Below are 288,358 nucleotides of genomic sequence, written 5' to 3' on the forward strand. Positions count from 1 at the left end.
AAACCCTGCAAAAGTGATCTACATATCATGAAATACAGGACGACACTTCTTCAATCACTCTGCTCTGCCACTGACGACGAGAGCTTGAATAATTCAGCATGAAACCGATCTCCAACCTAGCTATATCACCACACACCACATTGATGTATTGAACACACAATTCTCATCCTGCACCATATAAAATCGCTACTTCTGCATCCTGCATATAGCTATCAACCACCAGGCACTCATATATATACCACAAAGAATTATTAGCATAAGCACATGCACCATATTAGATACACACTGCGAGCTCAGTAGGTCATCCACCACAGGTGACAGTTATAAGTCATCTGCTCCAATACACATACTGGCCCGATGTGTGACTGGAGTGACCTCAGTGGACCAAGGTCACTCTCTGAACTGTTGTTCAAAGGCGAGGTCAGACCCCCTAAGCACAAAGGCGTTACTGTTTCTGGCCCCGACGTGCTTGCTTGCTTCCATGCTTTCTACACCCATCTCCAGACTCTGGGATAGCAAGAATATATCTATTTTCACATGATCTGCCAGAATACTTTTGTGATCCTACTTGATACCAAGCACGTAGCAATATTGCTTGCATAGTGGTGTCAGTTGCACAGTATAGTTCCGAACATATAGACTGGAAATTATTTTTCTAGAAACCCGAAACTTCCTTGAGGTGCATCGTCCTGTAAACCACTGAGTAACTAGAAACGTATCTCGACTGTGAAGGTCTTTACGTGAAAACTCGAAAAAATAGAGAAAACTGATATTTCCACTCACGAATACCGATGACGGTGATACATCAGACTCCAAATCATCCTTATAATTTACCAAGTCAATTAAGGTAATCCTCATGTCTAAAGAACCAGCAATCGTGTCTTCCACTCATCTTTCACCTGCTAGATGCACACAACACACACCAAAATCGGTGTTCTCTAAACCAAGTAAAGACCGAAAATATGCAGCAGTCAACCGGACAATTTGGATGCGAGGGAATAATGATCCAGCGCAAACACATGCCCTTATTGAATCTTCTCAAATTTCCACAGAGAATACATGCCATCACGAAGGCTGTGCAATGCATACTGAATATTAGTCCGCTATTCAGCCATCTAGAGGGCGACATGGTTTGGTCAGTTACATTCCTGTACCTCAACCAGTCTTTCTATTTGGACGGTTCCTGCTGTTAGCTGGAAAAATGAATCATTCCCGCCACAGGACACCGCCACTGTGTGCCACGCACCCACAGACAGAATCGTCCTAGGAACCCGGTCACATATATATTTGATTGCCATACTTACAATTAAATATAACGATCGCAGTCTCAATTGGATGAGATTTGATAATGAGCAAAGTACTGGAAATACCCCCTACTGACGGCTGTGGCTCTGGAAATACAAATATCTGTATCATTCTCATGACTTGACATACTTTTCCAAGTAAAAAAAACCTTTCATTCCCTTTGCAGCTATCGTAGTATTCCACATGAAATCCATGCCTTCCTTATGACTGGACATAGTCATTTTCTTTGCACATGTCAGAACACACACATACACTTTATAAGACAGATGCTCAATGTGAACATATCATGTGTCCCTTACTTACCATAATAGTTTGCCAATAACTGATTGCTGGCGATACGAAACAATAATGAGCGAAAATCAGCGATGGGTGGACATGTCTCATAAGTGTTTCTTGCACGCAGTACCATAGTGTCTTAGAAAGAGACACGTAACCATCATATGAGCCACCAGATGTTAAAAGCATGATCGCAACATCTGTGTTACTGCCACAAGCAGTCTTGGTTCTGCAGGTGCTCACAAGATAGTGATTGCTGGAGTGTATATTAACAGCCTGAATGTGCTGTTACACGTCACCGATTGTGTAAGTTTGTAATCAAATCACCGAATTTATGAAGTGATTCGGCTGAGGAAAATGGTACGAAGCCGGTATTTGGAACTCCCTCATGCTGCTGCTAGTTATTTCTCCAGTATTTGTAATGCATTCTGTCTTGATGCCACGTCAGAGGTTCTGCAATATACCCACTGGGTTATAGGTGATGGTTGACTGAGAATGATCGCACACAGTAGATGGTGTGCTGACTAAGGTCGTAAGAAACTTACACTAGCTTTTTAGATCTCTAGTATTACACTTTCCGGTAGAAATGCTGTCTGTGATTTGGAATCAAGTTTTTCCTTCAGCCACGTACCTGCATTAGATCAAATGGAGAGGTCTTTTAATTATTTCAGTCACTAGTGAATCATCTTTTTGGCACTCTCACATCTCTAAACGAGTCACGTTTTTTGAACCTATCTGCTAGAGTAAAATTCCAACGTGGTTGTTGATAGTCCCTATGCATCTTGTAACTACTTTTCAGATCTGCCCTGCCATCCCTGCAGCTTTGTGCATGTGATTATTCCAATTTAAATCGGAACTGAGCAGAAGTTGGAGAGCTATTTCTACCACATTCTGCAGTCCATGTAGAAACAGGCTAAACTGAGTTAGTGGGACAGGACTGTGTTTTGACCATTTTAAGGAAATGGGAACATGTTGTAGCTCCGCCAATAATGTACAATGTGTAAGGTCAGTGCCAAATGAAGCCCGTTCCTGCAACACGAGGTACTATAAAGACAGTATGAACAGTTACGGTGGTGTTTTTTATTGGGAAAATTAGGAAGACTCAACATCATACAGTTACTGAAGTCTGAAGCAAATCCGCATCCATCAGGGACCATACACATCTATCATCCCAACATTCTATCATCGTTATACTGTACCATCCAACACAGAAGAATTACGAACTATAAAAGCTCTGCTGACTTCATCTGATAGAGAACTTGATAAGACTTTTATTGTATCTCTGTCTTCCAATATATCGAAAACAAATACCGTTTGTGTGCGGCATTGACCACATGTGGCGATCCTATTAAATATAGAGGTATTGATCCATTGGAGCCAGCAGCCAGTGACTGAAGTCGCTTGCACAGACCAGTGTAAAACTGCATCACCTGTACTGTTGGAGGATGACCGTATCCCACAGACTATACTGTTAGTCGCCAGAGGAGCTCCCTGTGACCCTGTGTCGTTGTTAAAACATTGTTTTTTCTGCTGTAACACACTTTGTACACCACCATAAACATAGTTTTTCCCGCATGGTGTAAATCATGTTGTTGCTGGTACACACACACACACACACACACACACACACACACACACACACTGAATGATTTTATATAAGAGACAGTCACACAATACAGAAACGGGAAGAGTTTTGTGAGGTCGTGGAGCGTTTCCAAATTGCTGTTCAAAGCTGATTGATGGCCTCTACATTTAAACTCATCTGTCACAATGATGGGATAGCTGATGGCTCTGTGTTACATTACGATTGATTCTTCATCTTGCAGTCTTGTATGTGATCACTGTTTCGGTGCTAGCCATACCCAGAAGGTGTGGCCCCTCCGCCAAGTCTCTTCTCCATGTCAAATAAGCTATGTCAGTCAATCATTATGTGGTAATCAGCAGCATCCCAGGGGACAGATGGGATGGAAAAGACACCATGAATGTACTGTAATAATAAACATCACAGTTGATAATGCAAATAATTTTAGCAATTTTACAGTAATTTCAACACTGACCAATAGTGCAACATCATGCTTCCTAGTTGCAGTACCACCACTAAACCACCCCTCCTCTACTCTTCGAGTAGCATTCTGAATGAAGATAGATGACTGTGCAGTACGTCCATTCATCGTGAATTGTCGTACATATATACACTGCTGGCCACCGTAAATGCAACACCCTGAAGGAAGCATCCGAATCAAGTGAAATTTACACCATGAGTTTGCAGCGATGAGATATGCAACTGATTAGAATTTCAGCGCAGACGCACATCACGCGCGCCTGTGGCGCCACCTCATAGCGCCATTTAAGGCTTGGCGATTTCGACGAGTGTACGTTCGGCACGTGTGTTTACCTTGTGGTTGTTTCACAAGACGATCAGTTATGCCTCGTAGACAACAGCGAACATCGTTTGATCAAGTATCCGAGTTCGACAGAGGAAGGATAGTGGCTTACCGAGATTGTGGATTATCATACAGAGAAATCGCTAGTCGTGTTGGACGAAATCAAACAACTGTAATGCGGATATGTGACCGTTGGATGCAGGAGGGTACGACATCCCGAACCATAGCACAGCACATTGCGTCTGTAACGCATCATCCAGTGTCTGCGCGTACCATTCGGCGCCGTTTACAGCAGAGTGGTCTGTCCGCAAGACGTCCATTGCTTCGTCTACCATTGACGCAGAACCACAGACGTCTCCGTCGCCAATGGTGTGATGACAGACGAATGTGGACGGCAGAATGGAATGACGTTGTCTTTACTGACGAGGCACGCTTCTGTCTGCAGCACCACGATGGTCGGATTCGAGTGTGGAGACACCGTGGAGAGAGGATGCTGGACAGCTGCATTATGCACCGCCACACTGGTCTTGCACCGGGTATTATGGTATGGGGCGGTATTGGATATTACTCTCGCACGCCTCTAGTACGCATTGCCGGTACTTTAAATAGCCGGCGCTACATATCCGAGGTGCTGGAGCCAGTTGTCCTTCCTTACCTTCAGGGCTCGGCCACAGCCATATTTCAACAGGATAATGCGCGAACACACGTGGCACGCATTGTCCAAAGGTTCTTCGTCAATAACCAGATTGAATTGCTTCCCTGGCCGGCTCGCTCTCCGGATCTTTCGCCGATAGAAAACATGTGGTCCATGGTTGCTCAACGAGTGACCCAGATTACATCCCCAGCTGCCACACCAGATGATCTTTGGCAACGTGTGGAAGCTGCTTGGGCTGCTGTACCCCAGGAACACATCCAACGTCTCTTTGACTCAATGCCGAGACGTGTGGCAGCGGTGATCTCCAACAATGGCGGCTACTCTGGCTACTGATTCTGGCAGGAGCCACATGTCACAGACGTCTGTAAACGTAATCATTTAATACTTGGTCAACATGTAATCTACAAAATCAATTTTGTTGTGCTACCTCTTGTCTTTCTTGGTGTTGCATTTACGGTGGCCAGCAGTGTATATTCAAAGTATACCAGACAGTGATCTACATATTTTAGCACTTCGAGCTTAGTGCGTAATTTACGACCTTTCTCTTTGCGGATGGGAGTCGCAGGGCATTGTTGCATTCTCAGGATGACGTTAGAGACTGACAGATCCCCTTGCACTGTCTTTGACCAATCCGCTCTGCAGCACTATTACCTTTTAATCTGTAGCTGGCCACAAGTAGACCGGTACATTCCACGTCTCGTGAATGAATATATATAATGATCGTTAGTAATGGAGAGCACTTCTTACAAGGAAACAGAAAAACGCATAGCAGCGGCGTTTGACGTGTGAAATTATACGTCATGCCGCCACTAACTCCGTAAACAGAACATTTGTCAAGCAGATGTATACACAGGGATTGCAGGGCCTCGCAAACACCTGTCGCTAATCTCGAATCACCTTAGTTAAGAATCTGAAGTCTCGATTTTATAGGCAGTGATCTAAGTCACACACAGAACAGGAGGTTGTATACGAGTAGAACACAGGCTATGTCACACAACTGATGCATCCTGACAGAAAAACGGGAAAAAAGCGTCAAATGACTTGTAGCAATATCTCCCTCTCTCTGTAGAATGCATCATTAGTCTACCATTAAATCGTAACTCCATCTCAACCGATCACTCCATCCACTGTCTGTCATTCTATAACACACGAGGTGTGATTGGAAAATTTTGAGAATGGATCTACTACTACTCACTTCTTTGGTACATGGATGGTGGGGAGTGAGTCATTTCCTTGCCATTGAACGTCCTCTGACAGGAAACTGCGTTTACTTTGTTCAGTTTAATGTGGCAGCTAGCTGAGTGCGGGTCTGTTAGGGCTTGTTGCTGGATTCTGTCTGCGTGAAAATTGACGTAAAAACGGAGCAACGAGTTTGGTGAAATTTTGTTATAAAACCTGGAAGACAGCTTCTCAGACTTACGAACTATTAAAAACAGCTTTTGGAGATAATTGTATGAGTCAGTCAAATGTTTTTGTCTGGTTCAACAGATTTAAAAATGGCTGCGAATCATTTGAAGATGAACCACAGTCCAGCCGTCCTTCCACCTCAAAAACGAATGATAATGTTGTGAAAGTTCGCGACTTAGTGTGCTCCGATCGTAGACTTATAATTAGGGAGATGGCTGATGAGCTTAATTTAAGTTTCTATGCCGTTCAGTCAATTTTAACTGAGGATCTAAACATGCGTCAAGTGTCCTCAAAATTCATTCCAAAACCGTTGTCAAGTGACCAGAGACAATATCGACTTGAAGTGTGCCAAGAACTTATTAATCGGACTAAAAAGACCCATATTTGTTAAACAGTATAATTACAGGTGACGAATCTTGGGTACATGGATATGATCCTGAACCCAAAGTGCAGTCTTCGCAGTGGAAGACTCCCGCTTCACCACGACCGAAAAAAGCACGGCAAAGTCGGTCGAAGGTGAACAGACTGTTAGTGATTTTTTTCGATTCTACATTGTGCATCACGAATTTATCCCTGGAGGACAGACAATTAACCAAGACCACTAAAAATATGTCCTTGAGCGTTTGCACTAAAAGGTGCAGAAGAAAAGGCCTGCTTTGTGGAAAGACAGGAGTTGGGTGCTACACCATGACAATGCTCTGGATCATCGTGCCTTCTCCATCGTTGACCAAATTCAAAATTTCTGTGCTTTCACAACCACCATACTCCCCTGAACTGGCCCCTGCAGACTTCTACCTGTTTTCTAAACTGAAATTTTCACTGAAAGGGAAGCGATTTGATTCGATTGAAGACATCCAGGCAAATATGGAGAGTGTAATACGCTTCAGGAAAAAAATTTCCAGGTGGTAACACCGTTGGAGTCGGTGTGTTCAGTCAGAAGGGGACTATTTTGAAGGAAATGCATCACAGGAGCAGGTAAGAACCACCATTGCACAATTACAAGCCCATTCTTAAACCAATCACACCTTGTAGATGCAAGTAAGTTTACAGGCAGATGGGTTTCCTGTTCTCCTGGAAAGCGTCAAATACAGAAGTCAACTAGCGTTTATCACTGTTACCTCAATAGACACAGAGTAGAACGTTGCCCTGACGGAAAAATTGACTGTTTCCCTGATTCCCAGCATTCCATGTCAACGTTTTCTCGGATTCCTCTTGCTTTCACATACTCCTTCCCGTGTACAAGAATTGTTCTGAGCCAACAAGAACACATGCAAGTACTTCCTCGATGTCCCCCCATTTCGGTGTATTTTCCCTCAATTTATACATATTTTCCATCATTTTTCGTAATTCTATCGATTTTATGTCATTTTTACCCATGTAATCATGACATCACTTCCAGTTCCGTGTTCTAAAATTGCATATAACTGTTGTACAGCTGCCAATACCTAGCGCCATTGCACTACTTTTCTGGTCAAGCAGCATAGTATAGCACTGTACTAGAATTCATCCAGTTGCTTCCACCCTTATATTCTACAGCTGCAACGCGTTCACTCTATTTTTTGTTTGGCTGTGCCTGTGCATGTGCCGCGGAAACCTCACACGACCGGGTCCTTCCGCTGGTAGACCCATCTCCCAACATAGACAACGTCTTTGGACATAATGTGTGGCTCGTCGACCTTCGAGCTCTATCCCGCCTCTGAACATCGCTCTGGATATAATGCATGGCAGATCTATATTCGAACGCTAACTCAGATAAGGTATATTGTGGATCTGCATCCCAACATCACTCCGGACATTGTGTGTGGCGGATCCATCTTAAAACCCTATTCCAGGGACAGCGCCTTGTGGATCCACATCTCAACATCACTCAACACTCAAACGCTAACTTAGGTCTACTGTGGCTCATGAGGGGCCATCAGTGACACATGCACAGACATAGACATACAGAAAACAGAGCAAACACACTGCAGCTGTAGAATATGTGGGTGGAAGCGACTGGATACATTCGAGTACATGCTATACTATGCCGTACAACCAGAAAAATAGCACATTGATGCTAGGTGTTGGTAGATGTACTACATCTACACTGAACGAGATGTGATTTCGTGATCGCATGGCTACAAGTGACATAAAATCGATAGAATTACGAAAAATGATGGAAAATATCTATAAATTGAGGGAAAATACACCTAAATGTAGGAAAATTGAAGAAGTACTTGCACGTCTTCTGGTTGGCGAAGAACAATTCTTGGACATGTGAAAGAGTATGCGACAGCAAGAGGAATCTGGGAAAATGTTACGTGGAAGCGCTGGAACCAGGGTAAATGTCATTCTTTTTCCATTGTGGCAACATTTTACTGTATCTCTATTGAGGTAACAGTGATACACGCGAGCTGACTACTGTATTTGACGCTTTCCAGGAGAACGGAGAACCATCTGCCTCTAAACTTATTTGCATCTACTTTAAACGATGACAGAGTGTGGATGGAGTGACCGGTTGAGATGGAGTTGCAATGAGGTACGATTTAATCGTAGACTGACGATGCATTCTAGAAAGAGAGAGGGAGATGTTGCTGCAGGTCATTGACCATTTTTTCCGTTTTTCTGTCAGGATGCATCAGTTGTGTGACATAGTCTGCGTTCTACTCGTATATAACCGCGTGTTCTGTGCGTGACTTAGAGCACTGCCTACTTGTATTCGTTAGCAGCAAACTTCTCAGTCATCAGAGGACTTCTATCTCATGTGTGATGAAACGTCATCATCCTGTTTCGACACATTCCTCTAAACGAACGAAAATTTATGCGACATACTCCATTCCCTGTCGCATCTTGGGTATAAAATCGAGACTTTAGATTCTTAACTAAGGTGATTCAAGTTAGCGACAAGTGTTTTTGAGGCACCGCAAACCCCGTTTATACATCTGCTTGACAGATATCCTGTTTACAGAGTTAGTGGCTGCATGACGTATGATTTCACACATCAAACGCCGCTGCTACGCGTTTATCTGTTTCCTCGTAAGAGGTATTCACCGTTACTAAGGATCATTTTATATACACACATCAAAAAAAGTTTGTCATCACCCCAGTACCCAGAATTCATGAAGACAGACATTGACTGTGGATATTGTATCACAGACACAGTCCCTTTGACTGTTCAAAGATGTCATCTAAACCCACCCAGAGATGTGAACAACCTTGGATGAGCAGCGCCTGTTAGACGGAGGGGTCCGACAGCCGATCAGTTCCAGTCATTCCACCAAGAAAGAGGTACATGGTTCGTGTTGTCTGTAGCTCAACCAAGCCTAGACGGTCAAATTTGTGCCAGGAACGGCTCTCAGAAAGGGAAGTGTCCAGGCGTCTCGGAGTGAACCAAAACGATGTTGTTCGGACATGGGAGAGATACAGAGAGACAGGAAATGTCGATGACATGCCTGACTCAGGCCACCCAGCGGCTACTACTGCAATGGATGACCGCTACATAAGGATTATGGCTTGGAGGAACCCTGACAGCAACGCCACCATGTTGAATAATGCTTTTCGTGCAGCCACAGGACGTCGTGTTACGATTCAAACTGTGCATAACAGGCTGCATGATACGCAACTTCACTCCCGACGTTCATGGCGAGGTCAATCTTTGCAACCACGACACCATGCAGCACGGTACAGGTGGGCCCAACAACTTGCCATATGGACCGCTTAGGATTGGCATCACGTTCTCTTCATCAATGAGTGTCGCTTATGCTTTCAATCAGACAATCGTCGGAGACGTGTTTGGAGGCAACCCGGTAAGGCTGAATGCCTTTCACACACTGTCCAGCAAATGCAGCAAGATGGACGTTCCCTGCTGTTTTGGGGTGGTATTATGTAGATCCGACGTACGCCACAGGTGGTCATGGAAGGCGCCGTAACGACTGTACGATACGTGAATGCCATCTTCCATCCGTTAGAGCAACCATATCGGCAGCGTATCGGCGAGGCATTCGTCTTCATGGACGACAATTCGCGCCCTCATCGTGCACATCTTGTGAATGACTTCCTTCAGGATAACGACATCGTTCGACTAGAATGACCAGCATGTTTTCCAGAAATGAAACATATCGAACATGCCTGGATAGATTGAAAAGGGCTGTTTATGGATGATGTGACCAGCCAACCACTCTGAGGGGTCTACACTATATCGCCGTTGAGGAGTGGGACAATCTGGACCATCAGTGCCTTGATGAACTTGTTCGTAGTATGCCACGACAAATAAAGGCATGCATCAATGCAAGAGGACGTGCTACTGGGTATCAGAGGAACCGGTGTGTATTGCAATCTGGACCACCACCTCTGAAGGTCGCGCTGTCTGACAGTACAAGATGCAATGTGTGGTTTTCATGAGTAATAAGAAGGGCGAAAATGATGTTTATGTTGATCTCTATTCGAATTTTCTGTACAGGTTCCGGAACTCTCGGAACCGAGGTGATGCAAAACTTCTTTTTATGTATGTAGGAATGATGGGGATGTGAAAGTGGACGCTACACATCTCTGGAAAGCTATATTGTGCATGTATCACACAGAATCGATCTTTTAAGTAGTTAGTTTTTTCATTTTACAGTTTATTACCATAGTTTATCGTAGAGAAACCTGCATCAAAGATGTATGTCATTCGCTGGAAGTACATTTTTTACACTGGAATATTAACAGCGTTGCATTCCACACGACTAATAGGTCAGAAACCGCAGGAATCCAACACTATAGCCTTTTTTAAGTGCAGAACTGTTTAGCCGTAGGAGGGAGTTTATCTATGTTCTCTCTTACCAATACCTTCCTGGTACTGATCGCAAACACTAGATCAATACTTTAGAACTATGCTTTGCACTCCATCATGCATAAAAACAACCTGTTTCTTGTTCTTCTAAACTATCTACTATTACATCACAACTCTTTCATATCTGTTACTATACACTGATAAGGGATGCTAAACTCCTCGACATGTGCGCATCTGGAGAAATCTTGTGTACTTGGATGGGTGCAGAACAGAAGTTACGGACTCGGCACGCTCCATTCGGTCACGAGACATGGAATGTAGCGGTGTGCTTCTGGTTAGCTGCAGATTATATTGGTAACACTGCTGCAGGGCAGATTAGTCAAAGACTTTTTTTTTTTTTAACTGTATTGTTATTTTAACACCTGAACAATCAGGTAGGCTGGCAGCGGCATGTTACGCCGCTCTTCAGCCATAGAGTTGACAATCACAGTACAAGAATGGAGAATGAAAATGAACATAGTGACGGGCAAAAAATAGTGGTCACAGTCACACAAAAAACACGGAGCCGTTCACACTCGATGAGAAAGACACTGAAAACACGTTGACACGGTGCACATAACACTGATGAATCCGATGGCACAAGTGAATGGAGAAGCGTGACGGCGGACACTAAAAACACTAAACGACTTCACACACACGAGACACAGATGGCGATGATCTCCGGCGCGCGAAAGTCCACGTAGCGTGTGCGAGTCCGGGGACCTGCCAAGAGGGGAAGAAGGGTGAGGGCGGGTGGAGAGGGGAGAACAGAGATGCCAATGGCTGAGGAGAGGGGAGGAGGAGTAGAAGGACAGGGGAGGGGAGGCCCAAGGGAGAAGTGGGGAGAAAGGGGGGGAGGGATGGAGGGTGCCCAAAGGAACAGATACAGTAAGAGGGAGGGAGGATCACAGTTGGTAGGAGGGGTAGATGGAGGGGAGGAGAACATCATCAGGGAGGGGAAGCTGGCGGAAGCCACCTTGGGAGAGGGTAAGGAGGGTGGAGAGATGGAGACCGGGTGGGACATGGGAATACAGGCGCGGCAGCGGGCGGGGGTGGGAGAGGATCGGGGAGACGAGCGGGTGAGGAGGATCGAGTTTGCGGGAGGTGTACAGGATCCGTATCCTTTCAAGGAAAAGGAGGAGGTGGGGGAAGGGGATGAGATCGTACAGGATCCGCGTGGGGGAGGGGAGACGGATGCGATAGATGAGGCGGAGAGCATGACGATCAAGGATTTGGAGGGATTTATAAAAGGTAGGGGGGGCGGAGATCCAAGCCGGATGGGCATAACAAAGGATAGGGCGGATGAGGGACTTATAGGTGTGGAGGATGGTGGAGGGGTCCAGACCCCACGTACGGCCAGAGAGGAGCTTGAGGAGACTGAGTCGGGAGCGTGCCTTGGCTTGGATTGTCCGGAGGAGGGGAGTCCAGGAGAGGCGACGGTCGAGGGTGATGCCAAGGTACTTAAGGGTGGGAGTGAGGGTGATAGGACGGCCATAGATGGTGAGATAGAAATCAAGGAGGCGGAAGGAAGGGGTGGTTTTGCCTACAATGATTGCCTGGGTTTTGGCAGGATTGACCTTGAGCAACCACTGGTTGCACCAAGCGGTGAACCGGTCAAGATGGGATTGGAGAAGGTGTTGGGAGCGCTGTAGGGTGGGGGCAAGGGCAAGGAAGGCGGTGTCATCGGCAAACTGGAGAAGGTGGACGGGGGCTGACGGCGGTGGCATGTCCGCCGTGTACAAAAGGTACAGAAGGGGGGAGAGGACGGAGTCTTGGGGCACATCGGCAGAGGGGAAAAAGGTGTAGGAATCTGTGTTATGGATGGTGACATAGGAAGGACGATGGGAGAGAAAGGAGCCGATCAGACGGACGTAGTTAATGGGAAGGGCGAAGGTTTGGAGCTTGAAGAGGAGACCGGAATGCCATACGCGGTCATAGGCACGTTTGAGGTCCAGGGAGAGGAAGATTGCGGAGCGACGGGAATTAAGCTGTTAGGAAAGGAGATGAGTGAGGTGAAGGAGAAGGTCGTCGGAAGAGAAGGACGGCCGAAAGCCACACTGGGTAACGGGAAGGAGGCGGTGCTGGCGGAGATGCTGGTGGATGCGTCGGGTGAGGATAGATTCCAGGACCTTGCTGAAGACCGAGGTAAGGCTGATGGGACGGTAGGAGGAGACGGCGGACGGCGGTTTGCCAGGTTTAAGGAACATGAGGATACGGGAGGTTTTCCAAGGGTCGGGGTAGTAACCGGTGGACAGGACGACATTGTAGAACCTGGCCAGGGTGGAGAGAAAAGAGACAGGAGCTTCACGAAGGTGACGGTAGGTGACACGATCGTGACCAGGAGCGGTGTTGCGTTTTGTGCGGAGTGTAGCAATGAGATCCTGTGTAGTGATAGGGGTATTGAGTTCCGTGTGTGCAATGTGGTCCAAGTACTGGAAACCAGGAGCGAGGGGAGGGACAGAGGTGTCAGTTCGATTGCGGATATCCGGGAAGAGGGAGTAATCAAACTGGGGATCATCGGGGATGGAAAACACATCGAACAGGTAGGAGGCAAAGTGATTGGCCTTACTAAGGGTGTCAGGGAAGGGATGATCATCATGGAGAAGAGGATAATAGGGGGAGGGCTTAGTTCCGGTAAGGCGACGGAAGGCTGACCAGAACTTGGATGAGTTGATAGGTAGAGTAGTATTTAAACGGGTGCATGTCTGTCGCCAGTCCCGGCGTTTCTTAGCCACGAGCAAATTACGAATGTGTCGCTGGAGTTGCCGGTGGCATCGTAGCGTGTCCGGGGCACGGTAGAGACGGCGGGATTCACGGAGGAGGAGGACGGCCTGTGGGGGTAAGGTAGGACGGTGGGTGGCGACAGTAGGGACTTGGGCCTCCACGGCCTCAGACAAGGTCTGCTGGAGAAAGGAGGCAGCATGGGTGACATCATCGGGGTGGTGGTAGGTGAAAGGGTGGCTATCGACCTGGGTGGAGAGGGTATCCTGGTAGGCATTCCAGTCAGCACGGGAATAGTCATGGACGTACTTAGGGGGAGGGTCATTACGAGGGTCGGGTCGGGGGCGACGTCCGTCTGAAACGGTGAGGAGGAAAGGGAGATGATCACTACCAATAGGCTCCAGGACATCCACCGTTATGCGACCAAGGAGGTTGGGGGAGGAGAGAATAACATCGGGAGTGGAGTTGGATTCGGGACGGGTGTGCTGGGGGATGGGGAAGAGGTCGCCCTGAAGGGTGGAGAGGAACCGATGCCACCGCCGTAACTGGGCAGCGGAACGACTATGGATGTTGAGGTCGGCGGCGATCACGTAGAAGGAGAAGGTACGGTCGACGTGGGAGAGGAAGTCGAAGGGAATAGGAGCGTTGGGGCGGACATAGATGGTGGCGCAGGTAACGGTAAGGCCGGGGAAGAAGAGACTAAGGATCAGGGGTTCGGTAGGGTCGGGAAGGAGACGTTGGAGCCGAACGGGGATCTGGTGGTGGTGACCAATGGCAACTCTGCCACGCGCAATTGGGAGGGGATTATCGGAGCGGTGGAGGAGATAGGGCGAAGTGTGGATGGTGTGGTGGGGTTGGAGGAAGGTTTCATTAAGGAGGAAGGCATCCACGCAGTGGGTGGCAAGGGTGTGCAGGAAGAGGTTCTTGTTGGCGGGTAGGGAGCGGATGTTGTTGAAAAGGATACGTTGCTGTCGCACCATGACAGGGATTTAGACGAGGGTGTCAAGGCGGGAGAAAGTGAAATGGGCCTGGTTGTTGGAGTAGGTGGCGTACATTTTGAGGTGGAAAATGGAACGGGCGGCGAGGGATACCTGTTGGAGGGTGTGGGGGCGCTGAAAGGGATGGACATTCTGGAGGACGATGGTGAGGAACCGGATGATGTCCTCAGTGGTGGGGGGGGGGGGAACGAAGGGAATTGCCAGGAGGGGTGGGGGCGTCCAGAGGATGGACAGGGATGGTGAGTTCAGGAGTGGTCGGAGGGGGTCGGGCTTTACACTTTTGGGAGTAGGTGGGATGGGGAAGATTGCAGGTATTACAGGAAGGAGGGGATTGGAGGTTAGGGCACTGCCTGAGGAAGTGCGCTTGCCTACAATGCGGGCAGGTGGGGGCCTCGTGGCACACAGCTGTGGGGTGCGCGTTATAGCGCAGACACCTCTGGCAGCGCAGGGATTGAGGAGGGGAACGGGAGGGGTCGACCCTGTAATGCTGGTTGAAGAGGAGGGCACCCTCCTTCAGGAGACGGTCAATGGAGGGGGTGTCCTCAGAGAAAACCCGCATAAGGCGGGTGGGGCCGGCCGAGTTGAAAATGCGGCGGACCGCCCACACCTCCAGCATGGGATGTGCCTTGAGCTCCGCCAACACCTCTATCCTCCGTGATCGACGGACTGAGCCGAGTGATCACGGCGGTGAGGGTCGGCGGGCGACGCGGGGGTTGGGGTTGGCGGGTAGGAGATGGGGAAGGAGCAGGGGTGAGGGAGGCGTTGGGGCCAAAACGGGTGATGGGGAGGCGGGAGAGGATGTCAGTATGGAGAGTGGGGCTGGGGGAGGAGATGAGAACAGAATCCCGTCTGGCAGTGAGGAGAGAGATGGGTGCACCAGGGAAGTGTTGGCGGAGGAGGAGGGAGAGATTCCGAGCCTCAAGAGGGGAAGGATCGGGACGGGAGAGGAGGTATTTGTAGAAAGAGGGGGGGAGGGGGAGGAGGAGGAGGAGGAGGAGGAGGAAGAGGCGGAGGGAGCAGGGCCAGGTGGGGAGACATCCATGGCACCCTGGGTGGGGGGAAGGAGGACGGGGCGGGGCCTTTTTGGGGGCGGAGGAGGTGGTGGTGCCACTAGGGCGCTTAACGGCGGCAGAAGGGCGGGTGGTGACATGAGGGGCGGGAGCTATAGGGAGGTGGTGGGAAGGGACAGGTTCCGGCGTGGACACAGCAGGCGGCGCCGGAGATGGTGACGGTGACAGCGATGATGACGGTGACGGTGATGGTGGCGGTGGCGGCGGTGATGGCGAAGGCGACGGGGAGAGTTGGGCATGGACAGTGGCCCGACGGGCCACCACCCGAGCCGGAGCTGCAGTGACAGGCTGGGGGAGTGGGGGGAAAGGATCAGATCGAGAGGAGCGGGAGGAAGAAGCTGGAGAGGGGGCGACAAAGAGCGAGGGCGAAGGGAGAGTGAGAAGAGGAGGGATGGAAGGATCAGGTGATAGTGGTGGAGGCGGCGGAAGGGGAAGTATAAACTATGGCGGTGGTGGTAGCGGTGGCGGTGGTGGTGGGGGCGGACATGACGACAGGGAGAAACAATAACGAACAGAACGAAAAGGAAAGGACACAAACTGAGGACAGACGAAGACAAGGACGGATGAAGACGAAGACGGCCGAAGACCAGGGTCAGGACGACGGCGGCGACGGCGACGGCGACGGCGGGGGGCAGGAACGCCTCAGCTGCTGCTGTTGCTGCTGCCGCGGACGGGGCCGGGGCGGCTGCTGCTGCTGCTGCTGCTGCTGCTGCTGCTGGCTGGACCGCTGCTGCTGGCTGGACCGCTGCTGCTGGCTGCCGCAGGAGGACTGGCGGGCTGCTGCCGGCTTGACTGCTGCTGCAGACCGGGATCGGGACCGGGACCGCTGCTGCTGCTGCTGCTGCTGCTGCTGGCTGGACTGCTGGCTGGCTGGACTGCTGGCTGGCTGGACTGCTGGCTGGCACCTGTAATACCTAATGCTTCGATTAAACCGAGTGGTCAATCGAAGGGTGGTATCCTACCGGATTACCGCCGAAGATCGTGGTCAAAGCCAGTGTAAGGGGCTCTATCAGTCCATAACTTTATCCTGAGAATACGAGAATGCCCTGTGACTCCCATCCACACAGAGAAAGATCGTAAATCATGCAGTATGTTCGAGGTGCTAGAAATATGTAGTTACTTAGATGATATACAGGGTGGTCCATTGACCGTGACCGGGCCAAATATCTCACGAAATAAGCGTCAAACGAAGAAACTACAAAGAACGAAACTTTTCTAGCTTGAAGAGGAAAACCAGATGGCGCTATGGTTGGCCCGCTAGATGGTGCTGCCATAGGTCAAACGGATATCAACTGCGTTTTTTAAAATAGGAACCTCCCTTTTATTGCATATTCGTGTAGTACGTAAAGAAATATGAATGTTTTAGTTGGACCACTTTTTTCGCTTTGTGATAGATAGCGTTGTAATAGTCACAAACATATGGCTCACAATTTTAGACGAACAGTTGGTAACAGGTAGGTTTTTTAAATTAAATCACAGAACGTAGGTACGTTTGAACATTTTATTTCGGTTGTTCCAATGTGATACATGTACCTTTGTGATCTTATCATTTCTGAGAACGAAAGTTGTTACAGCGCGATTACCTGTAAATACCACATTAATGCTCAAAGTGATTTAAGTCAACCTCAATGCATTTGGCAATACGTGTAACGACATTCCTCTCAACAGCGAGTAGTTCGTCTTCCGTAATGTTCGCACGTGCATTGACAATGCTCTGACGCATGTTGTCAGGCGTTTTCGGTGAATCGCGATGGCAAATATCCTTCAACTTTCCCCACAGAAGGAAATCTGGGGACGTCAGACCCGGTGAACGTGCGGGCCATGGTATGGTGCTTCGACGACCAATCCACCTGTCATGAAATATGCTGTTCAATACCGCTTCAACCGCACGCGAGCTATGTGCCGGACATCCCTCATGTTGGAAGTACATCGCCATTCTGTCATGCAGTGAAACATCTTGTAGTAACATCGGTAGAACATTACGTAGGAAATCAGCGTACATTGCACCATTTAGATTGCCATCGATAAAATGGGGGCCAATTATCCTTCCTCCCACAATGCCGCACCATATATTAACCTGCCAAGGTCGCTAATGTTCCACTTGTCGCAGCCATCATGGAATTTCCGTTGCCCAATAGTGTAGATTTTGCCGGTTTACGTTACCGCTGTTGGTGAATGACGCTTCGTCGCTAAATAGAACGCGTGCAAAAAATCTGTCATCGTCCCGTAATTTATCTTGTGCCCAGTGGCAGAACTGTACACGACGTTCAAAGTCGTCGCCATGCAATTCCTGGTGCATAGAAATATGGTACGCGTGCAATCGATGTTGATGTAGCATTCTCAACACCGACGTTTTTGAGATTCCAGATTCTCGCGCAATTTGTCTGCTACTGATGTGCGGATTAGCCGCGACAGCAGCTAAAACACCTACTTGGGCATCATCATTTGTTGCAGTTCGTGGGTGACGTTTCACATATGGCTGAACACTTCCTGTTTCCTTAAATAACGTAACTATCCGGACACTTGGATGATGTCGTCCAGGATATCGAGCAGCATACACAGCACATGTCCGTTGGGCATTTTGATCACAATAGCCATACATCAACACGATATCGACCTTTTCCGCAATTGGTAAACGGTCCATTTAACACGGATAATGTATCACGAAGCAAATAGCGTCCGCACTGGCGGAATGTTACGTGATACCACGTACTTATACGTTTGTGACTATTACAGCGCCATCTATCACAAAGCGAAAAAGTGGTCCAACTAAAACATTCATATTTCTTTACGTACTACACGAATATGTAATAAAAAATGGGGGTTCCTATTAAAAAAAAACGCAGTAGATATCCGTTTGACCTATGGAAGCGTCATCTCGCGGGCCAACCATAGCGCCATCTGGTTTCCCCCCTTCAAGCTAGACGAATTTCATTCTTTGTAGTTTTTTCGTTTGATCCTTATTTCGTGAGATATTTGGCCCGATCACTATCAATGGACCACCCTGTATATAGTACTGGCCATTAAAATTGTCACACCAAGAAGAAATACAGATGATAAACGGGTATTCATTGGACAAATATATTATACTAGAACTGACGTGTGATTACATTTTCACGCAATTTGAGTGCACAGATCCTGATAAATCAGTACCCAGAACAACCACCGCTGGCCGTAATAACGGCCTTGACACGCCTGGGCATTGTGTCGAACAGAGCTTGGATGGCGTGTAGAGGTACAGCTGCCCATGCAGCTTCAACACGATACCACAGTTCATCAAGAGTTGTGACTGGCGTATTGTGACGAGCTAGTTGCTCGGCCACCATTGACCAGACGTTTTCAATGGGTGAGAGATCTGGAGAATGTGCTGGCCAGGGTAGCAGTCGAACATTTTCTGTATCCAGAAAGGCCCGTACAGGACTTGCAAAAAGCGGTCCTGCATTATCCTGCTGAAATATAGGGTTTCGCAGGGATCAAATGAAGTGTAGAGCCACGGGTCGTAACACATCTGAAATGTAACGCCCACTGTTCAAAGTGCCATCAATGTGAACAAGAGGTGACCGAGACGTGTAACCAATGGCACCCCATTCCATCACGTCGGGTGATACGCCAGTATGGCGATGACGAATACACGCTTCCAATGTGCGTTCACCGCTATGTCACCAAACAGGGATACGACCATCATGATGCTGTAAACAGAACCCGGATTCATCCAAAAAATGACGTTTTGCCATTCGTGCACCCAGGTTCGTCGTTGAGTACACCATCGTAGGCGCTCCTGTCTGTGATGCAGCGTCAAGGGTAATCGCAGCCATGGACTCCGAGCTGATAGACCATTCTGCTGCCAACGTCGTCGAACTGTTCGTGCAGATGGTTCTTGTCTTGGAAACGTCCCCATCTGTTGACTCAGGGATCGAGACGTGGCTGCACGATCCGTTACAGCCATGTGGATAAGATGCCTGTCATCTCGACTGCTAGTGATACGACGCCGTTGGGATCCAGCACGGCGTTCCGTATTACCCTCCTGAACCCACCGATTCCATTTTCTGCTAACAGTCATTGGATCTCGACCAACGCGAGTAGCAATGTCGCGATACGATAAACCGCAATCGCGATAGGCTACAATCCGACCTTTATCAAAGTGGGAAACGTGATGGTACACATTTATCCTCCTTACACGAGGCATCACAACAACGTTTCACCAGGCAACGCCGGTCAACTGCTGTTTGTGTATGAGAAATCGGTCGGAAACTTTCCTCATGTTAGCACGTTATAGGTGTCGCCACCGGCGCCAACCTTGTGTGAATGTTCTGAAAAGCTAATCATTTGCATATCACAGCATCTTCTTCCTGTCGGTTAAATTTCGCGTCCGCAGCACGTCATCTTCGTGGTGTAGCAATTTTAATGGCCAGTAGTGTATGTTCGAGAATTCACAATGAATGGACGTGCTGCACAGTCATCTATCTACATTCGTAATGGTACTTGCAGAGCATAGGAGGGCTGGTTTAGCGATGATAATGCAACTGGGAAGTATGCTGTTGCACCATTGGTCGTTGTTGAAATTACTATACAATTGCTAAAATTGCTTGCACTATCAATTGTGATGCTTATTATTACATAAAATTCATGGTGTCTTTCCCATTTTATCTGTCCCCTGGTACGCTGTTGACTACCACATAATGATTGACTGATATCGCTTGTTTGAGATGGAGAAAAGAGTCTTGGTGGAGGGGCTACACCTTCTGGGGATGGCTAGCACCGAAACAGTGATAACGTACACGACTGCAGTATGAGGAATCAATTGAAATGTAACACAGAGCCATCAGCTATCCCATCACTTTGACAGATGAGTTTAAATGTAGAGGCCGTCAATCAGCTTTGGACAGCAGTTTGGAATCGCTCCCCAACATCACAAAACTCTTCCAGTTTATGTATGTTGCGACTGTCTCTTATGGAAAATCAGCCAGTGTGTGTGTGTGTGTGTGTGTGTGTGTGTGTGTGTTTTCCAACATGTGCAAAGAAAATGACTATATCCAGCTGCAAGGAAAGTACGGATTTGATGTGGAATACTACATACTACGATAGCCACAAAGGGAAAGAAACATTTTTTTTTTTACTTGGAAAAATATGTCAAGTCATAAGAATGGTACAGATATTTTTATTTCCAGAGCCACAGTCATCAGGAGTGGGTATTTAAGATACTTCGCTCATTGTCAAATGTCGTCCGATTGAGACCACGATCATTATATTTAATTGTAAGTACAGTGATCAGATATACATGTGGCTGGTATCCTAGGACGATTCTGTCTGGGGGTGCATGGTGCGTGGATTTGGTGGTCTGTGGCGGGACTGATTCAGTTTTCCAGGTAACAGCAGGAGCCGTCTGAATCGAAAGGCTGGTTGGGATACAGGAATGTAACTGACCGAACCATGTCGCCCTCTAGACGGCTGAATAGCAAACTAATACTCAGTATGTATTGGACAGCCTTCGTGATCGCATGTGTATCCATTTGAGAAGATCCAATATGGACATGTGTTTGCGCTGGACCATTATTCCCTCCCATATAAATTGTCCAACTAACTGCTTCTGCACAATTCCCCTCTTTATTTGGTTGAGATAACATTAGCTGTGGTGTGTGCTGTGAGCATTTAGCAGGTGAAAGATGTGTGGAAGACACGTTTCTGGTTCTCTAGACATGAGAAATACCTTAGTTGACTTTGTAAATTATAAGGATGATTTGGGATCTGTTGTATTACCGACATCGGTACTCGCGAAAGAAAACATCAGTTCCCTCTGTTTTTTTCGAGTTATCACGTAAAGAACTTCGCAAACGAGATAAGTTCCTAGTTACTCAATGCATTACAGCACAAACCACCTCACTAAAAGTTTTGGGTTTCTAGAGAAATAATTTCCAGTCTGTACCTTTGGAATTATACTGTGCAACTGATATTGCTATGCAAGCAATTTTGCTAAGTGCTTGGTATCAAGTAGGATCGCGAAAGTATTCTGGAAGACCATGTGAAAATAGATACATTCTTGCTATCCCAGAGTCTCGACATGGGTGTAGAAAGCATGGACGCAAGCAAGCACGTTGGGGGAAACAGTTACGCCTTTGTTCAAAAATGGTTCAAATGGCTCTGAGCACTATAAAACTTAACTTCAGAGGTCATCAGTTCCCGAGAACTTAGAACTGCTTAAACCTAACTAACCTCAGGACATCACTCACATCCACGGCCGAGGCAGGATTCGAACCTGCGACTGTAGCGGTCGCGCGGTTCCAGACTGTAGCGCCTAGAACCGCTCGGCCAACCTGGCCGGCTACACCTTTGTGCCAAGGCCTTTGTATAACAGTTGGAAGAGGACCTTATGGGACTTAACATCTGAGGTCATCAGTCCTCTAGACTTAGAACTACTTAAACCTAACTAACCTAAGGACATCACACACAACCATGCCCGAGGCAGGATTCGAACCTGCGACCGTAGCAGCAGCGCGGTTCCGGACTGAAGCGCCTAGAAACGCTCGGCCACAACGGCCGGCTTCTTATAACTGTCATCAGTGGTGGATGACCTACTGAGCTCGCAGGAAATACCTAATATAGTGCATGTGCTTATGCTGTCTGTCTTCGTTTATATGTATGGGTGTTTGGTGGTCGATAGCTATATGCAGGATGCAGAAGTGGCGATTTTGTATGGCGCGGGATACGAATTGAGTGATTACTACATCGATATTGTGTGTGGTGATATAGCTGGGTTGGAGATTGGTTTCATGCTGAATTATTCAAGCTCTCGTCGTCAGTTGCAGAGCAGTATGATTGAAGAAGTATCTTCCCATATTTCATGATATGTAGATCACCTCTGCAGGGTTTAATTGTCAGTGCGATATAGCGATCTGTACAAAATAGTTTCACCGATGAAAGACTTGTCTGCAGAGCAAAATGGCAGACAGTGCTCCCATACCGATAGTATCACTAATTTGGCGCTCAAATTTAGTAAAAGACAATCACAATGCTCCATTCATTCATAAGACATCCTTTTTTGCTCGGGCATAGAAGCCTCTACAGACTGGTTCGAACAAGATAGGAGCAAGGTATCTACGGAAAGTTCTGACAGTAATGTGATGTCTTCTTTATTCAAGTGTTCAAAGTCAAGGTGAAGCAGACCATCCATCTCTGATGGGATGCTATCCCTCATCTGTAATTGTGGCATTAGGACATCTCCAGACCAACAGCTGTAGTACACTGAAAATTCCAGCCAGGTTTCTCTTCTTCAGGAAAGTGCTTTGAATTCTGTGTGTGTAATTGTTCTGATTTTCCCATCTGTGCTTAGACAATGCTCTCTTTCCAAACAATGAGAATCCTTTTATGATTAACAATCTTTTTGCAAGCATCACAGACATGATGAAGGTTTTTAGCAGTGAGAACATTTACCATTTCTGAGACGTATGTTGAAAGCAGGACGTTACGATTTCCAGGAAGGGTAACATGTGATGGATGGGGTGCCTAGTTAAGACCATCAGGAAGAATGCAATTGATATTATTCTGGGGTATTTTCCTAAACATTTTCTGTTAGGACAAGAATTTCCATGCAGACAGGCTGAGACATCACGAAAGCTCCTACAACAACAAAAGCGATCATTAACTATTTCTGTGACACTTTACGATTTCTGGGAAGGGTTGATATGTAATGGACGGCCTGTCCTGTAGGATCGCTAGGAAGAATCCATCCTGTGTTATTTTGGGATAGTTTCGTAAACAGGGTTCGAAAGCATTGCAACAGATTTCTATAGCGTGTCCGGGTGAGAATTGGCTGTTATTTACATAGACATGTGACATCAGTATAACACTGACAACGTTTTAGCTGAGCATGTGAAGGTTGAGCTGTTGTGCAAACATCTCGTTGGACCCACAATTACAAAGGCTATACATCAGCATTGGTGGCTAGGTAAACACGTGTGAATTTCTCGGGTGTCTAGTATGAAAGGCATTTCGCTGCCTCATGCTTGCACGACCCGAATGGACACCAGCGCATGGCTCGGCAGCTCATGGACGCATCATTGCTTTGTGGCGCAGACCGGACCAGCGTGCACGTGATGCCGCGGCATATGCTTGTTGGACCTCTGTAAGGAACAGTTCGTTGATACATTGCGGTCGAATTTCTTAATGATAGTTCATAAGCTTTTTTATGTGCACTGCATTATTTTCGGCTGTTTAAGCGCTGTGAGCATGATTGTGGAGCGTTATACATGCATTATTTTTTTGACAATTTTACACGTAGTGAACATGTCTGTGCACCAGTGTTCTGCATTATTTTGTGAACATGTCTCCAGGCTGCGCAATGCATTATTTCAACAGTTTATAGTTAGTGAGCATGTTTGGATAGCGTTTTACATGCACTATTTTGACAACTTTCGGGTTGTTTGAGTGTGTGTAGATCAGTGTACAAAATTATTATTCTACGAGGCGTGTTTTTTATGTAAGTTCCGTTTGAAATTAAAAAAAGATGTGCTAAGATACCTCAATAATTTTGTTTTTACATGAAAGCCTGTACCTTAATCTACGCACTGACGCCATTACAGTCTGATTCTTTTTGGTTTACGTTGTGTATTAAGTGTTTAAAATACCTCCGATAACCGTTTAGTCCCACCGACTGTGAAGTACGCGCTGTTATAAGATTTCTTAGTGCTAAAGGCCTTAAAGCGTTCGATATTCATCGTGAGATCTGCGTAGTTTACGGAGAAAACAATATGAGTGATGGAATGGTAAGAAAGTGGGTGAGAGCATTTAAAGATGGCCGCACAAATGTGCATGATGAACAACGGAGTGGGCGTCCTTCGGTTGTTAATGAAAGTTTGGTGCAGGAAGTGGACAATAAGATGAGAGAAAACAGACGCTTTATGATTTCCTCCTTGTGGGATGACTTTCCTAATGTTTCTTGTATTGTTTTGTATGGCACTGTGACCGAGCACTTGAATTGCCGAAAATTGCGCACACGTTGGGTACCGAAAATGTTGATGAATGTGCACAAAACCAAACGTTTAGACAGTGCATTGACTTTCCTTGAGCGATACCACAACGACGGTGATGATTTCTTAAGCCAAAGTGTTATGGGCGATGAAACATGGGTGGCCTACGTCACTCCAGAATCAAAGCAACAGTCCATGGAAATTGAGCAAGGGCATCGTTTTGCTGCAAGACAATGTCCGTCTGCATGTCGCGAATCAGATCAAAGATCTCATCACATCTTTTCGATAGGAAACTCTAGATCATCCTCTGTACAGCCCCGATCTTGCGCCCAGTGACTACCATCTGTTCCTGCACTTAAAAGAAACACCTGGGTGGTCAGCGTCTTCAGGACTATGACAAAGTCAAAACAGTGGTGACGCAGTGGTTAACAAGTTTGGCAGAAGACTTCTATGAGGTCGGTATTTAAAAACTGGTACAACATTATGACAAGTGACTCAATATTGACGGAAATTATGTAGAAAAGTAGATTAAGATACAAGCTTTCATGTAAAAATAAAATAATTGAGATATCTTAGCACTTCTCTTTTTAATTGCAAAACGGTACTTACTTAAAAAACACACCTCGTAATTTACGAGCAGTTTGCAGATCTGTAGTCTATGATTGTGATCCCAAGCACGTTAGGACGAGTGTTTTGAATCTGCATAACAATTAAATAAACTACATGAAATCCATCTCTAAATAAATTGTTCCAGCTTCCTACTGAAAATACATAAAGTACAGTCCTTCCTCTCACCAGCAGCTGGAAACAGACTGAGTCCTTTTCCCTCCAATTCCAAGGAAGAGGTGGTGGTTGGATGACTTAGGTTGGTGGAGGTAGCCCAGTTGACCTATTTTCGCGCCATATTTTCCCGCCACTTTCTTAGGTTTGTGGAGGTAGCCAAAGTGACCTTTTTCAAGTGATATTTTCCTGCCATTTTCTTGGGGAAACGTGGGGAGTGGGGGAGGGGAGGTTGTTAAGTTAGTGGAGGTGGCCCAATTGACCTATTTTCCAGCCAAAATTGAACTTCCTGCCATTATGCCATTGCGACATTGCCACATCAATGGCCGCCATCTCGGATCCGCCATCTTGAATAAATTTGGCAACAATGCAGTGTGGGGTTCACGAACCTTCTCCTACTACTAACGATGCCTTGTATGCATACAAGAAGTCTCGAGCAAATTGCAATCCTGCCATACGTACGGACACTTGACTATATATAGCCCTGTCGGTGAGAGAAGCAGGAAACGAATGTGAGACCGAAAGAGAACCATTTACAGACAAGCACAGATATACATACTGCCCTGCAGTATGAAATATTCTCCACTCTCAGTGGACAACACCATCTAATGCTCAGCTATAAGTCAGTAACTACCTGCAAAATCAGCAATTTTGTCCAGACATACCGCAAAATTGCTGCCTTCTGAAGTCACATTGCAGCCATTTTGATGGCAACGCTATTGTGGGCAAATATTACTGTAAAATACGGCCTATCCAAACGAAACTACGACTAAAATTTCGGCTAGTGAAACGAGCAGTAATGACGTTTATATTCCTCAGTTGTCAGAAATACTTGATCGTTTATTTCCTAATATATCGCGATTTTAGAGTGTGGTTAGGCAGGAACCTTTGAGTACAGTTTAGACTGAATTTGTTGCGCACTTCCAAGAGGCAAAAACGAAGTGAGAATAGAAAGCATGTTTAACTAAACTTACACCTGTGGCTGGATGAAAGAGCGCTTTTCGATTGGCCTTCCAGTCCTAACTTTTTATTAGTCGTTTGGTTAAAGCTCAGACGGCGTGGTGGGGATACTGCTAGACCCATGTTATTTCTGTTCTTGCTTATTATATTAACAAAGTCCGCCTGCTTAGCTGGGTGGTAACATGCTTGCCTCCCATGCAAGGGGGACTGGGTTCAATTCCTGGCTGGATTGGAGATTTTCTCCACTCATGGACTGGGTGTTGTGTTGCCCTCATCATCATTTCATCCTCATCACTGGCGCGTAGGTCACTCAATGTGGCGTCGAATGAAACAAGACTTTCAGTTGGCAGCTGAACTTCCCCTAATGGGGCCTCCTGGCCAACGATGCATACACGCATTTCCATTTTTCCATATTAACGAAGTATCTGTTGAGGAAAATGTCTTCTGTGGTAACACAGCCAGTTTACTCATATATTTGTTAAATTTACATTAATATTTTAGCTGAAACATCTATCGAAAATGTTAAAATCAGTGGTGATGACAATTAGAATGAAAGTGTCACTCTCTAGAAAACCACCAGTGATGCACCACACCAGACAGTTGATGCCATTCTAGCACTTGACAGGTCCAGTGGGCAGGAACCATTGCACAACCAGTCTGAGCGTCGGGCTCAAAGCAATTGGTATCAAAGGATATAGAACAGGATCCCATTTAGCCTGTCCTGTCAATGAATAAATGTGCTGTGGGTCCAGCAAGTGTATCATTGTAGCACCCACCAAACGTATATCGTCTTGGTCTCATCTGATCAAGGTTACTTTACATATTAGGTACTGCTGATGATGTGTTTCCCGTTATCTAACTGACGAAATTTCATGTTATGTAACCATCTTTTTGATTATAATGGGTCAGAAATGTTTGAATAATGTTCATGAACTGCAGTTTTAACTCTTGTTGCTGTCTTCGTTCACTGAAACGGTGATATAACGTATGGAGACAATGATGAGTTTGTCGTAAATAGCTTAAAACAATATGGGGAAGAAAACGTAAAGCAGTTTGGAAATCCATTTATGACGTCCACTCCATGTCGCAGTAAGAAGCCCTTGAGGTCTTACTATTGGCCGCGATGCTCGTAGACGTCTGTTTTCCTCTCAGCTTTCACTTTGTATAACGTACACATGAGACTGACAGAATGTTGGCAGCATTGTGTCTCCTAGCCTGTCACCTTCTGGAGCAGACAATGAAGCTGTCCTCACACAGGACGTGCGAAGCCACCCACATCCAGGCTCGTGTCTAGGGGGGAAGGGCGCGTCAAATGGGAGTACCTGCCCAGGGCGCCAATTTAAGTGGGGAGGGGGGGGGGGCGCAAAATTCATATTTTTGAAGAAAAAAACTTTTATTTCAAAAAGCGCCTAGCATCCAACGCACTTCGGTCTATCGATTATTTATATGATTTTGTCAACGAATCGTAAGTTGATTTTTGAATGCCTGTATAGTGTATACGATGTGTCTGCCAGTGGTATCCCCGTCGCATCTAGAAATAAAAACTTTCCCGTAGACAAAAGGGGATGGAGCTATATGAGCTGAGCCCAAAACCCGAACGGATGAATGCCAATCACTGTTTGTTGATGTGGTTGATTTGGTGTATGAATGATACGCATTGTTATAATTATTAGCAAAATCAATAGATTCAGACTACCAGAGTGGAAATAAATGGCTAACAGAAATAATGGGTAAGAAAGATTACGTATTATCTTCTTGATGTAACTAAGAAAATGAAATTTTGACAGAAAATTTTTGCCAGATCGCTGCACTACTAAGGGCCAGTTGTACAGTCCCTGGTAGCAGCCGTTTGAGTTCTGTTCTCGGAAATCGCGTTGTACAAATACATAATGGCGCCAAACTGGAGAGTAAGTGTGGGATAACTAAACTGGTGATTCTGGCAGGGTTACTGTAGTAAACAGGAAATTAAGTTTTGACATTGGCAGTGGTAGTTACAGAATTGTTTGTTAGAACGAGGAAGGAGAAGAAATGGGTGCAACACCCAAATTACACACATCAAAAAAAGTTTTGCATCACCTCGGTTCCGAGAGTTCCACAACCTTTACAGAAAATTGGAACAGAGATCAACATAAACATCATTTCCGCCCTTTTTATTGCTCATGAAAACCACACACTGCTTTTTGTACCACCACACAGCAAGACTTTCAGAAGTGCTAGTCCAGACTGCTGCACACACCGGTACCGCTATACCCAGTAGCACTTCCTCTTGCATTGATGCACGCCTGTATTCGTCGTGGCATACTGTCCACAAGTTCATCAAGGCACTGTTGGTCCAGATTGTGCCACTCGTCAACGGCGATTCGGCGTAATCCCTTAGAGTGATTGGTGGGTCACGTCGTCCATAAACAGCTCTTTACAATCTATTCCAGGCATGTGCTAGAGAGTTCATCTCTGGAGAACATGCTGGTCACTCTAGTCGAGCGATGTCGTTATCCTGAAGGAAGTCATTCACAAGATGTGCACGATGAGGGCGCGAATTGTCGTCCATGAAGACGAATACCTCGCCGATATGCTGCCGATATGGTTGCACTATGGGTCGGAGGATAGCATTTAAATATCATACAGCCATTACAGCGCTTTCCATGAGCACCAGCGGCGTACGTCGGCCCCACATAATGCCACCCCAAAACAGCAGGGAACGTCCATCTTACTGCACTCGCTGGACAGTGTGTGTAAGGCGTTCAGCCTTACCGGGTTGGCTCCAAACACGTCTCCAACGATTTTCTGGTTGAAGACAAGTGTGACACTTATCGGTGAAGAGAACGTGAAGCCAATCCTGAGCGGTCCATTCAGCATGTTGTTGGGCCCATCTGTACCATGCTGCATGGTGTCGTGGTTGCGAAGTTGTACCTCGCAGTGGACGTTGGGAGTGAAGTTGCACATCATGCAGCCTATTGCGCACAGTTTGAGCCGTAACACAACATCCTGTAGCTGCACGAAAAGCATTTTCAACATGGTGGCGTTACTGTCAGGGTTCCTCCAAGCCATAATGCGTAGGCAGCGGGCATTCACTGCAATAGTAGCCCTTAGGCGACCTGAGCAAGGCATGTCATCGACAGTTTCTGTCTCTCTCTATCTCCTCCATGTCCGAACAACATCGCTTTGGTTCACTCCGAGACCCCTGGACACTTCCCTTGTTGAGAGCCGTTCCTGGCACAAAGTAACAATGCGGGCGCGATCGAACCGCCGTCTAGGCATGGTTGAACTACAGACAACACGAGGCATTACCGCCTTCCTGGTGGAATGACTGGAGATAATCGGCTGTCGGACCCCCTCCGTCTAACAGGCACTGCTCATGCAAGATTGTTTACATCTTTGGGCGGATTGAGTGACATCTCTTTAACAGTCAAAGGAGCTGTGTCTGTGATACAATATCCACAGTCAACGTCTATCTTTAGGAATTCTGGGAACCAGGGTGATGCAAAACTTTTTTTGATGTGTGAACATAGAATATGACGATTCCAAACTTAAATAATAATTTCGTACTACTACTACTACTACTACTACGACTACTACTTTTAAATCTCATGCTTAAGAAACTGGAGCATATGAGTGAAATGCGAAACTATTTACTAACATAAAACTTTTTGCTCATGGTAGGCATAATAGGCATTTGATATTGGTATTTCGTGAATTATACTCTGTCGTGTTATTTATGTAAATGAAGTAGATAAAAATGACCATTTCTGTCGCCCGTCGTTGTGGCTGAGCCGTTCAAGGCGCTTCAGTCTGCAGCCGCGTGACTGCTACGGTCGCAGGTTCGAATCCTGCCTCGGCCATGGAAATTTCTGATGTCCTTAGGTTAGTTAGGTTTAAGTAGTTCTAAGTTCTAGGGGACTGATGACCTCAATTGTTAAGTCACATAGTGCTCAGAGCCATTTGAACCATTTTGAACCATTTCTGTCAAAATAATCGCGCTTATCTGACGTGTGTTACTACTGCTGCTATATTAGAACGGCCTATTTCCTTTTTTATAGCAGACAATGTCAAAATAGACGTAATCAAATCGAGAAACCACACCAGTCTTGGATACTATTCGTATGAACAGTTTTTTCAGTAGACAACGACATTCTGATTTTTCATGTAGCAAAATACTTGAGGAACTTTGATGAAGTAATAGATTCTTTCGCAGAAAGAAAAGCACACCGTGTACAGATACAGCAAGATTTGAGAGAAAAAAGTGCTGGGTCCTAGAGACTGAAGAAATCTGTAGTGTCTTGCTCGTCTTTGCAGGTTCTATGTTTCCTACATTTAATTTTATGTCACAAAAAAGAGAAAGTTATTGGCTAACAAGCAATAAAAAGAGTACAAATTTTATGAAGAGTTCTTATTCTCCCGGTCACAAATAATCCCACCCAGTATTAATGGTGAGGTTTTTTTTTTTTTTAAAAAAAAAAAAAAAAAAAAAGGAGAGGCGAGGCACCAGGACGTATTCAATTCAAATGCTCGATGGGAAGAGGCGCCACTATCAAGTTCTTGCCCCGGTTCGGAAATATCGTAGATCCGGGGCTGCCTACATCCCAAAGCACTTGGTCCTCGTGATTTGCGACCTCAGCGCTCTCCACCCACAGTCTGTGGCAACTGGCGCGGAAATCTCACAGTTTCTTTACGAAAACGTGGAAAATAGCTGTGTTAGCTCATGTTACAGATTGTCGAAGAAAAGGCTCATCGATGGTTTCAAAGCCTATAATGCTGTTGAACGAACTGACACACGTTACATACTAATAGAAGTTATTCGTTAACTCAAATGAATCTTCATCCCATTTTAGGGTGAATACAGTTATCGTATCTAACGTCAATTTGAGCATTCATAGTACCCATATTCTCAATGATGCGTTGACTACCGTCGCTCTGAAGGAGGAATATAGATTTCAAGATCGAGATTCGTTTTGTAGTTTCATTTGATTGGAAGAGTATTTTTGGAATCCGGTCACCACGTTTAAAAAGATATTCATTAACAAGGTACAAACTTGAGGCAGTCCATAAAACCAAGAGATAGGTACTACATATATTTTACACGAAGTTTCATGGAGTCAAAAACTTCGAATGTGTAACTTGTGTTTACTTTATGACATAAATCGTATTTAACCTCTCTGGCCACTGGCGAAACATCTCAGTCGTTGCTCTTTGCAAAAAGAATTGCAGCAAAACATTTATAATAAGTAACATCAACTACTGCATGTAATACATCCATTAAATTAATAAGAACGGCACAGAAACTTTTAGAAAAGAAAAGGAATAAAGAAAGCCTTTGGACGGAGGTGGACGCAAACTTACTGCCATTTGCTTCCCAGCTCATGACGTTATCAATGTACCTACATAGCACTGGGCCTGTATAAGGGTAGGTCGGGAGACCTTTACTTTGAGTTAGTTAGCTTATCTATGGAAAAGTTACTACCTCACGTACCCCCTTTAAATCAAGCTCTCACACACGTGCTTAAATTGCCGTTTTTTAGACAGAACTATTTTTGGTAGTGATAGTAGCATTCGCCAACTTAGCCTGCAAGGAGGGCAAGATGACTTTGGGATTTGGGTAAGATGAGGAAATAAACATTTTATTTAGGACACAAAGATATTATATTCAAGATTATCTATTTATCATAAAAGCAACAAATATAACATTTCTCCTTTGCTTTTCTTTCATTATACCCATATGGTGAGCATGAACCACTCTTGGCATTGTGAACATCGATACTACATTCCTTCCTTTCCAGCCTCACCACAAAGGATCCAGGCTCTTTCATCGGAATCAGTGGTAGCGTACTCAGTTTCGATGGAGGAGTCTGAAGATGAGTTGCAGAAGTCTATTCGAAGACCCTTTCTTTGCTTCATTCCAAGACCTCCACCGAACGCAAGTTTACATTTTGGGACTTTCTACATTTTTTTTTACCTTTGCATTTTCTGTTATTTTTTTATGTTTCTTCTTTTTTCTTTCTTGTTTCTTCTCATTGTCCTCTGTCTTTGCCTCTTTTCCTCCAGAGCTATTTTAATGAGTGCTGATTATGTGTAGAGATGGTAACATATTTCTTAATTTTCTTGGACCTCCATTAAGCGCAGCTTGAGGTAACGAAGATTAAGCAGATATAAATGTGGAGGTAAGAGGGTAGGTGAGGGCACTGATAATGCACCAAGTTCTGTATGGGGTAACGGAGATAAAACAGAAGTAGGTGTTAGATGAAGACCCTGTCAGAGGTTCTGCTAGACGGTACAGACGTAAAATGGAGATAGTTGTAGAGTTAAGTGAAGGCCCTGGTAGTGCATCAAATTCTGCACTTGGGTTTGCTGATATTCCAAATGGAGCGTCTATTCTGGACGGAATTTAATTGATGTAATTGACCATTGTGAATGATAGTGAAAGTCTTCATAACTACATATCCGTGAATTTGGTGGCTCAATTCGTGTGTGTCTATAAAAAGCCCTTGATCGTATTATTTAAAGGTACAGCTTTGCTAAACGCAATGTTGAACAATCTTGCAATGACGTTTTGTTATCATTTGGCGTGGACGATTACCAAGATATTCAGTACAATCTTTGCTATAGGCAGTCTTCAGAGGTTCGTAAAATGACATATCCAACAATTGCAATCTGGTACTTGTGTGAGGTGGGAAACCTATAACAGTTTGAAATTCTCTCTGCTGGGAGTAATGACTTCCAAATTGAAATGTGAAGTATTGTTAGCCATAAACAAAAGGACAAGATTTCCTTCCGGTGGTTCAACAGGATTTTCATTTATTACATGCTGCTTTTAATCAATTATTCAAAATGACAGTCACAATCGCATTATTTATTTTGCCGCCAACCGGTTTCAACCCGCGATGGGGGTCATCTTCAGGGAAATTTACACATTTGGTCCCTCGCTAGAGTCGTCACCCTGCCTGTGTCCTGAAGTCGACCCCATCGCGGGTTGAAACCGGTTGGCAGCAAAATAAATAATGCGATTGTGTCTGTCATTTTGAATAATTGATTATAAGTAAATTAATCGCTGTTATCTCCACACAACTATGCTGTTTAAAAAAATACATGCTGCTTTGCCTATTTCATTGATTCTTTGCTCCATTTCTGTCGATCTGTCTTCCTTACATACACTTTCCCCATGATTATTACGTAGCCTGTAATCAAAGTTGTTGTGTCAGCTACTGTGGGAGTCAGCACCGACTCAGAAAAGGAAGGAGAGGAGTTGCGACGGCCGGTTAACAGGAATACAAAATCATCTGTACAAAACTTTATTCTACAAAGAAGAGAATCATTACTTAACTAAATGTGTCTCTTATGTTCAAGTACTATGGCGACGTATCACTGCTCGAAGAAAGTGGGCTAACTAATCCTCGGTACTGACGCTCACAAAGACTGTGACCGAACTGGGTCGATCAGCGATGGGCGGCTCGTTAAATCAGCATTGACAGGGGGCGCTGAACTCTTGTCTTCACGGGCATGGCGCTGCCCGCTTTTTCTATTGGCGCTCAGGTCAGCGCCTTTTGATGCCGTTTTGCGATGCTGCGCTGGTCGGTGTGGACAAAAATGACACGACTTTCCAATAACAAAGGAATTAGAACCATTACAACAAAGAAAGGTGGGTAAGACGACGAATTTGCTATGTTAGACTCTGCATAATTCGCCTTCTTAACTGCAGTCGACATTTTGGATAAAGACTTCAACATACACAAAGTCTTATAGGATAATTTCATTGAGACCTTATTAAACAATCATTATATCTATAAGGCTTAAGAAGAATCAACTAATATTTATTAATATAAAGGGTATGCTTCACGAAATTTATTTAAACTGTAGGAAAAACTGTTACAAAAACAGTGTGCACTTCCAAATCTCTGTTCTCAATGTAAAAAAACGACAAAGTGAGTCTAGTTCAACGAATATGCCTGCAGAGTACGCTAAGGAATCGACACAATAGCGCACGTAGCACTATCTGTAGAGTTACCAGAGAAATCCAAAATTTGTCATCTTAGACTCCTCATCAATTTACACGACCTTCCCCAATATGGTATGCATGTCTAAAGACTGTATCTACAAATGTCATTATTTGATGTTTAACTATGACAAATTGTACCAAAACGACATGCTTTTGATAGAAAGTATACATTCATGCCCCACAAGTTATAACAGTGATCGTATCTAGAATGATGGGTTTTCAAGATATCCTCAGTTTGCTGTTGCTTTGAAACGGCTTACTTTCATACCACATACTGTTTAATAAAGAAAACCCACCAAATACGTAGTTTAACTTAATAAAAAATTAGCGACTCCTAAGATCCGCTTGTGATGTAAAGCAATGTCACATCTCATTGGCAATGTTCCTCTCCATGAAGCAAAAGTCGGAAACGCCACATTTTTCATTTCGCGCTCCGCAGTGTAGTGGAACGTGGTATTCCACGCTGTTACGTCACCAGCTCCGCGTCCACGTCCCGTGAGAAGGCAGCTAACGACAGAACGGGGTCTCGCTAATTCTGCCACCGACTGTAGTTAACGAAACGAGGGCAGATGGGTCGTTTAACCACAGTGCATACTGGAGACCTACACACATTTGATTTACATCTGCACGCTAGGAGAACAAGGGAGTTTTAAAGACACTGGTCCACAGGGCACACATCTTGTCAAATTAAGGGTAGCCGGAACGACGAAAATGACAAAATTAGCGATTTTTGTTTTTCTTTTTTCATTATAAAATTATTTGGAGTTTTCTGAATAAAACAAATCAAGTTTCAACCTTCTAAGTGAATTCTAAGTGTGTTTTTTTATCGCTGCAAAGTTGACGCGCCGCGTCTTCTACTACAAAAGTTAGGCCGAATTATTTGTTTAAACCATGAAACTAACGTATATAGTTACGCAAACAATACTTTTGGCAACACTGTTAATTACTTTGGAAATAATTAATGGCTGGTTTTGTTACCAAGCTACATCCAAATAGGTACTTTAAGAACGCTATTGTTTCGTCTCCCAAATGTTTGTAATTAGTACAGAATTTATATTTGTTTATAGGTCAACAATAGAATTTAAGCTATGAAACAATTACTGATTTCACTCTGTAACAAAAGATACTAACTAGGAATAGTCGAAATAAATTAGAAAATCAATTACACACCTAAAACTAAGCACAAAATTAGATCTGGTGTTATATTTTTTAAAACTAACGGCCAATCTTTCTCTTTTATGAAAATGCAGATTATACTCAGGTATGTTAATGGTAATTAGTTCAAAAATGAAAAAAAAAAAAAATTTAAAGAGGCAGATGGCAAAACAAGAGGGGAAGTAAAATTATCCCAGCTTGCTTCGTCACATAGTGCTCCCAAATAATAGGGCAAAATGATTGCTCTTGAGCTTGGAGCTTACATTTAACTGTGAAATTTGATGAAAAGTACACCAGTACGAGTTTCATGGACGCCAAAGAACTGAGTAACTGTTTGATTAGTCTGTGTGTTATATTTGAAATACAAGCTTTGTAAATGATAAAATTTTGCTCTCAATTAGGTAGGCTCACTTATTTCTCAAAATAATAGTGTTCTCTGACTTTTATAAAGCAAATGCCCTTAACAGTACTTGAATGTATTTTGTGATGTACACTGAAGAGCCAAAGAAACTGGTACACCTACCTAACATCATGTAGGGCCCCCAACAGCATGCAGAAGTGCCACAACACGTGGCTGCTGCAGTTCTGTGGCTCTAATGGATGATAAAAAGAATATGGTAAGGAAGGAGGTCACCTGAAGACTGGAAAAAGTGGATCATAGTGCCAATTATTAAGAAGGATTGCAGGAAAGCAAGTCTAAATCCACAGGAGTTACTTTGACAATATTATGAAAAGGATGGTTGCTACCCACCATATTGCGGAGATTCTGAGTCGCAGGTAGGGACACCAAAATGACTGTCATACAAAGCTTTTGGCAAAACAGGCATTCATCAGAATTAATTAGACAATACGCACACACACGGCCAGTCAGAGACTGTGGTCATGTGTTAATCGTGTGTGTGTGTGTGTGTGTGTGTGTGTGTGTGTGTGTGTGTGTGTGTGTGTGTGTCAAATTCTGATGAAGACCTGTTTGGCCAAAAGCCTTGTTTGACAATCTTTTCATTGTGCCTATTTGCGACTCAGCATCTCCGCTACATGCTGAGTAGCAATTATCCTTTTCACAATACTGTCATTATTCCATCCTGGATTTTCCAGTGGAGTTACTTTCATGTCATGATGTCAAGATATTTGAAAATATTCTCGAAAAGACAGTAGGACGAGGACTGAGAAAAGAACACATGGGTTCGGACTATGGCTGCTGATAAAATATTGATATATTGATATTTTTTTCCAAAAAGTCAATATATATTGGTGACTTTTCCCGCTGATATATAGATATCAAAATGGCAATATCGAGTGCCAACATTTTTATTCTATATTATATTTTTTCACAATTTTTATTATATATTTGAATTTGTTCTTTTGAAATTGTGGAAGAATTAACTTTCACTGTTTGAAGGAGTCTTTTTCAGCTTTCATCACATTCGGTCTGTCTCTTTGACTGTGTGAAGCAAGTATTAAGTGGCACAAAAGAAGAAGTCTGATCACACTGCCGGGGGGTGGGGGAGATTGGCAAATTTCTCTTGTGAAGAAATAGCACACCAGTTGCTTTAAAAACCAATTTTTAATGCAACTAGTGCGCTACTTCTTCACATAAGCATTCTTCAAAAGCAGTTGCTAAAAAAGTTTAAATGATAAGATTGGTTTTTGCAGCGGAGGGAGATGTGTGAGGGGAAATGCTGACGTAATCGGTGATCAGTGCTACCAACAGGAACTGCAACATTTAGCTCCACGACACAATTTTGGCACTACAACTGGTAGGTCCCTGGCAATGGCGAAATGGAAAAATAGGGAAGTCAACATGATGTGTTCTGGACAAATCTGATAAATAACATAAGCGAACGACAGACCCACTGGACACCTTTTATTGTGCCACTTACATGCAGTTACCAATGTAGCAAAGTAGTTGCCGCCAAGAGTGAACATGCGTCATTGTCCTTTCAATTCTTGCTCTAAGGGTGATAGGCAGGTGCTAGCTCGTCAATGTACAGAATATCTAATAATAAATCAATACTTAAATATATAGCTTCAAAACCGCACTCACGAACTCCACCTCAGATTATCCTCAACCTACTCTCAGATCACTTCAAAGTGTGCAGCCGATATTTTTCTATGCCGGTACATCAATATTTTTTCCATCGATATATATATATAAGTTTTTTTTTTTATATCGAGAGCTGATAATGTTTCTTTTAAACATCGATATATATCGGATTCCCGATCTTTTTAAAAATATTAACAGTCATAGTTTGGACGTGGAAGGTTGACAGCAGGTCAAATGTTTATTAATAAGTCAGTTCCAAGAGGTACAAATATGGTAAGGATTTAGAAACTGCAGTATCAACCAAGTCTTCATCAACCACACACAGCATGTTGCGCGCAACTCACATTTCAGCACAAGACATTTGTGAACCAGCCACAGTAAGTTGCTGCCATAAAAAGCTCGCACATACACTGCTAGGTGGTGCTTCACAAGCTACTAGAAGATGCTGAATTAGTAGCGCCTCACTGGCTGTAATAGTGATTGGCCCAAGCAACTTTTTAAGCCCCGCACTCACGAGCCCCACCTCAGATTATCCTCAACCTACACTCAGACCCTTCAGAAAAGGGGAAATGAAAGGTTGACTCTGAGAAGAATAAAGAAAAAGTCTCAATGAAGTGTTATTTGTGTAAAAACAGAAAAATAGGTGACAAGGGTTTTGAAATAGGTGACAGAGGGGTTTTAACAGAAAAAATGGTTTGGAGTAAGGGTGTGCATAATCACCTATACCTTTCGTCAGTGTTATGAATGAGTTAATGACAGGAGTTGCAGTGTGAACAGAAGATAAAAATATGAAAGAAATGGTGTTTGCAGATAATTTAATGCTGTGGGGAACAGAGGATACAAGAAAGTCTAAACATATGGGAGGAATTGGTGGGACAGTATAAATTGAAATTTTATGCAAAGAAATGAGAAGTGATGGAGATGGTAAAGAATAACAGGAGAAGAGTGACTGACACAAGTTTTAGAGGCAAATACTAAACAAAGCAAAAAGTTACAATAAGCACCTGAAGAGCATAATACATGACAGCAGTTGGAATAATGAGGAGATTAGTGAAAGGGGAAAGCAAGCCCAAGATTTTCTGTAAGAAGCCTCATCTGGAGTATGAATGTATGCCAAAAATTATGATTATGTTATACTGACCAAACTCACATACGCATCAGGTACATGGGCAACATATACACGGGTGGTGAGCAGAACATAGGATTGCAACAAGAAGTTTCAAAGAAGCAGAATAGCACTTATTAGAATGGATACAGTAAGGAATAAGATATCAAAGAGAAGCCCACACAAGAGACCATAACAAAGACAAGATTAAGATGGTATGAGGATGTTCAAAGAATGGTAGTTGGCAAGAGACAGGCAGGCCCACGAAATGACAATGGGAGGCAAGAGACCTAGAGGTAAACCGATAAATGGACGGATTGTTGGAGGGAAGAAATGTGTTTTGAAGAGAGGGGAAGATTGGAACAGAGTAGAGAAAGAAACAGGAAAATATGGAGAGGCTCATGTTCTAAATACACCAAGTCAGCGGCTGGAAGTTGTTGTAGAAGAAGAAGAAGAAGAAGATAAAAGTCATTAAATATTTCCTAGTAAAACTTTTGTATTTTAGGAAATTACGTTACTGCCATAGGGTTGATTATTGTACATTCCAGGCAAAAGTAGGAGCTATGACTTGGTATGAAAATTTTGGATACACCCAGTTTGGAGACGACGAGTTATACAAATGCAGTGTTATTACTATTGCTGAAAAATGTTCAATGTTGTAAAATGAATTCTTAAGATATACATCATTTGCCAAAAGTTTAAAATTTCAACTTTCAATACTTCTGAAGTTGGTCTGCTCTTGTTCTCATGCTGGATATGTCTCTCGTGCTGTGTTCTTGACCTGCAACTACTTTATAATCTTTACTCTTTCTACCCTGACAAAGGAACTAATAATTCTGAAACCCAGGAATAACTTTTTTCCCCACTTCAGAATTAAAAAGAGAGAGAATGGCTTTAATGTATGTTCTTCCTGTGAACCAATTATTTCTGAGATTATATGATTTGGTGCTCATAGATCTTTATGTTTCACTGTTTACAGGCCAGAGATGCTCACTTGTTAGTTCTTACATTGGGCAAAACTTGTAAATTTGCACCTTTTGCAAAGTGCTATTATTGGTCACTTACAAGAGTATTATGTCAGGTAAGAGGGCAACCTCAAGCATCAGCTACCAGAAATTTTTACTACTGAGGTATCACCAAAAGCTCAACTAATCCAAAAGGATAGTGAGAAATCCTGGCAACTATTTGAAGCTATAATCTGACTAAGATGTACAAAAGTTTGTGAAACTGGTGCCAGAAGAGACCATATTGAATTAACTACCACATTCAATCTCCAAGACCACTGTAATTTGTTTCAAGTAATGTAGAGGGAGACACTTACTAAAGTGGTTGGAGTGACACAAAAAACACCCCCCACCACACACAGGAAGCAAGCAACTTCAGAAAAGAATTTCATGACCAACTGGGTGGGGAACGAGGGAGAGATGGGAAACTGCACTTAAAATGAATTTGTTACAGGGGAGCACAGGAAATTTCTCTCCCTTATAGAGTGTGAGAATCTATGCAGAAGAGGTGGGAGTCAAGAGCTTCAGATGTGTTCATCAGCAAATGTGGTCCAGAACGATCAACAACTGACCAAATACAGTTTAGTGAAACCTTACAGTTGCAGGTGGAACAAGATCTGCATGAAAATTTCTCATTTCCCTGTATCTCTGTTCACATTAGCTAGTTTAAAAGAAAATGCAAAAGAGAGAGATTAAATTGTTAATGTTCCAGTGAGAGGGTAAGAGGGTACAGAATTTGGCTGAATTAAATTCAGGAACTTTCTCACAAACATTAGAGACACAAAAAATTATGTACCCTCACCATCTACAAATGAGCAAGCTTGTGTACAACTAATATTATTAATTTTAATGATAATTAAATAGGGCTTAAGTGATCCAAAAAGTGTTATTTGTACGTAGATGGTATTCAGATATTTGTTCTGTATCTTTGTCATTTGTTTGAGGTACTCCTTTGAAGCCATGCGGCAGATGGAGTTCCGCAGCAGAAGTTTTTATGTCACAACAGACGCTGTGTGGGACTATCAATACTGTATGGAGTGCCAAGGAAGACCTCAGAGTACTACACGTCTGTGTGCTTCAATGAACATACAACATAATAATGTTATTGAAGAAAAAATGAGTGAAAGTCTTTTGCAGTGTTTAGTTAATAAGGACTTAGCTACTAGTCAGACCTGATATTTAGCCTGATATACATGTAATAAACACTGAGAAAAAGAAGAATAATTTTATTTAGTAAACATCAGACAATAAGAAGACAGTAAATCATTACAATTAAAAGGGAATTTTACCATTGAAAATGCTGAAAAGTGAAGCTGGCCTAAACATAAAAATAAAATAAAAGACGAAGAAGTTTGACTTCAATTGATATCACAGTTTTTGCTGTTGAAAATTTGGAAAGGTGCTAAGACTTATTGAAAAGCAAATACTCGTCATCTGAATTTTGACTCAGATGGTCAGAATCGCCTTTTAGCAGGTAAAATAAATTTTGTGGAGATTATTTATATGTTTTGGGCCTGGTAACTAGTCGAGATGCTGTGTTACCATCATCTTCTTATGAGGTGAAAACTGAAGAATTAAACCCAAAAGCATGTAATGAGTATTTGGAGGCAGAATGAGCTATTATTGTGTTAGTTTATGGGTGTATTTAGCTTTATCATCTACATCTAGATCTATACCCTGCATGCCACCTTGCAGTTGAGACATAACAAGTGGATACTTCCCATCGGTTATGTCTTCTTCTCCCAATACTTATAGATTTTTTTCCTAAGTGAATTATGTCTCTGATAAAACTTATATAACATGTGATATGTAGATGCAAACCTGCAAATCAATTATTGAGCAAAGAATAATTTAAATTCATTGTTCAGTTTATTTTTCCTGCTGCACAGATTCCATTTGTAGCATTAGTTTGACTATAGATTATGTCAGTTAAAATTTATATTTAACTGAAGGTAATGTTACACTTCTGTAAGTTGGAAAAAACATTTAAGTCAATTGTCAGAATCTAATATAATGACCTACACCATTTGAAAGCTATGCATTGTGACTTTCCAGTAACATATATTAGCTTTAAGAATAATAACCAAAAATACTAGTCGAGCTCATTGTAAAGATCTGTTCAAAACACTGAGGATTTTAACTGCTCCATGCAAATACATTTAGCAGTCAGTTGTACACATAAAAAATAACATTAGTAATTACTGCACCAACAGCTCTGTCCATGACCAGGCAACAAGAGATAGATTCAACTTACATTTACCAAGAAAAAGTAAACATAAAACTCAAAACAGCATCTTCTACCAAGGAATAAAACTTACAATAAATTACCAAAAGAGAGTAAAGAAATTACAAAAATACACTAATTTAAAAAGGCAGCTAAAGAGTACCTGTTATGCAATACATTTTATACATAGAAGGATTACTTAGATAAAACAGATTAGGGGTTTTATAAAAAATGTTATACAAATAAATAATAATAATTATTATAAAACATCCAACATTCCACATAACACCTTCACTTTATGTTTTTTTCCTTCTTTTTTCCTTTCTACAAATACTTACCTCCAAGCTATGCATAGCACAATACTAACACCTCTTCCTCTTTCTGAGCTCAACATCTCACTCTTTATGGAGGAATGCTGACTCAGTTTTTCAAGATAGCAAATGGAAAGTTGCAGTACAGAAAATGGCCTAGAGATCACCTGTGTGTGTGTGTGTGTGTGTGTGTGTGTGTGTGTGTGTGTGTGTGTGTGTGTGGGGGGGGGGGGGGGGGGGGGGTAAGTGAAGTGTTATGAAACAACGTGCATATCGTGTGAGCAGTGACTGATAGTGAGATATGAGTGAACAGTGTGGCATTAAATAAGTTATTCGTGGAAAAAAAGTATTGTATACCAGGAGTAAATCTAATGATTATCTCTAACCAGAAGTCTGCAAATATATGTGTATATAAATTAGGTTATTTTAAATTGGTCTAAACTTGTAAATACTTTGACATGTCTTATATCCTTGTAAAAAGAGATCTACGGATGAATAAGGTGGCTGCTGCTGCTGTTACTACTACTAATTCTGAAATAAATAACTTGAAGTTCTGAGACACTACCAATTTTAACTTCAGATTCAACCCTAACCATTGTTATATTCTGACCTTTGACTACCTACTTTTGCTACCTTGAGTTTCCTGTACAATATGAAGTATAGTGCTAATTAATTAAACTTACTAATTAATAATTTCATCTAATTTACAATATGGTGCTTATACTTGTAAACAAGAGAATCCACATCATGGAATCAAATTGGTATCCATAATTTTTTTTCTAAATTTCTAATCAGTAACCTTTTTTACAAGCGAAGTTTTGGTGAAAGTCTGCTGTTTATTCAGATCAGCCAAATTGAACCTAGGTGATTTTCAAAGTATTATGTAGTTCATTTGGTTTGCTCTTACACCATTCTTTATAAGACCATGTGAGCCTCAGACTGTAGTCTGCAGCAAGAAATCACAGAAGCAAGAACTATGGTGACCAGTACGGGAAAGTCTGTCACAGTCGTAACAGCTAATAGAATGTACCGCATTTCGAGTCTGATCTCATGTCCTGACATGTCACTCATTAACACAATTGCAACATCTAGTAATTACTTCACATTGTGAACATGTTTCGATTTTTATTAACTTTGACATTGGTGTACTGCTATGATAACAATTCAATGCAGTAATAGAGTGAACATATTTTCACAGTGCAGTCTCATTTAGTTGTGTTTATGCTCAAACCGAAAGATAGTGTGTTATCCTAGTAAAATAACGGTCACCCATAAAAGTGACTAATCTTGTGACTTAAGTTAATTGTCCTTTTGCCACATTAAACAATTGCTAATTATCTAGTTTAGGTTAGCTCTACTGCACTAAGATTGCAGAGGAAGAACTACAAATTAGTGCAGTATGTATACTGATAGTGGCTCAAATTCAATTTATATACTGTGTGGACAACATTACTGGAATTACCCTTGTTATCACTGACTGTTTTCAGCCAGGTGCCAGCTACCAAGGGAAACTATCCAGGTAGAGTGAATTAGATACACGGCGAGTAGTGAAAGGTACTTTGCATACCATTCATTACCTTTTCCTGCCCCAGTCATGGATGTTGAGCAGGAGAGAGAGGGAATGACACGTAAGATGTTTCCTTACAGTAATTGTAAGTTAAAATAAATGAGGAAACTAGTATGAGTCTGGTAATTATTTTCTAATAAAAAGTTTCAACAGTGACAACAATTAAACTTGAATTATATGAACACTGAAAAAGAAGCCAAATTATTTTCTTGTTGTGGCGTGTACATGAAATCTAATTAGTGCACAACACACTGAAATCAGATACAGTACAGTTGAAAATAATTACTCAAAAATAAATTGAGGAAACAACTTGCTCTTAGCAGGTTGTTGGAGACACTTCTAAAACATGAGAGTTCTTGGAACATCATTATTCCGGCCCAGGTGAAAGAACATTGGGAGTAGTGGACAAGAGGTACTCCAACAGCAGCTTACGGCATGGGCAGAACCACCTACATCAGCATCATCACTACCTACACAAAATTTAGCAAAATAAACGATCTGATGAGGTGTGTGAGTAGTTCTAATTCTCAGCAGTTGCAGGCCAGGCCCGAGGGCTTCTAAATCTCAGAGCCACAATCTACATGACCAGTTTGCAAACACAGATCACATGTTTGAAGAGACCTCATGTCAACAATCATTTAGCACTTCACCTCTGTGTTACCTTTAATAAGTTTAGTACTCGCCAGACTGACGTTATGCAAGCTGGTCGGCAGCCCTTTCGTATGTGTTCTCCTAATGTGATCCATTTAGATAGCTTATAAGCACTAACAGGTGCACATATGTATTGAGCTTTCTGGATCTAACCTGACTGTCCCTTTTCCCCTCCCCTTTTAATTTTCACTAAGATGTAACTAATGGCTATCACCCAAGCTTTTAGTAGAGTCACCTTTTGCAGGCCAGAATTAAATCTTGAGTCATATATTAGATACTTAACTTTCCACATTAACTGGAACATAACAACATGTAAAGAGTCATTTCTCTGTACAACAGGATCTTTTTGCTAGTCTGTTTTCACTGTTATGTTAGCTAGCCATTTACTCTGACATTGTTATGTTGAGCACTCAGTAGAATGATAACTACTCCTTCTCCTGCCCCTCTATTAGAACATTTCACCATGGTATGTAATCTATTCCTATTTTTAAAATCTCTGGGGAACTAGTCACTCTAAAAATACTTTCGTTGATGGTACATGAATTCTAATCAGCAAGATTAAGGTTTAATGATCCATCCATGATTAGGTAATTAGAGGTGGAGCACAAGATCTGATTGCAAAAGGACAGGCCATAGTATTTTCAAAGGAATTTTGGTATCATAGCCTAGTGCACTTGAGATGAGCTGAACAGTATGGCCAAGAAGCGGCACTGTTGCAATTGCAGGTGCTGTGGCCACTGATGTAAGTGCTGCCTTAAGAAGCCACACCTGTCCGGCTAGCCTATCTGGGCCTGCAGCTGCTCCTTTAAAGCCAGCAGCATGGTCTCCCCATCAGTTAGTTGTGATTTCTCTGCATTATCATACAGATGTCTCTACACTTCATTGTCTTGGTTCTGAATTCATTATGTCTTAGTATTCGACCTTGGTTTGCCCTTTAGACTTCTTCTGCCATGCGATCCCCATTGTCTGTCATTCTCTCACATTGCTCACTGTTGTTCTCTCACAACTCACTGTTGACGTTCTCAGTCAGTGGGCCAGCCACCGCTCATTTTGAAGTCTTTCTCGAACTTGTCTAATTCAAGTCACTGTAGGAATCATCCCATAAATCATTTTAAGTAGTTTAAGGGAATTATAGGAAAACCAAATTTGGAATGCTAGACAGGAATTTGAACCCTACTTCTCCCAAATTTGAGTCCAGTGTCTGTCTAAAGCACAGTACTACTTTCAAAGTGTTTTTCTTAGTATCAGTTGAAAACAGTCTTGGTTGCAATTTCAGTTTTTTTATTTATCAACTACGTGTTGCCTAAATAAGGTGAAACGTGTAGTTGATACATAAAAAAACTAAAATTGCAACCAAGACTATTTCAACTAATACCACTAAACACTGGTTTGCTGATTCATCTCATTCAAACATAATTTCTGTTTTTCTTAGACTTAGGAGGCTTCTAAGACTGCCAAAGAATTCAGATTGTCGAACAAAGTTTTAATCATGTGGTTCAATATGCATTAATTGGGCCATCTCCCACACCAAAATAATACAACAAAGATGAATCCGATCTATTCATTGCAGCTCATGTTACAGCACTGGTAGAATGACAAATGCAACAAAGGTGAAGCAGTCACACACACACTTGAATCAGTCCACAGATTCTACAACAACAACCATAGCTATTGCACAATAACCGAATAAATTTAAATTTATCTTGCCACTGTTGTTCAAAAGCTGCCAAGCACAACGCAGCAACAAGAATTATCATTTAAATGATACTGTCTTACAGCGAGCTAAAATACAAATTAATAGCATTATGAGGTTTATCAGTGAGAGCAATTATTACACTGAAATGATCCAGCAGCAGAGCGAATATGGTAATGACCGAAGATAAAATGAAATTTTGAATCAGTATTCAAATTTTGAATGATATGAGTGGATTTCAGCTCTCTCTGTAGTGAAAGTGTTGTTGTCATGACATCAACTTGTCAGTTGCTTCTGCAGCCACCATATCTTACTCATGAGCATTTGTGTGCTCTTTCTGAAGGAACAAGCTTTACCCTATATAGTGAAAGAAGAGCCTTGACAGTTTGCTGAGCAGTTACCAGCTTTAAGCTGCAAAACACAAAAGGATTCTGGTGGTACCAAAGCTATGTGAACAAAAACGATATTCATCCACCGAGCTAAGGCAACGATGAGGTATTTGAACAAACACATAAAAATTGTGTTACATGATAGGATGTTGTAGACATGCAGAGTAGACACCCCAAGCCATGTTTAACTTCAGGGCTTTTCCTTCGACATACAAATCATAGGTGCCGGACATTTCATTTATTGCAGATCAATGAGTGCAATGCCGGCATTCACTACAGCTATTCCAACCTAACAGCTCTGATATGTCCACAGGTATACGTCTGCCACAATGGCCTAATTCCTCCCTGTCAGGTCACTGAAGAATATTTTCCCAATATTTACAAATTTGTACACCAAAAGTAACTACTCATCCACATTCATTACATTGTTTTATGTAATTACCATCAAGCTGCTCTTTCACATCACTAGACAACATCATTTTGACATAGTGTTAAAACTGGAATGGGTTGTGGTTGTCAATGGTGTGATACTTACAAAATTGAAACAATTGAGGACTTTACTGATACTGGCTGTTACACAAAAAGCTTGAATGTTTGGTACAAACACATTCAAATAATAATTTTTCAGTTTGGCTTGATTTTCTTGCCGCATACTTGTGAGATACATACAGAAGGGTGTGTTAAGTCCTCCTTGGTTAAAGTGCTGCTAACTTTGTATATTCCATCTGATACTAACATCAGGAAATGTACATGGGAATCAAATAACTTTCAATGTTAAATATTCACTACTTTTTCAAAAGGACTCAATACGTAGAAAAAACAAATTTTTTGAACATTTATTTGATAGTAGTATTCTTTAAAGTTGTGTAGAAGAGGATTGTAGAGGTTAGGCGCACTTAATAATAATTGTGACCCAATTCTCAAGTTGACTAATATTTATGAGTAGTATTTTCCCTACTCATTAATGCCACAGTGGTAGCTTTTTGAAAGAGCAATAATGAATACTATTTTTTGCTAGCTGTGAATAGTATGAGTTAGAAGGAACATGTTGGGACAGAAAGAAACAATTGATACTAATGCTTTATAAAATTTCCATCAGTTTATTCTGGAATTCCACTCTTGGCATTTACAAAATATCTGTACATGATGACCTTCACTGAAAGTATGAAAATAATTATTTGGACATGTGTCAGACACAGTCATCAATTTACTTTCCTTTCTTAACATTTGCAATTTTTTCACAGAATTCAAATGGTCCAATAACATCAGTCACAACTGACTGATGAAGAATAGTTTTAAACCATCTTGTCACATTGACGAACTTCTTTTGATTTGCTGGTTCTAGAACATGGCGATACAGACTTAGAATGGCGCAGAATACGGATATATCTGCAAGAGTAAGCCTTTCTCCAACTAAAAATGTTTTCTTAAGAAAAATTTTGTTTAAATATTCAAGTATTTTCTCAGTTTCTTTCTTTGCCTGTGCAACATTACAACCTAGAGAGGAAGCCCCAAGACAAGAATATACCCATGAAAGAGCTGCTGGGGAAATATGATTGTCTGCAAAACTCATCCACTGCAGTACTTCTGCCTGAGAAAGCAAAGAATTGTCACCTTTCAGTTGGCTGTTTGCCAAATAAATGGCAATAGCATTAGCATCAGAGAGATATACATTTTTCTTGTCATCTTCAAAAGCAGGTACACCATCAAAAGGAAATTTTGATACGTATTCAGCATTCTTCTTGCTTTTCCCCATGTCAGTATCCCTCTGAACCACAGAAATGACATGTTCTCCATATTTTGCAGCTATCTGACACTGTAATGATTTATGACTTCCATGATGGATATAGAGAACAGGCCCATTAACTTTAACTGGGCTCTGCTGAACACAATTCACATCATTTCCCAGTTTCAGCTCAGCATATTTAATAGCCGTTTGAATAGCATTTTCAAGGCAACTGGTATTATTACCAGAGGCTTGTGCAGATTCTGGTTTTCCACCTCCTTTTCCTTGCATCATACCAGATACTTGCTGGATCCATTCATTTGCTTTTAGTCCTCGGTTGATCAAGTTCTGCAACACAATATATTTTTGTAGAAGCACCATATATTAAGAGAAATTTAAATTGTCAACCATATTATATGAGCAATGTTTAATCAAATAGGTAATGATTATTGTTCTTTACCGCTTGACATTTTAAATACTAAAGTGAACTGAGCAAAAAAATGATACGATAAGAGCAATTATTATGAAGATAAAGAAATTTAATGATGATAAAAAAATAACTGATGCCATGAATGGGAAGTGCCATTCCCATGAAAAACTTGTTAAAACAGAATTAAAAATAAGTATCTCAAATAATGTGATAAGGAAAACAGGCACCCAAGGAGGCTGGCCACACGCTAGTTGATTTCAATGACAACCCACAAATATTTCCAACAGATTCTGCCAATTAGTGGGAATTGGCAATCTCACCAACCCAGCTGACTACATGCTTGTAGATTTCTATAATGGGGCATGACTGTGAGTTTTCCTTTGGTTTTGAGATGATAAAGTTTTTGTTGCTACAAGTATAGTAAAGAAGTGGACCAATGACCACACCGAAAAATTTATACAATTGTACAGAGAAATCCGTTTCTGAAAAGTGACACATGAATTTTACATGAACAAGAATGTGAATAAAAAGCATGTACAAAGACATAGCTGAAACATTCTAGATGGTAATCTAGCTGTATACCAAAGTGTAATAAAATTTAAAGTACAAAATTTGCAATAAAGTTTCAGAAAAGAAATTCTTAATGTGTAGGTGGCATTACAGTCCGTAACTGCTTTACAATTGTTGAAAGTATTTTAAATCTGTATTTGCAATTATAAGAAAATGTGTGCTGCTTTCAATAAATGTGCAGTCCGTAACAAAACATATTTACAATTTGGCTGGTTTTCTAGATCTAAAAACAGTTTGTTACAAATGATTCTGAATTTATTTACAGTATTTTATGACCAATTTTTGTTCACATCAGCAAAAACTGTCTGCTTGTATATTGTGTATGTACATGTGTAGTTCTGCAAAGAGTGTGGGATTAGGTGGAAAACAGTGCTAATCATGCAAGAAGTAGGCGTTACCTGATGTGATCAAAACTCAAACATAAAATACCATGAGTAAAATCCACATCTTTTGTAATGAACTGATTTAGGTACAGAAAGCAGGTCAAATTACAAATTTGTTTCATTAAAAACCACTGATGATGTTTCAATAAAATTAAAGGTGTTTGGTGGAAATAATTTGCATTTTCTTGTAGTTGCAAAGGCTTATTTAAAATACATTTAATAATTTCAGAAAAAAAGCTCAGAAAGATGCAAGCCTCTTGCAAAAAAAGACAAGTGATGAATTCTATAAACCACTATGGTGAATTCCGATAAAAAGTTGCTTGCACAAAGTCCATTGTTATATTACCCATCAATGTATTACAGCAACTGTTTTACAGGTATCATTTATTACCGCTCTCTTCTTAACACCTAACATATCGAACTTTAATGAGTTTCACATTTTCCGTGAGTGTGTTTAAGTTGTTCATCCAAGTCTCATGCCTCAGCAGTGTGTTTACATTTTGGAGCCTGCGGTTCCAGCTGTAGCGGTTATAAAGTTATGTACTGTCAAAATTGTTTGTGAACTGTATTCAAATATTAAATTAAGTAGTTTTCAATCATTCATCCATATATTAGCAGTGTGTTTACATTTCTTGGCCTGCAGTTGTGGATGTGACGGTTCTTAAGTTCTGACAAAGCTGTTTGTGCACTGTTATATAGTTATTAAATTTAGTAGTTTTCAATAGTCTCTCTTGCCGTTTGTGGTGAAATAACTGTTTAATAAACTCTTGGAAACATTCACTCACTGTGTTTTTTAGAGTTTTCTGTGCATTGAAGTCGTTTACTAAATTTTGTGTGGTAGTTTTCAGCTGACGTTTCTTTTCTAGTGAAATATTTCAGTAAAATTTTAATTCACTGTTTTAATTTCACTGAGTGTTCCAGTGCCCATTTGAATGTTTGGTTTTAGCTAATAAATTGTGTGAAGTTTTGTTGCTATTGGTATAAGCTGTACTTTAGTAGTCTTAATAAAAGTTGTTACATTCTTAGTACAGAGAGAATTTCGAGACCACTATCGTTACTGTTAGTTATATAAATAGTTCTCCCGGTGTAACAGAACTTGGGTAACGTAGACATTTAGTTTTTTTCAGTAACTGTAAAATTTTACCAAGAGTGAGAAGTGTGGGCTTTGTCGTAGGTTTGTGAGTAGTGGATTATGATGTGAGATTTGATAGAAGTATTTTCACTGGGGGGAATGCAGTGGGGAAGCCAGTGGGCATTGTAGTGAGATCCTCTCCTGGGAATGCAGAATCTGTAGTAGAAATAAGTTGATAAAGGAGCAGGAGTGTAAGATCTGTGCCCCTGAGGTGCAGTTACAATATGCAAAAGAGGAACTAGATACATTGAGGAGGGTGGAGGGTGCTGGGGAATGGGAACTGGCAGTTGGCAAGAAGGCAGCTAGGAGGAGGAGATATCCAGACAGTTTTACTTTGCTTATATGAATAGATTTGACTAAATGTCATAGTTGAGTGGAGAGAAGCCTCTTGTAGCCATAGGTGTAGGTGTAGGAAACATGCAGCAGTCCTCAGCAGTTAGGAGGCCTAAGTTAACTGCAAACTCTAACAGAAAGAAGAAGGTTCTTCTACTAAGTAGTTCACATGGTAGAAGTGTGGGCCAGGAAGTGTTCGGGAGTGAGTAGTAGGTCACCAGTATTGTGAAGCCTAGTGGATTGTTGGGTCAGGTGACTGACAGCATAAGGGAGTTACGTAGGAATTTGACGAAAGAGGATCAAGTAGTGATTGTTGGTGGAGCAGAGAACAGTCTTGATAGGGACAAGGAAAATGATGTAGGTGTTGACCTGGTAAATATAGCTACTCAAACTGGTGACACTAAAGTGCATTTCAAGCAACTGTTTCAGTGTCGTGATTGGCCTCATCTTAATGTGACTGTTAGGTGTATTGACATGGGGCTGGAGAAGGCATTGATGGCAGAGGGCATGGGTCGCATTGCAATGGTGCCATCTGAGTTTATCAATAAATTGCACCTCAATAGGTATGGGAAGGGGGAGGCTGGCAAAGCTTATAAGTGACAGTGTAGTGAGTGGTGATGGGATCACTCATGGAAGAATTCCTGCATTAGTTGGTGTTAGAGCTGCACCTTTTTTAGATTGAAGTCATCTGATAGGTATACCTGCTTAAAGGAAGTCCCTCTAAGGAATCACCTTCAGGAGGTCAGGCATCCAAGTAAAGAAGGAATTAGCATATTTCATCAAAATATAAGACATATTAGACATAAAGTTAGTGAACTGCTTATAGATGTTGATTCTGACATTATTGGTATATCGTAACACCACTTAAATAATTTGACAATTCAGAGGCTTCCTTCACCAGGGTACTGATTAGCTGGCTGTTTTTCAAGGAGTTCCTTGCATAGTGGGGGAGTGGCTGCGTATGTAAAAAACAGTGTCCTGTTTGAGTCCATAGATGTGTCACGGCACTGCAACAAACAGATATTTGAATGTTGCACAGGGGCAGATGAATTTACTGAAACTAAACTTCTACTTGTTGATGTTTATAGGTCCTGTAACTCTGACTTCAGAGCATTTCTGCTCAAGCTAGAGACGGCTCTTAGTTCACTTTATAGGAAGTACCAGAAATTAGTTATCTGTGGTGACTTCAATATTAATTATGTATATGACTGTGCAGGAAAAAGGATGTTGGTAGATCTCCTAAACACACATGATCTGATGCAGATTGTGTTTTTTTCCAACTAGGGTGCAAGGGAACAGTTGCACAGCCCTAGATAATATTTTTATTCATTCTTCATTACTAGATGGGCATTCTGTTAGTAAAAGGGGGAATGGCCTTTCAGACCAGGACGCATAAATTTTAAAACTAAAAGGCTTTTGTACTCAAACAAATGTCACATATAATTACATACAATGTAGGAAAGCTAATCCAATGACAATAGAGAATTTTTTAAACCTCGTTAAAGAAGAAGAGTGGCAGACATTTACAGTACCGATAACATAGATGACAAATATAATGCTTTCTTAACACATTTCTCATGCTCTTTCAGAGTTGCTTTCCATTAGAATGTTCTAAACAGGGTACTAGCAATAAAAGACACCCTGGGTGGCTGACTAGTGGGGCAAGGATATAACGTAGAACAAAGCGAGAATTATATCAAAATGCTAGAAGTAGTCACAATCAAGCTATAGTAGCCCATTACAAACAGTATTGTAAGGTGCTCAAAAATTTTATTAGGAAGGCAAAGAGTATGTGGTATGCGAGTAGAGTAGCTAATTCACAGGATAAAATTAAAACCGTAAGGTCAGTTGTGAAGGAAGTGTCTAGTCAGCAGCACAAGGTCGATGATATAAAGTCAGTTTATAGTAAAAATATTTCTTTTACTGATACGTCAGATATATGTACAGCATTTAACAATCATTTTCTGAGCATTGCTGGAGAATTGAATAAAAACTTTCTTTTTACAGGCAGTCATATAAATCTTTTGGAAAATGCCTTTCCGGGACTGATGTCTGAAATACTCCTCTGTGATACTCCAAGGGGGAGACTGAGTCAATAATTAAATCACTGAAGACTAAGGACTCTCATGGATATTATGGAGTGCCTAGCAGAATATTACAGTACTGTGTTGCACGTTAGCCCTGTGATGATGAGGTCCCATACTCTGAGGAGCGTAGGGGACGATGCGGGAGACCCGCACCACCGACTAGGCAAGGTCCTAGCGAAGGTGGTTTGCCATTGCCTTCCACTTAGCCATATTTGCAATTTTTCTTTTCAGAATGGTCACTTTCCTGAATGATTAAAGTACTCTACATCTACATACATACTCCGCAATCCACCATACGGTACATGGCGGAGGGTACCTCGTACCACAACTAGCATCTTCTCTCCCTGTTCCACTCCCAAACAGAAAGAGGGAAAAATAACTGCCTATATGCCTCTGTATGAGCCCTAATCTCTCTTGTCTTATCTTTGTGGTCTTTCCTCGAAATATATGTTGGTGGCAGTAAAACTGTACTGTAGTCAGCCTCAAATGCTGGTTCTCTAAATTTCCTCAGTAGCGATTCACGAAAATAACGCCTCCTTTCCTCCAGAGACTCCCACCAGAATTCCTGAAGCCTTTCCATAACACTTGCATGATAGTCAAACCTACCAGTAACAAATCTAGCAGCCCACCTCTGAATTGCTTCTATGTCGTCCTTCAATCCGACCTGATAGGGATCCCAAATGCTCGAGCAGTACTCAAGAATAGGTCATATTAGTGTTTTATAAGCGGTCTCCTTTACAGATGAACCACATTTTCCCAAAATTCTACCAATGAACTGAAGACGACTATCCACCTTCCCCACAACCGCCATTACATGCTTGTCCCACTTCATATCGCTCTGTAATGTTACGCCCAAATAGTTAATCGACGTGACTGTGTCAAGCGCTGCACTACTAATGGAGTATTCAGACATTACAGGATTCTTTTTCCTATTCATCTGCATTAATTTACATTTATCTATATTTAGAGTCAGCTGCCATTCTTTACACCAATCACAAATCATGTCCAAGTCATCTTGTATCCTCCTACAGTCACTCAACGACGACACCTTCCCGTACACCACAGCATCATCAGCAAACAGCCGCACATTGCTATCCACCCTGTCCAAAAGATCATTTACGTAGATAGAAAACAACAGCGGACCTACCACACTTCCCTGGGGCACTCCAGATGATATCCTCACCTCCGATGAAAACACACCATCGAGGACAACGTACTGGGTTGTATTACTTAAGAAGTCTTCGAGCCACTCACATACTTTGGAACCAATCCCATATGCTCGTACCTTAGTTAGGAGTCTGCAGTGGGGCACCGAGTCAAACACTTTCCGGAAGTAAAGGAATATGGCACCCGTATGGTACCCTTCATCCATGGTTCGCAAGATATCATGTGAAAAAAGGGCGAGTTGCGTTTCACAGGAGCGATGCTTTCTAAAGCCGTGCTGTTGCATGGACAGTAACTTCTCTGTCTCAAGGAAATTCATTATATTTGAACTGATAATATGTTCGAGAATCCTGCATCAAACTGATGTTAAGGATATTGGTCTGTAATTTTGAGGATCTATCCTTCTACCCTTCTTATATACAGGCATCACCTGCGCTTTTTTCCAGTTGCTTGGGACTTTACGTTGGGCAAGAGATTCGCGATAAATGCAAGCTAAGTAAGGAGCCAATGCAGTAGAGTGCTCTCTGTAAAACCGAATTGGAATCCCATCAGGACCTGGCGATTTATGTATTTTCAACCCATTCAGCTGCTTCACAACTCCAGGGATGTCTATCACTATGTCCTCCATATGGAAATCTGTACGAGACTCAAACGGCGGTATGTTTGTACGATCCTCCTGCATGAAAGATTTCTCAAATGCTAAATTTAAAATTTCAGCTTTCGTTTTGCTGTCTTCCGTTGCCAGGCCAGACTGATCAGTGAGCGACCCGCTTACCGATTTTTACATAAGACCAGAATTTCCTTGGGTTTTTAGCAAGATCTTTTGCTAAAGTATGACGGTGGTAGTGGTTGTATGCTTCACGCATTGCTCTTTTTACAGCAGCACGAATCTCTACTAACTTTTGCCTGTCCTCATCCTCCCGATCTTTCTTGTACTGCGAGTGCAACTGTCTTTGCTTCCTGAGCATTCTCCGAATTGCGCTGTTAAACCACGGTGAGTCTTTTCCGTCCGTAACCCACTTTTTCGGCACATACTTCTCCAACGCGTGATTTACAATGTGTTTAAAATTTGCCCATACTTTTTCCATGTCCGTCGTACCGGAGTAAATGAAGTCGATTCATTTACTAAGTGCGATGCTAACAACTGCTTATCTGCTCTTTCTACTAAGAATACTCTCATAGGCTTCTTGACCAACTTTTTAACTTTCGTACCCATAGTCGTAATGACAACATCATGATCACTAATCCCTGTCTCAATACTGACACCGTCGATGAGGTCTGGTCTGTATGTGGCTACCAAATCTAAAATATGTCCATTACGCATTGGCTGTCGATTTAGCTGCTCAAGACAGTTTTCGGATAATGTGTTCAAAAGTAATTCACACGACGGCTTGCCTGTACCACCTGTAATGAATCCACAGCCATCTCAATCTATACTAGGTAGGTTGAAGTCGCCTCCAACTAATATAGCATGATCCGGGTACTTCTGCGATACAGAGTGTAGACTCTCTTTGAATGGTTCTAGAACTGACACGGTGGAACCTGGTGGCCAGTAATAACACCTAACAATTAACTTTATTTCTCCTAGCCCTGTTAAATGTGTCCAGATAACTTCACAATCACACTCTACTTCGACCTCAGTAGACACAATATTTTTGTCAACTGCAATGAAGACACCACCACCTAAGGTGTCTAATCTGTATTTCCGATACACGTTCCAACCCTCACCAAATATTTCAGAACTTCCTATCTCAGGGTTCAGCCAGGTCTCAGTCCCGGGAATAATTTGCACGCCACACGCTTCCTGGAGGGCAGTAAATTCAGAACTTTATTCCGAACACACTGAAAATTTACTGCTAATATCTTGATAGCTGAAGTGTCTTTACACTGAGCATGTCTTGATTTCCCTGCCTGCACATCGACTGGTGAGTGTTCATCAGGACACCTCGCACTACTGCCTAGCCTTAAAAGCCCCCATGTGCACGCCACAAGTACACTCTGCTACCCGAGTAGCTGCTTCTTTTGTGTAGTGCACCCCTGACCTATCTAGGGGCATCCTAGAATTCCCCACCCAATAGCGCAAGTCTAGAAATCTGCAGCCAAGACCGTCACAGAGTCGACGAAGCCTCTGACTGAGACCCTCCACTCGCCTCCAAACCAAAGTACCACAATCCACACTGGGAACGATGCTGCAAATAGAGAGCTCTGCTTGCACCCCGCATGCGAGGCCAGCGGTCTGCACCAAATCCGCCAGCCGCCCGTACGAACTGAGGCTCGCCTCAGAACCCAAGCGACAGGCATCATTGGTGCCGACGCGAGCAACTACTTGCAGACGACTGCACCCCGTACTCTCGATAGGTGCAGGCAAGGCCGCCTCCACATCTTGGATGAGGCTCTCCGGCAGACAAACCGAGTGCATGTTGGAATTCTTTCCAGCCCTGTGTAGTGCACCCCTGACCTATCTAGGGGCATCCTAGAATTCCCCACCCAATAGCGCAAGTCTAGAAATCTGCAGCCAAGACCGTCACAGAATCGACGAAGCCTCTGACTGAGACCCTCCACTCGCCTCCAAACCAAAGTACCACAATCCACACTGGGAACGATGCTGCAAATAGAGAGCTCTGCTTGCACCCCGCATGCGAGGCCAGCGGTCTGCACCAAATCCGCCAGCCGCCCGTACGAACTGAGGCTCGCCTCAGAACCCAAGCGACAGGCATCATTGGTGCCGACGCGAGCAACTACTTGCAGACGACTGCACCCCGTACTCTCGATAGGTGCAGGCAAGGCCGCCTCCACATCTTGGATGAGGCTCCCCGGCAGACAAACCGAGTGCATGTTGGAATTCTTTCCAGCCCTGTACGCTATTTCCCTAAGGGGCTCCGTCACCCGCCTAACATTGGGGCTCCCAATAACCAGCAAGCCTTTGCCCCAGTGTGCCTGCTCAGGCCCTGTTGAAGGAGTGGCCACCTGTCCACTGACAGGATGAACAGGCGAGGCCAGCCGGCCAGCCTCCACATTGACCCTCCACCTCGAGCAACGCGAACGCGTTGCTGTTCGCCACTCACCCTGAGGTGAGGGCTGCCCCAACGTGCCGGGTACACTTGAAGGTGCCTCGGCGGCTGAGTCAGCAGACACAGCAAGTGACACCTGGGGTGTCTCAAGCGACGCGCCAGACCCTCTGCCGTCGGTGCACCTCGAGGCAGCAGCCTGAAGGTGGATGACCATGGCCAACAGCATGCTCAGCTGCTCGCAAACCGCGGCCAGTTCCTCCTGCGCCCGCACACAGCACGCACACACCCAATCCATCCTACTGCTAATATCTGGACGTATAGAGTTGCGACAAATAAAACAGCAATATGCGACTGCACAGTTGTGTCGCCAGCGCCAGATTGAGCTGCGATATATGATCAATTACTTACGAACTAAGCAATCAAATGAAAATGACTACGCCACTATACAGATATTACAATGCGATCCTACCCCTGTCTTAGTACAAATGACAACCGCCTACGCGATGTTACACTCTACCGTTATTAAAATTTGATACTACCCCTTTCTAATTCGAAAATACGCAAAGATCAGAAAATATTCATCACGCAAGCACACAAACACACAAAGTAATTTGAATTAAACCTGCAGAACTAATACGAAAAACTGAATATATGACTAGTTTCTGCTACTACTGCTCGCACACATCACTCTGCAAGCACAGATGAAACTGCACTGGCCTCTGTCTGCTGCTAACTCCGTAGTAAAGCAGCTTTATAAGATGGGAGAAAGGGATAATGTAGACATTTTTAGACCTATTTCCATGCCATCTTTGTTTGCTAAAGTTATTGAAAAGGCTGTGTATGTAAGGATAATAGATCATTTTATATCAAATAATTTGCTATCAAATGTACAGTTTGGCTTTATTAAGTCGTTTAACAGCTGAAAATGCTATATTCTCTTATCTCTCTAAGGTACTGGATGGATTAAACAAAAGGTTTTGAACACTAGGCATATTTTTTGACTTAACTAAGGTGTCCGATTGTCTTGATCATAAAATATGGCTCCAGAGTTGGACCATTATGGAATACAGGAAGAAGCTCACAATTGGTTTACCTCCCACTTTAATGACAGACAGGAAAGGGTCATTATTCACAGTGTTGAGAATGGCCGTGATGTGGGGTCTGAGTGGGGCACGGTCAAATGGCGGGTGCCCCAGGGATAAGTGTTGGGGCCACTCCTGTTCCTTATTTATATAAATGATATGCTCTCTAGTATTACAGGTAATTCTAAAATATTTCTGTTTGCTTATGACACTAGCTTGGTTGTACAGGATATTGTGTGCAACATTGACTCTGTTTCAAATAGTTCAGTTTATTACATAAGCTCATGACTTTTAGAAAATAAATTAATGTTAAATCACAGTAAGACTCAGTATTTACAGTTTCTAACAAAATTCAACAAAATATGATGATTTAATTTCACACAACAGGCATATGATTACTGAAATTGAACAGTTCAAATTTCTGGTTGTTCGTGGAAAGCCCACATTCAGGATGTAGTTCAAGGACTTAATATTGCCATTTTTTCTATTCGAACGACATCTGAAGTAAGTGATAGTTCAACACAAAAATTAGTCTACTTGGCTTATTTTCATTCGCTTTGTTGTATGGTATTATATTTTGGGGTAAATCTTCCCATTCTATAAGGATTTTTTTTGGGCTCGGAAACGGGCAGTTCGGGCAATAAGTGGTGTAAAGTTCACGAACCTCTTGTCAACCTCGTTCACTAGTATGGGTATTTTGACATTGCCCTCTCAATATATATGTATATTCCTTACTGTCATTTCTTGTTAACAATATTAGCTTATTCCCAGGAATCAGCAGCTGTCACACAGTTAATACTCGGCAGAAATCAAACCTGCATTTGGATCGGACTTCCGTAATTCTTATGGAGAAAGGTGTGCAGCATACTGCTGCATCCATTTTCAATAAGCTACCATAAGAATTCAAAAATCTTAGCAGTAACCCACCTGCTTTCAAATCTAAACTGAAGAGTTTCTTTATGGGTCACTCCTTGCATACTGCTGAGGAAGTCCTTGAAAAATTAAGCTGATTCTTTTGTTATCTCGTTGTTTGCGTTTACTTAAATTTAAGGCCCAAATTTTTTTAGGATTCATAAACATTTTATTTTATCTGTTACTACTTTTATGTTGTAATGTCATGTACTGGCACGTTTCATGACCTTGCAGATTTGATCCTCAAATTGGTCCTACAGAACCAGACATGTAAACAGAAATAAATAAATAAAAATCAATGCCCATGACAATGAATCAGATCCAAACATCAGAAACATTGCCTTTCAACAACCCATTTTTTGATCCATTTTGTGCAATTTTTCTTTCAAGAAATATATGAGTACACACCACATAAATCACTGGCGACCGCCATCATTTTCTTCCTATTATCACCCACACAAACTTTCTGACAATGATCTAAACTAGTTTCACAATTAAAAATAATGTCTAAAAACATCACAGTGTAAAACATACTTTCGCTAATACAGAGTCGCAACTACTGAAGTCTGTCACCCGAGGCCTCTGACTTGTTAAGCATGCACTACAGTTCTGGGTCCATGGACAAATCCACTGGTTTACACCCACATGAAAGAATCTGGCCTACGGCAGATCTGAGAGATTAGGTCAGACAGATGAGGCGTGCACGTTAGTGGAAAACAATGGGCCTGAGATCAGCAGGCTAGAGCCATCTATCATGGAACTGGCCCAGGGTTCTGACCTGATGCAGGAGTTTGCTCATTTGTGGCTAGCTAATGGCTCAGTGATTGTAAAGCCATTCAAGACATGTGACCTGAAATGTCCATGTGTACTGGCGCAATACGAGTTTTAAAGGACAGTACAGTAGGGGGGGGGGGAGGGGGGGGAGAGAGAGGGGGGAGAGAGAGGGGGGAGAGAGAGGGGGGAGAGAGAGGGGGGAGAGAGAGGGGGGAGAGAGAGGGGGGGGAGAGAGGGGGGGAGAGAGGGGGGGGAGAGAGGGGGGGGAGAGAGAGAGGGGAGAGAGAGAGGGGGGAGAGAGAGAGGGGGGAGAGAGAGAGGGGGGAGAGAGAGGGGGGGAGAGAGGGGGGAGAGAGGGGGGAGAGAGGGGGAGGGGGGGGAGAGAGAGAGAGAGAGAGAGAGAGAGAGAGAGAGAGAGAGAGAGAGAGAGAGAGAGAGAGAGAGAGAGAGAGAGAGAGAGAGAGGGGGGGGGATACTGAGAACTGTTTTCAAACAATGGAAAAATCCAGCATGGAATAACTACAATGTTATGAAATGAAAGGGATAGATTGCCACTCACCATATAAAGGAGAACCTCAGTTGGAGAGAGGCATAACAAAACAACTACTACACACTGAGCTTTTGTTTAACAGGCCATCTCCTAAAATCAACACCACACACACATCCACACAAGCACAACTCACATACACATGACCACTGTCTATGCCAGTCAGAAAGGGTCTCTGGCTGAGACAGTGGTCTTTGGTGTACAAGATGTGCTTGGGTAAATGTGTGTATGTTGTCTACTTTATAAGATGGCCTTTTGGCCGAAAGCTCACATGTTTATCACTCTTTTGTTGCACTTGTATGTGACTCAACATCTCTTCTATAAGCTGAGTAGCAATCTACTTTTTCTGTAATATTGTCATTGTGTATTGTCTTTTTTTATTGTGCACATGGAAAGCCATACTGAGGGATGGTCTGCATTTTAAACATGGGATGGCAGTTGTGGGAATTTAGCGAGATGAAATACCCGTTTGGATGCAGCAATCTCCCATCTTGGAGATGTGCAGACTTCCTAAGAAAATGCGTCATAGTAAACATATGTAATCAAAAGGAAGCTAGAGGGACAGTGAGTGAGAAATTTATTATGGCTTGAAACATCAAAATGGCTCTGAGCACTATGGGACTTAACATCAATGGTCATCAGTCCCCTAGAACTTAGAACTACTTAAACCTAACTAACCTAAGGACATCACACAACACCCAGCCATCACGAGGCAGAGAAAATCCCTGACCCCGCCGGGAATCGAACCCGGGAAGCTTGAAACATCGAAATGTCATATTTGTGCAAGCTGTTGATGTCTGAAGTATAAACAAATATACCCAAAGTCAAATGCAAATGTTTATTTTTGAAATCTCACACATACGACCATTGTCTCCGACTGCCGAGGCCAGACTTGACTTGTGTCTGGTCTTGGCAGCCTGAGATAGAGGTGATGTGTGCGTGAGTTGTGCCTGCATGCGCGTTTGTGCGTGGTCTCTTCAGAAGGATATCTTTTGAGCAGTCTTTCGTTGTGCCCTTCTGTGGCTCAACATCTTCACTATATGGCAAGTAGCAACCTATCCTTTTCATAATATTGTCATTATTCCATCCTGGCTTTTTCCACTGTTTGAATTAAATAAACTTATATCTAAAGAAGAAGCAGAAGCAGAAGTGATAACAATTTATTCTTTGAAGTTACTCAAGATTTTGAATTTTGGAAGAAGTTGCAATATAGACAATAAAGAGTAGTTAAAAGTGAAAAATATATGAGGAAATTAAAGAGTACTGGAAGTAACTACACTAATTAGCCAGAACATTAGGACCACCGACCTACTACTGACACAAAACTGTCCAGGCGATAGCAACGTCACCTGGCAGGGAATGACTGCTAGTCAGACACGCGCACATAGCATCAGTGAGCGTGCTGTCGGCAGAAGGTGGACAATCTATCTGTGTTTGAATGAGGGCAGACTGTGATGACCCAGAGGCTAGGCACAAGCATTTTGGAAACCGCACTACTTGTGGGGTGTTTGAGGAGTGCTGTGGTGAGTCAGACCACTAGAAAACAAAGGCAGAATTCAAAAAATAATGGGCAGAGCCAGTAAGGATTGAAGGGTACGTGAAAAGAAAACCTCTGTGAGAATCGCAAAATTCTAATAGAATTAGAACTTAAATATGAAGTGGGTGTCCATCCAACTTTTTTATGAGAACTTCTAGAGAGTTAGGGTGTCACTTAAAAGGTAGATTTGTTTTCAATGTTATAAAAAGGATAGATTGCCTCGGCAGCCAGAGACAGTGGTCAGATGTGCACAAGTTCTGTGTGTGTTTTGCCTAATTCAAAAGAAGGCCTTTTGGCTGAAAGCTTGCTTGTGCAGCAGTCTTTTTCTTATGCCTGTTTGTGACTGAACATCTCCACTATATGGTGAGTAGCAATCTATCCTTTTCATAATATAGTCATTATTCCATCCTGGATTTTCCATTGTTAGATTTGTTTTCAGTTATTTGGAACAGGATTCTGCTGAATGGTGAAGAGCACACTTAGAAGAATTCAATTTGTAGAAAGACTTTCAAGAAAAGTTCAGAAAGAAATAATGATCACCTACTACAAATGAGAAATTGGCACTTGAATTATTTGATCCTCATTATTATGACAATAGTTGGCAAAATTATAAGATGTGTATAGAGTGACACTTAACAAGATCAAAGTGTTTAGATGACCCCACCGAGAAAAATCACTTGGTACAAGTATTTGTTCACCATGTAAAAGAAACAACATTACAATATGTTATTGGATTAGCTATGCTCACACATTTATTACAGAGGATGCTTCTTAAAAATGCAGTTCATAAATCTTTTACAGTAACTCAGCATAGCATGGAATCAACAAGTTGTCTGAATACCCTGTAGAAATATTGAGCCAAGTTATCTCTAGAGCCGTCCATAATTGTGAAAATGTCGCTGGTGCAGAATTTTGTGTATCAACTGACTCTCTATTACATCCCATAAATGTTCAATGGGATTCATATCAGGTGATCTGGGTGGCCAAATCATTCGCTTGAACTGTCCAGAATGTTCTTCAAACCAATTCCATACAACTGTGGCCTGGTAATATGCTGTATTGTTTTCCATAAAATTTCCATCATTGTTTGGGAACATGAAGTCCATGACTGGCTGCAAATGGTTTCCCCAAGTAGTTGAACATACCAATTTCCACTCAATGACCCAATCCATTTCATGTGGACAGCTCACACAATTATGGAGCCACCACCAACTTGCATAGTGTCTTGTTGACAATTTGGGTACATGACTTCATGGGGTCTGGACCACCCTCTAACCCTACCATCAACTCTTACCAACTGAAATCAGGACTCGTCTGACGAGACTCATCTAGGTTCCAATTGCAGGCGATGCTGTGCTTTTAGGAAAGGCACTCGTGTCGGTTGTCTATTGTTATAGCCTGTTAACGCCAGATTTCAAAGCACTGTCCTAACGGATACATTTGTCGTATGTCCCACATTGATTTCAGTGGTTATTTCAAGCAGTGTTACATACTTGTCTGTTAGCACTGACAATTCTACACAAATGCTGCTGCTCTCAGTCATTAAGTGAAGTTTGCCGGCCAGTGCATTGTCTGTGGTGTGAAGCAATGCCTGAAATTTTGTATTCTTGGCACACTCTTGAGACAACGTATCCTGGAATATTTAATTCCCTACATATTTCTGAAATGGTATGTTCAATGTGTCTAGCTGCAACTAGCATTCTGCGTTAAAAGTCTTAACTCCCGCCGTGCAGCCATAATCATGCCTGACACCTTTTCACATGAATCACCTGAGTACAAATATCAGCTCCACCAATGCACTGCCCTTTTATACCTGGTGTAAGCAATACCACTGCTATCTGCTTATGTGCATATCACTATACCTGGACTTTTCTGACCTCGGTGTAGATGTATACTGTGGTTTTTACATGCAGAAACCCAAGGAGGTAAAGCAATTTACAGCAGTGCCAAAAGTTCTTTTGAAAGTGGTTTGCTGAACAGTGACAAAATCATATATTAACAAATACACATTTAGTTCTGCTATATGTAGTTTAAGGTACACAAAGGGATTCTTATTTCCTCTATTTGCAATGTAATGTCAGCAGTCACTTAGCAATGATCTGTAAATATCATCTGAAAGACTTGTTTTAAAAATCGTCCAAAGCAATAATTTGTCTCATGATTTTAAACAATGTATTCTTTTTTTAAGAGTTGGTATATTACCTTAGGCACAGCACTCAGACATACTATTTTCTTTGCATCAGAATCCACACTAAAAAACATTGCTGCTGTTTCGGGAGATGACAACTTAACTTGCTTTAGGGCTGAATCTAAAGCCTGAAAATAAATATAATCAATATGTTACAAATTCTTTGTGTAAATTGTTACCATTTTTCAATGTCAACTATATACCAACCTTTGTGTTAGAGAGAGCTTTCAGTTCACACACAATGAATTGCCTGTCAGGCTGTGCCAGCAGCATTGATTTTACTGCTTCCACGACACTGGATGAAACAGCAGCTTTGCCTGCACGTTCTTTGTCATCCACTTGTTTTTTCATGGTTTTCAAAGACATCCTCATTTCCTCCTGAAACAATACAAAGATACTGAATTCTTGTGTATTCAGATGCAGGACAGAGTGCCAAGACAATTTTTTTCACGCGGCAATTGTTTATAATAATACTACAATATCATACTTAATTTCTTAACTGAAATTTTGTTCCAGGAGACAACTGATTCAACACAAAAGAACTTCTGCTCAAACCAAGTGGCAGCCTCAAGCAGGAGTCAGAGCTGTATTCATCATTTTCAATTCAACTGTTTTGAAATGATACTATTCTAACACCACAGAATATAGAAGCTGGAGCTGCTAACAGCTGCTTACATCTGAAATTCTGCACAGATATCGAAAATGTTTTTGTCAGCTGACAATTTTTAACAACATCAAAAACTACTTCTATCAGATTTAATTGGCAGTTTCTGACAAACAGTTCATGAAATAATCATGACGGGATAGTATTTTTAATGTATTTTAGCTATATTAATAACTAATACATTTTCTGTTGAGTATTATACAAGCAGAATCAGTACATAATAAAATTTACATATAACTAAATGTGTTGACAACTTAAAACTTAATGGCAACCAAAAACACAGGATATAAGGGGAGGGAAAAAAAAGAACTTTTTCATTAGAATTAATATGGAGGAATTTCACAGACTTCACAGGTGCTATTTATATTATTTCCAAACAGATTAACTTTCATATGGTTCTCTCAAAACTGCAATTTAACTGATAGCCTGAGAACTTGTAAATGAAACCATGATGTCTATTGGAATAATGGAATGTTCTGGATGGGTTTCAACAATGACATGACTGGAGATAACAGCTCACTGTACACAGGAGGTAATTTTTCAGTTTTTATTCTACTGAGCTAGTACTGTACAGTTTGCTTCACTCACACTTTTTATTACTGACATTGTAGTATCAGGACTTCATTTTATTAATGTATGTATATCAAATTTTTGGACTTTAACACTGTATTTACTTCATATTTTTACATTGTCTTTAATATACACTTTTTATTTATGTAAAATTTCATGTATTACGTATAATGAGGTCATAAGAGACTGCGAGCTAAGTGATATGGATTGGAAGGTAACAGGAAATGGGCTTATTAAAATAACTATCAACAGATTATAATTAAATGATTAGTGACACACACACACACACACACACACACACACACACACACACACACACACACACACACACACAAACAAACACACTAGTGAAATTAATACTAGGTCTACAACTTTGCTTCAGGCGTTTTTTTTCTCACAGTTCGGGGCGTTATTGTGAAAAAGTTACAAAAAAATTATGATTCATAGTATTGCCCATCGCTGGCCATTACATTCTCACATCATTTGGATAGCATACGAATCCCTTGGCGGAAGAACTGGGTGTCTTTTGTGGAGATCCATGAATCAATTCAATTTTGCACTTGTTCATATGATTGCAAGTGCTGGTCGGCCAGACTGCATGCTACTGATCGAAAAAGGTGGTAGACAGAGAGAGCAACTATGAGAATACGGCAGGAGGGACAGGACTTTTCATTTCAACGTTTCCATGTATATTTTGATGGGTTTTGCGACATGGGTTCGAGCACTGACCTGCTGCAAAATTACCTTTATGTGTCTATTGCTGTACTGTGGCCATTTATGTTTCAGTGCTGGGCTCGAATGCATCAATTGCTTTCGATAATGATGTCCTGGACTGGCTTCACCTGTTTCAGTAGCTATGAAAATGTTCTGTCTTCCACCGCCATGTCAGTCTTCAACATAAAAAATCATCATTCTTAAGGCGTTGAAAACATTCTCTGCACGTTCTTCCACTAACAGTTCCCTCACCATTGGTCTTACTCAGCATTTTAAGAGCCACAGATTTCTTCGTGTTAAAGCAGAAAATTGGAACTTCACGCAAATGGCAAGGAATGGGTAAGTAAGTTGACGTACTTAATCGAGAATAACCTTATGATGTAATCATAAACAAACTAATATTTTTATGGCATTATGTTTACAGATGCCTAAGTTTATTGTATTACACCTATGACCAACCACCCGAACCGCACTTGCCGCTACTGCTGTCTAATGCAAAATGGCAGAAGCAAAGTTGTAGACATTCATAATATTGATTTTCGCTTCATCACAATATTCACACTGTAGTCTTAAATATTAAGTAGAGCCATTTGGGTCAAAATCTCATCATTAGGGAGGAGAAAAATTTTGTGTGAATGATAATGTGAAAAAGGTGGTATTAAGTGACACAATGTGCAATTGGTGGGTTTTTACAAAATTTGGTATTTTCCTCATTCCCATTTAAAAATGTAGTAAATGTGAGGGTGGCAGTGCAAATAGGAACTGAAAGTCACTGACTCCTGAAACTGTATTTTGACCTCCTCCTCAAGTTTGGTGCTCATATATTATCCTAAATGAGAGCTCGTTTCTTGCATAACTAACAAGGTACTACTTCCAAAGAGCTCCATTCCAGTAACAGTTTTGCTCACCAATGTCACATTTATCAACACTTTAACACAACAAACCATATCGAAAATGATACAATTATGAGAGATCTCTTAATACACTGTGGACAGAGCCTGAGTAGGGATGGGCAGTGGCATTTAGTTAGGCAGACAGTGGAAAAGTTTTGCTCACACTGTGTGAGCTGTCATTCGCGTTCCTGTCCCCCGCTGTAACAATGTAGTTTGCACAAGGGATAAGATCTGCACTGTGCTACTGCATAGTCTTCCGATTCTGATTTGAGTTTTGTATGTTGCCAGTCTGAGGTGAGTACCATACTGCTTTCATCGGCTGCTTGTATCTTTGTTGGCCCACTGCTCGAGTTCTACGTAGTTTTGCCATGCCAATGTCAATGACAGTGATGTTTTCAATTTTCTGAAAGAAGAAATCTACGATTCCAGTTCTGACAGAGTTGACAATTCCACTACTGATCCAAATTGCTGTGTGAATGTTCAGGTAAGTAATTAAAGAATTACTGTCAAAGAGACTCTAGACAAAAGATGAAATAACAAAAACAATATAAAATGAGACTACCTGGTATGCTGATTCAATAATAGTCATGCACAGAAGGCAAAATACATTGGTGGCCAACTGTGCCTTCACATGTGTGTTTTGAGGAAGCCGAAAAACAATGATTATTGGTCAAAAGTACCATTTTTCATAGTTAGTCTGATACAACAGTTATGAGCCACAATAGATTCAAAGCAATTTTGTTGAAGTTGCATTTCAACAATGAAAATTGCATTCCTGACAATCAGCCTAATTGTGACCCACTGTTCAAAATTAATCCTTTTTTTCCCTTGAGAATAAAGTCTCCCCCTCATTATTTTTTTCCTATGAATATTTGTCAGTTGATGCATTTCAAGGACAAATACATACTAATGTTTACTGAAAAGCAAATTACACAAGTATGGCACAAAGCTACTGTTTGCTACTGATGTTTCAACTGGATGTGTACTTAGGTTGGAGGTGCGTGTGCTGGGAAAGGGGCACAGGAGCATGGCGGGGACCAGGAGCATGGCGGTATGGCACTTTTTAATAGCCTATAAAAAACTATAACAACAGTGGAAATTACTGAAAGGAGCAACGCGTAAAATAAGGGAAAGGCAACCAGTCACTTATAGCGGATCAATGTGTACAGCACAGATACGTATTACAGGAAGGAGCACTCACACTAGCTTTTGAATACTAACTCTTTTTGCAGCAATAGTACACACATTTACACAAACAATCAAGCAGACACCCAAAAGCACACAGCAGGACTAATGTTCATTTGGGTGTCTTTGTAGTTGTGTGTGTGAATGTGTGTACCATTGCTGGTAAAAGAGCTAGTGCCCAAAAAGCCAGTGTGAATTCTGTTTTCTGATCTGTGTTTTTGTGTTCCACACTTCAATTTGCTGTAGGTGTGGTTGCCTTTCCCCTATTGTAACTATTAGAAAAATACTTACACAAACATTACATGACATACCTAGATCACTATTACATGTCACCTACTGTGTTTGGTTGTTTGCGGCAGTGTAAGGCAAAAGCAGTAGGTGCTTTAATGTTCAACAGGAAAGGTCTTCCTTAATGTGTGGTTATAAAGCCGAGAATAAATAAAGGACATATGTTTTTTTGTGAGAAGAGAACATCTGCTATGCCTAAAATGGAGGAAGACTAGAGATGTTTTTGATACTACACTACTTCAGCAACAGAGGTAACTGTGAGCTCATGAGTGGAGGCAGTAACTAAGCAAAACCAGATGTAACCCTGGATTATAATACTCATGAAGTAGGAGAAGATAGATCATTTCAAATTATTGTTTATTATTCTTTCAAGAGAGAACAGTTTAGATGGTGGGAAAACTGTTCTTTGATTGGTTTGTGATGAGCATCACAAATGCATTCACACTGTACAAAGGGACACACAATATGAGTGAAAGAATAAAGTGCACCCTCCCCCAGTTTCTTGTACAGTTACAAATTTCTTTTGAGGCACAAGGCAACATACTTCAAGAGGTTAATTCGTCTCCAGTTCTTCGACCAACCAGACTTAGTGGATGACATTTTGCCAAAAAGATGCCATCCACTGAGGGGGAGGGGAGCGGGAGGAGACACCAAACCTGATGTCAGTAAGAACCAGAAAGGAAAAAATATGCAAAAAGGAAATGTCTGGTTGAGTCCAAATTGTAATGTATCTCTTTATATGCCTGAGTATTTCAGAACATATTATACTAAGAACCATGCGTACAATACAACATTTTGTGTATCTGCTAATATTAATATTTCATAATAAGATTCTTAAGAAAAGATAAACCAGGTTTACCGTTTCATTTTAAACATCACACAAATTTATTTCAATCACAGTTATAAAGCTACAATTTTTGAAAATGTGTTAAAAACATCAGATGCCCCACTCAGGGTGACTGAGGCTAGCATCTAATGTGTTTATGTGGTGTCTTACGTAAATGTCATAAATTTGTAGTACACCAGTAAAAATATGAAAACCCCAAAATACGGCAGTTCAACATCTGCATCTGTACTCTGCAAGGTGTACGACCCACTGTGCCAGTTATTGGGATTTCTTCCTGTTCCATTCAATTATGGAGTGTGGAAAGAATATTTGTTTGAATGCCTCTGTGTGTGTTCAGTAATAACTCCAATCCTATCCTCACTATCCCCTTGTGAGCGACATGTAGCGGATTGTAGTATGTTTCTAGAGTCATCATTTAAAGCCATTTCTTGAAACTTTGCTAACAGATTTTCTCAGGATAATTTCTATCTATCTTCAGGAGCCTTCCAGTTTAGTTCCATCAGGATCTCTGTGACACTCTCCCACACATCAAACAAATATGTGACCATTCATGCTGCCCTTCTCTAAATACATTCAATATCCCCTGTTAGTCCTATTTGGTATGGGTCCCATACACTTGAGCAAATTCTAGAACCGGTCACACAATCTCCTTTTTAGATTGACTGCACTCCCCCAATAGTCTACCAATAAACTGTTTACCACCTGCTTTACCCATCTTATATCCCTACAAAGTATTACAACCATGTATTTGTACGAGTTGGCCAATTCCAACAGCGACTCATTCATATTATAGCCACAGGATACTACATTTTTTTGTTTTATGAAGTGCACAATTTTACATTTCTGAACATTTAAGCAAGCTGCCAACCTTTGCACCACTCTGAAATCTTATCGAGATATGACTGAATATTTATGCAGCTTCTTTCAGATAGTATGTCATTACAGATAACTGCATCATATGCATAAAGTCTGAGGTTACTATTAATATTGTTTGCAAGATCATTCATACACTATATGAACAGCAAGAGTTCTAAAACACTTCCCAGGGGCACACCTAAAGTTACTTCTATATCTGACGACGACTCTCCATCCATGATAACATTCTGTGCCCACCCTACCAAAAAGTCCTCAATCCAGTCAAATTTCACTTGATACCCCCATATGATTATACTTTTGACAATAAGCATAGATGTAGTACCAAGGAAAATACTTTTTGGAAGTCAAGAAATACTGCATCTACCTGATTGCCTTGATCCAAAGCTTTCAATACATAAAGAGAGAAAAGTGCGAGTTGAGTACCACATGAAAATTTTTTTCAGAATTCATGTTGGTTGGCATGGAGGAGGTCATTCTGTTCAAGATACCTTTTTATGTTTGAACTCAGAATATATTAGAAGGTTCTACAACAAATCGGTGACACGGATATTGGGTGGTACTTTCGTGGATCACTTTTACTACACTTCTTGTAGACGGGTGTGACCTGTGCTTTTTGCCAAGAACTGGGCATGGTTTTTGTTCGAGGGATCTACACTATATTATAGCTAGAAGAGGGGCTAACTGTGCCGCAAACTCAGTATAGACTCTAAAAAGGATTCCATTTGACCATGGAGCTTTGTTCAGTTTTAACGACTTCAGCTGTTTCTCAACACCACTGACACTAATACTTATTCATTCATCTTTTCAGTGGTATGTGAATTAAACTGGGAAGATTCTCCTAGATTTTCCTATGTAAAGAAACATTTGAAAATGGAATAAGCATTTTAGCTTTTGCTCTGCTACCTTCAATTTCAGTTCCTGTCTCATTCGCTAGGGACTGGACACTAGCTTTGTGGCACTAACAGCCTTTACATATGACCATAATATCTTTGGGTTTTATGAAATATCATTTGATAATAACTGCTATGGTAGTAATTGAAGGCATCACACATTGCTCTCCAGCAGGCTCAGATCTATAAGGGATACAGGGGAGGGAAAGGGGGGAGGGAATATCTTGGATATTTGCCCTGGGTGGCAATTTCAGGAGGCACCAAATTCACATTCTTGAATGAGAAAACCTTATTTCACAAAGCTAGGAAGCATCCAGAGCACATTTGTTTATCTATTGTTCATATGATTTTGAAACACTTCCCATTTGTTTATTGAACATATCTGAACACAATCTAAGTTGATGTCCGAATGAACCATAACATGATTTTTTAATGCGCACATAGTTTACCTGATGTCTCTGCCAGGGGAATCCACATCACATCTAGAAATAAAAAAAAAAAAAAAAAAACTTTCCCCACAGACAAAAGGGGACAGGGCTACACGAGCTGAACCGAATATACCCAAACATGTGACTGCCAATCACTGTTTATTTACTCGGTTGGTTGCATGTGTGAATGACAAGTGTTGATGTAATTACTAACAAAATCCATAGATTCAGATGATCAGAGTGGAAATAAATGACTAACATGAATAACAGGTAAGGAAAGTAATATACAATCTTTTCAGTGTATCTAAGAAAATGAAATTTTGACAATATTTTTGCCAAATCGCTACATTACTAAGGGCCAGTTGTATAGTTCCCACTTAGCAGCTGCTCGATTCTAATTTTATTCTTGGAACAGTGTGGAAAACACATTGAAGAAACACACAATAATGCCTAACCAGAGAATAAATGTGGGATAACTGAACCAGTGATTCTGGCAGAGTTGGAGAAATTAACCAGAGAATAAGTTTTGACAATGGCAGGAACTGTGGCAGAATTAGTGATGACAAGATCGATTGTTAGAACGAGGAAGGAGAATAAACAGGGACATCACGCAAATTATATGTAAGAATATGACAACTCCATATTTATATAAAAATTTCGTACTACTGTTTAGCCACGATAACTTTACTATTGTGCAAGTGCTGCCAGAAGTGGAGAAAATGTGTGTTTCTGAGGGTTGGAAACATCAAGTTGCCCAAAGACGCGAAGTATTATGGAAGACTTGTGTTTAGTACTACGTAACTTCTGTAAGTGCTTGCTGAGATGTTTACATTATAACAAAATCTTACTCAAGTTTACTCGTTCAAGTCACTGGGGAGAGAGTATTTCAGCAAATTTCCGCTAGTACTTGCTGCAAAAGTGCAGTTATTCTTAAAAACCAAAGCAGCCTTCACTGATGCTGCATTATTATTAATGAATAAAAATCATGATGAAACACAAAAATTAAAAACAGGAAAAATGTTAGAGGAGTACCTATTCATGTTACCACAAAACACTATTCAATTAACTAAAATCAGAGGATTTCATGTATACTAAAAACTTTGAGAATGTCATATGCAAATTTCGAACATCTCTTGTCTATTCTATAATCAAATATTCAATAATAGAAAACAAAAATGCGATGCAATATCTCAAGAGACTGCCTTTTAATTGCTCTTTGATTTTGAAAGCGGTATTTACTGATTTTAACATAATTGTAAAGCACTTATGTTTAAAGTAACATTAAAAAATAATGTAAAATTTAAAGATGGCTATATTGTCATTATGTTTTCGCTGCTGGTGAAACAAATTTAATGGTAAACTCATTTCGCATTTCCTAGACTGGTGGTGCCAATTATTTGTGCTTAAGGGTTCCAGTAGTACATTTGTTTCAGCCTATTTGCCTTTGTGCTAATCTTATATTTGAAACTGATGTTCAAACAACTTTTGTAAGTTTGAGAAAAACTAATTAAATGACAAATTTTACAAGTACTTGCAGCAAGATGCAAGAAACTGGAACAAATTTTCACCTTTCAGCAGAGTATGTGCTGATCTGAAACTTCCTGAAAAATTAAAACTGTGTGCCAGACCGGGACTCGAACCTGGGAACCCACTCTGGTACAAAGTTTTAGTTTATCAGAGCTTCATGCAAGAAACTGTTTTCATTAACTTGCGAATTTCTTGAAATTGATGAAATTACTGAATGTTGACAGGTGTGTGTGTGTGTGTGTGTGTGTGTGTGTGTGTGTGTGTGTGTGTGTGTGTGTGTGGTGGGGGGGGGGGGGGGGGGTGGGGGGGTTGCAGATATGGTGGTTCCTATGTTCCACCAAATTCAGTGATTTTATGATAATGCACCATACCACGGCAGGAAGTTTGACAGAATGCCTAATAAATGTGACTGCAGGTTAATGATTTTAGAGTGGTTGCGAGACTGCCAAATAAACTGCAACAACTCAATCAGAATGACTGAACTGTTGCCTAGAAAGGAAAACAAACTAGCAGTGAAAGTGTACATTGTGGATAAAATCACCGAGAGCAGAGGCCAAAAAATAGTCTGTTTACCGCCCTACAACTGCAATCTAAATCCGACAAAACTGGCGTGAGCCAAAATAAAATGCAGGTTCAGGGAGAACAACGTCACTGGTGACATATCAAAGGAAAGACTGCAGAATCTTGTTAATGCTGCTTTCCTTTCAGTTACTGCACAGGATTGGCTAGGTTCCCACAGGAAAGTGCAGCAGCTGGAGCAAGAGTACTGGACATGAGATGGAATAATGGAAATGGTCATTGATTAAGTTTTCATCAGTACCACACCCTCAAGCTATGATGATTATGACGATTTTCAATCAAACACGAATGACAGTTATCTTTACTAAACATCATTTGGGCAGTTATTTAAGGTACAGTTAATTATGCTTTGTAAGTATTACTGCTGTGCTGTGTTTAATAAATGCAACGTGTGAACAGATTCAAAAAATCAGTTTTTGACATTTGATTCATAGTGTCGTAAGCTGCACGTTCATCTACTTTCATTTTTAATTATTTGTGACACATAAATAACAACGTAAGTTGTAGCTAAAACTCTCGATCATGAATATGTCTACAAATTAGGTGATTTCCAATCTTACAGAAGTGTCACTTAAGTGGGAAATATTTCCGTGAGTGTTAAGCACAAAACGTGGGCGGTGGTGCCAGCACTGCTGCAGGCAGCCAACACTGTCTTCCCCTCGCCACTCCTCTACCCTTGGCGGGCGTAATGTGGTGTCATGACCATTGCTGACAGCCACCGTGCCAATCATCAACTTATAGTGGACAAAAAGTACTACTACTTTTCAATCTTGTGTTTGAAAAACTGGAGCATATGAATGAAATCTGAAATTACTTCCTAACATAAAACTTTTTGCTTGTAGTACACATAATAGGCATGTGATATTGGTACTTCGTAAATTATGTTCTGCCATGTTATTTAAGTAAATAAGGTAGATGAAAATGGCCACTATCCAGGTCTTCCCCCGTTTGGAAATATAGTAGATACAGGGCTGCTCTCTAGACAGCCAAACGCATTTCATTCAGCATCTCTCTATCTATAGCCCTATGCTTTGTTTTACATCTATTATGCAGTAATGTCTGTTTCTTTAGAAGTTTCTTTACAGTAACTGTATACCATGGAGGTTCCCTCCCCACTGTAAACTGTTCTGCTGGGTGCATATCTATCACGTGCATGGTCAATTATGTTATGTAGTTTTGCAAACGTGTTAATCAACATGGCATCTGCTTGGTTAGCTTCCACAGCCAATCACACAGCACAGGATATGTGATGTTCGCTGACACCACAACAGCCACAGATAGATGAATTTCAATTGTACTGCATGATATGGTTTGACAGTTTCTTTTGGAATCACCTTAATGGGTGATGGAAGCAAACTGAGCAGGTGCCATGTTTATTAGTGTTCTGAAGTTAAAGTGTTGTATCTGGTAGTTTTCTTATTTATAATTGCATACAATGAAGATATGCAGCTTAAATCATGCACCACATTAAGAATCTCTCTGAACTGCATTGTTCTTGGTACAATTTGTTGGCAAAAATATCAGGAAATGTAACATTGTTAGATAAAACCAATATTTATATTCCACGTTAAGCCAACAGCCTTCCCACAGTCATAAACTGAAAGTTAGTCGCTGTCAGGCTTGGCTAGCACTTGGATGGGTCACTGTCTGAGTCTGCTGAATGCTGATGGCAAGCGTGGTGCACTCAGCCCTTGCAAGGCCAATTGAGGAGCTACTGTACTGGTCACGGAAACTGACAACGGCCGGGAGAATGGCGTGCTGACCGCATGTCCCTCCGTATCTGCACCAGGTGACACCTAAGTGCTGAGGATGACATGGCAGCCAAGCTGTACCATTGGGCCTTGCAGACCCGTTCGGACTGTGTTTGATTTAATTTCCAACTCAGTGTATGAAGACTGCTTCATTATTGTGCAAAAGGAATTTTTTGTGATGAAATCTGAAAGTTTTTGAGAAACGTGAAGGGACAAATACTTCAGGCAGAGATGAAGAGAACATTGAAATACTTTGGGTAGCACATTGGCACTAACCTAAGAAATTTTACAACAGATCCATGCAATTCTATATTCATAGTCACAGATTCTCATTTCAACCATAAGATGATTACGATGGAGTCAGTTAAACACTGACATGGCAAAGAGACTGTTCTACCATATCAGTAATGGCAGGATTCAGCTTTAAAAATATTCTGACTAGACGCAAGTCGCTTCATTATTTAGTGAAAAAGCCACTTTCCCCATTACCAGATATAAATGTAAACACTGTCAAATATCTAGTATTTTTCTCAAAAAGCTTGTCTTTTGTGATCAAATATACACTCAGTAGCTGCTTTGTTTTAACAAATGAGTGGCATAGTATCTTTGGTGAGAACTTTGAAGTTATGACAATGCTTTCTTTATGGTTGTACAGGTGTTAAAGGGTCAAATGTAAACAATTTTTTTTAAAACAATGTACATAAATGAGATATGTGATGTCAGTAAACATTAGGGACACTCAATAATCAGAGAGAGAACCAGATGTAGGAACGAAACAGTTTTGTAGGAGGGGTTTTGTACTTCTGTCACTATAGGTTGGCACTGCTAGGATGAGCTGAGGGCAGCTGATGCTTAATAATGGTTTTGCTTATATCCACAATATTGCATTTAATAATGGTGTGCCCTCTGGAAGTTTCCACATTAGTTGGACAACCTCCTGTGATCCTTTTTTCGCTTTCTGAATGTGAAAAATCTGCTAAAATCTTTTCTTGAATGATTTTGCAGTGTGGTGAAATTTGTATGAACTGCAGAAATTTTTGTAAGTGGCTACAACAGTTCACCTTTCATAAACAAGATATTAAAGTGTGATGGAACTTGAGTTCACTAATTAGGACTGGAGTTAAAAATGCCAAAGCATGGAATGAAAGCACACCAGCACATCTGCCCAAAAGAAATTCACAATACAATCATCGGCAGGAAAAGTAATGTTGACCGCCTTTTGGGATGCCCAACGTGTCACATTTTGTGAATATTTGGAAGATCAGCATACAATAAACAGTGTCTACTACTCAGACGTGCTGATGAACAAAGTAAAGCCAAAAATGGGACGAAAACATTGTGGATCTCAAAGAAAAGGTGTAATATTGCTACAAGACTATGGTCACCTCAAATCGCCCACCTGATCCACAAAACCACTGAAAAAATGGATTGAGTGAGTCCAGATTTGGCTCCCTTGGATTATCATTTATTTGGTCCACTCAAGGAGGCATTATGAGGAAACAAGGTCAGCAACAATGAATTGATCAAAGAATATGTGGGAAAGTGGTTCAAATAACAAGATGAAGTGTGTGTGTGTGTGTGTGTGTGTGTGTGTGTGTGTGTGTGTGTGTGTGTGTGCGCGCGCGCGCGCGCGCTAAGATGAAAATAACGAATGCACCACACCCCAAACCAAATACAACAGAAAGTGACACCAAAATTGGCAAAAAAATTGGAAAAAAATTACACCAAATCTGGTAAAAAAACTCCACACCACAATTGGTAAAAAAGCCAATACCAAAACTGGTAAAAAAAACAAACACAAAAATTGGCAAAAACAATGCCAAAATCTGCAAAAAGAAACACTGAAATTGACAAAAAGGAACGATTTTTTCCTTTCCCTACTCGCCACTGATGAAACACAATTACCTTTCTCCAATATGGAATTACTGCTTGTGACACACTATTTGACAAATCAGCAATCATCTTCTGCAGATCTTTGATATTGGAATCATCATGTAAATTTAGAACTGACTGCAGTTGGTTAAGTTGTTTCTGAAGAACATCAGCTTTCTTCAGAGCCTGTAAGTAAAAGAGCAAATTATTAAAAGTATGAAATAATGTAACTTAAAGTGATAAAATATTAGAAGAATTGTTTGTAAAATAAAAATTTCAGCTCAGAAGGTTGTTAAAAATGATAGAGAGATAGAAATGCTGACCAGTACATATTTTCAGAAACCATATCCTTGAATTCCTGATGAAAACTCTTAAAATACCAGGTGTACCGGTACGAAACGAGCGTTTTTGTGTGAAAATGAAACACTAATTTTGAATTGAAAAGTAAAAACATTTTATTCAAAGTACTGACCATTTCTTTCTATACATTTTGACCACCTTTCTGGCAATTTGTGGACACCGCGCCAATAGAAATGTTCGTCTTTTGAAGCAAATCAATCAGACACCAAATTTTCGACTTCTTTGTAGGAATCTAAGTGTTCCTCAGGCAATGCATGTCCCATTGATGAAAACAAATGGTAGTCAGAAGGGGCCAAGTCTGGTTTTGATTGTATCCTGAACCAGTTTTGCTTTTTGTGCTGGTGCATTGTCGGCATCTACTCCTTGGCATATGTGAGGAGTTAATGGCACAGCCAACAGTAGAGCGATCCCTGTGTTGTCAGGGGGCTACAATCAACAGGGTACATGGCAGCCCCACCACAATGGACTGGCTACTGTGTTGGATATTAGGAGGCAAGTGGTCCATGGTCGTCGTCAGCGCAGAAAGCGATACTGCAGAGTGCATGGTGGAAATCGGACCCACGAATGCATCCTCGCCCAAGAAAGCGACACTTCAGAGCGCATGGCGGAAATCGCACCCAGGAATGTATGCTTGCCCAAGAGATGGAGAGCAAGCGGGACTGCAATGCAATGACGAATAAGCTGGGTAAAGGTCTCAATGCATGGTGGACACAATGCACCAAGTAAGGTGCCCTTCCCCAATTGGCTCGCTCTTTGGAATAATTTTGAAATATGGTGGTCAAACCCAAGAGGGGACCATCACATAAGGGCTGAAATGTTTGAGACTCCTTTTAGTCACCTCTTACGACAGGCAGGCATACTGCTAGCCTATTCTTACCCCCGAACCCACAGGGGGTGGTAACATTAAGAATTACAGTTTCATTTCTTACAAGTTAAATATGGTACAACCCTAAAACATACCATTAAACTTCTGTGGCCATTAACAGATTCATATTTAGTTATTCTCAAAACATGTAAATTTATATCTGCTACAAAAGGCTAGAGGAACAGTCAAAGCATCAAAACTGAAAAATTTTACGTCATGAAGATGTGTGAGCCTGAGAAAACAGTTGGTGACAATGGGAGACAACTGGCGGGAATGACTTTGAAAAATGTTATGCTGTGCCAGTGTATACACACACTACAGGTCAACTTCTAATAAATATGAGTGTATAATGAAGGATATGAATAGGCTTTGCAGAGTATATTGCCAGAAAAGACTGTAAAGTGGAGACAGTTTGTCAGAAAATTTGAAAAGGTTTTAAACAATAAACCACATAATACCACAACTGAAGTATTATTTGACCAGAACCCTGACAGCTTAATAAGTAAAGCAATTGGAGACTTGTCTGCTAATGACATTCCTTGGACTGTGCATTAAAAATGTGAAAGAAACATTACTGAAATTGGTGGCAAACGTAAAGCTGCACACGATAAGTTGGCGTATCCAATTATATATAAACCTGGAAATTTAGTACTTGTGCATACCCACATGCAGTCAAAGAGAACAGATAATTAATGCAATAAAAAGTTTTATCTAATTTACAACTGACTGTATCTTACTGTTAGAAAAACAGCATACCAATATACAGGGTGTTTCAAAAATGACCGGTATATTTGAAACGGCAATAAAAACTAAACGAGCAGCGATAGAAATACACCGTTTGTTGCAATATGCTTGGGACAACAGTACATTTTCAGGCAGACAAACTTTCGAAATTACAGTAGTTACAATTTTCAACAACAGATGGCGCTGCGGTCTGGGAAACTCTATAGTACGATATTTTCCACATATCCACCATGCCTAGCAATAATATGGCGTAGTCTCTGAATGAAATTACCCGAAACCTTTGACAACGTGTCTGGCGGAATGGCTTCACGTGCAGATGAGATGTACTGCTTCAGCTGTTCAATTGTTTCTGGATTCTGGCGGTACACCTGGTCTTTCAAGTGTCCCCACAGAAAGAAGTCACAGGGGTTCATGTCTGGCGAATAGGGAGGCAAATCCACGCCGCCTCCTGTATGTTTCGGATAGCCCAAAGCAATCACACGATCATCGAAATATTCATTCAGGAAATTAAAGACGTCGGCCGTGCGATGTGGCCGGGCACCATCTTGCATAAACCACGAGGTGTTCGCAGTGTCGTCTAAGGCAGTTTGTACCGCCACAAATTCACGAAGAATGTCGAGATAGCGTGATGCAGTAATCGTTTCGGATCTGAAAAATGGGCCAATGATTCCTTTGGAAGAAATGGCGGCCCAGACCAGTACTTTTTGAGGATGCAGGGACGATGGGACTGCAACATGGGGCTTCTCGGTTCCCCATATGCGCCAGTTCTGTTTATTGACGAAGCCGTCCAGGTAAAAATAAGCTTCGTCAGTAAACCAAATGCTGCCCACATGCATATCGCCGTCATCAATCCTGTGCACTATATCGTTAGCGAATGTCTCTCGTGCAGCAATGGTAGCGACGCTGAGGGGTTGCCGCGTTTGAATTTTGTATGGATAGAGGTGTAAACTCTGGCGCATGAGACGATACGTGGACGTTGGCGTCATTTGGACCGCAGCTGCAACACGGCGAACGGAAACCCGAGGCCGCTGTTGGATCACCTGCTGCACTAGCTGCGCGTTGCCCTCTGTGGTTGCCGTACGCGGTCGCCTTACCTTTCCAGCACGTTCATCCGTCACATTCCCAGTCCGTTGAAATTTTTCAAACAGATCCTTTATTGTATCGCTTTTCGGTCCTTTGGTTACATTAAACCTCCGTTGAAAACTTCGTCTTGTTGCAACAACACTGTGTTCTAGGCGGTGGAATTCCAACACCACAAAAATCCTCTGTTCTAAGGAATGAACCATGCTGTCTACAGCACACTTGCACGTTGTGAACAGCACACGCTTACAGCAGAAAGACGACGTACAGAATGGCGCACCCACAGACTGCGTTGTCTTCTATATCGTTCACATCACTTGCAGCGCCATCTGTTGTTGAAAATTGTAACTACTGTAATTTCAAAAGTTTGTCCGCTTGAAAATGTACTGTTGTCCCAAGCATATTGCAACAAACGGTGTATTTCTATCGCTGCTCGTTTAGTTTTTATTGCCGTTTCAAATATACCGGTCATTTTTGAAACACCCTGTACTTCACCTTGTGCATTCAGACACTGAAGTATACTACAGAAAGAAGATGTGCAAAAAGTGTTAAAACACTACATTAAAGAAGACAGCGACAACTGCAACAGTAACCAAGATGAAGGCAGTGACAATAACGAATCTGAGTGTTTGTAGTGATATGAATCAAGACTGCTCAGCAAGGTGATATCAGACTCTTAAATTATGTATTTAAATTTATGCAGCAATACCAAGGATAAATGTTAAGAGAAACAGCAGTATGCCTAAACAGTAGCAGACAGCAATGTAAGGTGCTACATTTTTATTTAAGATTTTTTTGTGTGCACTACACGAATGCTTAGTGAGAACTGGTGCTCAGACCACGCATCAACTGCTATGTTGATACAGCAGCTGGTAGCAGTGGGCTAGGGTGCATTGAGGATGGCACAAAGCCGCATATTGTGGGGAAGGGGCAGGCACCTGACAACGAACAACGGCATCACACCAGAGCAGCTGAGTGCTCAAAACGGTAGGTATTACGTTTTTGATGTGACAAGGTGCAAGAATGTTTGTGTTGTGGTTTTGTTACTGAAAGTGATTAAGAGTTTGTTTAAAAAGACTACCATTTTCATCTTTACGTGCATGGTGCTGTTAGGAGTTTTTTGTAGATTTTTTGGTTCTTACTGCAACAGTTCTCTTGAAGACTATAAATAATGTGCACCAGCATTGTAAACCTCAAGACAAGAGAAACTACAACAAATAGGCCACTGGGACCTACCACATTGGGGACACAGCAGAACTCTGGTTCAATGAGTAGCCATTTTCCATGCAAACAGTTTTGTTTTCTTGACTGTACAGCAGTACCACAATAGGCAGTGCAATAACATTATGACCTTGATTGCCTCAGTTCCTGGTACTGTTGCATTTCTGATCTTGCTTTGTATAACCTGCATCTAACTCAACCGGAAAACCGTCCATCCCTGTGAATTCCAATTTCATCAACTACCAATGTACTGTGCTACTCATAGTGAATAATGATTATTTAAGTAATAATTAAATTAGAAACCGTTGGTAAATGAGCAAGAATGCAAAGCACGATGAACAACTGAATGGAACAATTCGCTGTTAAATGATTGGTGAAAGGAATTAACTAAGAATAGTTTTGGTAATTTATATTATTAGTTTGTTGGGTGATGATGCAGAACAACAGAGGTCAAGGAATAGCCAATAAACTGTGTCACTTATGCTACATTAGAGTAAGAGGGACAAGCGAAAACTTTTATTTATTTTCTATTATTATGTCAACTAGTAAAACATGTGTTCAGATGTTTTACATTCATGTATGTAAAACCTGGACATGAAGAAGGGATGAATGACACCACAAGCTGGTCTGGAGCACTGGAAAGCTTGGTACCAACGCAGCAAATCTATATCTTAGGGAGCAAAAAGACATCATTATGGTGAACACACACTAAGGAGTAAGAAGAAATATTCAGAGTGCAAGAGTACTTATTCAGTATGCAGATGCTGACAAATACAGCCACCACAACTTGTGGAAAGAGAAACTGAAACATCTTTCTGCTATGCCAGGTCCTACAGAAAAACAGACTGGATGAGAAAAGCAGGACAACTGAAGTCTCAATTGATTCATGATGGCCAGCAAGCATGCTAACTTGTTTTGATTTCTGGGCTAACGCACTGGCGAGAGGAAAACAGCAGCTGGTCTGGTTTGCAAAACAGTACTTGAATCAGTCCCTCCTTCTGTGTAGTCATACGTTCTCAGATGGTACCGAGATGTTTACGCGATACCAGGCTATGCTACCATTATTAGGCTCTAACTTTGAGATGATGACTATTTGTAGTACACAGCGATGCAGCCAATCGCATACTCTGGACATGGGTTCCAGGAGCTACAGCCATCCACCTGAACTGGGCCACCTGGCATCTTAACATCGCTGAGTCACTTACTGGGTGGCTACCTACTGAGGGCAACCACCTTCCTGGTGAGATATGTGCTCCAGTCCAGACCGGTAACTGTCTGGCTATTCTGTTGCCGCACTTCAGTCCTTGTGGACCACTTTGTCACTGATTGCTGCACTGGGTCAGCACACACCTTCAACATCAAATTTGCTGGAGGCTATGGTTTGAGTACCATCCCTCCTGGGCGATATTTCATGGCCAAAAGCACAGCCTTGATGTGACTGCCATTCATCGACCACTGTACGCTGTCCTTGTCAGCTACTGCCATGCTGGTGGCATCGGCGGGTGACACAATTTATCCCGCCACAGCCCAGGTGCCCTGCTGAGTTTCTGTGGTGAACACACCTCTGTACTTAACACGAATGAAAGTCCTATTCATTCAGGGATGTCTTACCAACAATCCGCTGCTCGATTCCAATCACCACCACCACTCTCAACACATGTCCAGATGAAGGCAGCAGTGCTTCATTCTGACCTTCATACAGCCACTTCATGTCATTGCTGGGGTCACCTCTGGGCCCCAACAATATGAATTCACCATCTAAACTTTCATCTGCTGCTTTACATTGTTGAACTTCAATTTAAATGACATTATGATACGAAAGCGATTATATGTTGACTTTTCCCCTTCTCTTTACATCTTTCATAGCTCTCTGCATCTCCTCTACTTATCATTTTGCTTTCTGTTCCTTTTTTTTTGAGAAAAAAAAAAAGCAGCAACAAAATCTCAAGATTTCTTTATTTTCCACCTGTACCAGCTATATTTGTGCATTTATTCGAGTAACTGCAGCTGTTTAATGTATCTTCATCAATGACAATTGAAGAGATGCAACACAGTCAGATAAAAATATAACTAAGAAGAAATAATAGTCAGAGCTACTGGCCAAAAAGTGTTAGAATCAACTGAAGAGTGGAAATGGAAAATATTCCAAGTGCAAATCTGACTTTTTCAGGAGATGAAAAAACAATGTAGCTCTGTTTGAACATATCTGCAACTGAGTTGTATCCTAATAACCGAAAATAAATATTTTATTAAGAATGTTCTAAGTACCATACCAGGAAACTGGCTGGTTCCAAGTACCAATAACCAAGCTTTTACAGTTCATTCTAGCAAAGAAACAAAACTTCAACCAACCACTGTTAATAAAGCTATGTCTTCACACAAATAGCATCATCATTACTTGTTTGAAACTGAGAAGTGTATCTCCAGATTGCTGTTTACATTTATATTACATTTGTTACTGTTTATATTAGCTGTTGGCTGCTTTTCATCCAAGAATTAATGTAAACAAATGTAATGCAAACACGAACAGCTTTTTGAAGATGAGCCTTTTGGCTTGAAATTGGTAATGATGCTATTTGCGTAAATAAACAGCATTACTAACTGTGACTGTTTGCCATTTTCTTCTTTGCAAGAATCCACATGTATAACGGGCAACAAAAAATTTCCCTTTGAGGGCACTGCTGCAGAATGTATGCAACATATCATGACTCTGATGTGGTTACTTAAGCACGGACATGTAGGCAAGATTTAAGTGTGGCATTTGCAGCAGCCTGACATGCATACACTAAATGCAGAAATGTTAACTGTTGACATTATTAATAAATGGATCCTCATTCTTTTCTTGACTGCCAAATGATGAATACCGGTAGACATCCATTTGAGAATGAAGAATGTGAATGGGGGAGCATTTCTTTCGAAAACTACTGTTGTGGAACAGTGTTCCAAATTCTGTGCTTGTCATGATTCGACCTGAGATGCTTGTTGATCCGGGAGGCTCATCCATTACCGATGATGCCAACTCATGTGGAAAACATTCTAGCACCAATCCTATAGTCCTGATCTTTCCACATACCTTTCCCTATGCAATTATCATGCCTTCAGTCAATTGGAGGGGGAAAAAATTGCCTTGAAGGGTCAATTATTCCTGAGGGATGAGAATATGCTCTTCACACAGCAGGATACAGCATTTTACCAAACAGGTATCTTCATCCTGCTGTATCGGGTGGGTGATTGCCTCAGCGCTTATGGTGATTCTGCCTGACTGGCATACCGAGTCTGATTGTATGGCTTTGAATGGAAGCTTCGATCACCCCTTATGTTTTGTATACACCTACAGTTTCAACAAAAAGGACATAAGCGCCATGCCAACTGGTCGCAGCCCAGTTCTACAGAAGTGCCAAGACCAGCGACCTGGATAGAAGCATCCACGGTATTACTTCACTTGTATTGGAATCGTTATACTGAAGGACATTGTTTATTTTGCATGTCGCCCTTTGCTTACAACACATCTGTATTTCTCAAAGTTAATTATTGTTGTTTATTTTCTGTAATAAAATTCATTACGATTTTCTTGAATTGTTGTCTAGCTATCCTAGGCACTCCATACTTGATGAGTAGGCAGGATATAAAAACTACTAAAAAATATTTTAAATTTTTGACCTCCAAGGCAAAGCACAGCACGGCATAAAGACTACGTATGCCATCTAATAACACATGTTCAAAACACTTTTTCCTTTCTTTGGCATCTGGATCAAGTCTAAGGAAAAGCAACCAAGTACCGAGAACGCAACAACTAAAAATGCATTTAGTGAAAAAAGGCACATAAGAATATTTTCCATTCACACTCCAATTTTCCCAACAGGAAATAATAACATATTTGAACAACCTTTGCAGCTTCTGGACCAGTCAGAGCTACAATTCTTCTTATGCCTTTAGCAATTGCCTCCTCACTTGCAATGATGAAGTCTCCAATGTGCCCAGACTGATGTAAGTGCCTGCAAAGAAGTGGAACTTGCATTTAATCAAAACAGGTATCTCAACTGCTGTAGGTCTCAAGAACAATGAGTAAAATATTGAAATAGAATAGCTGGCTGTACAAACCTTTGGAAAGCACAAGTTCTATTATTGCCAATAAAAACAAAGTAGAAATTATTAACTTTAGTTTCAGAACCATAAGAAAATGAGGATAAAAAGGATGGTTGGAAAGGGGTTGGTGGGGTAAGGGGGAAGGTCACTCAGATATTATTTTGGGTGGGGCCCGTACGTTGCGAGGGTGAGGGGGGGGGGGGGGGGGGGGGACTAAAACGAAGATACTTTGCCTCTTCACCCTTTTTTTCCAACTTCTCTCAACAAATCTCTCTTGCTTCCCTGAGGAATAAACAATTGATTTGGGAAACTAGGATTACTGCTTTAAGTGTTTCTACTGGTCAGTGAATCAGTCACTTTAATTTCAACAGTTTTCTTGATTGAATTTTGCATTTAATACGGAACAATATCAAAATATATCAATGCATCTAATGAGTTACAGTATCAAAAGGTAGAAGTGATTTTATTATTGATCTACAGTAATTCTGTTTAATAATTCAGGAAAGAAATATTGGATTTTAACACATCAGATCTGCATACTTTTCCTGACTCTGTCAAAACAAGCATTAACTTACAAGGCAGATGTACCTATAAAATCCAGTCCTGTTTTCTGACTGCAATGTTCTCTTTATAGCTTATCTGACAAGGAAACTGAAATATGTTACATGTGCAAATGTAATTAACCTATACTCTAAACAAGCAATGAACACGCCTGGAGAGACCAGAATTATTGTGCTCCTTAGTATATTCTAAGCATACCAAAAGAAGTAAAACTACTTCTCTTCCTGAAATATTTCGCATTATATATGTTGTTCAGAGCCTCTTGCAAGCTTCTCTTTTCTCCCACATTCTGTCATTCTCCTCCCATTATAATCCTGTTCCGTTCACATCATCCTTCACCTGATCCCTCTCTCTTGTTCATGCTATTCTGATTGCTCTTCGTCTAGATTCTGTCCACTCTAGGGCTCTTCTTAGAAGTCTTTCTCGTCTTGTTTTTTCTTAAAATTGGCCAAATTGTTTAAGCCCATTTCTCTCCATAGTTTCTTTTTAGGCACTAATTTGAAGTGTGTTTCATATTGTCTCATTCCTTATCCAGTCCCTTCTAGTCTTGCCCAGGATGCATTGTAAAAAGTGCATCTATTGCATGTATTCTGCTCAGATCTTTCTTTGTCCAGGTCCAATACACTGATCCATAGGTCAAAACTGCCAGACAATATGACTTGCATATCATGATCTTTGTTTTAGCAAGTATTTTCCAATTTTTAATTACATTCGATACACAATAATTAAAAGTTCTAAAAATTTTTCAATTCTCTCCACAATATCATCCTTGATGTTTCCTTCTTGGTTAATTTAGAAGCTAGCTATTTGAAAGCATCTACTTGTTTAATAATTTCTCCATTACAACTCACATCCTTCATTTTTCCTGCTGATTTTCATTACTTCACTTTTTGTTAAGTTTATTTCCACGCCTGCTTTTTCAATTACACTCTTCCAGGTATTTAGTTATTCTTCCAATTTCTGTTCAATTTTCCTTCTGACTTCTGCTCATTTTCTTCCCAAATCATCACATCATTTGCATATGCTATGATTTTCATAACATCTGCTGCTGACCCTTGCTGAACTTTCCTTACGATGTTGTCCACGACTATAGTAAAGAGCACTGGTGGCAGCACATTTTCTCACTGCCCTCTATTGAAACATAATTCAGACATTCGTTGTACATGCTTCTGATGTTAAGACACATTTCTTTCGACAATTCCAGTCTATTCAGACCTTGCCATCTCTCTGCCTTTCGAACAGTGTCATAAGCCTTTGTTATATCAATGAACGCAAATACGATGTCTTTCCCAGACTCCTATTTTTCTGAAAAGATGTGAAATCTATAAGAAGAAAAATAACCAGAGCACATTGCACATCGAATTTTTCCAAAATGCACCATTCTGCTTTTAAAACATTCATATCAACTTTTTCATAACATGATATTTTTCTTATTTATGGTTTTTTGTCACTTCTTGGTAGAACAACTTTATATGTAAGGTTGAAAAATAAATATACTAGAACAACAAAAATGCCATTTTTTCTTTTCATGATTGCTCCATTTTCGCATTTCTGACAGTACAATATTTTTTCTTCACTAAAAAGCTTATTCTACTGTACCTAATTTTTTTTGTAAGCAATGGAATAATTTACATCAATCATTATAATAGGATGTATGAAATGATCTATCAAAAATATTGGTCTATTGTGTGGCTCTAAGAAAAAGTTTAATTTCACTGGAAAACATAAGGGTGTGCGAACTGAAAGCTTGAAATTTCAAAGTTGAACGAATGTGTGTCCAGTTTACAATGTTTAACCAGTGTCATAAAAATCAACATAAGTAAACTTGAAGTAAAAAAACATTGGTAGATGCATACGCAAACCATGCTAGAATTTGAACAATAAATTTCAATCTCTTGATATAGCTGTGAAAAACAGTGAAAGTAGAGTAAATCTAGTGCAACACAACCATTGCGCAATTTGAAAAGTTACAGAAAAATAAATAATGCAGTACTCATTCACAAAATTTCCTAGTAGAATGAATCACAAAATAAGCAGTCTAGTTAAACTAGGTGTGAAGTTCAATTCAACAACTTACACCAGTTGTAAAAAAAAAAAATCACTATTAAGTAGCCATGGCTTATCTGTCTTTCCCACAGAGACAAATACTATCACAAGAAATTTAAACAAAGGTTCTAATAATCCTGCTTATGAGAAGGTGAGACAAATTGTTTTGATGTATCTGAATGATTGTCTGTAAATAAAGTATAAATAAGGAGGTACAAAGTGCATGCATGTGATGTACTGACATAGCACCTGTTGAAACACGCACTTGTGATACGTGTCTCACGAGGTCCAGTTAATATTTATGTATTGACGAAGAATGAAATTAAAGAAAATAATGTTAGATTTTTAGAACAATACCTGGACCTTAGAATAGCAACTGCGCGCAATCATACGGCCCATAACAAGTACAACAAACATTGGGCAACATAGCACAGTTTCAGGTAACTGCTGATACTCATCTGGAGAGCTCTCAAATAAATTGTCAAAGAATATTGTTTTGCTTTCATGAATGAAAACTTAAAAAATGAAACAATTATTTGACACTGTCTCCGAGCAAACTTTAAGTTTCTTAACTGGTGAAACAGTCCTGTTCACTTATACGGTGTCATTTCTAGTACTTACAGAAGGGAGTTATACTGCAGGAGTAAAGTGTATTTAAAGCAGCAAAAGAATTCTGTAAGTAATCAAACAGCCAAAACAAAAAACAGAATCCTTGGTAGGGCCTAATACAGAGGTCAAAGCAAATTTCCATATCCACTTAAAAGCAGGAGATGTCTATTCTGTTTCTTTAACTAGACAGTTCCAATCTGTGCAACATCATGGTGCCCCATAAAGATTACCAATTACAAGCGACAAATTTATCTTTCTTATTAGTATGTGTAAGATTTGGGAAACAAACTAGATATTTTGAAGGCTCTATTACAAATCTGGCTCCTCTTGTACGTAGCTGTTACGCAGTACCAGAAATAGAAAGCAGCAGAAAGTTGGTAGTGTTGCTATCTACACAAGGAAAAGTAATTACATCACAGGTTTGGAAAAGATGATAAAGTTTAGTGCTGAAAGGAATTTTGAAAGTGTGGTAATTAAACATATATTTTGCTTCACACCATCCTCTTTCAGAGGCTGGTAATTTGGAGGCTTTTCTGGATTAACTTGACACTGTTATATGTAAATGCATGGTCACAAAACTGCAAATGTAAATCGCAATGACTCACGTTCCACCACAGAATTCAACTGAAGTATTGTCTCCAGCAGGTCCAAAAGGATCAGATTCTAGTTTCTCAATAGGCACACCTATTGAAACTATTCGAACAGGATCAGGATAAACTTCATCAAAAACTGCTCGTAAACCCTTGATTGTTTTTGCTGTTGCTAGATGTGATTCCTTCGCATAAACTGGTTCATTGCGCTGTATCATATTCACTGACACACTTTCAGTTTCTTTTACCTGTTGCACTGACATTGGTCCCTGCAAATAAAAAATAAAGTTCTAATAATTAATAGTAATTAAAATTAAAATTTTTTTGATAATTCTTGCAAGACAGCTATGGCTGTATTAATCAATGGATGACAGAGAAGGGGGATGTGAGATAAAATTACCTTGTTTGTGAAGTCAAAACGAAGTCTATCGGGAGCCACCAGTGATCCTTTCTGGTCTACTTCAGTCTTAAGAATAGCTCTCAGTGCAAAATTGAGTACATGTGTACCTGTATGATTGTTCATTACCAACCTCCTTCGAACAGTATCCAAATGAAGTGACATTCTGTCTCCTTTTTGAATTTTTCCTTCAGCAGTTCCAATATGCAACACATATCCTCCAAAGACCTGCACATTTCTCACAGAAAACTCTACATTCTGTAAATAAATTTGAAATTATGAGACCACTTGTGGCAGGGAAAAAGAACAGAGGAAAACAGAAGTTTAAAAATGATCAACCACAAATTTTTTTAGTTAATATTACCTCATCTGTAACTTTCACCATGTAACCCTCGTCATATATTTGGCCTCCCTGCTGAGCATAAAACGATGTCTTATCAAGAATTATCCCACATTCTTGACCAGAGGTGACTTCATTTACAAACTCTTTCATGTAATATATTGCAACCACTTCCCCAATACATGGTCCAAATTCTGAAATAAATTAATTTAAGTAAATATGGCACATATAAAATACTCTGTCTCACAATGAAATGCACTAACATCTATGAAAACTACAAGGCCAAGAGGGATACATGTGAATGAAATGAACTTAGCACAACTGGATTTGTGATAACACATAAATGATTTGGATTACAGAATTCTTTGAGTTGTGGTGTAGTCCAGTATGGAATGGAAAAGCTTAGTACTCTAAATGTCCTGCTTTGAATATATTAATGAGGAATCTTTCTGACTGCAGTTTGTAAGCAGTTCCAGAAAGCATCAGCAGTGTTTGATAAAGAACTATAGCAAGTAAGGTTCCAGCCAACCTTATACCTGATTTATCCACAGGAAAAAGCATTCAACAAAATAATGAACTTACAGTACACGAGATACAATTACTGTCCTATACTTACCTTCAAGAGGAAAAATATAGATGACAGGAAGAGAGAGGCCTACCTGTTGGTGGGAGGAAGGGAGGAAAGGGAATGAGTCTGAAGGAAAACAATGATGAAGGGCGTATGGTGTCAAAGATATAACCTAATCAGTAATCACTGCACCAGCTTCAGTCCAGAGATGATGGTGACACACAGAGAGAGAGAGAGAGAGAGAGAGAGAGAGAGAGAGAGAGAGATGAACAGCACAATTGAAACTAGAGATGTGGTTGGGGGGATATGGAGGACTGAGAACAACAATGTATAATAAAAACGAATAGAAAAAGGCAACAGTAACACAAAACAAATAACAAAATCACAGAAGGTACAGGGTGATTATAATTAAAGTTAAACTTTCAAACCACTGTCAAAATAACACCACTGATCAGAATGACGTCAAATTGCGGCGGAATATTATCGGAGAAGGGGGAAAATGTGTGGCAGAAGAAAAATAAATACTACAAATGACAACTGAATCATGCAACAATGCCTAAGGTGTACGTTTGACATTAAACAAACTGTACTACTCAGTGTGCATGGGTGTGATACTGTTAGTTACATAAGCCCATTCACTATGGAAAGGTAATATCACATTGGATGGGAAAAATTGGTTTTTAATTATCCTGAGGCCCAAAACCGCATAAAAAGCGTCAATCAAAATTGAATCGGATTATTGATTTCTGTGTGACTGGAACAAAACATGCTCCATACGATGTCCACTGTTTTCTGCAATTTGAAATTGAGAAACAGCATGTTACACAGATGATCAATGTGTTCCAGCATCACGTTCAGAATGTGTTGCACAATGCATGGCTTCAATGCAGCTAAGTTTGCAGTCGGAACATTGAACACAACAGCTTTCAGATGGCCCCACAGTCAGAAGTCACACAGATTAAGATCAGGTGATTGGGACAGCCAGGCTGTAGGGAAATGGCAGCTGATAATTCCAACATTTCCGAAATGGCGCTTCAGCAGTTGCTTAACTGGATTTGCAATGTGCAGAGGTGCGTCATCTTGCATAAAAATGATCCCATCCACACATCCATGCTGTTGGAGAGCTGGAGTGATGTTGTGCAAAAGACACTCATAGCACTTACCAGTGATGGTACAGGTAACAGGACCGGAAGCACCTGTCTCTTTGAAAAAATATGGCCATATGATAAATGATGCCATAAACCTGCACCAGATAGTGATATTTTCAGGATGAAATGGTACTGGTTGATTTGCGTGTGGATTTTCCATTGCCCATATTCGACCAATTCTGTGTACTGACATAACCTGTCAGATGGAAGTGGGCTTTGTCCGCCCACAAAATTTTCCATGGCCAATCATTGTCCACTATCATGCGAGCAAGAAATTCTGAAGGTCTCTCTTGCTGGTAGGTCAACAGGAAGCAACTCATGCACACGGGTAATTTTGAATGGATAACAAAGAAGGAAGTTTCCTAGGATTTTACGCACTGTGCTCACGGGTATGTCCAATGTTCAGGCAATTCTCCAAGCACTACACATTTGCACACCACCACTCGTCTCCTCCTGCACTGCTGTGGCCACCATTTCCACTGATGTTGAATCAGTTTCCTTCCTCTACCAGGTTGCACACCAAAAGTATTTGTCTTTTGAATTTTCGAATCATTTTCTCGGACCAACGGCTTTTTTCAAACCCTTATTGTAATACAGCTTTACAAGCAGAGTGCTATCCTGCATTGAGACAGTCATGGCGAACATTGCAGACGCGAAAGGAGGACAAGCTTTGTACCTGGCGTGTTTATACCAAATTCAATGGGTTGTGCAGATGACAGGTGTTTTCATTTATGTATTCTGACACACACAAGGCATCACACCATTTTTTTTTTCTTCTGCCATACTTTCTTCCCTTTCTTTAATAATATTCTGTTGTAATTTGATGTCATTCCAACCAGTGGTGTTATTTTTACAGTGTTTTGAAAGTTTAACTTTTATACTCACACTGTATAACGAAAAGATGATTATAATGAAAAAAGGGGACGGCGGGTGTGTTAGGTGGTGATGTGTGCAAAGATGTGTTTCATTACTAGTTTCCCTGAACTCTGGAGGTGGCAGTACTGATATTTTGCATCCTAAAGGTAAGTACTGGCTGGAAATTCTACCTCAGTCACATGTGTGATGCAGACAGGAAAATGAGGCAGGAAGTGGGAGAAGGATTGGGGAGTGGTAGTTGGCAGCTTGGAAGGAGGCATCAAGAGTCCATTACACAAATCTGTGAGGGAGAGGCAGCAGACATAGGGGTAAGAAGGTGAGATACAGGCATTGGAGCCAGGATGTTCATGCAGCATCAATGACCGTGACATGATTGTGGGGATTGGGAAGGAGTCACAAGACAGAGGAATGGGAGACTGATGTATAGGGAGCATGAGTGCAATATATTATTAAAGACTGAGACTCTCTCTGCACAGTTCAGGAAAGCCGGTGCTGGAGGGAAAGATCCAGACAGAGTGGACTGTGACACAGCCATTGAACTCTAGCATGTTGTGCTCCTGCATTGTGTTCCAACACTGGGTGGTCAACTCTTCTCTTGGCTAGAGTTTGGTGGTGGCCATTCATTCTGGTGGACAGATGGCTGGTATTCATGCGTAGATAAAATGTGCAGGAATTATAGCCAAAGGTGGTACATGACATGGCTGCTTACACAGGTGGCTCTGACTCTGCTGGGATTCTTCCCTCCAGCACCATCTTTACTGAACTATACACAAGGGAATTACCTTCATAACACACCTTTCACTCCAACTATCCTGCTGGCCTCAATCTCTGCTAACCCACTGCACACACACCTTCTACTAAACAGTCTCCCCTTCCTTGTTCCTGTCATCCCTTCCCAATCCCTGCCTTCAAGTCTTCATCATTGTTTGCTGCAAAAGCTCACCAGTCCCAGTGCCCATGTGTTGTGTATACCTATCCCCTATACCTGCTGCCTCCCTCTGAGCTGCCAAATACCACTTACCAACCCCTCCTTCCAGATGCAGCTTCTTTTTCCCTTTACTTAACCCACCAGACACAACCCTTCACCCCAGTCCACCCGACAAACTGCAGTCTCAGCACTGAGTGTTCAGTAGCCATAATGTGGCTGCAAGGTGTGTGTGTGTGTGTGTGTGTGTGTGTGTGTGTGTGAGAGTGAGAGAGAGAGAGAGAGAGAGAGAGAGAGAGAGAGAGAGAGAGAGAGAATTCCTCCGATAGAAAGTTTTCATTCTTTTTTTTCTGTGTCTGTCAATGACTCCAGACTTCTACTATTTGGTGGGTGTCTCCTTACTCCTAAATTACATACATTCTACCAGAACTTCCCTAGCTGTATACCTGATGTGATAGGTAGAGGACACGTCAGGTGGAATCAGATACTCTTAATTATTTACAGAATGCTTCAGCAATCCTTGCCTCGAGTGGGCAAGTGCTGTTCTCCTAAGATATGGCACAGGGAGGGAAGGGGCAATACCTGGCCCCTAAAACCTCACCTGACATAACAGCTTCTGCTCTCAATACATAGGAATTGAGACAGGTACAACACTAATAGCATCCCAAACCACAACATTATACTGCCTAATAATAAGCTGCCAGCGAGTTATCATCACATCAGTGCCAAACATTTCAGGAGCCATTGTTGCACAATGGGTTGAAATGGAACACAACAAAAAAAAACCTCAAATGTTGCCACTCAAAATACCCTCGGAGATTGTCATGTGCTTATGGCAGGTCAGGGTACTTTTGATTTCTAGAGGATGACAGCTACCGAGATGATGTGCATACCTCCAGCCTTACAGCATGAATTGTCAAACTGTTAACACTGTCAGTTAAGAAACTTGCAGTATTCCAACATGTACATGAAAAGATGGCTAAATGTGCCTGGACGGTTACAGTAAGGTAAACAAGATGACATTCAATCCTTGTAATGAACTTGTCTGGTACAGTACATACTGATCACCACACGACCCTCCTTCAGGCCATTGATTCCACATACTCATCACTGTCATAGAAATGTACTCAATACAAAATGACAAGCCCACTTCAGAGATTGTATAATTTTCCCTCCTCTCAAACTCACTCCTATGCCGAGACATGAGACATACTAGTATTTGTTTTCAGCTTTCCACTTTGTTTATGGCTCTTGATCGAATAGGTTTGGCATGACAGTTACTTTCCAATTTACACTGTGATGACAGTGCTGGCCCTGTGTGTACAACATCTCTCCGCAGTCTTAATCACTTACTGCTGCTACTCACAAAGAGTCTGAATTTGTTCACACTTTTATTTCTGGGTGCTGCAATTTCATACAATTAATTTAACAGGAACATTATTAAATCTAGACTGTAAGCACCACTACTGTAACAGAAAATAATTTATCAAACAATGGAAAAGCCAGGATGTAATAATGACAATATTATGAAAAGGATAGTTGCTACTCTATACAGGGGAGATGAATCGCAGATTGGCAAAACTAAAAGACTGTCAGCAAGTAAGCTTTCAACCAAAAAGGTCTTCATCAGAAACAGACAAAGCCCACATGCACACACCGGTGCGCGCAGGACGCACGCTCACAGCGTAGTTGCTACTCCATGTAGCGGAGATGCTGAGTTGCAGATAGGCACATCAAAAAACTGTCAGCAAGTAAGCTTTCAGCCAAAAAGATCTTCATCAGAAATAGACAATGTGCACTGGCAGGTGCATGCGCCTGCCCGTGTCCACAGCCACAGTCTTTGCTGAGGCCGGTCTCAGAGGCCAGACTGAGGTCACGTGGGTATGATTTGCATTTCTGTGAGTGTGAGTCAATGAATGTGTGTGTGTGTGTGTGTGTGTGTGTGTGTGTGTGTGTGTGTGTGTGTATTTCTGATGAAGGCCTTTTTGGCTGAAATCTTACTTGTGCTTATCTGCAACTCAGCATCTCTGCTAAAAGTTGAGTGGCTACCATCCTTTTCATAATGTTGTCAGAAAACAATTTACGATTTTCCAACTTTAGCGCATAATTAAAGCAAAAGCTTTTTTTTTTCCAAACATTTACCGTAATCAGCGTCCTTTCCTGTTGATGTAGCATGGTAATTATATTTTGGGAGATCATCTGTCACTGGGATGCCTTCATTCTGAAGACGTGTAAGTGCATGGACATCTAATGCAATCTGGGTATCTGCACCAACACCTTTGCCTTGGGAAAGAATCTACACATTCAAAACATTTGAAAGGCATAAATATCCATATTACATTACAATTTATTTTATAATTCAATTCATATTATAATGGTATTTTCTGTACCTGTGCCTCTTTTCTGGCTTCTTCATAAGCTGTCATATCTACAACTAATCCTTTCTCTTCACACATTAACTGCGTCAGATCTACAGGGAATCCATATGTATCATACAATCGCCAAGCAACATCTCCTGCAAGTATGAAATAACATGCCTTCAGTTTGTGAAAAATTTAGATTATGTTGTTAACTTTTAAAGTTTTGTTAATGGAACATGCTGAATCAGTAACTCGGGTACAAAGCTTAAATTATTTACACTCTGCTGTCCCATAAATTTGATGACTTTATCTATAATTTTTAATTTCATCTTAATACCACCATTTTTATTTAATTAATAAAGACAATTTTATATGAACTCTTTAAATGTTTTACTTCCAACAAGGAAGAAAAATCTTGATACAATGTGCTAAAGTGTTATGAACTTAATGGAATGGAATGGAGGTGTCCAGAGCTTTAGCTTCACTTGCATAATACATACTTCTACAACAGCATACCAAAAAATACATTTGTTTCTACAAATAACAATACAAAATTAGCTAGATTTAAATGCATAGGCACCATCTACACTGAACTAGCTATTGAGTACTCAATTTATGAAGTTCAAAGATTTAGTCAAACTTCGCTCTGGGCATCCTTAGCCAGTAAATAGTAGTTCTCCTCAAACAGATACACCTGCATAAGGCAACTATTTATATAGTATTTAATATCTTTTGAATATCAAGTCTTTTTCATTGTACAATAGGAGGATATATCAAAACAAGTAATTTCTACAAATTTAACACGTAAATAAGTTACCAACGAAAACAGTTTTGTGCTGTACATAACCTCTAACACATGAAACAGTAGTATAACTTGTACACATAAAATAAAGTGAACTGCAAAAAGCTTTGCTTTTTAAAATTAATTAACAAAATTTCAACTGCATCACTCAATTACAATGACTATCACATGGTGACATCTTGTAGTATGAATAAGAAATGTCCCAATTTTAACTGACTAGTTACACCTGTTTCTGAATCTGCAATTATACAGGAAGATTTAATTTTGCTTCCAGTGTATATAAAAAGGGGGCAGCTTTGAGTGGTCTTTGCTGAGGCATTCAGCATCATTTTTGTTGGCACCAGAAGGAGCAGAAAAAAAAAGGAAACAATTTGAGCAGACAATAATTAGAGTGCATGAAACAGAATATTTGTGCAATAAGTATGACAAATTTAAACAGTTATTACATCTTTCAGATTTCAATCTGTAAAAAAAAAAAAATTTACCATCTATCAGAGCCAAATCTTTCTATTTTTCTTACATGTTTTAATTATTCTTATTTTCCATATCGCTACAACAACTGGAAATAGTGATCAACAAAGTTGTCATTAATCATAAGGGTAGCTTTAACAACCACAGTTCTACCTGAAGTTCTATATCCTTCCATTCTCATCAGCTGACTACCTGCTCACACAGTAAGGAACGGAAATTAATTTTTCTCTTCGCATCAGTTTTGAACCAGCTTTGATAGACAATGCAAGGATACTACAGTCTGATAAGGAATGACGTATTAATGTGATCAGACAAATTGTTCCTTTTAGGGACTGGAAATGTATGATCAGACAAATTACACAATAGTAGTAAGTTGAGAAAATTAAGAACGTTTAACAGTAAACTAATGGGCATTTACTTTAAAAAACAACAACAACAACAACAACAACAACAACAACAACAACCAGCAATCATGAATGGCAATGAAACAGTAACATCCTGACCGACATATTTACCTGTCTTGAAAAATGGTTGACAGAGCTGAAAACTGTTGACAGAGTAACTCTCAGCTATGTTTAGAATAAATACTTTTACAGTGCAATTACAAATAATATGAAGCTCTGGAATTGAAATTACACAGAGCAGCAGTGTGTGCATAAATGTGAATACACGCAACATATGGAAACTGCCAGTCTGGTGCTCAAACAGAATCTTTCAATGCTGTATATGCTGTTGTGAAGGTTCATTTCTGTGCACACTCTGCTTCAGAGTAAAAGTTTTGTTACGAGTCCAATCTCTAGCATATGGATTTCCCATTTTCTGCCACTTATGGGAGTGGTTTGATAAGTTGCATAAAAAAGAAAAAAAAAATGTGTTTCATAAACAACTCAGCTTATTTCTCAACACAGTCTCCTTCGAGAGATATACATTTGCTTAAGCGATCCTCCAACTTTTTGATTCCATAGGAAGAATACATTCTATCAAACTCAGCATAACACTCGTGGACCGCAACTATCACATCCTCATTTGATGAAAGTTTCTTCCCAATGAGCCAAAGTTTCAACTTAGAGAGCAGGAAGAAGTCACTTGGGGGCTAAGTCTGGTAGTCAGGGGGAATGAGGAGCCAATTCAAAGCCCAACTGTTTCACTGATTAGTGGGATGTTACATTATACTGGTGAAAGAGCACTTTTTTGCGTGCCAACTTTGGCCTTTTTTCAGTCAATGCAAGTTTAAAATAATCTAACAGTGAAGCATAATACAGTCCACTTGTGATTCTGCCTTTTTCCAAGTGACCTATGAGGATTATTCCATGGAAATCCCAGAAACAGAGGCCATCACATTACCAGCAAACAAAATGGCCTTTGCCTCTTTTTGGTACAATTTCAATGACCTTTGTACATTGTTCATGACTCTGGCGTGTAATGATGGGTCCAAATCTCATCAAGTCACAAATCGCTGCAAAAAATCTTGCAAATGTGATTAAACATCATGAGACATTGTGTTGAAATTTTGTGCTGGATTTACTTTTGGTCTACAGCAAGCAATTGTGGCACCCTCCTCACACACAGCTGCTTAACAGCCAATTCTCCATGCAGTATATTATGCACTCTCTCAGTTGAGATGCCTACAGTCTCAGCAGTCTCACATTAACATATCATGGATTTTGTCAATGGTTTCCTTTATGGTACTACATTGGATGGCCAGACCATTCTTCACCTTCGGTGCTTGTCCAATGATGTTCAAATTCATTAATCCAGAAGTAAATGATCTTCAATGATTGTGCAGAACCCACATGATCTTAATCCAATTCTGGTGTCATTTGTGCGGCAGTCCAATCCTTCAAATGAAACAATTTGGTAACAGCAAGAAACTCCGTTTTTTCCATTTTCAATTGCAGTTGACACACAAACCAATTCAGACAGCTGTCAACAATGAACTTTGTGCTGTATATTGTTGAAATTCTTTGTAAAATCCTTGGAATAATCAAACTTCCCATCCAAGAAGGCACAACAAAAATGTTCTAGTCTTTCATGGAAATTTACCACACTTATCAAACCATCATCGCACATTATTCCAAGGGTGGTATCCCCATAATGTGTGTGCGAGATTATCTATGATATCTAGAAGACCAGAAGAGAGAGAGACTGGCACACTAAAGCTTTGGGGTGGTCTTGGAGATGTGGTTAGATGTAGAAAATTGCGCGTCAATGCAACAGATATTGATGAAGTCTAAGTTAAGTACATAATTTTACTGTGTTCAAAGAGTTAAGGGGATTTTCTGCCCATACAATAGAAAGATACAAAAGCTGAGAGAAACCTTGCAGAAATGAATTTTCATTATATGCCAATATTTAGGCCACAGGTTTGGAAACTGGAGGGCTTTATTTCTACCTTTATTCTTTCTTCCTGTGTCTTTCTTGGTTGACTTTTCTGGATAGTTCTAACTAACTCTGTCTGCCCTTTACTAATGTGTTTATTCGCTTTCACATGTGCTTATAATGTGCCACTGCCATTTGGGAGATTTACTATCTCGGGGTGTAATTGGGTTGCACTGATATGAATAACGCTGCTTGCTCTTTTACAGTTCCATTATTAAAGAATTGTAAGGCTCTATAGTTACCAAAGTTCATGTTAGTTGCCGTTAGAGAATGATCAGGGTGTATATGTGGACAAGAAAAAAAAAATCCCGGATTTTTCCTGGATTTCCCGGTTAAAAATACACTTTCTCCCGAGTGACAGTATATTTTCCCTTATCAATCCTTTGAATGGTTATGATTTTATACACGGGCGAACAATTTCAGGGCGTACAATTTAGAAAATGAAACTCAGGGAAAAAGACACGTTTTGGAAATATCTTTGATGTGCAGCAACATGTAAGTATACACTGGAATTCCACCAAACACCGCATGTTACTTTCCGAATCATTGAAATCGAGATTTCGATGCGCTTTTGTGTAAGCCATTCGTAGCTCATGTCACATGGTCTCGCCAGCCGATGACAGCGGTTATTCAGGGCATAGGACACGTGATGTAGTCAGCCAACAGCAATATCACTGTTAACTAGCACGAACACACAAACAGGGAAAGTTAATAGTTTAAATTGATATACATAGTGTGGCTACGAGAAAAGCAAAAATTTCACATATAGTATTGGTCTCAAGCTGCAAGAGAGGCTAAGCTTTCGCATATAATGTTGATCTTTTTTGCGCGTATTACAATTTAAGATATATATATAACGCAAATGTGCCAGTAAAATTTTTAATAATGACATAAATGTCTGATCTTCAGGGTTCGAAATTCTTCAAAATGGCTGGTCATCAATGAATTGATTTTTAAATGAGAGTCAAACGCTCTGTGATTTAATAAATTCATGGTACATTATTGTACATAGTTGAACTTACGTAAAAGGATATTTACTTTGAAAGTAACGCTTTTCAAACCACTATTAGCAATATTTTCCAGCGACCTGTTAGAAACTGGTTCATTTTAGCAGTTGACAGAGAGCGCAGGTAACAGGCGACATTGCGCTTGGGTAGCTATCATGACATGGGAAGCCGGTATGTACGTACGTGTAAAACATTGAAAGATCATACATTATGTCATAAAAGAAACAAGTCATCAGAGGATACTGTAAGAGCATCGGAATTTCGTGAACCATATTAAAATGTTCGCATTTAAAGTGCATACTTAAAGGGCACATTCGTGTGTCAAGATTCCCAATGAAGTAGACCTCGACCTGATATTAAGCTTTTCAGTGTGGTTTTTGGGATGTAAATTTTCTTAGAGCACCAGCACTGTATTATATCATGTTTGGTTCTTTATTAAGGCATAATGCCATACGTGCTAGAAAACGAAAACGTGAACTCGAAATGCAGCGAACAGTTGAAACTAGCCAGTACTGTGGAATTAAACATTTCGTTTCAAATACATCGATTGCCTCTGCGGAAAAGGTTAACAAAAGTCAAATTTCTTTAGCAAACATACAAAAATAACTTCATTGTTCCGCAAGGCGATTAATGCTTGACTGTCAGAAAGGTGGAAATAAATTATGTGAATGTGTTTTAATTCACCTGATACCTCCTGGCCACAGCTATCCGGTTTGTTTTCATTTAACGTGAAAGTAAACGAAGGGGAAACAGCAAAATCACTAAATGTAAACACGGGTCACGTGGAGACTACTCACTATAACTCAAGACTGCTCTGCGCATCAGCCCTGGATCTACGACATTTGTGAACCAGGTCAACACTAAGAAAATAGAATTTTCAAAATATGAGTATGTTCATCTTTTAGCGCACATCTTTCTGAAAAGTCTGAAACATAAAACACACGTATTCGAGGAAATGTAAGACATATTATTTGGTCTTAAGTATGCCAAAGTGCAGTGTCACGCCTCTTAAAGCATTTTTCTACCGCACGTCCAAACTATATTCAGGAGAGTGGAAACTGAAATGTCCTGTGGTGTCTCTCCTGCTCCCAGTCAGCCGGTTTGACAGCCATCCCTTGTAATAGAGAGAACAAGAACTCTTCGGAAAATCTGAACTCTTTATTGCCTATTAGTTAAAAGAGATAAGCAAGAAATTACACATTTCTTCAAACCTTAGCTCCTAGCATTTTTCTCTCTAATATTGCTACAGCAACACCAGAATATTCCACTGACCTATTTGAGAGGAAGAACCGCGAACGTCAGCAGCAGAAAGCAATATTTCAGGACTGGCAGCCAGCTCGTCATCATAGAACATCGTGAGGCATTGGAGCATCGCAGGGTCTGTGTCACTCAGTGCCGCCACCAGTTATGAGTAGTCACTGTTATTGTAGTCATCGTAATAGTACCATCATAACGTGGATCAGCAGCTGGAGGCACCTGAGTGACACCGTCACTGTAGTCATCACCATTACTACCATCTGAAGGTGTCAGCAGGCAGCCGCATGTAATAGGAGTCATCGCTTGGGGTGCATTGCAGTAACGCACTGTCACTATCATCCTGGAATGCTGCCTCCACAAATGTGATGGAGGCTGAAGCTGAGGATACCAGCCCACCACCGCTGGACAGCTGCCGCTGGGGATGGTTGCTGAGACAGGGCACCGACCTGTCCCATTGCCGCCACCACCATGCCCCCAGCCACGATTAAAACAGATGTCTGTGGCACATGGTTCAGCTGCTGTGATACAACCCAGCAAGGCCATAGCATATTCCAGTGACGCCAAGGCAGGTAAAGTTGCAGTAGCAGGTGCGTATGTGAGCATCTGCCAGCCACCTTCATTGGTGCCAATAATATTATAAGTGGAAACAAACATCACCCAGACAGCCAACAACCACTGCATTGCAGTTGACCAATAAATGTTGTTATTCTGTCATAAGGAGCCAACCGTGGACACAACTCCACCATCCTCTTTCTCATGCCCAGCAGAGAACCCATGTTCGAATATGGCGATGGGCAGTGGAGTCCCATTCCTGTTTACACAGGTGCCAGGAACTCTGCTGAGGCATCGTGGAGGATGGACCTCATGGAAATAGCAGTAGGGATCACCTACAGTGATGATGTGCTACATAACATAGAAAATAGTGCGCAAGCGTCCATTTCAATTATTTTGGTTCTGAGCCTATTGGGTTGTTCCTTTTCCTTTCTTCTGCCTGAATCATTTTTCTTTGGGTATACTTTTCCTGATTAAATTGTAGTCAAGGCAAAGGAAGTTTCAGCCGCTGAGCTTATTGAGCAGCTTGGGATCAGATGATAAATTATAGATAGAAATAAATGAGGTTAGAGCAGCAGAGAGGGAACAGTCACATCCACTCTAGATGACACTGTTGTGGGATTGGTTATTCCTTTTTTTCCACGGAAACAGGGGGAAGACGTTCTTATCTTTTTTGACAACTTGGCAACCAAAATGCCAAACGGGGGTGAGGGGTTGGAGTTAGGAGCAATTATTACATGTTGCTAGACTGTCATTAACGGAAGATGCTACAGCACATGGTATGTGTAATGAGAATCTGAGGGAGGCTAAAACATTTGAGGGTATTCAGGAACAATTAATGGAGATATATCCGAAGAACAACACAACAAGATATTTCAGGAACAACTTTCTAGAGAAGATCGCAAGCAGCATGAATTGATTGAAAATTTCACCGAGTGTATTCGTAAAATCAATGTAGGTACCTATGAGCCCACAGGTGATGATAGGAGTTAACTCAGTAATTTTGCGTGAAGCAGAGCAGAGGATTCTTGACACATTTTTGATGGGGTTACAACCAGATATGTCAAGAACGGTTGGTTTGGAATTTCCTACGTGTTTGAATGAAGCAGTGGATATTGCATTACCATGAGAGGAAATTGAGTCATTGGCTAGGTCACATAAATGTCAAACAGTGTTTAGTATGGACATAAATTGTTTTTGGCGAGGACAAAAGGTTCATGTACAAAGAGACTGCAGACAGCAATGTTGCAGGTATTGTAAAAAGTCAGGTCACTCAGATGATGAATGGCATAATAGAAATCAGCAACAATGGAAGTTTCAATCACAGGGTGGAACTTATAGGGGCACGTAAAAAAGCAGTGGTAAAGTTTTTCAGACCAGCTATATGGGGGATAAATTATGTAAAATTTTGTTGGGCACCAGTTCTCAGGTTTTGGTTGCAAATAAGCGAGTATTTGGGGTGAATAGATTAAGTGCACCATGCCAGACGTTAAGTGGCACAGGTGGAAGGTGTGAAACTTCACTCAGTTCTGGAGTGCTGAAGTTCTGAGTGGGGGAGGTTAACTCCCAAGTGAATGCAGAAGTTATTCCCGTGGTTGGGGGCAGGTACGACAACATTCTCGGACTATTTCCAGGTTGCACATCGTGCCATTAACTGACCTGAAATGGCATATGGTAGAACTGGATGAAACTGTGTCAGCTAGACTCTGCAGCTGGAGCACCTTCACTGTTGAAAGGTCTGCCTTATGGCCCAGTGAAACCAATTTAACTGCGTACAAGGTCCCTTGTGGTTAATCTGCCAGATCGCATACCAAAAGGTACAGGAGAGGTAGCCTGGATTCATGTTGCTACTGACCTTCCTGTAAACTCTTTGTGTATCACTGAAACTTTGGTGGTTAACGAAGCAATAGATGCAGTTGTTTTACACCACATAGTATATCCTACTTTCGGAAGATAGACAGCACAAGGGTAGTGCCTCTCAGTATTGATAATTTTGGCCCTGAGGAAGTAAAGTTGTAACAGGGTACCCTGGTTACGAAGTTGGAAGTGTTACATCAGGATGAATTAGACCACGTTTCTACAACAGATTGCTGGGACGGTCTGTCGACTTGTCAGCACTAAGGAGCAGGGTAGCACATCTTGCAGGACAGGATAGAACATTAGTGGAAAAACTGTTGAGTGATTACATGGAATTATTTAATACATCGGGTCCATTACCCACATCATCACTTGTTCAGCATCAAATTACTACTATTAGAAGTGAAGCACCCGTCTACAAATGACCGTATTGACTCCCAAGGCATTTACAGCCAATTATGGAAAAGTTTATAAATCAGCAATTTAGAGACATTATCATAGAACCTAGCTGTAGTCCCTGGTTTGCTCCCATTTTAATTGTAAGCAAAGTATCACCAAATTGTGGCAAAACTTTTTTTTTCTGTTGTGACTACCAGTTCTTCAAGCAGAAAACCATGTCGCATGTGTTTCTTTTGCCTAATATAACAGACACACTGGACAACTTGAGTCAGTGTCGGTACTTCCCACTGGATTTGCATAGTGATTACCACCAGTTGGAAGTGACGCCACAGGATTGACTCAAAACTACACTGTCAGTGCTGACAGGATACTTTCATTTCGCCACATGCCTTTTGGACTTAAAAACATGCCGGCAAACTTTCAGTGTTTGTTGGATAGTGTGTTGCATGGATTAAAACCAAAACAGTGCAAGGTGTACCTGGGCAACTAAATCGTGTATTCAAAGAATATTCCAAAACATTTGGAGCAGTTGTGGGAAGTGTTTGATCATCTGCATGAAGCACAGATAATGTTAACTTTAGAGAAATGTCATTTTTTGTTGCAAGAAGTTTGGTATTTGGGTCACCTTATAGGCCAAATGAAATTCTTACTGATCCAAAGCTAGCTGAAGCCGTTCAAAATTTTCTAACACCCATCAAATTTTTACAATAGATATGTTCCAATATTTGCATAAACTGCAAGACCTCTCATGCAATTGTTCCGAAAGGGAGTGAAGTTTCATTGGGCAGCTGAGTGTGAGGCGGCATTCCACAAGTTAACAGATCTGCTGACGTCTAGTCCCATTTTGAAAAGCTGTTTATTCTTTCTTGTGATTCGAGCAGTTTTGCGCTTGGAGTCATTTTGAGCCTGTAAGCAGAGGGACAGGAACACCCAATTTCGTATGCTTCATGGCAGTTCAATAATGTTATTCTGCTATGGAGAAGGAAAGACTGAATCAGTCTGTCTTCTCATTCCATCTGGTAAGTCTTCCCTGACCAGCAGTTCTGAGTGACTTTTCTGAAATCTACCCCTTTTCCTACATGTCTCCAGTCTTTCCCTTCACCCCTCCTCCTTCTCCTTCAAAACTTCTGCCAGAAGAAGAAGCCACTGGCTCCGAAAGCTTGTGTAAGTATGACCTCCTTTTATGCGTTTTTCTTCTGCCACCGCTTGATGAGTAGATTTTTTTATATATCCAATTACATATATTAACTTTGATTTTGCTATTGCTATTCAATTCTTAATGCTTTACTAATTTACTGTCTCATTCTTGAAGCAAAGAAGAAAAATCAAAGTAATTACTGTTGACTGCCAACTTCTTTAAGTCAGCTAAAATCTTACATAAATTTTGAACTGTAATATTCTATAGCCCTCCATGTGTGATGATAAGGTGGTAGACTCCCCTCCCCCACCAATTGCTATGCTCATACGAATCGTAAGAGTTTCAGCTCACCTTCACATGACGAGCAGCACCAGCCTGGTGGCTACTCTGTCCTGTTTACGGCCTCTGTCGTATTGCCAAGCCATAGCCACTGCTCATTGAATGGCCAGTTGCATTAATAGCACAACTGTTGTTTTCCTGGCCTTCACAAATTGCATATTGTGAATGTAACACATAAAACTTTCCTTTTCCTTTAATCATCTTTTCACTAGTTATAAGCCCTACACAGGGCAAAATCGCAGCATCAAGAGGACTTTTGTGAAGGGGGAGGAGTGTGTGTGTGTGTATATATAATTTTACGTGCGAAAAATTATATATAAAAACAAAGATGAGGTGACTTACCGAACGAAAGCGCTGGCAGGTCGATAGACACACAAACAAACACAAACATACACACAAAATTCAAGCTTCGTGCGTGTGTGCGAGTGTATACCTGTCCTTTTTTCCCCCTAAGGTAAGTCTTTCCGCTCCCGGGATTGGAATGACTCCTTACCCTCTCCCTTAAAATCCACTTCCTTTCGTCTTCCCCTCTTTCCTGATGAGGCAACAGTTTGTTGCGAAAGCTTGAATTTTGTGTGTATGTTTGTGTGTCTATCGACCTGCCAGCGCTTTCGTTCGGTAAGTCACCTCATCTTTGTTTTTATATATATATATATATATATATATATATATATATATATATCTAAAAACAAAGATGATGTGACTTACCAAATGAAAGTGCTGGCAGGTCGACAGACACACAAACAAACACAAACATACACACAAAATTCAAGCTTTCGCAACAAACTGTTGCCTCTTTCCTGATGAGGCAACAGTTTGTTGCGAAAGCTTGAATTTTGTGTGTATGTTTGTGTTTGTTTGTGTGTCTGTCGACCTGCCAGCACTTTCATTTGGTAAGTCACATCATCTTTGTTTTTAGATATATATTTCCTACGTGGAATGTTTCCCTCTATTATATATATATATATATATATATATATATATATATATATATATATATATATATATATATATATATATATATATATATATATATATATAAAAACCGAACGAAAGCGCTGGCAGGTCGATAGACACACAAACATACACACACAATATATATATATATATATATATATATATATATATATATATACACACACACACCGATCGAAAGTGCTGGCAGGTCGATAGACACACAAACAAACACAAATATACACACAAAATTCAAGCTTTCGCAACCAACGGTTGCTTCATCAGGAAAGAGGGAAGGAGATGGAAAGACGAAAGGATGTGGGTTTTAAGGGAGAGGGTAAGGAGTCATTCCAATCCCGGGAGCGGAAAGACTTACCCTAGGGGGAAAAAAAGGACAGGTATACACTAGCACACACACACATCCATCCGCACATACACAGATACAAGCAGACATTTGTAAAGGCAAAGAGTTTGGGCAGAGATGTCAGTCGAGGCGGAAGTACAGAGGCAAAGATGTTGTTGAAAGACAGGTGAGGTATGAGCGGCGGAAATTGAAATTAGCGGAGATTGAGGCCTGGTGGATAACGAGAAGAGAGGATATACTGAAGGGCAAGTTCCCATCTCCGGAGTTCTGACAGGTTGGTGTTAGTGTGAAGTATCCAGATAACCCGGACGGTGTAACACTGTGCCAAGATGTGCTGGCCGTGCACCAAGGCATGTTTAGCCACAGGGTGATCCTCATTACCAACAAACACTGTCTACCTGTGTCCATTCATGTGAATGGACAGTTTGTTGCTGGTCATTCCCACATAGAAAGCTTCACAGCGTAGGCAGGTCAGTTGGTGGCTCTCCAGCAGGGATACGACTTCCTCAAATCCTGCCCTGAAATGAGATCCATTCTTCATGAAATCCTCGCCACTCCACCAAGAGTGTCTTTCCGCCGTCCACCTAACCTCCGTAACCTCTCAGTTCATCCCTATGAAATCCCCAAACCACCTTCCCTACCCTCTGGCTCCTACCCCTGTAACCGCCCCCGGTGTAAAACCTGTCCCATGCACCCGCCCACCACCACCTACTCCAGTCCTGTAACCCGGAAGGTGTACACGATCAAAGGCAGAGCCACGTGTGAAAGCACCCACGTGATTTACCAACTGACCTGCCTACACTGTGAAGCTTTCTATGTGGGAATGACCAGCAACAAACTGTCCATTCGCATGAATAGACACACAAACAAACACAAATATACACACAAAATTCACAGTAAGGATAATTAGAAGAACTAAAAGAGACTTTGAAAAGGGGAAACTTGTAAGAATGGAGGAAAACGCTTCAAAAAATAATACTCGTGATTTTTTATCAGATATTAAAGGGCAGACCGAAGGACTACTAAACTCTAAAATATGTATTTCATAAATAAGAATGGCTGATATGGCTTAAGCAACACTGAAAATTACAAAATACTTGCAATATATTGTCATCAGGTTCTTTTTATTATACAGAACCAATCTTGCAGCTGGATTTATCAAAGCTACCTTCCACTCTCCTGTTTTTTCTGTTTACCACACTTTTTAAGGATCAATTTGTGGAGACTATTTAAATAGTCCCACAGTAACAGGGTCTTCTCCACTAGTTTTTTTTTTTTTTAAGGTTTTAATTACTTCTTCAATTTTGTTGATAGTCTGGAGGAAATCTCCTAAATTTTCATGAGTGTTTTAGAATTTCAGCTGCAAGATTGGTTCTGTATAATAAAAAGAGCCTGATGACAATATATTGCAAGTATTTTGTAATTTTCAGTGTTGCTTAAGCCATCTCAGCCATTCTTATTTATGAAATACATATTTTAGAGTTTAGTAGTCCTTCGGTCTGCCCTTTAATATCTGATAAAAAATCACGAGTATTATTTTTTGAAGTGTTTTCCTCCATTCTTACAAGTTTCACCTCTTCAAAGTCTCTTTTAGTTCTTCTAATTATCTTTACTGTTTCCTTGAGAATTTCCTCTTTTCCCATTTTTTGGCCCTCTCTAGCTGCTACACGTACTAGGCTTGTTCAGAAAATAGTGTACCAGATTTATATATGTATTTTTTTTTACAAAAATTGTATTTGAAAAAATTACACACGTTGACTACTTTTTCACATAACTGCCGTCCCATTAAGTGCATGCTGTGGCCCATGGTACAAGCTTCTTTGTGGCCTCCCCTAAAAACTTTCCTGCCAACTCCTTCCCCCATTTAAGAACCTCTTCCTGCACCTGCTCATCAGTGTGTGCCTTCAGAAACATGAAAAGATGATAATCTGACAGTGCCAAGTCAGGGAGATATGGGAGGACGGGGACTGGAGTTCAAATCATTTCAACCAAATGAGCTCAAGAAAGCCTTGATGGCTAAGGCTCTGGGAGTATGGGTGTTGTGTAAAAAGCTTACTCCTCTTGTCACCATTCCCCTCCCTTTGTTTTGAATGCTCCTTTTGAGTTTATTTACGATCTCGTAATATTGTTGTGCACTGATGGTCACCCCGAAGCACAAATTCGACTAACACAATGCCTTATTGGTCCCAAAATACCGAGGTCATGATTTTCTTTGCTTCTTTTTCCATCTTGCACACAATTTCCAGTATCTCAGAGTTCTGGAGAGTTGTGGAAATATCACAAATATTTCTTACCTTGTCAATTGGCAGTGCTCACGAACAGTTTCTTCGATTTTTCGCACCAATTCATCAGTCAAAATGGAATGTCTTCCACTCCTCTGTTCACAATAAAAATTGTTCTGCCTGCACGAAACTCCACGCACCACTTACAAACACACTCATTCTGTTCATACCACCTTCACTGTACACCATTTTGTTTGTGAAAATATTTCGGTGGGTGCTATCACTTTGGTGAGCAGGAAGCAGGTGGTATGGGGCTCACACTTGGCACGATTTCTTATCCATATCTTACACCGAACTGGACACTACAACATGAGTTTATGTACTACCACATTCCTGTAATGCTCGCTCTGGCCAGGGGATCGCACAAACACTAAGTGTTGCCAACCCATAGGAAAAAAAAGCCCACAGCCTGTTATGGCCACAGCAGACTTACTTTCTGCGCATGCTTTTATTTCATCACATCATATTTTATTTTTATTTTTGATTGACTCAAATTTCTTTAGACAATTCTTGCCAGTTGTCATGTTTATCTTTTTTGATTTCATCTTGGTTTTTTACAATTGATTTTTTGTTAGAGCAAGCCAGTTGGTATCTTATTTAATAGTTTTGTGGTTTTCTTTGTATTTTATTGGATAAAATTAGCCTTAATTTTGGAGTGGTATTGATCAGAACTAATTCATCATTCCTTATTACTTTCACATTCATAATTTCCTTACTAGTTTTTTGAGAATCAGCTAAGCAGTTCAACTGAAATTCTCCCAACATTGAATTTGGAGATTTCCACCTTTTGGCTATTCTGGGAGCTTCCTGAAATAGGTCAAATTAGTTTCGGCTGAGAGCTCCGACATACACTGATCAGTCTAATGTCATTTGTACTACTACTTTTGTGGGCTAGATAATGCCCTGCTATGTTTCTAAATTTCTTCTCTCTACATATTTGAGCACTGAAGTCACCCTAATGTAATATCCCATTTTTCAGTATTTTGTGTAACTGTTTCTAAAAGATCGCAAAATTCTTCTTTTTTTTGGGATTTTTGCTGTTGTCTTCATTTATTGGTGCAAGAAAATTAACAACTGTATATTCTTTATTTTTGCATTTAATTGATAGGACAGATCTAAATCCTGTACTGTATCCCGTACTCTCATTACTTTCATAACATATGTCCGATTTTAACAAATTTTTCTTTTTGAGAAACATTTTACCTGCAACTGGCAACCTGCATTATTATCCTCTCTACACCAGCTAAATATCACAACTATTAGTGTATTATTTCCTACTCTAATTCCCTCAGTAGCACCTGATTTAATTCAACTGAAATTCTATTACAAATGATTTACTTTTGTTGGTATTCACTTACACCACCCTTTTCAACACATCATTCATCCTATTCAACTGATCTTCAAGTAATTGGTCATCTCTGACAAAATTACGATGTCAATGGCAAACCTCAAAGTTATTCTTTTTCCTCCCTTTCCAAATTATGCATTGGGTTCCTTTACTGCTTGCAAATTGTACAGTTCAAATAACATCAGGGATAACCTAAAATTCTGTCCCACTCCCTCAACATCTAGTGCTTCTCTTTCATACCTTCAACCTGGTAGATACAGTTTGGTTCCTTTACAAGTTGTCTGCAACTATAAACTGGAAACTGCAGCATCTCTTACTGGCAAAATTTGCTTCTATTTTTGTCGAAATTTGCATGAATTTTTGTTTGTAAATGATCAGACTCTCAAATTTAAAAGGTTGTCCACTGTATGAGTGAAGATAAATGAAGCCTCAGTTATTTGGAATTGACTGTTTAGAAAAAAGTGTCAATTGTGAGCTTTATGACTGTTCAACAACTTTTTTTCCAAAATCGCCTTTTTTTCCAGTTTGTTCTGCTGAAAAACGACAGCACTTTTCCACCAGCAAACTGAATGCATCTCTGATTGAAGGTAGTTCTCGACATTCTTTGTCTTACATGCAGTGTATACGTATTTGTGAATTTGGACAACCATCAGCTGCATAAAGGAATCACGAAAACAAAAATTGGTGCCAGACTGGGACTCAAACCTGGATTTACCACTTACCACAAGAGGCTGCCTTACCATTAGGCTATTCGAGCAAGATTCACGGCCACGCCCAAACTTCCACATGTCATTAACCATGTGTCTACAACATGTACTCGTACATTCGTTATTTATATTCCCATACAGGGAAGCCATTTTAACTGAAAGTAGCTTTCCCAGTGTTGGTGGATAAATATGATTTTGCAGTGACTGTGTTGTTAAGAAGAACAGTGCAATGTTCCTTCAGACATGCATTTATTCGCCGACACTGGGCAACTGACTTTCAATTAAAATGTTTCCCCTATACAGGAATGTACAGTCTTAGACATAAAAACTGACCGCCGGCCGGCCGCCACAGAGACTAAGTCCGAGTCGTTCACTTAAGGTGTCCAATAAAACTGACCGCCCCTGACAACTCTTAAGTCCGGCCATCTGCACAATCTGGCAACACTGTAAGATGCGGAAGTGTTGTCTACTTCCTAGATGATATGGATGAAACGGGCCCGTGGTCTTGCGGTAATCGTCGTGCAGTCTTAACTTAGAGTCGCATGTTCGCGTCCAACAACTTTTTTTTTACCTCATTTCGGTCTAAAGTTATGAGTCTGATTGAACATCGAAGGCAATTCGCTTAACATTCAACCCACCCGCAATAATAAGTATTCCAGAAACAATTCCGCAGGACAGCTCGTGGCAGCGTCGCAATCATAACAGCTTACGCTCGGGCGTTTCCTCGTGCTGCAGCGGCTACCGGGAACCGGCCAGACGCCACCTGCCGCCTGAAATCCGACGCCGCCCATGTGAAGGCGGCGCCATGCTGTCAGTGTATGTATCAATGCCATTTTCGAGCATACTTGAAAATCATGAACTACAGTTAAGCATTGTAAAATTGAGTCGCAAGAGGAAAAAGGTGTAACATCTGCAACACAATGTTTACTTTTGGTATAAGACAGGGGTGAATGTAGAGGAGGCAGCTAGAAAGATTTGAACTGTGTTTGGAGTGAGTGCTTTTGGGAAAAATACGCCAGAAAAAGATATTCTTGTTTCAACAAAGATCGTTCTGGCATGAATGATTTTCCGCATTAAGGAATCTCGACTACTGATATATGTGACAGATTACCATTATTCCATCATGTGACCTTTGCATTCAACAGGCAAAGTTCAGAAGTAGGAGTACTGCATGCCCTAATTCTAAACAACAAAAATCAACGGAGTGACTATTATTGAACGTCATCAGGTTGCTCATTGAGCATTATTATGCAGTACTGTTACTGGCAACGTGTTATGATGCCTTTATCGTTAACTTCCTAAGAAGAAATGAAAGGCTGAGCCCCACCAAAAGACGTAGACTAGAGCAAAGAGTAGTGTGAACATAATATTTTACATCTGATAGCTCCAAAAGTGTGTTTTGGACTACGAATTCTGCACCAAGGGGTGTGTGCAACACAGCTGGAATTTGTTGTCAACAACTGAGACACCTTTCGGTCGCAGTGTAAGAAAGTCGAGCAACAAAACTACATCACCTGTGCTACTGCATGATAACTCACTCTGTTGATTTGAGAAAGAAAAATACCCACTGTGTTGGACCTTCCATCGACCTACGGACCCCCTTGAAGATGTCTCCCGCAGTCGGAGACGAAACGTTGGGAATTGAGACAAAATTCATCAACCGACCACGGCGTAACAGCCCGGATAATTATAATGGATATGATATTTTGTTTCCACACATACCAAGAGGCTACAGCTAATATTTTATGTGCAGTGACCTGCAGTATCGGTAAGACTGCTGCGACATGATATATTTTGCTAAGTATGTTTGTATTTATAAAGTGAACTTTCTGCAGTCGGTCTAACAATCGCATGTCATGGTCTTTCAACAAGGTTCCGATGACATTAAGTTTCCGCTCCCAGTTGTTCGTGGCCATACCCTTGGGATTCGCCCTTAACCTCAAGCCGACTTCGAGTCTCTCTTCAGTTACATCTAACCAGTACGCACCTGTTGCACTATTGTAAGAACCGAGATGCAGGTTCGTTTGGCTAGAAGAATGCGTATGTTCCTCTAGCATGAAGGGGCTCCTGCGCATTCTAGTCGTCAGGTGACACATTATCCAAACCTAACATTTCCCGGAAGGTGGATCATTAGATATGGGCACTTTTCTTGGCCTTTAAGGTCCTCGGACCTTATCTCTTTAGATTTTTGGCTGCGGGGATGGTTAAAGGCGAAGTCTACAAATAAAAAGTAAACCCAAGAGCCGATTTGATCGTTTGGGTTATGAATAGTGCAGCCCTCATAAAAGAACGCAAAGACGACCTCAGTAGAGCTAGACGTGGTGTTATCAAGAGAAGTCAAATGTACACTGAAGTTGGTTGGTGAATTTTTGAAAATCAGCTTTGAATGTCCTCATTTGCCTTTGCTTTGAGTTTGTTAGCATTACGTACTAACAGTTGTATCTCTGTACTCAATAAAAAGTGGACGCATTTATATGCAATTTTTTTCGTCTGTACTACTACCTGCTAAAATATCTACTATTCCTCCAGAAACACCCTGTATATGGATATATGTGTGGTGTCTGTTCTTTCGGACATGCCCGAAAGAAAATACTTCGTAGCATTCTGCAACGACTTTCGATCTAGTTGCAGGGGCTGATACAGATTTCAGAGCTGCTCGGCTGTCTGAATAAAAATAGATGCTACGATTTTTGTAGGGTCTACTCTAATTTTCCTCCGTGCACAGGCTGACAGAAAAAAAAAGTGTAATTCTGTGGCCATCTTCCCTAAAGAGATTCTAGGCAGTACACCAGACATGGTATTTTCATCTGTTTTCGACCTGTCAGTAAACCACTATATTATGTCTCCTGCACGGTGTTGTGGTTCGTTTTTCCACCGTTCCCTGCTTCCAACTGTTACATGGCAAAGTTTATTGAAATAGCTAGAAGTTATTGTGTAGTTACTCGGCATTTCCCCAGCTATCGCCTTACTGATTTGGGATTCTGTATATTATAACTATATCCAGTTATTTCCAATTTTTAGTCTTTATGTCCCTGCTGCTGCCTCCATTTTAAGCCACAGGTGTAAGGCAGGCATGTCTAGCATAATATCCATTCCAAGAGTGGATGTCCTGCTAATTCCATTTGTTTGTGAAAGCAGGCCAGTCTCTGCACTTTGCCAGACTCCCTAGCAGCCACCTTCTGTTCGACTTTGTTCATATTATAGGCCAATAAAATATCATTGGTCTTTTTGCAGGGATGTATATCCAGTACGTACTGGGTTTACACCCCAGTTTACCCTACAGAAGCTTCTAGTGCTTATAAGATTACCTTTCGCAGTGGAAAATATTCTTTATGTGAGGTATTCATAATAGTTTTCCATCCAAGGCTACCTCTAGATACACTACAACCCTCTCTAAAGTTTTGGGCGCTAATGACCTCAGTAGTTGAGTGCCCTTAAACCCCAACAAAAAATCACTAAAAGTTTCATCGAGAAACGTAATTTTTCAGTATGTATGCTGGACGTGCTTCCCCATAAATAATACTACACCAATTTTCGTGGGGCTCGTCTTTAAATACTTTTTCACAATGTTCAGTGCACATAGGTTTAACAGTACTAGCAAATTTTTTAAGTCTTACTGTGAATAGATCGTCTACTTATTCTTTTCAAGAGTAGTCTCCCGCATTCAGCTCATCCATGAGTTCATTCACCACTAGGTTCTTCATCTCTAACCATTTACTCGAAGGTCGTATTACTCGACATCCAGGAAGATACAGAGAGCATCCAGAAAGGGAAATGCTTTTTCCACCTTCCCAACAAGTTGGTGAAGTGTTACTTAACATGATTTGCTTCGCAAGTATTATGAAAATGTGGTATTTCATAGATAAAATTATGTATTCACAACAACAACGAATATGTCGGCAGAAAACAAAAACGTGGCATTATGAATTTGACAGTACCTCAAGGTTTTCGCTTTGTCACTAAAGGTTACTAAAAGAAGCAAGACGTACTTTGCTAGAGCGTTGTCTTACGATTTCCTCATTGAATTTTTATCTGCCTGCTTGTAGCTCTGCTACAAAACAATTAAAAATCTGGCTTTCGGCAAGGCTCGAAAGGCGAACAGAGGCAACACGCACTTGTCAGGCAAGCATGTTACCGCGGAGCTAGCGAATATGCGCGGTTTCATCTACTTACTTATTGACCCAGTAAGCGCTATGGCAGATAAACCGCAACATAAGAGGCGACAGTAGTTGTATTTCCCATGTGGATCGACTTTCGTGGACTCAAAATGATTAACTGATATCCTTATGTCACATCTCAAGCGAAAATCACTCAGTATTACATTGAAATGACACGATAATATCAAGTAAATTTAGCAGGATAGTTCTGTGCCATCAAGGAAGTAACTCGTCAGTCACAGAGTTGCCAAACATATTCTGCGCTGTTGCCAAGTTTCATTATACTGCCAGGAAGGATACCAGCTGATGTGTTCTGTGATTGACCTCGAAAGTGACTATAGCTTCGTTTCAAAGTAGCGGGTGGCAAGGACCGCAAGATCCTCATTATATGTCAATGAGTCTTATTCGTATTTCTGTAACTAGGTTTAGGGGCTAGAGTGCAATTACTTGTAATACATCGATGCACTGAATGCAAACTAAATGACATAAAATAATAACTGCGGCAATTATTTGTGTTTTACTGACTTAATCAGACCGAAACATTGAAAGCGTATTCACCAGACGCAATTCATAGTTTTGGAGCTACTCCAGTGGCAGAGTTGGCAATCTATATTTGCTGTACAATATTGTTATTGAGATCACTGTCATTGGCACATCCACCAGAAGACAGGCATGGCCTGGCTTATTGTTGTCAGCTTTCCTGACGGATATTCTACCTTTGTTTGAAACGTGAAGACTTAGAGTGTATTCGAACATTCCATATGGCGAAAATTTGATGTTTCTATTCTTCCAGCTCTAGCATTTAAATAACTGTTACAATAAGTGGCAGAAAAGCTCCTGTGAATCAACAGTTAATAATGCAATCATAATTAGTGGAATCTGACAAATTCCACCTGTCATCTGATAATTGTGAAAAACTACTGTTTCATCTTCACAGCACCACAGAATGAACTCAAGGGTTTCATAGAATACCTATACTTAATTTCGTTGTGATCGTTTTCAATGACAGTACGGGAGGAGCAAAAGCATCTGACTTGAAACGTACTTTTCCAGCGGGATTTGAATCTTTGGCTACAGTTGCAGTAGCACGTCCAGTGAGGTATTATCCAGTGAGGTATCAAGAATGTGAGCATTCACTCATTGCTATAGTATAGGCCAGGGCAGAGAGAAGCACATTTCCGACATAGTAAACGATGAGAGACTCTGTCGCTGTCACTTATTAAACAGGAATTGTTCAGAAAATTACAACTATATCTAGTGAAATGAGTAGGTTGATGCAGCTCCAGTTCGGCACTATCACTGAGTTGCCAAACATTTTCCGAATAGCACTTAAGATAAAAATGTGTGTGTGTGTGTGTGTGTGTGTGTGTGTGTTCTTTCAGACATTTCGGAAAGAACAGACACTACGAGTCGAAATAGACAGCCTTGTTAATCAATTAAAGATTGAAGGACAGATGTCCAGGCTGTCATGCGCATTAAAATAGAACAACGGCGCCAGATGAAAATTTGTGCCTTAGCAGGTTCAAACCCGGATTCGTAGTGTCTTTTCTTTCGGACATTCCCGAAAGAACAGACACCACACATATATCCGTGTACAGGGGGTTTTATTGCATTTTTTCTGCAATTTTCCATACCACCACCTCATACAATATTTACTATTCCTCCTCAAACATCCTGTATAATTATTTGGGTCTCGACGGGTCATCGAAAGTTTTCAGTGCTAGACGCACAACATCATCCAAAACCTAGCGGGAATACAGTGTGGCCGCGAGCGAGTGGAGTAATGGCCGCAGCGAGGGGGGCGGGGGTGCTGGGGGTACCACATATGTGGTATGCGGCAAAGATGCAAAGATTGGAATTCGCGTCTGACGAGGAGCGTGTGTAGATAGGTGCTGAAGAGAAAGAGAGGTTGGCTGCTGTGTCTCGACAGTGCCCACCGTCGGAGGTTTGAGTCCTCCCTCCGGCATGGGTGTGTGTGTTGTCCATTGCATAAGTTAGTTTAAGTTAGATTAAGTAGTGTGTAAGCTTAGGAACCGATGACCTAAGCAGCTTGGTCCTGTTCTTACAACGAATTTACAAAATTTTAAATCCAAAATACTGCATCTCAGTTCTTACAATAGTGCAATAGGTGCGCACTGGTTAGCTGTAACTGAAGAGAGACTCCAACTCGGATTGTGGTTAAGGGCATAATAACTTAAATTGTGAATACATTTCTGGACGAATGTTTGTTATGTATTTTTCCGTCACTCTTTTCACTGTTATAAGTTATGTTCTACAAGGAACGCACGCCATTGGAGGAGGCAATCTGTAATTTATTTTACCTTAATTACTACTTCAGTTTTGTTCCACAATTTAAAGGCATATATGGGTACAAACATGGAATACATGGGAATAATGCAGCTGCTCAGTGACAGGTATGGGGGAGGCATTGAGGCCAGGCCTCGTATCTTCGACCCCTGCCCTCTTTGCCTCCGCCTACCTGGTGCTGAAAGTCTTCTCAAATTTTTAAAAAAAATAATAGTGCAGTGATCAGCATGTCTGTCTAGTAAGCAGGAGGTCCAGGTTCGAAGCCCAGTCGGTCACAAATATTCATCTGCCGTCTTAACTGTATTTCAACGCGCTGTGACAGTGTGGACGTCGGTCCTTCGATATTTAAGATGCAATTGTTTTTGAGGCAATAGAGGTGATTTGCGAACATTTGTCTTGCCATCAGTGTAACGGGACTTGAACGGCATCCAACCCTTAGTCATTGCTTTGTGCCGGCAATAACCAATGTCATATATATGCGAATCACATTGTAGCTCATATTTAGTCAACGAATGGTCAGTATGCAAGTATGCCGGCCGGAGTGGTTCAAATGGCTCTGAGCACTACGGGACTCAACTGCTGAGGTCATTAGTCCCCTAGAACTTAGAACTAGTTAAACTTAATTAACCTAAGGACATCACAAACATCCATGCCCGAGGCAGGATTCGAACCTGCGACCGTAGCGGTCTTGCGGTTCCAGACTGCAGCGCCTTTAACCGCATGGCCACTTCGGCCGGCCGGCCGGAGTGGCCGAGCGGTTCTAGGCGCTACAGTCTGGAACCGCGTGACCGCTACGATTGCAGGTTCGAATCCTGTCTCGGACATGGATGTGTCTGATGTCATTAGGTTAGTTAGGTTTAAGTAGTTCTAAGTTCTAGTGGACTGATGACCTCAAAAGTTAAGTCCCATAGTGCTCAGAGCCATTTGAACCGTTTATGAAGTATACAAGTATTTACGAACAGTAGAAGCAGGATTGCAGCGAACTGATCCCTTAACCAAGTGCAACATAGAGTACCTGTGTAATGAGTCATTCCAGCTGCATAGCTGAGGGTAATATTTGTAAAGCAATTCATTGCAGAATTAATGTAATACCCGCACAATGATCTCTGTAGTCATACTGTATCATCAGCAGCCTGCGAATGGAGTACTATGTTCGTTAAATCGGATTACTCAAGCTGAGGCCAAATAAAGAGAGGCGACGACGCCACAACACTATCTTTGCTTAAGTAGGTAGTCAGCGCTAAGTTATGTGTGCCACCATTAACGTTACTGTAAGCAGTTTGACAGCGTAACACCACCACAACTACTGACAACCCGAGCCATATCAACACGCAGTTGTAACTCTCAGTGATTACAAGCTGCTGATGTTTGTCAAGAATAGCGGAAAGGGCCTCTGAAGTTCCATTTGCATTACGTCTAGGATGGAGAGAATCCTAAATAGCAGTAATAGGTCACCCAGCGAAGAGAAGAGTCCACGTTTTGTCTCAAGTTCTTACAGTTCGATATTAGCGCAGTTCCCGATAGTTTCACACTAACGGGTTCTTTTGGCTATCGGAATACTCATATGTGAATTACAGTGTAATTGCTAGAACGCTCAACTACCTTAATAACACCTCATTCTGGATTGAATACGACTCGGAAAGCGACGTTAATTTGACGTTTCCGACCATCTCCTGACGTCTTACTGAATGAAGTCTGAAGTGCACGCACAGTTGTGTTGCCTGTCGCATGGATTCTGTGATGTGTTGTGGCAGCTGGCAGTCACTGCTGAATACAGACATTTGCAAATATCCCCACTGCTTTAGGGGAAATCGTCTTTTTTGCATTTTTCCATACCGTAATTAGCACAATAACATAACGCTTGTTCTGCTGAAGAACATGATGCCGACAAGTCCTTAAACAAGAATCTCCTAGCGAGAGTAATGCATGAAAGGAGACAAAAAAAAAAAAAAAAAAAAAAAAAAAAAAAAAAAAAAAAAAAAAAAAAAAAAACGGCTCTGAGCACTATGGGACTTAACATCTATGGTGGTCAGTCCACTAGAACTTAGATCTACATAAACCTAACTAACCTAAGGACATCACACACATCCATGCCCGAGGCAGGATTCAAACCTGCGACCGTAGCGGTCACGCGGTTCCAGACTTAAGCGCCTAGAACCACACGGCCACAACGGCCGGCGAAAGGGGACAGACTGTTGGACAAAAGAATGGACAGCTCCCTGCTTTTTGCGTTTCCGACAGTGCCTACGATAAGAATCTGGTGTCATATTATGCTTCACAAACTTAAACTGTTTATTTCTTTTTACTTCATACTAAAACAAAAGTTATGATATGAGAAGAGGAAATGACTGATATGCTTCTCAGGAACTTTAGTTTTTCTTGTTTATTTTCTCACTTCATACTAAAACAAGGGCGTTAATATGAGAAGAGGAAATGAAATATACGCTTCCAAGACATAATATTTCCTTGTGTGCTACTACTGCATACATGAAAGCCCTGCAGTTAATTTTTGTATGTTGGATAAATTTTGATATCACCTCACATTCCTTTGTGAGAAGGTCCTATTTTCTTGGGATTTAAATAGAGTAGACTTTTCACCACTGGTTAATATTCTGATGACTAATGGCATGATACCCGTCACAATTGCTCCATGGCACCTGTGAGTTAGTCTCACGTTGGTTACTGTAAGAACACACAGGCAGTGATATCCGCTCACTGCAGTCAGAGCCAAGGTGATTTCTTTCTGTTTATGGCGAAGCGTCTGCTGCAGTGTCCACACTCAGCCAACATAAACAAATCGCGGCGGCATTGGGCACTGCTAATCGCTGCACTTGTCGCGAGCCTCGACAACAAGAGCGCACTGTCTCTGCTAATGATACTATGGAGTTAATACATCTTACTTAACGTAATATGCAGATCGTGGGTTGGGTAAAAATTCAGTTTGTAACTTCCCATCACATTAAAATACTTTACAGTCATATTGTATGCAATATTTACTGTCGGTTGTCTCTCTAATGTTAATAGTATTGATTCAGATTGTGCGTGGACACGAAAACACACACACACACACACACACACACACACACAGTCATTGATTCCAGTGAGGGTGACAACTACTGTGTGTTGAACAACACATGCACCAGTCAATTCCTCAGTTGGCGTCGAGTGGATGAGATTTTTCAATTACCTTGCATTGCAAGAATTGTAAGTAGGAGACTGACAGTAAATGGACTTTTATCTAAAGAGCTGTGACAAAGCAAAGCTTGACCGACTATCAGATAATTGTCCACATGGATTTTGTGGACGAGTATACTTTTAGTAACCAACCCACCCATGATCATTACATAAGATTTCTCAAAGGCGTAGGGGCATTGATTTCATTAAGTCGTCGACAGTGTAGCGTGATGGTTTACTTCCCACCATACATTTTCTATATTCGTCCAAAGGTCGCTTGCATTTGTAGGTCCACATGGCAATGACCGTGTTACCTCTGCCCACATATTCTCTATCTGGTTGATGTTCGGTGATCGTGGAACAAATGGCAACAGCTTTATCCTCTTCTGGCCCTGCACCAATCTCGCACTACTCTGCTATGATGGATGGGGCTCTGCTCCTGTAAATAAACTGTTATCTCGTTCGTTCATATATTTATATTTAAATAACATATTAGTAATAAGCACATTGTATTATTATTTTCCACAGTGTTTAAGAATTCAGGCCCTGTCATAAATAAGTGATCTAGATTCAACCGTCCGATTAAGAATGTGGTTTACCCAGTCTATCAAATGATGAGAGTCATATTCGTATATCCACATTAAGCCTGACTTACTCAATCTGATTAGAACGATCTGGTATCGAAGTGAAATTACAGAAATTGGATAATTTGAACGTCTGTATTGCAACAATGCTGCGCACATAAATTCCTATGATGGAGTAACAGGTAGCAACTGCCTAAGAAAAAGTAAGAAATGTGTCTACTAGCAGCAATGTAACGTAATTATAACCCATATTTATGTGATGGAAATACTGAATCGAACAACGCACATCTATTTCAGTGGTGGGAAGAAGCACCATATCGGATTTGCTGATGACATAATGACAATAATAATAATAATAATAATCCCGTGGGGAGGAAACGGGAAACCCTCCCCCATATGGGTGTTACCGAGGAAATCAAATACTTGGGGTGAACCAAATACTAACACAATCCTGAACGGCTACTCAATCCGTTGAACTCAAAATCCAGATACGTCTGACAGAAAACTACCGCTACTCTGGTCACCGTCTGTTAGCTCAATGAGCTCGGCTGAAAATATTTGCTTCCAAGGGCTTCAACACCCTCTGGTCCTGTCTGGTCCTGGAATCACCCAGCCAAACCAATGAAACTCAATCAAACATAAACTGTGCAAGCAAAGTCAACTTTACCCCAGGCAGTACACAACCCGGCTGTCGACAGGCGGCAGTTGGAATTTCGGAGTCTGAGGAGTCCAGGTTAGCACGGCAGAGAATATCGAAGGTCTCTGGTAAATTTCCCTACAAGCAAAAAACATGCACTTGAAAACTACAGGCAGCGCGGGATTAGCCGAGCGGTCTGAGGGGCAGTACTCATGGACTGTTCGGCTGGATCCGGCGGAGGTTCGTGTCCTCCCTCGGGCATGGGTGTGTGTGTGTTTGTCCTCAGGATAATTTAGGTTAAGTAGTGTGTAAGCTTAGGGTCTGATGACCTTAGTAGTTAAGTCCCATAAGATTTCACACACATAAGATTTTTTTTTTTATAACTAAACATCGATACATTGATCCAAGCACGAAAACTAAATAATTTCACAAAAGAAATCGACCAACAAAAAATTCTCATCCTTGCTCTTCACGAACCACGACTAACTGACAGTGAACCTTGCATTACGGAAACCATTGCATCTTCAAGAGCAAAATACAACAAAAGGTAGCGAAAGTCGTACCAATCTTCGGCATTGCTTTTCTCGAACACAGATCTATCACCAACCCTGTCAAAGAAATCACACCCATCAACAATCGACTCATGACTACGCTCATTCAGAGCCCCAGTAAAAAATATACACTCATCAATGCACATGCTCCCACCAACATCGAAAATAAGATAAACACCACAAATGTCGAAAAATTCTGGAACACACTCGAAAATACTAAGCGCAAAATTCACCAAGATGTCGTGAAAATACTAATGGGAGACTTCAACTCTCTATTTGGAACAGAAATAACCTGTAGAAAAACCATTGGTACAAATTCAACATACCGAAACGCTTAGACCAATGGCACACGTCTGACTGACTTTTGCCAACAATTCAACCACAAAAGGACGGCTTCCCACTTTAGGAAAAAACCAGTTCCCAGGTAATATTCTTGGCTACCAGGTGCAAGCTGCTTTCGTTCACTTTTCGAGACTCGCTGAAAGACAGATATTTAATTCTTTTGTAGCTGAGCTACAAGCAGGCACATGCAAACTAAATAAGGGAATTGTAAGACAACGCTCGAGCAAAATTCGTCTTGCTACTTACAGTAACCCTTAGTGTCAGAGCGAAAACCTTACGGTACTGCCAATTTCATAATGCCACTTTTGTTTTGTGCCGACACATTTTTTGTTGTTGTGAATACATAATTTTATCTATGAAATGCCACATTTTCATAATACTTGTGAATGATACAGGAAATGAAGTAAATACATATCTTTTCGAAGTCAAAAGTCGGTAATATCCTACTAATTCGTCTTACAGACACTTAATGCTTTATTAAGATAGACTGCTGTCGTTACGTTTCTGTAGTAAGCTGAATTTAATTTGTATTAGTACAGTGAATATTTTATTTGCATTTTCCATTAGTTTACTAAACGCAACACTAATCATCAAAGAGAAATTAATCAGCAGCTAAATTTTCTTTCGCAATATCTGTAATAATGTGACAATGCTACAGTTGTTTACAAATTCTACGCCCATAGAAACCTACTTGTTTTAATGATGTCATTAAACCATGGTAGTCTTAAGAGTATTTTCGTCTAGAAATGAATTGCCTTGACGGTTGATCGATCAAGAGCGGGAAAGGTAATATTTTACGAATATATGACGAGAGGGACAAGTGCTTTAGAGAGGACTTCCCTATCAATACAAGTGTCTGAGAGACGACTTTCCTATCAATCTCTTGGGTAGTTTTCTTTCTCAAATCAACAGAGTGAGTTATCATGCAGTAGCACAGGTGATGTAGTTTTGTTGCTCGACTTTCTTACACTGCGACCGAAAGGTGTCTCAGTTGTTGACAACAACTTCCAGCTGTGTTGCACACACCCCTTGGGGCAGAATTCGTAGTCCAAAACACACTTTTGGAGCTATCAGATGTAAAATATTATGTTCACACTACTCTTTGCTCTAGTCTACGTCTTTTGGTGGGGCTCAGCCTTTCATTTCTTCTTAGGAAGTTAACGATAAAGGCATCATAACACGTTGCCAGTAACAGTACTGCATAGGAATGCTCAATGAGCAACCTGATGACGTTCAATAATAGTCACTCCGTTGATTTTTGTTGTTTAGAATTAGGGAATGCAGTACTCCTACTTCTGAACTTTGCCTGTTGAATGCAAAGGTCGCATGATGGAAAAATGGTAATCTGTCACATATATCAGTAGTCTAGACTTCCTTAATGTGGAAAATCATTCATGCCAGAACGATCTTTGTTGAAACAAGAATATCTTTTTCTGGCGTATTTTTCCCAAAAGCACTCGCTCCAAACACAGTTCAAACCTTTCTAGCTGCCTCCTCTACATTCACCCCTGTCTTATACCAAAAGTAAACATTGTGTTGCAGATGTTACACCTTTTTCCACTTGCGACTCAATTTTACAATGCTTAACTGTAGTTCATGATTTTCAAGTATGCTCGAAAATGGCATTGATACATACACTGACAGCATGGCGCCGCCTTCACATGGGCGGCGTCGGATTTCAGGCGGCAGGTGGCGTCTGGCCGGTGGCCGGTAGCTGCTGCAGCGCGAGGAAACGCCCGAGCGTAAGCTGTTATGATTGCGACGCAGCCACGAGCTGTCCTGCGGAATTGTTTCTGGAATACTTATTATTGCGGGTGGGTTGAATGTTAAGTGAATTGCCTTCGATGTTCAATCAGACTCATAACTTTAGACCGAAATGAGGTAAAAAAAAAGTTGTTGGACGCGAACATGCGACTCTAAGTTAAGACTGCACGACGATTACCGCAAGACCACAGGCCCGTTTCATCCATATCATCTAGGAAGTAGACAACACTTCCGCATCTTACAGTGTTGCCAGATTGTGCAGATGGCCGGACTTAAGAGTTGTCAGGGGCGGTCAGTTTTATTGGACACCTTAAGTGAACGACTCGGACTTAGTCTCTGTGGCGGCCGGCCGGCGGTCAGTTTTTATGTCTAAGACTGTACATTCCTGTATAGGGGAAACATTTTAATTGAAAGTCAGTTGCCCAGTGTCGGCGAATAAATGCATGTCTGAAGGAACATTGCACTGTTCTTCTTAACAACACAGTCACTGCAAAATCATATTTATCCACCAACACTGGGAAAGCTACTTTCAGTTAAAATGGCTTCCCTGTATGGGAATATAAATAACGAATGTACGAGTACATGTTGTAGACACATGGTTAATGACATGAGGAAGTTTGGGCGTGGCCGTGAATCTTGCTCGAATAGCCTAATGGTAAGGCAGCCTCTTGTGGTAAGTGGTAAATCCAGGTTTGAGTCCCAGTCTGGCACCAATTTTTGTTTTCGTGATTCCTTTATGCAGCTGATGGTTGTCCAAATTCACAAATACGTATACACTGCATGTAAGACAAAGAATGTCGAGAACCACCTTCAATCAGAGATGCATTCAGTTCGCTGGTGGAAAAGTGCTGTCGTTTTTCAGCAGAACAAACTGGAAAAAAGGCGGTTTTGGAAAAAAAAGTTGTTGAACAGTCAAAAAGCTCACAATTGACACTTTTTTCTATACAGTCAATTCCAAATAACTGAGGCTTCATTTATATTCACTCATACAGTGTGACAACCTTTTAAATTTGAGAGTCTGATCATTTACAAACAAAAATTCATGCAAATTTCGACAAAAATAGAAGCAAATTTTGCCAGTAAGAGATGCTGCAGTTTCCAGTTTATAGTTGCAGACAACTTGTAAAGGAACCAAACTGTATCTACCAGGTTGAAGGTATGAAAGAGAAGCACTAGATGTTGAGGGAGTGGGACAGAATTTTAGGTTATCCCTGATGTTATTTGAACTGTACAATTTGCAAGCAGTAAAGGAACCCAATGCATAATTCGGAAAGGGAGGAAAAAGAATAACTTTGAGGTTTGCCATTGACATCGTAATTTTGTCAGAGATGACCAATTACTTGATCCGTTGAATAGGATGAATGATGTGTTGAAAAGGGTGGTGCAAGTGAATACCAACAAAAGTAAATCAGGTGTAATAGAATATCAGTTGAATTAAATCAGGTGCTACTGAGGGAATTAGAGTAGGAAATAATACACTAATAGTTGTGATATTTAGCTGATGGAGAGAGGATATAAATGCAGGTTGCCAGTTGCAGGAAAAATGTTTCTCAAAAAGAAAAATTTGTTAAAATCAGACATATGTTATGAAAGTAATAAGAGTACGGGATACAGTACAGGATTTAGATCTGTCCTATCAATTAAATGCAAAAAAAAAGAATATACAGTTGTTAATTTTCATGCATCAATAAATGAAGACAACAGCAAAATATTGTCTGTTTATACAGTTGGTTACACAATTCAGCAGAACGATTCACAATCATAAAATAGCTATAATAGTAAGAGTCCTGAACAATTTAAAGAGAAATTTCCACATAAAACTCATTGTAGGAAAGGCAGATTCAACCTAGGTTTCACTGGAAAATGGTAGCTTACGAAACATTCAACAATTTCTTGAACACTGTTTATCAGTCAGACCCTAAGAAGGTAGGTTACTAGATAACATAAGGAACAACACATTTCAACACGAATTAATACCTCATTTAGTAAGCACAAGAGTAACACATACATGCACCCAACTACAATGACCGATCATTCATTCTGAGAACACAGTTCTAAATGAGCTAATTAACCTGTTGCTACTGCCCACATAAATCTTCCTAAATAACCACTGTGGTAAATATAGAGAATTTCAAGCACATATGAAGGCTTACCAACATTTGTTCTTACCAAAAGCTCCTTGTGAAGAGACCACAAAAAGAAGAACATGATGATAGTAGATGATGTGCCCTTCACCGTGCATCATAAGACAGCTTGAAGAGCACTTATGGCAATATTGGTGTACTAAATGTACTGTCAACGTTAAACCACAAATTTTCTTTATATATACTCAAAACAATATGTCTGCAAATATTTCAAAATAGCTTACATTTTACAGCCATCTACACTGATGCTCACTGAAGTTCAATTAACTTAGAAAGAACAGAATTCTCCATATTGTGTCCCATGATGTCATGGACTACTTACAGAATTAAAGTCCACCACAAAGCTTACTATAAAAAAAAGAAAAGGAGGTTATAAACTTCAGTAACAACTCAGGCCCTTCCATCCCTTCCGTCTATGAGACATCTGAGGATGACAAATCTAAAGCCATACGTACGGAGATTCGCTGGTATCTGATATAAATAGAAAGTTTTATTTATCCACTAATAATAGAAAAAGATACTTCTATAACAATTGGACCGAGATGAACTGCTTCTGAATTTTCAAATGCAGAATTAAATGGCATTCTTACCTGGGACAACCTTGGAATTCTCAAGTTTGTCCACGGTACGATTCAGTAAGTTCCGACCACGAGACAATGTTTTAAGAAACTGTTCTTCTTCTTCATTAATAATGTCTATTATGCTTTGTGGATCACTTTTTACCTGGGAAAAAATGAAGAATGAACTTTTAGAACACTTCACTTAGTTAATAATCTAATAACAAGTGCACATTAGTGAAGGAATTACTCAGAATGCTGATTTATGTTGATAAGGGAAGTGGTTGGTCTTTGTAAACACACATAACATGGGGGAGGGTTGGAGTGATTGATTTTAGCGTAATTAAGCCTTTTGAACAGGGATTTCAAGGACAGTAATGCCTGGAAAAATTTCTTACGCACAAAACAATACAAAAAAATTATTAAATCTTTAAAGATTCCAGAACAAATACATGAGTTCCCAATATCATACACACAAGGTACAAAGTATCAACACCGGGTAGTAGCAACACTTTAATGATTATTTACTTCCACTAAATGTCTCCTACTGATGACAGTGTGGTATCCCTACAACAATTCTGATTATTCATGATTTTCTATGCAGCACTTAGCAACCCCTCATTGTCAATGCCAGTAAACAGGAAAGCAAGGTAATTTATTCAATGGAAGCAGTGATACTTAAGATGCCTTTAAAAAAAAAAAACAACTCAAATTCTCTCAATAAATACAGGATATAAGGTAGAGGCTGACAGTAAAACCCAGTAAAAAATAAACTGCTTTGAACTAATGCCTACATTTAATGAATACTTCCATTGGGCCAAGAGAAATTTCAATACAACCGAAAAACGTGTAAGCTAAGGACTAACAACAAAATGCCATGAGAGATGTCAAATGATTTTCTTTGCAGAGTGAATGATCATAATGGGTAACAGAGTAAACGAAACTCTACAAATTTAAACGAAGTACAGAAATATCTGCAGACTTACGCAATGACCAATTGCATCAGTGGTTACCGAGCTACGCAATGTAATTAGTTTCGAGTTAGTTTTAAGTTTTTTCTTTCAGCGATCAGTGCATCGTCCTAGTGCAGGAGGAGAGAATTATGTCGAGAGTAACAGGTACCAAATGAAGAAACGGGCCGCACCTCGAGTAAACAATTTAGTTATAAGGATATTTATAATGAAGGTCATAAGGCAAATGAAATATGCATCGTCGCAGTGTCTCTCCTTGACAATTATCAGTACCTATTTGCTGCAGAGTACACATAAACATTTAAGCATGAGATTTTACAAAAACCAGTTAATTTTTTATATAATTGTCACCTGAAAGCTTGAATAATTACATTTCCAGTTATTTGAAAAAGATAAGTCTATGATCGTTAAACATCATGTTTTACACTAACCTACACGTGAATTGAAGTAAACAGCACTAGCACATGTAGAAACAACACGACAATGATTAGTCGGTACACACTATTTCAATGAACCAAAGTTCTTGGCAACTAGTCCATGACTGTACGAGCAACAGTTCCCCATAAATCATTGAACCAGTAGATGAGTATTTCCCTTCTTCCGTCCCAAACAAAGGAAGCGGTGTCAAGTCTAGTCAGGCCAGCAATGCGCAATGTTTTAGACCTATTTCGAATGTTTTTCTCCCTCATCTACCTAAGAAAGAAATGAGCTCCCATAAGTGATAAAAGCCTATCTATAAAATGAAGCAAAAATGTACCGTATGCTTGTATTGTGTCATAAAAATGTTATTTGTAATTAATTTATATATGTGATGTGAACAAAGATAAGTTAAAGGTAACAAACAAACTGTAGTAACAGAACCCAGTTAATGAACATTTCATAATGTTCTAAAATTTAAGAAATTTATGTTTGTAATATAAGCAATGGGTGGAATGTCAGCCATAGGTATAAGTTGTCACATTATGTATATTGTTGTAACTCAAAACTTGTATGAATTTTCATTGGAAACCAAACTCTATATGAAGAAACGAACTTTAAGGCCAAGCAATTTATACTATGTTTTGGATGGCTATATGTGTCTTTCAACAAGCGGACGGTCAGGTGTGGTGAAATGAACATGCGTGTGCAACGAAATAACTTCCAAGTTTCATGGCTCACAACGCTTGACACATTGACAAATGAACTATAGTTGTTCGAGCCGGTACTTATGAACGGATGGTCAGGTACTGTTGCTGTAGCAACCCATTCCACATCAAACGGTCCCTTCCCTACAGCCTAGGTCTTCGTGGCAAACAAATCTGCTCCAGTCCGGAATCCTTGAACCATTACACCAACAACCTGAAAACAGCTTTCGCATCCCGCAACTACCCTCCCGACCTGGTACAGAAGCAAATAACCAGAGCCACTTCCTCATCTCCTCAAACCCAGAACCTCCCACAGAAGAACCCCAAAAGTGCCCCACTTGTGACAGAATACTTCCCGGGACTGGACCAAACTCTGAATGTGGCTCTCCAGCAGGAATACGACTTCCTCAAATCCTGCCCTGAAATGAGATCCATCCTTCATGAAATCCTCCCCACTCCACAAAGAGTGTCTTTCCGCCGTCCACCTAACCTTCGTCACCTCTTAGTTCATCCCTATGAAATCCCCAAACCACCTTCCCTACCCTATGGCTCCTACCCTTGTAACCGCCCCCAGTGTAAAACCTGTCCCATGCACCCTCCCACCACCACCTACTCCAGTCCTGTAACCCAGAAGGTGTACACGATCAAAGGCAGAGCCACGTGTGAAAGCACCCACGTGATTTACCAACTGACCTGCCTACACTGTGAAGCTTTCTATGTGGGAATGACCAGCAACAAACTGTCCATTCGCATGAATGGACACAGGCAGACAGTGTTTGTTGGTAATGAGGATCACCCTGTTGCTAAACATGCCTTGGTGCACGGCCAGCACGTCTTGGCACAGTGATACACCGTCCAGGTTATCTGGATACTTCCCACTAACACCAACCCGTCAGAACTCCGGAGATGGGAACTTGCCCTTCAGTATATCCTCTCTTCTCGTTATCTGCCAGGCCTCAATCTCCGCTAATTTCAATTTGCCGCCACTCATACCTCACCTGTCTTTCAACAACATCTTTGCCTCTGTACTTCCGCCTCGACTGACATCTCTGCCCAAACTCTTTGCCTTTACAAATGTCTGCTTGTTTCTGTGTATGTGTGTGTGTGTGTGTGTGTGTGTGTGTGTGTGTGTGTGTGTGTGTGTGTGAGCGTGAGTGTGTGCGCGCTCGAGTGTATACCTGTCCTTTTTTCCCCCTAAGGTAAGTCTTTCCGCTCCCAGGATTGGAGTGACTCCTTACCCTCTCCCTTAAAACCCACATCCTGTCGTCTTTCCCTCTCCTTCCCTCTTTCCTGATGAAGCATCCGTTTGTTGCGAAAGCTTGAATTTTGTATGTATGTTTGTGTTTGTTTGTGTGTCTATCGACCTGCCGGCACTTTCGTTTGGTAAGTCACCTCATCTTTGTGTTTAGATATATTATTTATTTATTTTTATTACAACATAACTACCTTGGGGAATCCCATTCTCCTGAAAATAGCAATCAAAAAGGCATCACCAACATGGTATTGGAAGTACCAGTTCTTCAAGAAGGATTGGATAAGAAGAGGCAGAGTCGAGCGGAGGGTCTGAATCAGAGGCTCAGATGGTTCTGTGACCTTGTAGGCTACAGATTCCTCGACCTGCACCATAGGGTGGCTGAGTTTTTAGATTAGAGGATCTTGGGCAAACACAAAAAGGGTTTCCAATTTCAAAGAGTTCAGGTTGAACACAGGAAGAACATAGATCCAGCAACCATCGATATAACAGTTGTAAAATGTCGGAGCTGTGGTGGTAAAGAACCAGAGCTCCAAGCGCTAATAGGAAGTACTGATACTCAAATCTTTATAGGCACCGAAAGCTGGCTAAAGCCAGAGAAAAGTTAAGCCAAAATTTTTGCGAATGACCTAATGGTTTTCAGAAAGGATAGGCTAAACACAGTTGGTAGTGGTGCATTTATTGCTGTTAGAAGTAGTTTATCTTGCAGCGAAATTGAAGTAGGTAGTTCCTGTCACTTACTATGGGTAGAGGCCATTCTTGGCAATCAGAATAAAATAAGAATTGCATCCTTTTACTGACCTCCCAACTCAGATGAAACAACTGCTGAAAGGATCAGAGAGAACTTAAGTCTAATTTCAAACTCGTACCAGACTCACAATTTTAGTGGGTGGTGGCTTCAACTTACAATGATATGTTGCAAAATATGTTTCATTCCAGAGATACACATAAAACATCATCTGAAATTATGCTAAGCACATTCTCCGATTATTATTTCGAGCATTAAATTTATGAGCTCACTCAGATAGTAAACAGTTCTGAGAACGCACTTGACCTCTTAGCCACAAATAATTTTGAACAAATAACGAGCATCAAAATGGCTAAGTGATTACTGAACTCATGGTTATCATAGCAAGACTGAATATTTTAACCTCCAGGTTCTACAAAAATAAACAAAAAATATACTTATTTAAATAAAAAGATAAAAATTGACCTCATGACTTTCTGAGATACTATTTCCACACCTTCCAAATTAACACTGTAAGAGTAGACGAGATGTGACTTTTATTCAAAGAAATAGTATCAACCACAACTGAAAGATTTGTATCAAATAAATCAACAAACGACAGAGTTGACCCCCTGGGTACATGAAACAGTAAGAACACTGTTGCATAAACAAAAAACATGCAAAATTTAAACAAACATGAAATCTCCAAGATTGCTGATCTTTTAGAGAAGCACAAAAATTAGCGCAGACTTCAACATGAGATGCTTATAATAGTTTCCACAACGAAACTTTGTCTCGAAATGTGGTGGAAAATTCAGAGAGATTCTGGTTGTATGTAAAATATGCTAGTGCCCAGACATACTGCCAATATGAGTAACTTAGAAGTAGATATCCCGGAGTAGTGAAGTAACTTAAATAATTTAATAAAAGCAAGCCTTCTGGTCTGGATTGTATACTAATTGACTGGAAAGCTGCACAGGTCACGCCAATATTCAAGAAAAGCACTAGGAGTAGTCCACTAAATTACAGGCCCATACATTAACGTCAATATGCAACAGGATTGTGGAACATATATTGTGGTGAACATTATAAATTACCTCGAAGAGAACAGTCTATTGATACACAGTCAACACGGATTTAGAAAACATTGTTCTTGTAAAACACAACTAGCTCTTTACTTCTGCGAAGTGCTGAGTGATATTGACAAGTGATTTCAAATTGATTCTGTATATCTAGATTTCCATAAGGCTTTTGATACTGTACCTCACAAGCGGCTTTTAGTCAAATTGCATGCTTATGGAATATCATCTCAGTTATGTGACTGGATTTGTGATTTCCTGTCAGAGGGGTCACAATTCATAGTAACTGATGGAAAGTCATTGAGTAAAACAAAAGTACATATGGATATATAACTGTTCTCGAAAGAACAGGTACCATTGATGACCGTGCGGCTTCTCTAGAATAAATGATAATTAATTGAAACCCTCAGCTGCTGACAGGTGTTGTTGACATACCTCGATGGGAACAGCCGAAAATGTGTGCCCCAACTGGGACTCGAACCCAGGATCTCCTGCTGACATTGCAGACACACTATCTACCTGAGCCACCAAGGACACAGATGAATAGCGCAACTGCAGGGACTTATGCTTCCCATGAGACCCACATTGCCAACCGTTCACAATCTACATACGTAATGTTCCTAACACATATTTGTCCATCCACTCATTACTTGCGCACACTATGGTGACGATTCCCATAAGAGTTCAGGCAACCTGTGCGCATTCGCACAGATGAAGGGTCAATGGCCGGGTAGCCATTTAACTATATATGAAGATAGTAACTGTTCTCGAAAGAACAGATACCATTGAATTATTATTATTATTATTATTATTATTATTATTATTATCATCATCTTCTTTCCTTTCTCAGACCTTAGGTCTGGTTAAAAATGGAAAGTGACGCGGACCTTGATCAAGCGTGACTTCTTTTAACTGTACGGTATGTTACATTGCATTTAGGAACTTTCGGGTAATTGAACATGTATCGATAATTACAGATTTCTGTAGTTGTATATATAAGTTCGGATGTAGCTGTATTGCGTTGATGTACTGGTGGATATTGTGTGGTATGACTCCTGTAGTTGATAGTATAATTGGTATAATGTCAACTTTATCCTGATGCCACATGTCCTTGACTTCCTCAGCCAGTTGGATGTATTTTTCAATTTTTTCCTCCTGTTTTCTTTTGTATATTTGTTGTATTGGGTATGGATATTTCGATTAGCTGTGTTAATTTCTTCTTTTTATTAGTGAGTATGATGTCAGGTTTGTTATGTGGCGGTGTTTTATCTGTTATAATGGTTCTGTTCCAGTATAATTTGAATTCATAATTCTCCAGTACACTTTGTGGTGCATACTTGTATGTGGGAACATGTTGTTTTATAAGTTTATGTTGTAAGGCAAGCTGTTGATGTAATATTTTTGCTACATTGTCATGTCTTCTGGGGTATTCTGTATTTGCTAGTATTGTACATCCGCTTGTGATGTGATCTACTGTTTCAATTTGTTGTTTGCAAAGTCTGCATTTATCTGTTGTGGTATTGGGATCTTTAATAATATGCTTGCTGTAATATCTGGTGTTTATTGTTTGATCCTGTATTGCAATCATGAATCCTTCCGTCTCACTGTATATATTGCCTTTTCTTAGCCATGTGTTGGATGCGTCTTGATCAATGTGTGGCTGTGTTAGATGATACGGGTGCTTGCCATGTAGTGTTTTCTTTTTTCAATTTATTTTCTTCGTGTCTGTTGATGTTATGTGATCTAAAGGGTTGTAGAAGTGGATATGAAATTGCAGTCGTGTAGCCGAAGTACTTATATGAGTGATTGCTTTGTGTATTTTGCTAGTTTCTGCTCGTTCTATAAAGAACTTTTTAAATTGACTACCTGTCCATAATGTAGGTTTTTTTATGTCGATAAATCCCCTTCCTCCTTCCTTTCTGCTTAATGTGAATCTTTCTGTTGCTGAATGTATGTGATGTATTCTATATTTGTGGCATTGTGATCGTGTAAGTGTGTTGAGTGCTTCTAGGTCTGTGTTACTCCATTTCACTACTCCAAATGAGTAGGTCAATATTGGTATAGCATAAGTATTTATAGCTTTTGTCTTGTTTCTTGCTGTCAATTCTGTTTTCAGTATTTTTGTTAGTCTTTGTCTATATTTTTCTTTTAGTTGTTCTTTAATATTTGTATTATCTATTCCTATTTTTGTCTGTATCCTAGATATTTATAGGCATCTGTTTTTTCCATCGCTTCTATGCAGTCGCTGTGGTTATCCACTATGTAATCTTCTTGTTTAGTGTGTTTTCCCTTGACTATGCTATTTCTCTTACATTTGTCTGTTACAAAAGCCATATTTATATCATTGCTGAATACTTCTGTTATCTTTAGTAATTGGTTGAGTTGTTGATTTGTTGCTGCCAGTAGTTTTAGATCATCCATGTATAGCAAATGTGTGATTTTGTGTGGGTATGTTCCAGTAATATTGTATCCATAATTTGTATTATTTAGCATGTTGGATAGTGGGTTCAGGGCAAGGCAGAACCAGAAGGGACTTAATGAGTCTCCTTGGTATATTCCACGCTTAATCTGTATTGTCTGTGATGTGATATTATTTGAATTTGTTTGGGTATTAAGTGTGGTTTTCCAATTTTTCATTACTATGTTTAGGAACTGTATCAATTTAGGATCCACTTTGTATATTTCCAATATTTGTAGTAACCATGAGTGGGGTACACTATCAAAAGCTTTTTGGTAATCAATGTATGCGTAGTGTAGCGACCTTTGTTTAGTTTTAGCTTGATATGTCACCTCTGCATCTATTATCAGTTGCTCTTTACATCCTCGTGCTTCTTTGCAGCAGCCTTTTTGTTCTTCATTTATAATTTTGTTCTGTGTTGTATGTGTCATTAATTTCTGTGTAATGACTGAAGTTAATATTTTGTATATTGTTGGTAGGCATGTTGTGGGGCGATATTTTGCTGGGTTTGCTGTGTCTGCTTGATCTTTAGGTTTCGGTTTGCTGTGTCTGCTTGATCTTTAGGTTTCAGATAAGTTATTCCATGTGTAAGTGTATCAGGGAATGTGTATGGGTCTGCAATGTAACTGTTAAATAATTCAGTTAGATGTGAATGTGTTGAGGTGAACTTCTTTAGCCAGAAATTTGCTATTTTATCTTTTCCAGGGGCTTTCCAATTGTGAGTAGAATTAATTGCTTGGGTGACTTCATGTTGCAAAACTATCACTTCAGGCATTTGTGGTATCATCTTGTATGTGTCTGTTTCTGCTTGTATCCACCGTGCATGCCTGTTATGTTGTACCGGGTTTGACCATATGTTGCTCCAGAAGTGTTCCATGTCTGTTATGTTTGGTGGATTGTCTATTTTAATGTGTGTGTTATCTATTGTCTGGTAAAATTTCTTTTGGTTTGTGTTGAATGTTTGGTTTTGTTTCCTTCTATTTTCACTTTTTTTGTATCTTCTAAGTTGTTTGGCCAATGCTTGTAATTTCTGCTTCTTTTCATCTAATTGCTCTATCGCTTCTTGTTGTGAGATTTTACCTAACCTTTTTCGTTATTTTTTTCTGACATTTCATTTCTTATAAATTGTTTTAGCTGTCCGATGTCTTTTCTCAGTTTTTCTATTGTGATCTGTAGCCTGTGTTGCCATGCTGGTTTTGTGGGTTTCTTCTGCGTGTTGGTTGGTTCTGATCTCTGCCTAGTGTGTATATTTAGTGTAGTGAGTGCTCCTACACAAACCAGTAGTTGTAACTCTTCCATAGTTGTGTTTTCATTTATTTTGTTGTGTATGATTGTGTTGATAGTTTTTATTGTTGTTTCGACTTTTGGGTTATTTGGCGGTCTATGCAAGAATGGTCTAATGTCTGTATTTGTGTCTTTGTATTCTATATATGTCAGCTGAAATTTTTCTTCTATATCTAACATGTGTGTCACTTCATGTTCTATTTGTGCTTGTTCTGGTGGCTGTCTTAAGATGTCGTTTTCCTCTGATTGTTTAATTGATGCGTGTTGTTCTTTGTTTGTTTGCTCTGGGATGTTTGAGTCCATTGCTATATTTTCTTCTTCTTCTGATTGCACATTGTTTTGTTCCAGTATTTGTTGTACTTGTTGTTTGATGTTTTCTAATTCTGACTGGGGTATCCTGTTATTTTTTATTATTACACGGATCTGATCAGCTAGTCGTTGTTCTGTTAAAAATTTTAATTCTGGGTATCTGGTAATAAATGTTGTGTATACTTGGGATCTGTATCCAGTTGTGTTGGTTCCTAAGTTTGTTGCTTGGTAATAACAGAACATGAGGTGTCGGTTAACTTCATCTGACCATCTCATCCTCTGTCTTTGTTTTCCTTCTAGAGTGGTTGCAGGAAGCATATCCTGCAAAACACCTCTATTTGGATTTAAATCATTTTCCAGTTGGCTAGCAGTGTCGTTACCATTGTGGGCGGGCATAGGGTTCAAGCGTCGTCCCCGACCATGACGGCATTGTCCAAGGCTTCTTTAGTTCTGTCCTGAACCAACTAATCACACTAAAAGGGGGGTTAGCCCTATTAGTGGTTTGTTCTTTTTGTCGCCTTTTACGACTGGCAGAACATACCGGAGGCCTAGTCTTTTCCCGGGCCTCACGGGAATTTATTATTATTATTAATAATATTATTATTACCAATTTGATTGGACTTTCTTTGGTGCAGAAGCAGTCAAAAAATATTTTTGTTAAACTGTTTGTGTTCATTCTGAGGATGTCTCTATAAAAATCAGTTCTTCTTTTCCTCATTGTGTATGAGAGTTTTTCAGTAGTTTGGTAAAGGGTTTTGGTTTTGATGTGAAGTAGTTTGCATGTGAATAATTTTGCTGTGCAATCTAGGCCCAAGACTTTTTCTTAATATCTTCCTTTCTTTGGTCTCCTGCCTTTCACCTGAACCACGGCTGGTGGTGGACAATGTGTCAGCTGCATACAAGGCTTTCAGTTTGATTACTGTATTCTAATGTCTTATTTTTGAATTCCCTACAAGGGACTTCTTGTTATGTGTTTTTGCTGAGTTGGAAAGTCAGTTCAACTTTCTACTTCTAGATTCCATTACTTTTTTCTATGTCTGTTTTTTGTTCTCCCATACGTTTTCTAGGGCGCAGTTAAATAGCAGTGGGGAGAGTCATTTCCTTGCTGTACACCAGTTTATGTCTCAAAAGGGTCCGAGAGTTTTCCCATAAATAAATAAATAAAAAGGGGGACAAGACAGAGAGGTTCCAGCTCAAAATAAAAACCAAATGAATAAATCAAATCACTGAAGAAGAAAGGAAAGAAAGATCAGAAAGAATGAAAAGATACTGGGCTAACTGAAAGGCACAGAGCATTAAAAATTAATTGATTTAATGTGCCACAAAGAACGTTGAAATGGAAGAAGAAGAAGAAGAAGAAGAAGAAGAAGAAGAAGAAGAAGAAGAAGGTATATGGATTTCTACAGTCTTTAAAAAGGGGTTTTATTTTGTGAGCAAGAGACAAAATTTTTATATTACTAGGACCAACTTCCTGAATGGCCAATGTTCAGTGTCACCTTTCGCACTCTCCCATCCCCCATCCGTCAATTACAGTGTGTCACCGAATGTTACCTCTAATTTTCTTTAACACAAATTGTAGGTCTTTCCTCACATACAGCATAGTGTCAACTAACAAAACTGTTTGTTATTCTGACAGGAGACTCCTGCTTGTAGCATCTGTCAGGGAGAGGTGTTCAGTGGATCATACTTGCCTTTCAGAAGATTATGTTAGTCAATAGGATACAATTTATTTGCCTAAATGGATGAGGGAAGGTGACCTAGATGCAGTAATAAGGGAAGATTGTAGTTCAATGTCCATCGACACCTAGATCATTAGGGGTGGACCACTGGCTCAGATAGACTAGGAATCCACAATGAATTTGCTGAAGGAACCATCTTCAGGTGTAATTTAGGAAAAACATGGAGACCCTTAATCAAGACCATTGGAAAGAAATTTATTTATTCCTTTCAAACAATCTCTGTTTCTTAATATGCCACTGTTTTTGTAGAAAGCTATAACACTTGTGTCACTGTGACGATTAAAAATGTCCACATAGAAGAAACACACATATCTCTGCCTCCTAAAGAGCAATACATTCTATAACAGGTAAGCACTAATTCTAACCAAACTTGGAAAAAGAGACAGTATACACTTCAAAAAATACATAATAAAATTAAAATAAACTGCAAAGGTTCCACAAAAAACTGAGCACAAGTAATTAGAAAATAGATGTACTAACTACCTCAGGAAACGTTTCTCCTAATAAATCAACCACTGTGTGAACCAAAGAAGCAAAGAACCTAGGCTTTGCATTTAATTTTTCTGTAGCATAACGAACAGCACGTCGCAATATCCGTCGCAGCACATAACTAGAACATAAAAAAAAAAAAAAAAAAAAAAAAACACCTTTAGCAATCAAAGAATAATTTAATAATTTATAAATAAAATAAGAAAAATCAATTCAGAACATTTAAAATTTATTGACATCATACTGGAGTACAATGTTAATCATTTCATAGAGGTTTAGCTATTCCTGGAGCAAGTGACTTAAGTGACATAATTTTCCAATATGAAAGCTATTTCAACTACAAGCTACAACAAATGGCAAAAGTTCAGGAATGCTCCGGAGTGTGTTGGGATCCTCAGTGTTTGTGTTGTACATTAATAAAATGATAGACAATATTCACAGTATCATCCTAGTTTTTGCATATGATGCCATTAATTATAGTAAAGTACTGTCCAGAAAAGCTACACAAATATTCAGTCAAATCTTTATAGGATCTTAAAGTGTTGCAAAAATTGGCAACTGACTTTAAATAGTCAGAAATAGAGCGTTTTGCATCTCTCAAAACGAAAAAATGCAGAATCCTATTACTAAAATATCAATGAGTCACAGCTGTAATCAGTTGACTCATATTTAGGTGTAACAATTTTTGGGATATGAATTGAAGTAATACCACAGGCTCTGTTGTAAGTAAGGCTGGGCCAGACTTCAGTTCATTAGTAAAATACTAGATAACTGTATTCAGTATCCAAAGGAAATTGCTTCCAAAACGCTGTTAAACCCATCCTAGAATATTGGTCAAGTGTATGGGAGCCATTCCAAATATGCCAATTTCGGGATACTGAATATATTCAAAGATGATCAGGACAAAGGGTCACAGGTTTCACACATGCGAGAGAATCACAAAGATGCTAAAAAATCTGAAGTGGTACATTCTTGAAGGTAGACATCAACTATCTTGTAAAAGTTTGTTTGCAATGAAACGAGGAATTTACAGATATATTACAACCTCCTATGTATCATTCCTGTATGAACCATGAAGACAAGTTCACACTAATTACAGTGCAACAGAGGCATTCTAGCTATCCTTCCCACACACTGTACTTGAATGGGATGAGAAGAAGCTCTAATATGAGGGGTCACCAAAAAAACTGGAATCATTTTTGAAAGCTAATATTTTGAATTTTTTTTTTTTTTTATACGAAACTACCTTATCCCCTTTGAAATACACTCTATAGCAACTAATATATTTGTCCCACTGGTGCTTCCACTGTTCAAAACATTTTGTGTAGTCATCTTTAGAAATGGCTGACAGTTCTGCCCTGATTTTTTCTTAACTTCTTCAATGTAGTCAAATCGGTGTCCTTTGATGCCTCTTTTCATGCATGAAAATAAGAAGTAGCAAGGAGCCAGGTCAGCTGAGTATGGTGTATGGGGGCAGTGGAACCATGCAATTTTTAGCCAAAAACTGTCTAACAGTGATGGCTGTTTGTGCAGAAGCCTTGTCGTGGTGAAAGAACCAGTCTACTGTCTGCCACAAATTTGCTGAACTGAGCTCCAAAGTAACCCACCAATCTCTGACAGTTGATCAGTTGTCTGTCGACGGTCTGTGAAACAAGCTCTTGAATTTATTCAATATTTTCATTGATTCGGGTTGATGATGGATGTCCAGAATGAGGTTTGTCATCAACTGACATGTCATCATTTTTAAATCGAGCAAACCACTCATACACTTGAGTTTTTCCCATAGTGTCATCTTAGAAAACTGTTTTCAACACTAAAATAGCTTCAGCAGCAGTTTTACTGAGCAGAGAACAATATTTCACAGGTGCACATTGTTCACTTGAACTTGCCATCATAAAAAACAAAAGAAGAATAAAATGACACTAGTAAAAACGAACACTGCAGATGAACATACCCAGCCAGGTCGACAACACAGGCAGCAGTGAACTGGCAAGGAGTTGTGCTATACATGTTTAGTGGCAGAAATACTTACTACACAAGCTCCACCCATAGCAATATTACTCCAGTTTTTTCTTGGGTACCCTCTCGTAAGTTGTACAACAAGAGGATCCCTTTGCCACATACTTCACAGTTGTTTGCAGGGTATAGATATAGAGTACAAATGGGTGTGGACTACTTCACTTTAACTGCTTGTCATGGACCTCACGGTGTACAACAGCCAACACTGATGCTTCACAACTGGAGGAAGGTATTTACTGTTTATTGGTTTTAATGGTTTTGGAAATACCCATTATTGTTCCACCCTCATATACTTAAAATGAGGCAAATTCTTATTGCTACTGAGACAACATACAAAGCCAATATATCTGGTTATTTTCTGTGGAATGTCATAGGCAGTTACAGCTGTTGATTACTTCTAGTAATAAATTGCCAACTTGTTTCTGTCAATTCTCTTTTACATCACACCACAATAAGCACAAGTGTAGAACTCTACAATTCCATGAAGATGAACTCATAGGTTGTCTATTGTTAGGTAACAGAATGTAAACAGACTCAAATTTAGGATCCAACTCTACCACTTAACAAAAAGTGTGAGTATGAATAATGCTGTGGTGTTATAAATATGGAAGCAGTTACTCACATAATAGCCACTACTAAAGTATTTACATAATAATGTGGGTTTTTATTTATAAAGTCATAGGATTATTCCAAGCTACAATGTAATTGATAGCAGCTGGCAGCGAATCACTCTAGTCATGTGGTCTATAGATGACAACAAATCTGTTTGCAGTCACTGAGCTCATTTCAGAGGAGAGTTGGTAACTAAGAGCACAGAAAAAAATTGTCCAAAGACCAAAATTTACATATTCATTTGTTATGTAAAACGAATTTTTTGCAAATCCTATCAAAAATTTAATAATAGCTTCCAAGTTATCATTGGTGATATTCTGTGACTGGTTAAATTTCCCATGCAGTCTTACTGTGACAAAGCACCATAGGTACATATTAGCATATTTTTAGAGTGTACAGACATCTGTGAGGTCCAACATTCCAAACCCCTCCCCCTCCCCTTCCCCCTAACCTCCGCCAATGACTCCCACCATCTCTAATGACCTCCTTGGTGGCAGAATGTTAAACCCTAATATTCCTTCCTTTTTTCCTTCTACTAATGACAACATGCTTGACCTAAATCTGCCTCAAGTGGGCTGTTTCTCTTCTCACCACTGAGAAATGCATAAACAGGGGTGGGTAACATTCACAGTGATGAGAAACTGAGATTCTTGCAGCATGAGACAGGTTTTATGAATTTAGTAGGTTTCTTGGCTCCAACAACAGTTCGTCGAGCATTTGTACGATTCTCCCACATTGTCTAAACAAACCTGCGAAAAATTGTGCATTTCTTCTTCAAGAAAAGGAAAAATACTGAGTATATATGGACTGGGGGAAAGGAATGAAAAAGAGAAGCACCTGGTAGAATTTTGCACAGAGCATAATTTAAACATCACTAACACTTGGTATAACAATCATGAAAGAATGCTGTTAGTTACGTGTTCCATTGATCAATCTCACGGAAACCGTTGATGATGTAGAACGTGTCAACTGCATAAGAAATGCACACATGAATCAAGGTTTTTAAGCTTAAAGTTTTTATCATATATCACATCCCATTAAATGGCACAAAATGCAAATTACACCTATACATTCATTTATTCCTATTCAAGAATTCATCTATGGTATAGAAGGAATTGTCAAGGATATATGATTTCAATTTATTTTTGAAACTATTACTGCTTTCTGTGAAGACATTTTATTTCATCTGGAAATTTATCGAAAAGTTTTACAGCAGCATATTTTTCCCCTTTCTGTGTCAAAGACAGGTCAAGCAGAGGACAATGTAAGTCTGTCTGTCTTCTAGTATTATAATCATCAATGTCACTGTTGTTTTTAAACAGGTCCATGCTGCTGAGAACCACTTTCATTACTGAGTAAATGTACTGTGAGGCTGTTGTAAGAATTCCTAACCTTTTAAACAGATGTGCGACTATGAGCCCCACACATAATTCTGACCACTTTCTTTGAAGCAGTGAAAACTTTTTGCCTAAGTGTTGAGTTACCCCAAAATATTAATCCATATGAAATCCAAGTAAAAATATGTTAGCTTGCTAATTTCTATATCCTCAAAATTATTAATTATTCTGATTGAAAAAGCCACTGATCCTAGTCGTTTTAGGAGATCCAAGATATGAATTTCCAATTAAGATTCTCATGTACATGTACAACCAAAAACTTAGTATGCTCTACCCTGGCTACTTACTTTTGCCATAGAAAGTTTGCAGTATAAAATCAGATGTACTGTGTTTTTTCAAAGTTCAGAGCAAGTCCATTCGCAGAAAACAGATCAATAACCTATCCAAAGAAATTGTTTGTATCATTTTCTATTGGAGTTTCTTTTACTGGATTAATAATGATGCTTGTATCATCATCGAACAATGTCAGTTAACTTCTTGTTTCAGATAAGAAGGGAAGTCATTTACATATTTTAATAACAGAAGGGTACCCATGATCGAAGCCCATGGAACACCTAATGTATTTTCACCCCAGTTAGATGAAGTGGGATACTTTCTTAAGTCACTTAATCCATATAAAGAAACTTTTTCTTCCTTTTCTGTAGATATGACTTAAACCACTCATATGCTGTTCCATTTATACCATAGAATTGTAATTTCTGTAACATAATGACATGGTTCACACAATAAAATGCTTTGGACAAGTCACAGAAAATTCCTACTGATGACGTCTTACTATTTAGATGCTCTATTATGTGTGCAGCAAAATTGTATATTGCTGTTCCCGTAGAACAGCATTTTTGAAATACAAACTTTGATTTACTAAGTATCCCTTTACTGTTGAGATGGCTAACCACTCTTGAGTACATTACTTTCTCGACGATTTTTGAACATGATGTAAGCAAGGTTACTAGCCACTAATTATTGACATCTGTGGCATCCCCTTTCTTGTAGAGAGGCTTGACAATGTCATATTTTAACCTGTCTGGGAAAATACCTTGTGTTAACGATTCATTATATGTATGACTCAGAACAACAGCTTAACTGCTCCACATTGTTTTAATATCTTGTTGGAGAAGTCATCTACTCAAAGAGAATTTTTTTTAAAAAGATTTAATGATTTTTCCTTATTTCACAATGGGTTGTTAGATGAAAATTAATCTTAGAAGGATTTCTCAAAACTGATCTTCCATGTACTGCTTGGCTTTTTCTTTTGAACTATTCTCATCAATTTTTTCACCTATACTTAAGAAATGGTGGTTAAATACATTAGCTACTTTTGTATTATTTGTTAAGATTGTCTCATTGTATTTAATAGTAATACTACCTGCACCAGTCATTACTCTCGCTTCCAACAACATTCCACACTGATTTGATTTTATTGCCCTAGTTGTTAATTTCATCTCTAATATACATATTTTTTGTATTATATTGTATTATATTGATACATATTTTTTGATTTTATGACAACTTGTCTCAGTATGTTACAGTAATTTTTATAGTGTAAAATTACTTTTGGGTCTTTACTAATTCTTGCTGTCTCATACAATTTTCGTTTTATTCCTGAAGACACTTAAATACCTATAGTAATCCAAGGATTCTTTGAAAACTGTTTGGTCTTACATTTAGTAATTTTTTTGGGGCAACAATGTTCAAAAACGGATATAAATTTATCAAGAAATATGTTACATTTATCATTAGCATTTGGTTCATTGTATACATCGCCCCAATTAACATTTCTTAAACTTTCTCTGAGGTGCTCTATAGATACCAGGTTGACCAGCATTACACTTTTACTTAATGGTTTCTAAACTGTACACCCTGTTAGGTTTTGTACGTTAACCAATTGTGCATCATGGTCTGATAATCCATTTATCACTGGGAGAGCATGACAGATTAATAACTTCTTTTTGTCTGACAGACACCATAACATGGTGTGAATAGCTCCCAATCTCCTAATTGGGACCTATACACTGTTGCTAGTATCAACACTACATTATCTAGCTGTAGTTCACATGCAAAAACCTCAAAGTGCTGACCAACACAAAATTTGCTTACTTCTATAGTTCTGTACTTATACACTTGTTTTGTGTACATGGCAACTCCTCCTCTGTCCATGATGGATCTGCAAGTATAAGAAGCTACATTATAATAATTTATACTGACACTTTCCATCCCCACAGTTACATAGTGTTCAGACAGACAAAATATATTGATCTCATTCTTATTCTTATTTCTGAGATCATCTAAACACACTAACAGCTCATCTACTTTATTTTGTATTCCCCTGATATTTTGACGAAGTAAATTGATACTACCCTTAGCTTTATCCTATTTAGTGTACACGAAGTTTCTTTTATTCTACTTTTCTTGAGTGTTGTCTGTCTGGACTTTGGCTTGAACCTAAATAAACCTGCCTGCCTGATGCCATTAACCACAGGGATCATCCCTTGTGTGACTGTGAACCCACTTACAATATCTGCTAGTAGAGAAGCCAGGGTTGCCACAAGTTTCCCGATGTGAAATTCCCTGATATTTTCCTGATTTCCAGACAAGTTTTAACATTTTTCCCTGCCAAATTTTGAGATGTCAAGGGTAAGTTAAGACGTAAGTTGACAATCTGTCTCTGCAGCTACAGTACAAGAAACAATAGTGCAAACAAGGAAATACCCAAAAAACAGCTTGCAAGCAGATGGTGTTTCCTTATGTGAGCAAAAATCTTAAGTACTAACATCATCATCTTCTGTAATGAACTGTTTTTAGATGGAGAAAGCAAGCCAAATGGTATGTATTTTTCATTAAGACCACTGATGTTATTTTATCTCAAGAAAATGAAACACATTTGCTGACAAAAATACGTGTTTCCTTGGAGTCACAACAGATTTAAATTGCCTTCACCTACTAACTTCAGTAAAAAGTAGGCATCTTGAAAGAAGTGTATAAGGCGGGGAAGAATTGTGTAAACCAACACTGTAGGTGATCACCAATAAAATGTTGGTTCTACTATACAGGGTGTTACAAAAAGGTACGGCCAAGCTTTCAGGAAACATTCCTCACACACATATAAAGAAAACATGTTATGTGGACATGTGTCCGGAAATGCTTAATTTCCATGTTAGAGCTCATTTTAGTTTCGTCCACCTACGCTCAATGGAGCTCGTTATCATGATTTCATACAGGATACTCTACCTGTGCTGCTACAACATCTGCCTTTACAAGTACGACACAACATGTGGTTCATGCGCGATGAAGCTCCTGCACATTTCAGTCTAAGTGTTCGTACGCCTCTCAACAACAGATTCGGTGACCGATGGATTGGTCGAGGCGGACCAATTCCGTGGCCTCCATGCTCTCCTGACCTCAACCCTCTTGACTTTCATTTATGGGGGCATTTGAAAGCTCTTGTCTACGCAAGCCCGGTAACAAATGTAGAGACTCTTCATGCTCGTATTGTGCATTGCTGCATCAGCGCATCAGGGATTCCATGCGACAGAGGGTGGATGCATGTATCCTCGCTAACGGAGGACATTTTGAACATTTCCTGTAACAAAGTGTTTGAAGTCACACTGGTACGTTCTGTTGATGTGTGTTTCCATTCCATGATTAATGTGATTTGAAGAGAAGTAATAAAATGAGCTCCAACATGGAAAGTAAGCATTTCCGGACACATGTCCACATAATACATTTTCTTTCTTTGTGTGTGAGGAATGTTTCCTGAAAGTTTGGCTGTACCTTTTTGTAACACCCTTTATTTGTTACTGTTGGTTATTACTCACTGTGTTACATCTATTATTCTAAAGGTATTGTGTGATTTTTCTTTCAAGAAATACATTAGTACATAGCGTACAAACTACCATCAACTGACAATTTTCTTATTCTTATTGTCCATAATTTCTAACGTACTTTTGAAGTGTCAAAATGTACTAGAACAAACAAAATGTCTATAAAGCGCCACAATGTACAATGTTCTTGTGGTGAGATAGTTGCAATTCCTGGAAGCCATTGCCCATGGCCTCTGGCCTGCTGTGGCATTGTGCCACACACAAACAGACCTGGCCTGTGGACAGATTGGTGAGACTAGATTCAAGAGGCAGGGCCTACACGTTAGTGGGAACCAAATGGATCCAGATCGGCAGGCTTAATCCATTATAGATACCCACAGAAACAGCCTGTGGTTTTGTCCAGTCAAGGAAATCCAATCATATGGCCAGCTGTTCACAAGCCACAGACAGAATATTGATGAAATGAGACCAGGGTGATCAATCCATGCAACAGGTAAGTTATTGAAATACGCTGAGAATCAATAATAACGAGGATAAGTAGCAACTCACCATAAAGAAGATGATCACTGAGCTGCAGGCAGCCACATACAAAAGACAATCACACTCTCACAACTAATTTTTCAGCCATTACTTTTGTCAGAAAATGAGAGCACACACACACACACACACACACACACACACACACACACACACACACACACACGAGCGCCGTCTCTGGCTGCTGCATCTACACTCTCTGAGAATCAGATTCAGACAAACTACTACTCATGCCTCGCTGCCTCTCATTGGCAGCTGCTAGGCTAGTGACAAGAAGTGGTGGCAGCACTAACTGCAAGCTGAGGGGAATAGTAGGACGGGGAGAAATGGTAGTGATGAGGAGAGTAGGGAAGCGATACTCAGATGTACCCAGCCAGTGACAATGCACACCTCAGTAAACAAACCATTTCATCTACTGAGACAAAAAACGAGATTTTTCCAGTGTTTTTTCAAATTTCCCTGATTTCTCTGACGTGTTTGAAATTCCCTGTTTTCCAGAACCTGTGCAATCCTGGAAGCTAACTTTTCTTTCCCCTTCCTATTTAGGTGCATGCCATGTGTAATGTATCCCCATCTGCCAATAGCAGCAACTGAAACAACACTTATGTGAGATTATGCCTGTGTCTGTTCAGCTCACCGCTGAAAGACCTCCACAAATCACACACTTGTGTGCCCAGTTTCTGCTCCTATTTTAGACAGGTCACTCCTAATACTACATCTTGGAGTCCGACCCAGGCAGTTTCCTGCTCCCCCAACTATAATGACCTGATCTTCCTTCTCAAAGTCCCTGCATAGCTGACCTAAGTTTTTTGTCACCTGGCTAGCTAAGGCTAGCACTTGGTTTCACAAAACTTGTCACCTGGTATCTTGCACCAAATTTCTCCTGAAGCTGCTGGCTTACACCCCTTCCATGACTGCTACCTAGAAGCAGAATTCTTCTTTTGCTATTCTGATTTGATCCCGACCTGTCTTTTTTCTTTAAGCTAATATTCTGTTTCAACCTACATTCAACTGTATCTGGATGAAGCCCTCTCTCCATTACTTCAGACAGCAAGCCAAGCTGATATACTAACTGAATTTCTAAAGTTTTTTCAACAGTTTCCCTTTTTCTCCCTTTGCTTGCTACCTTTTTCCAACACCCCACCTCTTTTTCTTCCTGTAGCCTATATAATTCCAAATGCGCGTTTTATAATTCAGCCTTAAAGGCACAAAGTTTTGCCTCCTTTCCAGCGATTTTTCTGTCCTTTCTACATAGCCTACATTGCCATGGAAGACCCTCATTATCTACCCCCGTTTCCTCGCCACTACATTCGTCCTAACGAAACGACATGGAGGAGACCTGGAGGCACCAGAAGATTTCGGACTGATTATATAATTGTAGGACAGAGATCTCAAAACCAGATTTTAATTGTAAGACATTTCCAGTGGCAGATAACGACTCTGATGAAGTTGTGGACTGAAACTGTTCAGTCCATGAAGTTACCACACAATGAACAGCTTTGAGGGTAAATGGACACAAAGCTATACATCTACAGCTAAGAGTAATGATGGAGCATTGTATATCTGATAACTGGTACTATAATCACACACATGCACAGCTAAGAGGTTTTTTGGACCCAATGATGGTCTGAGCCTAGACAAAGTGATCGTCTGTAATAAAATATACTGTCACAGCTGTGTATTGCACAATGCAGTTCACAACATTCATTAAAGATGTGCAGCACCACCTTCACAAAAAGTTATACAATCTGCACAATGAGCAAGCAGTAAAGAAAACCAAAGAAACATGTGGAGTAGCACTTAAAGTCTAGGGAGGCATTAAAAACTTCAAGGTTTGTCAGTGAATTGTAATTCTGTCAGAAATGGCAAAGGACTTGGAAGAGCAGTTGAATGGAATGGTCTGTCTTGAAAGAAGGTATAAGATGAATATCAACAAAATCAAAACAAGGATAATGGAATATAGTCAAATTAAATCAAGTTATGCTTAAAGTAGTAGATGAGGTTTGCTATTTGGGCAGCAAAATAACTGATCATAAATGAAGCAGAGAGAATATAAAATGCAGACTGGCAATGACAAGAGAAGTATGTCTGAAGAAGAGAAATTTGTTAACACTGAACTGAGATTTAAGTGTCAGGAAGTCTTTAGTGAAAGCATTTGTATGACGTGTAGCTGTGAATGAAAGAGAAACATGGGCAATAACCATGTTTCCGCCAGAAAAGAACAGAATCTTTTGAAATGTGATGCTACAGATGAATGCTGAAGACTACACGGACTGATCAAGTAACTAATGAAGAAGTACTGAACAGAACTGGGAAGAAACGAAATCTGGGACACAACTGAACTAGAAGAAGAGATCAGTTGATAGCACACGTTCTGAGACATTAAAGAATCATCAATTTAGTATTGAAGGGAAGTGTGAGAGAAAATTTTAGAGGGAGGCCAAGAGATGAACACAGTAAGCAGATTCAGAAGGATGTAGGCTGTAGCAGTTATTTGGAGAAGAAAAGGTTTCCGCAGGATATAGTAGCATGAAGAGAGGCATCAAGCCAATCTTCAGACTGGAGACCACAACAAAACAATACATTTATATCAAATTAGCTCTTTGCACATAACTGCACCATCTGTGAACAGCCTCACAGAATTACAGACATCATTTGCCAAGACTTTTATATATACCCCTCATTTGCCAAGACTTTTACATATACCATCTCACAGCCTCAAGTTATGCCAGACCCTACAATGTTTTGAATCATTTTCAGCCAGATACAGAAGATGAAATGGGAGATACGATACTGCGTGAAGAGTTTGACAGAGCACTGAAAGACCTGAGTCGAAACAAGGCCCCCGGAGTAGACAACATTCCATTGGAACTACTGACGGCCTTGGGAGAGCCAGTCCTGACAAAACTCTACCATCTGGTGAGCAAGATGTATGAAACAGGCAAAATACCTTTAGACTTCAAGATGAATATAACAATTCCAATCCCAAAGAAAGCAGGTGTTGACAGATGTGAAAATTACCGAACAATCAGTTTAATAAGTCACAGCTGCAAAATACAAACTCGAATTCTTTACAGACGAATGGAAAAACTAGTAGAAGCCGACCTTGGGGAAGATCAGTTTGGATTCCGTAGAAATACAGGAACACGTGAGGCAATACTGACCTTACGACTTATCTTAGAAGAAAGATTAAGGAAAGGCAAACCTACGTTTCTAGCATTTGTAGACTTAGAGAAAGCTTTTGACAATGTTGACTGGAATACTCTCTTTCAAATTCTAAAGGTGGCAGGGGTAAAATACAGGGAGCGAAAGGCTATTTACAATTTGTACAGAAACCAGATGGCAGTTATAAGAGTCGAGGGACAAGAAAGGGAAGCAGTGGTTGGGAAGGGAGTAAGACAGGGTTGTAGCCTCTCCCCGATGTTATTCAATCTGTACAGTGAGCAAGCAGTAAAGGAAACAAAAGAAAAATTCGGAGTAGGTATTAAAATCCATGGAGAAGAAATAAAAATGTTGAGGTTCGCCGATGACATTGTAATTCTGTCAGAGACAGTAAAGGACTTGGAAGAGCAGTTGAACGGAATGGAAGGTGTCTTGAAGGGAGGATAGAAGATGAACATCAACAAAAGCAAAGCGAGGATAATGGAATGTAGTCGAATTAAGTCGGGTGATGCTGAGGGAATTAGATTAGGAAATGAGACACTTAAAGTAGTGAAAATAACTGATGATGGTCGAAGTAGAGAGGATATCAAATGTAGACTGGGAATGGCAAGGAAAGCGTTTCTGAAGAAGAAAAATTTGTTAACATCGAGTATAGATTTAAGTGTCAGGAAGTCATTTCTGAAAGTATTTGTATGGAGTGTAGCCATGTATGGAAGTGAAACATGGACGGTAAATAGTTTGGACAAGAAGAGAATAGAAGCTTTCGAAATGTGGTGCTACAGAAGAATGCTGAAGATTAGATGGGTAGATCACATAACTAATGAGGAAGTATTGAATAGGATTGGGGAGAAGAGAAGTTTGTGGCACAACTTGACCAGAAGAAGGGATCGGTTGGTAGGACATGTTCTGTGGCATCAAGGGATCACCAATTTAGTATTGGAGGGCAGCGTGGAGGGTAAAAATCGTAGGGGGAGACCAAGAGATGAATACACTAAGCAGATTCAGAAGGATGTAGTTGCAGTAACTACTTGGAGATGAAGAAGCTTGCACAGGATAGAGTAGCATGGAGAGCTGCATCAAACCAGTCTCAGGACTGAAGACCACAACAACAACATTTTCACTACTGAGTCAAGGGCATACACAATATGAGTAGATTACAAATTTCCTGTTGAGGTGCCTTCTCAGTACCACATAACCACACATCGTATATACTATACAAGTTAATGATACAGAACCTTAGCAGCAGAAATCAATATATTTGTCTCTTTGGGCCCTATGAGTACACAAAACAGTCATAACACTCATTTAAAATAAAAGTTGAAACCACAGTTCAAATCATACACCACTTTCATATCTAAAATCAGATTAACTGTCTTATTCACACAAGGTGCTAACCCGCTCCAAGCCATAATCACATAATCTTAATGTCTGCCATTTATAGTTCCACAAGGCATTCACACTCAGATTAGGATCACACAGCCTAATCACCTCACTGTGGACAGCATGCAACATTTTTAAATGCACATGTCTTGCATAGGTCATATGTGCCCTCGTCAGAACTGTAGAACACGAATACGAAGAGAAGAGTTAAGAATGACTACATGTTAATTCCAATCGACGTGAGAGAAGACAACTAAAAACAGGGACGTAGAGAAAGATCCATAAAATACGCCATAGAGAAACACAGGCCATGAACTAAAAATTAAATGCCCTTCACCATACTGCTACAATAGATAAAAAGTAAAATGCGGTTGACAGCCCGCACGTCATTTGCTAAAACGGCCAATAACTCTGATGGCAACACAAATGAGAGCACAAATGGTTAAAAAAAGGGCATTCCGTCAGGAAATGGCGGGCTGTCAGAGGTTGAGTGCAATGAGTACAAAGTAGTGGTGGAGCACTACTTAACAAATGGCGACATCTAAAAAGACAGTGGCTGATACACAACCTAGCTAAAATGATCTCATGGCGAGAGGGCCAAGAGGAGGTCGATAAAGCCACTGGGAGAGGCTTAATAACCCAGAAGGGAGGACCAGTGGTGATACCAAAGTGACACCAATTGCTGACAGACAGCAATACAGAGATCATCAGAGGGAACGCAAGAACTAGCAGGCTAAAGTACGAGGACTGCAGCTTTGGCAGCAGCAACAGCGGCCTTATTTCCTGTCAGATCAACAAGACTAGGAACCCACATAAACATCACAGCGGCTTCACCAAGAGTGAGCAATTGCAGCTTTCCAGAACCCACTGTACTACAGCATGGACGGTGTACAGCATACAGAGGGTTTGAAGGGTACACAAAGTCTGAAGATGATGCAACTGAAAGTCTGTGTCGCAAGATGTACTGCATGCCCTGATACAGGGCAAAGATCTCTGCTGTAAATACTGATCAGTATTACAAAAGCTGATACCAAAGAATGTCAGTGCCAATGACAAAGGCATACCAGACACCACGGTCGATCCAACAGCCATCAGTGCACACTAAGGTAATATAATGAAGTTTCGTGCGAAGATCGTGAAAGTGAAGGCGACAGAGCAAGGCTGGAGTAGTGTCCTTAGGAAGTGAATTAAGGCCAAGGTGAACACAGGCCACCACACAAAGCCAAGGTGGCGAAGAGTTCAAACCAATCATGAAAGGTACAGGTAGCATGAAGTTAAGCTGCCGGAGTTAGAGCCGAAAGTGAACTCAAGGAGGTAACAGAGAAGAGGTACATGCCCCATCCTGGCGATCAAAGGAGTCATTGAAGGAGGCGGCACAGGATGGGTGGCCACACGTGACAGACAAACAACATGCGTATCTGCTGAGAAGAAAGCCACGGTGATAGGACAGCGGTAGTTCAACACTTTCTGCATAGAGACTCTCAACCAGGCTAGTGTAAAAGGTGCCAATGGCCAAATGGATGCCATGATGGTGGATAGTATTGATACAGCATAAGGTACAGACATGCAGATGCATAAACAAAACACCCATAGTCTACTTTCGAATGGACAAGGGACTGGTGCAAATGGAGGAGGTTGGTTTGATCTGCTCCCCAGAAAGTACCACTGCGGACACAAAGAACATGGAGACACATGGGAGGACCTCGAAAGTTTCCTATTGAGTATGAGCCCCGGGAATATCATAGTTTCAACAAACAGAAGAGCATCAGGCCCAAGATGTAAAGATGGTGGACGAAACCAATAGCACAGCCAGAAATTCATATAAACAGTTTTGTCAGTGGAAAAATGAAAGCCATTTTCTATGCTACACAAGTCAAGACGATTGAGACCTCGCTGAAGACACCGCTGAATGGGACAGCTCCATAGAGAATTGCAATAGATGGTAAAATCGTCAACGAAAAGGGAGTCAGAGATGCCTGGCTGGAGACAGGCTATTATAGGGTTAATGGTGATAGCAGACAGGACACTCAGGACGGAAGCCTGAGGCACACCATTTTCCTGGATAGAGGTATCCAAAAAGGCAGAACCCACACATATCTTGAAAATGCTGTCGTCTAAAAATTCCTCAAGAAAACGGGGCAAGCGACCACGGAAGCCCCACTTCTAGAGAGGACGGACAGTCCTCCAGCCAGTACCGTAGGTTTTCTCCAAATCGAAAAACATGGCTACAATCTGGGATTTCTGCAGAAACCCATTCATGACATGGGTGGACAAAGTGACGAGATGGTTAACTGCAGAATGGCACACTCAGAATCTACACTTTGCAGTGGTTAGAAAATTGCAAGAGTCGAGCCACCATACCACCTGGGCATGTATCATATGTTCTATCACCTTGGAAACACAGCTGGTGAGAAAAACAGGGCGGTAGTTAGAAGGAAGATTTTTGTCCTTACTGGGCTTCGGTAGGGGTATGACAGTGGCTTCATCTGGGATACGTGCCCTCTGCCCAGATGTGGTTGTATGTATGAAGCACCAAGTGCTTGCTTGCAAGAGAAAGGTGCTGTAACATCTACATGTGAACATTGTCTGACAGTGGGCGGAGGATTGGGATGAAGTGAGAGTACAATCTAACTCACTCATAGTAAAGGTGGCATAGTAGCGTTCAGGAAGAGAATGGTATCACTCGAGCCTCTTCTGCTCATTTCTGATAGCCGAAGGCAGGGTGACAGTGGGAGGAGCAGGAAATCTCCACAAAATGGCGGCCCATAATGTTGGAGATAGCATAGGGTTCACGATGACATCGTCTGCTAGTCAGGCTGGAAATTGTGGAATGGATCTTGGTCCCAGAGAGCCATTGGAGGTTGGCCCACACAATGGAAGAGGGCGCGTAAATGTTAAAAGAACTAGTGAATGAAATGCAGTTTGCCATCATAAGATTACGGTTAGAAACATGAAGGGCACATCTCCGCTCGCAAATTGTGTCCGTGACACACCTCAGTCCACCAAAGGCCTAGGACACGTCATGGTAAAGAGCAAGTTCAAGGAATAGAATGTTCTGCGGCAGTAAGGACAACATTTGCACAATATTCCACCAGGTCATCACAACTGGGGAAGTGTTGTTCATCGGAGGTTGCCAGGGAGGAGTAAAGCCTCCATTCGACCTTAGTAAGCTGCCATTTGGGCGTACATGTAGGTGGGGTAGTCAGCGAATGGATGGCACATGGGAAATGGTTGCTCAAGTAAGTGTCAGAGAGAACAGACCAATCAAGATGTTCGGCAAGCTTGGCAGTGCAGGAGGATAGATCCAAATGGGAATAGGTGTGTGTGGAATCTGAAAGGGACATGGCAGCTCCTGTGTTAAGGCAGAGGAGGTTAAGTTGATCGAGTAGCTCACCCATGAGTGCAATTCTCTGATAGGTTCTGGGAGAACGCACCGAGCAGCAGGATGGGGTGAGGTACCTCGCCAATAAGCTCAAGGAAATCTGCCCCGATGACAATGAATGACGGAGGGATATAGACGGTACAAAAGGGAAAGGTCTAGTGAGGAAGGAAAAGGCAAACTGCAATAGCTTTAAGGCAAGTAATCAGGGAGATGGGTTTACTATGATTGTCATCTCTTATGAGCAGCATGACTCTCCCATGACATGGAATGCCGTCCATGGGGTGGAAGGTCAAAGTGGACTGGGAAGACATGCGAGAGCTCAAAGCAGACGTGAGGACGCAATTTTGTTTCCTGAAGCCAGAGAACAAGTGGATGCTGCGATTCTCAGAGCAGCCATAAATCCTCTTTGTTGGACTGAAGACCATGAACGTTCCATTCATGGAGCGTCACAACAAGGAAAAAGTGAGGGGTGTCACCTCACTGGCTGCCAAGTGCCAGCCTTCGAAGACTCACTGCTATAGGACACAGAGGCAGGAGGATCCTACTCTATGAGGCCTCCAGAAGTGTCAGCATTTTCCTTTTGTCAGCCTGGGCCTGCCAGTTGTGTAGCTGGTGACAGCCCCATGAGGCCAAAGTTTGGCAGCATGTTGCACAGCGGGAGGAGGAGATGGGGATGCTATCGTGACACTGGATGATTTCACAACTGGGACGCTAAATTTGAGGTCGCATATCTGTGTGGGAATGTCCTTCATGGCGCAAGCTGTAGCAAGAACAGTACTGTAGGTGCCAAATGGCAAAACACAGGGTTTCCAACTAGCCAACAACTTGCAAGCAATCAGGTAAGGCACTTTTTCCCCCTCACCCGCATCTCCTGGACAGCCCACTCAGTAAGGTATACGGGACAATCATGGGAGGGGGCAGCATGGTTGCCACTGCAGTTGATACAGTGGGGAGAAGGAGGCAGACAATCACCCTTGTGTGCATCCCTATGTAATGGCTCTGGGAGATGTTATTTTTTTTACTGTATTTGTCGATACCAAATTGTAAATGATTTTTTATACTTTTTGTCAGAATTTATTGTAATTTGCCTTATTATACGTTAATTTACTTCTGTTTTTGAGAGTGAAAGCATATTGATTACTATTAGAAAATGTATCGAAGAATAGCAAAGAGACTGATTACAAGTGGAAGCTTGTGTGTTCTGTAAAATATCTTTGACGTTGGAGTCGTATTTGACTATAGTCAGTCGGCAGTAAACTCTTGGTGTGTGTTGACGGAAGAACAATGTGAAGGTTGCCGTCATAAATAATTTTGAATTATGTTACTATTTTTTTTGTATTAACTATAAAAAAGAAACTACATTTGAAGACATGGTATTTGAAACACCAAAATGAGGCAAACACGTTGAACCAGGTCATTTCTGCAGCCGACAAAGATGCATTGTGGAATCATACTTAGACAACTGAAGCCCAGACTAATATCGCCTTGCAAACGTCTAACGGAAAAGGTACTGTCACGAAATATGGCAAATTTAAGTAAATAAAAAATAGTGACCATATTTTCAACTTGTGTCTTAGCCGGGATGCCATATTTCAACTGGGGACTGTAGCCGGGATATTGTGTTCACGAGATCTTCAACAGCGCTACGAGGAAGAAAATTTTTGTGTGTTAATACCAGTTTTTTCAGAATGTGTGTTACAGTATTTGTGTTCATCGGGAAGTAAAAGTTTTGGCCAAGAAATGTTTCGGCAAAAAATATAATTTTTGAAAGAAGAAAATACTTCAAGAATTTTGGTCAGCAGTCACATGGATGGAAAACGTGGTTTTGCAACAGTAGAAGAGTGTTCCAGATAAGTCACGAAACCCTTGTATTATGTTAAAACAATATTTTTATCCTGTTTTGTATTGTTGTGTATAATTTTTTGTTCTTCACAATGACTTATGAGATTTTCGAGAGTATTGTGCCTAAAGTAGAAAGTAGTAATTTCATAGACTTCGAACATCAGGACAGGTCAAATGAAACAGAAAGAACCGATCAATTTGATTAAAAAAGTTTTTTTGTAAATTTCACGAAAGAAATTAAACAATCAGTTGACGACAATAAGACTAACTGGGATGAAAAAATTGATAACATTTTGTTGCAAGTCCAAGCAGTCAATACCCAAGTGGGTGATCTTTCGAACAGAGTTTGCAGTGTTGAGGAAAAAATTGAATCTGTGGAAGCAAAAGTAAATGAAATTGATGCTAAATTGAGCGGTGAAATTAATACTGTAAAAAATGAGTTACTGGTAGATAGGGAAAGAAATTTAATTGATTTTAATGAGATAAAAGGGGAAATTAAAAATTTGGATGAGAATACAAAAGTTTTAGTAAAAAATGTACAACAAGAAACTGACAGTCGTTTGGTTACTCTACAAAAAAAAATAGAGTGCAATGATTTAGAAAACAAAAAATCTGTCAAAGAACTTAGCGAAAAAATTGAAAGTTCTGACATTGAATTTCAAAGCAAAAATCACAATGTCAACACATGCAATCTTGTATCTAATATTCCAGTGAAGCACTTTTCGGTAGATGGACCCTTACATCCCATTGATTTTATACAGTATTGTAAGGATTGTTTTTTACCTCACTCACCAGATGATATGAAAATTAAATTTGTGAAAAAATTCTTGGAAGGGGAAGCTTTGACTTGGGCAAACCAGATTGTAACTTTGGGGATGACCTTTTCAGAATTTGAATCAAAATTTCTGGAAAAATTTTGGGATGATCTTAAACAAACTAGAATCAAAAGTGAATTTTTGAATGGGAGAAACTATAGAGAATCAGATGGGAGCATGAAACAATTTTGCAAAAGTGAACTTCAAAAACTTATTCATTTAACAAAACCTTTGGATGACTTGATCAAAATTGATACCTTAAAGAGAAGATTGCCATCAGCAATGCAGTTGAGTTTAGTTCATTGTCCTGATAGTAATGTAGAGCAGTTTCTCAATTATATTGAAAAGTTGGATAGGGTAACACCAAGAACACATAGTGGGTTTACTCAGAAAGGTAATGGTCAAAATTGGGGAAATGACAACTTTCAAAAAAGGGAACAAAGCAATTATCATGGTGTCAGTCAAAATTCAGGGGGATATAACAATTTTCAAAAGAAGGACCATAATTTTTATCCAAAACAAGAACAACATTTTCGCGGAAATAATCAACAAAATAGAGAACACTTTAGGGATCAAAATCACAGAAATTTTGTTAGAGATCAGTACAATAGAAACTACCAACAATCAGGTAATGTTTGGCATAGGAATGGGAACAGAAATGTTGATCAGAGACATTGGCAGAACCACAATCAGCAGTTCAAGCAGGAACAAGTTGTAATTCAGGAAACAAAAAACGAGTAGACGCCCCCTTGAAGGTCCGCAAGGTTGAGGCAGAAGGTGAGCATGATGAAAGGACCAATGGATGTGACTATCATAAACCCAAACATGACAGTTGCAAACCTAAGCTATCACATGAGGTCATTAGTTGTTACTTATTGAAAAAATTTCAAGAGGAAAATAATGATGATATTGATAAAGATAAAATTTTCATTACACAAGAACATACAGTAGACAAAAGTAATTGTGATTCATTTAATTTAACAGAGTTTTACAATTGGGCAGAAAAGAACAACACTTTGTCAGATGATGTAATTTGTAGTAGTTCAGAGATGTGTGTGAATGAGAGAGAGAATGCATGCTGTGAGAATGAAAATGTTGGTGAAAGGGATCTGGTAACTTTAGAAAGGGGAAATAATATTTTGAGGGATAATTTGAATGTGTACGACCTGAATATGTGCAATGATAATGATGTTGATGATAAAGTTGATAATGATGGTAATGGTATTGATGATGATGTTGAGGAAAGGTATTTCATTAGTTTAAATAGGGAGTTGGGTATACACATGGTTGAAAATGGATTAAATAGTGAGAATATTACAGAAATTCCCAGGGATGTTAACAGGATGAATAAGGCTCACAAGCTGGGTGTAGGTGAAAGTGTGAATTTTGATGTTGTTGGTAAAGAATCTGACTACACAAATAACGATGACACATGTATAACTTCCAGCCTAAGTGAAACTTTTACAGATACTAATGACACACACACATTTCTTATGAATTTATGGCTGAACAGTGAAACTATTTCTTTTGACAAGAACTTTAGAAAGATGCTTATTAATGTATGTGAAACTGTATGTCCTGAGTGGTGGAAAAAGATGAGATATTTTATTTTTGAAAAGCTGAAGGGTAAGTACTTCAATAGTATACAATGTGATTTGGATGAAAATTCTTGGCTATTTGAGATAATAGAGAGTACTAATGACAATTTTGTATCTTGTGCAAATTTTATAACTGTGACAAATAATACATGTAATGATATACCATATGATTCTGATAACTATAGGTTCAGGGAAATTGAAAGTGATTTATTATATGAGGATACAGGTTCTGAGAAAAGTGATCAATTTTGCAGTCCTTATATAAAAGTTCAAATTGGGTCATGGATTGGTAAATGTTTAATTGATACAGGAAGTGAGGTCTCGGGAATATCTGAAAGGTTAAGCAAGAAATTGAAAGTGGGGAAAGATATGTTGAAATGCCAGTTGTTGGGGTAAAGATAAAAGGTGCTACTGGGAAGAGCAGTAAATTGGTAAAAAGCCAGGCTTTAGTGACATTTTTAAATTGAAGGCAAGTTGTTCACACATGGAGGTTTTGTAATACACGAATTTAATGAGGATTTTCTTTTGGGTATGAATTGGATAGTAAAAGTAAATACAGCATTTGATTGGGTTGGAAGAAAACTTTTGATAGAAACTAGTGAAAGGGAATACATTCAGACAAATTTTGTGAACACACTTGGTGATCAGAGTAATGGAAATTTTGACAGTATCAATTTACTAAAAGAAAATAGATTGGAGAATATTGAAACTCATAGATTTTATACTGATGAAGTTGAATTTGGGAATTTGGTAAATTTGAAAATTTCAGAAACACAAAATTTATCTGGGGAGCAAAAACAACAGTTAGAAAATCTGCTGTGGGAATACAGTGATGTTTCAGTGACATACTTGGTAGGGTAAAGGGTTATCAGTGTGAGCTTCAAGAAAAACCTCGTGAACCATTTTTCATAAAACCATACAGTATTGCAATATCAAAAAGACCTACTGTTGAGAAAGAGCTGAAAAAGATGGAAGGATGTAATATAATAGAAAGAAGTATCAGTGCATATAATAATCCTCTAGTAGTGGTTTCGAAAAAAGATGGTGGAGTAAAAGTATATAAACAGAAATCATAATTTCAAAATTTAAATAACCTATTATCATCTAAAACAAAAGTCCTCCACTGGAATATGCTTGTTAGAACAAAACTACCTGTACAACCAAGTATGTTTATTTGCATGTATAAATTAATAATTTGAAGTCACATGTTAATTGAAACTGATGAAAAAACACTGTTGTAACAAAGAATGAGAGAAAGATTTATTTTTACTTTTTTACAAAAAAAATCTCCCTAGTGAGCATTTCTGAATTTTTCTAATTTTTGGAAGCTAAGTCTTCCCTGTGGGTGAAGGCATGCATGTGAGGACATGCATGCAAAGGTATAAGTTTCAAAACCAATTTTAGATAAAGCCTCATGATATATGAGCAGTTTATTGTTGTTTATACTGATGTTGTGGGGAGCAAAAGTACTCTTCACAAGAATGTGACTTGTAGTAATATTGTAGTAGAGAGGCAAGTGTACATAAATAATTGCAGAAAATTTAGATAATACTGATGTATCTTTAGCTGTACTAAAAGAAGAAAATCGTAAGAAAAAAAAATTAATAATAATACAGAAAAACCATGAGTAAAAAAAAATTTAAAAAGAAAATCATAAGCAAAAAAAAAATACAAAAGAAAAAAACATGAATAAAATTTATATAAATTTCTTTACTTGAATTTTTTGTGTATGGGATTGATGGGGAAGTATCACTGCAACAACAGCCAGTAACAAGTCCACAGATTCAAAGAGTCCAAATTTGGAAGAGGTTATCAGACTGCATCATTAATGTACTAATTGTGTAATACAGATCCACCACTGAGTGTGGTCGGGATTTTGTTGTATATGTCCATAACAAAAAAAGCCCTAGGGAGCAGTTGTAATGGATATGGGAGATTTTTTTTTTTTTACTGTATTTGTCGATACCAAATTGTAAATGATTTTTCATACTTTTTGTCAGAATTTATTGTAATTTGCCTTATTATATGTTAATTTATTTCTGTTTTTGAGAGTGAAAGCATATTGATTACTATTAGAAAATGTATCGAAGAATAGCAAAGAGACTGATTACAAGCGGAAGCTTGTGTGTTGTGTAAAATATCTTTGACGTTGGAGTCGTATTTGACCATAGTCAGTCGGCAGTAAACTCTTGGTGTGTGTTGACGGAAGAACAATGTGAAGGTTGCCGTCATAAATAATATTGAATTATGTTACTATTTTTTTTGTATTAACGATAAAAAAGAAACTACATTTGAAGAAATGGTATTTGAAACACCAAAATGAGGCAAACACGTTGAACCAGGTCATTTCTGCAGCCGACAAAGATGCATTGTGGAATCATACTTAGACAACTGAAGCCAAGACTAATATCACCTTGCAAACGTCTAACAGAAAAGGTACTGTCACGAAATATGGCAAATTTAAGTAAATAAAAAATAGTGACCATATTTTCAACTTGTCTCTTAGCCGGGATGCCATATTTCACCTACCACAGGTTACACATTTGTTTGGGTGTCGACAGGACTCTCGAATGTGGTTATAACGATGACATGGGTAGCAACACATTGGGTTTGGAATATACTGTTTGACCGTAATAGCTTCATAAGCTGCTTTGATCTTTGACAGAAGAACCACTCTATCAAAAGTTGGCACTAAGGAGGCATCTACCTTTTTCATCAGCCAATAGACGGCAATGGCTGAGAGCTACATTTGGACTTCGGCCTCGGTCAAACTATCAAGCAGGCCAGTGTATCACCATGGGAAGAATTCAGTGTTCGATGGGCCTGGACACTAACATAACAGCCATGGTTGAGCAAAGCTCCAAGCAGTTGTGCTCGAGAATCAGAACTAGTCTTCAAAAGCAAAGTGCCATGTGTAAACAAGAGCAGGATTTCACAGGACCAGCAATTGCATCAACACCTTTATGAACCATAAATGGATTTACCATAGTAATGGACTGACTGTCTTCCATACGTGAAACCACAAGGAACCATGGTGCAGCTGGGACGGTCTTTGAATCATTAGCCTCATCCCGTTCCCATTTCGTAGCCACTGACTGTGAAGATGATTGGCTATTTGGGAGAAAATCCCCCACGATTGCCAGCGTCTCTGATGGCACGCTCCTTCCAACTGGGATCCCCCTTCAGAAGGGGGTGCACCCGCCTTACGTGATTGTTCACACCTCAGGTCACACCTCCCATACACATGACAGAGGGACCAATTGGTAATCTGGGAAGGTAGCAGCTCAGCCAATCACCCCTCCCTGGGCCTGGCCTGTACCAGGGAGTATGTGCGAACCCTAAGAGTCAACCCGGGGTTGGGAATTATGTGTTAGCCAGTCACCTGTTATGCATCAGATGCATGGGCTGGCTTTCATTCAGGAGCGCACAGAGAGGAAGAAGAAAAAGAGAGAGCTCAAAACACCAAAGCGGAGGAAGGATAGAAGAAGGTGAACAAAGAAAGAAAAAGAGGAACGAAAAACAGTGGAGAGTATTCTGATACTGATTACCGAAAATGCATAATACATTTCCAAAAATAGCCCAGGCAAGTTCCCCAAGGGAGGGGAAAAAGAACAGCAAAGGACAGACATGAAGCAGGGAAGGGCAAAGGTGCTGCAAAGGCTGGGGCGCTATGGCAGCCAAGCACAAGCCCATGAGTGTGGTGAGTATATGGTGTATACAGATTAACCATACTTAAATCACACAAATGCCGTGTATAAGATTGAGCTCCACAGGTTCATGGGCTAAGGACTTTAAGGGTGTTAAGTTCTTTCTGCCTTCTGACTTTAAACTCCTTGAGCTGTGACGGTCAAGTCAATGTATGACCATGAAGCAACTATTACATTAAAATTTCAATTGGTACCATTCTTGTGTAACTCAATGTAAGTCATAACAATAAAACAAAGATTTTTTTGTAAGGAAAACTTAAACCCCATTTTGTTCTGCCATTCCTCCAGCTTGTAATTCATCAGCTGAAACTGATATGCTGTCTAGCTGAGAATGGAAGAGGAACAGAAAATGTAAAACTCATCCACAAATAAGTAAAATTCAACTTCGCTCTTTACTGTGAATATAATACTGATGATGGTGACGGCAAAATGAAAGAGCACACTTCCTTCGGGTGCATTGTTCTCTTGAAGGAAGTGACCTAATAAGTACACATCCGACTCAATAAGGAAAATTAGTAAGTGAAAGGGAAAGCAACTTCACATTATCTGGTCTAAAATGATTTGATAATATTGTACCTCCATGTCCTATTATCGCCTTTCTTAATACTGAAGAAGACTCCCTAAAACTGACTGTGGAGGAAGGTTTCCTATTCTGCTGCCTTCATTAGAGTGGCAATATTCATTGATGAGTGGTATATCCCAAACCCAAACAGAAACCAGCTAAGCAGTTTTCTAGACTCCAGAACCCAGACAACAAGATACTTGATGATTCCTTAATGACTCTTTCCCCCACACAAGATACTGAGGCAAAGCTAGAAACTTATTGGTAAGCATATTATCCTTCTCCACTTCGGATGGGTTATTATAATAGCATTCTTCAATAAATCAAAGTAGCGGGTACCAGTCCTGGTTATACTGAAAGCAGCATGATTGTAAGTTGAGATTATGTAGTATACTGAATCTTTTTTGCCTGAGGTGAGACACTGTAAGCCTCCGACATCTGATTCCAGGTTCCACACTGTGAATGGATGGTTGTACCCCTTTGTGTTATCCATCATAAAATTTAGTCTCTTCCTTTCTATTTCTGCCACTTTCTGAGATAGGATGTCATTATTCAACATAATAGTGAGTGGACGTATTTATTCACATCCATAAATCCCCCTTATTGATTGCCATATTTTGGTAGAGGAAGTGGAATGGTTTATACAGCACAGAAATTAATGCCATGACCTCTTTTTGTTATCACTGAAAGTATTGCTGGCTATATGAAATGTTGCTAGATTTTAAGCAGATAAACTCAAAAGAGTGAAATTTTTAGGCCTTTCTACTGTTTACATCATAACAACTGTAACAATTCATTAAAGGAAACTAAATCTTTATTTTTCACTATTGTCCACCACTCTCCACTTGAGATGTATATGAATTAATTCATTTTTTGCAAACCAATGCTGAGCAAGAATTCTGAATTAAAGGAACACAAGAGTGGCAAAGTAATCATTTCCAATAGAATGATTACAAGGCTATTTAAATGGACAGAAGTACATAAAAGGAAAACTGAGGCTGCTCAAAAAGCAATTGAAAGAATCATGACTGGAGCATGCTATGCAAGTGCTATTCATTTCTGTTAGTATCCCTTTACCCTTCCACCATGACTGCATTACACTAACAAAAACCGAAAAGTGCTCATTTTTTGTCAAACCATATCCCTATCTTCTGTACTAATCTGAACATCTGATATTATTTTAATATGGTAAACTTTCAGCACACTGAGCAGCTTTAATGGATACTATACACAGAACCAACTAATTTATGCTTAGGCTTAAATAAATACTTCAAGTGGCTCAATAGCAATCAATTAGATTTCCAGTTTCAATTTCTTAAAAATATTAAATTTCAACAGTTTTTTATTATATTTTGATTACTTGAATTACACAACACCAACTCCAGTACATACCCTCTGCCTGTATTGTCTGGGTGACCCCCATCGGCTAATGCTATTGTCAGGGTGCGTGCATGATCAGCCAGTACTCGGTAAGCCATATCAATACCGTCTATGTCATCTGTACCAACCTTGCCAGAATAGGGGCGTGCTCCTGTGCCCTAAAAACAGAATTCAGAATTACCAATACGTACTCTGTATTGTACAGATTAAATAATATAAAATGAAATGATAACAGACCCGTAGCTTACAAAGAATCCATCCAGGAACTGAGAATGTCCAAGTTACAAGTTGTCCACCACTTTTATCTAAGTCAACAAACAAAGATAAAACCAGGAAGGAATTAGAGAAGATTTGGATTACAACCTTTAAAAGTGGAAAAACAGTTTCCAAAAGGAGGAGAGACAGTTGATCCTCATGCATGGTATAATGGAAAATTGCCCACAAACATTAATATGGACAGTATACAAGAGAAGCCCAAAAGCTGTAATGATATGCCACCACCGCCCCCCCCCCCCCCCCGGCCGAATTTTTTTTTTAAACGCAGGAAGAAGTATGTATTTATAAAATACGATATAGCAGACGGGGCAACAGACGCCTACTAAAATGTACACTATCATATTCTTGATTCGAAAAGCGTAATTGGCAGGTTTAGGGACTATGAGGACCTGTGGGCCTTTCATCCAAACATACGTAGGAATTCAATTTATCTTTAATTAACTGTCCACACACATACTTGTAATAGTCATAAATCCAACAAGTTCTAACATTTGAATATAATGAGCCTTGTGAAAAAAGGAGAAAAGAATAAGCAGCAGCAGTTTGTTGCAAGTAACTAAATACTATTATTTCAAGAATGCAAGATATGCAGTCAAAACAAGTCTACATATATGCAGTCTATGTTAGAAAATGCAAGCGAGCACAGTTCGTCAGCATATTGAATTGTATCCTGAACTGTATGCTATAATATCCACACATTTTTGGAACTTACTGTCCACGGACTCTTTCAATCCACTGCCTCTGGGGCAGGGAAGACTCGTGTGTGTATATATATATATATATATATATATATATATATATATATATATATATATATATATATATATATATATATATATATTTGTAACACTAAAACATTGGTTCAGATTATTAAATTTGTAAACAATAAGACGTGCCATTACTGAAACAGTTGTAAATAAGGTGTATGAGAGAAAATCGTTCAAACGCTTTGTATAGTTACAAATATTGATGGTAACACTATCTTCTTCCCCACATGAGCGGTGCTGGATCATTCTTTTATAAATATTTTTCCTTTTTTCATCAGTATTTTACATTTATATTCATATAGTCACACTATTTTTTTGTGTGTTTCATGTGGAGGTTACAAGAATACGAGAATATGGTATCATATTTCTCGTTTGGGGTGGCACTTCGTAGTGCAGATTGCAGAGATGTTTTAGCAATCAGTCAGGAATAGTGCGAAGACGGATTACCCATTGTTAAGAGCCCATTGCCATTTATCACAACAGTTAAACAATCAAAAATTTTGTAACTGAGTCTGCAATTGATGTAATGATGATGCTTAGTTCCCATTAATATATCTTACAGACATCAAACATTAATCTGAGAAAATTTATTACAGAAATATACAAGGAAATTCAAAGTATTTTATTTCAAGAACATTAGATAGTTCACACCCTGCATCTGAAATTATCAGATCATCAAATAAGTCAAAATAATAAAAATACTGAAAGGGAGTAATTTTATAAGATGTGGCTGAATGAGTACATCATCAATGAACAATAGTCATCTCTGACTTAATAATCATGAAGTATTTCAAAGATTAGAGAACTAATATTTAGCTTAAAAAAGAAAAAGAAAGAAAAAGCTACGAAATGGTTTCAGATGTTTGGGGTGTTCCAGCAGTCCAATGCTGACAAATTTAAAAATACCGCAAAAAACAGCAGTACCAGGTTCAAGAGAAACATTGCAATTGGTAAGCCAAGGAAGCTATTATCAGATAATGGTAAACAATATGTGAGAAAAGCTATCAAAAAATTTTTATCAAGGGAAGCAGTAACACATTTACTGATATCCAATTAGGATCCTTGGGCACCTTCAGTAAAAGGAACGATAAGAGAGAGAGAGAGAGAGAGAGAGAGAGAGAGAGAGAGAGAGAGAGAGAGGATGATTGGCATGAACTCATTGTCCAGAAGGACATCCAGAACTAATTGTGGAATTTGGGGAAATATTTAATGAGTCACTGCATTTCACAACCCTCATTGTATCCAATGAAGTAGTTAGATAGGTCAATGAGGGAGAACCTTTGTTGCAATGGGCAACTTCGCCACATACACTCTGCCACAAGAGGAGTCCAGAAGAAACAGTCACAGTCAGCTTAAGAAAGTAGGATAATTAGGAAAAAATAATGGAACAGGATGTATCAGTCATATTCAATGGAATATGGCATTGATTCCTAATCATCAACCGAGTTCCAAATCAGATAAGTAAACAAAAAGTTTTTTTTCACTTTTGTGAAGGGTCATAATTATTATAGTCATTCCCCATCCAAAAGCAGGTGCTCTGGTACATTCCATTAGTGACAGAGAATGTGGCTTATATACAGGGCGTTACAAAAAGGTACGGCCAAGCTTTCAGGAAACATTCCTCACACACAAATAAAGAAAAGATGTTGTGTGGACATGTGTCCGGAAATGCTTAATTTCCATGTTAGAGCTCATTTTAGTTTCGTCCACCTACGCTCAATGGCGCTCGTTATCATGATTTCATACGGGATACTCTACCTGTGCTGCTAGAACATGTGCCTTTACAAGCACGACACAACATGTGGTTCATACACGATGGAGCTCCTGCACATTTCAGTCGAAGTGTTCGTACGCTTCTCAACAACAGATTCGGTGACCGATGGATTGGTAGAGGCGGACCAATTCCATGGCCTCCATGCTCTCCTGACCTCAACCCTCTTGACTTTCATTTATGGGGGCATTTGAAAGCTCTTGTCTACGAAACCCCGGTACCAAATGTAGAGACTCTTCGTGCTCGTATTGTGGACAGCTGTGATACAATACGCCATTCTCCAGGGTTGCATCAGCGCATCAGGGATTCCATGCGACGGAGGGTGGATGCACGTATCCTCGCTAACGGAGGACGTTTTGAACATTTCCTGTAACAACGTTTTTGAAGTCACGCTGGTACGTTCTGTTGCTGTGTGTTTCCATTCCATGATTAATGTGATTTGAAGAGATGTAATAAAATGAGCTCTAACGTGGAAAGTAAGCGTTTCCGGACACATGTCCACGTAACATATTTTCTTTCTTTGTGTGTGAGGAATGTTTCCTGGAAGTTTGGCTGTACCTTTTTGTAACACCCTGTATATTGATTGGGAGGGGGGGGGGGGGGGGGAGGGGGGGGAATCGCAAAACTACAAAATAATTAACGTAGAGTGTTGAAATTTTGTAAATACATTTATCTGAGTAATATTTTTAAGGGAATAAAAATGTAAAATCACAGGTTAATGTAAGTGCGGGATAAGCCATTGCAAACGAGAAATGCTGTTACATTAATAATCAGTGTAACTGCCAGAACATTGAACGAAGGGATGCAAAAGTACATGCATTGTGCTGTAAAAGTGCCAGATGTTAGGTTATGGGATGGAGTTCCATGACTGTTGCACTTGGTCGGTCACTACAGGGGTGATTAATGCTCGTTGTAAATGACGCTGGAGTTTTTGTCTGATGATGTTCCATATGTGCTTCATTAGAGACAGATCTGGTGATTGTGCAGGCCAAGGCAAAAGGAAAACACACTCTGGAATGCCGTTCATGAATGGCAGCACAGCAAGTTGAATCATGAGACTGATGTACAATTTTGCAAATCAAGGTGTGTGGGATATCCAAAAGGGTGCTCCAGCTATCATACAAAATTGCACTCCAGACCACCAAGTCCAGTTGTAGGTGAAGTTCATCTAGCACACAGACAGGGTGGTTGCAGGCCCTTATCTGCCCTCTTCCTAACCAACTCATGGCCATCAACGGCATGGAGGCAAAACCAGCTTTCATCAGAAAATGCAAAAGACCTCCACCATTCCCTCCAATGAGCTCTTGAAACATGGCAACCAACATTTGTTTACGTTGCACAACTCCTTCTTGGTCTTGCAATTTTTTTCCCATCAGTGTAGTTGCCGCGATTAGAAGCAGTTTAAACGGACATTCAAAACCATCCAACAACAACAAAATATACAAGAGGAGAAGTAGCAATCAATTTTACATACAGGATAAATGCTCTTTAAGAGTGCACTGAGATGACAAAAGTCATGGGACATCTCCTAACATCGTGTTGGACCTCCCTTTGTCCGGCGTAGTGCAGCAACTCAATGTGGCATGGACTCAACAAGACATTAGAAGTCCCCTGCAGAAGTATTAAGCCATCTTGCCTCTATAGCTATCCATAATTTCATAAGCATTGTCGGTGTAGGATGATGTACCAGAACTGAACACACAATTATGTCCCATAAATGTTCGATGCGATTCATGTCAGGAGATCTGGGTGGCCACATCATTTGCTCTCTCGATCAATTAGTGAAGGCCTCCAGTCACTATCTTGCCCATGGAGAGAGGTAATGTCTGAAATTTGGCATTCTTGGCACCCTGTTGACGTTATGGATCTCAAAATATTAAATTCCTTAATGACTACCAAAATGGAATGCCCATGCAACTAGCTCCAGCTACTATTCCATGTTCAAAGTCTGTTAATTCCTGTCATGCAGCCATAATCACATTGGAAACTTTTCATATGTAACACTCTAGTACAAATGGTAGATCTACCAATGCACTGATCTTTTATACCTTGTATATGCCTTTCTACCGCCATTTGTGTATGAGCTATTACTATCCCACGTTCTTGTCACTTAAGTTAGTTGTAGTTAATACTTTGAGGGGAAGAAGATCAGTCTTTTATGTTAAGTTTTGTCTTGTTTCTATGTTTTGCTTAACATTTTCTGCGTGTATTAACTTACAAAAATTTTAATTACTATCGATGTGATTGTTTTCAAATTTTGTTGAAATAAGGTTCGTTTAAGCAGTTACCAGACACCTTGCCAAGCATGCGCAGAGCTGAAATCGCGTATAAGCAGTGCCTACTCCTGCTTCTGGCTACTTGGGGTGTGGCTGTTTGGAGTATAACAGTGAGAGAAAGCAGCCAGCATCTACTCGGAAAAATTTTTCTGACTCTGCCAAGCTCCCAGATTCACGGATGCGCATAGCTGCCTGAGTTAGAGTGGGGGTACACTTCACTTGTCTCGTGTTTTGTTTGTGGCGCATTTTTCAATCGTTTCAAAGCTATTGCAGTTCCCGCGTTCGGATATTTCAGGTTTACACTTCACTGTTACTAGTAAGGTAAGCATATCAGATGTTTTGTCTGTTTTCACCCCTTTTGTCCAGATCTTGGTAAAAACAGCTGAAAATGCAGTACACAAATAAGTCTTACTACCAGTTGTATAGCTATGTGTGTAAAAAAAAGATACTACATTAAAAGAAAGTATTTTTCTATTAAAAGACTGTGTTACTGGTGGAAAATGGAATTTAAAACTCAAAATGTGTACTGAAACATACTATAAATTTTGTTTCCAAGCAAAATTTGAGTGAACATTAAAAAAATTAAATTTTGTCTTATTTTTAACCCAAGTTAAATACCTTTCGTAAGTGTTTATAAGTATTTTGTTACTTAGGAAAACTTAAAAAAATAACCTTCAAGCTTTCTTGGTGATATTCATACAGAAAAATCTCTTGGGGATGCAGCCAAGACATTTTATTTATTAAGAACAGCGTTGCAAAGGCAGAGATTTTTCTTTACATTAAAATATTTTCTTCTAAATTTCATTATTGCTATTCCATAAGAAATTTCAACCATTTAACATAAATATTTAAGTCAATGAGAAAAATTATCGAGTGTCAAAAAATTGATTGGGGACCTGAAAAAAGGGAAGTTCTGTATATTTTTTAATCTGCTGGATACATAATTGATAAATAACTTTTTCCCAGTATTTAAAATACATGTATCACTCCACACAAACGTGACCAAGTGCAGCAACAGTACACAAATGTTAAAAATTTAGATAATAGTCTCTGTTGCAAATACTTTATTGATGACACGTTTCACGCTCCTAGCGGATCTTCAGATCATTCTTGAGCTGCGGAGACCGGCTTCTGTGGTCTCCAAGGCCCAAGAACGATATGAAGAAGTTGGAAACATGTCATAAATAAAATATCTGCATCATACTGTTATTTTTATTTTTACCATTGGTGTTTGTTTTTAAATAATTATTTGTATCAAAAATTTTTGTTAAAATAATTTTTCTCTACACTTGTCTCATGTATGGCCCACCCTACCCTAGGAATAGTTCCATTTTCAACAAAGCATTGAAAAATGATTAAATATGACAAAAATAGATAACTGACAATAGAAAAAGCTTGCCAGAAAGTAACACAGACAAATAACACCGAAAAGTGCAAAAACATAACACCGATTTTGGCCATAAAATAACACCGATTTTTTCCTGTCCCTATTTATAATACATGCTGTTTGCCATCATTGGATGATGGTTAAAAATGTGGAGAGTACGTCTCTGTGTGCAAACTGTGTCGTGACACACCTCAGTCCACCAAGGGACCGGACCATGGCATGGTAAAAAAAAGTGCGAGGAATGGAACATTCTGCAGCGGTAAGGATAACATTTGTAAGATATTTCACCTGGTCATCACAATTGGGGAAATGTTGTCTGTCGAATGTCGCCAGAGAGGGGTAAAGCCTCCCGTCAGCCTTAGTAAGCTGCCATTTGGGTGAGCACGTAGATGAGGTATGAGTCAGCAAACGGATAGCACACGGGAAAGGGTCACTTGAATATGTGTCAGAGAGATGATGTTTGGTTTGCAGGGCACTCAACTGTGCAGTCACCAGCACCCGATATCAAGAGAGAACAGACCACTTGAGATGATGGGCAATCTGGGCAGTGCTGGAGGATACGTCCAAATGGGAATGTGGGTGCTCCTGCGTTAAGGCAGAGGAGGTTAAGCTGATTAAGAAGGTCAACCAAAAGGGCACCTCTTTGATAGGTTCTGGGAGAACCCCAAAGAGGATGGTGCGCATTAAAGTCACCAAGCAGCAGAAAGGCGTGAGGTACCTCCCCAACAAACTGGAGGAAGTCTACCCTGGTCATGGAGGGATGTAAACAGTACAGAGGGAAAAGGTCAAGTGAGGAAGGAAAAGCTTGAAGGCAGGTAGTCAGGGAGATGGGTTGAATATGAACGTCATCACATATGAGCAGCACGAAACTCCCATGAGCTGGAATGCCAACCTCAGGGTGAAGGTCAAAACAGCCCAGGAAGAAATGCGAGAGCTCAAAGTGGTTGTGAGGACATAATTTTGTTTCCGGAAGGCAGAGAACAAGTAGGTGGTGCGATTATAAGAGCAGCTGTAAATCCTCTTTGTTGGATCATAGGCTGCGAAAGTTCCATTGGAGGAGAGTCATGACAAGTGAAACACCGAGGCGTGCACCTCGGCAGCTGCCGAGTTGGTGGAGGAGGAGACAGGGAGGCCACCATAACGCTGCGCGATTCAGAACTGAGGTGCTAAATTCAAAGTCACATGTCTGCGTGGCCATGTTCTTCATGAAACGAGATATAGCAAGAACAGTACTGTAGGTGCCAGATGGTGGAACGCAAGGTTTTTGACTCGACAACAACTTGCAAGCTACCAGTTAAGGCACTTTTTCCTTCACCCAGATCTCCTGGACAGCCTGCTCACTGAGATACATGGGACAATTGCAGGAGGAGGTGGCATGGTCGCCACGCAATTGATGCAGCAGGTAGAAGGAGGTGGACAATCACCCTCGTGAGAATCCCTAACACAAGTTACACATTTGGCAAGTAGTCGACAGGACTCTCGAGTGTTGTTGTATTGATGACACTGGAAGCAGCGCATCAGGTTTGGAATATATGGTCTGGCCTTGATAACTTCATAACGTGCTTAGATCTTTAATGGAACCACTCTATCAAAAGTTAGAAAGAGAGTGCGTGTGGCCACTACGGAGGCACCTACTTTTTTTATCATCCGTTGGGTGGCAATGATTCCCTAATGAGAGAGGTATGTTTGTATTTCTGCCTCAGTCAGACCATCAAGCAGCCTAGTGTAAATACCACCACAGGAAGAATTTAGCACTCGATGGACCTCGACACGAAGCAAAACTGCAAGCAGTTGTTGTCATTGAGAATCAGAAGTAGTCTCCAAAAGCAAAATGCCATTGCGTAAACGTGAGCAGGATTTCACAGGGCCAGCAACTGCATCAGCACCATTGTCAATAATAAATGGATTGAGCATAGCAACGGACTGACTGTTTTCAGTACACGAAACCACGAGGAACATTGGTGCAATTGGATGATTGCCAGCATCATTGTTTCGTGCACTCCTTCCAACTGGGGGCCCCCTTCAAAAGAGGTCACACCTGCATTATGTTATTGTTCACACTTCAGGTCACACCTCCCGAACACCTGACAGAGGGACTGATCGGAAATTTGGGAAGGTAGCAGCTCAGGCAATCACCCCTCCCTGCTGGGCCTGGCTTGTACCAGGGGGTACATGTAAACCCTACATGTCAACCCGGGTATGGGAATTACGCGTCACCCAGTCACCTGTAATGTGTCAGACATGGCTTTCAGGACAACACTGGGAGGAAGCAGTAAAGAGGAACCTCAAACATCAAAGCAGAGAAAGGATAGGAGACAGTGAAAGAAGAAAGAAAAATGGAATAGTGGAGAGTATTCATATATTGAGTATCAAAAACACAGAACACATTTCCAAAAACAGCCCACACATGTTCCTCAAGGAATGGGGAAAAAGAACAGCAAGAGGGTAGACATGTAGCATGGAAGGGAAAAGATGCTGCAAAGGTTGGGGCCCCATGGTAGCAAAGCCAAAGAGCGGCGAGCCCCCGGGGGTGGGGGCACTTCTGCGTGCTCGCAGGGGCCTTACACGATATTAGGCAGGTGTACCAGTTTCTTTGGCTCTTCAGTGTGTGTATAAGACAGTGAGAAGTTGTGGAACTGGAAGGCTATGTCTCTATAGACTGAATATTTGAGTGCTCATGGTATGTAGTCATATACAAAATGACCAGTAATCTGATCTGATTAATATACCATGTAAATGTTTTTTTACATTTGACTAGGATGGTGGTTTAAAACTATAGGTCAAGATTAAAGTGTGGATGACTCATTATGGAGGCACTGTATCCCTTAGCCTATTTCCTATACATAAAAAACAGTCAACATGTCTTCATCTCCAAATTCATGATGCAATATCATCAATATTGATTCCATTATATCGTGAGTTTCAGATTTTCCGTGGAGTTACAGGACAGCTCTGCAGATATGGCCGTGCTCATCAGTTGAGCTTGGAAAACAAGTAAGGGCCACAGATGCGGGGTCCTGATGGGTGGTGGGATGGCAGCTTTGATACAATATTCTAAGAAAAAGTGGTTTCCAGGGTGACTGTGTACCAATGTCTTTGACAAAATGCGATTTTAATATTATGATTTTTCAATTAACTGTTCGTTTGCAAGACTTCATGTAATGAGCAGAGCTTGTGAAAATTTCATGTTGATAATAGTAATAATAAATAAAAAGTGAATGTTACTTATTGAATTTGACAGAAATATTTAATTATCAACTGAAAACCAAGTAACACAGCAAGCTTCCAGAATAGAGGCATTAATTGAGCTTAACTCTGAAATGTACTCCAAAACACAACTTAAGAAGTAAGCCGGTTATCACAATTCTAATGTAAAAACCATAGAGGGAGACCAAGAGATGAATACACTAAGCAGATTCAGAAGGATGTAGGCTGCAGCAGTTATTCAAAGATGATGAGGCTTGCACACAATAGAGTAGCATGGAGAGCTGCATCAAATCAGTTTGTGGACTGAATACAACAATGATGATGACGACGACGACGACGACGACAACAACGTGACACACAACACTGAATCTTCGAAACATATTTGTGGAGTGTTCAGTTCCCGATGGAAAAATAGCAATAAAAATTAAGCAAACTAAAATTTTCAGAGAGCATGCCTTGAGGATCAATGGTATGAGGATTAGCATGCAAAACACGCTAAACGACTCTAGAATAATGTAGTCCATATATTTTAGTAGCAGAACACCATACTTTTTCTGAATTAGTATTTTGAGACATTGCTCGCACTGGTGGTTATCAAAATTATGGAAATATCTACAGGAAAAACATGTTTCCCATATGGGGTGATAACCCGATCATTTGGTGTGAAGTTACGTCAGTGAATTAAGTTAATCTGCAGAAAGCTAGGTGTTGTATTATATATTTGTGTGTGACAAAGGCCAGAGGCAGAAGAGGTCGACAAGGAGACTTTCTTTTAGGGACGAAGATTATCAGATCACAGTTACTCTGAATAACTTTACCAAACACTGGCATATGACAGGTTTATTGAGATCAGTATCATTGACGGTAACAACACTATACACAGCAAGACATGAGCCACAATGAAATCCACTTTTCAGTGACTCCAGTATTAACCTGTGGAAAGGGCTGTTCATAACAACCACGAAGTTCCTCCAGAACTGGTGATGTGAGAATGATGACAGCAATAAAAAAAAAAAAAAAAAAAAAAAAAAAAAAAAAAAAAAAAAAAAAAAAAAAAAAAAAAAAAAAAGGTGTTCTAGAATTGCAAGCAAGGGATAACACAAAATGATTTTAGGTAACCCTGCACATCACTACGGTTACCATATTTACTCAAATATAAGCCACACTTTTTTTCCGGTTTTTGTAATCCAAAAAACCGCCTGCGGCTTAGAATCGAGTGCAAAGGAAGTGGAAGTTCTGAAAAATGTTGGTAGGCGCCGAGACAACTAACTTCTGCCGTCAAATATATGTAGCGCTACACAGGCATGCTTTGTAGGTGCAAAGATAAATACTGGCGCCAAAACCACTGCGTCAGTAAATAAATAAAAAAAAGGGGTGGAAGACGAGCATTTTTTCTCCGCCCCGAGTTTCGACCACTGCATTTTCATTTTCATACATTACCCAACGAAGTAAATACAGATTCCGTATTGTTCATCTTCGAATGTAGCAGAATTTCAATGTACTACGAAAATCCGACTGGCAAGACTGTTTGGGATGTTTGTCAATATGGCCAACTCTACGTTCTGAATTTTTTCCTACCCGGTGAGAAGAGATGGTTGGTAATAGGAACATGATGAAATGTGAATCGCATGCAGTATTATCTTCACCATAAGAATAATACGAATATAAACATTTTGTCATGTATTCTTTCGTGTTTGCTGCTATCTGATTTAAATCCTGTCTGCCTAATAAACTACAAAAATAGAGTGAGACAACAGCAAACGCGGAAGAATATACGTATCGTGTCATGTTTATCTTCGTATTATTCTTATGCCTAATAGTGATACAGTCAGAAACGAAGCACGGCAACTGACTAGATTTTTAAATCTAAGATGACTCTAATTTCTGTGCAGAATTTGATGTACTAAAGAAGCGGCCGCAAAGATATTCAAACGGAGAAAAATTTTCGCCTAATTGTCAATCAGAACATGTTCCATCATACGCAGTCTATTATTTGGTTCTTGTTGATCATTATCACAGAAAGCAGCAGTGTAAGTAACAACAAATAGCAGTCTCTTGCCTTTGTTTCGCTAATGAGACGATTCCTATCCTTTTTTTTTTTAATTGTAAGCGGCGGTAGCGCGCACGAAGGCAAGCCATGCCGCGAGCGGCGACAGGCTGTAAACACGCACTATCAGAATGCGACAGTACAGTATTGCATTTTCAGCTTAGAGTGACGTAAACACCTATAACAAAGAAAACGGCACTTATCAGATCAAAGCAAAATAAGCAATCGATTCAAACCAGACGAAGCACGTAAAAAAGGAAGGGTACCCGTATAAATACGGACGGAGCGCCTGACGCATAACAATGGCTACCTGGTAAAGCTTGCCTGCTAAGCTTACGACTCGAACCAAAATACTGTAGCTGTATCGTCATTCATTCGACCTAAATTGTGTCTCATATTACTATGGACCAACTTTGTTTCGATTTGGAAGTGCGTCCTAAAACTTTTCTCTCCCCTTGAATTTCGAGTCTCAAATTTCAGGTGCGGCTTAGATTCGGGAAATTTTTCTTTTCCTTTATTTTGAGTCTCGTTTTTCAGGTGCGGCTTAGATTCGAGTAAATACGGTACATATGTTGTTACCTACTGAGGACAGCAGGTATCACCTTCCAAAACTACAAGGTCCTAACTCATATGTGCATAAGCTTCTACACTTCCCGTAATCCATCTGCTTGTATTAAGTATGTGTGGTTGGTTACAGACTTTCCTTATCATTACTGACTGAACTAAGGGGCATGAACCTCATGACAAATTATACAAAACTGCAATTAAGTAGCTGCAAATCCGCATCAATAATATTTGCTGAAGACCATTAGTTGGTAAACACTTTCAAGTTTATTATTCCATGGTTCTCTTATATGCACCAGGTTGTTATAAACAATAAATCAGATTTAAAAATGACATAATAGTCATATTGTCTAATGTTACATCAAAAATAATCATTTTTTTTTACAATATAATGTAACTGGACAGAAAAAAATCTACTCACCAAGCAATGGCAGAAGAACACACATATAAAAAATGTTTTTATGTATACAAGTTTTCGGAGCCAGGGGCTCCTTCTTCAAGCAGAAGGGTTGAAGGGGAAGGAAGAGAGGTGAAGGAAAAGTACTGGAGAGGTTTAGGTAAAGGGGATACAGTTTAGGAAAGTCACTCAGAACCCCAGATCAGGCGAGACTTATCGGACAGGATGAGATAAAAAAACTGATTGTTGGGGACAGCAGTGGGCAAGAAGGATAATATGTATTGCCAGTATACACCCTCTGCTTATGACCATTCATCCTAACTGATAAATTGGTGGTAGACATGCTGATGTAAAAGGCTGAACAATATACACATTAACAGATCATTCATGACATGTCATTTCACAGGTGGCCTCCCCTTTGATAGAATATGTTTTGCCAGTTACAGGGCTGGTATGGGTGGTGGATAAGGTAAGTCTTGCAGCGAGGATGGTCACAGGTCCCGGCGGGGTCAGAGATTTTCTCTGCCTCGTGATGGCTGGGTGTTGTGTGCTGTCCTTAGGTTAGTTAGGTTTAAGTAGTTCTAAGTTCTAGGGGACTTATGACCACAGCAGTTGGTCCCATAGTGCTCAGAGCCATTTGAACCATTTTTTGATGGTCACAGGGGTAAGAGCCATAGGGTAGGGCAATAGGTGCAGAAGAAGCATGGGGTCTGACAAGAATGTTGCAGAGGTTGGGCCGCTGATGAAAAGTTATTCTAGGTGTGGTGGGCAAAATCTCAGACAGAATGGATTTCATTCAAGGGCGAGATTATAGGAAGTCATAGCCTTGTCAAAGTAGCTGAGCAGGATAATATTGAGTGACAAGTGGTGTGCACCGAAGTAGTTGTTTGGAGGGATCAGCAGCCCCAGGATTGGATGTGATGGCTGGGAGATTAGCTTTTGAACTAGGCTGGTGGGTTAATTACGTGCAGTGAAGGCTGAGGTGAAAATTGTAGTGTATTGCTGTAAAGAGTCTGCATCCGAACAAATGTGTTTGCCTCTAATATCAAGGCTGTATGGAAGGGAACGTTTGACATGGAAAGGATGGAAACTGTCAAAATATAAGTACTGTTGTTTGTTAATAGGTGTAATGTGGACAGAAGCTGGCCTTTACTACTTTCCTCTCAGTTAAGTGAAGGTCGCCGGCCACTGCGTTGTCAAGGCTGAGACATAATGACAAATCTGGTATTATCAGCACACTGTTGACACTGTGGATCATGGAATATTGAATTCCTTAACGATTTCTGAAATGGAATGTCCCATGCACCTAGCTCAACTACCAATCCGCATTCAGAGTCTCTTAATTCACATTGTGTGGCCATTATCACGTCAGAAACCTTTTTACGCAAATCACCTGTGTACAAATGGCAGCTCCGCCAATGCATTCCCTCTTATACCTTCTTTACACAATACTACCACCATCTGTGTATGTGCATATCGCTATCCCATGACCTCTGTCACCTAGTGTATTAGGAAAATCTTATTTTGATGCAGAGATTTGTTGGCTTCATCAACTTGCACCCAAATATTCACATTCCAAACTAATCTACATCTGTGGCTTCGCTGCATGTAGTTTTCTTCCATTCACTTTTTTTGGCTTTGCCAACTTGCAAACACACTGTCACATTCTAAACTAACTTATGCCTCAGGACTTGCTACATGCCAGTCTGCCAGCATATCTAGTTTTCATCCATTCCCCATATCAAAAGGAAATGTAATCAATTTGAATCTTCCACCGGAAAAAAAAGTTAGATTAAGCCTTTCTCATTGGCTACCATCACTCGATTGGCTATGACTACCACAAATAAATTGCCGACAGCAGTGCATAATGGGAGACAGTTTAGTGAATCATTCTTCTGCATTTCATGCATGGAGGGAACAGGGAACAGGGCAAAAGCCATAATAACTGGTACAATGCGAAGCATCCTCTGCCATCCACTTCACAGAGGTTTGCAGAGTATGCCTGTAAATGCAAACGAATTGACAATCGTAAAATATAAACCATAAGTAATTAAGGTGTCCAACTTTCAGTAAAATATAAATAGAACACATTAGCATTTGGTGTACATTGTTCCATAGTATCATAGTGGTTAAACAGATGCAATGAAAAACAGCAGCAGAAACAGATGGAACTTGCATAAAGCCTTTAGCTCATGATTCCAGGATGAGATTTTCACTCTGCAGCGGAGTGTGCACTGATATGAAACTTCCTGGCAGATTAAAACTGTGTGCCCGACTGAGTTCGAGTCTCGGTCGGGCACACAGTTTTAATCTGCCAGGAAGTTTCCTTTAGCTCATGTCCAAATTTTGTTGCATATCCTCTTGTGCATTACTTAAGCCAGAAAACAGTGTTCTGTGTGTACTCCATAAACTGGCAAAGTTATCAGTCTTGTTTATGTGACTTTCAGTGATTCAGTGTTGCTTCTCTTCAGTTACTTTTACTCCTTAACTTTCACTCCACGAGAACTTTCCATTACCATATTTGGAGAATAGTTTTGTTTATTTATGACACCTCACATGCTTGTACTATCAATAAACCAAGTTGAAAAATATTTAATCTTTCATCTAATGAAAAATCCTATCTAAAGCAATTTATTTTACTAATTCTGTTTGAAAAATATTTCAATTCTACACACATACCTTCTGAATGGCATCAAAAAGTGGGACAAAAAGATCAGTATCGTAGTTGGAACGCTTCTGTTGGATAACAGACACCAAGCGCTCTAGTCCCATTCCACAATCTATATGCTTCTTAGGCAAGGGTTTTAAACTTCCGTCAGACTCTCTGCAATGAAATAGTACATACATACATCACTACAATAAATATTAACTACAATATTTACGGTTTGCGGGAAGTGCCAGCCATTTTTATCCTACTTTTATACCCATTTTTAACTTTTTATCAAACAAAGAAACTTTAATGGTATAGATGACAGTAAAAAATATGGGTTTCTTTAAGGAGGAGGACATGTCTGAAGACGAGATTGAGGAAGAAATGAGATTTGGTAAAGAAGCCATATGGGACCTAGTATTAAGAGTGAGATTGTAAGAGAGCTCTGGAAGACTTGTGGTCAAATAAGGCAGAAGGCTTTGACAACAATCCTCCAGAGTTTCTAAAATGGCTGGGAGAAGTGGCAACAAGACGATTGTTCAAATTGGTTTGTAGAATCTGAGTCAAGACATACCATCAAACTTTGGAAACATATTGTGACTCAATCCCAATGATAGCAATGGCAGATAAATGTGAGAACTGTCAACAGCTTAATGGCTTGTGGATCCAAGCTGCTTACAAGAATTATATACAGAAAAATGGAAAAGAAAACTGAGGATCTGTTACATGACAATACTTGTCTTTGAGAACAGTAAAGGCATAAGGAAGGAAGTAGTTCTGACGATGGGGTTGATAAGGCAAGCAAGAATTTTTTGTCAATGAAGGGAGGGAGGGGAGGAGCATTTGACATTGTAATACGGTGCAACATCTTCATAAGTGTAAGCTAAAGGAAAAGGCACGTAACGTACAATATGCACAAAAACCAAGAGGGAACAAGCAGATTAGAAGATCAAGAGCAAAGTACTGTAAGAAAAGATGTAAGGCAGGGATGCAGTCTTTCACCCTTACTGTTGTTCAATCTGAAATTGAAGAAGCCATGACAAATGGGGCCAAACTGCAATGGTAACACCAGTTTCCATCAGATCACCAAAGTTAAGCACTGTTGAGCTCAGCTAGCACTTGGATGGGTCACCGTCCAGGTCTGTCGAGTGCTGTTGGCAAGCGGTGTGCACTCAGTCCTTGAGAAGCCAATTGAGGAGCTACTTGACTGAGAAGTAGTGGCACCAATCATGAAAACTGACAACAGCCGGGAGAACAGCGTGCTGACCACTGAGTGTGCTAAATGAATTGCAGGATCTGTCAAACAGAATGAACAGTGTAAGTGAGCACTCGCAATGGACTGAGAGTAAACTGAGGAAGGATAATATACGTAACATCGACATTGGGGCCCATGAAGTAGACAAAGTGAAGGGATTCTCCTGCCTCGGAAGCAAAATATTGCAGCAACACACCTGAAATCTGAACAGCTAGAATGCCATTCTGTGGTCTGTTTATCACAAGATATATCAGACTGCTCACAGAAGAATGTGCAACTCACTGAAATATGTGTAAATGCAAGCACATGGGACATTAAGACTTATGATTACATATCTGAAAATACACTTGATATAGTGAGTTGCAGTCAGGGACATAACTATGCCAAGAAACACTGGGATGTAGCAATGATTAGCATAACACCTCGATAGCTCAACGAACTACTTGGACAATGCTGAGCAACAGCACAATTAGATACTGAGACAATATTGTGCAATTCCTTGGCTGTACAATATCAAATTTCTGCACATTTGCAAGAGACAACAACGACATGGATAAGACACCACATCTCTTACTAAACACAGCTAATGTTATTTTAACAAGCAAACAACAAAATCTGGTAAATGGGTTGCCAATTGTAGCTGCCTATTGAGTGCTGGCACGAAACCACCTTGGGAATCCATCCTAATCAGAAGCATCACTTCGTTATATGGTTCAAAAGCCACCACCCCACATATCTGCTCATAAAATGTCCTTGTGTACAAATACTGCTATGGATGTAGAACTTTACTACAGGATGATCAAAACACAAGAAGAAATATCTATACAGATAGCCCAGTATATTGAAATCTATACCAATAGACAGAAAATCTCGTTCAGGCATGTGGAGGAGGGTATGATTACCACGTTTGAAATGTGTGTCTTGGTACATCGGCCATCATATCTTGTCAGCAAACAATGCAGGAACCTACCATCGAATCACATGCATACATTTTTTACCTACAGACCTTACAGTCTACTTGTTTCTTTAGCAATGCACCAACATCACTCCTGAACTGAGTAACAAGAGTTTGAAACACATTTCACAACCAATAGCATACTTATGAAGAGCCCTAGATCATCTGACGTCAATCCAACTGAGCACATCTGGAACACCACCAAGTATATATACGCATCTTGGATGCAATTCTGACAAGGAGTGGTGGGATCATCTTTTTGAAACCATCTATACGGTGTTGTTGGCTAACTTCCCAAATATCACACCCAGCAGCAATTTACCCTAACAGGATCTAGTTTTCATTTGGCTCCCTATAGCTTAAAAAAAAAAAAACTTAACGTACGCCAGAATGGTTGTGTAGCACAATAGCTAAGGTACAGTCCTCACATGCAAAAGGTTGTGGCTTCAAAACTTTGCTTTGAAAATTTTTATTTTTGAACCTTTATCAAAACAACTTAAATAATTATTTCAATATAATGGAAGGAAACAATCCACGTGGGAAAAATTATATATAAAAACAAAGATGAGGTGACTTACCGAACAAAAGCGCTGGCAGGTCGATAGAGACACAAACAAACACAAACATACACACAAAATTCAAGCTTTCGCAACAAACTGTTGCCTCATCAGGAAAGAGGGAAGGGGAGGGGAAGACGAAAGGAAGTGGGTTTTAAGGGAGAGGGTAAGGAGTCATTCCAGTCCCGGGAGCGGAAAGACTTACCTTAGGGGGAAAAAAGGACAGGTATACACTCGCACACACGCACATATCCATCCACACATCTGTGTGGATGGATATGTGCGTGTGTGCGAGTGTATACCTGTCCTTTTTTCCCCCTAAGGTAAGTCTTTCCGCTCCCGGGATTGGAATGACTCCTTACCCTCTCCCTTAAAACCCACTTCCTTTCGTCTTCCCCTCTCCTTCCCTCTTTCCTGATGAGGCAACAGTTTGTTGCGAAAGCTTGAATTTTGTGTGTATGTTTGTGTGTCTATCGACCTGCCAGCGCTTTTGTTCGGTAAGTCACCTCATATTTGTTTTTATATATAAATAATTATTTCTATTCAATTAATTGGTTTAAATGTGTTTTTTTACCTATTCCTTGAGCACATCGTTTTGAACACTGTATTAAATGTCTTATTTCCTCTCATTTCTTCTTTCTATTACACTTTTTCCACTTGGAATTTTGGTGCATGTGAATTTAATTATTTTTATTTATCTATCATAATATTTAACAATTTGAAAATACCAATTTGTCAATTAAAAACAAAAGATGAAATAATATATTTATATTATCTGTGCAATAGTCTCAAAAATGTATTTCTTGTTACTAGACGTATAGTTCTTTTTGGAAGGTAATCCACATACTAACATTTAACACAAATTCTTATTGCACTATGGACAAAATAGTGCAGGTGAAGAGATTGTAAGTAAAACAGAATAAGGAATAGAAATAATGAATGCAATAAAATGAAGGAAAATACAGGAAGATAAAACAGAAGAAATTAAATTAAAGTTAATACATAAGAATAATTAAACTCACATGAAAAAAGATCTCAAGTGAAAAAAGAATTATAGAAACAAAAATGAGAGTAAATGAAGAAGTTAATGCAAGTAAAACACTGTGACAAATGAACAGAAATGAAAAATTATATTTAAACCAATTAACTGAATAAAAATAATGATCAAAGCCATGTTGATAAAGATTTATAAAGAAAAAAATTAAAGCATGTGACAAGATCAGAACCCATAATATGTGGGGACTTTACATTAACCATTAGGGTCAGCCTATTGCAACTGGTCCAACACTGGTTGCTTGACCACTCAGCAAAAAATGGTATTTGCAGGGTGAATTCCATCCTGTTTGGTGGATTCAAAATTATTTTTTAAAATTTTTAGTGGTTATCATTTAGAAAAGGCAGACATTTTTGTTTCATTCCACAAGTGGTTTTTTGCTCTTATAAGCATCTGCAGTTTCTTAAATTATTCAGTAACGTGTTGCCCCAGGCCTTTCAAATAAGAAACATTTAATTCAGCACACACTGGGCTATAAATTAAAACCATGATCACCATGAATGTATTCCTTAATATACTTTTAATCGCTCAAATTTATTGGTCGCAAATTAAAAAAACTCAATTTTTGAACAGTATTTTTCCAAAGAAGGAGTAATTTCTCAGCCTTAACATTTTTTGTGTTATTACACTACACAGTACATTTACTTTTTAGAGTCTCAATGGTGAGAAGCTTACACTGAAAAAATACATTATTTTAAAAATGGATTTTTTAAATTTTTTCATTCTTTGGCTTGCAGTATCTCTGTTAGAGGACCAGATAAAAATCTGAAAATTACACACTTTGTAGACCTTTATGGTATCAAACTACAATATAAATTTCAACTTTGAGATACAATGGGAAGTTTAAAAAAAAGAGTCATATACATTTTTTAATATCTGCAATATTTTGACTAATGTATAAAGTGTATCAGTTACATAATTTAAACATATCTATGATAACTTTTTTAAAATGAGTCAACTAACTACATTATCTTGTTTTCAACTTATTTGTTTTTACTATGTTGCTCATTCAACAACAGAGAAATTTCTTCACTCAGTTTGGGCATTAGGTTAGCAGTTCACCCTGCCACTGTTGTAAATTACAGGGGAGACAGCTTCTTTAGTACATTTTTAACAGGTATTCAGACTTGATCCTTTTCAACTTTTTTAAATGAGGTCCTTGGTCCTGATGGGTGGTAAAATGTAACATGCACATCTTGGTTTTGGCAATCAGTACTATCAACTTCAGTAATCCACCAATGTTCGCCATAAACACAACCCACTATTTTTAAGTGTCGCTGGTACAAGTTTTCCGTACTGATGGTGTTCGCTATTGGGGGATGTTGATGTGAACTGACACTTGAGCATGTTGAGTGACTGACATATAAGATAACAAAAAAAATATGTGCCTTTAATCATCTGATAAGTGCTGAACCTTTCCTCCAAGACACTGGTGTAGAGTTCTTGAATTTCCACACATTTTATAAAAACATAGGTAATCCCTTTTACCTGTTCTTTACAGAATTTAAACATTTATTGAGGTGTCAATGTATGGTTCCCGTAGGCCCACAGCAAATGTGGGTGAATACCTATGGGACCAAACTGCTGAGGTCACCGATCCCTAGTCCTACATGCTACTTAAACTAACTTACGCTAAGAACAACAAATACACCCATGCCCGATGGAGGACTCAAACCTCCAGCAGGAGCGGCCGCGCAATCCATGACATGGCGCTTTTAACTGCGTGGCCACTCCGCGCAGCCGGTCCACTGCCGACTAGCTTTAGTGACAGCTCGCTTTGTTGTGCTGCCAACTCCATCACATGCATTCTTCCCATGGCATGATGCAAAAAAGTGTGATTCTACATCAAATCCACAGTCTTCTTTGTGAAAGGAGATGTCAACAATTTTTCTTGTTTTTATATAGGCTTGCAGTACCATCAGAGAAGAAGGTCAGTTTGTTTACGGAAGGGTGAAGCAATTTTATTTGGTTTGTTAATTGCAGTTGAAAAGAGTGCACTGCTATAGTCACTTATGACACAAAAACTGGGACTCTTTAGTTTATCTTGATCTTTATAATAGAACACAAATGGCTGAACTGTTGCCTGCTTGTTTACACAGTGGTACCCTTGTACATCATTTTGAGCAACAAATAGTTTTGCCAAGGTGGAGGTAACCGTGAGATAAAGATTTAATAACAAGTGAAAGTATAACATTCTGTGAGTTAGGGCACGCATTGTCAGAAATCTGAATGTGGAAAGTAAGCTAGGAAATCTTAAAAGCGAAGTGCTAAGTTTCAGTCTAGATATAGTGGAGGTCAAGAAAGTGGAATGGGAAGAAAAGCATTTCTGATCAGACACTGGGGTAATATCAACAGCAGCAGAAAATGATATAATGAGAGTAGGTTTGCTGTGATGAGGAAGGATGGGCAGGAGTGAGTTACTACGAACAGGTCATCGATAACGTTGTTCTCATCAGGATGACAAAAAGCCAATATCAACAGTAACAGTGCAGGTAAACATGCCGATGTCGCAAGCAGAAGATGAATTGATATGGAAAGCATATGAGGATATTGTCAGGGCAATTAAATATGTAAAGAGAGGTGACGATCTAGTAATCATTGGGAGGCTGGAATACTGTGCTAGGGGAAGGAACTGAAGACTGTCTTACAGGAGAGTATAGACTCAGCTGTAGGAATGGGAGAGAAACGCAACCAATGGAGCTCTGCAATAAATTTCAACCAGTAATAGTGCATATGCTGTTCAAAAATCACATGAGGTGGTTCTGTGCTTCAAAGAGGCCTGTAGACGTGTGTTCTTTTCAGCTGGGTTACATCAATGTCACACAGAGATTACAAATTCAGCCCAGGGGCAGATATGGAATCAGATCACAATTTAGTAATGATGAAGAGTGGACTTAGACTTAAGAGGCTCTTTCAGAAGAATCAGTATTGAAATAAGTGGGATATTTAAGCATTGAGGAATGATGAGGTGTCTTTGATGTTCTCTAAGGTTATTGATACTATTGTAATACTACAATAGGCAGTTCAGTTGGAGATGAATGGACATCTTTAAAAAGGGCAAACAGAGAAGTTGGGCAGAGAAAAATAGGTACAAGGAGTGTATCTGTTAGGAAACCTTGAGCAACAGAAGAAAGAATTTATTTGATCGCCAAAAGAAGGAAATACAAAAAGTTCATGAAAATAAAGGAATGCAGCCTTGTAAGTCACAAATGAAACAAATTTAAAAGCAGGGAAGTAAAGATAAAATGGCTGCAGGAAAAATGTGAAAAAAGTTGTGTGAAGGACTAATTCAGAATATAGAAAAGTCAAAACAACCGTGGTGAAAACAGAGGCATAAACATTAAGAGTGCAGTTGGAGTTCCACTGTTTAAATGCAGTGAAAAAGGAAATAGGTGGAAATATTTCATTGAAGGTCTCTACAAGCATGAATGAGCTGTTGTGGAAGGAAGAAAGGCCTATGCTAGTCTGCTTGTTATGTGCTCCCTTCTCCACTTGTCCTATGTTCTTTACTTCCAAGGTAGCAGACTCCCTTCACTTTGTCTACTTCACGATCTCTAATGCCGATTGTATTATCATACATACTGTGTATCACCTGTGAGCACAATATTACATTGCCAAAAGCTTTTTGTACATAGACAAATCCTATGAAAGTGTCTGGATTTTTCTTAAGTCTTTTCAGTTCACTCTCAATCCATACTGCATGATCACTAGACTGATCATCCCATTCAACAGATCCTGCAATTCTTTCTTACTTTCACTACAGATGATAATGTCATCAGTGAATGTTACCATCAATATCCTCTAACCCTGTAATTCAGTCCCACTCCTGAACCTTTCTTTTATTTTATACTCTTCGATGTACAGGTCGAACAGTAGAGGAGAAAGGCTACATCCTTGTCTTATACTCTCTCTAATCTGTGTACTTTGTTCTTGGCCTTCCAACCTTATTGTTTCTCTTGATTCTTAGACATATTGTATATTACATGTCTCTAACTGTAGCTTATACTTATGAAAACCTTGCATCATTATCATTGGGATTATGTGGATGTTATGATTCCAAATCCTGATGATATGTCTTAAGACTCATATTCTACAAAACAACTTGAATAGTCATATGGTTGCTACTTCCCCCAACGAATTCAGAGAAATCTGAAGGAATTCTTCCTTCTGCCTTATTTGACTACAAGTCTTTAAGACTTTTTTAAAGTCTGACTAAAGTAACACTGGATCCTTTGTCATCTGCATTTACACCGATCGAGGTGACACAGTGGTTAGTACACTGGAATCGCATTCTGGATGACAGTTCAAACCTGTGTCTGGCTGTGCTAATTTAGGTTTTCTGATTTCCCTAAATCACTTCAGGCAAATTCCTGGGATGGTTCCTTTGAAAGGACTTGGCCAATTTCCTTCCTCATCCTTGACACAATCCAAGATTGTGATCTGTCTCTAATGCCCTTGATGTCGATGGGACGTTAAACCCAATCTTCCTTTCTACCTTCCACAACGGCACCCATTTCTTCCACCAGATCATCTAATAGCTCATTCATGCTTGTAGAGACCTTCAATGAAATATTTCCACCTATTCCCTTTTTCACTGCATTTAAACAGTGGAATTCCAACTGCACTCTTAATGCTTATGCCTTTGCTTTCGTCACAGGTTGTTTTGCCTTTCTATATGCTGAATTAACCCTTCACAAAACTTTTTTTCACATTTTTCCTGCAGCTATTTTATCTTTACTTACTTGCTTTTCAATTTCTTTAATCTGTGACTTAATATGCTGCATTCCTTTATTTTCCTGAACTTTTTGTACTTTCTTCTTTTGGTGATCAAATAAATTCTTTCTTCTGTTGCTCAAAGTTTCCTCACAGATACACTCCTTTTACCTATTTTTCTCTGCCTAACTTCTCTGTTTGCCCTTTTTAAAGATGTCCATTCATCTTCAACTGAACTGCCTATTGTAGTATTACAATAGTATCAATAACCTTAGAGAACATCAAAGACACCTCATCATTCCTCAATGCTTAAATATCCCACTTATTTCAATACTGATTCTTCTGAAAGAGCCTCTTAAGTCTAAGTCCACTCTTCATCATTACTAAATTGTGATCTGATTCCATATCTGCCCCTGGGCTGAATTTGTAATCTCTGTGTGACATTGATGTAACCCAGCTGAAAAGAACACGTCTACAGGCCTCTTTGAAGTACAGAACCACCTCGTGATTTTTGAACAGCATATGCACTATTACTTGTTGAAATTTTTCGCAGAGCTCTATTGGTTGCTTTAGTCTCCCATTCCTACGACTGAGTCTATAATCTCCTGTAAGACAGTCTTGAGTTCCTTCCCCTAGCACAGTATTCCAGCCTCCCAATGATTACTAGATCATCACCTCTCTTTACATATTTAATTGCCCTGACAATATCCTCAGATAATTTCCATACCAATTCATCTTCTGCTTGTGACACCAGCATGTTTACCTGCACTATTGCTGTTGATATTGGTTTTCTGTCATCCTGATGAGAACAACATTATCGATGACCTGTTCATAGTAACTCACTCTTGCCCATCCTTCCTCATCACAGCATATCCTACTCTCATTATATCATTTTCTGCTGCTGTTGATATTACCACAGTGTCTGATCAGAAATGCTTTTCTTCCCATTCCACTTTCTTGACCTCCACTATATCTAGACTGAAACTTAGCACTTCGCTTTTAAGATTTCCTAGCTTACTTTCCACATTCAGATTTCTGACAATGCATGCCCTAACTCACAGAATGTTATACTTTCACTTGTTACTCAGTCTTTATCTCATGGTTACTTCCACCTTGGCAATCCCCTGCCCAAATTCTGGATGGGGGACTAATCCAAAATCTTATGCTCAAGGAGAGTTTGCCATGGTACTTTTTCAATTACAGACCATCTGCTCTGTGGATACACATAACATGCCTTTAACACTGCAGTTTCTGTTGCCTTCTGCATCCACGTGCCATTGGTCATAACAACTTGTTTCACCTTTTAAGGATAGTTTTCCACGCGAAGGCCAAGAATGTGGCTTGAATCTACCTCCACTCCTCTGGCCACTCTGGCAAGGCCGTTGACAGAACAAAGCTGACTCCTCATACTGGCAGTCTTTGGCCATGATTTCTGATGCTTTTATTCAAAATTTAAGCAATGGCTGGGCTTGAACCCAGGATGACTGATTACCTCTACATCACTGTGACCTGCATAGGGATCTTCTCATGAAACTAATATGACAATCTATTCTGCAAGTGTAAACAGAATGAAAGAAAGATATATCTAAATTACTGTGCATTGTATATGTAAACAAACAGAGATACAGTAAAAACACATCCACTTTTTGCAGGAGGTTTACAGTGTTGCCACAAACTTTTTTAAACATGATTCAAATACTCAACCACTTCAGGGTCTCCCTATCATAAATTAAAGATCTGCTTTGTTGCAGTTGATTAGCAGTGCACACAACTTGTACTCTGGTTTTGATTTCTCTCATCTAATTTTTGTTATGTTAAATACACAACAATGCCAAAATTTACTCACCTGTTATACTGTATAAACACAAGATTCCAGATTTCAAGAACATCTGGATCATCTTGATTAACTAAGTGAGCTGCATCACGGCCACCAATCCGATCAAAATGCAGTTCTGAACATGGGCCACAAGGTCCTGTCTCTCCCATTTCCCAAAAGTTGTCCTTCATGCTTCCTGGTAGTACATGACTGGGTGGAACCCTGCAACAAATGAAAATATCACTTAATGAGACATTTCAACAAGTTACAAAGCCTCATTTGTTACAAGTGTATTGCCTAAAATCCTGTAACCAGTCAGCTGTACAATGGTCATTAGGTGTGAAAATGTAATGACCAAACAAATGAGAATACTTGTGTAACATAGCGCAATGTTGGGTCACAGAAACAAGCAGAATTGGCAAAGTGATGCTATGGAATGAGCCCAGCAGAGCTGTTGAACGTCCACCAGCTGCACATTCTGCTACACTTACAGGTGCCAGTCTCACACCCATCCCAAACACTGCCAGCACTGAAATTCAAACCAAAGACTCAAATCTGGTCCTGCACTTTAGCCGGCAGGAGCAGTGGACCTTTGCAGATATACAGAAGCAGCAGAGACAGCGAATCTTCACACTGCTAGTGGGCAATGGGCAAACAGCATGTCACCAAAATCAGCTGTGGCTTTGTCTGGAGGATCAACTACCAACACCCCCATGTGCACCTGTATCACGTCAGCAGCAATCACACCCAAGCACTCCAACTTTTCCAATAATCATTCCAGCCAATGGACCCCCTCTGGTCCTTTGTCATGCCCTGCACACACCCAAACACACAGAGCACTCATCAGCTGATTTTTCAGCTCTTTATAGGATCTTCCTCAGTTGGAGCCAAGAGAAGGCCTACCACAGGAAGTGTAACCAGAAGGTAAGCTGGTGCCACTGTGGCACATTCACATCCACACCTTCTGGGAGCCAGACATCAAAACATATCCTACCCTGGAGCTAGAGTGGTTGACACCCACCACTGAGCTGCGGCACTTCCAACCAGGTCAGAGCCACCTTCATGAAGGCCACTTCCAGCTCAACAGTTGCAGCCCCGGTGCTGGAGGGATCAGCACCAGCCACAGACTTGCAGCACTTCTGACCAAAGTGGAGCCACCTTCACAAATGCCATTTCCTGTGTAACTCCCCAGTTCCCGCCAACAAGGGGGAATGATGTTGCATTGGGTGTTTACCATGATATTGGATGGCAATGTGTGGTCTGATCAGGAGCTACAACTTGCTATTATTTAATCGTGCTCATCTTATTATTTCTGCATACTTGCTAATATCTTATGATTGAACTTCTTTTCTCGAATTGCTGCAGTTTGTCTTGGAAATTAGGAGCAGAAATCCAACATCCATTCTTGAAATAAGTACCATGCTTCTCATAAACATTATATCATATACTGTGCTCTTGTTTACAATGACCATTGAGTCCAAAACCGCTTCATTAATAAGGACTGTGTGCAAAATATGTTCTGTCTTAGTCCACAGATTCTAACTGAGTGATTATGTAACAAGTTTTTTCTTGTTCCTGTGAAGTCACAGGCAATGTCACAGCTGCTCTTCCTCCATGGGTCGCATCATATCTCTAAGGCAGGGCAAGTGATACGCAATAAACTGCCCAACCATGGGGTACTACAACAATGGTGTGACGTTTATCATCATACCGGCTTGCAGACATGCTGCATCTATCCATTTCATAATATACGTGCATAAATAAAACGTACATCCAAATGGTACAGTATACTAATTCATCACAAAATTAAACTTTTTTTAGAGACAATCAGTACTCTCTGGTTCTGAAAATGCTCGTGCAATGCTTCACTTAACCAAAGTGATATGTTACACTACAGGAATTTCTGGCAACATTGGATTCAGCACAGCCCAATGCCTAAGACATTACATTCCTAAAGGAAACTCAGGAACAGACAGATCTGGAGCATCGCAGCAGCCATCCCAACTGTCGTCTCCCCAAGCCAAGAGGAATGTGGTAACACACCCATATTGCAAGCATTCACAGGCCAGAGCCTCCACCACGACACGTGTCTTCCACATGAAGTACAGACTAATTGAGTTGCCATCGCTGGTAAGGGAACTGCCAGACGGAGACTGGATGTCGCCTCCACTTCTGCAAGGCGGCCAAGTGAGCCATCATTAACATATCACCCACACCTTCATTAAGTTCATTATGGGGCCAGCCACCAGCCAGCGGCACCATCAACCTGGGGACTGAGGTCTGCACACGACGGCACCTATCAATGCCATCACAGTTCACCGAGACACCAATCACTGACAGAACAAGGAGCAGAGGCCAGTTAATCCATTCTGGCTTGCAATTTTATGATAATTACCAGGATTCTGCTCTCGTGAATTGGATTTTGCTACAATACTAGATACTGCTTTCAGCTGTGCTATTTCAGACTTGCGGTGCAAATGCCTGTGCTGGATTGTAAAGTTTTGTGTCGTCATTAAACTGTTTGACTGTTGTGAGTACTTTTCTTGTGTGCTTGGTTACCACATAGCTATCTTTGAATAAAAGAGGGAAGCCGTGTCACCGAGGTTCAACACCACAGTGCATTAATGCAGCTATACATTCTAGAATATATTTTGCTAGTAGGTCAGGAATCGTCAAACGTTAATTATGTTGCACTACAGTTCCATTGATTGGAAGAAAGGCATATAAAAGCAAAAGGAATCACAATTATAATATTTTGGTGTATCATCTCAAAATGAGAGAAAGGGAGGGGAGGGAGGGAGGGAGGGAGGGAGGGAGGGAGGGAGGGAGGGAGGGGGGGAGGAGGGAGAGAGAGAGAGAGAGAGAGAGAGAGAGAGAGAGAGAGAGAGAGATGGTAGCTCACATAGAACAAGCACAAGCTAAGATAGTGGAAGGATGGGAAAGCAAACTGGCTGTGTACTTTTCAAGAAAATCGCCCCAGCATTTTGTTTAACTGATTAAGGAAATGGCAGAAATCCTAAAGTTGGAAGACAAACAAATATTTGATCTCTGCTCTTTACAAATACAGATCCAGTGCACCAGTAGCAGGATACGCAAGCATAAATTTACTTTTTGTACTAGTTTACATTAAGCCTCACTTTTCTACACATACAAATTGGCATTCCTGTTATACAATGGACTGATGATACACAACAGGGCATTACACAACAAATGCATTACTGGAGGTGTAGTATGTGATGAACTTCAAAACTCTTAAAAAACTTCGTATTTCCATGTGAAAACCTCTGGTTATTTTTACAGTTATCACACATTTTGGTTTTCATACACCACTTAAATAAAATCAAAATCACGAAGTTCAGGAAAGTTCTTCATGAAGAAGGACAAATGTGGCACTTTAAGCCTAAGAGTTATAAATGTTGAATTATAGCGCAATAACAGTGTGTTTTGTTACCACATGCAGTCTTTATTTTCTAGGCGTAATGAGCTTCAAAAAATATTCATGCACATTTTAATATATTACTGTTGCTCCTGCTGCTATCTGCCAGTCAATGACTTTTTTTTCAGTAGGTATGATTGTGTTTTGGTCTTATCAGCCAATTTCCTATTTGCTCACAATTTTATACAAAGATTTTCTTTCTTATCAATAGAAAATTAGATCACAGTGGGAACTTTTAATTAATTTGTTGACCACAAGTCTCTCTCTGCAATAGTACCCAACGTGAACACTGACTCTGTCCAACACTGCACAGATGTTTCTACTAACAAAACTTTTAAAATTATTGTTTCTTGCATTCAAACACGTTACCCCAAATTTATCCAAATCTGTCGACAGTCCTCATCTGGTGCCAATCCAGCTGCTGTATCTCCTCCAAAATATGTAACATACAAACGATCTGCTGGTAGATTGTAGACAGTGGTTAACAGCTCCCACGCCCACGTGCAGATTTCTTTCTGAAACATAGTGCATGTAAAATTGGTGTATTGAATGCCGATGATTCAAAAGAATTATTTCTATTAAAATGTCAAAAAATACATGTATCTTAACTTACAGTAAAGGTTAAAATTTTGTTTATAAATAGTGTTGACTTTGTTAATAGTGTTCTGGGTTAAATGTCATATCTGTCATGTACACAATTTATATTTAGGCTGTTTTCCAATTAGTTTCAACTAATATTCATTCTTTCTTCGTACACAGCAGCACTCACTCATCAGAGATGAAAAGACACAGAAAATTTAATTTCCATATACACAATTCAGTGTTTCAAACATTTTGCCAATAGAACTGATTGTGGGAGACACAGCTGAATGCAAGTTTCAGTTCATTTTATACTTCATTAGAAGGTTTAAGAAAACATATTAACATCTGGAATCACCCGAACTGATTTTCGTAGCATTGTGTGATGGAATTCAAAGTTTTAACTCGATATCAGTTTATATTTGATCTACAGAATCTTCTATTTTGTATAATCCACTTCACAGGTCAACCCTCACATTAACATGACAAACGTTTTGGCAGATTTTCTAATCATAATGTTGAATATGCTTATAATGAGGATGTTCTTCAGATTTCTCTTGAGACATTATTTTTATAACAAGTACAAAATTTATACAAAAAGTAAAACATCATAATAATTTCAACTGTTAATACTGTGCCAGTGAAAATGTACAAAACCAATATAAACCTGTTTTGAGATTAATTTCATTATACAGATTGTGCCATAGAAGGGGAACATTGGTAATCAGACTCAAAGTTTCACATTTCCTGGAATTTTGTTCAAGCCAAGTGAGTCAGGTCAACAGTACAGCATACTTGAGACAGATGATGTACTTACATGACAAGTAAACTGAAAGAAATTGCCACGATCTCTCAATGGAAAAATTCTTACAACTATTTTGTTTTAATTATAAGCAATATTCAACAACTTTAACGTCCCAGTCAGACACTTTTTACATATTTGAATCAAATACAAATAAATGAAGACTTAACATTTTCAGTTTTTTCATCCATTATTAGAATTACTTCATAGAAGTTACCTATACACCATATGTAGCCAAAGGGACTAACTTCAATAGAAACCTGCACACAGTGTACAGTATTAATATGAACTATAATCATATACTGTTAATTGCATCAAAGGGAAACTTGATAAGACTGAAGCACTAACTTATGAGGCAGAAGCTTGTCAGTACTTAGCTTCAGCAGGTGAAATGTATAGTACTGTCGACACACACACACACACACACACACACACACACCTAAAGGGGACACACTAAATAGCTTTCAGAACTAACAGTTCATTCATTTGGGAAAAGGGAGCGATACGTTTGGGACACTTAAAAAGAAGGGCAGGTCACTTGGTCTCCAGCCAGTGTGTGTGTGTGTGTGTGTGTGTGTGTGTGTGTGTGTGTGCGCGCGCCTTTAGCTACTGTTTCATTGTTGGAGTTTCCCATAGTTCCACGTAGATAGTTTAAGTGTTTAACTTGTAAGACATTGCCACACTTGGTTGTGAGTGATGCCAGGTTTCAGCTCTTTGAGGCTATGTATTGTCTCTTCTCATAAGAGATTCTGAGTCTGATCTTGATGGCAGTCTCGAAACTTCTTAATGGTGTGGCTTGCTTCTTCAGGAGTCCAGGTAACTATTGCTAGATCATAAAAAAAGCAAAGGACTTAATGTCTACTTGTTTATATTTTGTTCTAATATTTATTCCAGGTATTTTTTTCTCTAAAATGTCTGATATTGAGTACTAGGTTGAACAGGAGTGGAGACAGTCTATTACCCTATCGTTCTTCAGTTCAAATTTGAAAATGATCAAAGATTTTGCCCATAATTTTATTGCACAGAATATGTCTGACAAGATGTTTGATTAACACACTTCTTTTGTTATCCACACCGTATTCACAAAGTATATTAAACAGGTGATGCAACCAACATTCTTCTCAAGGGACACTATTGAGAAAAGTTAGAAAATCAGCATTTGAAGCTGACTGCAGAATGATCTTACTACCAACATACATTTCACTTACGGACCATGGACACAAATGAACAGTCTTTTTTCCCTTGTTCTATTTGTGAGTGGAACAGAAAGGAAAATGACTAGTAATGGTACAACGTACCCTCTGCACACACCATACAGAGGCTTGCAGAGTTTGTTTGTAGATAGAGATGTAGATGTCAATGCAAGTGAGGGAGAAGGTATTGAGATTCTGGGGGAATTTGGATAGTATGTACTCACCCTCTGTCCAGATCACGAAGATGTCTTCAATGAACCTGAACCATTTGAAGGGTTTGAGATTCTGGGTGGTTAGGACAGATTTCTCTACATGCTCATGAATAGGTTGGCATAGGCTGGTGCCATGCATGGGCCCATTGCTGTGTCACGGATTTGTTTCTAGGTGGGCCCTCAAAATGGACATAATTGTGGGTGAGGATACAGTTGGATATGGTGACCAGCATGAACGCTGTAGGTCTGGAGTCAGCTGGGTGCTGGGAAAGATAGTGCTGAATAGCAGCAATGCCATGGGCATTACGGATGTTAGGATAGAGGGAGGTGACATCAACAGTGACGAGCAAGGTGCCAGGTGGTAAAGGAACTGGAACTGTGGGAAGTTGGTGGAGGAAATGGTTGGTGTCTTTTATACAGTTAGGTAAGTTATGGCGTGGCAAAACAAGCGCTGTATCATTTGAGAGAGACAGTGGTGAGTGAGTGTGCCAGGAGTTACCTCAGTTCACTGCTACTAGTGCCATGTCGTCATAACGTACCTGTGTGTAGCATGTAAGTGATGCACCATAATCTAAGAATGAAATTAAAAATTGAAGTAGCTTTTCCAAGCTTTGTCAACATATGCTTCAGTACATTAATGTTATAAATGCTATAGCTCAGAATGATCAGATGAAAAATTTCACTAAGTACATTGTTTTCAGTAAAAAACAAGTGGCACTAAATAATAAAGCTAGAAAGCCAAAAATTGTTCAGAATGTGCATACGTATGTCACAATTAACTGTTGTAAGTCTCAACGTGACCAGAGCAAAATTTTGATCAAAATCAACATTTTTACAAGATACTGAAGGCACTAAATATTAGATTCAGAAATATGAAAATTCGTATGAAGCTTCAGATTGATATAAAAACATTAACTATGTGACCCTATTAAGCTACCTTTAATAGTTTTCAAGTAATTTACTGAAAACTACATTTGGGACAAAATGTCCTTATTTGTAATAGATTAAGTATCATTTATATTAATGATAGAAAGTTTGGATTACATGCATTAATTAATAAATCTTTAACAAGTTTCAAGACTTTGATGTAAATAACAATCAATACATAGTCTCCATTCTAAAAATTGTAGCTGGCAAAGTTTAAATAGAGTCGAGCTACAGCTTTTCCTGTAATTAAAGCCAACGTAACTCCATTCATACAAAAAATAAGAAGATTCTAGATTGATACAAAACAATGTTATAAAATAGTGTGTGTCTAAGAAAGCGGCCATTTAGATGCTGCTATATGGGCATAGAACACATAACGGCATATGTTCCGTTCGACTGTCTGCTGTGCTCATATTAAATATGGCCTGAGAGGCAGTGACATTCACTTCACACCCAGCTATCAATCAGTCCATGTCAGTCAAACGGCGGCATACGTGCTGCCTTTGATGACATCACAGCCAGTCTGCAACTAAATGCATGTTTTCGGTACAAATAGGAAATGAGTTTTCGAGGACTATCCTGGATCGCTTAGATTTCACAGAAGTAATTGTTTGTGTGCCGCCCCTAATATTAACAACACTGAGTGACAAGTGGTGAGATTATTTTCCACTTTTGAGGCAAGCAATTAACTTTGACGATTAGAAGTCAAGGCAAAAAGCCATTTAACTGGAACTACCTGTAGAGGTCGCCTCTGGACTGCTCATATGATAGAGACATCATCATCATCATCATCATCATCATCATCATCTTCTTCTTCTTCTTCTTCTTCTTCTTCTTCTTCGTTATTACTATTACTATTATTATCGTGATTATTACTATGTTTGTGCATGTGAACTTTTACTGAATACATTAGCCGGTTAGAATGCAAATCTTTTATTTATGAATATCATAGTGCCTGATCCCGCTGAGTAAACAGAGAGTAAAAACCTTTCTTTCAGTGAGTACAAGAAGAATGTGAACTGAAGACTGAAAACTATGGTCAGTATGTTCTCCATTGATATCTGGCTGACCACAAAAATAGTTTTCAGGCTGCCATAAAAGATAGCAAAACTTTATAATATTTTATTATATTCCACCTGCCATCCCACTATGGCTAACACGCTGAAGGCGTTGGTCCACAAGAGTAGGGATGCTCTCAGTATGGCACAGCAATCGGTCACAGTGGGGCATCCTGTGTGGTTGGGTTTATGGAGTTCAAGAAGCATGCACAAGATAAGTGTGTGGGGAGTGGTAGGGATGAGGAGAAAGAGTCAGGAGAAAATTTCTGGGATGGGCCTAAGAGTTTAACAAGGGACTGGAGACTCTATTGGATTTCTGGAATGGGGGTCAGTGTGGCACGGTTTATGGATGGATGTATCTGACTGCTGGAGGAGTCCCTCCCCCAAGCAATCCTCGTGTATATTTTCTGTGCTCTCCTGTGCTACACATACTTGTTGAATCTCAACCTTACCAACCTCCACCCCCCTCCCTCTTCCATTACTGCAACACGCATGTATTAAGCTCTCCAAACCCAATTACATCTGCTGTTCCCTCTGCCCAGACATAGTGACCCACTAACCAGCATCCCACTATTATTGTATTTTGATTTATTTTCTCTTAAATCTTACTGTGTTTTTATGTGTTTTTGCCATTCACTATTGGGCCTACTTCCTAAGGTTTGACTATTTTCTACCCGCGTCCTTAATCCATTCTGTCCTCGAGTTTTTTGCATGTGATTTTGTGTGCTTCAATGAGTTATTCCCACGTATTTTACTTAGTTTTATGCATTTTTTCCACTATGGGTTTTTGCTGCTTCTATCTGCACCAATACAGATAACCCCTAGCCATAACCCAGTCCCGCATACTGTTCCTGAATTGTTGCCTAGCTCTGGACTCCCTCACCCCCCTCCGCCAAATGGCCTGTCCATCAAAGTACCAATCTCTATGCTCATCACCACTTCAAAGAAATCTCATATTTGTATGCCTCTTACTTCTGCCTTGACTTCCACTATCCTCCATCTCTGCAAGAGCCTAGAAACCTCTCACACATCCCCTAATAGCCAACAAACATGGAATTACAAACTTACTACACGTACCACACCCTCAGAAACTCCCCACCACAACCATAGAAAACCCAAAACCTTAACAGACCAGAAACATAGTTGTCAGCCTATCCTCCAAAAACTCTAGTCCCAAGGAAGTGTCAGTCCTTTCCAAGTCCTTTCATTTTGCTCTATTCCCAAATTCAATCATACTGGACTTGTTAAAGACATTTTCTCCTTCTCCCAGTTCCTACAGTGGAAGAACTTTTTCACCACCAAACCTAACCATCACACTCAAACAACAACCAATAATGAACCCTGCCTTACTCAGTTCATTTCTTCATCCAACCATAGTCCACCCCAACTACCCTCTAATACCCCTTTAACATCCCACTAATTTCTAACCTCAGACCTTGCCACACCATCATTACTTAAATCCCGCAACATTGAAACCAATCTTACATCCACAAAAAGAACCACAATCCACCACATAAAAACTGATCCTGACCTAATAATCCTACCTGCCATAAAGGTTCCATCACTGTGGTTTTGATCTGCAGGGATTATCCGGCAGAAGGACTCCACCAGGTGTCACATTCGTTTACCTACTAATCCTGCCACAGTGACCCCATTCCAGAACAACAGGAACTCCAGTCTCTCCTAAAATCCTCAAGTTTATCCCAGAAACTGTTCCCTGAGAAAATCTTTCTTCTCACCCCTGTTACTCCCCCACACTCATACCTTATACATGTTTCCCAGAGTCCATAAAACCAACCACACAGGAGACACCACTGTGGCTGATTACTGTGCCCCACTGAGAGAATAATCTTTACTCTCGTGGACCAAAACTTTCAGCCTACTACCCACAACCTAGCCTCCTATATAACAGAAAGCAACCATTTCCTCCACCAACTGTCCACAGTTCGTCTTCCTTACTACACAGCAACCTGCTTGCCACTGTCTATGCCACCTACCTCTACACTAACATCCCCAATCCCCATGGCCTTGCTGTTAGTAAATACTACCTTACCCCTAACTGCAAACCTACAGCCTCATTCCTGGTCACCATGACCAACTATATCCTCATGCACAATTACTTCTCCTTTGAAGGCATCACCTACAAACAAATCTGTGGTACATCAATGGGCTTGAGAATGACCCCATCCTATGCCAACCTGTTCATGGGCCATGCAGAGGTATCCTTCCTAACCACCCAGAATCCTAAACTCCTCACCTGGTCCAGATTCACTGATGACATCATGAAGTTGACCGAGGATGAGGACATACTATCCAATTCCTCCAGATATGCAATGCCTTCTCCCCCACTCATTTCACCTGATTCTTCCTCAATCTAACAAGCCACCTTCCTTGATGTTCATCTCCACCTTAAGGATTGCTAAATCTGTACCTCTGTCTGTACCAAACCTACCAACCACCAGCAATACCTCCACTTCAACAGTTATCACTCATCCCATCCCATCCCATCCCATCCCATCCCAAAAAGTCCCTTTCACAGGGCCCAGCCACTGGTGGTCATCATATCTGCAGTGACAAGCAGTCTCTCACCAAATGTAACAATGAGGCAATCACAGACCAAAACTACCCAAGCAACCTTGTATAGAAATGACTGAGAACCACCCAGAACTGCAGCATCCGAATCACAATCGCTGCCAGCGTTTTGACTATCTCTCATCATTGTCTGAAATGAGCAATATTGTTCCCATTGTCCTTCCCACACCTCCCACAGTGGTAGGCCACAGCCCACCAAACCTACGCAATGTCCTTGACTATCCTTACTCCACCACTACCCCCAACCCCCAGCCTCATGCCTCATATCCCCGCAACAGACATATGCGAGACCTGTCCCGTAAATACTGCCCCCTCCTACTCCTCCTCCTCCGTCAGTCTGGTCACAGGCATCTTTTATCCCATTGAAGGCAGGGCTACCTGTGAAAGCAGTCACGTTATCTACAAACTAAGCTACAATCACTGTGCTGCTTTTAGATGTGCATGATGACTAAAAATCTATCTGTTCACATAAATGACCATGGACAATCTGTGGACAAGAGACATCCGGACCACCCATTTGCTAAAGTTCCTGCCAAACACAATGTGTTTCATTTCAATGACAGCCTTCACCTTCACAGTCTTGATCCTTTCTACCAACATCAACTTTTCTGAACTGTGAAATATATGTTGTATTCCTATAATCCCCTGGCCTCAACCTTGACTAATCCTACTGCACTCACTCATTTCCTAATAGACAGTCAGTCTGTATTTTTTGTGCATACTAAGTTGTTATTAATTGTTCTTGCTTTTTCTAAAAGTGTTGCTAGTGCCTAACTTTTGTGTATGTCCTCTTTGTAATTTGAGCATGTTTTACATGTTTTGTTTATCCTATGTTCACTGCTGTGGCAGGTTGGCTTTCTAGCAGTCCCCCTTCCTATGTTGCTGGTTATCCAGATTTGCAATAAGCCTGTTTTCAGAATGCCACGACATTTCATTTCATAGAATAGTCGGACAGTCTGTCAGAATCAGTCCCATATCAAAGGAATAAAGGTTTCTTTGTTGGTGCTCCCGGGTAAGGAAATCTCACGAGAGATGCATACCAAGTCTTAAGGCTCTCCCCTACAAGCCTTGAAGCCAACAACTAAGGCATTCATTCAGCTGCATTTCCCCACACTATGGCTGCATATTCTAGCACTGGTCGGATCAGTGCTAGATACAGCATGGTGCCACAGTGTGGAGGAAGTGTTAACTCAGGATTTAGTAAGGGGTAAAGTGCGTTCAGACGGCAACATGCTTTACCCCAAACTTCCGATTGTGTGACCCCAGAAAAGGTGCCTGACAAGGGTTACCCCGAGATACTGCACTGTGCACGAACATGGGATGGTGTGTTTCATGATCCACACAGGCTCAAGATCCAACAGCACTCTGCACCACGTAATTACAACAGCCTGACTCTTTGCAATGTTCAGTTTCAAACACCACTGCCTGGCCCAGGTCTCTAAAACAACACCTGCCACCTGCAGACAGTGACACAGAATTCCGACTTTCAGGCAGCGGGCATAGAGTGCGGTGTTGTCCATGTGTAAAGGCTAACAAAATTGTCTCCGTCCTTGGGATGTCAGATGTGTACAAGGAGTACAGCAGGGGACCAAGGACAGACCACTTGAACACTCCTGCTTGTATAAGCCTTGCTGTTGAAATGCTGTTTCCGGTGTGGTTATTAAGCATGCGGTCATGCAGGAGACATCCAGGAGTATCACCCCTGAGTACTCCTGACACTTCAAGGCTCTCATTGCATCCTCCACAAGCTGCAGTAGCTACTGTTGTGTGTTGTGGCCACACCAAAACTGCTCTGGTGGTATCAACTCTTCTCTGTCAATGTGCTCAATACGATCACTAGCTTAGAGCATGCTGCTCTGCTGGCATAGACTGTATGGACTGCACAGATTTTATTGTGTTTCTCTCTAACTGAATTTGTTGAATTTGTATGTTTTCACACCCACTGCTTATGTGTAAATCTACACACTGTGAAAGTGTTTAGTGACTCGTTACATGGCAGCCTTTGCATAATTAAAATGTTCCAACGAATTAATGTCATTTCATACACATGAAAACACACATCCCTCATCTCAAATGGATATTTCTGTGTATGGAACTGCATTTAAACATGGTATCAATTTTGTCATTAGTAATGATTAGTTTGCGTAGTAATCACACCAAAAATAATTTTAAAAACATATTTTAGACCTGCTGAAAAATTAATTTATTAATCATCTGTTTCTCTTCAATGCAATTCAGACAAAGCTGATTCATTCTGGTGCGTGTTATAGATTTCTTTGATTTAGTTCACAAACTGCACACCTTTTACGCCTTCCACGCTAATTAAGGCCATAGAAACATGGTCTTTTCTGAACGTACTTCTGACCAAAACACTATTCTACTTTCATAATGAAGTATTTCATAAAACTTTTCATCTTCTATATCACCTGCACAGGGGGTGAATTCCCAAAAACAACGAAAAACACATTTTTTTTATTTCTAACCGAGAAGTCAAAAATCAAGTTCCCTAGATGCAGCTTTAAAAATGGTTTAGTAATTCTTTAATAATGATTTATTTTCAACAAAAACTTTCGCGCACTATTTCACCCCATTACAGGTCGAATTTCCAAAAATGCTGAAGCACTTTTTTTTATTTATTTCTGACTGAAGAACCAAATACCAATTTTTGTAGTTCTAACTTTAATGTTGCCTTAATAGTGACATATTTTCAAAAAAAACCTTTCATCCACTTAGTGGAGGAATGTCGAATAAACAAAAAAGCTCCTTCTTAAACAATACCTCCAGTATAAGATCAACATCCCTCCGAATTTCCATGCTTAAATTAGGTTTGGGCTGGGCAAAGATGAGTCCGTGAATTAGTCAGCACATTTCCTTTTATATATATAGAGATAATACTTAGGTAGTCAAGCAGCTTTATCAAATTTAGGAATTTGCCAGTCCTCAAACTGGGATTGAAAACTTCAGTAATGGTCTTACGGTGCAAAGTGGGAATTGCTGGAGCATGGCAGACACCACTTGGTCACAACCTCCAGCCTTCCTGAGGTTCAAGGTGCAAAGTTGAAGTCCTACTTTGTCTTCACTTGTTAGTTTGATGTTATCACCCGCTGCCACATCTGTGAAAAAAATGGGTAGCTTTGTTGCATAGTTCAAGTATACTGGTCATAAATTTTATCCTCTACTGATTGGGAGTTGTCGGCGAATTTGTCAGACAAGACATGGGCTTTGACATCAGGTTCACAGATAAGTTCTCTGCCAAATTTAATGGGAGGAATTGGCTGCCCTTTCCCTAGGAACTGCTTTGTAACTTTCTAGAGAGCCATTGTCAGTAGGTAATGTGGCCACCCTTCCTGCCGCCTCTATTTCAGTGGTTTTCCACTGTCACCTTAATCTCATGCCATACTGTTTAAGGTTCAATTGTAGTGAACAGTGGTAGCAGCACTATGTGGTGTTTTAGGGAGGTCTTAATACAGACAGAGGGACCTCCTTCTGCAGTTAGCATATCTTTATGACGCAAGTGAAATTTGCCACTTGCACTCTGACACTGTACTTAAGGAAAGTATCCTGGTTGAGGCAAATATCAACTGTCTTGTCTCGTAGGAATTGCCCAAACTCACCAGCCTGTGGACATATGCTGCACATGTTCTATGTGCATATTGTTAACTGATGTATTTGAGCATTATCCATGGTGTTTCTTGTTTACCTATTGGTTACCGTATTTACTTGAATTTAAGCCGCACTTGAATCGAAGCCGCACTCGAATCTAAGCCGCGCCTGAAAAATGAGACTCGAAATAAAGAAAAAAAAAATTCCCGAATCTGAGCCGCATGTGAAATTTGAGACTCGAAATTCAAGGGGAGAGAAAAGTTTTAGGCCGCACCTCCAAATCGAAACGAAGTTGGTCCATTGTAATATGAGACACAATTTAGGTCAAATGAATGACGATACAGCTACAGTAGTTTGGTTCGAATCTTAAGCTTAGCAGTTAAGCTTTACCAGGTAGCCATTGTTATGTGTCAGGCGCTCCACCCGTATTTATACGGGTACCCTTCCTTTTTCACGTGCTTCGTCTGGTTTGAATCGATTGCTTATATTTCTTTGATCTGTAAGTGCCGTTCTCACTGTTATGGGTGTTTACGTCACTCTAGGTGAAAATGCATTATTGTACTGTGTCATGCATTGTTTGTCGCATTCTGATGATGTGTGTTTACAGCCTGTCACCGCTCGCGGCATGGCTTGCTTTTGTACGCGCTACCGCCACTTACAATTTTTAAAAAAAGAAGAGAGGAATCGTCTCATTAGCAAAACAATGGCAAGAGACTGCTATTTGTTGTTACTTGCACTGCTGCTTTCTTTGATAATGATCACCAAGAACCAAATAATAGACTGCGTATGATAGAACACATTCTGAACGAGAGTTAGGCGAAAATTTTTCTCCGTTTGAAAATCTTTGCGGCCGCTTCTTTAGTACATCAAATTCTGCACAGAAATTAGAGTCATCTTAGATTTAAAAATCTAGTCAGTTGCCGTGCTTCATTTCTGACTGTATCACTATTAGGCATAAGAACAATACGAATATAAACATGACACGATATGTATATTCTTCCTCGTTCGCTGTTGTCTCACTCTAGTTCCGTAGTTTATTAGGCAGGCAGGATTTAAATGAGTTAGCAGCAAACACGAAAGAATACATGGCAAAACGTTTATATTATTATTATTTTTATGGTGAAGAGAATACTGCATGTGATTCACATTTCATCAGGTTCCTATTAGCAACCATCTCTTCTCACAGGTAGGAAAAAATTCAGAACGTAGAGTTGGCCATATTGACAAACATCCCAAACAGTCTTGCCAGTCGGATTTTCGTAGTACATTGAAATTCTGTTACATTTGAAGATGAACAATACGGAATTTGTATTTACTTCGTTGGATAATGTATGAAAATGCAACGGTCGAAACTCGGGGCGGAGAAAAAAAGCTCGTCTTCCACCTTTTTTTTTTTAAATTTATTTACTGGCGCAGAGGTTTTGGCGCCACTATTTATCTTTGTGCCTAGAAAGCATGCCTGTGTAGCGCTACATATATTGGACAGTAGACGTTAGTTGTGGCGGCACCTACCAACATTTTTCAGAACTTCCGCTTGCTTTGAACTTGATTCTAAGCCGCAGGCGGTTTTTTTGATTACAAAAACCGGAAAAAAGGGCGGCTTAGATTCGAGTAAATACGGTATTGGCTTCAATGGGTTTTTGTAATTGCAGTCACGAGCAGTTCCTTGACTGTTCAACACAGATTGGAGGTCGTCTACGAAATCATCTGTAGAAGGGAACTGATTTTCCTCATTTGCAGAGAAGAGTTTACATTGTACATGCGTCCCATCAACAATACATCCCCATGCAAGCCTACCACAACCTGCTGGACAGGTAGGTGCTTTCTGCTGTGCACTTCCATTGGCTGATACTGGGCCATACTCAGGGCATTCCTGAGTTGATATGCACCTGTCAATGACTTCCTGAGTGGCAGAGTGTGCAGCACTCACTCTGGCCCACTCGTCTATGCTGTAAACACTGGCACGTGAGGCCTGACTGGTGGCACCCTTTTCTACACAGAGCTATGCCAGTTTTGCCGGAGGGGTGGACAGGGCAGCCTCTGCCCTTGCAACATTACTAAAGCTCAGGTCAGGTGTAACACATCTGGCCAGACTGTTGCTGGTCTGCTGTTTAGTGTAAGCCTTCTCAAATTCCTTGCACCCAGCACCCGCGGTAGCTAGCAATGTGGTTGAGATAACAGTTGCAGCATTAGGGTGTTTCCTCTTTTGGTGCAATACAGAGTCTATTCCGATGCGGCCCTGCACACTTTGCACATTGGGGAGGCATTGCGGAAAATCTCGCTACATGGTTCAGGCCTTGGAAAGAATAACATTCCGCCTTGCGATCTTTACTGTGAAATTTTTCTACTGACACGCCTGTGATATTCGCAACATGCTCAAGCTCAAGTTGAAATATTTTCCGATTTTCAGTATTATAAACTAGGATAACAAAATTAAAAAAAGGCATCTGCCTGTTAAGATTTCAATGGCTTTATATGGGGACCGCCCTAACAATACAAGCCTTACCCTCAAATTCATTTTTGGGGTGAACCAGGTCAATTTTAAAAGGTAGCCTGCAGACCACCACTTGAGGAATTTCAATGGCTCTGAGGAATGAGTGTGAAAATGAAGGCTCTCTCTGCCTATTACTTCCATTACAGCCACGTAATCCTCTTTGTTGTTAATACAGAACTCTTTAAGTCTGTCTTTCCGCAGTCTCTATCGACAATGGTGACTTCGGGCATATTCTCTGAAGAGTTGCTGGAAACTCTCGAAGTTCCTCAACCATTTAATGACAACTGGAGGAGGTGCAGCTGTCTTTGCCTATTTTATTGATCTATGCTGGCGTCTCGGCAGCAAATCAGTGATACTACATACCTGTTTTCAGTAGGTTAGCACAACTGCCCTAGCAGTGTGCTTTCTTTCGGGCACCTGAAGGCATCCTTCAATGTGGTGGTCACCACTGGCAGCCTTTGTGCCCACAGCCATGTTACGTAACTGCCCCCTCCCCCAAATATATAAAACATGCACTACAAGATTTGGGAGCAAGCTCATGCCCACCACACTCGCTGAGTTATGACTTGTTCTGAGCACGTGCAACCAAAGCCCCATCTGCCAACACAACATCCCTTGCATTCGGCATTGTATCTCACACCTATGTTAGCCTTTGTCCTCCACTTACCTATCCCCTTCCCTGTTCCCACCCCAGCACAACATGGCCTTCTATTCCACCAAAACACCCATTACTCCTTTCTCCATTTCTCTACATCTCTCTTTTCCATCACTCCCTCCTCACCCAAATGTCCTGACTGCCCCTAACAGTCCTACCCTGTCCCCAACACATCCCTGCCTGCTCCCACTTGCAGCACTACACTTTCCCCCCACCCCTCCCTGCCATCCCTCCCTCCCCCTTCCCCATCATGCCCAAACCCCACCACTGGATTGCTGACCCCATCAGGTACAGTTACAACTCAGTCCAGCCACAATGGCCAGAGACAGTGGTCACGTGTTGTGAATTGTGCTTTTGTGTGCATTTCATAAGAAGGCCTTTTGGCCGAAACCTAAAATGTATAGCAGTTTTTTCACTGTGTTTGTCTGCAATTCATAATCTCCTGTATATGGTGAATACTCATACAAGACTTTGTAATGTTTCTGTGGTGTCACTGCCAGACACCTCACTTGCTAGGTGGTAGCTTTAAATCGGCCGCGGTCCATTAGTACATGTCGGACCCGCGTGTCGCCACTGTCAGTGATCGCAGACTGAGCGCCACCACAAGGCAGGTCTCGAGATACGGACTAGCACTCGCCCCAGTTGTACGGACGACTTTGCTAGCGACTACACTGACGAAGTCTCACTCCTTTGCCGAGCAGATAGTTAGAATAGCCTTCAGCTAAGTCCATGGCTACGACCTAGCAAGGCGCCATTAGCCTTACATAGCAATTGATACTTATCGTATAAAGCATGTCTCATCAAGAACGATGTATACAACAAGGATGGATTAAAGTTAAGTATTCCAAAAGCTACGTACTTTTCTTTATAGCATTCATTACGTATCCTGTTTCAGACCTCACGCCATCCTTCGTGTGTTTATAGCGTGCATTGCGGTCCCATCAAATCACACTGTGTCGGCACTTCTGTCGACACATCAGTTTCCTATATAAATTATTGCATTTTATATCTGTTAGTACACATAGAGGGCACTCTTTAACACTTTAAGTGTTCCAAACATATCAAGTATCTTCAAAAATTGTAGTATAAAGCGAAAACACTTAAGTACAGCTTTAGTACATGACAGTGTAACCGATAGTTCCATTAAGGTGCTTCACTAAGACTCTTTACTGTGTAACTTTGAGATATCATATGTTACTCAACTTTTTTACTGTAATTAAATAGAATAATGTTTCAATTTTTTAATATCATAAACTCAGGGATAGAATTCATGTGTAATTTATTTTCATTATTTAAGTGTTCTGAAGCTTGGTGACATTGCTTGAAACTGATCATTTTGAAATAAGAACAGTGATCAGATAGAAAATATGTACAATTTTGTATAAATAAAAATCACAAATAACTCCCTGTGGTAATTATGCCCAGTTTTGATTTCAAATAAATATTGACCAAATTTCAAACTTTAAAATTTTGCTAAAATCTACTCATTAACAGGCATAATCTTATGTTACAAGTTTCACACAATACGTATTAAAATTGGAAACTGCGTATATGTTTCAAGCCAGCGCAACTAAAATTGCTGATGTCAGCCATTAGCAACTTCCAACAAATTTTACACATTATTTCAAATCTTTTCAAAGCTTTTTCTTGCCAACACCCTCACACAAGGTAAAAAAGGAAAATATTGCTACATTTTCATTGCTCATGCAGTAAAACTTCAGTGTCAGGAATGAAGTTTCAATTTATTATCTCTTTTCTATTACTTCTATTTGCAAGACATTTGCAAACCGTTATCAACACACTCAAACTACAAAATAAAAATCTTTTATGACACATAGTTCAGGAGATATGGTATTTTATAAATGGGAGTTTGATTCTTTAAACAACTGGGAGTGTGTGGGTTACTGTTTATAAATAATATAAAAAGCTGTGCTACGAGCAACGTGGACTTAAATAAAGAAAATAGTGCTTTACAAATGTTTTGTTATTGTTTAATATCAGTAATGAGACTTTTCTCACTTGAGGTTTTCCATTTAATTGTAGAAAAAGTAGTCTGTGGAATTTTGAAACATGTGCTTTTTAAAAATATACAAAACACCAACAACAACAACATTATTATTATTATTATTATTATTATTAATAGCAGCCTAGTCGATAGCTTTCTTCAAAGCTATGCAGTGAACGAAATTTGAATTCATGAAAAGCATTAAGTCTGTTTTTTTGCAATACTAATTTTCTTAAACCCTCACATCAAATGAATGATTTGGACATGTTACTGAACTCTTACAACATGTCTTCTGTTCTTAATTTTCTCACCAGAATTACACAGGAAAGCACCTGTAGACAACATTTTTGGGGGTGTACACTTAACTAGTTGTATATATATTTTTATTGAGTAGCGAATGGTCTGTCTGACCATAGAGCACAATTAGCCGTACTAAACATTGTATCTAATTACAAAGAATTGGTGAGATATACAACAGACTTATTCATTAATAAGTAACAGAAAGGTTAAAGGCAGCCTTACAGGAAGAAGAGTAGAAAGATACGTATAATGCTACAGGTGTCAGTCAAAAATTTTATGTCTTTATGGATGGGTTAAATGGTGTGTGGAAGACCATCTTCATTTGGTGTTTCTGAGAATTTGTCTATCTTTCCAGGTAATGCAACACAAAATGGAATAAATGCAATGGTTACATCATCTTGAGGTTCCTCTTCTGTTTCTGTAAAACCTGTCACACTCTCACACAGAGAAAATGTATGCAACCAAACATCTCTAGCAGGAAGAGGGTTATCATATGGGAACTGGGAGAAGGTCCAGATCTTGTGCTCTTAACAGATGTCAAAGTCAATGCAACTGTAGTCCTATCTCATCAGCATAACATTGAGAAGATATAGGGCCAGTTAGAAGACAATGCATATCAGAAGATCAACTCAGATCTATCCCAAGTGCAGTGGAGGCCACGGCACCTCTCCAATAATCCATACTTGCCAGACAGCACTGTTAAGTGATGGGATGTTGTTAGCAACGGGCACGTGTTTATTCGCTTTGCTAAATATATGAATGATATGCTTAGCCCTTATTTCAGAAAACATCCAGATCATATTCGCAAATCCATGGATTTTGAAGAATATTTTAACAACTGCAAGCTTAAGGATTGTGACATATATGTGAAATTCAATGTTGTTTCACTTTTCCACCAGGATCTTTGGAACTCACTGGCCATAAATTACATACACTCACAAGAATCATGTCCTCATAATATTGATACATGGGGTCTTAATCCCTCTGTGACAAACAGATGTGTCAACCAAGAACTTTAACATCTGAGGACACTGAGTGGCAAACTCTGAGAGCATCATGTCTGACAATGACTGTACAACCTGTGGAAACAGAAGAGAAACCTCAGGAGAATGTTGCCACCACATTCATCCCATTTTGTGGCGCATTATCTGGAAAGATAGGATGAATTCATCATAAACACCCTGTGAAGACAGTCTTCTGCCCACCAGTAAAAAAGCGGGTATTGGTTGGTAGTGGAGAGGACAATTTTGGACTATGAGAGTGTGGGTTCTATCATATACACTGCCTGTGCGTCCAAGAACATCAACAAGACACCAGATTGAAGTAACCTAACAAGTCAGCAGTCATGGAACACTGCTTATCAGGATTACAGCAAATGGACTGTGTCCTAACTAAGGTTCTGACACATGCATGTAGCTTCTGGGACTTTCATTAAAGAATATATTGAGATTCAAGTAAGGGAACTGCCTGATCAATTGTGACAGTTGTTACATCCTTAATAAGCCCTGAGAACTCACACTTACTCTGATTTCGGAAGAGTTTTTCCACAGAATACACCATATCTCAATCCACAAATCATATTATACAAAATTTGAACAGCAAAATACTGCCAACTGGTCTCTTCTGTGACTTGTTGAAAGCTTCTGATTGTGCAGTTTCTTCCAGACGTACTCTGTGTATTACAGTATCGGAGGTCTTTCAGGTAACTGATTTTCATTCTGTCCTACTAAAAGGATGCCGAATGTTGCATTAAGAAACACAGGGAATGTACATAATGAAGCAGCATCTTGAAAACAGAGCAATATTACTACAGGTGTACCACAGAGATTGAGATGGAGACCCACTCTTGTTCTTGTTACACATACATGAGCTTACATTATATATCTAAGAAACACATGGAGTTCTCTTTGTTGAGGATGCAAGAATTATTATCAAGTCTGATGGAGTTGCTTTAACACTTGATATTGTAAAATAATATTTTCCCAGAAATTAACAACTTGTTCTCTGCAAATGGACTGTAATTGAATTTAGGTCAACCATAATACAAGCAATTCAGTAGCCCATCAGTCTTTACCACACTATTTGAAATTATGCATCAGGATAAATCAATAAACGAAACAGAATATTCTTAGGTGTACATTTTGATAAGAACTTTAAGTAACATGTTGCAGTCCATCTTATATGTCTGAGCTCTGCACATTGTATGTTATGATTAATATCAAATTTTGGAAACAAGAAGTTAAAGTTTACTTTTGCTATTTTCATTCACTAATAACTTATCGCACAATATTCTAGGTAACTTGTCAGCGAGGAAAACTGTTTCTGTTTGACAGAAGTGTGCAACTGCAATAAAATGCCTGCTCTAGAATGTCTTGCAGACAATTGAGAAGAGAATTTAACTGACAATAAAGTTGCACGTGCATGTGTGCTCACATGCACATGGTTGTAATTATGATTATTTTTTAAATACCTCAACTGACTGCTCTAAATAATTATTCAATCTGATTTTCTTTAGTAGATTATTCAAAGGAAATTTTACGAATTACAATTTACACCACATTTCAACTTTTTGTCTGTCCTCTAGATAAAATTATGGTTTTTCACTTGTCGTGATTATGGGGAATAATGATTCGAAAATAAAAATTCCCTATCACATACTGTTTCCCAAAATTAGAGGTTTCATTATTTACTAAAAATACATAATTTGGGAACCTTTTAAAGACAAATATTTCACCCAAGGATAAGTTAAAAGACCATTTTAGTCATTGTCTTTTATATTCATGTTCTGCAGTGTCCCTGAGGAACAACAATATTCTGCCAGTATGTTGCTGTTCCATTGCCCCACAAACCACTTTTCAGCTAGTACAACTTTCTGGTGAAAAGGTTCCCCAGGTGTTTTTTTTTTTTTTTGGTGGGGTTTAAGGGCGCTCAACTACTGAGGTCATTAGCGCCCAGTCACTGTTGTTAGAGCACAAGGAATCTAGTAACACTCAAGGGGATGGGGGGGACACCAGAAGGACCTGACAAAGATGCAGATAAAATAAGTAAAAAGGTTAGATGTCTTTGGACAAGCCAGCCAAAGTTATAAAACGCAGAATACGAGCAGCTGCTCGAGCATCATCAGCTAAAACATCTGGTAAAGTAGATGGCAGGAACAGGACAACACGAAATTGACTAAAACGGGGACACGACAATAAAACATGGCGCACTGTTAATGCCTGACCACAAGGGCACTGCGGGGCTGGGTCACCGGGGAGCAGGTAGCGGCGGCTAAACCGGCAATGCCCAATCCGCAACCTGGTCAGAAGGACCTCCTCTCGCCGAGATGGTCGGGAGGAGGTTGTCCAAGCAGTTGGGAGCGGTTTTACTGCCCGGAGCTTGTTTCCTTGGAAGGATGACAAAGCATCCCACCACAACGACACAAGCCTCTTACATACATCCCCACGAACGTCAGATGACAGGACACAATGGGAGGCTGGCCGAGGCAGGAGGACTGCAGCCTTGGCTGCAGCATCCGCAGCCTCATTCCCAGGCACTCCTACATGTCCAGGAACCCACAGAAAGCTGACAGGAGAACCATTATCAGCGAAAGAATGGAGGGACTGCTGTATCCGTTGAATCAAGGGATGGACCGGATAGGGAGCTCCAAGGCTCTGAAGAGCACTGAGTGAGTCAGAGCAGAGTACATACGATGAATGGCGGTGGCGGCGGGCATACTGAACGGCCTGATGGAGAGCAAAAAGCTCGGCCGTAAAGCTCGAACATTGGTCGAGGAGCCGGTATTTAAAGGTGGCGGCCCCGACGACAAAGGCACAGCCGACACCATCGTCAGTTTTGGAGCCATCGGTGTAAATAAAGGTGTGACCGGCAAGTCGAGCACGAAGTTCGACAAACCGTGAGCAATACACTGCAGCCGGAGTACCCTCCTTCGGGAGTGAGCTGAGGTCGAGATAAATATGAACCGGAGCCTGGAGCCAAGGTGGTGTCAGGCTCTCACCCTCTCTGAAGGTGGTAGGCAGGGCAAAATCCAATTGTCGAAGCAGGCGACGGAAGCGGACTCCGGGGGGCAGCAGGGCAGACACATACAACTCGTACTGACGGTCGAGAGAATCGGCGAAGAAGGACTGGTAAGAGGGGTGGTCGGGCATAGACAACAGCCGGCAGGCATACCGACACAGCAGTACGTCGCGCCGGTAGGTCAATGGTAATTCGGCAGCTTCAGCATAAAGACTCTCGACAGGACTAGTGTAGAAGGCTCCGGTCGCAAGACGTATCCCCCGATGGTGGATGGAGTTGAGCCGGCATAAGAGGGATGGTCGACCGGACGAGTAGACGAAGCTCCCATAATCCAGCTTCGATCGGACTATGGACCGATACAAGCGAAGCAGGACAGTGCGATCCGCTCCACAAGATGAACCGCTAAGAACTCTGAGGACATTAAGGGAACGTGTACAACGGGCCGCCAAATAAGAGACATGTGGAGACCAACACAGTTTCCTGTCCAACGTGAGCCCTAGAAACTTAGTTGTTTCCACGAATGGGAGAACAATGGGACCGAGATGTAAGGATGGCGGAAGGAATGCTTTATATCGCCAAAAGTTGATACAAACCGTCTTCTCTTCAGAGAACCGGAAGCCATTTGCCACGCTCGATGAGTATAGGCAGTCTAGACAACGCTGAAGGCAGCGCTCCAGGAGGCATGTTCTCTGGGCACTGCAGTAGATCGCGAAGTCATCGACAAAGAGAGAGCCTGAGACATTAGGTGGAATACAATCCATAATTGGATTGATCACGATGGCAAAAAGGGCTACACTCAAGACGGAGCCCTGAGGCACTCCGTTCTCCTGGAGGAAGACGTTGGACAATAAGGGAACCCAAACGTACCCTAAACTTTCGATCCGTTAAAAAGGAATCAATAAAAAGGGGCAGGAGACCGCGTAGGCCCCACCTGTGCATAGTGCGGAGGATACCTCCTCTCCAACAGGTATCATAAGCCTTCTCCAAGTCGAAGAACACGGCTACCGTTTAGCGCCTTCGCAAAAAGTTGTTCATGATGAATGTCGACAAGGTCACAAGGTGGTCAACAGCGGAGCGGCGGCGACGAAAGCCGCATTGGACATTAGTAAGTAGCCGTCGAGATTCAAGAATCCAGACTAACCGAGCATTAACCATGCGCTCCATCACCTTACAGACACAGCTTGTAAGAGAAATGGGGCGGTAACTAGAAGGAAGGTGTCTATCCTTCCCGGGTTTGGGTATAGGAACAACGACGGCATCACGCCAACGCATGGGGACCTGACCTTCGGTCCAGACGCGATTGTAGGTACGAAGAAGGAAGCTTTTGCCCGCCGGAGAAAGGTGTGCCAGCATCTGAACGTGAATGGCATCTGGCCCCGGAGTAGAGGACCGGAACAGTGCAAGCGCACGTTCGAGTTGCCGCATAGTAAAGAGGGCATTATAAGTTTCCAGATTCATGGAGTGGAAGGAAGGTCGCCGAGCCTCTTCTGCCTCTCTCCTGGGAAGGAAGGCAGGGTGGTAATGGGCGGAGCTTGAAACCTCCGCGAAAAAGCAGCCAAAGGCGTTGGAGACATCCACAGGATCAACAAGGACCTCATTACCTGAGGTCAGGCCAGGTACTGAGGAGTGGGCCTTAATGCCCGACAGCCGGCGCAGGCCACCCCAAACGACGGAAGAGGGAGTAAAACTGTTAAAGGAGCTGGTGAAAGAGGCCCAACAAGCTTTTTTGCTGTCTTTGATGACTCTACGGCATTGCGCTCGGAGTCGTTTGTATTCAATACAATTCGCCAACGTAGGATGGCGGCGAAAGGTGCGTAAAGCACGTCATCGAGCACGGATAGCGTCCCTACAAGCCTCGTTCCACCAGGGGACGGAAACGCGACGTGAAGAAGAGGTAGTACGAGGAATGGAACGTTCGGCAGCATTGATGATAACAGCCGTGAGGTATTCGACCTGACTGTCACAACTGAGAAAATCGTGGTCCGAAAAGGTCACCAGGGAGGAGTAAAGTCCCCAGTCAGCTTTCGGTATGTTCCAGCGCGAAGGACGTGGGGATGGGGTGTGGTGCAGGAGACACAGGGGAAGTGGTCGCTCGAATAGGTGTCAGAAAGGACATACCACTCGAACCGACGGGCAAGAGTGGTAGAACAGATCGAGAGGTCCAAGTGGGAGTAGGTATGAGTAGAGCCCGAGAGGAAAGTCGGGGCGCCGGTATTGAGGCAGACAAGATTGAGATGGTTGAAGACATCCGCCAAGAGTGAGCCTCTTTGACAGGATGCAGGAGAGCCCCAAAGGGGATGATGGGCATTGAAGTCGCCAAACAATAAAAACGGCGGGGGAAGGTGAACGATCAGGTGCATCATGTCAGCCCGACTAACAGCAGTTGACGGTGGAGTGTAGATGGTACAAACTGAAAAAGTAAAAGCAGAAAGAGTAATACGGACAGCTATTGCTTGGAGTGGGGTGGTCAATGGGATGGGATGGTAATAGACATCGTCCCGAACGAGCAACATGACCCCACCATGAGCTGGGATACCGTCCACAGGGGTGAGGTCATACCGCTCCGAGGTATAGTGGGTAAAGGCAATACGGTCAGTCGGGCGCAACTTGGTTTCCTGGAGACCAAGGACGAGCGGACAGTGCAGGCGGAGGAGCAGTTGTAATTCCTCCCGATTAGATCGAATACCTCTTATGTTCCAATGTAACAACGCCATCGCTAGTCAAAAAGTTGGGGGAACGAGACGGGGGAAGAGCTGGTCACCTCGACGGCCACGGAGGGCCAGGTTGCGAGTGAACAACGCTACAACCGGCGGGAGGCGGATCCGGTTCCATCGAGTCGTCGCCAGCTGCGGCCGCTGTCCCTGGTTGTGTAGGAGGGGCAGCATCATTTGCCGACGAGAGGCCAGCTGAGCACCTGCCAGCAGAGCGTCCCGGCGAAACTGAGGACGGCCGGGAGCAGTGACTCACGGATGGAGCGTCAGACGAAACGCGCCGGGGTGGAGAGGGGGATAGAGACTTCTTCTTGGAGGCCTTCTTGGAAGGCCAAGGAGGCACAGGGATGGTGGGCTGGACCCGAAGAAGGTCCTCACGCGCAGGGTCCGTTTTGGAACGCCGGACCTCGGAAGCTGGGGTCTGGAACGTTTCCCCGATGGACGCCTGAGAAGAGGATCGCTTCTCAGGTGGCGGGGGGAGAGGAGGAGGAGGAAGGGTGGCCCTTGGGGCAGAGGGGGCTGGGGCCATGGGGGAGGAGGATTTGGAAGGGAGGGATTTGGGAGGCGGAGGCAGAGCCCCATGATGGGCGGAGGAGGCGGAGGGGGGACAGGATAGGGGTGAGGATACCGCGGAAGGAGTGGACACAACTGAGGCAAACGAAGTGGTCAACGGCACGGGATGGAGGCGGTCATACTTCTTCCTGGCCTCATAATAAGAGAGCCGTTCCAAAGTTTTGAGTTCTTGTATCTTCTTCTCCTTCTGATATGCGGGGCAGTCTGAGGATCTAGGCGAGTGGATGCCAGGACAATTAATGCACCGAGGTGGTGGGGTGCATGTATGTTCCTCACGAAGAGGACGTCCACAATCGCCACAAAGGGGCTCAGCCTCACACCGTGACGACATGTGCCCAAAGCGCAAACACCGAAAACAGCGCATAGGAGGCGGGACGTAAGGTCGCACGTCGCACCGGTAGCACATCACCTTTACCTTCTCCGGGAGAACGTCCCCCTCGAAGGCGAGGATAAAGGCCCCGGTGTTGATGCGACGGTCTTTGGGGCCGCGCTGGACTTGCCGGACGAAATGCACGTCTCGGCGCTCCAGGTTGGCTCTGAGCTCCTCATCAGATTGTAGCAGGAGGTCACGATGAAAAATAACCCCCTGTGTCCTATTTAGTGCCAGATGTGGGACAATGGACACTGGGATGTCCCCTAGGCGGTCGCACGCCTGGAGCGCCGCCGACTGTGTTGCGGAGGTGGTCTTGATAAGAACAGACCCTGAACGCATCTTGCTGAGAGCCTCAATTTCCCCGAAGATGTCCTCAATGTGCTGAACGAAGAACATGGGCTTGGAGGTGGCGAACGTCCCCCCCATCGGTTCGAGAACAGACCAAATAGCGGGGGAAGTACTTCGCCCCAAGCCGGCGGGCCTGTCCCTCCTCCCAGGGAGTGGCCGAGGGGGAAAGGGCAGGAGAACCAGAACTAGAAACGGTACCTTTTCTTTTGAAAGACTCGGCCGCAGAGCGACCTGATACGTGTTGTCGTTTCATCTGCGAAACGTCCGCCCCGATACCACCCACTCCAACCATGGGCTCTCCCCACGGGCGCCACACAGCCTCAGCAAGGGCCACCTAGCAGGATGACCGGTGCCGGGAGTCCTGATGCCCCAAGGAGACTGGCATCTACTCCTTGGCCGACGTGGGGAGGGTGCAGCTCAGGTATCGGCAGTACGATCCCTGTGTTGTCAGGGGGCTACAACCTAGAGGGTACATGACAACCCCACCACAACGGGCTGGCTACCGTGCTGGATTTCTGGTGCCATGGAAAGTCCATCATGATCGCTGGTGCAGATGGGGACGCACTATGGGCGTAACTTGTACAACCCATCAGGCGTTTAGGCCCAATTTGAGGAATAGTGGGTATGGTTACAACGCCGGTACAATGCTGAGTGCCAAGGTCTTAGCGCACTTAGGACCAGTGGTACACCACGTAAGGTGTCCTTCCCCAAAAGGCTCGTACTTCTGTAGAATTTTGAAAAATGGAGGTCAAACCCCAAGGGGGACCATCACATGGAAAGCCGAAACGGTTGAAACTCCTTTTAGTCACCTCTTACGACAGGCAGGAATACCTCGGGCCTATTCTTACCCCGGACCCGCAAGGGGGAGTTCCCCAGGTTCATCACTTGTATCTGCCAAGATGGCAATCGAGGACATATTTTAGCAATGTATGACACTTCATATTTTGGAAACATCTTATCAAGTTATTCACAATTTCTTTATAGTAATCAGATTCATGATTTCCAAGCACAGGCATACACAGACTTGAAGGCATTCCATGTATCTTTTTCAGTCTCACTTAACAAGTTGGTGAAATCTGTATCTTGCATAAGCTCTCATATTTGGGGGCCATTAAATACTTCCTCCTCAATCTTCGCACTGCTGAAGTTGCATAACTGTCTTTAAGACGTGCATAAGCTTCCCTTTCTTTGACCAGCCCTTTTACAAATATCTCCATTAACTGCATTTTAATATGCAAGGGTAGGAAATACATATCTTCAGGGTTCACTAACAATTCATACAACACTCATCTTACTTGGAATGTACGAGTTTCGCTTAGGCCACTCTTACGTAATGTTCTTTCTTGTTGTGGCTGTCCCACTAGCATGGAAAGAAGCAGTACTTTGTGTTATCTAGTTGCATACCATTCAATAGCCCTTTACTTTCAGATTTGCACACAATTCTCAGTTATTCATATTATAGTGTAAGTAACTGACCGAGTCTTGCATAGTTTCACAAGTCTCTTTCATGTTAACCAAGGATCGGAAGAGCTGAGGAATATTTTGTAGCTTTACAAAGGAGGACTGCTCTTTAAACTTGATTTCAAGGAACCAATAAAGAGTCTCCATTCCTCAGGGTTGTGAACATGACGCAATGCTCCAAACAAACCACCAACTGTTAGTACAGTACATGAACTCACTCTGGTACCTCCTACATGAAGTCATTTTAAAACCCTGAGCAAGCTAATTCCATCCTGGCAATCATGAAGCCAGTAACTCAGATTGTGCCTATGACAGATTAAAGTCCCTAAAGAGGTGATGTTGACTGAGGTCATCGATCCCATCGGATCAGGGAAGGAAATTGGCCGTGCTCTTTCAAAGGAATCATCTAGCATTTGCCTGAAGCGATTTAGGCAAATCACGGAAAACCTAAATCAGGATGGCCGGACACAGGCATTGCCCTCCCGAATGCGAGTCCACTGTGCTAACCACTGCACCACCCTGCTCCGTGAATAGCACGATCTGATTTTGTAGAATACTCTCTCATTTTGGTCAAGCAAAAGTAGTAGTCAGTGGCATGATCCTGCTATTCACGCCACACCATTGTTACCCTAAATGGCATTGATGCTCAAGAACTGTACAGCCAATTACGCAAGTTACTTGCTCATACGTAATAACAAAGATGCTAAGCAACAGACTTATCTTGGTTCCCAAGTCTGCAGTCAAAATACAACTCACATGCCTTCTTAACTACAGGAGTATGATATGCTTTTGGCTTTTCACTATATATTCCGCACATATGTAACAAAATTTACTGGGTTTATTTACACATTGTCTAGACAGGCTGTACAAAGGTTTCTGACAGAATACTCACTCACAACACTAACTTCACATAAGCACAAAACACAATATTATAGTAATTGTCATTACAGTGTAGCACCAATACTCTTTCTGCAAAATTGCAGGGAAACCCACCAGGTGGCAGCACAAAGCAGAATTATGACAGTTAACATTAGATGGGCAAATAGAAATCAGATTACACAGAGAATAAAGTTTCCCTGTTGCATGTGAACTGAAACTTATTTCTATTAAATTAAAGCATATTTTCACAACAGCAAAGAAAACTGATATCCAGAAGAAACTTTTTGTATTTCATGGAGAAAAACTAAAATAAAATCCGAATTCAGCATATGAAAATTAATCATAATTAACTAGTTCCATGCAGAGGACAAATAGTGTGCAGTATTATTAAAAGTATTTATTGTTATCCCGATAGTTAATACAGTTATTCCACTTAGCTGTTTAACTTCTGGTGCAGATTTTTAATGTTTTGTCACATTAAGAAACAAACTCATTTCTTGGACTGAGAAATTTTTATGGCTACAAGTTCATAAACATTAGATAACATAGACTCCAAAAAGATTACTGATGATTTGAAATTAGGTAAAACAATAAATTAGGTGTTTGACGTTATAAAAATTAAATTAATTACAGCATATTTTAACTTGAGTGAAAGTAGTTCTGAATTTGCTACAAAAATTAAAAGTGAAGCACAGTCTCAAGTTTGCCAAATTCATAACAAATACAATTTTATGAACTCAAAGCTCACTTTAAAAGTTACAAATATTTAAAACTTTTTCTACATTTATGAATTCAGCTTTTTAAAATGAATCTTACTGGGAAATCAAATTATTCATACTATGAGTTACCAAAGCAAAACTTTTTTGAGCCTGTTAAAAGCATTTTCATGACTATTAGTTCTAAAATTTTATACTAATAATTTACAACAACAAGGATATAACTGAACTTAGTTTGTAGTGCCAAGGTCATTGTAGTCTCTTTTATTTGTATTCGGCTGTGCTGGTTCACCAATGTACATCATGTATGTCTGATACTTCTGTACCACATCTCAACAACTCACGTTTCTTCTGCTCATGACTTCACAAACATTAAAAGTTTTTCTTTATTATTTTCTACATTATCCGTTTTCTCCCTTGCTTCTTTCCAGGTTCTGTACATACATTCCTATATATCTTACCATTTCTTTGTCTTTTTATCTACTTTATCACAACACCCACTGCTTCACTGGCTTCCTTGCCTCATTGAAACTGCAATTTCCCACATTTTCTGATCCAAATGGGTATATAAGGGATTCAATTTCAGCCAAGGATGTACAACTCAGAATGCCAAATGACAAAATGTAAGCATTTATACTTCTTTTTCCATTTTGGACTACTTTGTACTCTCGCAGTCACCTTTCCTTATGTTAAGCTGTGTCCTGGCTGACACTTGACTCTTCTTGAATAAGAGTGTGACTCAAATCACATTCCAACTTGCTGATTCTGGTTTTTGTACTTTCCCTGAAGCATGCTAAATCACCACCACCATCTCTCAACACAACCATGGCAAATTTCCTCCACCAATGTCATCCATCTGACCTGGCACATCACCAATGACCTTGACACTGAAAGAAGATTAAACACCAACTTTCTTCCTTTCTTTACTGTGCAAAAACTATTCTTTATTTGTGAAAAAACTGTATGCCATTACTGTACAGTTAGTAAGCAAATGTCTTATTAACATCTAAATTTGTACATACCTTGAAATAATCACCAAATGACCAATTTCCCAACATTTCAAAAAATGTATGATGGTAAACATCTTTACCAACATCATCCAAATCGTTATGTTTACCTCCAGCTCGAATGCACTTTTGGGTATTTGTAGCTCTGACCCATTTTGACATTTCGCTGTTGGGATCCACATTCCCCAAAAATATTGGTTTAAACTGGTAAACAGGAAATATACACCAGAATAAGTATTCATCTACACAACTTTTTACATTTCAACAAAATCTCAAAACTGGAAATAAAGTTAACAAGAAGAAGGTGTGCTCTAAAAAGCAATGTTAAAAATGATAGGAAAAAAGTGAAGGGAGTTCCTTTTCAAGCAATCTATATCAGATAAACAACAAATATATTTCTCCAACCGAAAACACTTTTGCCCTCAGGCAGCTCTTTCTGATTTCAATAGGTTTTATGAAGTCAGCTGAAGTTTTTGATACCAAGTGTCAGCTCTTACCTGTCACAATGATGATGTGGTGTGTGAAATCATATGGAAAGTTTTTCGAAAGCTGTCAAGTTGGAAAGAGAAAAGAGGGTGTTTTGGAGCAATTATGCTGTTTAAGTTGGTACTTGCTTGTGAATCAAAGTCAGGATAGCTGCTTGATGCATTATTTGTAAAAAGTCATTGCATGTGTCAGTTGTGAGAGAGATCCAATAGTAATGTCGCATGTTCATTGAGGAGATGTGCAATTCCATGAGCACAGTAACTTGCCTTCTGAAGTATGGTGTATCGGTATAATAAGTCGTATCTAAGTAAATGTGGCAATGCTTAGGAAAATGGCCAAGTGTCTCCCTCCAACAACAGTGATAGTGATCAATTTGGTGGTGAATTTGGTTTAGGCTGGTGACGTGTGTTAATGTTTTCTTTGACATGTTACTTTTTCTATAACTCGTCCATGTGGTTTTTTGTCCATGAGGCAGCTGTCAGCGATTGTTCAGTTATTTATTGGTTCTGTTTGTTTGGGTTTATTTTAAAAGGAGTATTTTTTTTTTAATTTTCAAACTTTTTTTGTGCATGGTGTAGAAAAAGGATTACTGGTTGGCTTTGGGACAGGTATTCTCTTTTATTACTGTATACTCACCTATTTATGTTGTAAGGTCCATATACTGATTTTGGTATCTACTTTTTTTTTAATATGGCTGTGTTTTTTGATAGGCATATATGTTGTTAATATGTGGGAATTCAGTTTTTAGATTTTATTAGAACTATTGATGTGCTAAGGGTGTATTGTGGATATCATTTTAGCTACACATGGTGGTCAGAAACAGTCTGAAAAGTTGGTAAGGGTGTTGCAGGGTGGGTTGTGCTGAGAAATAATTGTTAAGAAAAAAAAATGGTATGTTTCTGAGTTAATTAGCATTGAAGTTAAGCAATCAGGGCATTGGACACACACATTCAAGTGGCCTGTGTTCTTATAGCATAGATGATAGCGCACGAGACTGCTCACACTTTCACTCAGGTTCGATACTCACTATCATGCCACGTCCAAGTTTTGTATCTCACTCCTGTTCAGTATTAGGAAACATAACGAAGAACACGTTTGGTGACACCATCGAAGGCAGGGTGCTGACTGTCTAACTTCACTGCTAACTGACTCAAAAACAGTGCAACATACACAACCTACTCTGCAGCATACTTAAACGCTTTCCAGACTGTTTCTGACCACCCTGTATATGAAAATTGAAGTAAATGGCACCCAATACATGCCCGTATTGGTGTATCATTTGGTTCCTATGTTAACACTGGTTTTTCGTTGTGGTAGGTGCTGTGAAGTTCATTTTACCTACATAGATTAAGGGCAAATAATGATAACACTCAGACTTTATTAACGACTTACTATGTTTCAGATACTATTGTTTCATGATTGATGGATATTGTGAAGTACACTGCAGCTATAAAGGTTACATAAATTGGTAGATACCATAATTTCTGTCAATCCCCCTCTAAGCTTTTATTTTTGAGGGTTAGCCCATTTTTCGGCACCTGTCTTCAATTGCAAGTGTGTTGTCTCTAGCAAAGAACAATGTACATTCATAATTTCCTTTGGTTTGTAATTTGCTTCCACTGGGATAGAATTTAATGATGTCACCAGAATGATAAGTGAAATTGTAAATGACACAGTCTATGTCAATTCAGGGAGGCTAGGAAAAAATCTTAACTTCATAGTCTAAGATGATATTGAATTTAGTATATGTTAGAATGAAGGGCTAAGTAAGGAACATGTGCTTTTTCTTTTCTACAACAACAAAATTCTGCTCTGAGATACAGCCCTTCAAAGATGACACAGCACATTCCATTTTGAAGATGCGAATTTTGGAAGAATTTTAAAATGCTGTATCTCTGGAACAGTTTTAGATTGTGTGTGTGTGTGTGTGTGTGTGTGTGTGTGTGTGTTTTAAATCCTCTATTTGGACTTAACTGTCAAAGTTCTTTTACTATAGCACTGAACATTTTTACATAATTTATGCAAAAAATTTTCTTCAAAAATGCCAAGCCATAAAATTTTGATTCTTTTTCTGTTGATTAGTAACATATACTTCTACATTCCCTGAAAAGGAGAGCTTCCACTTTTGGGTTGAACAGGTTTTTTTATAATTAATTGGAATTTTTGCCATACATAAAACCTGTCTTATTACCACATCATCATAAAAATCAGAACCTAGCCTTATTTAACATAATTTTAAATTTGAGAGATGAGTAAGAGACTCATTTATCAAGCATTTTAAATGGTTCTAAAATGTATGTGAAAGGTCCAACAACTTAAAGGTTTCAATTTATACAACTTCTGTGCACTCTGTTTTGTACTGAAATTAGCCAGTCTATGAACTAAAAATGTTTTCCAATGCTTCAGTATCTTCCTTTGATATAGAGTGATGTCTTCCTGTTGAACCAATAGAAACTGGAGCACTTCAAAATAGTGTGAGTAGGAAGTGAGCACTGATGGTGGTGTTGCTGTCCTTCAGCTGGAAACCTATATCCAGCAGCTGGTCCATGTGGTAGCATTAAGTTCATTACAATTTTGTTTAACTCATAACTAGCATCTATAATCTCTGCAATCCACCAGTCACAGTCATACACACACGCCACAAACATCCCTCTTCTCAGGTTGTGAATCTGAATATTATCCTGCTGTTTCTGAGGTGTTGGCCGAACAAACAAAGTTTCTTCTTTCTTGCTCTTTAAAGTGCAACCAATATGAACTCGCTCATCACTTTGAGTCCAAAAATGAGTCTTCTGAAATCCTAGTAGTTTGTTTAGACCATTCTTCTTTTTTCTGCTCGCAGAATTCTTCAAGTTCCTCTTTGGACAAAAGAATGAGGACTGCGGATGCGTATGATTTTACGACTCTCGTAAATTCTTCAGCATTCTGAATCACAGCTGTATTTGGTCTGGAAAGATTACGTTTGGTAGCATGGTGCTTCAGCAGACCGCCAACACCATCACAAGGCACCTTCCTGTGACCAGTAGCACTGTATATCCAGTCAGTTGGCACAAGCGACTTACTCAGTTTAAACAGCTGGCAATGATATTTAAAATGACTAGGAGCACCATCAGAAATGATGATAGTCTTCTCTGCCTCTGTTTGCAGTTGAAGAATTTTGCGCATTGCTAGCAAAGCCTGAGCTGAGTCATGTCCTGTGTCGTCACTTATAACTACAACATTTGTGGTCTTGCTTCGAAAAAATGTCACTTCTGTAAAAATAGAAACCTGGTCATTACTCCCATGATACCCTTGTAATTCTTGTGGGAGAGTTACAGACCAGTACTCAGCAAAATCACAGTGAAGTACCAAACATAGTTCTTCAGCCTGTACACAACCTCTCACTTCTGCAATGTGTTGTTGCAATTTCTTCAGATGTTGGTGTGTTACTGCTTTCACTGACCATTTACCATGTTCATCAATGAAACTGTCAAAGGCAACAGTTTTCTCAATTTATTTTCCTCCCATGTCACACACGTAATTTCTGCAGTGTTATCTGCTTTGTCTTCCACACCAAGTGTCCGTAAAGACAGTTCTCGCTTTCCAGGGCAGTCATCACATACTTGAAACAAACAAGTCTTTCACTTTATGCCACAGACTACTAATGTCTTCACATGCCCAACCAAGGTGTCATATGTCACCTGCTCCAGTAAGTTCTTCAAAGGACCCACTCAAAGTTCAAAATTCGTGCAGTACGCACATAGACAGACATCTCTAGGTGGGTGTGGAACTACCCACTTACACCGTAGTGCATAAAATTTTGATCTTCCCATATGTGAAGTTGTATAGTTGCTCTTATAAATTGCAAAAGTTTCTTTAACACTACGAGTCATGTACCTCTTCACTTTCACAACTTTTTGACCTTCAGCTGTTACAGTTATAGAGTGTATTTTGTTGGCACTCTGGCGAGAACAGTCCCATTAATAGTCCAAATAAAATGACTGCACTTTTTTAACTTGGGCTGCTTCTATAGGATGACCATAATAGGGATCTGGTCTTCCAAAGACTCCTTTTACAGACCCCCTTTTACTGATTTGCCTACCATGTTCTTTGATATTGATGGAACATGGCTCAAAACTGTTTTCTCTGAAAATATCTCTGAATAATTGTTAAAACTTGCACCATTTCACTATAGGATGCACAGTATTCAACAGCTGAATTGATATTCATGAAAAATTCCAGGCAAGAGATGCAAGAGTGCTATGATTCATTTTCTTCTGAAGACGGAATTTCTACTTTGAAGAGTGATCAGTTTTGCTGTAGTGTATTCATCCATAGCTTTAGTAATTTCTCTGCGGTTTCTTGATGCATAGAGCTTATGACTACTTCACCGACCATGGTTTCTTAACAGGACTGACACCTAGCTCTGTAGTTGACTAATTCACAGTATTTAATTCTTCCTCTATTTGTCTTATATATCACTCTTTTGTGGATGTGTAAATTGTCAGAACACCTCACTCTCCTGTGGCCCCAGTCAAAAAACATTTCAAACAGTCTTTTTCACAAAACACACTGCAACTGTGTCAACTGGCAAATTCCTCATGAAAACACAGAACTCACTAGATGGTCTCATATTTCTCAGAAGACTCTTCAGTAAACAAATTAGCACTGAACGACTACAATAGAGACACCTGCAATGAACAACCACAACAAAGAAACTGACAAGAAACTACAACAAAGTGTAAGAAATATCTGCAAGAATGAAAGTGAAAAGACATAACTGCAACAAAGAAAGAGAGAAGAAATAACTGCAACAAAGAAAGTGACAATACCTGAAACAAAGAAAATGACAAGAAATACCTGCAACAAAGAAAGTGATAAGAAATAACTGCAACAAAGACAATAGAAATTAACACTGTAACAAAGAAATTAGTAAGAAAGATCTTCAGTGAAGACATACATTAACCCTGAAAAAAAAAAAAAAAAAAAAAAAAATGTTTTAAAATAAAACCTATCCAACTTAAAAGTGGAAACTCTCCTATGCAGAGAATACAGTACTACATGGTAATAATCAACATGGCGTTTTTGTAGGTGTCTTTTGATGGGTGCTCCCTGGTTGTGTGTTAGTGTGTTGTGTATTAGGTGATGTTTCTGGTTTACTTTGCTTGTGTGGCGTGTTTATAGGTGGCGTATTGTTGCAGTCGATGGTTCTCTCTGGTGGTGTGTATAGGGGTAGCGTGTTATGTGGCGTATGGGGTTCATTTATGTGGCAGCATTGCATGTGTGTGGTACCAGTAGTGACTGTGCTTTCAGCGGAATATTGTTCAGTGAGTTAACGATTTTGGTTTTGTTATGTCGATGTTATTGTAGTTTTTTTCTGTTCGTCGTGTGTGAATTTTGGTAAATCATTTTGTTTTCGGCCTGTTGGCTGAAGTCGTGAAGTGTTCAGCATGCCGTGAAGAAGTGAAGCTTACTAAAGTTCCGGCGTCTCGGATCAGGGACGGCTATATGTGGAGATAAGGATAACAGGTCAAGGGAAGTGTTCGATTCTAGTTTTGATTTTCTAGGGTTTTCTTTGTGGTATGATTAAGTGTGGTGGTGGTGGAGAAAGTTTTGAGACTTATAGTGTGGTATCGGTAGTTGCTGTTGACCTATGTAGGTCAAGGGAAGTTTCCGATTCCAGTGGATATTGTTTTTAATTGATTTTGGGAAGGTTGTGGTCATTTTATTTCATTGTTTTTGTTGTTTGGTTTAGTGGCGTGTGTTTATTTTTAGTTTGCTCCACCCAAAAACCCAATTTCCCCTGCTTGTCCTGTTAGTTTCATTATATTTTTGGAGGAATATGTGTCTGATGGTTTTCCAATCTATTTTTCTGTTTGTTGTCATGTTTACAAAATGAAGTCATAGTCACGATATGGGAGTTGTTGTGAATGGTCGTTTCCGCCATATTGGTGACATCATTGGTCAAAGCAGATGGGTGGAATCAGATATTTCTATTAACACAAAAAATTTAATTTTTTGGATTGGAATTTTTTAAAAAAACTGTAAATTATAAAATGGTGTTCGCAGTGTCATCTTTGGAGGCCTGTGTCTCGGGGCAGGAATTTTTTAGGCGAAAACAAAAGAATAGTGTTTCTTTCTCACTTCTGATTTTTAATATATGCTAAATTCAAGTGCCTGAAGTGATATGGATTATGCCAAATAATGTGTCAAAGAGGGTAACTGCAGTGTTGGACATATGATTTTCTGTCCACACTAGGCATCAATTTGTATCAGCAATTTTATTTTTGTTTTGATATTCACTGGCTTTGCCAACTCTCAACCAAATTGTCACATTCTGATATAACCTAGGCCTTGAGCTTCACAAAAGGTTAGCCTGTCAGAACATCGGGAAGAAAATCCCAATCTCCAGATTGAAAACAAGTCAATCCGCACGTTTAAGTGCACTTATGTGTACTAGACTCTTGCACTGCATGTTGCTGTTCATAATTTGTTTCTGTTGGTCATAAGCCAATCGGGTGAGAGTATACACTCTAAAAACTGTCAATTCAACTAAATATCTAGATAGTACAATTATGAACAAATTAGGTTTGAATAATAAAACAGAAAATGTTTTGGGGAAGGTGAACCAAAGACTGTTTTATTGGTAGAACACCTAGAAGATACAAAAGGCCTACTAAGGAGACTGCCTACACTACTCATGTCCATTGTCTTCTGGAATATTATTGCGCAATAAGAATGCATACCACATAAGTTTGAAGAAGAAGTTAAAAATATTCAAGAGAGGGCAGCTCATTTTGTATTATTAGAAAGCGGAGGTCACAGATATGATACACACGTTATGGTGGCAATCATTAAAACAAATACTTTGTTGCCGCGAGATATTTTTACGAAATTTCAATCACAAAGTTTCTCTTGTGAATGGAAAAATATTTTGTTAGGATCTACATAGGGGGAAATGATGTAAAATAAGAGAAATTAAAGCTTGCAAGGAAAGAATTAAATCTTAATTTTTCCTGTGTACTATTTGTGTGGAATACAGAGAAATATTCAATGAAGACTGGCACTTACTTTTGAATTGCACAGCAGACATGTAGGTGTAGATGTAATACGTGAGTTAGCTCATATAATGCTACACTATGTGATCAATAGTATCTGGACACCCCCAAAAACTTTTTTTTTTCATATTAGGTGCATTTTGCTGCCACCTACCGCCACATAGTTCATATCAGCAACCTCAGTAGTCATTAGACATCATGAGCGAGCAGAATAGGTGTCGTCCCCCCCCCCCCCCCCCCCCCGCGGAATTCGCGACTTCGCACGTGGTCACATGTCTGTACCCGAGATTTCCCACTCCTAAACATCCCTAGCCCCACTGTTTCTGATACGATAGTGAAGTGGAAACGTGAAGGGACAGCTGGTTGGTTGGTGCTGGGGAAGGGGACCAAACAGTGAGGTCATCGGTCCCATCGGGTTAGGGAAGGATGGAGAAGGAAGATGGCCGTGCCCTTTCTAAGGAACCATCCTGGCATTTGCCCGAAGCGATTTAGGGAAATCACAGAAAACCTAAAGCAGGATGACCGGACGCGGGATTGAACCGTCGTCCTCCCGAATGCAAGTCCGTGAAGGGACACATACAGCACAAAAGCGTACAGGCCAACCTCATCTGTTGACTGACATATCAGTGACAGTTGAAAAGGGCTGAAATGTGAAATAGGCAGACATCTAACCAGACCATCACACAGGAATTCCAAACTGCATCAGGATCCACTGCAAGCACTATGACAGGTGGGAGATCAGAAAACTTGGATTTCATGGTCGAGCATCTGCTCATAAGCCACACATCCCGCCGATAGAAGCCAGACGACCCCTCGATTGGTGTAAGGAGTGAAAAAACATTCTGTGCAGTGACAAAAAATGGCAGGGTATGGGTATGGGGAATGCCAGCATGTGTTGTGCCAACAGTAAAATTTGGAGGCGGTGGTGTTACAGTGTGGTCGTGTTTTTCATGGAGGGGGCTTGCACCCCTGTCGTATTGCATGGCACTACCACAGCAGAGGCCTAGATGGATGTTTTAAGCACCTTCTTGCTTCCCACTGTTGAAGAGCAATTCGGGGATGGTGATTGCATCTTTCAACACGATCAAGCACCTGTTCATAACGCACGGCCTGTGGCAGAGTGGTTACACAACAATAACAGTCCGTAATGGACTAGCCTGCACAGAATCCTGATCTGAATCCTAAAGAACACCTTTGGGATGTTTTGGAATGGCGCCGACTTCATGCCAGTTCTCACTAACTGACATTGATACCTCTCCTCGGTGCAGCACTCCATGAAGAATGGGCTGTCTTTCCCAAGAAACCTTCCAGCACCTGATTGAACGTATGCCAGCGAGAGGGAAGCTGTCATCAAGGCTAAGGGTGGGCCAACACCATGTTGAATTCCACCACTACCGATGGAGGGCACCACAAACTTTTAAGTCATTTTCAGCCAGGTGTCCAGATACTTTTCATCACATAGTGTAACTTACAAGAATCTGAGCCTTAGGCATATATTTACCTGTATGTGGCAACTAAGTTGAGAAACTTATCTAAACTGATGACAAGCTCGACTTCCCAAAAAGAAGCAATTGCTTTCCCAAACTCAAGAAAGAATTTTTATAAAAAGGCAGGACAGTTTAAAAATAACAAACTTATGACTATTAAAATATGCTGCGGTAATTTCAGGGTTGTTTGGTTTTGTCCTTGACAGCCAAAAGGAATCTACAACGAAGTTTAATAAACCCATGAAAATATCATGTACACTGTATTTCAGGATATCAAATTCTTTTTTCAATGAACAATATACACTTTTTTTTCTTCCTCCCTTTGGTATACTTATTATATCGAAGTAGTGCTTTTTCTGTTAGTTGTTCCTGCACCATAACAAACACACACGTTGAAAATATCACCCCACCAAGTACCATATGGTCCATCTGCTTTTCTAGACCATTCTGATTTTATCATTGTAGTTGTTTGAGAACAGCGCTTTCCTTTCGGTTATTACACCAGTCTAACTAATGGTCAACGAATACGATGAAAAAGTCCCTATTCACAATCAAACATTGAATAAACATGTAAAGGGAATTACAGTAACAACCAATATTTTCATCTCTCAGTGTACATGACAAATTTTTCTCGTTGAATATTTACCCACCAGGGCAAACAAATTGAAAGAAAGAATGTGAATGTCAGGCTCAGAAAGTCTACTTTAATTCGTCAGGTTACTAACCTGGTTCATTCCCGCATTTGCAAAGAGGAGTGTTGGGTCATCAAGGGGAATTGTTGAGGATGAATGTACATACTGATGTCCCTTCTTTTCTATAAAAAAATTTAGAAAGGTTGTTCTTATTTCTTTCGCTGTTGGTGGCATCTCGGCGGTTAATCGCGACACTGAAAAATAAAGATGATTATTTATTTACAGCAGATTAGGCTCTCCTCTGACTGAAAAAAATCTTATTCGAACGAAACATTGGTATAAAAGAATAATGCAGCTTTCATGTCACTCAGTTTAGTTTCAACATATGGCACAACAAACAGTAAACATTGTTTGTACATGAGAAATATATTTACAGCTTTAATATCACAGTAAATAAAATGTATATTGACACTAGGTGAACTGTGTAATGTCATTCAGATATACCTCCACGGGAAATGAGAGCGCAATAGGTATTATCACAAACGTCATATACACTGGCCTCACTTGCATCAGATCCTACTCCCTTCTCATACTTTCACATGTGTGGGGACTGTGGTGCAGCTTTCAGTTCCAGACTATAACAAAGATAAACCACATCACGCACTAAACCAAAGAGTTCCACCGCAAAGTATGGAGTTCGTGCAGTTGTCTGGACGCAGCGAATACAGTGACATCTATTGCAAGATATCTCGTTCCACAGTTCGCAGCTAACGATCGCGGTTAGTGATACGTCGGAAGTCTGTGATGGAGGTAGAGTTGTCGCGTTGGTGTTGTGGTTAAGCTTGTCGAAGGTTGCCTTGTTTTGCCGTAATACACAAAACCCGCGTTTTTGCTAATTGTTGACAGTATTATTTACGTACGACGGTGAAGTGAAGGCATGTGTTTCGTGAACGTTGATTCTCTCCGGTCGGCGTTTGTTCTTTGTTATCCTGTAGTACTGCGGTGAAACTATCAAGCGTTGTTGGATTATACGTGTATGGTTTAATATCCAGCTAAACTTATATAAACATGAAGTTGGTAGACCACGTTGTTCGAAGTTTTAAGGTAGCGAAAGTATTCAGGGAGAATACAGATAAGATAAATAGCATTGACTTTTCGCCGAGTGGAGACACATTGATTTCCTGCAGCGAGGATGATCAAATTGTGATATATGATTGTGAAAAAGGGACACAGATGAGGACAGTCAACAGCAAGAAATATGGAGTTGATCTCATACATTTTACGCATGCAAAAAACACAGCAATTCACAGTTCCACAAAAGTGGATGATACTATACGATATTTATCCCTTCACGATAATAAGTATATTCGCTATTTCCCAGGACATACAAAGAAAGTTGTCTCGCTCTGCATATCCCCTGTTGAAGACACTTTTCTCTCAGGTTCGCTGGACAAAACATTGCGGTTGTGGGATCTGAGGTCACCGAATTGCCAAGGGCTTATGCATCTGTCAGGAAGACCAGTTGCAGCATACGATCCTGAAGGACTTATCTTTGCAGCTGGGGTAAACTCAGAACATATTAAACTGTACGATTTGAGATCATTCGATAAAGGTCCTTTCATAACGTTTAAATTAAGCCAAGAAAGGGAGTGTGATTGGACTGGACTAAAATTTAGTCGTGATGGGAAAACTATTCTGATATCTACAAATGGGTCAATTATCCGACTGATTGATGCCTTCCACGGGACACCGTTGCAGACATTTACTGGCCATTTAAACAACAAGGGAATACCCATAGAAGCATCTTTCAGCCCAGACTCGCAGTTTGTCTTCAGTGGGTCGACGGATGGCAGAGTTCATGTGTGGAACGCAGATACTGGGTACAAAGTTTGTGTCCTCAATGCAGATCATCCAGCACCTGTCCAGTGCGTGCAGTTCAACCCCAAGTACATGATGCTTGCGTCTGCCTGCACAAATATGGCATTTTGGCTTCCAACTGCAGAAGAAAATGCTTGAATCTGTTGTGCTCAGTGTCAGTCGAAGATAACGACGTATGTAGTGGGTGAGATTTGTTAAGATTACCCGAATATTTTTGAGGAGAAGGCGTTTGTATGTATGTGGAACCCTATTTTTGACAGTAAGATGATGATACTTTTTCGTGACAAAGACTTGAAGTGTTTCATTCCAGGGTAATTTTGTGTTTGGATCGAGGAGAAACGTTCCTTGAGATTGTAATGTGTATAGAGTACGAAATTTTACATATTGCTTGATGTAATCGGTAATAGGTTATGTAATTTTAAATTTGGAAAGACTACAAGAAATCGTTTCATATAGGCTACTTAATAGATGGTAAGGTGTACAGGCCAGTAGTTGTGTATATGTAGGAGACTGTTTTAATGACGACACACTACTTGCTTTGATAAGCAGCACGGTTTATGGAATATCAGTTTCTGTCCTCTGCTCATGAACATAGGGAAAGAGACGTGCTTTTTCGGTTGTAATAGTAAGTGGATTACCACATGTATGTTGTGCTTCCATCTTATTTTGAAAGCTTTGCATCTTTCAGAGTAGACAGAAAGTTTCCATATGAAAGATGTCAGTATAAGCTGATTTCGTAAATCAGCATACAGGACAAGACTATTTGCTAAAGTACATGTCCACAATGTGTTTGTGCCCAGTGCTGGCCGAAGGAGGAGTGTGTTGCTGGATTATCTATTTTGTACAAATGCCCTCAAGCTGTTTTAAAGAGGAATGATACGATGTGCTGACTGCAAGACAATGTTGGAGAGGTTTTTTTTTTGTGTGTGTGTGTGTGTGTGTGTGTGTGTGTGTGTGTGTGACATACATTCTGCTCATTTTAAATGAACAGTGCTTCATAATACCACATACTGTTGATATTATATGTTCCATATTTTGGTGTAGCGCCTCTTAGTAGCTGTAACAGTTACCAAATAATGGACATAGCATTTTTGTAAATTTTAATGGACAGTTTTGCAACAGTTGTTAGGCTAAGGAAGTTTCATGTTTGATGTATTGCTCTTAGTAATGCTAACAAATCAGCAGATACTAGAAATCAGTTTGCATTTCTGTAGCTTCAAATGGACACTGTTATAACTATTGTTACCACAAAAAGTAGTGAAATTACAATACAGCCTAATGATCATTATAGATTATTTAAAATACACATTTTCCATTACTCAAGTAATAGCTCACATCAGGCATTTAGGCCTACCTCCAGGGAAATAAACACTTCGGTAGTGAGTCTTATGTGACTTCTTCTTGACTAATCTCTGCATCTTAAGTGGCTGAGGATACTAGCTACACAGAGCCGTTGAGGCAGATGATCAGAGACACGTTAATTAAAACTTCTGCTTCCATGTCAACTGTGGTAAAATGGTCTGTTCTTGATTTAGAGAGGAGGCTGAAACTCAAGGAGTAAATCTAAATTAAAATGAATATTTTTGTAACTGAACTGGTTCTTCCATTTTTGTTATATTGCTGTTGCTTCAGAAATTACAAATTTATTAGAAAAATCTTACTGTGTTGAGGAATAACAAAGTTTTTTTTCTTGCAGATTTGTGTTGTTGAATGTAGAACTTTCAATATTTTGTTGTTCTATTGTCAAATGTTTGAGTGCAATGTGAACATATATTGTTCTACATGTATATAAAGTGTAAATATTACTGTCTTGCTGTGGAACTGTTTATATGTAATTGTTAAAATGATTTGTGCAGGCTGTGGAGTGTGCACGTTGGAGGAAAAATACATATACAACACAAATGTGGTTTTCAAACAATGTGAAATAACAGAAATAGAAAAAAAAAATCTATTAGTGTGAAACAACAACCCCACAGTTGCATAACTATGTGTAGGTCTGAATATATGGGGATTCTGTCTCTAATTTTGATGACACAGAACAGTACAGGCATCATTCTTGTGTACTCTATGTAGAAGATAGTACTACAATTTGAGTGTGGTTTTAGAAAATTGGTTACCTGTGGTTCCTTGGAAATACCTCTATAATTGATAAGTTCTCATTACCACAGTGTGAACATTCATTGCTTCAAATTACTTTGTTATCGAGAGTTTCAGGTTTTTAAATTTTGTAAAGGTTTAAATAAAGTACGAGGTCTCACCCCCCTCCTCACCTCCACCTCCAACAGGGTTGGTTAGCTGTCTCTATTTTGTGCCTCTTTCATTTTTTACTTTTTTCTCAATTTCGTGTCAGACTGTTTTGAGCATGCCATACATGAATTGTAGATTTAGATGCCAGTGGATAGTGTGAATATTAATCTTAATTAATGCCTCAGAATTTTATTATCCTCGAAATTGCATGTAGGTTTATAATTTCACTTCATCAGACAAAATGATGAAGAAATATGAAGTCTGCAGGAACATGTTTTCTAGCACTCAAACGTACTTTTTTCTATGTTCGTACTTTTCAAATAGTGCATACATCCATTTTTATGAGTGATATAAAGAAAGAAAGCTTAGAGAGTGGCAGGTAGCTTGTGTCCTCTGTCATTTGTTTCAGTGGAAATTGCCTTAAAAGTTTGGAGAACTAAACCAGCTCCACAGTTACATGCACAGCTTGAGAAATAAAATTTTCTCTGTGTCGTTTGCATATCAGACAACTTCTGTGGAGCAACATTTAGGTTTGTTTAGCATCAATCCTTGCCAGTATTAACAGCTGAATGAACCAAAGAAACAGCTTTTGGGCCTAATAAGTGTAAAGTAATTACAGATCTAAATCTAAACCCAGTGACAAGGATATTTTCTGGCAATCATACTAAACTTGAAGAGGATGAGAAATGAGAAACTATTTTTAAAAAATTCAGTAATCAAATATCTCTCTCTCTCTCTCTCTCTCTCTCTCTCTCTCTCTCTCTCTCTTTTGTGTGTGTGTGTGTGTGTGTGTGTGTGTGTGTGTGTGTGTGTGTGTTTTTCTGACTGTATGTTTATTTGACCTTCTAGCTAGAACTGCTAGGTGATTTTTTGTAAAAAGATTCTGAATTGTTTATTTTCTTTATCCCTGTTGCTACTGTTTAGTTTTCTGTCAGTATTGAGAAGAATTAGTGAAGTAATTCTTGTTACAGAAGAAAGCACTGTTATCTTTTACATATGTGCATGAAAATCTGAGATTTTTAGCTGTGATGTGATAAAATATTTGCATTTATAGTGTATTCTAACTTACGGAAAATATGTGTGTTAGCATTAATATTAGTGTAATTTTATAGTTGTGTATTTGTGTAAAACTGCAAAATGATCCCTATGTTCCATGGCAGTTATTCATTCTCGTGAATATGACATTTAAGTAATGTGGTGCTTACATCCCAATATTTTTGTATCCACTATTCTATATGTGTGTGTTGTATAGATTTGCCACCTTATAAATGATATAATTGACAGAAATGATCTCATAAGTGTCATTTACACATTGTGGCTTGTAGATTATTTTTTCTTGTTTTCCTGTTTTGTCTGCAGTAGCAAGCATTTTTTCTGTAATATAGCCTAGTTTGAGATGTTAGATTAGATATTTATTACTAGAAAATGTTTGTATTTGAATGTGTCCACTCATTCCTATTTGTTGTTTCTCATGCTGCTTTACAAATTTGTGTGTAAGGATACACAGAATTACCCTGGTTTATCATTGCCTGTAAAGCTTAGTACTCAACTGTACAACAAGAAATATATAGTTTTAGTTTCTGTTGTAGTGTAGCGTATAAGTAGCATCAGTGACATGATTCAGCAAGACTGCAGAATTATTTAAATATCTCGGTGGTCCCTAAATAACAGGTTTTGAGTAACATAATTATTTCCTGCATTGAACAATATGGAAATTAAGTAATTACACATCCATAATTTTACAGTTCTTACAGGTTCATAAATGTACATTACATGCCCCCTCAATATTAAATTTATGGCGCACATAGTATTTTATGTGGTAAATTTGTGTGCAGTGGGTGTGAAATGTTACGCACATAATGCTATTTTATTTAGTTTTTGAATTATTGTCACAAGTTGCTGATAGACACCTACAGTATTCTTTTGTGATACCAATCCTACTGATTGCATTGGATGTTTTAAGAAATAGGCATTTGAAATTTTCCTGTCACTTGACAGTGTGTATTGATGTGTATAATTTGTCTTATAAATTGTTTAATTATATATATATATATATGTGTGTATATTAAATTCATTTTATAAATACATATGTGATAAAATGTTTTTACATGTCACATGTAATAAAACTAATTTTGTCTACTTCATCCCTGTTTGTAATTAAGCCATTTTGGCAGAGTATTAATATTATTATTTTTTTTCTGATGATAAAGCTTGCTTTCCTTCCGTAGTTAAATGTGCCACAATTTGACAAACCTATTTGTGACACAACTTCCTCCAGTTTAAGTAAAGCATAGTATTCTTACTGGTTTCATGTAAATGAAGAGGTGACTGAGACATTTTAGTAATGTCATGTGCTTTTGTATTACAGTGCCTCCTGTTGGTCTGCACACCATTTCAAGCTAGGGTTAACCATGATGACCAACTAGAAATGTTTTGTCTCAGTTTGTTGGTTTTTTATAATAATTTGTGTTATAAGAGGACGTGTTTGGTTATGCAAAAATGAATGACACTTTTATTTATCATTTGCTTAGAAAATGCTTGTAGTTCTTCCTAACCAACAAATAAAATAGTGTGTTGTTTATAATGATAAAGATTCTACCCTTGCATGCTTTGTTGGAGTTTTTAAAAATATGACCACCAGGAATTTTAATTAAAGAGTTGTGTCCATTTGAAAAAGACAAACTGTCCACTACCATGAGCTACCTTTGCCTTCTTTGTAAAGATAAAATCACCCTTAAAAACCAAAGTTTTGTAATCACAGTAGGATGCAGTTTCCACATTTTTATTTACATCACTTAACTAGGTGTAGCAGTAACCAAATATCATAAAAATCATAAACAAAAAAAAAGATTCCACATTCTGGTAAAAACATTTTCAAGGATATGTATATAGAATAATGACTCACTCTGAATTTTGTTAATGTCCATGTCAGCGGCTTATTATCATTGTTCACTTCTCACTGCCACAGAACCCAAAGTTGCTAATCTGTAATTAGTTGAGATATGTTGGACAAATCTCCCATCTTTCTATGTGTGCCTAAAGTCAACTGTATCTTGCAAGGTACTGAAAGACAGTTACAATTTTCTATGACGATGGACAACTACAAAACCTGTTTTGAGGTACCAGTAACGTACTAGAAACTGTACACAATATATATACTCAAAACAGAAATGACATTTTAATAGTCTTGTGCCTGTGACCAATATGTCTTGCACATGTAACATGTGTACATAAAATGAATAGCTTGATGGTCTCAGAATTTCTGTAATATAATATAAAAGAATGGAATTACAAATCTAGATGATGATTTTACTATGATTTAAATCACAAAAATCCAAGTGCTAATTGGCCTTATTATCTTTTGCTTTGAATATCGGAGAAATATCACCTGACATTTTCAGTGTTATATTGTAAAATATGTTATTTTACTCCAACTTAAATGTCATGGCATCACCCACACATTTTAAAACACATCGCCTCGAATTTTCCAGCTCTGCTTTACATGTACATGACGACTTTATTTTTTCCACCCTGCTGTCTACTTTAAACACTACTGCAGTGGTGTGCACTCAAGAAGGCAGCTCTGATGAAGTGTTCGGTGCAGAGGGAGAGTATGATATATCACTCTGTTTTCCTTGTGCTCTCTGTCCCTTTTCCACACCACACCCTCCAGCCATTGTCTACTGTGGTAATTGGCAATGCTGTTTGTTTCTGACCTAGTAGAATTTATATGCTTGGAAAACAGTCTCTGTTTATTCTTAAAGTGATACCTGTACTTGGTTCACACCACACATAATGAACACCGTAGTGCCTAAATAACCTTGTCATACCTAAATTAACATGAAAATCGTCACTGAAGGGTACACTGGGGGTTGACATGGTGGAACAATGCTGTTGGCTGGAGTTCAAATGTTAAACTACGAATCACTCCCATTTCTTAAATTCACACCACCATAACCTGTGTTCCTTGTTTGTGATCACTTCAGTAACCAAATATATGCTGATAAATGAGGATTTAAATTCATCAGAATGTTAGGAGGTGACACTGTTTATTAACTGGATATATTTGGCCCTAAAACACGAACTAATCAAAATTTAGGCTGATAGGTAAACCATGCAATAAACTGAATCAGTGTGGACTTCAAAATTGTTTTGTTTGGGGTATCTCAATTGCTTGTATAGTTTCATATCATGCTAAAGCTGGATACCTTGTTATTAATGGCACTCTTTTACTTTAATATGTTTTCTTGCATGTTTATAGAAGTCTCTTGCACTTTTAGCAGTTATTGCCTAATCTTTCCTTTTTGTTACCCAATCAGTCTAAAAAATTTCAAGACTAGATTAATAAAAAAAGATGGAGAAACATAAAGACGGTGGTTTTAATGTTTCAGGTATTCTACATAGTTCTCTCTCACTTGACTACAACTCAGAGAACGTTCATAGAACAATGTAAACTGTCAGGAAATTCCTTCTGGATGTTCAGCATGCACGCCACATTGACCTGAATGTTGATTATGTCATCAGAACGTTCACCCTTCATATGAATTTCTAGACTTTGTTGCATTGTGGTAGGTTTTACTGAAAAATCAAGTCTTGTTGCTCGTGATGATTTTTTAGCGGAAATGAATTGTCCACATTCTGCATTTCAGTGAAGTTAAAGAAGGTGTCCATTTACATTGTTTTTGTGTGCAGGACAAACATTGCACATACTTTCTTCTTCTCAAAAACATTCTGGAGAACACCTTGAACACTTTATTTAAAAATGTGGCACCATTGATATTTGCGACACAACACTGATACAGTACTGCCGCGCGGTCTGAGGTGTCCTGTCACGACTCCCCCCGTCGGGAGGTTCGAGTCGTCCCTCAGGTGTGCCACTGTAGTTATCATGCTGACATTGCTTGTACATCAGGAATAAAATCTGTCTTGGAACTTGTTGGATGGACAGTGTATCATCATTATTATTCTCCTTACCATAGGATGTAGCCCATTAAGTTTGACTCAACATACAAGTTAACAAATTTCTCTGGTAAATGTAACTCTGATGTATGTAATTGTCCAGTACATCCATTACCAGAAAAGCAAATAATGAAGACTGGAAATTTTTCCTTTAGAGGATCACGGATGCTGGTGTTAACAACTGTCTAGGCTGAGTACTTATGCAAGACATTTCCTCCCAAATAGCATGTGACAGCTTTGTACTTCCATTAATCCAGGCACTACTCATAAAAGTTATTAGTTCATGATTTTTAAGGACAGTGGATTTAATTTTAGTATGTTACTCCAAAAATTTGTGGTATAACTTGGCATTTCCAATATTTTTCTTTCTGTTTCTCAAACTGTTTAAAAAACAATGGACATTAAATAAAGACAACTGTTTTAGAATCTGATTCAGTAAATTCTCAATGGAGCCATGTACGTTCACTGTCCCCTGACTGCAAAAGATTTTTTTTTTTCAGTACCATAATCACCAGTATTTTGTAAATTATTCACATGTCGTACTTTACTTTGTATTGTTTTGCAATGTTCACCTTCAGTACAGTGCCACATCTTACCAGCTCTATAGGTTTTCTGGAAAATTTTCAGTTTAGCAACATTTCCAAAAAAAAGTTGAAATTTGTATATTGACATAGTATGTAAATGTTAGGCTGTCTGGGATGGAAGTATTTGAGGTGGGCACAATTAATAAAATATTTAATTGTGGATGTTTAGGTCAGGATTTTAAAACCAAAATACCCATATGCTTCTGTAATTGTCATTGTCCTGTGATTTTGCAAAGTCATTCTCTTCTCTTCATTTAACTAACTTTGTGCTTTTTCTTTCAGGGTATTTTCAACAGGCATCACCCAAATAAAGCTTTCAGACCTTCCATTTTATTTCTTCAGATATCTCATTCCACACCCACTTGTTGGTTTCTTATTTTATTTGATTATTTTAGTGCATATCTGATACATTATCTAAGAGTTTAGCAAGAACTGCTTTCTTTTAATTCGACTCTCCAGCAGAATTTAGTGGACTCATTTAACTACACTGGACAAGGATGGGGCACATTTGTAGAATTCAAATGATGATATCAGTTGGTTAGGCAATCTTTTGTGTGTGTGTGTGTGTGTGTGTGTGTGTGTGTGTGTGTGTACATTTTGTCTGGTCTCATTGTATTTCTTTCTTAATTTCTCACTCTTTTCTGTGTCATTCATGTCGTGTTTTCAGATACTCCTGTATTTAAATATTCTTGCGTAAAGAACAGTTTCAATGATACCTGTAGCCAAATTAATGTTAAAAGTGCGAAAAACAGGGTTTGATGATAGGCTTTTCTTACTAAAATTAGTTATAAAATATCTCACTTGTAACAAAATATACTTAGGTGGTAATAAATTTGGTTTTTCAGTGAATAATCCCTCCAAAACTACAATGCAGTATTCTACTGAAGAGGTTCTGGAAGAAAGTGATGACCCAAGAGCATATTTTGAGGTATTTCATGTTACAAGTTTCATCAGATATAAAGATTATAACAAAAACACAATAAAACAAAGGAAATTACGTAGTAGAAAGCGTTTTACATAAGAACTGTCTGTTTCCAGAATTTGATGCATTCGAAAGCACCATAGATTATGTGATCAGACCAATATTTACAAAACTGAGGCATAGCACTTCAATTGTACAAAAGAGTAATAATTTTAAGTATTTTTTGTAAAAATTTCACGATGTTGTGCACACTTCATGTCAGTAACTTCCCTGTTCAATAAACTTGATTAATTTAGTGCCCCCTTTTTTTCAAAAAGAAATAATATTTTATTAAAAAGGATTAAATATCATTCCTTCAAGCTACACTTTTTATTCTGGCTCATTTACAAGTGGAATGGTCCATGTAAAACAATAAGCTATAATTGTCTGGTTGAAGTCAACTGTTGTGGTGCAGGCAAGGCTAATAATGCGGAAAAAATTATCGAAAATATTATGTTTGAAATGAAAGTTGATAATTGTGAAATGCATGTACAAGAAGCAGCAAGGTTACAAGTATTGCCAACATGAACTGTAAATATGATATGAATGTAGGGAGACATTTAACCCATTTGCGGATGTGCCGATGGTCATAAAATGAGTGGGCACACAGCACTCTTTGTACTATTGTAAAGAATACCTGTCTTTATGTGTTAAGGTAAACATATGAGCACAGTGCTGTAGTTTTAATCCTATTTTAATTAAGCTCTGATAAAATAAAACTTGCACAATATGTGCTAAAGCACTATTTAATTAAACAATAATCAAATAAACTTCCATTATATCACTCTATTGCCATGGATAGTTGTTATCACACAGTAATGACTCCCTCAAAGTATTAAACAGCACAGTTGCATCAGAAGTCCGCCAACCACTTAGTTGATTACTCATTATCTCATGGACAACTGCCTCATTGTGGGATTGTGCTGCTAGCTTGGTGTCATTTTCTCGCATGGACGGTACATTTTTTTCTTACCTAGCTTTCTCCCACCCACTTCACCTGGTCCTTCTCCAACCATCATGCCACCTTCCTAGATGTCAATCTCCTCCTTGCATATGGCTACACCCACACCTTAGTCCCCATCAAACCCACCAATCACCAACAGTACCCGCAATTTGACAGCTGCCACTCCTTCCATACCAAAAAATCCCTCCCATACAGTCTGGCCACCTGTGGCAAACACATCTACAGTGATGAGAATTCTCTTGCTCAGTACGCTTGAAAGCCTCTCAAAGCTCAAAGGCCTTCGCAGACCTAATACAAAACATATCTCCTGTGCCACACACACACACACACACACACACACACACACACACACACACACTCCTGACCCTCAGATCCATTCCAAGAACCAACCACAAAGAAGCGCCCCATTGTCACCCAATTCCACCCAGGAATGCAGGAATGGAGCAACTAAGCCATGTCCTTTGTCAGAGCTTTGATTATCTATCATCATGCTCTGAAATGAGGGACATTCTACCCAGGATACTGCCATCCCCTCTAAAAGAGGTGTTCCGCCACTCACCTAACCTCCATGTCATCTTGGTCCATCCCTATGCCACTCCCACCACCCGATCCCTTGCCACAGTGTCGGACCCTTGCAAAGACTCAGATGCAAGACCTTCCCTGTCCATTCACCCAGCTCCTCATACTCCAGTCCTGTCACAGCCTTATCCTACCCCATCAGAGGCTGGGCCACCTGTGAAAGCAGCCATGTTATATACCAGCTACTGAGCAAGGTGGCACAGTTATTAGTACACTGGACTCACATTCGGGAGGATGACAGTTCAGTCCCGTGTCCAGCCATCCCGATTTAGGTTGTCTGTGATTTCCCTAAATCGCTTCAGGCAAATGCCGGGATGGTTCCTTTGACAGGACATGGCCAATGTCCTTCTCCATCCTTCCATAATCCAATAAGACCGATGACCTTGCTGTTTGGCGTCTTCCCCCAGATCAGTCCAATCCAATATACCAGATCTGCTGCAACCACTGCACAGCATTTTACATTGGTATGACTATCAAATAGCTGTCAACCAGAATGAATGGCCACTGTGAAACTGTTACCAGAAACAAAAACAAGGTGGACTGCCCAGTGGCACAACTTGCAGCGGAGCACAACGTGCAAGATTTCAGTGGCTATTTCACAATCTGTGCCATCTGGATACTTCTCACCACCACCAGGTTTTCTGAGCTGTGCAGATGAGAGCTCTCCTTACAGCTTATCCTTCGCTACCAAATCTCTCTGGCTTAAACCTAAGGTAACTCGCTGTCCCCTCACCCAATAATGTGTGTGTGTGTGTGTGTGTGTGTGTGTGTTTTTCTCATTCTCCTATAGCTTGAGAAAGGAATTTCATTCCGAAAGCTAGCAAAGCAAAGCTCTGCTTTTGTATCTGTTGACGACGCAGCACTTCTGGCATTCATTGAGTCATCTCCTTATTCCTAAATAATTCATTAATTTGCTGTTTATTTTATATTACTGCTGCTCACTTGGACATATGATAGCACACAGTTTATCACTGCGTTAACTGAAGCAATAACAGAAGATTAGATATGGCCTTGCCATTGTGAAACAACAATGGAAGGGTGGAGAACAATTTTATTTGTGTTTGCCACACTTTAAGCAAGGAACCCTTGAGGGTTAAGGAGAAAAGAATAGCATGCTGTACAGATATTAGAACATTTAAAAAATTTCACCTTTGAAAGATCATAAGCCAAATGTGCTTCGACAGTTGCAATGGGAAAATGTAGACTGGTAGTCAATGTTTCAAAAACATTAGTTGACATATGACAAAAAACTCTTCACTGTGTCAGGAATATATGAAGTGGTGGTTTGGGATTAAAACAGTGTGTTGAAACACTTGTTAATACAGTATTACCCATTAAGATGTGTTATGGGTTTAAGCTGCCTTGGATGTTGGCACTTGTAGGGAATTTGGTGTGTGTTTTTATTTTTATTTGTTACATGTGTGTTACGTTGCAATGAGACTTTGTGTCAATTTGTATTGAGAGTCAGATGATTAGCAACAGGCTGGTTCATAACAGAAATAATTTCCTTCATTTGCCTTTACAGCTGTGCTTTCTTTTCCGTATATATAACGTAATCTAAATCATTAAAAGGTAGGATATCAGTTTCCTTATTTTCCAGTTTATATAATACTAGCTCAGAGGCCTTATCCTCAGCCAGTCCTAGAATTTCTTTTTGTCTCTTGTTGCAGTGTTCATTAATTCCAAAAACTCAAATTGCACCTTGGTTTGGAATTTGTGTTAAGCTTTATTTCCCCTATAATTGGCTGGGGGAGGCAGTGCAACTTCAAAGAAAGTAATAGCAAACTACCTTCAATAGCTCCTTGCCTAGTAAAGCACTGTGGTGGTGAAACCAATCTCTGGGTTCTCGATTGTATTACCTTTTTTGTTACTTAATGGAGTACATAATCAAATGTTTTGGATTTCTAGGTACTTGTGATTTTTCAGAATTTCTCCAAAGAGAATATTCATTGATATTGTAGAATGTACTGTTATCTTTCCAGAAATGAAATTGATATCTTGACATTGTATTTCATATTTGCTTGTTAGTAATTTACCAACAATTTTTGAAGAGACTGGTAAAGCATGGCGTATTTTTATTCCTCACAAATTCCTGTAAGCCCCTCTTGGACAACACCTTCATTTTCATGTACTTTACAGTGTGTGGAAAGAATCTTCCTTCAGAGGAGAGAGGTTTCTTCTGTAGGTTAAGATTCTGCAGTCACATTCAAAACTACTTTGACTACTTCCATTAGTTTGCTGCAATCCTTTTAAGTAATTCAACTTTAAATTAGTACTATTTTTCTACATCGTGTGTCGCAATTCTTTCAGATTTGCTGAAAAGTTTTCTTTCTTCGTAAGTGAAAGAGAGAGATGTATTTTAGTCTGTAGGTAAACATTTACAGCTGCTTCTGAAGGAGGGTTGTGTATTTCTGTCTGCAAGACATACACTGAGGTGACTAAACTCCTGAGATACCTCCTAATACCATGTTGAACCTCCTTTCACCCAACATAATGCAGCTACTCGATGTTGTATGAACTCAGTAAGGTGTTGGAAGTCTCCTGCAGAAATATTGAGACTTGCAACCTCTGTGGCTGTCCATAATTGCAAAAGTACTGCCAATGCAACATTTTGTCCCATAAGTGTTTGATGGGATTCATATTGGGTGATCTGGGTGGGCAAACAATTTGCTCAAATTGTCCAGAATGTACTTCAAACCAGTCACGAACAGTTGTGGCCCAGCAACATGGTACATTGTCATCCATAAAAATTCCATCATTGTTTGGGAACATGAAGTCCATGAATGGCTGCAAATGGTCACCAAGTAGCCAAACATAACCAGTTTCCATTCAATGATTGCTTCATTTGGACCAGAGGACCCCGTCCATTCCATATAAACACAACTCACACCATTGCGGAGCTGCCACCAGCATGCACAGTGCTTTGTTGACAACTCTACATCTACATCTACATTGATACTCCGCAAGCCACCCAACGGTGTATGGCGGAGGGCACCTTACGTGCCACTGTCATTACCTCCCTTTCCTGTTCCAGTCGCGTATGGTTCGCGGGAAGAACGACTGTCTGAAAGCCTCCGTGCGCGCTCTAATCTCTCTAATTTTACATTCGTGATCTCCTCGGGAAGTATAAGTAGGGGGAAGCAATATATTCGATACCTCATCCAGAAACGCATCCTCTCGAAACCTGGCGAGCAAGCTACACCGCGATGCAGAGCGCCTCTCTTGCAGAGTCTGCCACTTGAGTTTATTAAACATCTCCGTAACGCTATCACGGTTACCAAATAACCCAGTGACGAAACACGCCGCTCTTCTTTGGATCTTCTCTATCTCCTCCGTCAACCCGACCTGGTACGGATCCCACACTGATGAGCAATACTCAAGTATAGGTCGAACGAGTGTTTTGTAAGCCACCTCCTTTGTTGATGGACTACATTTTCTAAGCACTCTCCCAATGAATCTCAACCTGGTACCCGCCTTACCAACAATTAGTTTTATATGATCATTCCACTTCAAATCGTTCCGTACGCATACTCCCAGATATTTTACAGAAGTAACTGCTACCAGTGTTTGTTCCGCTATCATATAATCATACAATAAAGGATCCTTCTTTCTATGTATTCGCAATACATTACATTTGTCTATGTTAAGGGTCAGTTGCCACTCCCTGCACCAAGTGCCTATCCGCTGCAGATCTTCCTGTATTTCGCTACAATTTTCTAATGCAGCAACTTCTCTGTATACTACAGCATCATCCGCGAAAAGCCGCATGGAACTTCCGACACTATCTACTAAGTCAACTTGGGTCCATGGCGTCTGCACCAAACTCGAACCCTACCGTCAGCTCTTACCTACTGAAATCGGAACTCATCTGACCTGGCCGTGGTTTTCAGTCATCTAGGGATCAACCAGCATGGTTACAAGCCCAGGAGAGGCACTACAAGCAATTTTGTCCTGTTAGGAAAGACGTGTGTTGGTCGTCTGCTGCCATACCCCATTAATGGCAAATTTTGCTGCACCGTCATAACGGGTGTGGCCGCTGTACATCCCACATTGATTCTTGTGGTTGTTTCATGCAGTGTTGCTTGTCTGTTAGCAGTGACAATTCCATGCAAACGCTGTTGCTCTTGGCCGTAAGGGAAGACCGTCAACCACTGCATTGTCCATAGTAAGAGGTAATGCCTGAAATTTGATATTCTTGACACAGCATATCTTGGAAAATTGAATCCCATAACTATTACCGAAGTAGAATTTCTCTTGCATCTAACTCCATCTACGATTCCACGTTAAAAGTCTCTTCATCGTGCAGTCGTAATCACATTGGAAACCTTTTCACATGAATCACCTGAGTACAAATAACAGCTCCGCCAATGCACTGCCCTTTTATACCTCGTGTACACGGTACTACCGCCCTCTGCAAAAGTGGATATCACTGTTCCATGACTTTGTCACCTTAGTGTAATACCCAGTTCATATTTCATGACTGACCTTACTGTCTTCCGCTTATTCCAGTGATTCAGAACTGATTGTCATCTGCCATGTCTTTCACTGATTTTCCAACTATTTTAAATGCGGTTTTATAAAGTTTGACATATGAGGACAAACAAAGTTCAATTGAAATCAATTTTTTCATGTTCTATAGATCCCACCAAGGAGGAGAATCCTTAGGAACATGGTACGAGTTAAAAAATATGTTAATATAAGGCAAAGTCTTGTAGAAACTTATGCTTTATACTGTATATTTGCAATAAACTATCACTATATTGTTGAACACTAATCACATTTAAGCCATGTAGTTTAATTGCAAAATTAGAAAGAAAGCTGATACACTTTGAAAAAAACATGCTGCCACCTTAGCTCTACTGTATAGCTACTGTTTATTTGCCAATAGTAGCATAGTATCTACTTGATTATAGTGGTATTTTTCAAAGAAAATATTTTTACCTCTGTCAGTACTTGGTCCTATTTATAGTATATTATTGTTTGTACAGCTTTATGGCAAACATTGAAACTTGTCATGTGGGCTACAGAACCTTTAAGTCACTGAACCTTATCCAGAGAATTTGTAGAAAGTGTGGCTAGAGAGGCATGTGTTTTAATTTTCTTTTGAACTATTAGGGATTCCCAATTTTTTGCTTTATATTAACGTGAGCTTATTGAATGTCTTACCAGTAGAGAACGTAACTCCATTCTGAATCCTGGTTGAGGAGTTGATCTTTATTAGAAAATTATTTTATGTCTTGTATTGTGACTGTTTATATAACAGTTCATTTACAACTGATTTATATTATCAGCTATAAAAATCATCAAGTAGTAAATGTATTGTGAAGTGAGTATAAGAATCCCAAGATCCTTAAACAATTTTCTGTGAAATGTAAGAGTGTCTTCTTTGGACAATATTCTTACTGCTCACTTCTATTGAACGAACATGTTTAGGTTTGACGCCCCATGGAGTGAAAATATAATATGCCAACACCCTTGCCTTTAGGTCAACACAGTGGGAGATGCCTTTAAGGCCGAATGTGTTGAACTGAACTTCTTGGTGAATTTATCCACGTGTTGATTCCATTTTAACCTGTTATCTATCTGTACTATAAGGAATTTTACATGCTGCGCTTCATTCAGTGTATGCCTATTAATGTCTACTTCTGTTACTAAAAGATCATTGTTGCTTGTTTGAAGCTGCATGTAATTTCATGTGGACATGTCTAAAGAACTAAACACATGAATGAGTGCCCACTGCACCAACTGTGGCCAAGAGCAGAGTTGACCGCCCAACGCACTATTGACACCCAACCCTCCAGATATCAGACACTCAGATTGGTACCAAATGTGTATCGATAGAGTATCAACCAAGACACCGATTTAGTTCATTCTGTCGTCCAGTAGAAGATATGTAAACGGTAATTAAAAGTAACACCAGAACTATGGTGTATAGGAAAAGCGTATCCCTAAGCCAAGACAGTGAAGAGCCCTGGTAAAGGAGTTAGTAGAGTGTCAGATCGTTGTCCTAAAGGTCCCAAGTTCAAAGTGCCCTGATGGTGATTTGTTTTTACATTTTATGCATGAAATTGTTATTTGGGAGAACATTTTTCTGACATGTAAAAGGACACATCAGAGTTTGTGTAATGTTCTTTTGACAGTCTGCTTTTGCTTCATTAGTTGAAAGTAGCAAACCTACAGAGTACATTTGTACTGATAGGTGCGGTGTTATGTATAGAAATGTATATATAGGCCTGCTACTTTCAACTAATGAAGCAAAAGCAGATTGCCAAAAGAACATTGCAATAAACTCCAAAACATCCTTTTACATGTCAGAAAAATGTTCTTCCCTATAACAATTCCATGCGTAAACTGTTAAAAGAAAATCGCAATTAGTGCATTTCGAGCATGGAACCCTGAGTATGATGAGCTGACACTCATCCAATTCCCCCCATGATTATAATGTTAAGGGTCCGGATCTTCTCTGGTAGAGGATGGTGGATTGGGATGAATCAAAAGCTACTCAATGACAGCAAGATGTATTTATTACTTTTCAAACCATATAGAGGAGTTGATGAGACAAGTTACATAACAAAAAGACTGCTGTTCAATTTAGCTGTCAGCCAAAATGCTTTCTTCTTGTTCACACAAGCACAACTTTTACATGCATGATCTCTGTTTCTAGCCGTCACAGCTGGACCTGGTTGCAATTGCACATGATGAGAGAAGCAAACCAGTGCCAGGTGTAAGGAGGAGGCATGGGGTGGGGAAGGTGGGTAATAGCAGGATAGGATCAGAGAATGTGTAGTGCAGCTTGTAGAAGTGTGCAGAGATGTGATGGGGACAGGGTAGGGTTGTTAGAAGCAGTTGGAAGCTTTGAGGATGAGAGAAATGAAGGGAAAGATTGGAAGGAAAAGGAGAGATATTGGGGGGAAAAGGACTAGTCAGTGCATTGGGGGAATGGAAGGCTGTGTTATGCTGGTATGGAAGTAGGGAAGGGGATAGGTAACTGGAGGACAGGGACTAGCGAAGGTTGGGTCAGGGGGCTATAGAAACATAGGATATATTGCAGGGACACTTATAACCTGCGCAATTTAGAAAAGCTGGTATTGGTAGGAAGGATCCATGTGGTGTAACCTGTGAAGCAGTCGTTGAAATGAAGCACTCTTGTGTTGGCAATATATTCAGCAACTGAGTGGTCAAGCTTTCTCTTGCCTTAGTTTGTCAGTGGCTATTAATGCGGACAGAAAACTTGTTAGTTTTTAGTTGGTTTATTACTTTTCAGTAATTGATATTAGAAGCTCATGCCCCCATCACATGCGTGCTAGTTGATGGACATGGAATGTACAGACGTAGGCAGTGAAGCATTGTCGTAAAGATGACAGTATCATCTATGCCCAGCTCTGCGTGATGGTGGACCAACCTTGAAAGATATACATTTCTGGCTGGATGGCTGAACTGCATCAGGAACCAAAGCGGCAGATTGGCATGGCTGTATGAGTACAGGATGTGCTGGTTGCCTGTCCCAACTATGCCGACTGACACAAGCACAAAAAATATTCAGACTGTGACCTCCCATCCAGGATCTGGCACTGGCAGATGCCCAATGACTTGGTGGCAAGGAGGGCCTCAGTTTGACCTTGGCCCATAATTATTGTGGTTAGACACCCTGTTAGGCAGTCCTGACAATATGAGAGTGAAATGTAACAGACCAGAATGGAAAGCAAACTGAACAGATCATTATCACATCTTTTCTTTGATTGAAGGCTAGCCACCACCCAAATTCCAATACCATTCTAAAGGTTAATGGATGTATTTTGTGTCTTATCTTAGTATGCTAATTATATCATATGCAACCATTTCAAATTATACAAAGAATAAGATAATCATAATGTCTGATATATAAACAAAATTGTAATGTCCACCTAGTGGATAATGCTATATGTAAATATTTACTGAGTACCAACATACCAAACCGAAAAAACCCTGTTGCTAGGAACATCTGAAATTCTCACATTCTGTGTAATTAACATATAATGAAAACATGTTATGCCATAGTGAAAACGTCTTGTGTTTCAATCCTTCTGGCGAAGTGCTGAGATATGTTGATGCTGTGATATTTTTACTAGTGGACCAGTGGAGTGTCCCCCTCTGCCTGTCTACAGGCAGCTGTATACTGACTGTTTGGCAGATGCAGGATTGATATTGGGAGGGGGGGGGGGGTGGTATGCGAAGCTGTGCTGATTGGGGCAGAGGGTGCTCTGTTTGTTTGCATCTCTTTGTAGGCATTCCAACCATTTCTTGCAAATTGAATGGTGCTGCCCATGCTCTAGTCGTACTGTTGATAATGCCAAATTCCAAGCCGCACGTAGTTTGTATTCTTCACCTCTGTTGACAAGATTGTTGTGAATCCCTATTTCAGTGAATGTCTTCATGATTTCATCCTGGGCTGATTGCTAAGCAAAGCTCCTTGATGCAATGTTTCAAAATTCAGTGCTCCATTTGCCCAAAGTACTGTTGGCCACTTCCACAGGGAATGCAGTATATGTACTATATGTTCATTTTTAATGGGTACTTCACATAGCCAAGCCAATCTTTTGTCTTCAGCATTGGTTGAAAGATCGTACTTGTATTGGATTTTTTGAGTAACCCTGCAATTCTACCAGGGAGGGTTCTCAGGTATGGAAGGAAAGCGAGTCTCTTGTCTTCTTCCTCAGTTTTCAGCATCTTACCTCTTCTGAATGCCATACTAATCTGTGCTTCAGTTTGCATAATACTTCCTTCAGGTGTTGTTGTTCCTCCAGGACACTTTTTTTACTGCATATGATGTGTGCTCTATGTACCAGTGCGGCCAGCACTGTCTGCCTTTGCACTAGATGGTGGTAGCTCATTACATGCAGGTACAATTCTGTATTTGTGTTCTTCTTATACACTGAATTTCCTAGCATACCACCTACCTACTTCCTTATTATTATTTCCAGAAAATGGAGATAACCATTCTCCTATATTTTCATAGTGAAAGCAATGTTGTCATAAATGCTGTTAACATGGTCCAAAAACAATATGAGGAGTGTGTGACCAGGTGATCCAGAAACTCATCTATTGCCTGTCTGGTATGCTCTCCAACCACAAAAGTATTGTCAACATAGCAGAAGAAATGCTTGGTTTTCTGATGAATGATTTGAAGAGCAACCTCCTCAAAGTGTTCCATGTAGAGGCTTATAATCCCTGGCGCAAGTGGGGATTCCATGCCCACTCCACACATTAGTTCATAGAACTTTCCATTGCACTTGAGGTAGGTGGTCGTCAGTGCATGTTCAAAGAATTTAACTATTTGTGGCTCAAAATGAGCGAGCAGCAGCGAAGAGAGGGACTTTCCTCAATAGCGATGTAATGTTGAAATCCCAAGAGTGTTGTCTCTTTGTAACCACACAGCCTTAAGAATTTTCACAGAATCAGTAGAGGTTTTTACGTGGTGACTGCAGTGTCCTACAAGGGGTTTCAGAAGTGTTGTCAGGTATTTTATCAATCCATAATTGTGTGAATTGTTGATGTCAACCGAGCGAGGTGGCGCAGTGGTTAGACACTGGACTCGCATTCGGGAGGACGACGGTTCAATCCCGCGTCTGGCCATCCTGATTTAGGTTTTCCGTGATTTCCCTAAATCGTTCCAGGCAAATGCCGGGATGGCTCCTTTGAAAGGGCATGGCCAACTTCCTTCCCTGTCCTTCCCTAATCCAATGAGACCGATGATGTCACTGTCTGGTCTCCTTCCCCAAACAACACAACCCCCCCCCCCCAACCCAAATGACAAAAAATGTTGATGTCGAGTGTCAGCTGCGGTGGTACCCTTTCCTTGTGAATGTTAATCAGTCTGTACAACCATGGTGTCCATGGTGCCCTGGTATACAGCCTCTCCTTCACTGCCTCTGGCAAATCTGAGTTCTTCAGCAGAGCCACAATTCACCTGGTCATCATTGAGGTTAGATTATTCTTGAGCTTCCTGTAGGCCTGGTCCTGTAGCAATGAGCCAATTTTACAATGGTAATCATTTGTGCTTATCAGCAACATTGCATTCCCTTTATCTGCTGGAAAAACCATATGTCAGCATTAGCTTTAAGTGATTGGATAGCCTCCTGTTAGCTACCATAATGTATGTTTTTGGAAGTTGGGGCTTGTCAATAATCCTGCAGCTTTCCTGACAGATCTCCTCTGCTTCTTCCTTTGGTAGGCCTCGTATTGCTTCCTCAATGCTGCTTGTCTAGTTTTGGTATGGTCCTCAGGACATGTGCGAAGTTCAGTCCTTTCTCGAGGTCCGAATTGTAGCTGAATTCATTACTTTATCCGTCAGATTTACAATAGCTCTAGTGTTATTTGTCTCCTTTTTGGCTGTCTGAGCTCCGAACAGTCTCAGATATGCCAAGCTATTTTGCGGCAACAAATCATTTCTGACCTAGCGGTTGATGTAAAAGATGTAATGTGCCCATTCTCAAATGTATTCTGGTAGTGCCTATGCCATATGCAGGTGGCATGGGAGGAGAGTACAGGAGTTCTTGTCTAGCTCTTCCCAAGTAAACTGAATGTACTCCCTCACAATGGCCATGCCTGCTCATCATAAAATGTGGTCGGTCATCTTTGATTCAACTGGGTGTCGTAGGTACGTAAACCGTCGTAGAATGTTTTCATCTTAAAATTTTTGAAGGAAAACTAATGTTTAGCAGTTTTGCTGTTCTGGTGCATTATTTTGCCAGTTGTTTGATGCTGCAGAACATCTCTTCCCTGTTGAGGTGCAGTATATGTGTATGCAGGCTTGCCTGGCTGTTGGTGAAAAAGCTCTTGAGGTTCCAGCCAGGTGGCAGAGTTAAAATAGCAGTGTTTCAGTGAGTATCATACTCATCATTTTCTGGCAAATTGCTTTCAGTGTGAAAATAGTGGAGAATGTTTGTCTCCCATTCCTGGAAGGAAGAAGGCAGATGGTTTGCTAGGCCATTCAACATATAGGAAGAAGACACACACAGACCCGTGCCTGCATGCCTTGAGCTACCACATCCAGCATAACGGCAGACGATGCTGATCATCCAGGTACGTAGGGCGCTCATTTGCCTTCTCTACCTGAGACCACTTTCCAACAAAATTGTGACGCTAATCGAAAAATGTGACATAAGAACTTTCTTCTGACCACTGCTGAAGGTGGAGTGGCTTGAATCTGTGAAATACTATCTACAAATCTACATACTTGGAATATACAGCATTGCTTGTTGATGTGGCCAACAGTACAATGGATAAGTGCAGCACTGTATTTTGAATCACTGCCAAAACGCTTCAGGCATGTTCAACTGGGATGGAAAGAAAAATCCGTGATAACACAGCATAGCCTTAAGGAAAGCCATACCTTTGACAATCAGAACACCAACATGCTTTGCCAAGCAACCAGCTATTGGGACATTGTAATTAAGTAATCCATTGAAATGCAGGATTACAAAAATCTTTTCAACAGAGAATTAGGATGTCAACTAAGTGTGGCACGGAATCTGGCATTTGTATCAATATGTCGAAAGTGCGATCGGTGCCATCCAACTCGCAAATGCAAATGGATTACCCACAGAAAAATGCAAATGGAATGCCGGCAACCCCCACCACTGCAACCTCACTCCCCCTCCCCACGCACTGGCAGGACAGTACACAGCTGCCCATAGCTCAAGAAAGTACTGAACTTCGAAACTGGACATTATTAATAGTGTGGATGAAGCATTCTGAAAACTGCCAAAGGAAGCAGCAGAGGAGATTTGCTGGGAAAGCTGCAGGCTCTTGACTTTTGAAACCAAATATGATGATAACAGCAGGCTATCTGATTACAGAGATGATGCTGACTACATGTTTCTTTCAACAGACGAAGGGAATGCAATGATGCTAATATGCACCAATGATTACTATCATAAAATTGGCCCACTGTTACAAGACCCAGCCTATAGGAAGTTCAAAGGGTGCCATGGACACTATGCCTGTGCAGACTGCCAGAAATCCAAAAGGAAGGAATGCCTCTGCGGCAGACACTCAACACCATTATGGGTTGATAAAATATCTGGTGATGCTTTTAAAACCACATGTAGGGTACTGTAGTCATCATCTTAAGAACTTGGCCAATCTCCTGAAAATACTTAAGGATACGCAATTATGAAGGGATGACCTGCTCACGAGTTTCGATGTTACATCGTTACTGAGGAAAGTACCTCTGCAAGACGCCTTGGTGCTGCTGTACCAACATATCGAGCTGCAAACAATTAAACTCTTTTAATATGCACTGAAAACCACCCAGTTAAAGTGCAGTGGAGAGTTTTATGAACAGATGTGTGGAGTGGGCTTGGGATCCCCAATTGTTCCTTGGATTGCAAACATCTACATGGAAGACTTTGATGAGGTGGCTCTTCAATCCATTAACCAGGAAACCAAACATTTTTTCCACTATGTTGACAATACATTTGTGGTTGAAGGGCATAGTAGACAAGCACTGGACATAGAGCACACGTCGTCTGTGTTAAAGACAGCCTCCTGGAGGAACAACACCTAAAAGAAGCTTTCTGCAAAAATGGTTACAGTGAAGCACAGATTGGTAGGGCTTTGACGAAGACACAAGATGCTGGAAACCAGGAAGAGTAAGAAGATGACAAGATACTTGTTTTCGTTCCATACCTGGGACCTCTCTCAGCCAGAACAACAGAGCTACTCAAAAAATCCAACATAAGAATCACTATCCAACCACTGCTGAAGGCAAATATTGACTTGGCTATACAAAATGCACACTAAAAATGAATGTACTGGGCGTATATTGCATTGTCTGTGGAAGTGTCCAACAGTACTTTGGACGAAAGTAACGCTGCATTTTGAAATTCTGCAAGTTTCACATGAGGCATGTGCAAATGGGAAAGACAGAAAAATCAGTAATAACAGAACATAATTTCAACGAAAACCACACCTTTGACTTCCTGAACACAGGTGCTTTGCTGAGCAAATAGCTATTGGGACAGCATCATAAATTCACCCACTGAAATACAGATTCATGACAGTCTGCTCAACAGAGATGAAGAATGCCAACCAAGTGCAGCTTGGAATTCAGCATTTTCAACAATATGATGAGATCATGATCAGCACTGTCCAGTTTGCGAGATGTGGCCAGAATTCCTACAAAGAGATGCAAGCAGAGCGCACGCTACTCCCACCAGCACAGTCTCGCTCCCTCCCCCATCCGCCAGGCCGACTGTACTTGTCCGCTTGTAGCCAGGTGGAGGGGGACACTCCACTAGCACAAATATCACAGCATCTGCATATCTCAACACTTCACCAGAAGATGGTGAGTATGACATATTCAGAACAATGTGGTATTTTAACCTTGCCACCCAAATGGAAATCCAAGAGGTTTTCATTATGGTACAACGTGTTTTCATTATACATTAATTAAATAAAATATGAGAATTTCAAACAATGGAAGATGCAGGATAGAATTTAACAATATTATAAAAAGTAAAGTTGCTACTCACCATATAGCGGAGATGCTGAGTCACATATAAGCACAACAAAAACATTGTCACAAATAAATAGAGCTTTTGGCCATTGAGGTCTTTGTCAACAATAGACACACACACACACACACACACACACACACACACACACACGACTGAAATCTCAGGCAACTGAAACCACACCGCCACTGAGAATTTCAGATATGTTCCTAGCAGTAGACTGAGTTTTATGGGTTTGATGTTTTAGTACTCAATAATTATCCACTAGGTGGAGATTACTATTTTTTTTATGTATCTGACATTATGATTATCTTGTTCTTTGTATAATTTGAAAAGGTTGCATATGGTATAATTGGTGTACTAAGATAAGGCACAAAATACAGCCATTACATCATCAAAATGGTATTGGAATTTGGGTGGTGGTTAGCCCTCAATGAACTAAAAGTTGTAATAATGATCTGTTCATTTGCTTTCCATTCTGGTCTGTTACGTTTCACAGGCATATTGCCAGGACTGACTAACAGGGGGTCCAACCACAGTATTTATATTTATGGGCTGAAGGTCAAACGGAGGCCCTCCTTACCATCAAGGCAGTGAGCCTTGGTGCCAGATGCCTGACAAGGAGTGGGGGAGGAGAGCCGCTTCTGCTACTTATGCAGCTCAGCCACGCAGTGAGAAATGCTCACATTGCAAGGTTGGTCCAACATCACGCTGAGCTTGGTGCAGTTGATACTGGTGTCTTCACGACAATACTTCGCTGTCTATTTCCCTGGGTTCCTTGCCCACCAACTAGCACCCACCTGATGTGGACTTGAGCTACTAATATCAACTACTGAGAAGTAATAAACTAACTAAAAACTGAGAAACTGTCTGTCCGCATGAATAGCCAGTGACAAACTGTGGCAAGAGAAAGCTTTACCACTCAGTTGTTGAATATGCTGGCCAAGAAGTATGCCTCATTTCAACAATTGCTTTACAGCTTGCACCATATGGATCCTTCCTACCATCAGTTTTTCTAAATTGTACAGGTGGGACTATCCGTGCAATATACCTTATGTTCCCGTATGCGCCCATACCTCAACATTTGCTAGTACTTGACCCGTGGTTTCCTATCCCCTTCCCTGCTCCCACTCCAGTATAACACAGCCTTCCATTCCACCAATACATCCACTAGTTGTTTTCCACCCAATATGTCTTCTTTTCCTTCGTCCATTTCCCTTCTTTCCTCTCCCTCACCACCTCCTCCACAAAGCTCCCAACTGCTTCTAGCAGCCCTACCCTGTCCCTACCACATTTCTGCACACTTCCACAAGCTGCACTACTTGTTGTTACCCCCTCCTCGTGCTATGCTGCCTCCTTACACCTACCACTAGATTGCTCCTCCCATCATGCGCAGATACAACCCAGTCCAGCTGCGACAACCAGAAACAATGGTCATGTGTGTGTGAGCTGCGTTTGTGTGAATGCAGGTGTGGTTTGTACTTCAGAAGAAAGCATTTTGGCCAACAGCTAAAATGTACATCATCCTTTCTGTTGTGTTTGTCAGCAACTTGCTTGTCTGCTCCTGTATGTGGTAACAATCTATCCATTTCTTAATATTGTTGTTATTCCATTCTGGACTTCCCATTGTTTGGAAACTAATAAAGGGATTCTGCTGTCATAAAGTGGCTTTTGACTCACCCCAACCCACCATCCTCTCCAAGAGAATATTCATACCTTTTACATTACAACCAAAGTATTCATTGTCACAATTATGGTCAGTTGTGTGAACAGCACCAGGGAGTTCTCGGGGGGGAGGGGGGGGGATGGGAAAAGATCAAAACTTAGCACTCATCATAAGGTCATTATAGACAAGACAACCTCAGATTGGGAAAAAACTGTAAGGGAAACAGGCTATTTTCTCTTCAGAGGGGCTATCCAGTAGTTACCTGGAGAAATTTAGGGATATCATACTAAATGTAAATCTGGATGGTCCTCCTGACTGCTAGTTCAATGTGATTCTGTTTTTTCTACTGGCTAAATCCTCCACTCAACAAAAAACTTGCCATATTGTAAGTTCCCTAATGGCCACATTAAATGGAGAAGCCCCATCAGGGCAGAAACAGCACAAAATGGATAGTAAATAAAAAGCTTACCAGTATCTACTTTGGGTACTGATGCTCTTTTGAATAGAGGTTTTTGTCAAAACTGCAAAAAATCTGGGTAAGTGAGTCCAGGAATGAAGAATTTGTATCATTCTTGCCCATTATCAATGTAAGTACTGACAAGACATTCAAATATCTGACATAAATGGCCATATCTTTTTGACTGCATTGCCATAGAAGCATAATTTTTCTACACTGCCTTACTAAGTGACATAAATTTCAGCCTGAAATGTCCACCCATTCCTGAAAAAAAAATGGCCTTAACAGACGAACAGTGGGATAACATGAAAAACGAATATTTTTTCATTTTATATAATTACGATATATACATTACATATATTTACAAGTTAACAATTTTTGGATTATTTCCCATACTTGTACTGTAAAACCTTGCTTCTTGCCAAATTTAATGATTCTAGATCAAGGGGAAGTACCCTGCAGGTTTTGATGAGTTAGTTCGTATCAAAATATGCAACATATAGGCTGTGTCTTTTGATTGCATTGATGTCAAAGCTTAATTTTTTTACAGCACCAAGGAACGATAGACCTTATTCTGTAACCAAAATTTAAACTTGATATGTCTACCAGTTCCTGAGCCAAAGGGCTCTTAACTGTCGGACAGAGAGACCAGACAAACAGGCAGACAACAAAGTCATCTTATAGGCCTATGGGTTCCATTTTTTACCAACTGAAGTATGGCAGCCTAAAAATGACTCAAGTGAATCAAAATTCAAAGGACATGTAACAGCAATTAACAATCAATACTGTATGACTGTAGAATGGTGGTGTACATGTAGGGCTTGTAATGTGAATGACTGTAAAGGTCAATTGAACCTTAATCTCAGTCTGTGAAAAATAATGGAAATATGGATGCAACTGTAAGTGTGCCTAGGAAGGTCAGTTTTACCTCACACTCAGTCAATGAAGAGAAATGGAAATGTCAAAGTCATTGTCAGCATGTCTTGTGTGTTTCATGACATTTCATCGTGATCAGGCATGGAGCTATGAAGTGATGTGTATGGAGTCAGTGGTGGAGCCTGTTGTATGGAGTAATCATTGTGTCCTGGAGCATGCAATGAAATGACATGAGAAGGTGACGGCCCACTTATTCACATAACTATACAGTTTCATCCTCACTGTTGGCTTGCTGTTGGAGCATTGCCAGTGGATGTTACTGTGTTTATAGTTTGATATCACCTGTGGCTGGCAGGACCAGTGGTACAGGTTATACCTATAAACTCCACCATTAACAAATCAGAAATGTCTCATGTCAGAAAACCCAAGCAAACACAATGGCTAGTTTAGTGAGTGGTGTATGTGACAGTGGCAAATGTTGAATTGAACATTAGTTGTAATGGGAGTTGGACCCACAAGTACAAAAATAAATAAGGTGGGGTATTGTGTTGTTATTAGAAAAGAAATGACAGCAGAATGGGTCAGTCATGAGACTCTGTGACCTCGAAAATGAACTAGTCACCTGATGGTCAGATCCATCAGGGACACTTCCGTCCTTCTAAGCTGGCCGAAGCTGACCGTTGATGAGGTGATTGTGATGTGGAAACAAGAAAGAATAGCTACAACTAAAGACCAGGCAGACCCCATGTATCAGCAGATGTGGACTGTCAAGCATTGTTGTGGGTGGTTGTAAAAAATCACACAAAGTCAGTGTGAATGAATCACTCATGAGATCTGATGTGCTACCAGCAGTCTGGCTAGCATGATGATAATATGTAGGGAGTTAAAAAGAATGAGGGTACAATGTTCAAGCAGGTCCTCATATGCCACACATTTCTGTAGTCAGTGCTATGATACACTAAAGAGTAATATCATGATTCCATGGACATTGTATGACTGGAAATGAATGATTTGAAGTGATGAATCATGCTATACCCTGTGGGAATCTACTGGAAGGCTTCAGTTTGGCAAGTGCCTGGACAATGTTAAATGCTATCAGGTGAAGTGCACAAGAGCAAAGTACAGGGAGATGGTATTGTAATTGGGTGGGGGGAGAGTAAGTATATTTTGTGGTTAAGGTGTGGCCCACTTACTGTGATATCAAATGCAGGATTTGAATACATGTGCTGGATACAATATAGAAACAGTTCAGAGACAATGATTGTTTCAGGATGCATTGCACCCTGTCATGCGCAATAAAAAAAAGAGCTTTCCAGGTCAACTAAAGCTCCTTAAGGAAGTATTACACAAAAATGGTTACAGTGAAGTGTAGATTATTAGGGCATTCAAGATGAGACAAGATGCTGGAAAGCAGGAAGAGGAAGAAGACAAGAGACTCGCTTCCCTTCTGTGCATGACACCAGACATAGCCAAAATTGTGAGGCAAGTGAAAAGATGCAAAATAAAACCGGCTTCCAATCAACATCAAGGATGAAAGAGTGTGTTGACTCTGTGAAAAACCAACTAAAAGAGAACATATTGGGGATTTACAGCATCACCTGCGAATGTGACCATCAATACATTGGCCAAACGCAATGAGGAGCACATCAGCCACTTGGTACTGGAACAGCCAGAAATATCAGTGATAGCAGAGCATCGTTTCAAGGAAAACCACTCCTGACTTCCAGAACACCAAAGTGCTTTGCCAAGCAACAGGTTATTGGGACAGTGTCACAAGAGGTTTCATTGAAATATGGTTTCATGACAGTGTTGTCAACTGATACAAATTATACCAACCAAGTGCGGCATGCAATCTGGTGTTAGCACTAATATGACAAGAGCATGACCAACACCATTCATCATGAGAATGCCCACACAGAGATGCAGATGAAGTACTTGCAATCCCTCCAATGCAGGCTCCCTCCCCTCTCCATCCACTTGCCAGACAGTACATGGCTGCCAATAGTCAGAGGGAGGTGCTACTCCACTGGTATAAATAACACAGCATCTGCAGACCATGTGACTTCATCAGAAAGTGATCAGTATGTCACTCCACCTGCTTGGAAATCCAGAGCTTTTCATTAGGAGTGATGAAGAGCAAAAAATCCTCCATGTGTCTCTTTTCTTATGTAACAACCTGTGGTCATGTGAACAGCTTTCTCTTAGTAACGGTGTTAATTTTTAGGTCCATCTGTAAGTCCAACTTTTAAAATTCCATGTCTGTTGAAGGAGTTTCCTTGGAATATATAATGAATGAGTCATCATTTTTACCAAATCCACTTCACCTTTGGCCATAAAACTGGATGTTTTTCAGTGTTAGTCTTCATTTTTATGACTGACTTCAATAAGTGCACAAAGAAGAAGCCATTCTTTATCATTACAGTGACATTAAAGTTTTTTCCTTGGCCTAGCAATAATATTCTACCAATAATTGGAACAAAATATCTGTTATGTCCTGCTGAAATTTTCTGTAGACACAAAATCACATCATAGGGAAGATAGGAATGGCAAATTTGTATGAATTTATGGTCTATGATTTCAATGTTATTTCAAAATGTCGTGTCTCTTTTCCAATTTGTGTCCTGTCCTCTGCAGATATCACTGTACATTACAACCTATTTTGTGGAGATACTCTCCATGTTTTTGATCAAATATGCATCAATTTCTTGGAAACCCTGAGGTCCATTTGCTCCAACCCAGCAGTACATGAACCCTAATTTTGATGACAGCTCATAGCAGTGCCAGTTGTAAACATATAACTTATGTTTGTAGTAAGCTAGTTAAAAGACACACTTGCAGCTGTCAAAAATTTACTTTTCATTGTCCACTTACATTAACTCCCGAACTTTTTAAGTTTTGCATAAATGCAAACCATGGTTCTGTTGAAGCTGTAATCTTTATGTTTACTCTTTCATTTGTTGAATGCCTGAGTTTGTTATCAAAAATATCACAACATATATAAGTATCTTTGTGATGAGCATGGCAATGCAAGTTGAACTCACTGCTGAAAGTACTATGATAATGTGTTCTGCAATTGGGTCTTTTCCATGACTTTACTTTATATTTGTAAACACTTCCGACAAACAAGAAACAATTTAACTGTAATTTAATTGTTGTTGTTAAGAAATTAAAAAAATAGAAAAATCAAAAATATAACTAGCATTGGATAAGTCTGTGGATCTATGTGTGAATGTTTAATGGTAACCAGAAAATACAAGTAGTAAGTGTATGACACTTTATTTTGCACATACCACATAGCAGAACGTGATCGTACATGTGTGCATCAAAACGAAACCTCTGAATAGAACTACCCAAAAAGGTTCAGTCCAAAGAGCCAACTATGACAAACCCACCCTCCTCCCTTCCTCCCCACCCCACCAGCAATGCTAAGCATCATGGGGAAGGACGAAGGAGTGTGTCATCATCAGTGTAATTTACATTCCAGTGGGACTGAGAAGTCAACAAGGGAATGTCAGATCTGTTGTGTGGAGGCTTGACTGTTACGGTGGACACTTCGAAATCACGGAGCCATCGAGGAGGACATTTGGGATGAACTCACTTTGATGATAGGCATGGAGTGTGGTTGTGATGGAGTGTGTTGCTGAAGGAGCTGGATGACAATGGTAAGTCATCCACCCATTTCGATGAGTGCAGAGATATTGTCTTCATCTGTGTCAGGCGGAGTGTGAAAGGTGCATTACGTGGGCAGTGGCAGGATCCTTTGTAGATTGCAGGTGAGCCAGGAGGACAAACAGTAGCCCACCTCGCAGTTGGAGAGAGAGATTGTCAATGTGATATGCTGAGATGTCAACAGCGAATCTCACAATGCCCGAGTGGACGGAAGTGAGTGATGATTCCTGAGACGCAGTGGCAGGTATAAAAAAGGTGGTAACAGTCACATGGTTTTTCCTTGTCAAAGTGGGTGAATGGCACTGCACACACATTTCATTCATGGAGAGGGGAAGCACACAGTGTCCATTGGTTGGTATTAAGGGATAGGGAGTCTGCACTGGATGAAGGCTCTGAAGAAGCCAGAGAGGAGGGAACAGTATCATTCAGGACCCATACTGGTTTCATGTGATTGAGCGACGCTGCATGATGTTGGTCTTGGAGACAAATGTTGATAGTTTTTGCAGCATGGGGAACAAACTTGTAGGGACCTGAATATGAAGGCTGAAGGGCTAGTCGAACAGATTTGTTGCAAAGAATCGCATAATCACACTGTGGAAACTCTTTGTGTAAGAACACTTGAGGAGTAGAGTGATAACTAGGAGGAGGCATCACATGCCGACCGTGTTTGAGCATGCATGCTTAACAAAGGTAGACAGCTCTGTCAAAGGAGGAGCGTCATTCTCGACAAACTCGACTGGAAGAACAAGAGGATTCTCTAACAAGACTTGGCCAAAGAGGCACATACATTGTCTGTAAAAGCAGTGTGAATCCCTAAGAAAACCCATAATAGGGCCTCTGACCAAGAGACATCATGTCATGTAAGAGCAGTTTTTAGACTTTTTTAGACTCCTGTGCCAATGCTCCACTAATTGTTACTCTGAGAAAGATACGCGGTTGTGAGGAAATTGTTAGAGCCACACAAATCACACAGTTTAGTGAAAAGTGATGACTCATATTGCCGCCCCTGGTCAGTGGTGATGGAGGAGGGGCAGTCTAAGCTTGTGAGCTGGTTCCTGATGGAAAGTTTGCGCTTCAGAGTCGGCTGTAATATCAGGTAAAGGAACTGCTTCAACCCACCTCATGGTGCAATCGACAATGGATAGATAGTATGTACCAACAACCACCTGAAGGGAATAAGGACCCAATGAGGTCGAGATGAACATAACAAAATCTATCCTTAGGAATGCCAAACTGGCATAATGGTGGTTGGGCATGCAGACCAGTTTCATTATGTTTGCATGGGAGGCAGGCCTGGGCCTAAGCATGGCTGTCCTTGTTAATGCCCCACCATACAAAATGCTTCATGACCAACCTAGAAGAAGCCTTATTGGCAGGGTGGGCCAGGTTATGTAATGCCAAAAAAGCTCAAAAGTGAGGAGATGTGGGAACCACAGGTCTGGGAGTACCAGTAGAAATATCTCATAAAATCGGAGATGCCAAGCCAGGAAGATGATGGGGTTTTATGATCAGGGACGAAGAAGGGTGAGGCTGTTGTCTCACGAGTTCATTTGGGTCGATGGCAGAAGAGATAGCATACACATGCGACATGTAGTCTGCCACAACATTGTCAGCCCCTTTAATGTAATAGATACCAGTGGGATATTGACATACAAGGTCCATATGGTGAAAACGGTGCCGGGGTATGTCGGATGAGGGGTTGAAAGGGCGTCAGCCAGCAGTTGGTGGTCCACAGTGACTTATCATCACACGATGTCCTTTCCGGAGTGATGGCCAAGAGCTCCCTGTAGAGGGATCAGAGATTTCGAGCCAGGGAGATGATGGGTTTGTATGATCAGGGACGAAGAACGATGAGGCTGTTGTTTTACGAGTTCATTCGGGTCGATGACCAAAGAGATAGCATACACATGTGACATGTAGTCTGTCACGACATTTTCGGCCCCTTTAATCTAATGGATTCCGGTTGGATATGGACATAAAAGTCCATAAGGCAAAAGCGGCCACAGGGTATGTCAGGCGAGGGGTTGTAAAGGGCATTAGCCAGCGGTTGGTGGTCTGTGAACACACTGACTTTTCATCCTTCGATGTCCTCTCAGAAATAATGTATAGCCTTGTAAATGGCCAGGAGCTCCCTGTAGAAGGCAGACCATTTACACTAAGAGGCTGAAACTTTTTTGGAGAAGAAACACAGAGGCTGAGAGAGATCACTGACATGCTGCTGTAACACAACTCCAATGGAGGTTTCGCTTGCATCAGTAGTGATGGATAGGCAAGTATCGGCAATAGATACATTTGTAAGGACCATCTTCAGGTCACGGGAAGAGCGCTTCTTGTCTTTGGGCCTCTGAAAGTTACAGGACCCAGAAGTGATTTTTTCCAGCCAAAGCATCAATTAAAAGAGGCCTGAAGAGAGGTGACATGGGGAATATGAGATTGAAAAATGTTCACAATCCTCACAAACTGTTTCAGTTCGCAATAGTTTTCAGGGAGATGGGGGTTATCGATGAAAGCAACGTGATCAGATGGCAGACTGATACCCTCGAATGAGACAGAATATACAAGAAACAGGACACAGGAGCATTGGAGTTGTGATTTTTTATGGTTGATTTCCACACCGTGGTCAGAAAGGACCTGTTGCAGATGATGTTCATTTTCCTTGATGAGGAAGAATATATGAGGGTGTCATCCAGGTATGTGAAGCAAAAAAACAGTACAGAGTCAATAAATCTCTGCAAAGTATGAGCTGCGTTTTTTAGACCATACTGCATGAAGCCATATTAAAGCAGCCCAAAGGGGATGGTGATTGCTGTTTTCGGAATGTTGTCCTTAAAAATCGGAATCTGATGGTATGCTTTTTAGCAGTTGATCATGCTTAAAACATGTGCGCTGCGAAGTTGTTGGGAGAAGTCCTTAATGTGGGGAAGACATACGAGTGTTCAGGTTGGAGTAGTCCCCACAGAGGTGGAAAGAACAGTCTTTTTTTTCAGCACCAGGTGAATAGGGCATGACCAGGTGCTATAGGAGGGGTGCACAATTGCACAATATCCATGCCTAGCATTTCCTGTAATGCAGCATTAGCATGACATAACTTGGTAACATTAAGGTGGCAAGGTCTGTGGTTGACTGGAAGTCCTTACATGATGTACAAACAATGGCACGTTCTGACAGTAACTGTGATGATCTGATGCACAGTCACACTTGTCAATTGAAGACGCAGCGTCGCAGGAGAAGTCTGAGAAATGGCACATGAAACACAGCAAGCATTAAAGTTGCTAATGTTAGAAACCACTGGTGAAGGTGTTGAAGGCAAGTGTGCAGAACCCTTGGTGGAGGGTACCTCTGAAATAGAGAACTCTGTATTTGCTCGATGAGCTATCTGCAATTTATTTGTCATGTTGACAATCTATCGGCGTAGGGTGTTGTTGCTGGAGCAAAGAGTGGAGATGTCACGGTGTTGCGATGTGACTTCGGCGAGAACAGCTGCAAGGGACTCAGCCAAGTGTGAACATTTGGTAGATGCATGAGCAAATGGCTCAGGCAAATAGTCTGGAAAGGCTGTAATGGGGGAGGAGAAACTCTGAATAGTCTTGTTGACGAGTAGTACAGTAACCATCACCGTGCAGAGCTCAAGAAAGAGGCTGTAAGAGTCAAGGAAATCTATGGCGAGAACTGGAAAATCAACATCAGATCCTTGAAATGTCCAAGTAAGAAACAAGTCGGGTGAGAACTGCAGTCAGAAGAGTGATTATCACCATCAGTGATTGGAGAAGGTCCACTAGAGCGAGTGACCTCGGAATCACATTTGAATCAGCACCAGTGCCGACCAGAAAGAACGACTGTGTAATGAGATCCTGCACATAATGCCGGCTGGAAGGAAGAGAATCCAGAGATGATGACTGATTTGAGGAGACACTAAGAAGTGCAGGATGGGGCACCTAAACTGAACTGCTCAGCATGTTTCAGTCACATGTGCAGGGAGGATGGCAGTTCCGTGCAGCATCATCAAATCTGATGTGGAACCAGCACAGTGGATATTCTGTGTGCAGCAGGAGTTGCTCACACCATCTGTTGCGCTGTGCTTGGTACCAGGATTGGTAGGTTCCATGGGAGGGGTTGCCAGAAAGGCTTGAGTCAGGCCGACAGGTGGCAGCAGTGTCACCTCATGTGGTGTGTGCAGCCTTGTCTGCAAGGAGGACAGTGTGCCAGTGAGGCAGGTGTGCCAATTGTGTCATGTGAAGAGAGCTTGGTAGGGGATAAGAGCAGCCAATGGTGGTAATGTTGTGTGCCCTATCTGTGAAGAGAAGGTGAGTATCCAGGGGGTCATTTGCATAAGACGACAGGTGCAACTGAAAGTCATATGGGAGCTTGACCATCCATAAAACCCACAGGTTAGAATTGGGCAGCATGTCTGAATCAATGAGGGTATCCAGACACCTCCAATGTTCCGAAGTATTTTTATCTCCTAAAACTTCCACACAGATGGCATAGCACAAGACATCTTCAGGAGAGCAAGAGAAGCACTCGATGATAATTGACTTGGCATTGCCATACTTTGGGAAGGAAGCAGCGAAGATTATGGGGGCACTGATTAGATCAGTATGGTCTCGTAGATGCGAGATAAGACAGACAAATTTTGTATCATCACTGTGCATACAACGTATGTTGAGGATATTATCTACCAGCATGAACCAAGTCTCTGGGCTGTCTTGGGTGAGTGGAGGCAACAGGGGAAGTGATCAACCTGCCCTGAGGTCACCAACAGAGCACCAAGAGTCGAACGAGTGGACAGTGAGGTATGCCCGGTGATAAGTCACTGATGATCTGCACTCCATCCTTGAAGGAAACATGTGGGGGAACTGACGCAGTGGATGCAGGAGGACAAAACACAGGCATAAGCGCAGTGGAGACCAGTGCAGTAGACAAGCTGTAGCCCGAGGTCTGTGCAGAGTCCATAAAGACAAGGTGTGAAAATTGTGATGCAAGAGGCATGGGCGGGTGAGAGGCTGACAGGTACGCATGAATGTGAGCAACATGTTGAACAACGTAGGCGTGAGAGACGCTGACCCGGAAAGTGGTATGTCGCCAGAGGTCTTTGTGGTGGCCAGTGGAGGTCGGTGCAGAAGACATGATGTGGACGGATGAAGGGCTAGTAGGTGCATGTGGTATGTTGGCAACACATCGAACAGTATAGGCGCGATAGATACTGGCCTGGAAAGTGCTATGTCACCTGAGTTCTCAGTGGCGGGCAGCAGAGGGTGGCACGGAAGATACGGCACAGTGGGCATGGAGACATAAAACAACATAGTGGTAGGAATGGAATCTGGCAAAGTCATGATCCTATCCGGCATGGAAGAAATGGCAGTCCTGACTGACGTATACCAAACCACCACGGAAGGAGCGGGTAGGCTGGTAGACAGGCTAGCAGTAGCAGCACCAGCACTGGTAACCAAGTAAGTGTCCATCACAGCCACAGAATCCTTGTTCTTAACTGGTGTAGAACTATGATGCGGACACATCAATGCATTGTACTGTCCAGTTGTAGTGTCACATTTTGGCACTGCGGCTTGCCTTCCTGCCAAGGAGGCACACACACAGACAGGCTATGGAGCTGCGTTTGTGAGTCCGGAAGCATAAACAGGCAAGGTATGTCTGAAAATTATACTGCACACAACGAACGCAAAACCTGCGGTATATCTGGCACACACAATCGTGAAGAAACAAGGCCTGCTCTATCATCATCCATTGTCTGTGACCATTACATGACCACAATAGCGTAGCACAGCAAACAAAATATGGGAACTGCATGAAGCTGGGCTCACCTCTGTGGCTCTGTGTTGAATGTTTAATGGAAACCACAAAATACAAGTAGTAAGCAAACGCCACTTTGTTTTGCACATATTACACAGCAGAACATGATCAAGCACATTTACATCAAAACAAAACATCCAATTAGAACTGTAGCCAAAGAAATTCAGTTCAAAGAGCTGACTATCATGTGTCAATAGTTGCCACAAGTCTGAATATGATGGAAAAGATTCATCGTTGTATCTGTTGTCACCCCAAATAATGAGTTTCCTGATGATGTTTTTATCATTAGAACTCATAGTGAATCACAGTGGATATAATTTCAACAATTAAACAAGTAAAATCCTGTTACTGGAACTGTTAGAAAATTAAAACATTCATATTGAACTAAGAAAACTCGAAACAGTAGTAAGCACAATGGTGAAACTTCCAACTACACCACTTCAGTTGTCAGCAGGTAGGTGTCTGTACTTACAGCAGAAACTTGTGCTGATACCTACATGGTTGCTATGCAAGTTAGTTATTACGCTATTCATGATGTTAACAGAAAGCTACTCGCTAAACATTACTGCCCCCCGCCAGAAGAAAAAAAAAAAAAAAAAAGAGGATTGGGAAAAAAGAAGAAGAAAGGGGGGGGGGGGGGGGAAGAAGAAGAAGAAGAAGCGTGGAGTTACACCACTTATTCTTGAAGCGGCATGTGTGTAAATGTAGGTTAGCCTGTTAAGGAGTTTTCCTAAGAACTAGAGGAATGAAATCATCGGCAATTTCTTCATTGAAGGCTGGTATTAAGGTTTCTTTTTAATTTTCGTGTTCTTTGTATATGGAAGTTTCACTATTAGAAGAATCATTAGTATGGAGCTGAGGTTTTTCAAATGAACCAGCCTCATTTATTCAAATGCTGATTGTAACCAGAGAAGTTTTTGTGCAAATTTGATGTTCTTTAGATGGTTGGTGTGAGGGTGCAGCAAACACTTCCTCCTATTGTTAAGAAAAGGTCAACTTCAGGAATTAATACAGATATTTGCTTGGTTTGTTTTCTAATCCATGTTCTGACCTTGCGAGGGCTGAGAGCGGCTGGCAGTAGTGTGCCCCCATTTGCATACCTCCAGGCAAGGAAAAACTCGACAATGACAAAGCCGTAATTACTGCCACCAAACTAAACAACAAAGAAAATGTTTTCTTTAACTCACAAACAGAGTGTTACTTAAATATAACATTTGATCCCACCAATTAATATGCAATCAGGAATTTCTTACTCTGACTGTGAAGACACTAACTCATGTAATGGTGATACCACCACCGAAGTCGGTGGAGGTTGGTGAAATGCACCAAGGCTGGCGACCTTGAAGCATTATACCACTTCCTGCAGTGTATTCATTGTTATTTTTCTTTAATTTTGTTAAGAATTGGGAGAAAATTTTAGTAATTTTATTCGAATCACCTCTGTTGCATAGATGTTAGCCTTTACTTTATATACAGTATTATGTATGACTCATTGTATGTTGTAAACTATGTGACTGATATAATGTGAAGGTCATTTTTGTTCTTGTGTTCTGGATTTTAATTTTGCTAAAAGGAGCTATTGAATTTCATGTACTTACATTGTATCGGGACGGAAAAAGAAGTGTGAAAATACAGATTTCCTGAATGAAATATTAGTTTGGAGAATACCAAAGAATGGGATACAACCCATCAGCTTTAATGAGTGACGTCGTATCTAAGCCAAAGGTGATAGAGAGTAAACATTGAAACCATCAACACATATTCAGAAATAAAGAAATTTGAAAAAAAAAAAAAAAAAAAAAAAAAAAACATTGTAGGTATACATCACATAAACCCATACATGTAACACAACGCTATAAAGTGAAACAATGAAATGTAACACAGATACTATATAATGTAGACATTCATCATGTAAACTCATAATTTTAACAAAATCTTATGTAACTAAAAAACACCAGAACACAGGAATTATTAAAAATCCATAAAACAAATGAAATTAACATGACAGGTAAAGGAAATAAGTTTTGGTTGGGACACAACCAAAAATATGCAACTACAGACAAGGCCACAAAAGGAAATACACACAAAATTATTACAAATACAAGATGATGAAGACAACAAACTGAACATTGTTACTCTGTTCTAAAGTTGACCAATGTAGGATGAAATACCAATATTAGCCAAGGTGAAAGAAAATGACAAACAAACAAAATATAACATTAGTATTCTATTCTTTACCAATGGCAGGGAGGGGGGAATCTGAATATTGGTATCCTGTTTCTTACCAATGGCATAATAAACAAAAAAATCTGACATTGGTATCCTGTTCTTCAGTTAATTTGTAGAGGTGAACTGAAGGACGGGATGCCAGTCTTATCCATGGCAAAATAAATGAAAAACATAACATTAGTATCCTGTTCTTCCATTAACCTATGTAGATCAACTGAAGAAAATGATACCACTACTGATCAAAGTGAGAATACTGACAAACTGACTATCAGTATCACGTTCTTTAGTTGTCACCCATATTATGCATGGCAAGAGAACTGACAAACTGCGTATTGGTATCCTCTTCTTCAGTTAATGTACATGAGTCAAACGATAATAAAAATAGAAGTATCACACCAAGCAAAAATAATAAGACATTGGCCATTTGCATCCCTAACATAGATTGAACCCCACAGCACAAACAAAGAAAAAGAAACCAAAATGACTACAGTCACAATATGAAAGAGTAAACATATATACATCAGTACATCACACTCACTACATAACTACAGCAAAAAATAGAATACTATCAAACCTTATAACTACATAAAATGCTGTATCACTAATATTGCCAAAAACACTGTAAAAACCAAAAGTATTATCACAGGAAAAGAAAACAATAAAACTCGCCATACATGGTCCTCTCTGGAAAGTATATATATATATATATATATATATATATATATATATATATATATATAAAAAAAGAAAGATGATGAAACTTACCAAACAAAAGCGCTGGCAGGTCGATAGACACACAAACAAACACAAACATACACACAAAATTCTAGCTTTCGCAACCAATGGTTGCCTCGTCAGGAAAGAGGGAAGGAGAAGGAAAGACAAAAGGATATGGGTTTTAAGGGAGAGGGTAAGGAGTCATTCCAATCCCGGGAGCGGAAAGACTTACCTTAGGGGGAAAAAAGGACAGGTATACACTCGCACACACACACATATCCATCCACACATACACAGACACAAGCTTGCATGCATCACTACTACACTCTCTGTGTTAATAGATCCAAAATAATGCTGTAAAATTCCATTCAAATCACTACCGCTGACCAGTAAACACTAAACATGTATACCTTGTACACTTGCTGTTATTATAGGGTGCCACACTTCCTTTTTACTTACCATGTGAACAAATCCTCATTAATTCTTTCCCTGGAAAAAAACTCATCATCCTGCTTACCAAAATGATTATCAGACACAGTCAAATGACAGATAGCATTGTCCTTTTCCTCATTACCACTCTCAAACTCTAACTCTTCATTAGGACTAATATTATTCTCCTTTATTCTTTCTTTACTTAACACATTACCATCATTATCAATCATAAATTCAAATGCTTCATCCTCATCACTACTAGATTCATGACTGCTGTTATCATTATCATTACTGTCTGAATTGGACCCACTATGACTTTCATTGTCCTCATATACTTGGCTAATTAGTTGATTCTTGTTTCCAGTATTAGACCACAAAGCAAAAAACCTGAATTCCTTATGCCCCCTTTAAAAATTTAGCATCCATTTTGACACTTTGGACATCCTGAGCAACAGCAACACGCTCTGTTTCACCACTTAATTTTATTAAAGTAACTTCCTCCTCTCTTTTTACAGGATTAACATTACTACCCACACCATCATTCAACATATCCCTAGAATTAGTAATTACACTCATCTTATTACTATCATTTTCATTACCCTTACTCATGATTACAGCACATTAATACACAAGCGGCTCTTCATCACTAATTGTTCTAGTGCAAGCCAAAACTGGAGCGTTAGCTAGTTTAAATGGTTTGATTCAGAGTTAAAATCATCTCCTCCATTTCTGTTAATTGAATTTCTCCTACCATTTCCTTGCCCATTCTGGCTATCCTCCACAGAGCCATTCCTTGAATTTCTACTATAATTAGTCTGTTCATCCTATTTACATGAAGTTGTCTCCCTGATTGATTATTGTCATCAAAATTCCTCCTATGATTTTCCACTGAGGGCTTCACCCTCTCCACTTCATCAACATAATTCAAGAAATCCCTAATATTACCCCTAGGGGCAGGAACAAGCAATTCTCTAACTTTCTGATGCAACTTAGTTTCTAAACCAATGATTATTGATTCACTACCTAGCTCTTTGTCCAAATATTTCAGTTTGTTTATCCAAAGCCAAAAAAACCTTTCACAGTAACCTTCCTAGACCCAAATCTCTCTCTTCCGCAAAGTTACTCAAAATTCTCTGCTGCTTCTCTTTGGACCAATATTCAGCTAAAAATGCTTTCTTAAAACTTTGCCATGAAGTACAGCTATCAGCTACTTCCATAGAACCACTCATTGATTGGTTGCTGTCATACTGTGGCCATGAAACCCAAGCGCTGATTGGCTGTTGCATCTCCTTCGTTAAAATCACTGTACTGTAAACCACTCTTGAGTTCACTGTCAAAGTTTGCGAGTCCTAGTTTATGGTGCCCACATAAAATAGTGCTCACCCATAAGGGCACCATATGTGATGTTCACCAACTTTATTTCTTCACTGATAGTCCTTTGCTGGCTGGCTGAAAAATAAGGTTGGAAGTTCAACACTGATTACTGTAAATGATGTAGCCAACAGTTGCACAGTTGCATTTCACAGTTCTTTACTTTCACTGTTCACAACCCTGCAAATTATACTTACATATGCTAATAGTAATTAGTTAAAAGTGAAAAAACAAATTTAAGGAGGCAGATGACAAAACAAGAGAGGAAATAAAAAGAACCCAGCTTGCTTCATCACAGCATGACTCAAACGTGCTGCTACCTATTTTAACGAAAGCACCTTGTTATTGTAGGCCCCCCTTACAATACCAGGACTGCAAGTTCTCTGCCAACAAGGACACGAACTGTTGTAAACAGATGTTTAAACAAATTATGAGTAGTTTTTGATTGCGTGCATAAATAAATAATCAAGTGGCTGAATTTCTAACCTCATGCATGTTTCTAAAATACATGTTCCATTCCACTCTACCCCCATCTACTTTCCTTTTTAAATAAAGTGACAATGTGTGCTGTGTGGTGATCAGTGACAGCACAAATGTGAACCCACACTGGTGAACCCAATTCTTGAATTTTTTCACACAGCACATCCCTCCTTTAGAGTGCCCATTGTATACCTCTGTGTCACACAGCGCACACATGAGCACCAAATGTGCAAGCCTGATCATCTCCTCTTCCCATCTGTCCAGCTACACTTATTATCAAGATGCAGTACACTTCAGGAAATGGTCCCACAGAGCAAACCTTTGGAATCTTGTCTGTGACACAAAGCATTCCCTTTGATCACAGCCATGCAAATGTCCCGTCAAAGCCGCAATCACTGGTAACTGTCTTTAATCAGTTGCTCACATAGTTTGCCCAATTCATGAGCAATGCTACACCTTGTGCACAAGTTGTGGTGCCAACCAGTCAGCTGACCAGATTTTTCATCCATCTCCCCGCCTTTGATGCCACGACCTGAGTCTATGTTTTGCATCTGCCGAGGCAGTCTTTGCTGAGCTAAGATTATGAGCGACACAATGAAGTTCACTATTACCATAGCTCAGCTCAGACCCATGGTCATGGCAGAAGCTCATGACATATCACTAACCTCCACTGTTTGGTAGCTACAATAAACTGTAAAAGCACCTTACCACACACTTAGCATCTTCAGAAATGCAGTGCTCCTGGGCCTTGTTTTCATTGGATGAAACCCATGTCTTGCCGGACAAACTCCTCCTTCACATCTGGAATTCTCACTTGCTTGTGGCCATCCGCACCAAGCTCACCATGCAGGATCATACATATGTTGATGTGCCTGCCATGATAGCAAATTGAATGTTCAAATCCTTTGACCTTTTGCCAGCAGTATCCATTGCCCATTCTCCTTACCCTGATTGCCCCCCACTACCACAGTTACAAGTCTCCCAGCTGCTACAAAGCACAGCTGAAGAGAATACAACTGCCTGTGCCTCAGGACGCGCAGTCTGATTTAGCACACATCATGGCCCGCCTGTGCAGTGAGATGGCCAACTTAACCTCCACCCTCACATGCTTCAAAGTCCAAGGCCCACATGACTCATGCAACTGTCACCACAGACGACACCACAGGTGCAGCAACCCATACCCTTCCCCCACCTGCCTAATGAGCAGTAGGAGCCACTTGACATGAACCATGAGTGCTGGTACCATGAGAGCTTTGGCAGTGATGCAGCAAACTGCCATCCACCATGCTCGTGGCACCCAAATACAGTCAGCAACTGGCAGTAAGTGCAGTGCAGCCAGTTGCTCCACAAATTCACAGTGCCTGCTTGTATCAGACCACCATTACTCCACCTTGTCCATATCATACCTTATCGACACCAGTCTGGACTTGTCCATCTTCCCAGACAGGATCCTACACCTATGTCCCCCACACCCGTTGTTTGACCTTGGCCTTGCTGAGGATATTCTCTGGACCTTCACTGTGGCCAACATCAACGACCCAATCCTCAGTGCAGATTTATTTCCCACTTGAATCTCCTCTCTGATCTCACTCAGAGTCATCTGATAGGTGGCACATCACATCATTCCACACCCTGCACCACCTCCCACTTTACCATTCAGTACCTATCCTACTCCAGCCCTTTTGCTGCTCTCATCTGCAAACTTCCACTCCCACCCCCCTGGTGCTGCTCATGAGGTGCACCATGACACAGTGCACTATATCACGACAACACTGGGACACTGCTGCATCCACCCTCTCCAGCCAGCCGAAAGCAAGTTCATGTGGGCGGAAAATGAAGCCTCCATTGCTGCCAGAATCCTGTGCCCTTAAAAAGGTCCATGGTCCTCCACACTCCACTTAGCTCCCAAGAGGGAAGGCACCTGGTCCCCCTGTGGTGATTACCGGCATCTGAATAAATGAAAAATTCCCAACTGTTATCCTGTCCCCTATTTTCACAGTTATAGTAACATTATTTTGGGCTCTACCATATTCAGTAAGACAGACTGTACAAAAGCTTTTACACAAATCCCAATCACACTGGACAACATGGATAAAACAATCATTATTACACACTTTGGTCTCTCTGAAAGCCCCTTTATGCCTTTCAGCCTCTGTAATGGCGCCAAACCTTTCCAGCATTTTCTGGAAGACGTCCTCCAAGGCACAATGGTATGCTTTGCTTATCCGGACCACATCCTTATTTACTCCCAGAACTTGATGGACCACCATGAACTACTCAGGGAGATTTGTACCTGCCTGGAACAAGCTGGGGTCTTCCTCAATGTGAACAAATGCGTGTTCAGGGTAGCAGACAGTGAGTGCCTTGGACACCTCATTTTCACATCCGGTTCATGCCCCCTACCTGAGAAAGTCCTCACAGTTCACAGTTACAGTTGCTGAGTTTACGTGCCCCACAACATACAAGAAACTACCCAGATTTTTGGGGATGGCAAATTTTTTCCACCATTTTCTAAAAAAAAAAAAAACCAAACATGATCTTACCTAGGAAGCTCTTCTGCTGCACCTCCACCCCCCCCCTCCCCCTCTGTCCCCATTACTATTGTCACTGATGCAAGTCAGTCCACAATTGGTGTGGTCCTGTAGCAGCATATTGGGGACACTATGCAGCTGCTTTCTTTTCAGCCAAGCTGTCAGAACCACAACACAAATGTGCTGTGTGCAATTGGGAGCTGCTTGCAATGTACGAGGCAGTGAAGTATTTTTGCTCCTCTGATGAGGGGTGCAGTTTCACCATTTTTGTGGACCACTGGCCACTCATGATGGGTTTTTCTCAGGAAGATGGTGATCAAACATTGCCCTGGCACTTCAGCTGGAAGGAGTGCATATGCAATTTAGCACCGATGTATGCCACTTAGCTGTCATCAACAACATTGTCACTGACTGCCTCAGCCACTCCTGTACCCTCAGCCCTCTGCTAGATTATGAGGCCTGCACAGGAGCCCAGACCCCCAACCCCACTGTAGTGCACTAATGTCAGGATCCGAACTCAGATCTCATTCTCCAAATTCACCCGTGCTCCAGCCACTGACTTACATGTTTCATGTGTTCTCCCATCTGATTCCGTGGACACCACTGGCTCCAAAGACTGCGTCCACCCCTACCTTCTCTGGCCCTCTGCAAACTACTTTTGACAGCTTGCGTGGGCTAGCACACCCTGGCATCTGCAAGTCCCCTGCCATCATCCAGGATCTTTTTTATGGCCTGGCGTCCAACGGGACTGCCATGTATGGGCTCACACCTACATCCCACGTTAGCGTATCAAAGTGGGCCATCACATTCCTATGCTGACAACCTTCATTTCCCCCTGTTGAATATCGATTCTACCATGTCCACATCGACCTCGTTAGCCCCTTGCCCTCTACAGACAGCTGCCACTTTCTCCTCACAATGATAGATTAGTTAACATGCTGGCCGGAAGCCATACTCATCCTGGACATTTTGGCCAAAACAGTCACCACTGTGTCCCATAAACACATGGGTTTCATGTTTTGGTTCTCTCCACCACATAACATCTGACTGCAGGTGCCAATTCACTTCCCATCTGTTCAAAAGCATGACTGAGATGTGTGGTGCCCTCATCCATACTACCACTAGCTATCATCCTGCAGAAAACCACATGATGGAACGTTTCCACCAAACACTGAAATCCTCTCTTACCTGCTGCATTGGAAAATGGTCCTCCACTTTGCCACTGGTCTTGTTAGGTTCATGGGGTGGCCAGAAGGCTGACATGGAAGCATCCTCTGCCAACTTGGTATAGGGACAGCCCCTGGCCCTGACAAAGTCCGCAGCTCGTGGTCGCGTTCTCGCTTCCCGAGCACAGGGTTCCGGGTTCGATTCCCGGCGGAGTCAGGGATTTTCACCTGCCTCGAGATGACTGGGTGTTTGTGTTGTCCTCATCATTTCATCATCATCATGACATTGGCAATATTGGTCTGAGCAAAGGTTCGGAATTTGTACGGGCGCTGATAACCGCGCAGTTGAGCGCCCCACAAACCAAACATCATCATCATCATCTGGCCCTGACAAGTGGCTTTCCCCACTATGTTGTGTATCCCAGTTTACATTTAGCAATCACAATACTACATGGCCCAGATGCAGCTGATAGCTCCACGATGCCATGGCAAAAACCTCATTTTACAGCCAAGTGACAAAACATACACTGTGTGCCACCACAGTAGCCTGTCAGTGTTTCCAAACAGCAGACTAAAGCCAGCTTACTTGTTCACCATCAATGACGCTGATGCACAACCAGCAATCAAGATATCCCTACCAACCACTGACGTCATGGATGACGCTGCTGGCACTGACACCCACCCTGACACCACCAGTGCCTGGAACCCAGATGCAACCACATCGCTCCCATTTGCTACCTCTGCTGCTGCTGTTCCTTAGCATGCAGAACCTGACACTAAAGGCACAACGTATGACACCGAGCTCAACGCTTCACCACCACTGACTGACTGAGCCACAGGTGCCATTCCTCATCGACTTTCACCGCAGCTCAGAATGTGCCTGCAGCATCCAAGAAGTGGTGCCTCTCCCACTGCTGTGCCAGCACCCCACCAGTGCATCTAGCAGATGGCAGAGACAGCAGGAACACTCACCAACACCCACACACTCTGGCATGCATTATGCCATGCATACCGGCCACACCCTGCATGTCCACCAATTCCCTGTTTGCCCCAGTTCCCCACTGCCACCCATGTTCAGCACCATGGCGCAACTCCTCACAGTATGTGTGGCACCTCCTGCATCCATCACTGAACCATGCAACATCATCTTCCCTGAGTTGCAATTCCAGCCTGCACTGGGCCACTGCCCACCATGACACGCAGCACACAACCCAGAACACCTCTTGTCGCCACCCACCCACTGCAGGCATATGCCAGCACCACCACGGCATCATTCCAGTCCACAGCAATGGCCAGCTGCCTTCCCCCACCACACACCATGCTAGTGCACCCTGGCACCAATGTAGTGGCTACCAACTTCACAGTCCAGCCGTGACCATTGGCCCTCTGCCTCTGTATAACTTCTCATAAATAACTTTAAAATAAAATATGTCCCTTTCCCAGCTCTATGACTGGCTACTTGAGGCACACCACATGCGATTAATAATCTGTATGTGTCTTCAGAATAATACACAATACCTTCTGAGCATGGGGAAGTCACTGGCACCAGTGATTATCTTATCTAGTAGGGGCAGTAACTCCGTTTGAGCTGTCATGGGTGTTTTCTCTTTGGTTTTCCTCTTCTGGCTGCTATTTAAGCACGGTGCTTCCGGCTATGGTTCTCTTGGTTCTCCGCTCAGGGACTCTAGTGCTCATGCTTGCCTGTTGCTTGGGCATATGTTATGTTGGCAAGTCTGGGAGTGACCATTACAGAGGAGCGTTGGTTGCTCACGGCGCTGTGTTATCATTTTCCAGTGTATTGTCAGAGTCGCTGCTCACCCCAGTACTTGAGTATTCTCTCTTGTAATTATTTGGAGATTCCTCTCATTAATGTGTTCGGGCTGGGCCAAGGTGTGTCCCCTGTTCTTAATAGTTTGGTCACCCTTATATTAGGGTAGGTCATCCATTGGGCTGTGCTCGCTGTTGCATGGAACTTAAACTGACTATTACAATAACTGCCTTTTGTTGTTATGCTGCTTGAAAGGTATTTCACAAGTGAGTTCAGTGGAATAAATCACTGTATAATTGTTGGAATTCCATTGTTCTATGGCCCGTTTATTGGTCTAAGATTCCCATTGGGGAATTTACTCTTTCACTTAAAATTTGTTATTTAATATTCTGTACTGTTGCTTGTTTTACCAATGGGGATTTGGTCCCAGTAAATTCCTTTTAAATTTGTGGGTAATTACACTTGTCATCTGTTTTCATCTGGGCCTGTTTATTATTTACTTAAAAGGAAGAGTCTTTGCTTCACTTGTTTCAATCTATTTTGTAAGATATATTGTAAAACTGTTTTTGGGGATATGTGTAATAAATCTTTATGAACTACAAGCCTGTGTTTGCATTATGTTATGATTGCTCTTTGCAACTGGTTTGAGGATTGTAAATTTCTAAGCCTCAACTGGTAGCAGAGTTTTATTTACGTACGGGAGGGGGGGGGGGGGCTCCTACATTTTCACTTGGCTTGTAGTTCTCTATCAATTGCCTTTCTCCTTATAATATTACTGGTTTTCTCATATACTGATGTCTGTTCCTTCTTTGCAGGAGACCATTACCACCATGGCCACCTGCAGATGCCTGGGCATAGCATATTTAGGTCGTGAGCATCTCATATATGAACTGTGCGTGTGCGGCCAGTTGTGTGACAGAAGTGTCGCTGACCTTGCGGCCTGTCTCCGTACAGCAACAAACACTCCTGTAATGATATCAGCTAACATCTTCACTGATAACGGTGAGTTCATATTCCATCTTTCTGCTGCTATAGGTGTGTTCTCTCACACTGTAACCTTCTTAGAATCCGTTCAACCCACCTATCAGCAAATTTGTTGAGTCTAAGCCCATTTGATGCATTATAGTCATTGTTTCTCTGATTTTGCCTTACTTGTCTTGCCACAGCCCACTGTAGAAACAAGCCCCTGTAACAGACCCTGTGCATGTTCTCCAATCTCGCCTGTTGGTGTTACGTTTAGAGGGGGGGAAGTTTGGATTCTGAACCCAGCACCTCTGTGCCAGCTGCTGCGGCCACGTCTCCATCTGGGGTTGCGTTATCAGAACAATTTGCTAAATTGCCTAATCCTCTTGACACATTATTAAAGGAAGTGAAAGAGTTGTCAGTGGAGACGTTAAGTCAGATTAGATCTGTTTTTTGGTTGCTTGTTCATCTGAAAGTTCATTTGAATGCCCTTCAAGTGCCACATCCAGTTATAGTGGCTCTTATCTAGCCTCTGACTAAAAGGGTTCTGAGTACCATTGTTTCTGAAGTTTTGCAATCTAAGGGCTCTCTGAGGCAGCTTCAGCAGCGAATAGTGGGAAGAAAACTGTCAGTATGGATGTGTGTGAAATTAGAATGGGATTTCTATTGGCACTTGCAAGCACCAGATGGAACTTTGGCTCAATAGTTCAACTGTGTATGCACATCTGTGGTAGCCCTTGATATGCAGGTGTTGGAAGAGAGTTGCATCAAACATATGATTGAGGGAATGTGGCCTCAGTACTGGTCACATTTCATTTTCTCAATGCAGCCCGAGTCATTACAGCAGTTTCAGGAACTCATTGACTCAGCTGAAGCTTTAGCTTTTGTGGATGAACAAAGTGAGATGTTGTCATGCAGTCAGCTTCCTGGGGAAAGAAACACCTAGAAGGTTGTCCAGATTAGCGAAAGCAAGGCACTACCATGTCGGTGTTACTGTTGTGGCTCCTCAGATCATTTCGTTAAACAGTGTCTGGTACAGTGATCTCCTCATCCTAATAGTTGACATCAGGAAAAGGGGAGGGGAAGACACATTGTCATAGGAATTGGCCAGTGAACTGTAAGGTGGTCAGTATACCTAGGACTACTTCCGTCCCCTATATCTGTCCCCAATTAGGTCAAGAACCCATCTGTACTTTACTTGATTCAGGTAATTCTGTCTCCCTGATTGACCAACAGTGGTATCTTGAATTTTGACATTTATGTAGACTGTCTGCCCCAATACTGTTGAGTGGAAATGTTGGCCCACTGATGGGCAATGTTTACCTCCACTAGGCGAGGTGCAGGTTGGTATCTTGGTACAGTTTCTCTGGTTATAGCTAAGAGGTTGGGTATTACCCTGATTCTAGGATGTGATTTTATGCAGTGTACCAATCTCATTTTCAACTATGCAGGAAGGAATTTTTATTTCAAGTTCTGTCCTGACAAGAACTTTGCCTTCTGCTTCTGTAGGTGTTTGGGTGGCATTAATGCTGTATCTGAGGAAGGGGATGCAGGTTGATGTGAGTCATCTCAGTTCTGAACAACCTAGGCAAGTTAGACAGCTACTTAACCGCTATCCTGACGTTCTGTCGGATAGGTTGGAGGTTATGCAACTTGTGGATTAGAACATCCAGTTAACTGGTAACATTCTGGTGCGTCACACTCCATACAGGCTCTTTCCTCCAAAGATGAAGATATTGCATGCTAATATTGATTAGATGTTACAGGATGGAGTCATTAGGCCATCCATGTCTCCTTATGTTTCTCCAGTATTTCTCATCCCCAAGGGGAAAAGGGGGGTGGTTTTTGAACTGTGGTGGATTACTGGGCCCTGAATAAGAAGGTGATCTTAGAATCTTTGCCCTTATCTGATCTCCATAATTGTTTCATGTGGTTTTATGGGGCTTAGGTGTTTACTGTCCTAGATTGAAACCAGGCCTATTACCAGATTCCTCTCATGGAGGTGTCAAAGCCGATCACCACACTTTGTACAAACTGGAAATTGATTGAATATAACCACATTCCAATTGGTCTGGCCACAGGGGCAGTGGTCCTGTCTTGTCTTTTGGACAATATGTTAGGTGACCTTAAAGAAGTCTGTGTTTACAATTACCTCGATGACCTGGTTATTTTCAGTCATTCCTTCTCAGATCATCTGGAGCATTTGGACCAGGTGTTTGCTCAATTGCGCTCAGTGGGTCTTACTTTCAACCCATCAATGGTCGCCTTATGTAGGCCATGTATTCCATTCCTGGGCCATCTGATTTTGTCCAATAGGATCTGCATTGACCAGGACAGGACCTAGGCTCTTAGGCAACTTACTCCCTCAAGAGATGAGCAGGGTATTGCCCATTTTGTGGGAATGGATTTTTTTTTAGGAAGTTCATTCCAAATTTTGCCCAAATAGCAGCTCCTCTTAATTACTTGCGTAGGAAGCACCAGCAGTTTGTCTGGGGACAGGAGCAGCAGGAGGCCTTTCAGGCTTTCAAAAATGCCATTGCTAATCGCCTGGTCCTCATCGTTCCCAGTTTTAACAATACCTTTATTGTTCAAACAGAGGCCTCCCAGCATTGCTGCCGTTCTGCCCCAAGGACAATGAGGAGAGAGACACCAAGTGGCCTATGCTGCTAGGTGACTTACTAACCCCAAGCGTAAATACTCCATTAATGAATCTGAAACTTTGGTAGCCCTATTTGCCCTGGAAAGATTCAGCTTTTATCTTGAACTCCAACAATTCATAATCGTGATGGATAACCATGCTCTGAGTTGGGTCTTGGCCAGGCCCTGCATGATTGGTTGTATTGCCCACTGGTGGTACGCATCTCAGTCTTTCGTTTTTGAGTGTGTCACATAGGGGGAATTGATAATTATGTCACCAATGCGCTTAGTCGCATGTTTGTGGGAGAGTCTTAGGAAGGGGAAAGTAATACTGAGCTGGACCTCCAGTTGAATGCTGCTCTCTTCAAAACACCCGGGCTCTTCTGCGGTCTTCGTACCAAGCAGTTCCAGGATCTTATTTGAGATCCACTCTGTAATCAATAGGAAGGAGGAGAGGTGGTTCCCAGATTTTGCCTCTGAAAGGGTGTTCTTTGTAAGCAAGTCGGGTCTGGTCAAAAGTGGAAAGTGTGCCTCCCTGGAGACTGGTCGGGATAGTACTTTGCTATTTCCATGACTCAGCAGTGGGTGGACACCTGGGCCCATATAAGACTTTGAGCCGGGTATGTGACACATTATTCTGGCCTACACTGTACAGGGACATTCGGCACTTTGTCAGTAACTGTGATCTGTGTAAGAGTGCCAAACCTGATTTGGGATGACATAGAGGATTCCTGCAGTCTGAACGGGAGGAGTACCCTCTGGATCATATGTTTATTGATTAAATCAGCCTGCTACCCTGTACCAAAAGGGGCAATAAGTATATCCTTGTAGCTGTGGATGCCTTCTCCCATTTCGAGAGGCTGCTGCCCATGGAGGGAACCACTGCTGAGATCACGGTCCAGCAGCTATCTAAGATCGTTTCTTGGTTTGGTCCTCCAAGAGCCTGGTGAGTGATAATGCACCAGCTTCCCTCTCCAAGACCTTTAAAGGGTTTTGCTTTAACAATAGTATTAAACATATCACAACCACCCCGTATTATCCCAAGGTGTCTTTTGCCGAACAAGTTAACAGGAACATCAAGGCCACTCTGTGCATTTATCATGGTAGAACATGCCCTTGGTGGGATACTACCTTGTCTTGGCTTAACCAGGCCTTCAGTTTGGCCAGACATGTGGCTATGGGGTCAGGTGTGAGCTCTCTTATGTTTGCCTGTACCCTGAATTCTCCATTATCCAATCTATGGAACATCAGTGGTATCTTACCCCTTGCAATTACTCTGGTGACTCTTTGGGACAATTGAGTACAGGCAAAGTACAATATTCACTTGGCTGTTTGTTTTACTGAGGGGGAGTTAGACCCAGTAAATTCCTGTTAAATTTGTAGGCAATTATGCTTGTCGTCTATATTTATCTGGGGCTGTTTGTTAGTTAGTTAAAAGGAAGAGATTTTGCTTAACTTGTTTCAATCCATATACTCTTGTAAATTATATTTATTATTGGTGGTCATTGGAAGGCTGGTTTTGTAAAAGATTTTGTAAATCTGTGTTTGGAGATGTGTGTAATAAATCTTTGTGAACTACAAGCCTGTGTGTGTGTGTGTGTGTGTGTGTGTGTGTGTGTTTGTGTGTGTGTGTGTTTTCTCTCTTGTGATTGCCCTTTACGACTGGTTTGAGGATTGTAAATTTCTAAACCTCATCCTTCTCCAGGGTTAGGAGAATAGATGCAACATACACACATCTTTACCTCCATCTGTTGTATTAAACATTACACATATTGTTGACACATACGGTGCATCTACATAATGTGGCATACCTACCTGAACACAGGTCCGACTTACCACAAACTCTACTATTTCAGCTGACAACACACATGATAACTCATGCACTCTGTATTCACAACTTAATAATATACTAAAATATACCTTATTTTTCACATGCTTGTCAGATTAATGATTATAAACAATAAAATTCTTAGCATCTACTCTAGTGGCCAAACTTCCTGATACACACACTATTTAATACTTAATTCCTCCTCTGAATATTCATTAACATTTATACATTTTTCATAATCAGGGTTATGATCATCACACTTGAGTACATTTGCTAGGACATATAAACTCTCTCTTAAATGCTACTTCAAGTGACTCAGTCTCTTAATCTTATTTCAGCATTTGGAACTCCAGTCTACTACTTCCTGTTGTAAATGTTTAACAATAAAGTTTATTTTAGTTCTATCTCTTGAACCCTCAGGTAATACTTTCTTAAATTGCTTCAAAAAGATAGCTAGTTGTACAGAACTATCTGGTTTGAATTTTAGGAATTCCTTCAGGTGCAGTACAGTGCCTCCAAAAGAATTGATGATAGCACTAGTATAATCAACATTCTTTTCTGCTTTTGGTTCAACTAGTTCCTGCAGGTGCTCCACCAAATTGATCAAAGTATTTGGGGCACAAATTACTTAATCAAAATCTCTGTTCAGCTCTCATATCTCTATCTGTTCTCGCATACCTGAGATCTGAATATAAACTGTAGAGCCAAAGATACTGGTACACCTGCCTAATATCATGTAGTGTTGCCTCCCCCCCCCCCTATCGCTCCCCCCCCCCCACCCCACCCACCCACCCACCCACGCACGTGTGCATGCAGAAGTGCCGCAACACAACATAGCATTGACTTGACTAATGTATGAAGTACTGCTGGCGGGAATTGACACCATGAATCCTGCAGAGCTGTCCATAAATCTGTAAGAGTATGAGA

At 40.6% G+C, this 288,358-nt stretch overlaps 2 protein-coding genes across 5 annotated transcripts; one reads left to right on the top strand and one right to left on the bottom strand.

The window, feature by feature from the left end:
- Window positions 1–47,518: 47,518 nt before the first annotated feature.
- On the bottom strand, window positions 47,519–233,858 carry LOC124596547 (alanine--tRNA ligase, cytoplasmic). Of its 4 annotated transcripts, none has more exons than XM_047135725.1 (19): window positions 233,730–233,858; window positions 233,259–233,419; window positions 223,542–223,730; window positions 195,391–195,536; window positions 191,616–191,807; window positions 181,265–181,409; window positions 165,906–166,051; window positions 139,674–139,800; window positions 128,281–128,413; window positions 96,205–96,329; window positions 95,957–96,110; window positions 90,322–90,491; window positions 89,961–90,215; window positions 89,576–89,829; window positions 85,555–85,663; window positions 77,432–77,584; window positions 64,522–64,692; window positions 64,329–64,442; window positions 47,519–48,512 (listed from the first exon to the last, which is right to left on the bottom strand). In XM_047135725.1, coding segments are annotated over exons 1-19 (3,612 nt in total). In that variant the 5' UTR covers window positions 233,731–233,858; the 3' UTR covers window positions 47,519–47,645. The 4 variants fall into 4 exon arrangements, with proteins under 4 accessions (XP_046991681.1, XP_046991682.1, XP_046991684.1 ...); XM_047135726.1 differs by having other exon boundaries at window positions 233,670–233,829; XM_047135728.1 differs by having other exon boundaries at window positions 233,676–233,803.
- Window positions 233,859–233,882: 24 nt separating this feature from the next.
- On the top strand, window positions 233,883–236,954 carry LOC124596548 (WD repeat-containing protein 82). Its single transcript, XM_047135730.1, has one exon. It carries the CDS (start codon window positions 234,234–234,236, stop codon window positions 235,179–235,181), a length of 948 nt encoding a protein of 315 aa, XP_046991686.1. The 5' UTR covers window positions 233,883–234,233; the 3' UTR covers window positions 235,182–236,954.
- The last annotated feature ends 51,404 nt before the right edge of the window (window positions 236,955–288,358 follow it).

The sequence above is a fragment of the Schistocerca americana genome, chromosome 2 (assembly GCF_021461395.2).
Source record: "Schistocerca americana isolate TAMUIC-IGC-003095 chromosome 2, iqSchAmer2.1, whole genome shotgun sequence".
Classification (NCBI taxonomy): domain Eukaryota; kingdom Metazoa; phylum Arthropoda; class Insecta; order Orthoptera; family Acrididae; genus Schistocerca; species Schistocerca americana.

Coding starts and splice junctions, on each gene's coding strand:
- LOC124596548 (XM_047135730.1), top strand. CDS start 234,234: ATGAAGTTGGTAGACCACGTTGTTCGAAGTTTTAAGGTAGCGAAAGTA.
- LOC124596547 (XM_047135725.1), bottom strand. Junction 191,808..195,390: donor CAGATTTGGATAAATTTGGG/GTAACGTGTTTG, acceptor CATTTGTTGCAG/GGTTCCACCCAGTCATGTAC. Junction 77,585..85,554: donor CTGGTCCAGAAGCTGCAAAG/GTTGTTCAAATA, acceptor TTTTACTTACAG/GCTCTGAAGAAAGCTGATGT.